Source organism: Canis aureus, chromosome 8 (assembly GCF_053574225.1).
Source record: "Canis aureus isolate CA01 chromosome 8, VMU_Caureus_v.1.0, whole genome shotgun sequence".
Lineage (NCBI taxonomy): Eukaryota > Metazoa > Chordata > Mammalia > Carnivora > Canidae > Canis > Canis aureus.
This window is the reverse complement of record NC_135618.1, coordinates 26,391,520-26,635,312: the sequence shown is the minus strand read 5'-3', so window position 1 is coordinate 26,635,312 and position 243,793 is coordinate 26,391,520. Positions and strand designations below refer to the sequence as shown.

At 35.8% G+C, this 243,793-nt stretch overlaps 1 protein-coding gene, 1 long non-coding RNA gene and 1 pseudogene across 8 annotated transcripts; all 3 read right to left on the bottom strand.

The window, feature by feature from the left end:
• Positions 1 to 22,693: 22,693 nt before the first annotated feature.
• SNX7 (sorting nexin 7) lies at positions 22,694 to 136,944 on the bottom strand. Of its 7 annotated transcripts, XR_013384516.1 has the most exons (10): positions 136,770 to 136,936; positions 113,228 to 113,410; positions 107,740 to 107,850; positions 107,233 to 107,397; positions 105,182 to 105,380; positions 99,906 to 100,105; positions 97,021 to 97,107; positions 69,103 to 69,255; positions 44,577 to 44,649; positions 43,805 to 44,218 (listed from the first exon to the last, which is right to left on the bottom strand). XR_013384516.1 is itself a non-coding variant. In XM_077905550.1 (9 exons), the coding sequence occupies exons 2-9, from the start codon at positions 113,396 to 113,398 to the stop codon at positions 22,694 to 22,696; spliced, it is 1,281 nt and encodes a 426-aa protein (XP_077761676.1). In that variant the 5' UTR covers positions 113,399 to 113,410; positions 136,770 to 136,940. The 7 variants fall into 7 exon arrangements, 6 of the variants coding, with proteins under 6 accessions (XP_077761676.1, XP_077761678.1, XP_077761682.1 ...); XM_077905550.1 differs by lacking the exons at positions 43,805 to 44,218; positions 44,577 to 44,649 and adding an exon at positions 22,694 to 22,888 and having other exon boundaries at positions 136,770 to 136,940; XM_077905556.1 differs by lacking the exon at positions 44,577 to 44,649 and having other exon boundaries at positions 43,805 to 44,182.
• LOC144318531 (uncharacterized) lies at positions 84,833 to 87,460 on the bottom strand. The gene is made up of 4 exons (XR_013384521.1): positions 87,142 to 87,460; positions 86,336 to 86,395; positions 85,372 to 85,493; positions 84,833 to 84,960 (listed from the first exon to the last, which is right to left on the bottom strand). It is a non-coding gene; the product is annotated as an uncharacterized LOC144318531 (long non-coding RNA).
• Positions 136,945 to 179,050: 42,106 nt separating the features above from the next.
• LOC144319151 (mediator of RNA polymerase II transcription subunit 21 pseudogene) lies at positions 179,051 to 192,846 on the bottom strand (annotated as a pseudogene).
• Between the last annotated feature and the right edge of the window lie 50,947 nt (positions 192,847 to 243,793).

Sequence of the window (243,793 nt, the reverse complement as noted above, 5' to 3'; positions counted from 1 at the left end):
TACTCTCGGAAGTTCTTCCCTTTAAAGGCCTCACCAGAATAAGGTTGTTCCTGACATCCTGGGGGCAAATATAATGCCCTTTTTTTTTTTTGCTTGATAAATTCTTTACTCTTTTTTATTGCTTATTTTCAAATGTCTAACAAATGAGAGCCCAGAGGACTTGAGTCTGCTCATGCACCTTAGCCACAGCACACTGCCAGCACATGTGCTGGGGATGGCTACCCTAGTGTGGCCCACTGAAAATCCACCCAAAAAGGAATGTTCTAGTGAAAACAAAACAATGGCAATGGATATGATAGATAATAGGTTAATATTCCGAATATACAAAGCACATCAACAAGTGAAGAAAAAGTCAAATATGAAGTTTTTTTTAAAGGCAATAAATAACTTGCAGGTGGTCCCTAAGTAGGAAGACTTTTTCAACACTACTTGTAGCAGGTGTTCTTTTTTTTCTCCCCCAAGAATAGCTGTAACAATATCTCCCATTTGACATGTTCTTCCAACAATATGGACTCGACGTTCCTCAAACAATAGATTTCCACTGAAGTGATGTTAGTGACTTCTGAAGCTATGTCATAAAAATGTCATGCACTTCCACCATGCCTTCTTGAAATGCTCAGCCCTGGAAGCCAGCCACCATGCTGTAAGGAAGTCCCAGAAACCCATGGAGAGACCCACAGGAAGAGAAATTAAGTCCCCTGACTGACAACTCTGAGTCAACAGTCTTGATTGATTGAACCATCCTGGAAATGGATCCTTCAGGCCGCAATCAAGTTGGCCCATTCCATGCTGCCTGGAGCAAAGATAAGTTATTCCCAGAGTCCCACCCAAATAGCAGAATTGTGAATAAAATAAATGATTGTTGTGTCTTTAAGCTACTATATTTGGAGTAATTTGTTATGTAACGGTGAGTAGTAGTCAATACTTAATTTGATATCTGGAAATGGATGCGGCCATAACAAAACCTTAAAAGTATGTCGTATTGGCTTACAGCTGTGGCAGGTCATAAAAGCTAGAAGAATCCTGAGAAGATATAGTTAGATCTTAAAGGGATTAGTGGAGTCTTAGCAGGAACATAAAGGTTCTCAAAGCCCAAACACTGTTTATGAGGGTTTAAAGGAAAATAAGAATGCTATGAATGAATAGGAGTGAAATATTGCTGGAAGCTACAGAAATGGGTTCCTTGTTATGTAGAGGCAGAAAGCTTGGCAACTCTATTGCCCACTGTAATTGAAAAAATAGAAAATATACCTCATGAACATCATGCTCTAGCTAAGGGGATTTCCAGGCAAAACATTAAAATTACCACCTGGCTGCTTCTCCTAGCCTTCGGTAAAATATAAAAAGAACAAGTTGAGCTAAAGGAAAAAAAAAAAAACTGTTAAATATCTAAGATTCAGGACTTGCCGGGCTCGAAAATAAAACTATTTCTCTTTCCCAGTCTCCCCGGATGGCAAATGATTCTCAAATTAAGTATCACAGGAAAGATCAAATCCTGGATCGAAGTAAAAGCCCTTTTGTTGACTTCAGAAAGTTCTAATATAGTGTCTTATAAAAAATAAAGTTCAGACAAACAAAAGGCACTTTAAAGACCTTAAGAGATTATCTTGAGATTCCACCAAAAAATAGGGCTTATAAGAATAGAAATTAAGTCTTTCATCATATGGCTTCTTTTCAGGGAACTCAAGGTAGAAGAGAGCCAGTCTTAAGGATACTTGTACTTGTGGCTTTCGTGTACTGGAATGGAAGTAACCTCAACAAGAGTTATCGAAAAGTCACCAGGGTTTTTAAAAAGAATTGTTTTGGCATAAGCATTGCCATCTTCGATTGAAAGGGACAGAGACAATACAAAACGAAGAGAAACCTTTGTGCCAGCACCATTTTATAGGCAAGAACAAGCTAAGAAGATTTCTCAACTGAAACCACAGGCTTTCTCTTGAGAAAAAGGAAGAACTCAGGAAATAGGACCAAGAGACTGAGAACTCTTATAGAGTGAGATTGAGCCCTAATCAAAGAACTGACTAAATGTTTCCTGCTGGATTTCAGAAGTGCTGTGAGCCAGCGAATACCGTGTGCTTTTCATCTCCCCACTTTTGAACAATTATCTTATCCCTGTACCAGAATTGTATGTTTTGGGGAGAGGGAGCTGAAGGACATAATTCGTCCCTTTTAATTCATGAGTCTTTAGATTGAACTGTACCAAGTTGCTGCACATGAGTCTAAAGCTAATTTAAATGGTGAATTACTGGACGGTGAGCAGATGCTGTAATGGGATAAAACTGGAAATCTTGAGGCAATGATGGATGTAATTTGCATGTAAAAATTATATGAATTGTTATGGCCAGATAGTAGACTGTGGCAGACTGGATTTTGCAAAGATGGCTATCTTGGGTATCTCTTATTTCACGTGGTCTTCTTACAGTATCATCCTGATGCTCCTCCCATTGAGTAATGAGATCTATGCCTCTTCCCAGGGAACAAGGACAGACCTTTGTGATTGTGTCAATCTATCCAGTACTGTGGAAGTGATGCTATGTGACTTCTAAGTCTGGGTGATAAAAATCTTCTGAAAAAAAATGTATTAAGAGAGGTGGAAATATCATGGGTCATAAGAAAATGGACAGCAGAATATGATTTTGGTAATATTTCTCTAGCACTTTTAAAAAAACAGACAAGAAATATGATACATACATTTCTTACTCACTGGAGAAGTAGAACATGTTGTGAAGAAGAGAAGGTTTGTAGGGCCTCACCATGGTTCAGTAGAACCATCCACAAAATATTTTACTTTTATTTCTCTGCTTCTGTGTCTACTGAGAAACATGCCAATTGCCAATTCAACAACCCCAGACTCCATCACCGGGGAGGGATTGAGTTGGATGGAAGGATATCCTGGTTGCTGGAAATGAAAATCCCTCAGACTCAATTAGTGAAATAGTCATCTAGTTTACTTAAATTTGGTTACTATGAGTTAATATTTATTATCACCAACGAACTGTGGTTATGTCATTGAGTTATTGGATCTCTAAAGGTGAGAAAAACACTAGAATGTAAAAAAAATGCACTTGGGAAACCCATTTGACAAGGCTTTCTGTCTTCCATTTCCATCTTTTCATCTGAACATTATTCAGTTTTTAGACTTCATGAAATGGATTTAGAAAATGTAGTGTTTATACAACAGGCTGAGTTGAAATGACAGGCAGGGGTAGATATAGGCCAATTAGTAGGCATTTATGATGTTAGAGACCTTAAATAGTGGTTTAAATATTTTCTCCAAAGGCTTTCGCAATAAAAATAAGCATCTAAGTATGTAAATTGTATTTGTTATTTTAATACATTCATTACCAAAAACCTGTCAGATTTATCACTCCAGTCTCCTTTTGGTTGGACATTTCCTACAGTCTTTGGCAAGTGAAAATTGTCTTTGAACATCTGCTAGAAAAAGAAAATAATTAAATCCATATGGTCTGAAACCCCATGAGAAATTTTAGGATTGAGAAAATAGCACCTAGATCTAGTAAATATGCACTCGATTTTTTTTTCTTTATTATTTTGTGATCCTACTCTTTCCTCTTTGCCTTGTCTACCCTCACTCATCTTTTATGCGGACATACCTTAGAAAATGACCATTAAATGCCTTCAAAAACTTTGCAAATTCAAATTCAGAACCAGATATGCAGTAAGGATATTTGACAGAAGAAAACCGTAAATTTACATATCAGCAGATAAGAGCTCTATCTCTAGCATCATCTCCGCCCCCCCCCCCGCCCCCCGCCCCCGGGCTCCAGAGTGGTCCACTAGTCACCGAGCACACCGAGCACACAGCACTGATTGCCTTCTCTGGGCCTGAGAATGCCCTGATGCCTCATAGTCCACTTGATAAACTTCTGCAGCAGAACGGCTTAGTATGACATGTACTATTCTTTCAAAAGGAGATAACCTTAAAAATGTTTTGTGGGGAGTTCCTAACTACAGGTTAATTAATCCCTGATGGTCTTTTCCTCATCTTCTAAAGTGAAACAATATAAACTTTAAGAAGAATACAAAGAATTGCCATTCGTACTTAAATGCTACAAAAATATCCTGATTCCAATCTCCAAATCTCCAGATGACAATGGTTCCCTTTTTATAACCATAATACCCACTATATGCTCTTAGCACATCTGTAATGTTTCATTACTGTTTATTAAGTCTGTCTTTTTCAGACTGAAAGTCTCTTGAAGGTAGAAACCATGTCTTAATCGCTTCAGTTTCCCATGGTCCAGAGACAGAGTGGAAACTATTTTACCCTATACTCTAGACCCTATATTCTGGCCAATGTAAGTAGTGTTGGCTTAGAATTATTTCAGCTTTGAAGGAATATAGAAGACTTTATCCGTTTCCAGATATCTCAGAGGAATGGCTGTGGTAAGTAGCGAATGATTTCGGGGTCACTCAGGATTGGTTTCACTCTGGGTTAGTTTACAGTTTAGCTCACCATTTATTTTCAGTCTGGACTACTCACTGTCCCTGATCTGAAACCCTTCCAGTGATGGGGATTTCTAATTTAATGTCTGATTTTAGATGAAATCCTAAGGTGAAAACATCAATTCATTAATTTAATAAATACTAATTAAGCACCTACTCTTGGACAGGCATTGAGACATAATAGAGGCCGAGAGTCCCAGTCCCTTCTCACTCTTAGGCGTGGTCCAGGATTGTCTGCTTCATGCCCAGATTGGGAAATAAGAAAGAGCCAGCATCATCTGCTCCCTGTCCACTTAGCCTCAAGAGTTCCACTTTTGAAAACTGATAAATCAGCGGGATGAGTTGTTGTCGGAAGGCTTGGGGTCATCACACAAGGACAAGACTCACCTATGTGTCATCCAAGCTGTCCAACTGCAGGTTATTTACAGAAACCTGTTTTCTATTATCTAAGCAACAAAAATTACCCTTCAACTTTCAAACAGTGCAAAAACCAAATCTGCGTTTGAATGCCTTTAGCATGGATTACGAAGCATGCTATCTTTTCTGTTCAAATATGCTTTTCTGGGTATTACATCTAAGAAAGCAGAAAGCCTCACTTTATCACAAATCACCAGAAAAGAATCTCTCCTAATTCACAAAAGCCCTTCGAAGACCAAGTTTACGTTCAGGAAACTGGAAAGGACGTAAAGGTCAGTCCCTGCATTTTCCAACTTTCAGTCTGGCGTGGTATTTTCTTCTGAGTGGTAAAGAACTTGTCCGTGTCCTAGTTTATGTGTTTAGAGATTAAGAAAACAGATGTACAAAAATGAGAAAAACACCTCTCGAAAAAATTTAATATTTTAGAAAATATCAGAGGAGTCCTCAGCACATTGATGAACTTTGCCACGTGTCTTTTAATGATGACTATTGCTGTTATTTCAATTTACCACACTGAAGGCTTTAAATTTCAGTCAGATGCTGGGTAGTGAAGAAAACAGAGCCTCGTGTCCTCATCTGTAAAGGAAGTGTATTTTGACATGCTAGGGGGTTGGGTGTCCTGCCCCCTAAACCACCTCCCTCCTCCAGGAGTTACCCTTAGAGAACTATTTAACTCATGGCCCCACCTCTTGTTCCATTTCATCCATACAGGGCATTTCAGTTTCTCTGCTAAATTGGGGTACAAGAGCTTCTAGTAATTTGCTAGAACTGCCAGAAGTAGAATTCAAGAGAGAGAGAGAGAGCGTAGTGTTGGAGGGGGTAGTAGGGGGAGATAGAAAAGCCACACAAAGCAGTGGAGAGAGGCTTGGGCAGAAGAAAGGGCTTTCCTCTTTCATTTCAGCACGTTATAAAACCTAGGCATACATCCTGCTTTTCGGTTTTGTTAGAGTTCCTGTCTCCTTGTAATAAATCTCCCTTTACTTAATCTACTTGAGTAAGTCAGGTCTCTTGCTCCCAAACAATCTGTGAGGAGGGCAGGATAAAAAAGTACCTGGTGAACACAGTTGTAAGACTCGAAGGGAAATAAGGCTGGTTAAAAGATAAAGCACTACTAAAATTGTTATTAAATATTTGGGTCATTGATACTATTAAAGTTTCATGTTCCTCCATCACCTCGTTTTTTTTTTTTTTTTTTAAACTGGAGTGTTGGGTTTCTATTGTTATCGTTATTGTTTCTATTATAATTAGCTGGTCCTATCAGGAAGGGAAGGGTGCCTATTGCTTTCAATGGTACTCTCTCTAAAAAATGTATGTGAATATCTGTAAATACAAAGACGCTTATATATACAAGCATATGATTTATTTTAATCCAGATCATAGCCAAAATACCCAGGAACATAATATTATAAAACTAGAATTCTGAAACCACATTTAATTGATCCTTCCTATGCTCCTCTCTCCTATTAAGAAGAGCTTCACTCAGCCTGCAAAGGGAGTTTTATACTCTAAAGAATATAGGAAGCCTGTAATTTCTTTCTTAAAGATCTCCAAAAATGAGGCCTTTATATTCCAATATAGCTTTAAGGCTTCTTATATCTAATTAACATTTTTTCATCCATATTTAAAACACTTTTATTTTATTGTAATCGATGCCTACATTTTTAGTCATTTCTAGGATAGATTGAGTATTATCAGAGTAACCATCAAAGAGTTTAAATCCAAGTGGTAATGTAGGAATGTCCCTCTTTTCCCTTTCTCCCTTTTCCTTTTTTTTTCTTGCTCTTTTTTTCTTTTCCCTTTGTGTGTGCACACATGTATGTGTAGTAGAGCCCTTCACCTTTCATTAAACTCTCCAAATAACTCAAACACTTTGTAATTCTCACTCACAAATTCTGCATTTATTTAATGCGCTGTGCCATCACACCGATCATTATTTCTCAAATCTGTCCATGTGTCAGGCCCAGGGCCAGTGCATTCTTTCATTTTAGATCACAAGCAAAGATGGTGTGCAACACACTCCGCAGCATGGGACCAAAGGAGAGTACATACATTTCGAAAAATAACCTTAAATGCAACCCAGCAGAAATATCTCGGAAAGGGAGGGATACAGAAGCACAGGTGTTTCAGAGCTACAGCTACACAGTTGGGACAATGAATGAACATGAATAGAGACCTCCTAAGATGTTAGGAAATTGAAGATGTGCGCTTAGGACCCTACCTGACACATAAAAGGTGTTCAATACCTGCCTGTTGGTAAAGAGAAACATTAAGTGCTCTCTCTCATTTTTCTAAACATATTAAATATGCTCATTTTAAATTCTGATTCTGCTCAGCCTAGCACTTGCTGTCTTGGGCTTTTGATTCTGTAGTTTCTGCTGTCTCCCAGTGATGGTGGCTTGTTTCCTTTTGTGTTTAGGGAAACTTTACTGTGACAGTGCTTTGAGGCCTCACTGCACAGGGAAAATTTATGTTTGCTTCTGCTAAGTGCCTGGGGCCTGCCAACCATGACCACGTTAAAATGATTCTCTGGTGTAGTATTTGGGGAGCCACACAAGAGCATTCCATACTCTGAATCCAGGCTTGTGGGTAAGAATTCCCAGTGAAAACATCTTTTTCTCTTTCAATGCACCCAGAAGGCAAGTTTACTCCCACCTTCAAGACTTTGCATCAGCTACTTATTCCACTAGATCTTCACATGTTTGGTCTTTCTTATCTTTCACATCATAGCTCAAATATCACCTCCTTACAGGGACAGTTCTTTTCACCTGACTGAATTTCGTTCGTCACACAACACTCCGTGAATCCATAGAAGTACACGGTGTAGGTACTCAGAACACATTTGTGTAATTGATTAATTAAACCAAAAAAATAAAATCTCTGTCTGTGATTACATCCTTCAAAAAAAAAAGGACACAGGATTTTCACCACATGTAGAAACTATGTTAGAGATGATGAATCCACATTTATGGAAAGTGACATATGGAAAATAAACTTTGTGGAGTGCCATGTTGCTAACATTTTCACTTCATTTCCCCCTTCCTTTTTATTCAGGATGGATTATCAGCATCTCTGTTATTAAATACCTAAAATAGTTTATTTATCAAACTTAAGAATAATAGCAGAGATAATTTCTCTAACTACATAACAGGAAATCATGAACTCCCTGGCAGGGCTACACCTAGACATATGGGTAAGCTGAACTAACTAGCTAGTAATTTCATGCACATTTAAACCAATATTTCAAAAATGTCTATCCAATAATTATTTGCTGAAAGAGAAAAAGTGCCTTTTATGCCTCTGTCATTATATTTAAGATAATTCAGTCACACACACTGAGTGCAATGTAATATTCTAACTTCATTGGAATCCTCTGTAGATTTTCCCCATTCACTACTTACAGGCACAAATAGAGAAGTAACTAATAAGGATATATTAACAAGTTCTGTTCAGAATATCACTGAAAGTTCTCTCTCTTTTTTTGTCCTTTACGTCAGCAAAAAATATTTTCACCTCATTAGTTCTTTCTCAGTTTGTAGTTTCTTTTGGAATTTTCTAAGTCAGAAAACACTAAACGGTTTAAAGTTTAGGGGAAAAATGACTAGTTCTCACTAAGCACGGTATCTCATGCATTTTTCAATTTCATCTCTAAGTGCTGACGTTAGGCAGCTGTCAATTGGCTGTTCTCAGAGTGGTTGTCACCTGTTGAAAAAATTCTCAACAGAAATCCATCAGTGGTGCAAGGAGGGGCTTTGGTTTGTTGCAATTTTGCTCCAAGATGCAGTTTAATTTGGCAGACGCTGAACTATGAAAGAAGCAACTACAAACAGAGTCGTGTGCAGAAACCTGAATTAAATGATGCCTCGTCTTTGATGCACTCTAGCTGTGTGGTTTTAAAAAATATTTTATTTAAATTCAATTTGCCAGCATATAGTATAACACTCAGTGCTCATCTCATCAAGTGGCCCCCTAAGTGCCCGTCACCCAGTTACCCCATCTTCCCACTCACCTTCCCTACTGCAACCCTTTGTTTCCCAGAGTCAGAAGTCTCTCATGGTTGTCTTCCTCTCTAATTTTTCCCCACTCAGTTTCCCTCCTTTCCCTTTTGGTCCCTTTCACTATTTCTTATATTCCACATATGAGTGAAACCGTACGATGATTGTCTTTCTCCAACTGACTTATTTCATTCAGCTCAATACCCTTAATTCCATCCATGTTGATGTAAATGGTAGGTATTCATCCTCTCTATTGGCTGAGAAGTATTCCATGTGTGTATATATATACACATATACATGTATGTATACATACATATACATACATGTGTATCTATATATGTATATATATATACGTATACTTATACATATTTTGTATATACGTACATATACGTATATGTATATATGTATACATACATACATGTGGGCCAGCCTGGGTGGCTCAGCAGTTTAGTGCCGCCTTCAGTCAGGGTATGATCCTGGAGACCCGGGATCGAGTCCCACGTCGGGCTCCCTGCATGGAGCCTGCTTCTCCTTCTGCCTGTGTCTCTGCCTCTCTCTCTCTCTCTCTCTGTGTGTCTCTCATGAATAAATAAATTTTTAAAAATCTAAAAAAAAAACCATACATACATGTGTATGTATATGTGTATATATGCAATATATTCATATACATGTGTATTCATACACACACATATATATATATATATACATGTGTATATATATATACCTTCTTTATCTAGTCATCAGTCAAAAGACATTGTGGCTCCTTCCACAGCTTGGCTGTTGTGGACATTCTTTCTGTGAACATTGGAATATAGGTGTTCCATCGCTTCACTACATCTGTATCTTTGGGGTAAATACACAGTTGCACTCTAGTTGTTTTAGAGTCACTTACATGTTGAGGCCCCAGGCATCTTTTCATTTGGTCCTGCCCATCACCCTTTGCCCTTCCAGCCATAAAGGATCCACAGATGACCTGTCTAGCCTGGCAATATCCTCCTGTCTTTGTCCAGAATCTAAGCAATGCGTTTAGTCATTATTGTCTCATCTCCATCAGTAGTGAAAATACCAAAGCATTGGTTATAGATGCAAGGGCACCAACTTTCATTCGCATATTTTGATTTGGAGTTGGGTCTAATGGCATGGAAAAGGAGAAATAAGAATGTGCAAGGGGTCTCTGCGAAAGGAAAGGAGAAAGGGAATTAGATTTATGTGAAAGTTTACAATGAATCCTTTGATGAGTTAAGCTCTAGATCCTGGAGCCAAGCTACATTGGATTAGCTGACCCCCTCTATCCTCCCCAACCCTCCTACCTTCCTTCCTCCAGCAGTCCGGCTCATTTATTGAGGCCTGACCATGTGCCAAGCACTGTGCTTTATCTGTAAGCTTATTTTTAAAACACAATACCATGAGTTAGATATTTTTATTCCCATTTTAAGGATAAGAAAATTCATGCTAAAAGAAGCTCTTTCTCAAAATATCACGTCTAGCTGGTTCAAATCCATGTATACTTAGCGAAAAGAATGAGACATCTAAGATTAAGAGAATGATGACCATACGTTTTGAACCAGAAGTCCATAATCTTAAAATGACTGAGGTATATTTATCATCAGAATCAAAGTTGTAAGTAGGTGGAGTATGAGTTCAGGGGAAATAGGAAGATCTTCTTGTCCAAAAAAAAAAAAGAAATCTCTGGGGTGCCTGGGTGGCTAAGTCAGTTGAGCATCTGACTCTTGATTTTAGTTCAGGTCATGATCTCAAGCTGTGAGACTGAGCCGTGCATTGGGGCCTGAGCTGAGTGTGGAGCCTGCTCTAGATTTTCTCCCTCTTTCTTGCTCTGCCCCTCCCTTCCCACTCTCTTCTCTCTGTCTCTCCTTCAAAAAAAAAAAAGAGAGAAAAAGAAAAAGTCTCCTATGACCAGTGATGCCTGCAATTTGTTTAGTGAATAACACTGAAAATAAAACAGTATAAAAGCATAGAAATTTTACAAAAAAATAAGCATTGTGACTAAAAAATAATACTAGCAAATATGTATTTAGTCCTTACCATGCACCAGAGACTATGCTAAGTACCATTATATGAATTATCTACCTGTAAGCCTACTAATGACTACGTGATTAAATTATTATTGTTTTACTCATTTAACGATCATGAGAATGATATCAACAAGATGGCCACTAAGATGTCCTTCATGATATCCTTCCTCAATAACACTAATCTGGCATTCATCCATGGACAAAGTCCCTTTGTGGATCTGTGGGATCCAGCACCATGTACCAAGGGACCCGGTAGCATCTTTCCCACCCCTCCTTCTGGTAATAGCCATACAAACCTCAGTCCAAGCTGTGGACCTTGAAATGGACTGAGAACCACCTCCAGGTCTTTTTGGCCATAGTCTGGGAGCCCCTGGAAAACACTGTCTTAGACAGTGACCCATAGACAAAAGAGCCATTGCAGAAATCCAGCACACCCTTGGGGCAACATAACCTGAGGCTGGACACACTGGAGTCCAAAGGAATTGTTGGACTTTCCCAAATCACCCCTCCCCCAAGGTCATACAGTTTAAGGCCAAGAGAATGTTTCTTGGACCTCTGATTTCTCCTTTGAGGCAAAGTGGGAGCTTGTGAGGAAACACCTGCTTCCTCAGCTTTGCAGGATGCTGTCAAGGAGGCCCATTTGTCTCTTGCCTCATTACGAGTACTAAGTCATAAGCTGCGTGATGCGGGTATGGAGCAGGGAGGGGCTGCGAGAATGCAGCCAGGGCTTGAAATGAAAGAATCAAAGGGACACAGATCCTACTAACCACATTACCTACTCCATCGAGAGTTCGACCAACAGGCCACTGAATCGCCTTCAGATCCCCCCGGCTGGCCTACCAGGCACCTCTAGAACCCCAAATGCCTCACCCACACACATCCACACCCACCCCATGGCAGGCTCCCTGTGCACGTTCCCAACCAGGGCAAGAGTAAGCTGCTGCAGATAGCTAGTAAGCATCCTCAGAAAGCCACTCTGATTCTGCAGGCCTGGGAAACAACACAAACCTGAGCATTTAGCACCACCCTTGGGAAAGCAAGAGAGAGGCTGTCAGCATTCAGCCAGGTGCTTTGCAGGATCCAGAGAAATCATTCAAGAGGGAGCAAGAAGTGTGGAGCAGGTGTATCCATAAAAAGTTTGAGAAAGCTTCAGAATCCCTAGCAGGACTCTTAGAAGATATTTTTTTCCTGAAGTTAATCAGCGAAGACTGTAGGAGGTGACTGCTACTTCAAATGCAAAGACAGCAGTGCAAGACTTCAAGGAATGTGAAAAATCAAAGAAGCATAACACTACTATAGATCACAATAATCTTCCAGTAACCAACCCCAAAGACATGGGGATTTGCAATTTACCTGATAAAGAGTTCAAAATAGTTGTTTTAAGGAAGTTTAATGAGCTGTAAAAAATACAGAGAGACAAGTCAATGAAATTTGGGAAACAAAAACAAAGTAAGTTTAACAGAGATAAAAATCAGAATTGTGGTTATTGCACCACTGTTCACAATAGCCAAGGTATGGAAACCACATAAGTGTCCATCTCTGAATGAATGGATAGCAAAAGATGCCATTATATATTATATATAATATTCCTTTATATTTATTATATATAATATCTCATCATATTATATTTAATATTCCATTACACATATGTATGAATAATATTCCATGAAATATTGGAATATTATTCAGCCATGAGAAAGAAAAAATCCTGCCATTAGTGTGAATATGAATGGACCTTGAGAGTATTATGCTAAGTGAGATAAGTCAGACAGAGAAACATAAATACTGCACAATCACTTATATGTGGAGTCTGAAAAAGCCTAACTCATAGAAACAGAGTAGAATGGTGTTTCTCAGGAGATGGGATGGGGGATGAGGAAATGGGGGAGATGGTCGAAGGGTACAAACTTTTAGGTATAAGATGAATTAGTTTTGGGGATGTAGATACAGGTACAGCATGGTGACTTTAGCCAACAACACTATTACATATTTGAAAGTTGCTGAGAGTAGATCTTAAATGTTCTCATCACTAAAAGGTGATTGAGGGATCCCTGGGTGGCGCAGCGGTTTGGCGCCTGCCTTTGGCCCAGGGCGCGATCCTGGAGACCCGGGATCGAATCCCACGTCGGGCTCCCGGTGCATGGAGCCTGCTTCTCCCTCTGCCTGTGTCTCTGCCTCTCTCTCTCTCCTCTGTGACTATCATGAATAAATAAATAAAATCTTTAAAAAAAAATAAATAAATAAAAGGTGATTGAAAGGTTGACTAACCTTATTGTGATCATTTTACAATGTCATATGTCAATTATATCTCCAAACCACTGAAAAAAAAATCATTAAAAGTGAGGTTTAACAAGGTTAAGTAAACTTCCCAAGGTCACAGAGTCAGTAGGTGTCATAACCCAGGTCTGTATGGCCCTTGACCCAGTGTTTCAAGCAACTGACCTAAACTACTCCAAGAAGGAGAACTGATGACTATAGCATAGGTGATCTAAGTTACTATCTACCTAAGCCAGAGGCCAAGCTCCACAGAAGAGGATTCCTGAGATTAAGAGAACACTCAAGGGATCGCATAATAGTAGCAAAAAGAAATACCATTTATGGAGCAGCGTTCACACTATACCAGACACAAGCTAAATGCTTTATCTGGATTATCTTGTGTTTGGCCTACAACAAATCTAAGGGATATTATGCTTACACTGAAGTTGAGGAAACAGAGTAAATCAGTGTCTTGCCATCTCTTCAATCCTAGTTGCTAGGAATCATGTATTCTTAGTCACTTTATACAATCTCAAGTACGTCTATAGAGTGAGAGCTCTAATTCCACCTTTAGCAATACTAACTCCTAGGTACCCTAGAACTTGGAGTGTTTTGCTCTTACATCTGAACCAGTCTTGGGTGAAGTTGAGCAGAACGGATGGAGTAGCCTCCAGCTCCTCCTAGTGGCTAGAGTGGGCACCAACATTTTCTGAAGGGATTAAGTAGTGTGAATCAAGGCAAACCAGGAAACACCAGTTTGTGGGTTTGTCTGAAGGCCTGATAGGCACTAAACACCTGCAATCAAACCCATCCCGAGCCTCTGAGGCCTCATTAAATGTCTGACATCTGGTAAACACCAGGGTACTTTAGCAACTGGGGAAGAGCATCACGCAGATTAAAATGATAAAATTACCCCCAAATTAGTTCGGCAGATGTGGAGTAGAGACACCAGGAGTTTTGTTTTTCAGTTTCTTCTTTGCATTCCACAACAATAAATATCAATGCTTGTTATCCCAGCTAATTACACAGTTCTCCAGCACCAAGGAAACTCCATTTTCCTCTCAGTTCTGACACACAGCATTTAGATGCGTCTCCTCTAATGACCCGCTTCTTCTTTTAAGATGAGTGCTACAGCCATCCAGCTAGTAATTCAAAACTAAAAGCTACTCCATCCTCCAACCTGTGTTCTTTTTAGGGTTAATTTCTAAGGCATACCCTAATTACAGGAATTTACAGTCTTTAAAAAGTGGCTATTTTCAGACCTGTTTACAAGACCACAATCTGAAGCATCAGTCAAAAACAGCTTGAACTGATTGCATCCTTCCCTGGAACAGAACATCTCGCAGCAGAACATCCATTTGTAGCTGGTCCATCTGCCCTGTAATTAAGGTTGCATTGCAGCCCTGCTCCAAACTTATTTCTGCAGGAGAACAGCTGAGATCCCCTAGATAAGATGTCAGAATATGTGCCACTGGAATTGCATCCAATTTGTTGGTTAACATTATCAGAGCCAATTTAGTGCTGAATTTAAATCACCAGAAATGTTGGTGATATGGCAACATATATCCACAGTAGCTTTTGTAAAGTCAGTAATCACTGCCTTGCTCTCCCAGGAGCCACTTGAAAATCCTCTTCATAAGACCCATTCAAAACTCAGTGAAGGAAACATATTGCTGTTGAATGGGAAAAAAATGACTCATTATGTACATCAACTCTGTATTGTGGACTCAAAAGCTATAAAAGCCAACCTTTCCAAATCACAAGTCATTTGTAACCATGAGTTCATTCTCGTGCCATTATTCACACAGACAGATGATGTAATAATGCATTTTAAAAACAAGAACTCAAGTTTAGGGCTCAAGTAGTTCAAGGATGAGAACAGTGTGGCCCAAAGGACTCAGTGTCTCTCCTCAGATTGAAGTGAGAAATTCTTAAAACGAGAACATTAATATCAGGGGCAAATCTTGGAAACAATTTCTTTTTTTTCATTAAAGCAAGTTCTATGAAAACAAGCAGCAGGTGTTTTCAGAGGCTGGCATATTTATATTACATAAACCATATATGGTTAATATATCTTTATGTGTTCCTTTCTCCAAAAATATAATTATTAAAACAGTCCCAAAGTAGTCCTCAATGTAAAAATAGAGAATATAATAATATCAGACTGACAAAATTTGCTGACAACCTACTATGTGCAAAGCACTGTTTTGCTCTGAGGTACACAGTGATATAAAAAATTTGGAACCGACTATCTGCCCCCTCCCTGTCCTTCTACTTTTAGAAAACTCTCCTCCTTAAAATTTGATGCCTCTTCTTTCTCCTGGCTGACAGCCTTACATTATCCCTTACAGCTTTGAGATTTAGAGTCAATTGTTGGAGCAACACAATGCTACCAAGAGAGAGAGGTAGGAAAAAAGATGGAGTCTGTCTTCACACTAAGGAGCATGTTGTGCACTTGCACATGTGTGAGCACATACACACACACACACCAGATTGTATGAAATCACTCCAAAAACCCTCTCCTAGAATATTCAGATAAATTAGCTTTTCCATTTAGCAACCTCCCTTAAAAAATATTTTAAGAATTTAACCCTATGCAAATGTTCTTTGTTTTCTCCCAAATGCAGAACCTGTGAATGAGCATGATTTCAAGTCAATAGAGACATACATAATTTATAAGGGGATTTTTAAAAAATCATGCATTTCCAAACACAGTTGTTAAGGTTACAGAAAGTAATAAAAATGCAGAGAGCATCTTGCAGTAGAGACAGGCATTGGGAACACCCTACTGGCTTAGCCAGAGGAAAATGACCCCACTGGTTCACTTAGCAACAGCTGTGGGATCCAGATTACAAATTCCTCCCAAGGCAGTAGGCATATGAGCTTTGAAATATTCATCTCTCCTCCCAATACAAATTTGCTGATGCATTGCTGTCTCAATATTTCTATAAACTAAAACACCCCACCCTCAGAGCAGAGCAAGTTGAATCCTAAATTCTTAGGAAATAAAATGCACGATGCTCAAGAAGGCACATATGAAAAATTTTTCCTTTGGAATCTCAAAATCAGTTGGCAGTTAGTAGCAAGGCTGAGCACGGAGATAAAATCAAAGCTTCTATCACTGTTTTAGGTTTTGAATCCAAAACGTAAACATATTTGTGGTTGGATTAATAGTTTCCTTTTGGGAACCATCTCCAGTGAAATGCAGGCACATTATTACATAATTTAGAAGAATATCTTGTGTGTTGGTTTATAAACATCACTACAGAATTGGACAAAAACCATCCAGACGAAATTGTATGAAATCCAAGTTCACAGTGCCTGGGAAATGCCTAACGTAGACGGAAGGTAAAATTCTGAACCACTAGACTTAATTGAAATTGTGATAAACAGAAAAGGAGACAGAACATGAGAGACTCCTAACTCTGGAAAACGAACAAGGGGTGGTGGAAAGGGAGGTGGGAAGGGGGTTGGGGTGACGGGTGACAGGCCCTGAGGGGGGCACTTGATGGGATGAGCACTGGGTGTTATGCTATATGTTGGCAGAGTGAACTCCAATAAAAAAATAAAAAATTAAAAAATAAATAAAATTAAGAAAAAAGAAATTGTGAAAAAAAGTTGAAGAAATAGTGAGCTATCCAGATTTTTATTCTAATTTCAGTTCAAGTATTGGATATATTCTGTGCTCCTGACAGTGCAACACATGCCAGAAATACAAGGATGAAAGACACACGTCCTCTCCTCAGGAAGCACACAGTCTCAAGGGAGACGTACATAGAGTCTATTGTGACTCTAACAAAAAAAATCTGCATACAGTAAGGACTCATAGGCCGTAGGCAAAGCAATCTCACCTGTTATTGCATTAGCCACATTTTTAGAAATATAGGCTAATAATCAACTTAGTCGTCACTTTTGCATTTAATAATTCCCACCATTTTATGGACAGTGTACTTTAACAGGAACTATTTTATGTACTGTTCACAACAGTTCTATCAAATAAGCAGGTAATGCAAAAACCGAAGCATCTGTAGATCTCAGATTTGGAAGTCATGTTTAAGAGCTTTAAAGTCCATCTGTTATAGTAAGAAGGACTCGTGTTGAGGCCTAATGGCAAAGAAAGCCACAATTGATTGAAAATGTCTGTCAGGGCACTCAGGACAGGAAGTGGCAGCACGTGTCTTACATTTGGTGCTCTTTTCTGTGCTTTTCCCAGCTCTTTTAAAAAACTACAATGAGATATCACCTCACACTGGTCAGAGCAGCTAGAATCAAAAAAGACGAGAAATAACAAGTGTCGGTGAGGATGTGGAGAAGAAGGGACCCTCCAGCACTGTTGGTGGGAATGCAGACTGGTACAGCCACTGTGGAAAACAGTGGAGAGTTTCCTTAAAAGATTAAAACTAGAAATATCATATACTCCATTAATTCCACTATTGGGTATTTACCCAAAGAAAATGAAAACACTAATTTGAAAAGATATATGCACCCCCATGTGTATTTCAGAGTTATTTACAAGAGCCAAGATATGGAGGCAACCCAAGTGTCCACTGACAGGTGAGTGGATAAAAAAGATGTGATGTATATACACACAATAGGATATGACTCAGCCATAAAAAAAAAAAAAAAGAATGAGATCTTTGCCACTTGAGACAGCATAGAGAGACCTAGAGGATATTATGCTAAGTTAAATGAGTCAGAGAAAACACAAATGCCACACGATTTCCCTTATATGTGAAATCTGAAAAACAAAACGAATCAACCAACAAAAAGCAAAATCAGATGCATAAATACAGAGAACAAACTATTGGTTGCCAGAGGGAAAAGGGGTAGAGGATGCATAAAATGGGTGAAGGGGGGGTGGGAGATACAGGCTTCCAATTATAAAATGAAAATGTCACAAGGGTGAAAGGTACAGCATGGGGAATGCAGTCAACTGTACTGATACAGCGTTGCACGGGGACAGATGGGAGCTACACTTGGAGGAGATCATAGGTAACATGTAGACCTGTTCAATTACTGTGCTGTATCCCTGAAACTAAAATATCCTTGTGTGTCAATCTACTCAAATTAAAAAAAAAAAAAAAAAAAAAGACTAATAGTGTTAAGGGCCCCTCAGCAAGTGGCTTCCGGCTGCATTCTGAGCACTAAATACTAGGTGGTCTCATGTCTCTCCCACCCAGATTATTTCATCTTTACTCCAGTAGGAAGTAAGTTCCAGGATTTTATTCCTTAGCTCCATCCTGTCCACAATGTTAGCCATTCAAAGTGAATGATCCATCTTTTAAAACATTTTAAGACATTTCACAGTAGTGAACCAAAGCGTGCTCAATTTAAGTTTTATTTGTCTTTTCATTGATATCAATATAACTTTATTACCCATAATGTGTTTGTTCAGCCAGGGTTTTAATTTGCCTCTGGCTACTCTTTTGCTCTCACTTTGATCTTCTGCTAAGTGGTTCCTACTTCCCTACCCATCAACGCTAATGACTTCTCAAATATTTCCACCAGCACCTTTTCCCATTATATTTTTTTAAATAAAAGCTGAACTTTGTGGAAGAAAATTCCGAACACATTCTCAAGATAAAAAATACTGACACCATTTTTATTTTATGACATTCTCATAGAGAGAGTGACTGAGGTGGGGGAGGCAGATTGGGGAAGGAGGCTTTCTTGGCGTGCTAACAGTAACAAACTCAAATTTTCAATTTGATTTCATCTCAGAAACCATCATTGGAGTCAGAGAGGTAGACCTTTAGACATTTCTACTCAAGTCTAAGAGGATGCCTAGGAGGTGGTTATTACTTAGCACATGAATGTCTGGTTCAAGCTGAACTGACTTCTAAGGAAGTCCTGGGGGAGAACACACACAACACACACAAGTTTCAGGGGAGTCAAAAGGTATATGTGGGTTTTTGACTGTGAAGGGTTGGCACTCCTCACCCCTGTGTGGTTCAAGGCTCAAGTGTAATTCCAGTCCAGAGACACCTCCCCAAGAAAGCAGTTTTACATGAAAGGGGAATGCGGTCATATTATGTATAACAGCAAGCCATTTAAAACTATGTAAGTGTCTAACAACAGATGGGTGATAAACTGTGGTATGTCTAAATGATTGAATTTATGATAGCCATTGAAATCAATGTTTAGGACAAAAATGCCCTTTTTAAAATCAAGTGGGGAAAAAAAACAAGATACATGATTTTATATAGTATTATAACATGTAAACAGGATTTTTCATTGAACAATGCAGGTAAATTATGCCAAATATTAATAGTAGTTGTAACTACATAGCACACATAAATGTTCATTTTTTGCTATTTTCTAAATTTTTCTTTTTTTTTTTTTAAAGATTGTATTTATTTGAGAGAGAGTGAGAGAGCTCATGAGCAGGGGGCAGAGGGAGAGGGAGAAGCAGACTCCCTGCTGAGACATGGGACTCGATCCCAGGACCTGGGATCATGACTTAAGCTGAAGGCAGACAACCGACTGAGCCACCCAGATGACCCTAGATTTTTCTGTAAGAAATATGGATTGTTTCTTTTTTATATATAAATTTATTTTTTATTGGTGTTCAATTTGCCAACATATAGAGTAACACCCAGTGCTCATCCCATCAAGTGCCCACCTCAGTGCCCATCACCCAGTCACACCCCCCACCCCGCCCTGGATTGCTTCTTTAATGAAAAAAATATTTTTCCACAAAAGGCTTCTTTTTTAATATAAAGATTTTATTTATTTAATTTAGGGGAGGGAGCACACATGAGTGGGGGAGGGGCAGAAGGAGAGGTGGAGAAGCTGAGGCAGAGCTGGAGGAGGGGCTCCATCTCACCACCTTGACGTCTCAACCTGAGTGGAAACCAAGAGTCAGGCACTTAACTGGGTGGTGCAGCCAGGCACTCCTCCACAAAATGTTTTAAACTTCCCAAATTTAAGAATAATTTCTTTGGTAAGGGCATGGATTAAATGATTTCTGTGCTGAAGAGTTAGTTGCACAATGAAACGCTTAATTGGGGAGTCATCACAAAGTGGGCTTTTCTTGCATTGGTTTCCAGGGCTGAGGTAAGGAGGGATAATATATCTAGTTAAGGGCAAAACAGCCCCAAAAGAAAGATCCCATTAAAGAGGGATTCCAAGATGATGAAAATATTTATATGCAAAGACACTTAGTCAATAATTTGTATCCTAGAATAAGATCATAGTAATGTCAAAGGAACATACACATATTTTTTAAATTTTGAAAATAAAATTTTTAAAAATTTAAAATGTTACTACTGTGACACTGTGGTGCACTCCGAGTTAGAGTGTTAACGGGGGCTGGCGAGGGCCAGGGAAGGGTATGCTTTCCTAAACGTACTTATTTTTTAGACTGCTTTGTTGATGTAAAATTAACACACAACAAACACCACATATTTAACATGTATAAATTGATGAGTTTTGACATATGTATACACCCACGCAAAATTAAGACAATCAAGGTAATGAACATTTCCATCACTCACAAAGGTTTCCTTGTACCTTTATAGAAATCCTCTCTCTGGGGAACCCTGGGTGGCGCAGCGGTTTGGCGCCTGCCTTTGGCCCAGGGCGCGATCCTGGAGACCCAGGATCGAATCCCACGTCGGGCTCCCGGTGCACGGAGCCTGCGTCTCCCTCTGCCTATGTCTCTGCCTCTCTCTCTCTCTCTCTCTGTGACTATCATAAATAAATAAATAATTTAAAAAAAAAAAAAAAAAAAAAAATAAGAAATCCTCTCTCTGGCCTCTCCTGATTCCGCCCACACACTACTCTGCACCTGAATTCGTTTGTGACTACAGAATACAGATTAGTCTGTCGCGAGGGATTGGTTTACATATCCTAGAATTTGATAGAATTATACTGAATACTCTATTTTTATGTGCTTCATTCATTCAGCAAAATTATTAGGAGATTAATTCATACTGTAGAATGTATCAAGAGTTCATTTTTATTGGTAAACAGTATTCCATTATATAAATTTTGCATAGACTAATTATACTATATACATGTATGAAACATAACTGTTTGCTGATCCATTCACCTGTTTATGGGCATTCGATTTGTTCGGAGATTTTGGCAATGAACTTTAAAGCTTCTTTGAACAGTCTTGTATAGATATTTTTATGGACATAGTTCTCGTGAGTTAATATCTATTTGTAGAATGGCTGGATCACAGAGGTATGTGCAACTTTGTAAGAAACTGCCAAACTTTTTTTCAAAGTATTATATTCTTTTGTTTTATAAATTCTCATTGGCAACAAATGAGAGATGCAGTTCCTTCACATCCCTGTCAACACTTGGGATGCTCACACCTTTTAATTTTAGCCATTCTAGCAGAAGTGTGGTGGTATTTCATTATAGTTTTAATTTGCATTTCTTTAATGATGGGTAGTGTAGCGTATTGTTTCATTTGTTTATTTGCCACAGTAGTATGTCTTTTCTTGGTCTCTTCATATTCTCATTTTTAAAAAAAATGAGTTGTTTTAATGAGTTAGGGGAGGTTTTTTAATATATTCTGGATAGAAGTTCATCATATAAATGATTTTAAGAATTTTCTCTTTCCTACTAGCTTTTAACAATTGGATCAAGAATGTGACTTTCAGTTGACTTCTTATTTTTTGGGCTTGGGATTTGTTGAGATTCTTGGATCTGTGGATTCATAGATTTCATTAAATTTAAAAATCTTTCAGCCTTTCTTTCATCAAACATTTTTTTCTGTCCCTGTCCCCCTCCTTCAGCCACTTTGACTATAAGTATATTCACTACTTTTCAAGTTTCAGATTTTGTTGTTCCGTATCTCATAGATTCTCTGTTCATTTTTTTAAAAAATTGTCCTTCATCTGTTTCAACTTCATAGTTTTTATTCCTAATTTTCATGTTTACTAATTTTATATATACAATGTTGCATTTGTCATTAATCTCATCCAGTGTATTATTTATTTCAAACATTTTAATTTGCATTTATAGAAATGCAATTTTTATCTTTTTTATATCTTCCATCTCTATACTTAATGTTGAACATATAAAATTGAATTATGATAACTACTTTAATATGTTTATTTGTTAATTCTAACATCTGTTTCAGCTCTGGCTTTCAACTGATTGATTTTTTTCCCCTTCATTATGAGTCATATTTTTCTACTATTTTGCCAGTTGGCAAAATCATTGATGATTTTTTATTGAATATCAGGCTTTATAAATTTTATTTTGGTAGATGCTGGATACTTTTGTATTATCATATATATTCTTGAGCTTTGTTTCGAGTCAGAGTTAATTTATACAGACACTGTTTGAACTTGCTTTTAAGATTTGTTAGGCAAGATTGGAGAAGTGTTTAAAACTAATTATCTCCCATTATCGATAAGGACACTTCTGTGAGCTCCACCTGATGCCCCATGAATCATGGGGGAAAGGACTATTTTCAGCTCTTTGTCACTGCCAGGCACTGTCACCTTTACTCCATGCAGGCGGTTCTTTCCCTGGCCTTGGAGTAGTTTCCTCCCACCGTGCACTCACCTACACCATGCTAAAGACGTGAGTCCTTCTCAGATCTCTGGATTTCCTGTTCTGTGCAACTCTCTCCTCTCCAGAACCTTGAAGAGGCAAACTCCAGCATTTTTCTGTCCTCAGATCCTCAGCTCTGCTCTTCAACTCAGGGAGTTGGTTGGACTCTGGCTTGGTTCTGCCTTCATATTCTATGACCTGGAAACTCTGTCAAGACAATAAGCTAGGGAAATCATAGGGTACACCTCATTTTCTCTGAACTTTCAGGATCAGTCTTATGTTACCTGAGGCTAGTGTCCCAGTAACTCTTTTTTTTTTTTAAATTTTTATTTATTTATGATAGTCACACAGAGAGAGAGAGAGAGAGAGGCAGAGACACAGGCAGAGGGAGAAGCAGGCTCCATGCACCTGGAGCCCGACGTGGGACTCCATCCCGGGTGTCCAGGATCGCGCCCTGGGCCAAAGGCAGGTGCCAAACCGATACGCCACCCAGGGATCCCTAACTCTTACTTCATATGTTTTGTCCATTTGTTTCCTTTTTCAGCTTCAGTGGAAATTCCATTCTCAGTTACTCCACCTCAGGTGGAAGTGGATATACCTAAGTGTATACATTCTGATCTTAAATGACAGCCTGCAAGGTTCAGCATTCTGACAGTGCATAAGAAATTATAATGTCCATACAGTCATGGAAACAAATATTTTTCAAAAATATTTGAAACAAAAGTCAAATATTTCTCTGTGAAATAATTCATACAAAAAGAAAAAGGAGACAGCTTTCACCAAAATTGTTGTTGTCATTGAATGTGTATAGCTTTCAGTAAATATTTTTAAAAATTGCACTTTTTAAAAATTGCTTTTTAAAGTTAATATTTTCATACTATTCTTGATTAGCTACAGTTGTTAAAGTGCCATGTGTTAACTTTATTTTTCACTGCCAACTTAAAGCTCTTCTCAATAGACTATAGAGATAAATGTAGAAATTATTCATTTTCCATTTCTTTTTAAAATTCAGGATGTTTCCATGTAAACTTAATTTTAGAAGAATATACAGGTAAAAACATAATAAATCAATAGGAATATTTTATAATAAGGAAAACATAATTTTTATGTGGATAAAATACACCAACCTATGTAACTTCATATCAATCACTTAGACTATACCTACAGGTAAAATTACTACTTTAATTTCTTTGCTTGAGTTGATTGCTTGGTTGTTTCAAACTCCCTGGGAGTTAAATTGGTTGGACTGGTACATGAGATGAAATTTACAGGTTGTTTCACTGAACTGACTCACCACATCAGTCAAAAATGGTTGAACTGGTTGTGTGTGGAACCATAAGACAATCTAGGAATAGTAGTTTTATCTTGGGTGCTATGGATTCTGAAGAGCACCAAGAAAACATATTTGAATTATTTCTTTTTTTTGTAGTATTTTTATCAAAGGACTTCGAAGCGACAATGGTATGAAAGTTCCTTAGATGTAAGGTGTTTTTGTTATTTGAGGAAAAAATAGAAGTGATTACAAATAGTCTGTAACACGCATTGCTTGTACAATAGGACAAAGTGAGAAATCACAAGTAGAATTTAGAACAACCCCCTGTTCAAATGATGGAACACTCATAATAACTAGGTTAAATATACACTACTAAGAAACTGGCCTAATATTTACCCAATGACCACTGCAAAACTGATGTAAAAATAGTGATATTCAATATCACTATTAGTACATTCATGTTGGATTTACAAAGTATATCATGGCACTTCTTGCCATTAAAATGTCAGTAAGCATTACATAAGCATTACAGTAACAATAGGTCTTGCTTAAAACTTCTTCTTAATAGCAAGGTTTTTGAGGTTTCTGCTTAGAATGTTATTTTGCAGATTAAGAGACTTCAACAAAGATTAACTTGGAAGAATAGCACAGTCTCTTTAAAGTCTTGTATTTGAAAGTGACATTGACACTTGCATATTCACTATTCTAGTTCTCTCCTGAGTGTACATGTTTTCATAAAGAAAGAAACAATACAGGCTGAACTGAGCATTAGAAGGGAAATAATAGATCTAAGATGGAAATTGGGGTAAAGGGAAGGTGACCTACATTCTGAATGCAGTATTTCATAGACTTACATCATTTTAGAGGTGGAAAATACTTTAATAGTCAGCTAATACATTCCTTAATTTTGCAGATATCCTAGGAAGTGAAGTGACCTTACACAGATACAGGATAAAGGCCCATCCACACAGGTCTACTGTTAGTTCTCAAAGTCTTAACTGGTAGATCATCAAATGTGTTGACACTGATATTTCCTCCTTTCTACCACTCAGTAGGGTTTCTAAAGGTAAGACACGGTTGCTGTGGCCGGCAGCAGTGGCTCTTTCTTCCTCTAAGTAGTGGGGTTGCCATTCCCTCCCCTTTTCAAGGGACTTTCTGGGAGAACTCTACTGCTCCCACCACCATGGATCTAATGATTCAAGGAAATGCAAAGTGGTTTATGCTTATTAAAAATAAGCGGGCACCAGGGTGGTTCAGTTGGTTGGATATCAGACCCTTGATTTTGGCTCAGGTCATGATCTTAGGGTCCTGGGATCAAGTCCCACCTGAGTTCCGCACCCAGTATGGAGTCTGCTTGTCCCTCTCCCTCTGCTCCTCCTCTTCTTCCTCCTCCTCCTTCTCCTCCTCCTCCTTTCTCTCTCTCTCTCTCTCTTTCAATCTCTCTCAAATTAAAAAGTAAATAAAAACTCTTAAAAAAAATAAGCAAAAGCCTGGAGTTCTTAAATAGGGAAGACAGTTTAGGGTAGTGGTTAAGGGCACAGATCTTTGGTGTGGATCACACTAATTGTCATGTGAGATTATATAAGCTATTTGACTTCTGCAAGTCTTACTTTCTTATCTGTAAAAATGTAATAATTATTTTGGTCTCATAATATCAAGTAAAGACTAATCACATGTAAGTTGCTGGACAAAGAATTTATCCAAAAATATTCATTGTTACTGTGTAATCAAATAGGATTATTCATCCCCTATATTTCTTTTCCTGGAAGAGCACTATGGTCTGGTAGCCCTTTGTTTTTCCTAAGATTCACAATGGGAAAAAAATGATATTTCTATAGCTTACAAATTTGTTGAAGCAACCATGGTTTCCTGTATCAAATATAGAATATTATACGCACATTATCTCAGAATCAATACCAAATTGTTACCCAAGTTCTATTTCAGATTCATTTGTGGCCACAGGTTTCTCAAAGGACTATGAGCTTGGAAATACAGCAGCAATGGAGCTTCAAAGCCAGTGAGCTGATGAGGGCAGTCACCCATGAGCCCACGAGTATTCGGAATTGGTGAGATAACGCTCTCCACCTCTTCAACCTCCTTTTTCCTTTTAGGCAAGCTGAATTCAAAGGACTGGGATCCATGTGCCCAGTTGATGACAGCTCCTGAGAGCTCCCTGTAGCAGTTAAGTCAGGGAAACTGAGGGAGTAAGAGGAAAGTTCGAGAATCACTGAATCAATTCAATGTCAAGTGACCCTTTGTTCTTTGAACTAGAACCAGAGAAATGGGGATCCCTGGGTGGCGCAGCGGTTTGGCGCCTGCCTTTGGCCCAGGGCGCGATCCTGGAGACCCGGGATCGAATCCCACATCAGGCTCCTGGTGCATGGAGCCTGCTTCTCCCTCTGCCTGTGTCTCTGCCTCTCTCTCTCTCTCTGTAACTATCATAAATAAATAAAAAAATTAAAAAAAAAAAAAAAAGAACCAGAGAAATGTATGCTGAAATAGTATATAAATAAATAATTTTCCTCTTGTTTATTTTAAAAGATCTTTTGATGAATGAATTATTAAGTTAATGAATGAAGGTAAGAAAAGTGGAACAAATTTATTCTTCTCTATAAGTTTTGTTTGGACATACTGCAAAATGAATGGCTCTCAGCCTTCAGAAAGAGTGTTCTTCCCACACACAGTGTGCCTCTCTGTTACTGCTGTGCCACATGTGGCACAAAACACAATTAGCCTTTCAGTTGGGCTTTGCATTTTTCTGATCTTCTAACAACTGGGTGTCAGATATCTCAATGTATAACCACCCACTCACAACAAGATTATACATTAGATTCTTTGTTATCTACTTTTATGAAAGCTTTCTGAAAGCTAAAAGGAATAAATTAACTTTGCCAAATCTGAGATACAGTTTCTTTTTCTGGTTGTTAATAGTATTTCCATGACTGTACAGTTAATCCCCATCAAGGGCAAGATGTTTACATTATCCTAAAGGAAGACCCTGAAAGTTACATGACATATATTCTTTTGGGGGGAGGCTAAGTAGTCATATTTGGTCTAAACTAAATATTAACGATAGTATCTAATAGGGGCATCAGTGTGGTCAGTTGGTCAAGAGTCTGCCTTCAGCTCAGGTCATGATCCCAGAGGCCTACGATCAAGTCCTGCATCAGACTCCCTGCTCAGCGGGGAGCTGACTTCTTCCTCTCCTCCCCTACTCATGCTCTCTCTCACTATCTCTGTCTCTGTCTCTCTCAAATAAATAAAATCTTTAAGAAAAAACAATAGTTATCTAATAGCACACTGTTAAATAGCTATTAGAACAAATCTTTCCTAATGTAATGTAAACATAAATTCAGAATGCAAAATCAAATATAAAACTTTTATTTAAATTTTTCAGATTTTAATGATCTTAACACCCAAGTTTTCCTCCAAGTGGGTAGTTTAGTATTAACATTCCTGTGTTCATCCTTTGTGGGGTCTGGTGAATGCTTGTGAGCAGAGATGTTTATCTTTTTCACCATTAACTTCATAAATAGATATTTGAAAGATACTTATAGCTGAACGAAACAGTACATAAATCAGAAACCGTGGAACATGGAGATTAATATATATTTTAAACAAAATAATAACTATAATTTTTGAAGTGGTCTTGATGTGCTAGGCTGCTTCATGTACCTTACTTATATCTTTGCAAAGTCATAACCAAATGATATGTGGTTTCATGATTATGAAGGTAAGAATCTTGATTTCAGGCTTCTCACTTCATTATTGTAAGTAAATAAATTTCTATTGTTTAAACTACCCAGTCTGTGATATTTTTTTATTATAGCCCTAGCAAACTAATACACTGTTCTTACAGGAAAAACAAAACAAAACAAAACAAAACAGTGACACTCAGAAAAGTTAGTAGATATGCCAAAGATCACACAGATAATAAATGATTGTCCAAATCCATGTCTTAGCCTCCGATTCCTCACTCTTAACTTAATTAAAAGAGCATTTGGTTCTCTTATCTGCATAACTAAGTGGTGAAGAATCCTGAGGTTTTGATAATATTCAGCCCACTAGGTGATCAATACCTAATAATTGGTGATAAATGTGTTGATCAGTCTTTTTAGGATTGTCCAGCAAATTAATATCTAGGTTGTACCAGGCCTTAGAGAGAAATAATTTCTGTAAGTTCAAGGAGAAAAAGAACAGTATTGGCATTTATTTCTTGAGTGATGTAAATATGTGAGAACATTTTTGAGAATTTCTTTATTATAAGGAAAATATTGAAAACTTCCAAGGCATTAGTAGCTCAAGCTAGCCTGTGTGCTGAGACTAAGTTTCCCTACCCCACAACAATGTAAAGTGAGCACAGACAGACAGATAGATATGCAATGGAATATTATTCAGCCTTAAAAAGGGAAAAAAAAAAAAGAAGGAAATCCTGCCATTTTGACAACATCGATGAACCTGACAGAGAAAGAAAACTACTGCATGGTGTCATTTACATGTGGAATCTTACAAAAAAAAAAAAAAAAAAAAAGGCCAAACTTATAAAAATAGAAAAGCTGCCAGGGGTGGGAGGTGCAGTAAATAGGGAGAGGGTGGTAAGAGGGTACAAATTTTCAGTTCTAAGATAAAAAAGGCCTGAGAATATAATGTATACATGCTGGCTAGTTGATAACATTTCATTGCATCCTTGAAATTTGCTAAGACAAGACTTATACTTTCTCAACAAAAAAAAAAAAAAAAAGGAAGGGAACTATATGTAAGGTGATGGGTGTGTTAATTAACTCAATGAAGGAAATCTTTCACAATGTATACATATATCAAGTCATTTCAAATATCTTATAATTTTGTCAAATCTTTATTGAGATAAAGATCTTTTTTAGAAGTAATTAAACAAATAAGTCTATCTATAAGCTGTCATAGAAGGATGGAAGGAAAAGTGATTTGGAGAGAGTAGATAAATCAAAGATTGGGTAATATTAAAGTCAATCTTTTTTTTAAGACTTTATTTATTTATTTATACGAGACACTGAGAGAGGCAGAGACATAAGCAGAGGGAGAAGCAGGCTCCCTGTGGGGAGCCCAAAGCAGGACTCGATCCCAGGACCCCAGGTCACAATCTGAACTAAAGGCAGATGTTCAACCACTGAACCACCCAGGTGCCCCTTAAGGTCAGTCTTAAAGGATGCGTAGAAGTTTGAAAGCCAGGAGTGAAGAACTTATCAGTACAAAAAAAAAAAAAAAAAAAGAACCAATTTTCAGAGTCACGAACATATACTAAGTGCTTAGAGAATGCCAGGCAGATCCAAGCAATTGGAATTTATTGGGTAGAGAGAAAAGCGTGGAAGATCATACAGGCCAGCAGTCTTCACAGCCTGAGACTGCAGAAGAAAAAAAAAAAAAAAGATTTTATTTATTCATGAAGGACACAGAGAGAGAGAGGCAGAGACACAGGCAGAGGGAGAAGCAGGCTCCACATGGGGACTCCAGAATCACGCCCTGGGCTAAAGGCAGACACTCAACCGCTGAGCCACCCAGGGGTCCCCAGAAGAAAAAAATTTAAGAGCTATTTTGTCATGGGTAATCTTTTTGGTAACCAATTTCTAGATACTTAACTCCTAAATATAGTCCTTTCTAAAACTCCACGAGAATGTTTCTGTTTTCTAGAAGTCATGCTTTATTTTCTTTCTCATCCTTCCTTTTATAGCAGACTTTCTTCCATTTTACAAAAAAGAGGTCCTTCTCTTACACAACTTGAATTTTACTATGTCTAGTTGTCCAGAGGTAAAAGACACTGGTCACTAAACAATTTATATGTGTGTGTGTGTGTGTGTGTGTGTGTGTGTGTGTGTATGCAATTTAAAATGGTGTATTCTTGTCAATGCTGGGAATTTTGGCTACAGTAGATTATTTAGTTTTTATTTAATGACTTCATCTTATCCATTTCAGAAGATCAGAAAAGAATGCATTGCTCCAGTGAGCAATGAATGCGTTTCATGACCAAAGCTAAGAGTCCATATGAGAAATGCTGAAGACTGTGATGGTTTATTTTATCCAAATGAAAAGCTAGCAGCAGCCTATCTATTTATTTATGTGTGCACCCATCTTCTCTTGTATCACTTATCTCTCCAGGCAACTATCTCAAAATTCAGAAAGGAAATGATGGTCATGGAAATATGAATTTATACATTTCTTTGGATTGAAAAATAAAGACATACTTTAGTTTATATGGTAGGCATTTTCTACAAATTGAATAATCTAAGACTATAAATCCAAAGTTTTGACAAAATATATATTTAAAATACCTAAGATTAGGGGCACCTGGGTGGCTCAGTCAGTTAAGCATCTGCTTCTCAATTTCGGCTCAGGTCATGATCTCAGGATTGTGAGACTGAGTCCCATGTAGGGCTCCACACTCAGCGGGGAGCCTGCTACAGATTCTCTCTCCCTTACCCTGTGCCCCTCTTCCCCACTCTCCCTCTCTCTTTCTAAAATAAATAAGTAAATCTTTTAAAAAATACCTAAGATTAAAGCACTTTATCAAAACTTATTATGATGGCAAAGATTTACTAAAATTAGCAATATTAATATTTTCCCAAGCCCTTATTCTGTAGAACAGGGTAGGGTGCCTCAATGCAAAAGAATCAAAGTAGTAGTAATTGTCATCAAATAAGTTTTGGTAAAATCTTTCTATATTTCCCAGAAGCGGAAAAGCAAAGAAAGACTGTATGACAACCACACAGACAGCAGCTGAGTATGTCACCACGAGAGGTGCAGGCAGCAGGCAGCCTCCAGCTGCCACACGCTGGGATCCACGGTGATGTTCAGGTCATGCTTGCCGCAGGCTGCTCACAGCCAGGGACTGAGCCTGGTAGCCGGGTTAGAGCCAGGCCATTTCTGCCAACGCAGGACTCTTAGTAGTCATCTTGGCTCTGGGGGTGCCTCCTGAGCCCAGGACTTTCTCGGGGCTATGCTACATCCTGGGCCCTTCGAATTGAGACCCAGTCTCCTTTCTTTCCACCTCTCCTTTCTCAGGTTCAGATCTGCATTGCAGGTCGAAGCCTTTCCTTTCTCTACTCCTCTCCCCTTTATCTCTAATAGGTATATCCTGCCTGAATCTTTGACAGTTCCAATTTTGTCTTAGAGCCTGCCTCCTTATCTGATACTCTCTAATAGTAGGGTATGAAATCCTATCTGATTCTCTGCTTTCAAAGAAATTGAGAAAAAGCTAATCAAATGGTCCAGTGTTAACTAATAAAGAAAACCAAATTTTGATAATAAACCAAGGAGTGGGCTAGATAGAATGAGTAATCTCATTCCCTTGGGGGCGTTAAGCAACTGCCTTCAGCTCAGGTAATGATCTCAGGATCCTGGGATCTGGCCCACATCGGGCTCTCTGTTTAGTGGGGAGTCTGCTTCTCCCTCTTCTGTGTACTCTTTCTCTTGCTCTCTCACTCTCACTCTCCAGCAAAATAAATAAAACCTTAAAAAAAAAAAAGAGTAGGGATGCCTGGGTGGCTCAGTGGTTTAGCACCTGTCTTTGGCCTGCCTTTGTCCCAGAGCGTCGATCCTAGAGTCACTGGATCAAGTCCCATATTGGGCTCCCCGCATGGAGCCTGCTTCCCTCTGCCTGTGTCTCTGCTTCTCTCTTTCTGTGTCTTTCATGAATAAATAAATAAAATATTTTTTAAAAAAAGAGCAATCTCATTCCCCTTTTATGAAATTGGTTCAGGAATTCAGGTCTAGGTAAAATGTTGTACAACAAAATCATCACAGGAGTTGGTTCAAGTGGGGATAAATTCCAATTTGGAGATGAGCCACAAAGAAAAGTTTATTGGTTATTTTGGAAAAGAGTTCTCTTACTCTTCTTTTTAAATATTTATTTATTTATTTGAGAGAGGAAAAGAGAGAGAGAGAGAAAGAGAAAGTGGGAGGAGGGGCAGAGAGAGAGAGAGAATCTCAAGCAGACTCCTCACCGAGCATGGAGCCTGACTTGGTGCTCAATCCCAGGACTCTGAGATCATGACCTGAGCCAAAATCAAGAGTTGCACACTCAACCAACTGAGCAATCCAGGTGCCCCAAGAGTTCTATTCTTAAAATCAGAACCATGGGAAGAACAGTTTCTAGATACTGTGTACGTGAATGTGAACCACAAGTCATCATCATCACGCTGTGAGGGAAGCAGAAAGAGGACAGGCCAACAAGACAAGTACTCAGGGACAAGGATCTGCAGAGGCAGAAGTGGGGAGACGTGATTAAGCTGATCCTAAGCCACCCTTTCCTGTAGCTCCTCACTAAGTGGTACATTTCTGCCTCGTTTAAACTTAATAGAGTCAGTTTCCTACTTATTCTAGCCACATGTATCCTACTTCTTGTCAGTATTAGCTTTCCATCTTGGGCCAGTTCTCTCCAGCAGAGTGGATCTTGTCCTTCATACCTCGGTTGCTTTCCTGGAACTGGTGTGCAGTTATTCCTCTGCTTGAAGCCTCCAGCTTCTAATATTTCCTCTGTGAAATGGGACCAATTTGGATGTGGATACCAGCCTGGATCAAGTCCAAATTGCTGGATTTTCTGCTACAGAGTTCATTTCCCCAGCTACATCTCTGTTTCCAGCCTCTGTAACTTCCCTATCAGCTAATGCTAAGACTCATGCATACATTATTGAGATTTATTCATTATTTATGTATGGTACCTGTCTCCTCATTAGACTATTAGCTTACTGAGGGGAGGTTATGTTTATCTTACCATTATTGTTTTCAACAGCACAGATGAAGGTGTCCGGCACCTATTAGCTGTGGAATATTTATGGAATTAGTGAATTACTGCATGAATGGATGCATATATGATAATATTTGAATACAAAATGTTTCAAAAGATTTTAGAATCTCAGGTTGTTCAAATAAACCACTTATAAGCAATAATAATTTAATTTTAACATCAGTAATCATAATACTTCAAGTAGAAAGAGAAAATCTTTTATGCATAATTATCAAATGACTCATTTAACCAGCTCTGATTAGCTATTTAAATTGCATGTTCTGGGATGATTCCTCTTAAAATGAGAAAGCATTGTTCTTCTGATCTTACCAAAAGATCACCCTAACTGTCATGTTTTAGAAAAAAAATACAAACAATCTCTTCAATCCCCATGACTCATACTAAGAGAAACATAAACAGGAACTGGGGAAGTTCAATTTTTCCCTCTCTAACATGTGTAATTATAGCCTTAGAGAATTACACATGCTAAAGTGGCAGCAGGCACACACAAATAGTTGTCTCATTTTAAAGGATCTCATTGTTCGATAACCTTCCGAACACCAACATAGTTTCACACGTGGGAGAATAGTAATACATGAAGAAGGGAGGAAGATAAGCAGTAGTATGCATGCAGTTGGCCTCCAGGTCCAATTATTTTTAATTCATATGTGTTTCCACTAATTACTATACACATATGCATACCACACAAGAATACACACACACATTCATGTATGTAAATATGAACTTAAATATGTACCTATATCTATTTTTATTCACACATATGCATCACATTCTGAATCTTTTCTACTGTAATATACTTTAGCCATTATGACCATTAATTTACCTTATCTCAGGAAGTTCTAAATTCATAGATGGACTCTAAGTTTTAAGTATTTGGGGGTAAATAGGAGGAAGCGATGTAAAATTTAATACTTTTTTTTTTTTTTTTAAAGAAAGTAGTCAAAGTCAGCTGTGTATAATTTATTCTTGTACTCCCAGCAATGTAGATCTTGGCAGATTAATTTCCCCCTTCCACAGATGGGAAATTGGGGCCTAGAATACTTAACTAACAAGCTCAGAATTTTAAATGCTGAAATGTCTTTTTTTTCTTTTTTACAGTATGCTCAGAATTTAATTCTACCTCTAACAATCTAAGAGTTTATCTAAAGCCATTATTAAACACGCCAGAACATTATTTCTACGTTTATAAGCTAGATGTCAGAATTGGGTTGCCAGGAAGAATGTTTCCAGATAACTCTTATTTCTTTCTGAATTTAGGTTGCTCATAGATCACCTTGTTATAACCCTACATCTGGTTAAAAAACACAGAGCTAGAAATTGGGAATGTTTTCTTGATTAGTATAATACCTGTGGGTTTGTCACTGCCTAATAGTTGCATGTTTCTATTTTAGATTATGTAACAGTGAAATTGATTTTCCCATTTAGGAAGAAGCCTATGCTGTAAGATTGATCTCTCTGGGAAAACAATTATATCCTCCTAAGATCCTTTTATTTTTTATGCCTAACCTGTGGCCTGAATATATATCGACCTTTCTTTACATACATTATTTTACACAATGCCATATTAATTAGTTATTATTATTAGTCTTTCTATAAAACAGGTAAAGGAAATTAAGTAATTTTTTTTAAGGTCACAGAACTATAAGTGATAGAGCCAGACCAAAGTGTGACTCTAATGCTCAAGTAAACAGAGGATTTTATATGTATCATGTAACAGATTCTCACAGTGTGCACATTCCCAATAATGATATTAACCTTGGCAATTCAAAATGTAGTCTTTGGGCTGGAAGTATCAACATCCCCTCCAAGCTTGTTAAAAATGTTGAACCTACTCAGATCCACTGAATCAGAATCTGCATGTTGACAAGATCCCCAGGTGATTCTGATGTACATTAAAGTTTGAGCAGTGGTATAGGACACAAAGATTTTGAGAGGAGACTTGGGTTATCCTTGCTCCATTATTTCATAGCTTGATCATAATGGATGAATTAATTTTCCTAAGATCCAGTCTGCTCCTGAGCAATAGAGATCATAGTATCTATGAATCTGAATTGACAGAAATGGGAAAGTGCTAGGAAATCATAAGCAAGCTTGCCTGACACATAAAAAGGACTTGTGAACTGGTAAATATTATTAAATGTCTCAAAATTGCACTTAAGTTTGGAATACTCAAAAGATTATACCTTTTTTAAAATAATTAATCATAGTGGGACAATATATTGGAATACCAATCAAAATATCTTCTTCTACCTTGTACTAATTAGCATCTTCTCAACTTCATTTAGACTATAAAGGCAACTGATAGCCACAAGAATGAGACTATACAGTCCGCAAGCAGATAAATCTGAGTGCACAAGTTTAGGCCCTGATAGGCTTAAGACAGAGACAATAGACTTAAAGGAATAGAATGAGATAAAGGAATAGAATCAGATAGAGCAAGTAGAGGGGACAGAGCACAGATTCTGGGCTTTTGGATTTCACCAACTAGTGCAATTTAAAAAATGAAAGACAAAATGATGGTGCATTAGTCAGGATTCTCCAGAGAAACAGAACCAATAGGATATGTGTGTGTGTGTGTGTGTGTGTGTGTGTGTGTGTGGAGAGAAAGACAAAGACAGAAAAAGACACAGAGTGTGTATTACAAAAAACTGGCTCATACATTATGGAAGCTGACAAATCCCAATCTGCAGTTGGCAAGCTGGAGACCAGGAAGACCCAAAATTTTAGTTTGAATACAAAGGCATGATAAAAGCCAATATCCCAGTTTGAAGACAGTCAGGCAGCTGGAGTTCTTCTCTTAGTTTTGTTGTTCTATCTAGGAGTTCAACTGATTGGATGAGGACCAATTTACCTTAAGGAAGGCAATCTGCTTAACTCAGTCCATGAATTTAAATAATCATCTCAACAGAAATACTTTTTATAGAAACACCTAGAATAATGTTTAACCAACTATCTGGGCACCCTGTGGTCCAGTCCAGTTGATGAAGAAATAAATGATTACAGATAGTTAAACTTTTATTTTACCAGTTAAGGACATTGCATTACAAATACCTCGTAAAAGAAGAGGCACATTAATGACTTTAACAAACACACTGTTTCTAAACAATTTATAAACTGAATTTTTAGTTTGGCTGTATGAAAACTACAGTGCATTGTCCTTAATTTTCTGATTTTAATGCGAACCAAAGAAAACTCTGCCAGAATGAAATGAGTCAGAAAATTGTGGTTTGGAGACTACAGGGAGAAAGCCTGCAAGGGAGTAAAATATTGAGGGGGGAAATGCTGCTAAAATCCAGGGATGATGTGGCAAAGACTTGATTTTCCATTAGTGAGAGTATAGAAGGAGTGATGAAATTGTTAACCTTAAAAATAAAACTGCCAGGGGTGCCTGGGTGGCTCAGTAAAGCATCTGCCTTTGGCTCAGGTCATGATCTCAGGGTCCTGGGATAGAGCCCTGTGTTGGGCTCCTTGCTCCATGGGGGGTCAGCTTCTCCCTCTATCCCTCCTCCTCCCCGCTGTCTCTCTCTCTTTCCCCTCTCTCTCTCTCTCACACACACACACACATACATTTTAAAAAAATCTTTAAAAAAAAAATAAATAAATAAACTTCCAGGATTTTACCAAGGGGGGAAAAAGATGTATTCAGGAATAGCAGAGAATTACACTCTGGGACAAGCAAGCTATAGCAAAACCATAGGGCAATCTGGAGAACAGAGGAGAGGAATACTCTTTTATAGGAGAAAAGGGGGGAGTTAGGAAAGTAGCTATAAACAGAAAGGCCATTGAAGTAAACTGAGAGTTCAAAGGATAGCAGCTTTTCACTGGCTGAGTCATGAGAGCCTCTCATCGGCTAGGCTGTTGCCTGATAGAGAAGAGAAACTTTTCTTCCTCCTGCTGGAACAGTATCATAGTAGCTAAAGCACTATCTACCTGCAAGATAAGTCTCTTCCTGCTGGGTCTGCAATTGATGACACATTGTAGGGCAGGACAGCTACCCCTTCCGCCTCCAGACTTCTTCTTAAATGAGGTTTCCTTTTATTAATTTTTACAAAATACAGAGAGCAAGCAACTAAGAGTCATTTTACTCCTTGGAGCTTTTCTTTTATAAGAAAGGTTGATTGAGATATTATTAAGATCTGGTTGTCAAATGTCATGATTCTAGATTTCCAAAGTGCATCTGCCAGGTGACAGAAATAAAACAGTATGACGAAAGCTTAAGCTTCCGGGACCTGATGAATGATGGTGTTAAGGACAGAAAATTGTGAAGTCATACTATATCTACCAGGTGGCTCTAGTCATTCTGCAGTTGTAAGAAATCCATGATTTGTTCCTTTGATTTACAGAAGAGAAAGAAAATAGGGCTTGATCTTATGTAACAGCAAACTATGTCCTTTGCAAAATATCTATAGAGAAGGAAATAAAAGGGCACGATACTACTGCGTTAACTGTGAAACTATTTTTTAGATACTGTATATTCGTGCAAGTCCCATGTGAGACATAATGAAAAAAAATTAGTTGCTTTTCAAATGGACAATCATCCCTTCTCTGTCACAGGTTGCCAGAATAAAGCAATAACACTGCTAATGGGGGTAAAAATATAACACGGTGGAGGAGTCTAGGAACAGACTGATTATAAGATCAGTAATAGATGTCATCTGTTACATTTAAATTAAAGGTGCTTAGCTGCCATTTCTTAGGTGATAACCTGGTTTAAAAGATCTGGTTATCTCCATACAGTAGCTTAATTTCATTATTCTTGAATTTCAAATCTTTATGAAAGAGTGAGAATATTGAATTGATCTTTAGTGAAATTGAGTGTAGCAGTCCCTCAATCCGCCATTCATGTAAGATGATCATGTATTTGAACATATTTGTAAAAGAATCACAGCTTTGTCATTCAATATATTCTTCACATCAGTGTACTTTGATCGAATCTCAATGCCTTATTTCAGCGTAGGAATATACTTTATACACTGGGCTCAATCAGACCTAATCTAAAGGTTGTATTTTCAATAAAGATGAGTATTCTAATGACTCTAATTTCATAGTCTTGTGCTATTTCTTAGCCAATAGAATTATGATTGACTTCCTATGTAATTATATGTGCTGGACTAATGGTTTATTTACACTTGTAATCTCTATTCATGTTCTTTGAAGAGCTATTTTTAGTCTTTTCTCATTGAAGAATTCTAGGCATAAGAATAGAATATTGTTAATTATATAAATGTATAGAACTTGAAAAATTCTAAATGAATAAAATGAAATCTTCATTTTATTTTATTTTTTTTAAGATTTATTTATTTATTTTTATTTATGATAGACACTGAGAGAGAGAGAAAGAGGCAGAGACACAGGAGAAGGGAGAAGCAGGCTCCATGCCGGGAGCCCAACGTGGGACTCAAACCCGGGACTCCAGGATCGCACCCCGGTCCAAAGGCAGGCGCCAAACCGCTGAGCCACCCAGGGATCCCTGAAATCTTCATTTTAAAATGAGAACATAGGTTCATTCCTACCATTATGAGGTGGACATAATGTATTATTTTATTTTCCCCAATATTCTTCTTACTTCTGCATAAAGTAGCTCTTTTCTTTTGGCATGTGAACATCTAATATGTTCTGAGTGAAATGTGGTCTGAGTGAAAGCTGCCATCCTCGTTTGGTCATAACCTCCCTGCCTGTTGTAATTTGTATAGAAGTGAGAACTTGACCAAGGCTGTGTTGATAAAAGTATTTTGGCTTCTAGCCACCAAGATTGGCCGGAGGCAGGGCTTAGCGGGGTAGGAAGGCTTTGGTTGTATCCCAAGCCAGATCTTCCCTAGGAATTTTCAACTAAATTAAAACTGGTAGGGAAGAGCTCTTTCCTTCCTCATAGATAGCTGGGAACTCAAATCCAGGAGCTACTAGTGGACACTAATCTAGCCAAAATTTCTCAACTTCAGCAGTCTTGACATTTGGGTCAAATACCTTCTTGTAGCAGGGGCTATCTTGTGCATCATAGGATGTTTAGTAGCATCCGACTTCTACCAACTAGATGCCAGTAGTACCCTTCTCCCACAGTGTGGCATCCAAAAACATCTCTAGATCTACTATAGTATACTATAGTATACTATAGTATACTATAGTATACTATAGTATACTATACTATACTATACTATACTATACTATACTTTTAGATTCTGCTAAATATACCCCCGTTGAAAACCACAGAACGAGTCTCAGATAAAGGTAACAATAGGAGGAAAAGAAGTCAATTCTTTCAAGAGAAGTAGATAATAAAGACAGAAAGAGAAATATACCTGTTCAGGACCAGTATATACCCTTTTCCTTTTGGTTATGTAAGTGCATCAATTCCATGTGATCTAAAGTAGTTTGATATGTTCTTTTGTCAAGTGGGATGATCATAATTCTGAAATAATAACAGGAAAAGACAAATGGAAGAACAGAGCCAAAGCACAATAAAAAAGGAAATCAATCCATTATAGGGCTTGATCAAGGCATAGATTCTACTGTGAGTTTTGAAAAATAATAACTTATAAACCTGCTTAAAGCAAGGAGAAGATAAAGAAATTATTATATAGATGGTCAGTAGCATAAGCAGACTTATCTTCACTTCATAGCCTCCTATCTTAAGGCAGTCTTGGCATGAGGAAAAGAAAGGAAAGGGAAAGGGAAAGGGAAGGAAATGAAAGGAAAAAAATAAACCTACACTTTTATTTGTATCTTCTTGGGAGTATACACATGTCCAGTAATTATTTCCTATCTAAAGTATGTGTCTGTGTGTGTCTTTGTAGTTCTCTAAACATGGGCCATATATGTTTCCTACCCAATCAATTGCCAATAATACAAAAAGAGAAGGGGGACGCCCAGGTGGCTCAGCAGTTAAGTGTCTGCCTTTAGCTCAGGTCATGATCCCGGGGTCCTGGGATTGAGTCCCACATTGGTCTCCCCACGGGGAGCCTGTTTCTCCCTCTGCCTGTGTCTCTGCCTCTCTCTCTATGTCTCTCATGAATAAATAATTAAAATCTTGAGAGAGAGGGAGAGAGAGCGCGCGCGCGAGAGAGAGAGAAAGGAAAGTACAAACTGTGGACCAGACAAGTAATATCCCCAAATCAGATCTTATACCTGAGTCCACTGACTCCAAAGCTTACATGAATATCCTCTATGATGATGACTTTCATCCAAGTACAACCTCATTTTCCATGAACACAGGAAATAAATTTCTTTCTCCCTAGGATTTCAGGTCAAAATGACAGAGAAATTCAGCATTAATGTTTCTGCTTTGAATAGCCAGTTTAGGTGAAGACTTAATTTCCTTCTAGGTAAATGGAGTGAGGGGAGTGGAATCCACAGGGAGGGTGTGGCAAAGAAAAGTAACACCTGGCTACAAGTAATAGTACAAGATGGACTTAAACTGTTTTCAAACCATACTGTCTATTACCAATTCTATATAATAGCTATGGAACATCCATTTAACATCCTTCTTTGTCTTTTTTGAAAGGCTGTACGACTTCAAGAAAACTAACTGAAAGTATGAAATCTGTGTTTGGAAAGCAGGTATTGAAAAAAGGCATGTGTTGAATGAAAAGTACATGTAAACTTCAGGGCAGATCTTTCTTTTAAGTAAAAAACAAATGAGTTATTTTGTTCTTGTTAAGCAGCTTTTTATGATGAGGTATACAGTAGTCATATTTCCAAATTAATAACAACAACCATCATAACACACATCTCAACAACTAATTCAAAAGCTATACCAGGTGTTCCATCTCTAAGATGACAACATAAGGAGGTCCAGGGACTTGTTCCCTAGTGTTGGAAATTATAGTGCTGGGACAACTGGATAGCCTCATATAAAATAATGAAATTAGGCCTTTTCTTCACATTATATGCAAAAATTAACTCAAAATGGATCAAAGATCTAAATCCAAAAGTTAAAACTCTTAGAAGAAAACATAGGGGTGAATCCGCATAACCTTAGATTTGAGAATGGATTCTTAAAAATGACACTAAAAGCATAAGCAGCAAGAGAAAAAAAACATAAATAATGAACTTCATCAAAATTAGAAACTTCTTTGCTTCAAAGTGCACTATCAAGAAGTGAAAAGCAGTATCTGCAAATCAATATAAGGGATTTTTATATAGAATATATAAGTAACTCTTAAATTCAATAATAAAAAGACCACACTTTAAAAATTGGCAAAAGATCTGAATAGACAGTTCTGCAAAGAATCTATACAAATAGCCAAAAGCATGTGAAAAGATGCAACAGGCAATACAAATCAAAAGTACAATGAAATATCATTTCATCCAATAGGATGGCTATAATACAACAAAAACAAACAAAAACAGAAAACAAGCATTCATCAGGATGTGAAGAAAATCAGAACCCTCATACACTGCTGGGTGGAATGTAAAATGGTATAGCCACTTTGGAAAACAATCTGGCAATTCCTTATATGATTATAGTTGCGATTACGACCAAGCAATTCCACTCCTATGAAAAAAGGCCCAAGAGAAATGAAAATATATAGTCTCATAAAAATGTATATACATTACAAATTATAGCATCATTATTCATAATAGTCAAAACTGAAAATCACCTAAATGTCTATCAATGAAAGAACAAATAATAATGGATAAAGAAAATGTGGCATATCCATAAAATTGAATCTTTTGGTCTTTTTTTAAATTTTTTTTTAATCTTTTGGTCTTTTAAAAAAAAGAATAAAGTGCTGACAAATGCTACAGTATTTGTTAAGATGCGTTAAGTGAAATAAACCAGTCATTAAATATCACATATTATAGGACTCCACTGATATGAAAGAATAGGCAAATTTATAGGGACAGAATGAGTGGTTTCTTAGGCCTGGGGAATATGGGAGGGGGTGTTGATTAGAAACTGATAGCCAAATGGTATATGGTTTCTTTTTGAGGTGATGAAAAATTTGAAACAAAATAAATAACTATAAACAAAATATCTGCATAAACTACTGCATATTCACACCTTGGTATATTGTAGAGCTATTTAAGAAATGTATTAGAGCTATTCTTGACTTTGAACATTTCCACAAGATATTGTTGAGTGATGAAATGAGAGGCAAAATAGCATGTATAATAGGACTTCATTTTTATAAAACAAATTTTAAAACTGTGTGTTTATGTGTACTGAATACTATGAGGATGGAAAAATGTAAGGAGGGATCATACTACTTAACAAGAGTTAGCTGCTGTGTGGGTATGCATGGGGTGTATGTGGGGCGGCAGTCATGTGGTTAGGAAGAGAAGGAGGAGGAAGGACATGCAAAACTAAAGACGAAAAAGAAAGGTAGGTATTGCATCTAAATATAAAGCATTTTTATGTGACTCCCACTTAAATAATTAATGATCTTATTGGTTACCATTTCTCTGGCAGGTATTCTTTCTTTCCCCAGTTTTATTGAGATATAATTGACATCTAACATAAGTTTAAGGTGTATAACATAATGATTTGATATATGATTTATTGCAGAATGATTACCACAATAAGATTAGTTCCCTTTCATCACATTAGCATAGACAACCTTTTTCCTTTGTGATGAGAAGTTTTAAGATCTATTCTCTTAGTAACTTACAAGTATACAATACAGTATTGTTAACATAGGCATCATGTACACTATACCCCCAGGACTTAATTTATAACTGGAAATTTATACCTTTTGACAACCCCAACTAATTCTTTCACCTCCTACTTTCCTCTGGTAGGTGTTCTAAGTTTACTATATCATTTTAACAACCTGTGAGATAGAGATTATTATCTCCATTATATCTAGATGGGGAAACACATTTTTGAGTAGTAAAATAGCTTGCAAAGCAACATGGTTGCAGCCATCCTGATAAACAGGAAGGATTCTCACCCAAAATTTGCATCAGATGTCAAGGCTAGTGATGCCAAAAACACACTAAGAGGTTTTGAAAGGTTTACTATTTGTACAATGAGGCTTTCTAGGGAGAGCTGGGCAGGCCTCTCAGGTTATTCTGTAAACAGTTTGAGAGATCTGGAGAAGGAGAATGACTTGGAGTTTTTATGGTGGGTCAGGGAGTGGGTTTCTGCACACAGAGAAGGAGTTACATGGTTTGAACTTTCTATCAATGCCAAAGGAGGGAGCATTTGGGCTTTCTTAACAGCTTGACCAGAAGCGACAAGAGGGGAAGAGGGAAAGTGCTTAAAAGCTCCCAGTGGTCTAACATCAAAAAATGAAGCCAGGGCACCCCGGGTGGCCCAGTGGTTTAGGCCACCTTCAGCCCAGGGTGTGATCCTGGAGACCCAGGATTGAGTCCCATGTCTGGTTCCCTGCATGGAGCCTGCTTCTCCCTCTGCCTGTGTCTCTGCCTCTCTCTCTCTCGCTCTCTGTGTGTCTGTCATGAATACATAAATAAAATCTTTAAAAAAAATGGAGCCAGATTCTTCATTATAAATGGGTTAAAAAATTATACATGCTGGTATTTATGAAAAACATTTAGCTTTATATCTGCATTTGTGTATCAACTGTTTTGATTAAAATAACTGTCCAGGTTATTTTTTGTGACACTTATTTAAGGCTAATACCCAAATGATAATGTCATGCATGTAATACAACATGCATGGCTAAATACCTCAAACTTTAAAGTCTTGAGAAATAATCTATTTTCAAGAAATCAGCAAATATTAAATAATCAACATATTCAGTTTCTGAATATAGACACAAAATAAACATGAAATCACTTTGTATCTTCAGTATTACTAGCTTGCATAGGATTACTAACTAATAATTCAAAGGATAATTTAAATCTATCTCAGTAATGTTTTTTAATTGTGAAAAACAATTACTTTATTCCTACCAAACCAACTTGTGAACAGTTATCATTAAATTTAATAATACTAAATAATTCTTATATATTTACTTCAAGTTCCTAATGTCAAAGTGAATAGTATTTTAGAGAAAATCATGATAAAATAAAGGTGAATGCATAGGCTGCTTGGTAACATGCTGAATTCTTAATAGAATCTGCTTCAGAGGCTTGAACTACTAGTACAAAAGGAACACACCACACCCAATCATTTCATATTAAACTTTTTATTAAAATTGAGTCTTCATAATATATTTAAAATGACATGTTCCACAAACAAATATCTGGGCAAAAAATTTCTATATGTAATTATTGGCACATAAATTTAAAATAAAAACTAAGCTAAATATATATATATTTATATATATATATATATATTTCCAAATTCATATCAATTATCTGGAATACCTGAGTTTCTAGCTGCTGGTTTTCCAGATAGTGTGAAATGTTTTTCATCCACCTCGTCAAGGACACAGCCCATCCAGAAAGAATAACTTTGGTTAATAGATGCTGTCTCCCAAAGATCACACAGATGTCCTCAATGGGATTCAGGTTTATCTTCTGAGGATTCTTCCATATGGAGGTCAGTCTGTGATGCAAGGAAGGATTCCCATGTAGCAAGGCACTGAATAATGGAAATACACCACGAGGAGATCAACAGTAGTTAACTTTCAGTAGGAAAGGATAATAAATCCTTATATATTTGTTCCTAGAGCAATCTACCCTGCTCCTGTCTCCCACCAGCATGCCAGAAACCTTGTTGTTTCCTACATATTTTAATTTCTAATGAGGGATACCATTGCTATATAAGAGGAAAACATAAAAAGTTAAAAAAAGAGCATGGATTAGTTTTCTGACATGATCCAGTATTACCCCACTGTCAAGAAAGAAAATCACTACATTTTGGAGAAAAAGATGGACCATTTGGATCTGAGGAGTTGGGCGTTAAGCATCTAGACAGAGAAGTGGGGATATAAGCATACCTCTATCAGATTTGAATCCCACTACAAGTCTGAGTTTGGCCAAGCTGATGAATCTTCATTATAGTTTCTCCAGCTATAAATTAGATTAATGACAGTACTTACCACTAGGGCAACTATAAAAATTAAAGTTCCATAATCAGTATAAATCTCTATGAAGAATGCTTAGCCCAAATAAGTGCTCAAAAATTAGTAATTATTATATTATGATGGTCTCTTGGGACTAAGTGGTGAAACTTGGTCATTAATATGCAACAGGAAATGAAAAAGGTTCAGAACGAGACTGAAGGTGGTGGGGACACACAAACAGGAATGTGGCCACCTTTGTGATGTTGCTTAGGACTGACCTGCCTACTTGCCTAGTCTCAGTAAGCTGTATGAAGTTTATCCACAGCATAATTTTAGTAGTTTGCATATATTCAGGATTCTTCTAAAACAGACTTACTCGAACATGTATTTGGCATAAGATTAAATTAATTAAGTCATATCTTTTCCAAATGTGGATAGACTGCTACATACAAATACATATATATTTTTTTTTTTATATAATACACTCTGAAGTTGGACTGATTAACACCAGTTTATTTGCCAAACTACTTTCATGTCACTTCTTTAGCCTCTAAACCTTTTATAGCTTTAATATATCTACTTCTGACAATAGGAACTAAGTGACAGACCAGCAATTTCTGAAACACAATACAACTCAAAATTTAAACCTCCCAAATTATAAATGTGCTGTGTTTCAAAAAGTATGTATGTATGGACTTATGTATGTGTATATACATGTGTATACAATATTGTTTCAAACTGAAGATTTAGAATATGGGAAGCATTTTACCAAATAAGGTTTTTATAAAGGTCATACACAGTGATTTGACTCTGAAATAGTTTCCAGAGCTTAGGATATGAATAATATGGTTAGAAAATTGTTTATTTGCATGAGAGCAGTAGAAGTACTGTTGAAACCTTAACTGCCAAATTAAAAAAAAAAAATTACTGAGTAAAATGTTAAGTATTTATTTTCTGATATACCTACTTTGAAAGTCAGGTGTGGAATAATACAAGTCTCATAAGAATAATCAAATCTATCAAGACTTTAAGGGGTATTTTTTATTTAAAAACTTTAGAGAGTAGTGGTAGCTGAGTATAAGCCATAAGGCCTAAGTTTTTAGTCACTGTGATGAATCAGTTTTGGGATTTACCTTTACTCTTTAGTAAGTTACTGACTCTCTGATTTTCTCCCTCTTTGGATGTGCAATAATAATAATACCTATCTCATTGGTATGAAGAAATAACAAAGCAAGATAAGGGTAAAGAAGGTGAGGGTAGGGAAAAGAGAGAAGACCAGGTAACTGTAGGGACCATGAGGCAAGAGTGGCCTCTTCTGATGTGGTACAGGAGAAGAAGCAAATGTATTTACATTAGATCCTTATAGCCATAAAAGGGCATTAAAGAGAAATACCTCACATTTGACATATGTTTCAACTTTTAGACCTTATGTCTTTTATAACTGTCCAAAATATACATAATTTGGGAGGTAGGGGTTGACATAAAACATCCATACATTCAGAAAATATTTTTGAGTTCTTATTATGTCAGGTGCACAATCCTTGACCTTACGGAACTTAGGATTTAGCAAGAAACACAAGTAAGCAAATATAATCAATTATGGGGTCTATGAAGTTTACAGGGTATGATGGAAATAAATAGTAGTGGGATCTAAATCACACTAGAATGAGTTAATGAATGTTTCCTAGTAGGAGTAAGCCAATAAATCTCTGGCATGTTTGTGAAAGGGTAATGTGAGGAATAGTTTATGGTAAAGTGGTTAGGAACTGGGGCTTAGGACTTCTGTTGCTGACTAAGATGGTATATAATAGGGACTGAATTTACTCCTCTGATGAGAGAAGACAGAAAGACAGAAAGAAAAGAAGGAAGGGAAGGGATGGGAAGGGAAAGGAGAGAGAGAGACAGAGAGAGACAGAGAGAGAGAGAGAGAGAGAAAAGAAAAGAAAAAATATATGAAATATATTTTTCAAGACCCTGAACATCAGGCAAAAAAGGACAAGTAATTCCTGAGAGACGTGATAAAAACAATCTGAGCCCTATGATTACCCTACTGTTACAGGCAGAATTGTGTCCCCAAAACTCATTTGTTGAAGTACATTCTGAGATACTTCAAAATTCATTTGTTGAAGTACCACAGAATGTGTAAGTATTTGGATATAAGGCCTTTAAAGAGGTGATTCATTTGAAATAGGGCTGTTAAGACAGGCCCTAATCCAATCTGACTAGTAGCCTTATAAGAGGAAATTGGTTATATAAGGAGACTATAGGAATGACAGCAGAGAGAAAAGATGATATGAGGACATAGGGAGAAGGCTGCCATCTGCAAAGTCAAGAAGAAAGGTCTCAGAAGAAACCAAGAAGCTAAGCCTGCCAACCCCTTGATTTTGGGCATCTAAACTCCAGAACTGTAAGAAAATAATTTTTTTGTTGCTTAAGTCACTCAGTTTGTAGTATTTTGTTATGGCAGCCCTATCAGACTAATACACCAATTTATTGCCTCAAGAGATTTTCCAAGCCATGGTTGAAGAAGGTGAATTTTGATGTATCCAAGCAGACTCCCTGGGTTGAAGAGATGCAGCTAAGAGTCTACAGAAAAGTAACGCAGGAGAGTTCGTAGAGCATAGCACCAGAGAAGAAAGAGTGGAGACAGAGCACTCTGGAGATCTGTGGAGGTCTGCGTAGGGAATTCAATGGAGTCCTGATTAGTACAAGCATGTAGAAAATTACTTGAGGCCTGGAAAAAGAAGCCATCAGTTAGGATTAGAGTGAACAGTGCCCATGTTCTCCCCAGGGCCAGGAATAGTACAGGGTTCCACCAAAGAGATTGGAAAAATCTCATAATTCATGAGTTATTAGGTAGAATACAAAAAAGGGTCTTTCCTCAATCCTGGGAAATAATTTGCCCTATACTAAAAGCTGCTCAAGTACCACCCAAAAAATCTTAAAAGTAAGACCTTAAAGGATCAAATTGTGTCCAAGCAACTTAATTAAGTGCTACAGGAATACAGAAATATTCACCACGCAACAAAATTCAGAATACATGGCATCTAATTAAGGTTACCAGGAAAAAAAGCAAAAAAATATGACGCATAATGAGAAAAAAAATCAACCAAGTGAAATTTATATACAATGGAATATTACTCAGCCATAAAAAAGAGTGAAATCTTGCCATTTGTAATGATGTGGATATAGCTAGAGAGTATGATGCTAAGTGAAATAAGTCAGTAAGAGAAAGACAAATACTGTATGATTTCACTCATATGTGAGATTTAAAGAACAAAACAAATGAATGTTGGGCAGGGAAAAAAGAGACAAACCAAAAACCAGACTCTTAACTATAAAGAACAAACTGATTGTTACTGGAGAGAGGAGGTGGGCAGGGGATGGGATAAATGGGTGATGGGGATTAAGAAGGGCACTTGTGATGAGCACTGGGTATTGTATGTAAGTGATGAATTACTACATTCTATACCAGACACCAATACTACACTGCATGTTAACTACTTGGGATTTAAATAAAAATTTGGAGAAAAAAAAAAGAAACTGACCCAGAATTAACAAAGATGCTAGATTTAGAGACATGGACATTACAAGTTATTATAAAACTGTCCTAGATGTTCCAAGAGCTAAGTAGAGGCATGAAATAAATGAAGAATACACACAAATTGGACTTCCAGAGATGAAAATTACTGTGTGAGATGAAAAAAATAGAATGAATGGAATTAATAATGTATAAGAACAATGCAGAAGAAAAAGATTCGTGAACATAAAGGAATACGAATGGAAAGTATCTAAAAGAAGACACACAAAGAAAAAAGATCAATGAGAAAGAAGAGAAAAAAGCATCAGTGAGTCAGAGGACACAGTTTGCAGTAGTATAATATACTTGTAATTAGCATCGCTGAAAAGGTGGGGTGCACAAAATCCTTTGAAAATATTAAGGCCAAAATTTTCCCAAATTTGATAAATTATAGACCCACAAATCCAAGAAACCTAACAAACCCTAAACATAAGAAACATGAGAAAGAAGGCATCAAGCCACTTTTTATAACCAAATCACTCAAAATCAATGATAAGGATCATCTTTAAAGACAGAGAAAAATGATAATCTTAGAGACAAAAGAAAGAAACATAGGCTGAGTATTTCTCATCCAAAATACTGTAAGTGAGAAGATAGCAGAGGAACATTTTTACGGTAGCGAAAGAAAAAATACTGTCAAGATACAGGATGCTATGTCTTGCAAAAATACCCTTCAAAAACAAAGGTGGAATAAAGATATTTTCTGACATACAAAAGCTATAGAGTTTATCACCAACAGACCACACCACGAGAAATGTTTTTAAAAGAGAAAAATTGCATCAAACAAAAAGAAAATGAGACCAGATAGAAAAATATGAATCCATTCAAAGGAATGAAGAACACAGGGCATGGCAGTGATATGGAAACATGTATTTTGTATTACTTAAATGTATTTAAAATATAATTATTGAATTAATTATTAATAATAGTAACAAGATTTTTTGAGACTTATAATACATGTACAAATCAAATACATGACAAAAGAGCAGAGAGACCAGGAAAAGAGAACAGAAGAATACAATTGTAGGTTCTTTTTTTTTTTTTTAAGATTTTATTTATTTATTCTTGAGAGACACACAGAGAGAGGCAGAGACACAGGCAGAGGGAAAAGCAGGCTCCATGCAGGGAGCCCGACGTGGGACTCGATTCCGGGTCTCCAGGATCAGGCCCTGGGCTGAAGGCAGGCGCTAAACCGCTGAGCCACCGGGCTGCCCTGATTGTAGGTTCTTACATAACAGATGAAGTGGTGTGATATTACTTGAAGGTAGACTATGGGAAGATTAAACAGCCCACAATAAACCCAAAAATAACCACTAGAAAAATAAAAGGTGTGTCTAATACACCAACAAAAGATGTAAAACGAAATCATACAACATGGTCTATTATCCAAAAGAAGGTATAAAGAAGAAAATGGGAGCAAAGAGCAGAGAGAATAAAAAACAAATAGCAAAATAACAGACTCAAAACAAGCCATATCAATAATCAATTTCAATGTCAATAAGCTTAATACTCCAACAAGACACAATATTTCTATTCAATAGAAAAAACGAGACCTATCTATATTCCACTTATAAGAAATACACTATAAATATAAAGACACAAATACATTTAAATTAAAAGGGTTAAAAAAATACATACTATGTAACGTATGTCAAAAGAAAGCTAGCTATACTAATATCTAATAATATAATAATATATATATTATAATTATATTATAATATGATAATAATATAAGCTATAATAGATAAAACAGATTTTAGAACACAGATTATCATCAAAAATAAAGGTTATTTCATAACGATTAAGGCATCAACTCATATAAAGGGCATAATTTAAAATATTTATATATATAATGGAAGAGGTTTAAAATACATGAAACAAAAACTGATAGAAATGTACGGAGAAAGCCAAATTCACCATTACGATTGATTTTGGTATGCCTCTTTTACAAGAATTGATAGAATATGTGGACAGAAAACCAGCAGTGATATAGAAAACTGGAACACTATTATCAATCAAGTTGACCTAATTGATATCTATAGAAAGGAAAATACACATTTATTCTTGTATATACATACAACACTAACCAAAATAGACCATATCCCAGGCTACAAAAGAAGTCTCAGTAAATTTTAAAAGAGACAAGTCACATAAGTTTGTTCCCTGAACACAATGGAATTAAATTAGAAATCAGTAAGAGAGAGATATCTGAAAAATCTTCAAATATTTGAAATCTTAACAGGAAACTTACATATATAATACCTCCCGTGTCAAAGAAGAAATCAGAAGGAAATTTAGAAAGTATTTTGAACTGAATGAAAATAAAAACATGGCATATAAAAAATTTTGGGATCACTAAAGCAGTACATAGAAAGAAGTTTAAAGCACTAAATGTCTATTAGAAAAGAAAGGTTCGCGATGAGTACTTGGTGATGTATGGAAGTGTTGAATCACTATATTGCACATCTGAAAATAATATAATACTCTCTGCTAAAAAAATACTGTCTGCTAACCAATTGAAACTAAAACAAAAACTAAAAAACGAAGAAGAAAGAAGAAAGAAGAAGAAGAAGAAGAAAAAGAAGAAGAAGAAGAAAGAAGAAGAAGAAAAATCTTAAATAAATGATTAGTTTCCATCCTAAAAACAAACAAATAAATAAAACACTAGGGAGAGCTAAAAGAAAGAAGAAAGAAAGAAAGAAGAAAGAAAGAAAGAAAGAAAGAAAGAAAGAAAGAAAGAAAGAAAGAAGAAAGAAAAAAGAAAAGAAAGAAAAGAAAGAAAAGAAAAGAAAAGAAAAGAAAGAAGAAAGAAAAAGAAAGAAAGAAAGAAAGAAAAGAAAGAAGAAAGAAAGAGAGAAAGAAAGAAAGAAAAGAAAGAAAAGAATAAAACTGAAAAGATCAGAATCAATGAAAGATTAATAAAAGCGATAATCATTAACCAGACCTAAAAGAAGAGAGATGACACAAATTTACAGCTGTGAGGAATGAGAAATACGACATCAGTATCCAGATCCTACTGAAGGAAATAAAGGAACGTTAAGAAAGAAAAACTTTATACCTATACACTGACAACTTAAATAAAATTTCCCTGAAAGACACAAACTATGTAAATTCAATAGATATAGATAGAAGTAATAGATAACCCAATGAATTTGAATTTGTTGTTAAATATCTTCCCACAAAGAAAACTCTAGGCCCAATGGCCATCACTGGTGAATTTTATCAAACATTTAAGGAAGAAATCATATTAATTCTACACAAACTCTACCAGAAAGTTGAAGACATAGAAATGCTTTCCAATGTGCCAAAACCAAAGACAGTGTAAGAGAAGAAAATTACAAACCAGTATCTCTCATAAACACTGATACAAAAATTCTAAATAAAATTGTGGCAAATCCAACAATCTGTAGAAAGAATTATACATCATGGCCAAAAGGGGTTTATCCCAGGAATGTAGGATTGGATTAACATTCAAATTTTGGTCAATATTAACTGTATTAAATGCAGTATCTACTCAACAGACACAGATAGGGCATTTATCAAATTATAATGTCGATTTCTGATTTTTAAAAACTGTCAGCAAATTAGGAATTGAAGAGTTCCTACAACCTGAGGAAGAACACCTACAAAAGACCTAAAGTGAACAGCACAGGCAGACATGCATTAAATATTAGCTGTCATTAGCATTTTATCTCTTTTCAATGCCAGGGAAATAAAGAAAGGAAAACTCAACTTTACATATACTCAAAAATCTCCTTCACCAAATTTTGAGTATCTAACAAATCAGGAAATAGAAAAATACCAAAATACAAATCTCTTTAAGTCTCTAGCTACAGTATCTACAAAACAAGGAAAGTTATTAACCGGGACTGGTGGCCCAATAGTGAGCGGACTTTGCATTTGGGAAGAGCCCTGTTTCCCTAGTGAACCTCATTTCTACTGGAGCCGTCTGGCCTCCTCTGCAAATCCACACACAATTCTGCTATCTGGTAACCCTGCAGGGCAGCCCAAAGCTATTACTGCTTTCAGGAGATATCACATCTTTTTGATAACTCTGCCAAACTATCGTTTGAATAAACTTCTGAAGTCCTCAAGGTAAAATTCAAACTGTAATTCTGAGCAGTCTATTCTATTTAGAATTCCTGTCAAATAAGTGATCCAAATTACACCAAAGACGGCATTAATTCTCCCGCGAAGAAACTTCTATTGTCATATTCTGCTTCAACTATGGTAGCTTAATAAACATGTAAGGAAGATATTCAGTAGACATCCATGCTGATTAGTGTTGTGAATTAACATTTTCATTTTGCAACTAAGTCCTAAATGGGACGGTGAAATTCAGTAAAAAAGACAAATTAGCCACAGAACTCTTTACCAGCTATCATACTATTGGAAGAAAAACAATTTATGTATTTTTGAAATAGGAGTTCTAGAACGTTACCATAGAAAAACAGAAATAACATGACACCTGCAATATGTATCAATATGAATACTTGCTCAGGCATTGAAATGGTTGCTTTAGTACATATTACCTTCATGTTACCACCTTACAATGACTGCTACGTATCTTATTTCACAGATGAGAAGGTTGAAGCACAAATGGTTAAGTATGTCTGTGATATTACAAATCTGGTAAGTAGTACAGCCAGTGTTTATTCATCAGCAAATGGAAAGTAACTCATCTCCTGAAAGACCACCAGGATACACTTAATAAGTACCTGGGCCATCAAGATGAGATACCTTCCTTTTACATACTGGAAAAAGGACAATTTTGGAAAGAGACATGGGTCAGAAAATGCATGACTGCAGGAGGCATTAAGCTGAAAAAGTTTTAGGAAGTGTACATACACAGGCTGAACGTTAGAAATTGATTCCCTACATACCTCTTGGAAATTCTTTATATATTTCCAGGAGCACACACACTCTTTGAAGAGGACCTAAGTACTCAGCAAATGCAGGCGATTATACAGTAGGATTGTATTGACGACACATACAAACATGCTGGTCGTCACAAAAACTGCAGTCTTCAATCTGAATATTAATTAATTGACACCCTGGTTTCTATTGCTCTCTAGGTTCTGAACCAGGTTCAGCACCTGATGCTACTAGACCTCTTTTGGAATTTTGATAGATTTTCTTCTGAGTAAATACATCAGCTGTCCCCTCCTGCCAATATTTAATAATAATCTGTTACCTATTTGCACAATTATCTAATTAATGCAAAAAAATCTATTTTAAAATAATAAGAGATAATACCTAAAACTTTTAAAAACCTCTTTTCTCTTTTGCTTGTTTTTAAAGTATGAAAAACCAAGTAAAGATTCAAGAAATGGATTGTTTATATCACATATTTAAGCAATTTAGTTCAGTATCTGCTGTGTACGGGACTGTGATAATTGGAGGAGATAAAGAGTCATCAAAACAGTAGCAACACAATCTCAAAATCTAGTATGAGACTTGCTCATAACTGTAAATCATGTTTTTTTAAAAGACATTTCTGTTATTTGGCTTCTCATTGCTTTCCATCAAGGAATTGATTTTTTTCCACTTTTAAATCATTACAATTATGAAGCAAGCTAATATCTATTAAAATTATATATACCCAGTACTGTCAGCCTGACCGTTACCAGTACCCAGCCTCTCATTCTAGTTTTAGGTTATCATATCACCAGAGGATCAACAACAGCTGTTAGTTGAATAGTGTGTCATAATCTTCCACACTATCATTTTCTTTGATACAACAATACTTTGACAAAATCAAGGAATTGCATCTTATAGTTAAGAAAACTGTGTCTATAGATATCAGTACTCTTTTTTTTTTTTCTACTGCCTTCTGTGCCTCACTGCAGTAAAGTGAGCCAATAAATATGCTGTACATGCTACTAGGCAGGATGCTGGGTGACCAAAAAGTAAATTGATCACAAATCCTCATTAATTGAGACTCCAGTGCACGCTTTCCCTAGGTGGCTCCTGTTTGTAGCCCAAGGCCAAAAACTGTAGCTTCTCTTTGAAGGGCAGGAGTGAAAAACAAAGCTGTACTGTTAGGAAGGTGAGCCAGAGCTGGGGGAGACAGATCCAAAGGTAAACAAAGGCCTTTTTGTTCCTATGCACATGCTTAACGACTTCTCAAATGCACAGAATGTTTAGAAAATATGTTTTAATTCCAAAGCCAGTTTTAAAAGTAAATCTGTTGCTACTTCAACAAAGGTGGTAATGAGAATTCGCCCTCAGAAAAGATTAAATATCTCTTCAGGTCTTGTAAGTGTGTAGTAATCCTACAAGCAGATGTGACTAAGTTTTCCAGAGAATGATTGATACAACACAGCTTCCAATGAAAGCTTGCACGTTTAAGATAATCAGTATTTTTTAACCTAGTAGGATATGAAGGAGTTCTGTCCTAGAGTGACTTCAGACAAATATCTTCACTGCTCTGGGCTTGTTTAATCAATCATAAAGTTAGGGGCTTGGATTGTGTATGTCCAGTAACTGTGATCCTAGAACTAGGAAGTGAATGCTTCCAGGGGCTAACGGTAGCTAACAAGAGGTTGGGAAATGAGATCACACACAATTTATAGATCTACTCTCCTTGGCTCTCCTTGGCTTGACACAGTGTGGAAATGCATCAAACATAAAATTTTACCTCTTTCTTCAGTATTTGATATTTACAAGATAATTATCACTATAAATAAATTCCAAAGAGATGATTCATAAATTAATGAAAAATATTTTCAATTACTACTACTGCTGCTCCATTGATAATCTACATTTATTGAAACCTTATTATGTGCTAGGCACCAAGCTAAGGATATCACATATATTTTTATCTATCTATCTATCTATCTATCTATCTATCTATCTATCTGCTTTGAAACTTATTTCCTACATTGGCAATTCCAGGCTCAAGTAGAGTAAACTGGCTTGAGGAATAACCTGCAGGAGACTCCTAGGAGGATGTTTATGAGTATAAAAGTTTCAAAATCATTTAATTTTAGTGACTTATAGTGAATATTAAATTTTACTTCTAGGAATTTTCTTTCATCTTTCCTTATTCCATTCCATATATGCATACACATACAGACACATTTTAATACCCAAACAAGGGGTGCCTGGTGGCTTAGCTCAGTTGGTTAAGCATCTGCTTTTGGCTCAGGTCATGATCCCAGGGTCCTGGGATTGAGTCCCACATCATCGGGCTCCCTGCTCCGTGGGGAGCCTGCTTCTCCCTCTCCCTCTGCCTGCCACTTCCCCTGCTTGGGCTCACTCTCTCTGTCAAAGAAATAAACAAAATCTTTTTAAAAAATACCCAAACAAATCTGTGATGTACTATTATTTTCAGCACTTTACAAAGGATACTGAGGCTCACTAAAAGAAAGTCTTCAAAGTCTTTCAGCTCTAAGTTGTGCCTGTTCAAAGCCATGCTCTTAGCCAACATGAGATGTCAATATAAAGTTTGGTGTTTCCATCAGTCATCCTACTATCCTGTTTGTGGAACAGCTAGTAGAAAATTTAGTTTCCTCCATATTATCACATAAATCAAATTAATAAAATATTATTTATATATTCCTATAATAGCATAAAATAACTATAAACTTGCCTAAAACAATAACAATGAAACCTATCATTATGAAATGTGATAAAAGCCAAACTTTACCATATACTAATAATTGTATGTCTTTTAACAAATTAGAAATGAAAAATATGATTGAGTGTCCTCTAATTATTTTAATGCTCTCTCAAGTGATCTTGGGCATAAATGACATCATCTCATTTGAGGAAACACTGAAGCTCACAGATGTAAACATCTCTGTACTAGGCCCATTTCACTGCAAAATAAATTACATTATAAAAATTATAGATCATACCTAAAATGAAGGTAACGGGATGCGTAACATTACAGTAATAGATTTTTACCACCTAAACCTAAGATTCCAAACAGTATTGAAAACTTGCAGGAACTGCATATTTTAAATTGTGAATGTAATCAATCCAGAAAGAAATTAGAGACTATGTTGCTAGAGGAAAGCAACTTCCATTATCTTGTAATAGCTCAAAGTTGCTCATTATATTTCATTTTTGGAAAAGTCTAAATTCAGCCTCTAAGAATCATCTGCCAATTTATAATTTTAGAACTATCAACAACTTTAAAATAACAGAATTTGCATATTTTTCTAAAAATTACTTTAACATATCTCTCAAGAAGATAAGTAATAAGCTTGATTTATAAATCCTGCAAATACTTAAAAGACTAACAGTTAATGCAAAAGGACTCATTAGCTACAAACGCCATCTTGTGGTCCATGCTTTTATTATTTTGTCGTATTAGTCTGTATCTCTAACTCAATATCTGCTAAAGATAGAACCCTAGATATAATGTATTCCCTTTCTTTTATTTTTACACATGGAAAAAGTCTAATGCACCGGAAATCTTTGGGGGAAGAATTAATACAGGAACTAAAATCTGAATTCAAATCTTTCTAACTCCTACTTTTTCTATACCTTACCATCATTGTTTTTGACTGATAATACGCATAATGTCCAGTTTAGTACTAGACACTTCAAACACCAAGCTTTTCTGTTTGTTTAACCACATCTTGAAAGTACAGCAAACTATAAAGAATAGCACCTTTGAATTACTGAAAAATTATCAAGATAGAGCTATGAAGTTTTACTGCATTATTTTATTTTATTTTATTTTATTTTATTTTATTTTATTTTATTTTATTTTTAATTTTTTTATTTTTTTATTTATTTACTTATGATAGTCACAGAGAGAGAGAGAGGCAGAGACACAGGCAGAGGGAGAAGCAGGCTCCATGCACCGGGAGCCTGATATGGGATTTGATCCCGGGTCTCCAGGATCGCGCCCTGGGCCAAAGGCAGGCGCCAAACCGCTGCGCCACCCAGGGATCCCCTACTGCATTATTTTAAAGCACTTCACACATGTCTTCTAATTTTATTCTCCTAAAGATTTATGAGGGGGATGTCTCCGGTGGCTCAGCAGAGCACCGGCTCTGTCTTTGGCTCCGGTCATGATCCTGGGGTCCGGGATCGAGTCCCACATGGGGCTCCCTGTGAGGAGCCTGCTTCTCCCTCTGCCTGTGTCTCTGCCTCTCTCTGTGTGTCTCATGAATAAATAAATAAAATCTTAAAAAAAGAAAGATTTATGAGGGCAGTGTGTGGATAAGGGGGGGAGGGGGATTATCAATACCTCTACTGACAGATTAGAAAACTGGGTTAGAGAAGACATGACTAAGATTTTACAAGTAGCTAGTGGCAAGCATCCTGATATTCAAGTTTAATTTTTTCATTAGTAAATCCACCTTTTTTCTTCAAGATGTTATATCAGGCAGTGTGTACATGTGCCTGTGACTTAAATCCCTTTCTCCTTTTCTTTATAGGAATTACCATATTTATTGGCCTGTAGAATGCAATCATCATTTATGAAGCACAATAAGATGAATGTTCTTGATTCGGAAACTAGATACTTTTGAAATTATAAATATGTAATCTATTCAAATCCGTGATTAGCTTAACAGAAAAATTTATCTGATCCAAAGGAAGGGAAAGAGGCACATACAGTCTATGATCTAGTGTAACTGTCCTTTTCACACCTAAATTTAACTTCATTTGTATAGATAATTGAGAAATAATATCACAGAATATAAGAGATTAATGAGAATATTTTTAAGAGAGGTTTTTAAAGAAAGCAGAAACCTGAAAGATACAAAAACCTTCAAGACTTATATGAAACCTAATAAAAGACATACATGGTTATGTGAAAACATGAGCTGTAGCTATGGCTTTTGAATGTACAATTCAGAACCGAAATGAACACTTAATAAAACAATAGGACACAGATGACCCTTGAATGACACAGGTTTGAACTACATGAGTCTACTTATCTGCAGATTTTTTACAGGATAGCACTGTAAATATATTTTCTCTTCCTTCTGATTTTCTTAATAACATTTTCTTTTCTTTAGCTTCCTTTAGTGTAAGAATACAGAATATAATACATATAACATGCACAACATGTGTTGACTATTTTACTGATAAGGCTTCTGGGGAACAGAAGGTTATTAGCAATTAAGTTTTTGGGGAATCAAAATTTGTACACAGATTTTCAGTTGCACAAGGGGTTGGCTCCTCTACCCCCCACAGTGGTTACATAATTACTTTGGAATTCTAAAAATGACAATTGATTTCAAGGTTTCCTTAGAAGTAAATAAAAATCACATTCTGTTGCATTTAAGCTTAATTTTCTAATTGACTGTATTTTATATATTTACATGATACTTAAATTTTAAGTAGATTATAAATTTTTAAATGGAAAGTACACTATGTTAAGTGTAAGAGATAAACAGACTCTTAGAAAATAGATGGAACATTAGAGCAGTGTTTCTCAAACTACTGAGGTGAAGAACACAACTTTTTCTTTCAATCTCCAAGGATCATTAAGTGGTCCTACTGAGCGTGACTACTCTGCAGCTGCATGCCACATGAGTCACCACAAAACCTGAACAATACTGGCCAATATTTAATTAGCCAATACTTAATCAGGAAAACAAGTCTAATCATCCACTTGTATGTCATGGTGATGGTTAATTGCTGTAGAAGATGTTAATTGATTACTTTCAACTTTTGACTTATCTTGTTATGAATCTGTAATAAACAACTTATGGACTGGGCATCAGTCCACACTTTAGAATTACTTTAGAGATCGACATAATTACCCAAGGTTTCTCAAATTGTGTTCCATGACATGCTAATCCTGCAAGAAGAAATGCTGATCTAGTCAAGGAAATTGTACCTTCAGATTCACAAACCATATAAGCACGTAAAATACACTAAGAATTCTTTTAACTTTATTTAATCCAAATTTCTTTGACCACAGAACTTTTTCTTTCAAAAGCGTCACTCATTAACATTACAAAACACTGATTTTCTATAAAATGCATTGAGAGGCTCTAGTACAGACAGAATTACTGATTTATATTATTCAACAATTGCTTAAAAATATCCAGTGGCAAGGAATTTATGTCTTTACAATGCAATTTAATATAATTTAGAAAATTATAACACATAGGAAATAATTTTGTTGCATGTGAGTTCAAATTATATAATTTCCAAGAGCTGGTTTTAGATCTATTAACTGAAGCAAAGATAAAACATGTAATCCTTCTTCCATGACTGCCCTCCAAATATCTTTCTTCTTTTCCAATTTTTTGAATGAAGATGCATTTCTAAGACCATTAGCATCATAACCTTATCCTGATTACATCTTAGTTTGTCAATGTTACTTTCAAAATGCATCATTAGGACTGAATTCAGTATTTTGAATAGCTAGTAAAGGATGTAGATAATTACTTTGCTCTATTTTTTTTTAGTCAGAAGTGTCTTCTAGCATAACAAGACTGTAACTGTAACTCTCATAAAACTTAAATTTTGAATAGAGCAAATTTCAATGTGGTCACCAAGATAAAAACCTAGTGAATTAAATGAGTTGACCTCTAAAAAGTATACTATCATTTCACATGCTGAAGATCATTTCATTGCAAAATAATTTTGTTTTGAGTACAAAGACTCCTTTGGAAAAAAACTAGTTAGAGGTAGATTTACAACTTGGAATATGAAAGCAGGGCCCTGTCATCACTGTGGTGGATAATATTTACCTTCTTATTTGTAATAGTAGGGGAACATTCACCTGTATCACTAAAACCGTGTATCAAATTATTGAGGTATAAGTTCAAAAGAGAGTTGGCTAGAATAGAGCAGTCTTTTCAGCCAAGTAGAACTGCAATTTACTCTAAGAGCTCATAGTTACCAAAACTTCAGATGGTTTTACAATAAAGGTCTAAGTGAATATTAAAAGTCTCACATTTCTATTAGTTCCCTGTCTTTCCTAAAGAATATTTGCTTATTCCATAAGCAGCTTCTGTGAGCAAATAAATCTAAGACATCCAACAAAGGTGAACAGGTTTTCTTCCTAAAGAGTTTCTTGGGAATGTAAATGTGCTAAGGTGCATTGTCGACCTTCTCCAATAAAATGAAGCAGTATAACCTAGATGGAAAGCACTTGGCTATTAAACTGTCATAACCAATGATAGCCAAAGTAAAATCAATGCAAATAAATGACTGTTGATCAACTATGCCCCCAAATATACAACAGTTACAGATCCAGAGAACTATACACAGGGACTTCCTCTGATACTTGCAATAGTTGATTTTAAAAAGTTACTTATAAACTGTCTTTAACTTAGTTTTCCCTCAGGTCAGATTCTTACATCTTCACTTATCCAAGAATCCTGGTATAATCTATCAAGCTGAGAAGGGAGCTTCCTGGCCTCTGTGGTAGCTAATCTCCAAGGATGCCCCTCCCACAACTGACAATAGAGAACTATAACAGCCTCCCATGAACATTCTAAGCAGGTTTTCACTGATGATTTTATTTCCATATTCAATGGGGAAGCCGCTAATCAAACAGTAAGAATATGAAGTTTTTAAATTTTAGGATAACACAAAGCTATTCATCTCTGTTTTCCTTGCTGTGATCATTATTACTGTGTACCTTTAGATTCTGTTTAAAATAGGAACTGATTGCTCACCAAAAAGTGATTTCCATGGCATAAATAGTAAAAAGAAAGACAAGGTGAATCATCAAATAATCAGCTGTATTGGTTTCTATACTAAAAATATAAAAGGAAAGCTCCTAGGTGTTCAATGGAATGCCATTTAATAGTAGGAAGATGAAAACTCAGTGTTTTCTTTTTGAGGATAACCATCCCTAAATGAATTGGATGGTCCACAGAAAAGTGGTATGATGTGGCCTGCATTTGCTAATCCAGACCTTCAGGTCCCCCAGTGAGTGACTTCCACAAAGTAAGAAAGTAGATAATGTAGGCACAAGAATGTAATGGGTTGAAAATTTTAACTGGTATAAAAATGTTTAGGCTGATTAAAAATCTCAGCATCTTAGACTCTCAAGATGGGTATGTTTGCTTTCCAGGAAATCTAGTCTATACACAATGGGAATCTATCCAAGCCTGGGGTCTACATAATGTAGTTCTGAAACATTCTTCAAAGAGTTTCAAAGATAATATAGACTCTTCTGACGAGCTGTTTTAGCACCATCAAGAAATCTGTCTTCTTGGGTCCTAGGGATCAGGTCAGGTACCAGCTTTAGTAAATGGTATGAGGCATGAATATAAAAAGAAAAGTCCCCTGACATGAATTCAAAAATCCTTGTCTGAAGTAACTGAATTATTCCCAGCTATAGCCAACTTCTTTGTTCTTATGATCAGGTAATTGAGACATTAACTTTTAAGAAAGTATCTGTTTACTTGGTTTCATCCTAAGAGACTGTCAATATAAAAAATAAATGGTTCAATATAGACCATTTATTATGCCTCTGTCCCAACATGTCAAAAACTACGTGTCATTCCTTGGGATCAAAATAATTAAATAAACTCTCTCTGGGTAGATCCTCTGGCACTCCCACTCTCCTCTCTATAAGGAAGGCTGTTGACAAAGACTTAAGGAGTTATTATGTGACTGTATATGGGATATATAAGAAATTACAGAGGTTAACTATTTTGGAAATAGGTGTCACTGTTCCCGTATTCCCCCAAAATTTCTCTGAAGCGAATTTTAGTATTTACTTAGGAAAGAAAAGCAGTCTGCATTTCTCCTGGGTGAGCAGAAGTCTGCTGATCTTCCTGACATAAGCCAGTTTAGAATTAAGGGCTATAAGTTACAGGCTTTGTAAGCACTGCTTTTGAGTTGGCAAAGGAAGGGCTTTTGCATTGCTCACTGGAAAAAAGAATATAGTCAGACTTCTCTTTTTGTGGCAATGGATAGCTGCACTTTTATTATCCCTTCAAATATACTGGATTTTAGTTACCTTTTTATTTAGACTTGCCTAAATCTTTCAACTTATATTTTCATTCTCCTTGATAGAGACAACAGGACTTCCCCAAACCTCACTTCTTCCTGAAATGTGCCTCCTGACACCGTTTTCTCTGTCTTCATCTTTGACTGTATCCCTCTTTTTGGATCTTTGCCTTTCATAATCCATGCAGCACAGTATAATCATATCTGATTCTTTAGCTGCTTCACTTTTAGTTTTTAGAATTGTTCATTCTTCTTATCTCATATTCTCTTTTTGAGTCTGTGACTTTGAAATTAAAACTAAATTTTCTGTGACTTTTTAAAACTCACATTACTATAGTCTAGGGAATATGACTGAAAATTTCAACCCTGAATTTGAAAAGGATACTTTCTCTCCAGGTTTCTATCATATTATATAACATTTCCCCTTTTGGGATGGAATTAAGACCAGGGAAGCTATTCCCCCTCAGTGCTTCTTTTAATTCATGCAGATGAGCACAGAGTCCATAACTTATCTGATTCCCAGTTTTCAAAAGAAGAAAGAAATTTTGGACAGAAATCTAAACGCCACCCAGAATCCTGCTTATCTGGCAGTTTTATAATCATTATAAAAAATCATTATCAATATCGATTAACCTCTTAATGTCACAATGCTTGAGAGCTATATTTATCTGGATCAAGGTGTTTTAAGTTTACAAAATTTACAACACATTCCAAACTGTTGTGCCTCACTGATTTTAAAACAATCAACTCTTTGGATCCCTGGGTGGCGCAGCGGTTTAGCGCCTGCCTTTGGCCCAGGGCGCGATCCTGGAGACCCGGGATCGAGTCCCACGTTGGGCTCCCGGTGCATGGAGCCTGCTTCTCCCTCTGCCTGTGTCTCTGCCTCTCTCTCTCTCTCTGTGACTATCATAAATAAATAAATAAATAAATAAATAAATAAATAAATAAACGAATGACTGAATGAATGAATGAATAAATAAAATACTAAAACAATCAACTCTTTCACCAGAATTGATTTTACCATTTCCCCAACATAACAAAGGAATACATTTTTAAATAAATACAAGTGTACCTGAAGAACTTCTAGGGTGTTCAATGCTCATCCATTACTTTGTAGAACGATTATCTATTTATCGTCTTTTTAAAAATTCTCTAATTGTTAAGGGGTCCATAAATAGCTACACTTGTATTTAAGAAAACAGTAGCTATATTATTCATCTGACTGTATGATATCCTTTTGCAATGATTTTTTTCTTTCTTCATTCATTTTCCAGCAAAAGGCCTATGCTATAATCATTTTTTTGTTTCCTACACTTCCATGTTGACACATGTATTTCTATTATTCAGTAGTGATACAACCCTTCAATTAAATCTGTTCACTACAATTCAAGTAAATACAACTAAAGTAAATACTCTTTCAATAAAACAAAGCTGTAGTAATCAAGTGAAAAATACATATACTTGTTACTCTTCTCCAGTAAACTATTAAGGTCCTAATGGCAAGACTTAAAGTTTGAATTTGGATGCTCCAGAGTACTTAGCACAGGATTTTGATGTTAACAGAATCTTAAATGATTTCACATGAGACAACTGACATTCTTAAAAATAAGATTGATATAATTTGAAATGAAATGACCTCTGACCTGGTTATTTCTTTTTTTTTTATTTATTTTTTTATTTTTTTAAAAATTTTTATTTATTTATGATAGTCACAGAGAGAGAGAGAGAGAGAGAGGCAGAGACACAGGCAGAGGGAGAAGCAGGCTCCAAGCACCGGGAGCCCGATGTGGGATTCGATCCCGGGTCTCCAGGATCGCGCCCTGGGCCAAAGGCAGGCGATAAACCGCTGCGCCACCCAGGGATCCCCTATTTCTTGAATTCTTATCCAGAAAGTTTTTACAGTCTAATTTTCATAATTACTTGTAATAGTATTATCTGTGAGAGCAAAAAAATGTAATGTGTTATGTTAAGATACATCATTATTGAGAAAAAGTAAGCAAATAAGAAATATGGAGCTCAAAATAACATATCTACTATAATCATCATGATGCAAAATAAATAAGGAATCATGTTTTTATGCTGACACATTCAGAAAGGGTCATGTAGAAATCTTAAAATATTTTGATCTGAACAAAGCAAATGATTTTTCTATATTGGATTTAAATATGCCACTCTCTCTAGGAGAAAAGGTTACAGGCATTCTTTGTTTTTAATTTATATATTAGTGTACCTAGTTTTTGTTGTTGTTTTTGTTTGTTTTTAGTGTGCGTGTATGTTAATTTTATAACCACAAAAATAGGACTATTAAACAAGGACTTCCATACATTAATACTGTAAAGTAAACTGTGCAAAGGAACAAATTACATTACTTTAAGTATTACATTCACTTAAGTATTTTATTCACTTAACTATAAACTGCATTATTTGGCAAAAATTAACATTATGTGATCTTTTCATTGATATTAAAAGTGAATTTTCTAAGAGTATATTCTTTCAGTTTGTAACACTGACCAAGGATCACTTAGCCTTTCAAATCTCTCCACCACCATCATCATCACCATCAGCATCAACAACACATAAACAGAAACTGTTCTCGTGTTTTAGCATTCCTTCACATTTTATCAGGAAGTAATTTTCTTTGGTTATTTGAGTAGCAATATACTTTGAAATTACTCAACCCATGTTCAATTGGATTTTTTTTTTTGTTGTAGTGTTTTGTTAATTCTTGTTTTTAAAAAGAAGTGAAATTTCTTTTTTTTTAAAGATTTTTATTTATTTATTCATGAGAGACGAGAGACAGAAGGCAGAGACACAGGAGGAGAGAGAAGCAGCCTCCCTACAGGGAGCCTGATGCAGGATTCGATCCCAGACCCCAGGATCATGCCCTGAGCCAAAGGCAGATGCTCAACCACTGAGCCACCTAGGTGCCCTGAAATTTATTTGTAATTATTCATTATATAGGGCAAAATGAAAATAATTTCATTTTATCCATATAGAGTTCACCTAGAGATATCTGTTTTTTATTTGGTGTCAACCATCTCCAAGTAAATTCACATATCTAAGTACTACATTTCAATATGACAATAGCTAGCTTCCGATAAAGACCCACGCCTCATACTTAAAATCTGATTTTCCTCTGTCACTTTGATATTTAACTTTTAAGTTATAAACAAGCTGTGACCATTTCATTTCATAAAACAAGTCCAAAGGCAAATGTTTATATCCCAATTCATCTATCATACTAGGAACAAACCCCTTTGGGGATTTATATTTGCAAATGTTGATTAAAAAAAAGTATTTCCATAAGAATGTAATTAAATTAAAAAAGAAAATGGAAAGATTCTGGAACATTTTACTTCTCTGTATATCTAAGATATTCTGAAGTTAACAGATAACAGCAGACTGTTACTGTTTCAGGCCACACAGTCTGTGTGCTAATTAGGAAGCTTTGATTATTTAAGGGCTCCAACTTCCTGATTATGCTTGGACTGATATGGCAAATCAGTTAAAAGTTATTCACTCGGGAAAAAAACAACAAATAATTGAAACTGTAGGGTTCTTTTGAATTTAAAGAAAACTAATGATTACTTCAATGTTATACATCTAAGATGTATTACACTCGATACATTTTTATGAACACTTAGAAATGTAATTCATTTGGAGGAAAGAGTTAAAAATATACTGACATAAACTGCCGTGAAGAACAAAACTGGCAATATGGCACAGTGATACTAATTTAACTGTTTCTAAGAAAACAGTATTTTATATAGACTGAATTCAGTCTATAAGAATGACAAAAATACAAATTTATATGACAGGTATAGTCAAAACCCAAACACTTCAGTTATAACTCAGTGGAACTGCTATGAACACTTTCCCTTAAAAAATAAAGTCCAAACTTAGAAAAAAAATTTCACAGATCCTATCATTTAAAGGAAAATACAGCCCATGCCTTTGTCATGTGATTTTATACCCTAATATACTTCTGTTTTATAATCACAGTCACTTATAGTATATTGCATATTTCAATTTTTGAGGCATTTTCTTTTTTCTTTTTTTAAGTTTTTATTTATTTATTCATGAGAGACACACAGAGAGAGGGAGAGACACAGGCAGAGGGAGCATCAGGCTCTATGCAGGAAGCCGAATGTGGGACTCAATCCCAGGACCCTGGGATCATGCCCGAGCCAAAGGCAGATGTTCAACCACTGAGCCAGCCAGGTGCCCCTTAAGGTATGTTCTTATAAATTATTTTGGCTGATTGTCATAACACTTCTGTAACATCAGAATGGACAGTTCTAATGTAAAGGAGAGAGGAAGTTATTTTTGTGGATTTAAATAGTTAAGTGGTAATAAACCCTATGTTGGTCAATATGCTTTATTCAATAAAATATTTTAAATCATTTCAAAATCTGAGACTTATGGGAAATTTCTTTGAGATATTTGAACTTAAGGTGGTTAACGCAGAATAAAAAAATTAAGGAGACGGGTGCCTGGGTTGGCTCAGTCGGTTAAGTGTCTGCCTTCGGCTCAGGTCATGATCCCGGGGTCGTGGGATGGAGCCTCATGTTTGGCTCTCTGCTCAGTGGGGAGTCTGCTTCTTCCTCTCCCTCAACCCCTCCCCATCTCTTGTGCTCCCCCTCTTTTTGCTCTCTCTTAAATAAATAAATAAAAATCTTCAAAAAAAAAAAAAAAAAAACGTAAGGTGAGAGAGAGAATGATCTTTTCAATCACTTGCATTTCCAGGCCACTGCCACTAAATCCCTGTGTCAGTTCACATCTGTCTGGTGCTGCAACAGTTCCCTAACTATCAGGTCTCATCATATCCAGTTTTGTTGCACTCTGACCCATAAAAGCCCAAGTGACCTTTCTAAAGGTAAGTCTAATAGATAATGTCATTTCCCTGCTGTAAACTCTTCAATGGTCTCTACTATTTCCCTTAGGATGAAAAATAAAAGACTTCTATGATAAAGCACTCTTTAGCCCAGTGGGGTTCAGGACACATGGCAGCAAATTATGGCAGCTGGCCATATTGAATATTTTAAACTGAAGGAGTTTGAGATTATGGCAGAGGCAGGAAGATCACTTCAACTTTACATAACCCTCATTTTCCATAACTTGATAAAACCCTCATATGGGACAACCTGGGTGGCTTGGTGGCAGATGCCTTTGGCTCTGGTCATGATCTGGGGTCCTGGGAGGGAGTCCTGAATCAGGTTCCCCATGGGGAGCCTGCTTCTCCTTCTGCCTATGTTTCAGCCTCTCTCTGTGTGTCTCTCATGAATAAATAAAATCTTAAAAAAAAAAAAAACCCACTCATATGAAAGGTCCTTATATCCAGGGGAATGGAATGTCCTTATCAAAGGAAAGGAACAAGCAGGCCTTGTTAAGTTTCCCCAGTTTATTATACTGACCTCATACTTCTTAATCTACCATAATGCTCTATGACTGCCCACCCTTCATCAAACCTAGCATAAAATACTTGGGTCTGTTGCTTCTAGACACTATGTCCTTAGGAAAGCTGTTAAGTTCTCAGGGAACTTACATTAAATCAATTTGTGTGCATTTCTCCTGTCAATTTATCTTTCTCATTTCAATTTTCAGACCTAGCCAGGGACCCTAAGAGAGTTCAGGAAAACTTTTTCCTCTCATACAAAAACCTCGTTTTTCAGTTCAATACTACCTCTGTTTCTCCAACCTCCAAAAAAGAACCTCAACTATTTGAACATGTTCTCTCACTTCTGGGATTTTCTGCATGTATTTTCTCTGACTGGAACTCTTTCCCACATCTTTATCCGCCTACCTTTATTCATCATTCAGGCCTCAGCTTAAACAACATCCTCTGCAGAACATTTCTCATTCCTTCCAGATTAGGTTAGATGCCTTTGTAATATCTTTCTATGCTAGAACGTATTATACTTTATTATAATCTTTTGTATTAATTGTCTGTTCTCCTTGGTGACTGTGACTGCATGAGAAAGGCACTGTATTTGTCTTTCATGCTGTGGTCCCTCCAGGGCCCAGCACAGCATCTGCTGGAAGTAAGGGCTTAAGAAACTCGTTAAATGAAAATATCATTATCAATTAATCTTTGAAAATATACAATATTTTGTAACATTAAACTGACATGCACTACTAGACCACAAAGCATAGAATAATATTCTTAATGTACCGGTTCCATATAGTCATTAATTCAGCCAGAGATAAGGTTTAAGATACGTTTAAAATGTACCTCTTAGGAACAGTATGTTTAGGATATGGTAGATTTAAAAAAAAAGAAGTGGTAGTATAAAATTCATTTAAAATAATAACTACCTCAGGGAACTGTCAGTTGCAAAAAATAAAAAATAAAAAAACAATCATTTGAAAAGCAAAATGATGACTAGGTTCTATCTTGAACTTCAGAAAAAAAAAGCTGAACTAAACTAAAATGAACTAAAAAAAAAAAAAAAAGAATAGCATGCTTTTTTGTTGAGGTTTTGAATGGCAAGGTAGAAATGGCAGGGACACAGGATCCAGAACCCGATTTGATTTTCTGCTCATTCAAACCTCTGGTCCTGTTCTCATGCTGGAAACCCTTTATAACATAAGAAAGGGGGAGGAGGAGGAAATAAGACAGGAGGATCAGTAGGAGGCATTACCAGGTGCTTTTGAAAAATTCAAATCCTTCCAAAACAAGAAACTGTAGGGAAAACAAACAAAACAAAATGGTGTCATACTTCTTTCTCACATCAAGGCTCAAATTAGGCACTTGGGGCATGCTGCGTAAGAAGGAAGACTTTCATCCTTCCTCCACATAAACACATTTGTTTCGGTGGGTGGGTTCAGCATTACTCTATTAACTGGCAACTCTACTGGCACTGAGCCACCAAGGAGGCTTTTGAATGTGACACTTGCTTCCTTAATAGACTCTTTCATCAAGGGACAGATAGAAAGTAAAAGAGAGGATAACTTTCATAACATGAAGCAATATCACATATCACTAATTACCTGTTCATAATAGTGGATATTCTCCTCAGCCATATCTGTAAATGCTGACTTGATATCATTTTGCATATTGTGTTTCCATCTTTCCCAATCTGCTTTCAGGGCATTATTAGCACATTCCACTTTATCTTCAAGTTTTCCAATCTCTTCTGTAAGCTGAATTAGATCACAAAGAGAGATGCATTGATCAATGTATTCTTGCCACTAAATGAATTCATCAAATCTAAGCCAAACATTATATCAAAACAGCTTAAGTATAATTCGTTGTTTGGAAAGTCACCGGCATTTACTCTTTGTACTAACCAGTTATAGTAGAAAGAAGACCGGATTCAGCCAGAGATGCTGAGTAGAGTTCTAAGGGCTGCCACGAATTAGCATTTGACCTTGGCTAAGTCCCTCAAACCTTGGGCTTGGGTTTCACTATTTATAAAACAGAGGAAATTGAGCTACAAGTTATCTCAAAATTCTTTTGCATTAACCCTCACTACCACTATTGTTTATGGTGATAATATTTATGTTAAGAGGTATGGTTTAATTCAACAGCTTCCTCTTGCTGGTCCTCATTTTTCAGTTGTTTTTAGTAGAAGGATCAATTTAACTGACAATGTTATAACATCCATTCAGATTATGCAGTCCAACCTGGAGGCTCAGGGGATTAACCTGCCAAATTTAACTGAGCTGGTAACAGAGGCAGGTTGATATCTCAAGACACCTGACACCTAGTCCATGAGCCATCAGACAGGCTTAGTGTGATGGTTACACCTCCTCCCACCCCACCCACCAACCTTTGAACATGTATTCCATCAATTCATTGTTTTATATTTGGTGTATTTACATATTAACACATATAGTTAGACATACATTATTTATATACACTATTTATTCATATATTCAGAACATGTTTATTAAGTGCCTTCTCTGTAAGGCATTCTTCTAGGACTTGGAGATTCAGTAGTGAAGACAATGGACAAAAATCCCTGCTTGTACCAGACCTTATACTCAACCGGGGAAAGACAGACCACAAGCAAGATAAATGAAATAGGAACAATCAATTGAAAATTAATGCTAGAAAGAAGAATGAAGCAGAAAGGCAGACAGGGAATGTAGGATGATGCAGTTTCACATAAGATGACAGGGGAAAGACTAAATGAGAAGGTGTCATTTGATTAAATACTAGAGGAAACGTGAGAATGAACCATGCGGCACTTAGAAGAAAAATCATTCCTAGCAAAGGAAACAACACAGGGAACAGACAGACTGGAAGTGGAAGCATGCCTAGATGTCGAAGAACGTGGAGGCTAGCATGGCTGTAGCATGAATTAGAGTGAACAAAAAGGGGGAAATTCTAGGAGGTGAAATAACAGAAGGAACAGGTGACTAGCTCTCATTGAGCTGTGCAGTTCGTGGTAAAGTGCTTGGATTTTATTGGGTGAGATCCAAGGCCAGGAAACTTCAAGCAGAAATGACACCAGCTCTCTCGTGTTTTCAAAGGGGTATCATACACTACCAATGTGGTGCAACTGGAAGTATTGGAAAGAGGCTATTATTTAAGATCCCCATTTCAGAGGCATTAAAATGTGAGAATGTCTTAGAATCAAAATACATTATTTTGCTTTGAATGCTTATATGAATTATTACTCTCATTCTTATTTTCATCATCATTATTATTTTCTCTATGGAATTCCACTTTTCTGTCCTTATTTCATCACAGCTATATTTGTCTTTATTTTCTAAGAATAGACATTTGGTATTATATATATCTTCCATTATCAATGGGAGATGTATTTCAATAGCAGGTTGACTTTCATGTTTTTGGGGGGGAGGAAGGGGATTTTTTTTTTTTTTACTTGTTTTGTTTGTAAACTATCTCAGTGAGGCCATTTATTACTTTATGAGTATGTGTACTCTTTGGGGTGATTATTTTGTTAAATCTTAGAGAATCTGAGCAGCCCAGGTGGCTCAGCGGTTTAGCACCGCCTTCGGCCCAGGGCGTGATCCTGGAGACCCGGGATCGAGTCCCACGTTGGGTTCCCTGCATGGAGCCTGCTTCTCCCTCTGCCTGTGTCTCTGCCTCTCTCTCTCTCTGTCTCTCTCTCTCTCTCTCATGAATAAATAAAATCTTTAAAAAAAATGGATAAGAAATCTTAGAGAATCTGTCTAATGAGTTGTTAATGGGACGTTCACGGGATATCTGATGGTGGGCTGTGGATGCTATGGGATAAGCTGAGAGTAAAATTGCTGAAGGCCAAATGTTCCAAAGAGGATCTGGGTCTTCTGGAAGAAAGCTCACTCTTCTAGGTTGTTGGACGAAACTGTGCCATTTTCATAGCCAGATGGAAACTATTAACAAAAAGTCTCTCTTATGTAGGATCAGGAAGGTACCTACACAAACTGTAAGTGCATTATTATTCTCCCCCGCTTAGCTTCTGCAGTCTAAAATTGCTATGCACTGGAGTGGGATTCTTGGCAGACTCCTCTACTAAAATTGGCTTTAGGAAACAGAGTATCTAAGTCCTATATTTTATCTTTCTCCCCTTCCTGAGAGTTTAACATGATATCCCTGTCATAAGGGGTTTATAAGAGTTTTCCCTTTATCAGTCTGCAACTCCCCCTCATAAAAGCCCTTGGAAGTGGTGGTCTGGCTGGATCGTGCTTTTGCTCTGGCTGAGAGCTACTAGAGAAGTCCTGTCCTGTTCTCTGATCTCACTCCTGCCTACAGAAAGGAGGTTTGTAGCCTTCTCAGCACAGCATTGGGATTAAGAAGACTGATGACTGGTTAGACTGAGTTGTTTAAGCCCCACTTCTGTCTTTATAAACTATGTGGCATTGGGTAAGACTAGCTGTTGAAGCCCTAGTTTCTTCAACAGTAAAATGGATATAAAAATGACCATACTTATCACACAGGGATTTTAAATGCATGAAATAACTATTGACTTTCATAGTACCTGACAATTTGCCTACTAGATGTTATGTATTACCATCACCAACCACCACCACCACCACCATCACTATGACTACCACCATCACCACCAACATCATCATTAAGAGTTGGTGAAACTGAAGTTGATTCCTTCTCTTCTTCCAGTATTTTGATATCTGGAAGTATTTCATTCCTCTGCCAGGGTCTCAGTCTTAAGTCAATTTCTAGTGCTATTTCTTAATCTGTTCTCACCAGTGTGGAAGATGATGCATATGCTTTAAATATACATGATCAATTCTTGTCATTTTTTTTGTAGCTAGAGATGAGTAATTTTCCTTTCTTTGATGATTTCATCATTGTTTTAATGGGAAAGGAGTAAAGAGATATTAGGTAATTCCCCACACGGACTCATCTTCCCATAATTTCAATTCTAGGAAACTCTTAATTTATAATAAGCACAAAATGCCTAATTCAAATGAAGAATGAGCTGGACTCTATCTTTCCTAATAATTTACAAAAGCATCATATGTCCTTTCCCTTAGTTATCTTCAATTTTAGCAAGTTCTTTGGTATAAGGTACATTTGCATGGTGCCATCCAGGCTTAGAACATAAACACTTAAAAAAGTTAACCAAAGTGGGAAAGTAAGATGTGTTAGAACCTGGCAGGCCAAAGAAGTCTTTCTAGCACGCTGTTGCCCCTCTCGCCACACAGGAGGTTTCAGTAACTCTAAAACTAGAAAATTCAATTCATAAAATAGCACAGAAAAGACTGAATTAAAAAGGATTAAAACTTGAATAATTGTTTTCACAAATCCTGGAAACAACTTGGCCCTCCATTAGTGGAAAAACAGAAGAAGCAAGCAACCCTTTTTGCCAGGAAAATGTTGTAATACCAGAATAAGTAATATGAGATTTTAAGATAGTAAAAAAAAAGTGGGGGGAGATTTATATTTAACAGCAAGGCTAACGGGTAATTTCTAGCTTCAGTTATACACAGCTAGAAATTAGCCACACAATTAAATGAAAACCATTAATACTAAGAGCTCAGGCAAACAAAACAGTCTTTCTCCAAGACTCCCTACTATAGTACCAGTAACAGCAAAGAGAATAATAACCATTTATTGCATTTCTGCTGTGGGCCATTGCATTAAGCTATATACTTTACATATATTATTTCATTTAATCTGAATAATGTTACAAATTTGGTGTTATTATCTTCCTTTTACAAGTTAGGAAACTGGGAGAAAAAAATGAAAGAGATCACACAGTGGCATAATAGAGATTCAAACCAAGGTCTTGCCTAAGTCAAAGCCCATGTTTTTTTCCACACTGACTAAACAGCACCAAGCTACAAGGTTGAACTGATTCAGCTTTAACTCAAGGAGTTTGTAATCTATTAGGATACACATGTGCAAAAATGAAATAAAAACCAAAGACTATATATAAACTATGAAGTACAATGTGATATAAACCACAATGGAGGAAAAAATTAAAGAGATATAGGAAGACACAGGATGGAGGATTAATTCTAATTAGATCAGGGGATATTTTAACTGTCAATTCAGTAGGCAGGGACTGGGGAAGAAACACCTGGATGAAGGTAAGGCATAAACAAAACCACAGAGATGGCATGTGACAGACTGCGACAAGAGACTGGATAAGAGGTAGGAGTGGAGTTTGGAAGTGGACAAGCGGAGACAAGAGATGCTGCCAGATAGGCTGATTGAAGATTCATTTATACCTGCTTGAGGGTATAAATGATATCGAGCACAAAATGGATTCTGCAGGAAATGGTAAATCCCTAAAAGTTTCTGACCAAGGTAGAGCTGTATTTCCTAAATCAGAGATATACAGGGATGGTTAAAGACAAAAGAAAGAGGAGAGGAAAAAAGGAAACCCCTCCCTCCTGCTTGTGATCTCTCTCTCTCTCTCTCTCATGCTCTCTCTCTCTCTCTCATAACTCTATCTCTCAAATAAATAAAAATTTTAAAAACCCAACAAAATACCAATGGCATTTTTCAAAGAACTGGAACAAATAATCCTAAAATGTGTACAGGAACACAAAAGTTCCCAAATAGTCAAAACAATCTTGAAGGAAAACAATCAAACAAAAACAAAAAACAAACAAGCAAAAACAGAGCTGAAGGTGTCAAGCCTCCTGTTTTCAAAACTATACTACAAAGCTATAACAACCGAATCACTATGGTACTGGCACAAAAAGAGACACAGATCAATGGAAATAAACTTACATATCCGATGGCCAATTAATATACAACAAAGGAGGCAAAAATATACAATGGGGAAAAGACAGTCTCTTCTATAAATGACATTGAAGAAACTAGACAGCCACATGCAAAAGAATGACACTGGACCGGTATCTTACACCACATACAAATATCAATTCAAAATAGATGAAAGACTTGAATGTAAACTTAAAACTAGCCAACTCCTAGAATAAAGTAATAGGCAGTAAACTCCTTACCACTGGTCTTAGCAATATTTTTTTGGACAAGCTTCCTCAGGCAAAAGCAAAAAAACCCAAAATAAACAAATGGGACTACATCATATAAAAAGCTTTTGCACAGTGAAGGAAACTATCAACAGAACAAAAAGACAACCTACTGAAAGGGAGATGATATCTGCAAATCATATACCTAATAAGGGATTTTTAGCTGGATATTTTAATGATGCTTAAATTACCTTAGAATTCTTCTAGACCAAAAAATGGTGATGTGGTTCAATTTGAAAACTAAAAAATTTGTTCCAATAAAATGAATGCTTAATCCTACTCACTAATAAATATATAAATCTGGTTCTATTTTGGGGCCATATTCTCTTTTGATTCAATCAATTATTTTGCAGCACTATGCTTTCAAGGTTCTCAGAAAACTGTAGAACATTTTACTGGTCTGAAGGAAGTAATTCAAATGTCGTTTGCAATGAATATCCTCATTTCTGGAACATTTCTGTATGTCCAGTGCTCTGCTGCATATGGGGAGCAAGACATGCACCTGTTACAAGGGAGAGTAACCTGCCTCAGTGACAAAATGCTTTTTGTCTAGATTGATACATGTACTGTCCACTGAGGCAGCTCCACTCTATTTTATCCTTCTTGGTTGCCTAAAGGTATTAATATATTTGGTTTGGTCTTCTCTTTTATTTTCCTGAATTTTAAAAATTTCATAATCACAGACATGTATAATAAGCTTCTCAAGTTTCCTCATCTGTAATATGAGGAGATATAAAGTCCCTATTTAATAGGATTCTTTAGAATAACATGTTGGTAAAGAACCTGGGACTTAAGCATTTAGCACACAAGTGGCTAAGCATTTAGAGTGGCATTCTGAAGTGACCATGAAAGGATTAGTGTCTCAGAAATTTCCTGAATGAATCTGCCCACTCACTCAATTTGTAATATATTAGAGAATACGTATTGAGGATCTGCATAAAACAAAAAATGCAAATAGACCTTTTGCTCCAACTCTGAAGGCATTTTAGAGCATACTTTCTAGTAACTAAAAATACCTGTTCAGCAACTTAAGAAGATCCACCATATTTCCAAACGTTTTCTTAGGCTTTTAGTTTTTCTTATTTATCAGAAATTAGTTATTAGTTTTTAGAAAATATATTAGTTCGTCGACAGCTACTTGTTAAACCCAACTATGAACTGAGTACCATGCTAGGGCTGGTGCCTCTGTGTGAAATATTTTCCTTCTTTTCTCACTCATTTTTTGGCATACTGATTTCATAGAAACAGATCGTTACCTAATGTCAGAAAAGTCTCCCGATTCTAATACAACTTCATGATGAGACCAATATGGAATGCCTTAACCTATGTTTCTCAAATTGGGATTCCTATGTCCACATTAATACTCAGGGATCGCCTAGAGAATTGCTAAGGTCACGAATAAGTATGGCATAATCTTTTATGATATTTTCTGTGGATAGATATTTTATAGAAGGCATATACAAACATTTTTAAATTAACACAAATACAAATATACTATGGGGTAATGATACTCAAATGAGACTTTAAAATAGAAGAGCTTAAAAAATGCTGAGCTTACATGGAGTGGGTCTCTCTCAGATGACTGGAGTATCTGTTCCAACTTTTCCATATAGAAGAAAGTAAACTCTTTTGGTAAAAATGTTTGAATTACATACTATTATTGAAACATGTGTTAGAAGCAAATCTGCTTGACTGCTGAACTATATATTTAATAAATAATTAATATACTTCAGCATGATAATTCTAGGGGAGTTAATTGCCATGATTACCAACAATTTTGTCAAAGTATCATTTATAAAAATTACAGATTGAGAAAGCAGCTTCTGCACAGTCTATCTCTACAGGAGTAGCTGCCAGGATGATGGAAGAAAACACCAGTCAAACTTTTTTCAATCACTGTGACCTATCACTGATAAAGAACGGTCTAGAGGGGATTTCACTTACCTCTCTAAGAATCACCCTAGCTAACTATTCGATCACCCATCTTTCATCCCTTATCCCTTACATTACAATCTAGAACTAGTGACAAGTAAACATTCCTTTTCCTCACCCTATCAGTGTCTCCATTTGCAAGTACAGTAGTAAGAACATACAGACAATACAATTAAAACTGGAGAGTCTCTCCAGTATCATGACTTAGCCCCTAACATCAAAATAGCTTATGAGAGTCCACTCCAAAAGCATTATTGGAAGAATTTTTTTCTTCATTAACAAATAATGGCAATCTCACAAAACTTAGCTCAATGTGGAATCATTTATGAGGTTAGTAACATCTTGATATAAAAACTGATATTCCTGGCATAAGCAATAGTAATTACAAGTCATTTTTTTTCTTTTCCCAGTTTTATAGAGATAGAATTGACAAAATTGCATACGTTTGAAGTGTACATATAATGATGAATCATTCTTATTTGGAAATATAGATACAAAAATCCTAAAACACTGAGCAATGGGACGCCTGGGTGGCTCAGCGGTTAAGCAAAGGCGTTCTGCTCAAGCCATGATCCGGATGGAGTCCCACATCAGGCTCCTTACAGGGAGCCTGCTTCTCCCTCTGCCTGTATCTCTGCCTCTCCCTCTGTCTCTCATGAATAAATAAATAAAATCTTTAAAAAAGAAAAAACAATGCTGAGCAAGCCAAATCTACTAATAGTCAAATTGAATTTACCCAGGGATCCAATGACGGTTAAAATGAGAAAATCTCTTAGTGTAAATCACCACATTAAGTGTATAATGGAGAAAAATCATACAATTCTATGAGTAGATGCAGACAACTACTTAATAAAATTCACCAATGAACCAACTTCCTATCACAGAGAATAAGAACTATCTGAACCTGATTAAAGATGGGGGAGGGGACTTCAGCCAAGATCACTACTAATGAAAAAAATCTTGAGAGCATTTATGTTAGCATCAGGAATAATACAAGAATGTCCCATCATTAATAACATTATAACATATTTTTAGCCAGCTCAGTAAGAAATGAAAATATATATTTATAAAATATAACAGCTGAATAAATACCAAATATCAAGTAAATAACAAAATTATCAATATGTACCCACGATAGTATTTTCTACATAATAAATCCCAAAGGGCCTACAAATTATTAAAATTAAAACTAATTTAGAAGATTGCTGGATAGAAGATAAATATGCTCAAATGAATTACATTTCTACACTCAAGCTGAAAACAAAGTTGTAAAATAATCTTTTTTAGATTTATAATTTGAGATAAATACAAGTAAAAAAAAGATAAATAAGGTTTTTAGGAACACATTTATCACAAAAAGTAGAACTTTTTGGAAAAGGCATTTTTGAACTTTACTGAGAGATATCTAAGAAGACTTAAATAAATGGTGAGTATCTGAAAAATCATTCTATTTTATATCTTCTAGCTAGTTCTCTTTCCTCTAATTTCAGCTTAAATATGTTTCTCATATAATCCTTTTCAGAAAAGCATTTATGTACAAAGTAGCCTCTTATGTTGTTGTCTATTTCAGTCTGTTGTTCATTTCCTAAACACTGATTAGAAATAGCTATTATTTTTATTTGCCTATGTTGAAATGTAAGCTGTTCCAAGAGGGCCATGTGTCTATCTTTTGACCACACTACATCCCTAGTGCTCACACTATATGGGAATTTGATAATTATTTGTAGAATTGATGAATGAATTTAGAAAAGTGAAATATTAGTAATGAACCTTGGCTTGTTTCCCTACTGCCTTTCCAATGATTATTTCTTTACACTTTGAAATACCCACACAAAAATAAAATGTGCCCGGATCTAACCCTAAAGTCATATTATCACTAAAATTTTGAACAAAACAATTTGAGAATAACAGCTATTCTTTCTTAAAAATATCTTCATTGTTTTCTTTTTAAAATGGCTTCTCTATCATTTCCTTTTATGGGAAAAAAGTCAACCATTCAATCTATTTATTCAAATGCTAAAAATTTCTCTTCATCATCAGAAAAGCTGGGAAATTATCATTTCGAAAAGTTCTTGAAAATAATATACCTAAATAAAAAGATTTAGATTGCCACTCCATCAGAAGACAATAGAAAATTCAAAAATCCAATTCTAATCTGACAGCTACGTCTTCTTAACAAGTATTAATTAAATTGCAGGGGAGAGATAAGAGGGCTCTTAACAATAAAATTATATTATTTTCTGATTCGTGAGAGAGGTAAGATGTGTCTGGAGAAATCAGATGCTTGATTATACAATGCTGCTCAGGCATACATATGATTATTAAGTAGTATCTTTGTCATATACTTTACAATACATACATTTCTTAAACACTAGAAAACTTTCTCCCTGAAACCCATAGGCAATTTTGTTATCCAAATGTAATATGTTCAGGAAAACACAATGCATTTTCTAAAATGACAATTTGAGTCATAAACACCCACAAATGTAGTTGACACATCACCTTTCAAGTCAGCATCTCTAGCACCACTAACATCCCTCAAGTAAAGAATATGATTTCTCATAACATTGGAGGCAACAAAGCCAATTATTTAAATGATCCTATTTTTAAAAATATAGTGATCTCCTTTGAATCTTCTGCACAACAGAGATCTAGTAAATACATACTGGACTCAAGAGCATTCACTGCTTTCTAGGTGTTTCCATGAGTCTTGTTCAAACAAACCTTTTAAAAAAGGAACGAGGGCAGCCCCAGTGGCTCAGCGGTTTAGCACCACCTTCAGCCAGGGCCTGATCCAGGAGACCAAGGATCGAGTCCCACATCGAGCTCCCTGTATGGAGCCTGCTTCTCCCTCTGCCTGTGTCTCTGCCTCTCTCTCTCTCTCTCGCCCCCCTGTGTCTCTGCCTCTCTCTCTCTCATGAATAAATAAAATTTAAAAAAAAATTAAAAAAAAAAAAAGGAATGATGTGTCTCCTTAAAAAGAAAGTCAAGGTTTTTGACTCTTTAGACGCAATAATTTCCTGTGTTTGTTTCTGAAAAGCATATTCTAAATTTAGAAAAGCAATATGCTATATTATATTAATATTATGCTATTTTATATTATATATTTATATTTATATATTATTTATTTATATTATATAATATATATTATAAATGATTTATATATTTATATATTTTATATATTATATATTTTATATATTTATAGCAATATGCTATATTTATTTTATATTTTAACTAATCTCATATTGCTTTTCTAATATGCTATATTATCATTAGGTTTTACTGAGGTTAAAAGTTATTTCAGAGCAAAATCTAAACTTACGTCTTTCACAGACTTTTAGAGGCTCTAAAATTTTCTCTCCAGTAATGCTTTCTATTCACTGTTTAACCAAACAATATCTCACATATAATCCAATTTAATTCTCACTTGTAAGGCAAACATTATTTTTCCCATTTTATTAACAAGAAAAAAGTAAAGTTTTTGAAGTTTCAGTGACTTTTTCTATAATTTCTTCCTGGAACCTGAATCCTCTAATTTGTAATCCAACCCTCAACAACATTACTAAACTCCAAAATGGGCCAGTGAACTTCATTCAGAGCATGAAAAAACAGTTCACAGGCTACATATAGGAACTTCCATTTGTATGTAACTTTTTTTTTTTAAATTGACATTATAGTTTCAAGTGTACAACATAATGATTCAGTATTGTACATACAGGCAAAGTGATTACCACAATAAGTCTGGTTAACATCCATCACCACTCAGTTACACATTTTCTTGTAAGGAGAACTTTTAAGATCTACTCCCTTAGCAATTTTCAAATTTATAATACAGTATGAGGGATCCCTGGGTGGCGCAGCGGTTTAGCGCCTGCCTTTGGCCCAGGGCGCGATCCTGGAGACCCGGGATCGAATCCCACGTCAGGCTCCCGGTGCATGGAGCCTGCTTCTCCCTCTGCCTATGTCTCTGCCTCTCTCTCTCTCTCTCTCTCTGTGTGACTATCATAAATAAATGAAAAATAAAAAATAAAAAAAAAGACTTTAAAAAAAAACAATTATATAATACAGTATGATTAACTATAGTTACTATGCTAAACATTACATTCCCATGACTTAGTTATTTTATGACTGGAAGTTTGTACCTTTTGACAACCTTATATTTAACTCTCATTCAATGTTTTTAATGTATTTGCACAGTTTATAATACAGATAAAATATATGAATTTAGTAGAATAAATTGATAATTTATGAATTTAAAATGTATATATAGTAGGTGATATGCTCAGAAATATTATATTTAAGTGATGAAGCATGTGGTCAAAGAGTCTAGTGACTACATGTTATCTTTGCTGAAATACAATAAACGTTACACTTTTATTTAAGTGAATTCTCTTGACGTTACTTTCAGACATTCATCTCTTTTCCATTCGAATTCCTACTAAACCTAAAACCTTAATTAGATATGACCCTTCGGGACGCCTGGGTAGCTCAGTGGTTGAGTCCCTGCCTTCGGCCCAGGGCATGATTCTGGAATCCCAGGGTTGAGTCCCGCGTCAGGCTCCCTGCATGGAGCCTGCCTCTCTCTCTGCCTGTGTCTCTGCCCCTCTCTCTCCCGCTCTGTGTTTCTCATGAATAAATAAATAAAATCTTTAAAAAACAAAAAAAAGATACGAGATACGACCCTTCCTCTTTGACCCAATCAACCAAACTACCATACGTTAAAAAGCAGCTCTTGCAACATATTCTAAAACAGAGCTAGCCAACAGAACTTTCTGTGATGACAGAAATGTTTTATTTTGGAGTGTTCAGAATAGTAGCAATAGCCATACGTGACTACTGAAATATAGTTAGTTCGCCCAAGGAACTGAATTTTAAATTGTATTTAATTTTAACCAATCCAAATGTAAATGTGAACAGCCACATGTGACTACTGGGTACTATCTTGTACAGCATAGCTCTGGAGAGCTATGATTAATATAACTGGAATAGCATATATGCTCAAGTCTATGAGTTAATAGGTTCTCTACCACAAAGTTATCCTTTAATAAAGCTCTTACTTGTTTTCCTAAAAAGCCTCTCATATTATTGAATATTTTCTGAATTACTTCATTCTAAAAAAACATGATAGTAACCTTAGAAGAAATATTAGCATGCAACAAACTCAGTTAATGGTACCTTTGGATATGTATATATCCACTAATAGTCCACTAGTGCAATTAGGGGTTTTGTTGTTGTTGTTGTTGTTGTTGTTGTTGTTGTTGTTGTTTTGAAAATGATAACGCAATAATTATTTTTAGGAAATGACTCATAATTTAAGTGTTTGATTGTCATTACAAATAAGTATTTTAAAGTCTACTTTTAAAAACACTGCAAATAGACAAACAAAAAGAGCAACAAGTCAAGACAGCCTAGTTCTATCATACATAAAATATATTCTAAAACCTCCATTATTGAAATAGTATGGTTGTGATGTTTAACAGGTAGATCAAAGGAACATACAAAAAGTTTTAAAATAGGTGCATATGAGAAGAAAAATTTTTGAATGTCTGAAAGTATATTTCACAGGTAGCATCACAATTACTGGTACAATTATTCAAAAACAGGATTATTCAATAGACAGTTTGGACACAACTGGATAGTTATCTAGAAAAGAATGTAGTTGAATCTGCACCTCACATTCATAACTAGAATCAATTCCAATGGCTCAAAGATTCAAATATAAAAAAAGAAAACCACAAAAGTTAACAGAAGAAATATGAGACAATTCTTTTATTATCCTGAAGTGAGGGAGGATTTTGTCACATGTACTTAAAACTAAAATCCTTTAGAAAAAGATAAATCTAACTTTATAAAAACTAAACATATTTGTATAACAAAAATCACTATAAAGAAAATCACAATACAAATGACCCCCCCAAAAAAACCCTAATAAGATTCCCTAATAAGAATCCTGTAAAAAGCAGGGAAAGACCAAGAATAGAAAAAATCCAATGACCAAAAAATCAGCAATCACAAAAAATGAAATAAAATTTTACATAAATTAAATAAGATTTAATAAACTTAATACTATTAAACATATAAAAATGCCTAATCCCACTCATCATAATAGAAATGCAAATTAAAACTACTACTCTTCACATATCAGATGGGAGCATTCTAGTTTAACATTGAAAAGCCTAGGGTGGAGGGTACAGGAGTAAACAAGCAGTCAAAAACATCCTGGTGAGAATGTAAATACATCTCCCAGTGGAAAACAATTTGGTGGTAACAATAATAACAACATCAATAACAACAACTAATTCTTTTAACCCTTCCTTTGTACCAGGCACTATTCCAAGCACCTTATATGTGTTAACACATTTGGCTCTATGAGCTAGGTACTCTTACTTCTACTCTACAAACTAATAAATCAAGAACAAGAAGTTAACTAAGTTGTCCAAGATTCCACATTTAGTAATGAAATATCAAAACTGAATAGCCTCTGATTCAGCAATGTAACCTCCAGGTATTTATTCAATGGATCTACTGGTACATTTATAAAATAATATTTATATTAAGTTATTCTTAGAAACATTGTTTATAGCAGCAAGAGATCAGAAGTAAATAGGCACCAGTAGGAGTCAAATTAAATCAATTCTGATACATGCATACAATGAAATACCATGTAGCTGTATAAGGCCAGTGACTGTAATGCTGACCAGGATATTATATTAATAAGGCAAAGTGTTGAAAACTTTATAGCATATTACTAGATTCATTAAGAAAAGGGAAATCAGGATGTATATTTGTATTTGTAGTACATCCATGAAGAAACATGGAAGGCCAGAAAAGTGACTGACCAACAGGATGTACTTGTAATGTGGGTGGCAGGAGTTGGAGGCCATAGGCTATGGGGATGGGACGATGACTTTTCATTAAATGTGAGTTTTAAAATTCATAAATTTTGAATCATGCGAAGGTATTACCTATTCAAATAAATCATTTTAGTTTTTTTTTTTAAAAACAACATGCTAAGTTCTTACTTTAGAATTCAAAAACATACATGTTTTGGAAGAAATGAAACACTGAAGTTCCTTATGTTCATAAATGCCTACTTATGGTTGGAGATAATATCTGTAGGGACATATCTGTAAGGATCCAAAAGTAAGGCACAGAAATAGAGACTCTGGGCTCCTTTTTCCTTATTGTTGAACTGTGTGAACATATAACCTTTTCTAATGAAGAGGGAATGTTAGATGACTCAGAAGAGATGTTAAAGATGCATGTGAGTAGAAAAAGGTGGTATTTCTACATTAATATATTATTTACTTAGTTATTATTAATTCTCATTATTCAATATTAGAAAACCATACATTTATACATTGGTGTGATCTTAAATGTGTATAACTAAGTTAACCTAAATGTTATAACTAAAAATTTTACATTGAACAAAAACCTCGACTTGTAGGGAGTGATCTTCATTGGAAAGCTTGTGTTTGCCGTTCTCCATGTGACAGTGATGACCATATCTGGTGCGTGGGCATGCCCTTTCTGTATCCTTATTTCTGGACTACCCATGACGTGTCCAGGATTTTCCTGGTGGAAAGGTCTGTGCCAGCTCTTTTAATACATGAAAGATCTGTTTTGAACACATTTCTCTGTCCACTTTCCTACTCATTTGAGATTAAAAGCTTCAGGATCAGAGGGTCTCCTGGCAGGCAGAACCAGTGGAGGCTTGTATATTTTTGAAAATGCCCCAGTGATCTTGAACTCCTACCCTTTCCCAGGCCACACTGCTGTTGAGAACCACTGACACACACTAGGGAAGAAATCGTGCTCCTTTAATTCATTTCACACCCTCTTTTTACTGAGAGATAAGCAAAGCAGGTCAATTTACTCTAAAATTAATACCATGAAAACTGCCAGTTCACTGTGACAGAGTATTTCAAATCACCACTAATGTTCTGCAGCAGGAACGGCAAATGGAATTTATCACACATGCAAACTCTGACTGATTGATAGGAGTTAGCTGAAGCATGTTGATAAGCATCTTTTCAAATGTTGCCCTGGAAACAGTTTTATATCGAATCGAATCTAATTGGAATACAGTTTAACAGCACCCTTTCTGGAGTCCTGCTTCGACAACTCTGACGTTTGCAATATTGAACCTGTACCTTTCTCGCTCTATGCCTCAGTTTTCACATTTGTAAAATGAGGAAGTAATAGTTCCTACACCTCACTGTATGTGAGATGTAAATGAGGTAAAACGTCTATAGCACTTAGAAGCACAGACAGTGATTAAGAAATGTTAGCTATTACCACCAACACCACCATCATCATCACCACCACCACCACCACCACCACGATGTTAGTATTAGCATGACATACTGACCTGGTAAAATAAGTCTATATAATAATTTCTTAAGAGAAGAAAAAGAAGAATTTCAGCTTTCTGAGATCACCACAACTCTCTATGTTCCAAAGTGTTTTCAAGTTGCAATTTCCAATGCATTATGATCTCTAAGTATGATTTTTTGGAGGCGATAAAAGGGGAAAGCATAAACAGTTAAAATTCCATTCTGTTTGGATTCTAGTAGAAAATAATTGTCATTTGTCTTAAAATATTCTGGGCTTCTGACCCACCCTATCAGAAAAAAAAAAAAAAACCTATTTACAAAATATGGGGTGTGCAGTGCCAGGTCATAGGTCTGGCTCTGCTGTTTGACTAGCTAATGGTGGACAAATCACTTAACCTATCTTATCAAAGTCATCACCACTACCACCTTGGTTTATGCCGTCATCTTTTCCTACTGTCTTGGGACTCTGCAGGTCTTTTTGTTTCCCTTGCAGAAACAGAGTGAGCATTTGAAAGCGACTACAAATTCTTCCATTTCCCTTTCTCTTCCTGAACAATTCAGTCCTGAAACTTACTTGATGGGGCTGAGCAAAGCTGATGTCTATGTTCGTGGAGGAAGGGAGGCAAAGTCACGGTGGCCCAGAGCAGGACATCAAAGCATTCACAAGACGATGAAGTAGACCCTTCAAAAAGTAGTCTGGAAAGGGAAGTCACAGCCCAAGCAGAGTGAGGTGGGTGCCTTAATGTGTGTGTGTGGCCGGGCAGGGGGCATGGGGAAACAGAATCCTAGAGTGTAAAAATGCCTTGCACGGGTGTGGCATTTTTTGGTGCAAAAATCCAAGTTGGGTGAGGTACTTAGGAAAGAAGATGACAAGATCTATGCAACACTGGTTACAAACGGGATTGATCAAATAGGAAGCTATATGAAGGATACTTGGAACCTGTTTCTCATGGTCAGAAAGGGAACTACAAAAAAGGAAAGAAAGAAAACTAGGGTGAACCCTTATGATGCTGTGTTTGAACTGGAGGCACTGGTATGAATTATGTTTTACATATATGTAATTAGACAAATAAAAACAGATACAAAGATGTGTGTGTGTGATTCTACATAGATATATTCCCTATCTCTATCCATTCAGGTCTTAGAATCAGTGATACCTCAATAGCAGCAAACACATCTAATGCCAAGATATTGTATTCTACATACAATTTTTCCCACTAGAAGTAAGCAGGGCTTGTTGGAAAAAGTGCTGATTCCAGGGCTGGTGCAAGAGAAGGACAAGAAAAGCCTGGAATGTCTTGTTGTATGAGAAAGAATGATGGGAGCATGTCAAAAAGGAAAAAAAAAAAAACCCCACCTTGAAGACTGCCCTATTATTAGCCAATTTGGGGCAATTTGCATATAAAAATACACAGTGATAGTAATGGACCTACTAACACAGAAAACCACACACACACACCCCAATTGGAAGTTAAATGTACCATAAGGAATGGTATAATTACACAGTCTCAAAGTAGCTCTGCACAAAGTTTTATTACCTGCAAAGGTACAGGAGTGATTTTACAGTGGAGAAGCTTAGCAGGCATCACCTTGGTCAACTGTTTAGAAGAGGACATTATCATTAATGGGACAAAGAAAAATCCTGTGCTTCTTAACAGAGATCAATGAAAAGATCACAGCATCACTTGAACACTATTCCTGCCAAAGACTGATAATTTAAATCTAATCACAGGGGAAAGTCAAACAAGTTGGTATGGGAGGTATTCTGCATAATAACTGGTCTCTACAGTGTCATGGTCATGAAAGTCAGGAAAGATGAAAGACTTGTTGAAGACTGAAGAAAAAATGTAACTAAATGCTGTCAATAACATTATAGAACAGGGGCAAAATCTGAGTGAGGTCTGAGCATTAGATGAAAGTCATGTTTCAATGTTGCTAGTTGTCTCATGGTTATGTAGGAGAGTGTCCTTGTTTGCAAGAAACATGCACCATCAGGAGTCATAAGTACAACTTACTTTCCAATGGTTCAAGGGAAAAAAAAAATTTTTGAGTTGTCCTTACAACTTTTCTGTAAATCAATTTAAGATTTAAAAAATACTGGGACACCTGGGTGGCTCAGCGGTTTGAGCATCTGCCTTTGGCTCAGGACGTGATCCCGGATTCCCGGGATCAAGTCCCGCATCGGGAACCTGCTTCTCCTCCCTCTGCCTATGTCTCTGTCTCTCTTTCTATGTCTCTCGTGTATAAATAAGTAAAATCTTTAAAATAAAAAAAGGTTTAAAAAATACCAAACTTAAAAGCACACAGCACACCACATCATATGTCTTCCCTGGTTGGAACTGACCAGTGGCTCCCATGGCAACTCGAATAAAATGCAAGACCTCTGTGTTCTTATCCTGCTTGCTAGGTCCGGTCTTCACTGCCAGCCTCTACCCCTTAGTCTTCTGTACTGTAGCTACACTAGCTGTAACTAAGCTCCCGGAACATGCAGAACTCATTCCCATTTCAGAGCTTTGCAAGGGTTCTTCTTAGAACACTCATGTCCAGATCTTGGAATGATTGCCTCTTGTCAGCATTCAGCTGTCCTCTCAACACTCCTTTTCAGAAAGGCCTTCTCATCCCTTCTTGGCAGTCTCTATCAGTGATTTAATTTAAATTTATTCTTATCAAATTAATTTGTTTATTACATTAGCATAGTCATTTATTGATTTTATTTTCCTTTATTTTCAATACCCCCCACCTAGACTGTAATCACCTTTCAGGATAGGGGCTTTGTCGGTCTCCATCCCTGCAATTTCCCCACAGCCAAGTGCTTAGATAGAGAATGAGCTAATAACTTGGCTGATTGACAGTCTAGGCCTTAATTTCCTCAAATACAAAATGGGAATAAATTACTATCTTACAGTATTATACATGGAATAATAAATGCAAATGATTAGCACAGTGCCTGGTACACAACAGTTACTAAATAAATCCAAAATATGCATATACAAGGGAAAGAACTAGTTTGGGTCTAGAATCTCTTTGAAAGTTGAATGGTGCTTTATAGAGTATCTCCCCCTAAATTTACAGCCTTATTGACTATGATTTAATAGAAAGAAGAATGCTTACTTTCCAAAGCCTAGATACATAACTAATCAAATTGTACTTTATTTAGTGATACAGCACTGTGCTAGAAGAAAAATCACTGGTTCTATTCTTTGTAAAAAAAAAAAAATATATATATATATATATATATATATATATATATATATATATTTAGAAGTGCTAGTTAAATGATTCATACTTTAAATAATATGTTTTATGATACCATTATATATTCTCTAACATATTATTCTTTTATACTTTCTTCCTCCTACTTACCAAAATTTTTACTGACACAAGCTCTAGATTTATAAACATTAATTCATCTTCAAAAAATTTTTCTTCAAAGTAAGCATTATTTCTGCATGTTCATGGATAAAGAATAATTAATGTCTGATTAAGGTCACAAGTTAAGTAAAAGTGAATCAAAGCCCTCTCCAGGCTGCAGACTCCCAGTGTGTTATTGCTCTAAGCATAATCAAATATTTATTGAGTGCCCAGGCAGGGCCAGGAGTGAAAGAGATATGTAAGACAGACCCTTAGGACACATTTCTTATTAACAAAAAGTCTAAATTAAAAGGAAATTGAATCTATTTTGAGTTTCTATATGGGACAGCTATTTAAACCATTATATCTATGGTGGGTATAACTCCACAGACAAAACCACAAATCCACAAGGACACCATAAGTAGAATTTCTTAAATCCTGAGAAGAAATGACTAGAATTTTAAACCACTTCTTTCACTTATCCATTTGTTACTTTTTCTATTGCAGTTAAGACAGTGGGGGGAAAAATGTTCCTAGGGAAAGACACAGAGCTAACAATCTTCCTTTAGAAAATCATCTACAACAATGTTACACTGCCTCTGTTTTTCTACAGTCTTCCATTGTCTTCTCCCTCCTTCCAGCCTCACCCACCACAAGCATACACAAGCCTTATTCATCAAGACTCTAGGTTTATGTGTTCTTTTTTCAAATCAGTAAATGTTAAGGTACAACGCATTCCCTAAGAAAATTTCATGGGTAAAAATTTTGGAAGTAATACAAGTTTTTCACTTCACCTTCAAATATTGCCTGATTAATTTTCCTGGTAACAGTTAAGATGAGCTAGTCAGTGTTCAGGTTTGTGTTCATGATAGACGTGTTAGTGTTTGTGGATTCCTCCCCCCCCCCCCCCCCCGCAAAAAAAAAGTGACTAAAACATGCGTTTTTTGGTCACAATATAAAGATGTGTTGATCTTTGAGTTGATTTGAAATACTTTACCTCTAGCTCTTTTTGTTAGTATGTTTCTTACTGTTTCATATTAGATTTGATATAGCTTCAAAAGCTATTATACAACTAGCTTAAACACAGTAGTAGATAAAGGAATGACTACAAAGGGAAAATAAGAGTAGGGAAAAATCATGGTCAAAGCCAGGTGTGAGGCTGACACAAAGGACACACATACTTGCCCGGCAGGTCTGGATCTGAATTGAAGCTCTTAATAGCCTAGGAACTAATGTAAAAAGTGGGATGGGATCAGGTATAAAAGCTGATGTGTATATGCTGAAAAAAAGCTAATGGCTCAGGAGAAATAAGATCCTATTGCTGGTGCTGAGACATAAATGAAACTTTTCTCAAGAGTCCTCATAAATGAAAAATAAAATGTAGTCAGTGCTGTTGATGCTTATCATAAAGGGATTTATGGTTCTCCTCCTTAAAATGTCCTTCATTATAAATCAATAGCATAATACCAAGTACAGTTTAGTTTAAATAATCCTATAAAGTCCAAAACACAACTTTTTGATAGTCTGTACAAATTCAGATACATTTTAAAGTATCTATTCAATTTCCTAGAGTGACTAGCTGGGGTTGGTCGGAGTGTCCACTTTTCAGTCCAAATTAATTGCTGCTTCTTCTTTTTTTAATATATTTTTTTGACAACGTGAAGGTCTGAGAAATTACAGCCACCACTTACACTTTGCTCCAGAAGAATGAAACATCCGATATATACTTCCAAAAAAAGTTTTTTTTAATATTGTTTATAGAAATATTTACAATCTAACACTAGAGTTAGACACTGGGTTAAGAGTTTTCAGATGCAAAAGAAAAACCCTTTCAGATGCCGATTTAACAACACTCTAGGGAAGATACTCCCCATGACTGTTATAGTTGAGGAAATTAAAGCAAGGAAAATGTAAGTAACTTGCCTAAAACTACAAAGGCACACAACCCTGTGGTTGAAATCACATGCAACTCTGCAACTGTGTTTGAAACCTTGTATGAAATACTTAGCAGGGAGTGCTCTACTTAAAATGCCAGGAGCATAAAAATAAATGTTAGAGGGGAAAATTAATATGGTAAAATTTCAAATGGAGATCCCAAGCTCAAAAGATTCTTAGTCATAGGGTAGACATGACTTTTTAGCCTTGAATCAAATACCCATTAGCCTCCTTTAAAGTTTATATAAACAGAAGTACATGTTTTGTTTTTTGCCCCCACCACTCAAGCCAATGCCCTGAATGAGAGGCCTGCCAGTAAAGGTACAGAGGGAGAGGAATTCTAAGCACTGCCAGGGACTTTGTTCTGGAAGGAGAAGCTGCTGAAGGCCATTTTGATTACAGCTTCCCCCATTCTCTCATCCCTAAATCCTACCCAGCTGTGGTATACTATTCTAATATGTGCTACACTGTGTATTTGTGGCACATATGTATTAGTTGTTTATCCAGAATCCATTCCCCACTTCCCTTCTTACTACCTGAAAGAGCCCTAGTTTTTTTCTGGTGTTTGCAGCAGGGAGCATATTGTTAGCTTCTCTAAGTCCATTCTGATGGCCACATTCCCACTCCAAGTAACTGACTTGATCATGGACTTTTCACAACTCTGGCTACTGAGAAACAAGGAACAGTCTGCTTGGATGCCTTCTAGAATAAATGGATAAAAGAAAATACACAAGAAAAAAGTCCCTTTTCCTTCCACCAGATAGTGTCACATCCTTTACCACTGGATGAGAGTGGTATATGTAAATGTGTGTACCTGTGTGTATGTGAGAGACACACACACAAAGATGTAAACAGACAAAAAAGAAGCAGAGAGAGGAAACCAGATACTAAGAAATGAGGCATACAGAAAGGAATAAATGTGTAAAATGTCAGGGGAGAGAGATAAGACAATAAATATCCAAGAAAAGGTAGAGGTGACCTCTGTTCCCCCACCACACACACAAAAAAGTTATGTCAATACTTTCATTTCCTAGAAGCTTAGAGGAAAGCCAATCCTGCTTTGTGAAGCATTTAGTACACTATCAAGAACATCTGAAGATTAATAGCCACTATTTGAGGCCAAGAGTAAAATACTAGTTCAAAAATAGCAAGTCATACAGAGCGAAGACCAGCTTGAATAAATTTGGTATCTGTTTGCATCTACTGAATGTGGCTATATGCAAATCCAGATCATAATGATCTTATGAAAATGTATTTTTTTTTTTTTTGCTCACATAAATATACTGCTAAACAGCTATGGCATTCTATCTAGATCCAACTCTCAGATTCTATGCACATATTGCTAAATGTCAAATGTATTCATATTCATTTATATTTGAATGCTGCTTTGAGTGGAAAACTATAAATCATCCATTCAAAAATAAAAACAAAAATAAAATGGATATGCAGCATTATTTAGCACCACAGATGAAACTTATTTATCTTGCAGTTAAGCAGAGAAGTGAATAAGCATTTTCAAACAGAAGCTCTGACTCTGAAAACTTAATAACTGCAAAAACCACAAGTTTCTTCAAATATCTGAGTTTTCCTCATAATCTCAGTTATTGTTATACTTTTAGGTCCAAAGTCAGAAATTCTCTTACTTTGACTGAACAGCATCTATTTCATTATCTTTCCTGGAACACATAAGACTACTCTCAATTTCTCTTGAAATACTTTATTATCTACACTTATCTTAATTATTCTGTATCAAGCTGTTTTTATAAATGCCTCATAAGTGGAGAAGTGGTTAAAAAAGTTGTATGACTCTAAATAAATCTGTTGAGTTCATTTTGTTGGTTCCATCACTTACCACCAGCCAAAGCTATATAAATTCCCTTTCTTCCTCTTCACCTGCTATTCCCTCTCTGGTTTTTAATATTGGAATATGCTATGGCTCAGTCCTAGGACCTCTTTTTTCTCATCCGTTGGTGACCTCAACAAATCTCATGGCTTTAAATACTATACCTGCTAACAACTCCGAAATATGTATCTTCAGCTGGATCCCTGATCTGACCTCTAGATATTTATATGTAACTCTATACTCAAAATCTCCATTTGGGTATCTGATAGGCACATCAACTTTAAATGTTCAAATACGATTTCTTCATCTTCCCCATTAAGCCTGTCCCTTCTAAAGTTTTCCCCATTTCAATTTATACCAACTCTTACCTTCCAGTTGCTCAGTCCAAAAACCTTGGTATCATCCTTGCCCACTCATAATCCACAGATGTCCAGATAGCAAACAGCTCTGCCTTTGAAATCTACTTGGAATCTGACCACTTCACACCACTTCCACCTTGCTCCAAGCTGTTGTGTCTCAGGGGGACTATAAGAGCTAGTCTTCAGTGCTGGTGTTCTTCTATTCCATGCCACATACACATCAACCCTCGTCTTACCCAAGCACAGTGATTACTTCATAACTTACTTCTAATCATGTTACTTCTCCGGTCAACTATCCTCTTCCTATTTCACTGAGACCAGGGGTCTCACAATCTGACCCCTCTGACCCCATCTTGTACAACTTCTTTCACTTGCTCATTCCATTCCAGCAACACTAGTCTCCAGGCTTCTGCTGAAAAGCGCAGGCCTATTTACTCTTTGCACTTCTTCACTCTACCTGAAATGCTCTTCTCCAAAATATTCATATAGTTCAAGACATCGCCTCTTTCAGGTTTTAGTTGATCACCTTCTTGATAAGACCTTCCCTGACCCCCAGTTTTAAATTTCACTGCTCCCAAACACTCCCTCTTCTCCACACTTATCATTATATGACAATCAATTTAAATTTTAATAGATTGTTTCCTATTGTCTCCATCCACTAGAATGAGGTCGGCTTTCTTGACTGCTATCTCTCCAATGCTTGCAATAGTGTCTCTCTTATAGTAGGTACTCAACAAGATTTGTTGACAGGTTTCGCTGAATACCTCTACCTGTCCCCTTAACAAGCTAGATGTTTAGAGTCACTAACAACTTGAAGCACTGGCTTCCCTTCATTTTTTAACTGTTATTCTATCTTCCATCTACCTCTCTCTCAAATTTACTTCCTTGTTACTCCCCTACTACCTCTTCAGTTCAAGCTCTCACTGGATCTACACCCAAAGGATAAAACCCATATTCCTCATCCTGACAAATGACAAGGCTCTCTTCCTATCTGACTGTAACCTACCTTTACAGCCACATCACCTCATCTCCCCTATACCTACTCTCTGTACATGTACATCAGCCTAGTTTTCTCAGTTTAGCATGCTTTTTGAACCTTTCATAATACTAACTGTACCTGAAATATGCTCCCTGCTCTTCATGGAACAAGTCTCAAGTCATTTTACAGGAGCCACCTCAAATATTACTTCTACAAAATCATCAAAATAACAGCAGCTAACGGCCACTGAGTGCTTCCTAGGATTCAAATAATTTATTCACATTGTATCATTTAATCCTTAAGCAAATCTATTAGAAAGGTACTAATAACTTCCCCCAAATCATACATGATAAAACAAGGCTCAAAAAAGTTAGGAAACATATCCTAGGTCACAGACTTAAGCAGATGAACTAGGATTGGATCGTAGGTCTATCTAATCCTAAAGCCTAAATGTCAAAACTCTACATAAACAGCTGAACTGACCTTCAAATGGGTATTCTGAAAGTCTTTACTGAGTTTAGATCATTTTAAAATGATTGATTTTATTGTTGTGAGATAAGAACTACAAACGACAAATTCCAAGAAACTGACACTTTGCAACTATTTAGATAATAAAGAATTCACTCTAGAAACACTGTTTTAATCTGCAGGAAAACACATAATTTTTGTAGGCATATTTGTGTGATGAGAAAAAGTAACAGAAACACCATTACTGACAATTTACAGCATTTGCAAAATTACAGGCAAGGTAACAGACCAGAACCTTGTTTTTGTATACCACAGAGCCCACATAAAGGTTGCCTGATCTGTCTGAAAGGACCTCTGGAATGTTACATCTCTGCTAATCTCCACCCAATAATTATAACTCTCCTAGTTTTTGCCTGTCTTGGTAAAGCTTCATCTCACAGACCTTTTCATTATGAGTTGCTTTGCTGGGTTTGCATATAGCAACCCACCCAAAGGTGACTTTGATGGAGCCTCTAAAGGCAGCCCCGGCAGGTCTCCATAGAAATGGCCCCAGGGCTGTCTCCAAAGTGGCCCTGCTTGAGTTGCCATGGTAAACAACCAGGCTAGATTGCTATATTCAGTTCTCTGCCAGGGTCGTCATGGTGACTGCAAAGGATGGCTCCTTAGAAGGACCTCACAAGGGCGCGTTTCCATGGTGACCCTATCCTGCATATTTCTAAGCAACTTCCCTCCGGTTGTTCTGTGACCAATCATGGCAGGTTCAGTTTGAGAGTAACCCTGGAAGGTTTCTCCCAAAGACATCATCATAACACAGGGATTTGAAAGTGAGGTCTGTAAACACATAAACTGCCTGAAAATGTAAATGGTACCATTCATAAATCATTAAATTAGTCCCTATATGTTTTAGGAAGGATCTGTTTTGATGGGTAACAAAAAAAAAAAAAAAAAAAAACAACAAAAAAAAAACCCCCACATACACAAAAAACCCACATTTGCAACGTCTGTTAAATGTGTCTGTTTCAAATCTTAATTTAAAATATCTTACAGAGTATAATGCAGATAATTAAAGTTTCAAATTTCTCCAATCTTACAACATAGCAGATAACTAGGTAAAAAATACTTTATAGTGGATATGACACATACACATAAAATGAAATCATAAATACAGATGGATCATTAGGTTATAATGAGATATCAAGGAAATTTTTATAGAGCAAAAGACAAAATATTTGCAAGTCAAATGAAAAAAAAAATGTGTTTTTTTAGTTGAGTTGGGAAAGCCTAGCCATATTTGGGCCCAAGCTATTTTTTCCTGTATTTTTGTGGTTGGAACAATCTCAATTACTCTTCCTTTCAATTTAAAATATGAATATAAACCATTCTGAACAGATGCTTGGTTTTTAAGCCATTTAAGTATTCTCTTGAAACTTTAAAATACTGTACTTTATCTAGTATTTAGTTAAGGGCAAATTTCATCTAATTGCTAATTTCAATATCTTTAAAAATTACTTAACAAATAAAAAGAACCACAGTTTAAAAAATACAATTATAATTTCTGTACATGCATTAACTCTCTTTTGTTCTTTCCAAGTGACTCTTCAAATTTACACACACACACACACACACACACACACATTCCTTATAGTGAAGAAAAGGTTAACCCTGGGTTTCCTCTTTTTACTCTTCATCTTGAGGTAAGATGAAGATAAATCAAACATGATTTCCCCCCTGAGCATTAGTTCCTCTGGTTTTATATTTTCCATTATTTTCTCTCTCAGATGCCATTCTCCTATTCTATCTACTGCAGTCCACCACTGCCCATGCACCTTCCATGCACCTTGATTTTGTGAATCAGAGCAATCACTGCAATTTTCATACACTCATTTATTCACTAAATACTTATTGAGTGGCTACCATATATCAGGCACTGTTTTAGGGGCTAAAAACACTTCAGGAATCAAATAAAAAAAAAATCCCTGCCCTTCAGGTGCTTAGATTATGGACCAGGAGAGAGAGAAAGATAGTACAAAAAAAAAGCAGTAAGTACAAAATCATATCTCTAGTTAGAAAATGATTAAAGCCTGGGAGAAAATTAAAGCAGGGAAGACGGAGGCTGTTCCCAAGCCAGGATGGGATTGTAATAGTAGGATTAATGGGGGGTTTCAAGAACTCCCCAGGCACCTGCCATAAGCATACTCAATATCGTACTCAGTACTAAACCAAATCCTTACATTAAAAAAAGATCACAGAGAAATCAACAGAAGTTAACCAAAGTAATACTCAATTTTTCCAATTTTGATACTTGTGGCACAGTCTGTGGAAGGCAACTGATACCATGACCCCTTATCCTACTTCTGCTTCAAGAACTATATGAACTTGAGCAAGTTACTCCACCTTCAAAACCTCTTTCTCAATATTAAACTGAGAATAATAACTCCAAGCTGAAAACAGTACTCTGAAGATATGCAAAGATAATAAAATGCTAAAATACTGTGGGTTATACCATAATGTCCGGAATTAACACAAGAACTCTACAGGAAAAAGAGGTGAAGAGAGAGACAGATGAAGAAAGGTGGTCAAAATGCTGGAAATTAATGAAGCCCAGCGATGGCTATATGAGTGAATTCATCATATCACTTTTTATGTTTGAAATTTCCCATAAAAATCTACTGCAAGGAAAGATGAAACCTGAAAGCAAAGATACTTCCTTTATAAGTGTTTACAAGAATTAGAAAAAAGTGTACAGAAACATGGACTTATTTTGTATAAACACCTTATAAAATGAGCAAAAGGTGGATTTATCTACTAACCTTCTGGAACAATGCTAGGTACTTTCCATACCTTCTTCTAACACTCTAATTAAAAAAAAAAAAAAAAATTACGGGGATTCCTGGGTGGCTCAGCAGTTTAGTGCCTGCCTTTGGTCCAGGGTGTGATCCTGGAGTCCCGGGATCAAGTTCCGCGTCAGGCTCCCTGCATGGAGCCTGCTTCTCCCTCTGCCTGTGTCTCTGCCTTTCTCTCTCTCTCATGAATAAATAAATAAAATCTTTAAAATAAATAAATAATTGATTAAAAAAATACTTCCTACTTTACGTATCAAAAGAAACAATGTAAGAAGGAAAGCAGAAAAGTATCACTGGTAAGCTTGCAGACTCACTGGGTACTCAATGTCTAATAGATTTTTAGAAGACAGTTTAGTATCATTTGCTGAATCCTTAAAAATAAGCATGCTAATAAAAATTTCAGACTGAATTCTCTATTATTATATCAAGAAACTTAAAAACTTACCAGATCAGTATCTGCCTTTTTATATGTCAAAGCTTCCACTTTGGAATCCAGTTCTGCTTGTATTTGGTCTCTCCTTTTCATAACACCCTTCATATCAAAACACAAGGATGGAATGGGTTGTACTTAGGTTTAATAATATTTGTATGACAAAAATATACATTTTAGAATATAAATAGCCTATCTTCCCCAAGTCATCAGTCCTTTGGGAGATACAATGACTTAAAGAAATTTTTTAATCTCTAAAAGCTAAACTGAAAGCAAGTATTTAAGAGAGTTTTTTTTTTCATAAATCTTTTATTCATTTTCCCGATGCACATCTTACTAGTTTAGGTATTTTATGTACAACTCTTGATGGAGCACTCTAGACATACATTGTTCTTCAAAAAGAGCAAAACCAAAACAAATAAACAAAAAAAAAATCAGTGAGAGCACTGAAAATATATGGTAGGGTGTAAAGTGGTTGCAGTTGGGAGGTCATACAGGCCACTCACTCACCTAAAAATATCTATAATAACTGGCAGTTACCCAATTCTAAAGGCATGGTTAATTGAGTTAATTATAGCAGGGAATCAGAAAAGTGAAGTGTGTACTCATATTTTAGACTTTGTTTTAGCTTAAAATATATCAATATTAATCAATTAGCCATGCTTTTGAGGAGAAATCATAGCCTCTTCTCTGAGAGGAGTTCCATCTTGTTTTCTTGAATAACCATGATTTCATGTTTCAGTGTCCTTAAACTTTAAAACACCCCTGTGAAGGAATCTGAATGCAGAATTCACCTTTATCTTTTATAATGTTTGCCAGTCTTTTACAATGTTTTTCCCTTACTGACTCACTTTTCTTCCAAGACCTGCTACCAAGGCTTCATAGACACAAGGACTCTTTTTATATGTACACATCTTCTACTGGTTTTCACAATACTAATTTAAACAATAAAATCATGATAATGAACACAAGTGGCCTCAACAGGTTAAGGAAAAAATAAGGTAAGTTCTAGGTAAGTAAACAATTCAACCAGAAAGAGTAGAAGTGAAGAACATAAAAGAGCTTTAATGAGCCACAGGTCTTTGAGGGGTTTTCAGAGGAAAGGAAGAACCTACCTATAAATCAGCTGAATGGTGACCAGATAACATGGCTATAGTATTCGGGAACTGAGAGGCATTAAGATAAAAAAAAGCATCCTAAAAATTACTCAGTCTAGTTTTGTGCCTGGTGGAATCACTCTTAAAATACTCAAAAGAGATGAACATTTCTCCTATTTTCAAAGAACTCAATAGAAAATTCAACTAATTATCACAGATCTTTTACATTTACTTCAATGTTTCATTGCCATTAATATCATGGACCCCTTCTTTCTCTAACGCAAATGACAAATACTACAATTGTGTCTCATTGATTTAAGGTGTATTTCCATAAATATGAAGTATTATGCTTCACGTGAGTAGAATAGTTTAAGTAAGAGCTGGCTTTAGAAGACAACTAGTAAAATTACACAAATTTAATCATCTTGTCAAGGCATACATTTCACTATTTTAGCTCACATATAAAGAAAATCTTCCAACATAAAGCAGAACCAGAAGTGCAATATAAATACTACTATTTATGCCCTAAGAGTCTACAACATAATATAATCAAATGAGAACCTACAAAATAATTCTTTCTGGTGGCAATTATAATTTTTCCATATGTATAATGACACATGACTTAAATTACATAATTTTCATCTTGACGTAATAAAGAGAAAAACACACCTTAAGAGAGAAGAATATACTATTTTTAATTATACAAATCAGATCTCTTTGAAGAGCCACACGGTGAGGGGGGAGGATATCAATAATGAAGTAAAACAATGAAATGTAGCCAAGGAAATTGATGGAGACAAGGAGACTCCTCCACCGTGAAACACTAGAAGCCTCTGGGAAGCAAGATGGGTCTGTTTATAGAAGACCCCAATAAAGGTAAGTAACAGCAGCAACCTGAAATATCTACAAAATATTGAATAACTGGGAAAGAAAAGGCTATATGTGATAAATACAAAAGGGACAGACCTCATGCTGAAAGGCTAAGAGAGTTTTCCTTACCAAGACAGAAGCAAAATTAAAAAAAAAGAAATCTGTCTAAACCAAGAGTACAGGAAAACAGACACGGCTCCAATTACAATCGGCAGAAGAAATGGACTCTCTCTGAATGTAAGCAGACTCCTTCCCCCACTGCCATGCTACAACACCAGAACCCTGAGGGCATCAGTTTGTGCTAGCTGCTCTGAGAAGAGGATAATACTGGATGAAAAACATTAGCTCTGCAGTTAGCATTGCTAAATCCCAAATATCTGGAAACCTTAACTTGAACTGAGGAGGTTAAATGCAAAACTTTGATATAAGAGGAATAAAAGCCTTTGTAAATAGTGAAAGAAAAACATTTTAACTTGAAGGATTTCTTTTTAGAAGCTCCCAGAAAACAGAACAAACGTCAAGATCCTTCTCAAGTACTTTGTACATCATGGTACTAAATAAATTGCTAAATCAAATGTGCCTAGAAGTAGGTAACCAACTCTTTCATGAAAGGAAATTTCTAAAGCACTAAAAATTTTTAAAATACAATTTTAAAAGCTTAGAAAAACGAATCATGTTGTCTTCGTAAATCTTGACTGAGGATGTTTCAAATGTCTGTGTTATACGTCACTGTTGCTTTGTCTTTTACTCACATATTCTTCTACTCATTAATTCATTTATATAGTGAACAAATATTTATGGAGCATCTGTATGCAAAGCATTCTGCTAGGACAGGAGAATAGTGGTGAAAAAAAAAACAGAAATAGAAACTGCCTTTGTAAAACTTATAAACAGGTCAGGGACTAAGGTAAAAGTATAATGAGGCATTCTTACCATTAACATTTCACTATAAAGTACATACTCATGTACTACAGGAAGCAGGGCCTCTGAGAGTCCAGACATCCGCTTCTCAGTGGCCTTACAACATTGGTCAATGCAGCTGGCAACCCCCTTTAGAGTATCAACCAGATCTTCTTCTGATGCTGACCACAGAACGTGAATTGGGCCATATTCTTTCATTTCATCAGAATATTCTAAAAACAAAAATTAAGTTCTTCAATTTATAGAAGTTTTACAAATCCTTATATTAAAGACCTTATTTTTCTCACTGTGCTTATGTTCTTCTAAATGAACATAAGTAGATGGATATCATCTTTGATTAAATTGAACAGTCATTCTAATCTACTAAGGTCAGTTCTCGAATGACTACTGTCCAAGAGTAATCAGTAAAAGCATCCCTTTTCATTTCTGAAAGTATCCTGGATTGAAATATAAATTATACAGGACCACCATATCTATCATGGGCCTCTGCCTACCAAATAAACTACACCTCAGTGTCTCATAGACAGTATTACCTAAACAAACTCATCTTCTTTTGAATACATATCCTAACAGTAAGTTTAACAGTAAGTTTTTCCAGTGATCTAAGCAAAAAATCTGGTTATCATCCTATACACAAACTTTGCAGAGCCATTCGATCACCAAATCTAATATTTCTTAATGTCTATCTATCCAACCACCCATCCATTTATCCATCCATCCATCCATCCATCCATCCATCCATCCATCCACCTATCTGTTCTTGCTTCTACGGTTGTCAGCTCATGAGCATCTGTAACTTTAGAAATTAGAAATTAGAAAGTTCTCTATGATCAGTTTCTACATTGTCTCTCCAGGTCCAACTCTTGAGATTCTCTCCCAAAGATATTTTAATTCAGCCAAAATAATTACTCATTCATGAATATCTCATGATTTCTCCTCAAATATTACACATATCCCTTTGCCTTGCCCACTGCCATTTCTACCATCTGACAAACTACTTCTAAACTTTTAAATCCTGCCACAAATAAATTCCTTCAGATTCTGTTTCAGAAAATTCGTAGATGCTTGGTCCTCAATGAGCCGATCATAATTTTATACTTCTATTAAAGCCTATCATAATTTTATGCTTGTAATATCCCATTCTATCATAATTGCTTGTATAAATCTTATGTTCCTAGGCCATATGCTCCTTAAAACAGGGGCTGAGTCTCATTATTTTCTTTCATCTCAAAGTCTGATACATACTGTGTTCAATAAATATTTTCAATTAGTGAAAGAATGAATGAACAACAAAAGATTATTCAGTGCTTGATAAGCCATTAATTCAAAAATTTGGAGTCCATTTTAAAATCTGAGTATTTTTACATTTTTCCTTTTATATTATCATCTTTCAATGATAGCTTTTTATGGTAGAGAATGTATAAGCAGTGAGTGATTTTTTTTTGTCTAGTATCCATTAAATACAATGAAATTTCCTATATTTTATCATTTTACTGCTCATTAGGATTAGATGAAATATGTCATATTACTCTGAATTAAATCATTAAAATATCAAAAGTTTGATCAAGTGAACTGAAAAATATTTTTAAGAATTTAAAAATAATGAAAATATTAGCTTGTCACTGAATAAAGTTATTAGGCCTCATGACCACTAGAGCCTTTGCAATTGCACCCTCCTGATCTAGGCCTATCCTTTGTTTTAAATAATGGCCATACTACACTAATATTTCTGGCAAAGAAAAATGTTCTCCTTTATCTCTTTTTCTCAAATTTTGTGTACATCAGTGTGTATCAGTATACCTCTGCAACATTTATGTTTATAGAGAGAGCTTCCCTAAAATTCTCCACTGTGCTTATACAGCACTCAGATCACATTTGTAAGCAAACACTTAATGAATTGCACTGTGATCTATTAATATACCTGTTTCCCCAACTAGACTCACTGAGCTCAAGGACAGGTACCATTCTATTCCTCCTTTAACCTCCAGCACAGAGAAGCAGCGCAGCATGTTTTCAATACAAATATGGCAAATAAACGGAACACAAAATAAAACAAGATCAAAGAAAAAACTTGAATAATTTTTTTTTTTTAAGATTTTATTTATTTATTTGAGAGAGAGAGTGACTTCGAGAAGGGGGAGGGGCAGAGAGGGAGGGTGAGGCAGACTGCCTGCTGAGCAGGAAGCTAGACCCAGCTGGATCATTTGGCCCTGAGACCATGACCTGAGCTGAAGGCAGACACTTAACCAACTGAGCCAGCCAGGCATCCCAAAACTTGAATAAAAAATTTTTAAGAAGAGAAACCCTAGCTATGATCACCAAAGTTTCATGATTTGAGTATGAATAAAATGCCCTATATAGCTTAGGCTCTGAAGGCTACAAAAGACAACACTCATCATTTTGAATAGAATTTGACAAGTGGGCTTCACATTGGAAAGACTAAGAAATCCCTCAAGTTTGGGTCAGTGGCAATCACTCCCTGAAAATTAGAACTCAAATTTATAAAGTCTACCATAAAATCCAGTTTTCCCTCTGAACAATTCAGAAACTTTAGAGTATACCAATGATTTAAAAACTGTTCCCTAAAAAAAAATAAAAATTGTTCCCTCGCACCAGCAAATATGAAGCAGCATATTGATATTCTACAAAACTCCTCTCAAGAGTTTCCAGGGGCTTCTCTGACTTGCTATCCCACTTAACTAGGCATCAAGAATATACTTAACAGAATTGGAATCATGGAACCCAGTTAAAACAATTAGCCTCTTGAGATTAAGAAAAAGACAAATGGTAAATAACAAGGACAGACCACGAAGTCTTAAAAAAATTATTAAACTACATTTAGTTACCACAATGACATCATCAAGTATCAATGCACGGGAAAAAAGAGATAAATGGAAATGTACACTCAGCTATAACAATTTCTTCTGTTTTTTAAATAACCAATTGATTCTTGATAAAGCAAATTTTCCTACCACCAAATGATATGTTAACTCATTGATTTTTTTCAACATTGAACAGGTTTTAGTTGAGTACCTACTATGTGTGAACTACATGAAGATACTAGAAATAAAACAAATCTTTTCCCTTTTGGTCCTGATGGAATTTACTGTTTAATGGGGGATCAAAAAAACTAAAAAATAAGCCATCAATGTAGATACTTAAAGTAGTTCATCTCTCAAACCAATTTATAATAGAAGGTAATAAATAAATTGACTTGACTTAGCCACTTATTTTTAAGTAGTTAAATGCAATTAGAAAATTACCAAAAAGTCATTATGGAATCAGAAAAAAATCATCATGGAATAAAATGTAACTTATAAACCAAAAAAAAAAAAAAAAAAAAGAAAACTGAAAAAGGAAATGGTGACTAAAAATAAAAATAGGAAGAGGGACCTAATTTCCAGTATATAAATCTCTCTGCCATGCTAGGACAGGCCTAATGCAGAGTACTGGGTCCAAAAATATTACCAGAAAATGTGGAAACCCTATTTTCTAAAACATCACTTGATTTTTTTTTTTTTTTTTAGATTTTTATTTATTTGAGAGAGAGAGAGAACACCAGAGAGCAAGAGAGCACAAGTGGGGAGGGAGGAAGAAGGGAGAGGAGGTGGAGGGAGAGAGAGAAGCAGACTCCCCGCTGAGCAGGGAGCCCAAATCAGGGAGCCCGAATCAGGGAGCCCAAAGTGGGGCTTGATCCCAGGACCCTGGGATCACGACCTGAGCCAAAGGCAGATGCTTAACCCACTAAGCCACCCAGACACCCCCACTTCTTTGATTTTAGGCTATGATCCATGTTATACATTTGAGACCAACTTTATACAACTCTTCTCAAAATCTGAAGCTCAGGGCTTGAGTTGCCACTAATAGTTATTTAAGTGAGAACAAGAAGAGCTAGTGATTAACTAAAGCAAATGGGACTGACCATAAAACTACCTTCAAAATCATATAGAAAAAAAAAAAAAGAAAAAATCATATAGAAATAAAAAATTTTCTCAATAGGTCTGGTCAAAAGCCATACTTGAAGGTGAAATTCTAACTTGATGTTATGTGGTTCCTCATGTAATGAGCTCAGAAGTCACTGCTCAATGTTAACAAGGAAAATGCTGAATAGACTGAAAAATAAATAACTTCTCTTGCTTCTCTAAGACAGAAAAGGCCACAAGACAAACCACTGCTCTCAAGATTGGAAAGACAGATGAAAACAAGGAGTCGTGGGTTACCGGGTATATGCTAAAGACCAAAAGAAACCACCTCTAGCCACCCACTGCTGGGGTAGGGAGACTGGAACTGTAATTGAGGAACTGCTGGAGGCTCAGTATGGACATCTTTAAGAGTTATAAACTTCAGGAGGACCCAGTCATGGGGAGGCCCCCTCCACAATATTGTTGAGATTTACTCCGAGGAGCTCAACTAGGTCCCACAGTAAATACTGAATAAAAATTACTCCTGCTTCTTGCAGAGGGAAATGAACCATCTTTAAATAGCCAGAGCACTCTGTTCTTCTTTTTTTTTTCTTGTATTTATTTTTTCTTTTATTTTTATTATTTATTTATTTATATTTGCACTTTATTCATTTATCTATCTATTAATTTATTTATTTTTGGACTCCATTCTTCTTAACAAAGGCCTGCCCTCAGAGAAAACTAGTTAACCAGAGCATAACCTGCTCAGGGATCATCAGAGCCTACCTGACCTGGAGCAAGGGAAATACTCAACTCTAGTCCACTCTGGCCATTCTGTCCCAACTAAGTAGGGAGGGAAAAACTGAGAAACTCTTGTGCAGTTCACATTCCAGAGGCACTGGCTCACTAAAAGATTAAGACTTAATCACAAAATTATAGAACCGTTCAGGTGTAACAATTTTTTCTGTATTTAAAACTATAGAGTCTTTCTCCTCTGCAGTATCTTACCACGTTACTAAAGGCAGGTTAATAGCAGTTCCTTTTACCCGGGATCATGTCTGACTATTAGGAAAAAATCACAAGGCATAATATAAAGCAAAAAAGATAATTTAAAGAGACAGAGCAAGCATCATAATCAGACATGGCAGGGACCTTGAAATGATCAGACCCAGAATCTAAAGCAACAATGATTAATATGCTAAGGGCTCTAATAGATAAAGTAAATGGGATGCAAGAACAGATGTGGGTAGTAAGCAGAGACACAGAAATCTCTGAGAAAGAACCAAAAAGAAATACTAACTTAACATTGCTTTACTACACTAGCAAATGTGAAGAACCATCAGAAATTGAACAACTTTGTAATCACATTCCAGTAATTCTACATACCCCTTTCTTCCTTGTAAATTCTCTGAGATATTTTATCTATCAAATTTATTTTCTGGCTAAATATTTCAATAAAGTTATTCATTTCCATGAACTCCTCTGGGCGGCTTTTCACCCCTCTCATTGACATTGCAACAGCTCTGACTGTCTGCCCCATCCTGCTGAGTAATCCAGGCCCTTGCTTCTTGTGCGAAGAGAGTTCCTAGAAACAAACAGACAAACAAATGAAATATTTGTGGCAAAGCAAATATTCCAATATTCCCAACAAAAGGAAATCCAATTGGAAGGATAAAGATTATAAAAATGTTTCATATACTTTATGTAGTTTGAAGCAGGTGAGTTATATTAGGGTACAGTTCTTTCTCTAAGTGCGTCTTCTTGATAATATTCTTTTTCAAAGTACTCGTGTCAAACATGTATACATGTTTCCTCTCAACATGGATCTTTTAAAGAACAAGGTTTAACAGAGGAGATCATGCTTAAGGAGATATTGGAGAAGATAAGAGGATAATATGAGATGCAATCTATATTTTATAACAGGGATTTAATGGGAAAATGATTGAGAGAAGATTTCTCAGGGTTTAAACTACACCCTAAAAAAAACAAACAAACAAAAAAAAAAAAACAAAGGAAAATTTCATTAATTCTTTAGTTATAATAATAGCTAACATATACTGAGAGGCTTAGTATCTTCCAGGTACTATACTCCAACTTTCTAATATATAACTCACAATAAACACTATCAGGTAGGTTCTATTATTATCCTCATTTTACAGAAGAAAACACAAGCATAGGAAGGTTAAGGAGCTTGCTCAAAGTCCAAGAGCAATTAAGTGGTAGATAAGATTCAGTCTGACTCCAGAGGCTTCACTGCTAAGCACTAACTAGCTTTGTCTTCATAATGTTTCTATAGTAGTTTGTAAGTATATACTCCCTGAGCACAGCTCTTTAATCAACTGAAGTGGGTAAACTGTGACACTACCTCTACTGGCTGGCTGCCTGTAGAGAAAGATTTTTAAGAATATATGTAGTGAGTGCTGTTTCATAGTTAACCTGAGAGGGAGGGCTACCAACTTGCTAAATAGAAGAACTGAAATAAAAGGATACATCACACAAAAGTAATCCTTTAGAAGTATGGCATATTAAAAAAGAACACCAAGAAGGCCAAGGGATTCTGGTGATGGTTATAACACTTGTTGAAACATAGGTTTAGGATCAAATAACCGTTGACCAAATAAAAGGTTACCCACAAGAAAAAAAAAATCTATAAATAATAATGCTGACTACCAAATCTACAGATAAAAATAGTATTATGTATTATTTTCCCAAATATTAAATACTATCTTTATCCAGATTTTCTTTCTGAAGGCCTTACACAAAATAATAAAGTAAACTTGTTTATCTCCAGTATGATTTTTTGTGCATATAACAACAGATGTCACCTTTGACCAGGTAACACATACATCTATCCAGGAATGCTAAAGGATCACTTGATAGAGTAAACTTTATCAAAAAGCACAAGTCACAAATGGCAAGCTATTACCGCAGATGTGACTACAGAGAATGTTTCTGACAACTTCTAAGGTTCTGGAGTCAGGCCACAAATTCATTTCACGTAAGTCTCAAAGGGCTTCCAAATGGCAGTACTATCTGTCAAGACTGAGATGAACTACATTCTAGCATATATCACTTTGGCAAGAACTGAGAGATAGAAAACCCAATATTGGTCAGCAATTACTTAATATTGACCATTTGCCCTATTTTCCTATTCAGTATTAGCTATATATGCAAGGGGTATCCTGACCATAAAAAAAAATTTGGCTACCAAGAGAAATATGAATATGTGTATGCGAGGAAGATAGAAGATGTGTGTGATGTTTACATGTCGACTTGACACAGGGTTAAATCTGAAGGATATCTCTCCAGTGTCTGATATTCCATTGTAATTCAGGGATGCTGCTGCCTGATTTATAAAGGTAAATAAGAGGAAGCATACAACCTACTATACATAAAGACACTAAAGGATTACATGAGTGTAAATCAAAATTCTTTACCCAAGCTTGTGCAGTAAGAAACACTTTGAAGTCTTCATTAAATGTTAAAGTTGGATGATCAGCAATTCGGTTCAGGAATTTATGCAATGCCTTCCTGCGTGTCTCGATGAAGTCATCATTAAAGCGTTCCACCATTCCTTTCACAATAAACTTCTCAGGCAATGGCTGAAGCAAAAAAATTTTAAAAGGTTAACTGAGCATCATGTGGCATGCGATTATAAGGAATTCTATACTCTTCTTTTTTGGAAGGCTATTCGAACATGTGATCGTTTCTTATAAAAGTAATTCTTCAAGATTCACAATGCCAGAACCAAAACCTGCAAAATCTTAACATATTAGAATAGTTTAGAAAAACAAATCTGTACATAGATTGAATGTTTAAGAGCAAATGTTTCTAAGATCAATGAGTTACACTGATTTTAAAGGTCTGACATTAGGTGTTAGGCATTCTAATGATTCACAAGACAAAATGGCAGCCACTTTACGAAAAAAAAAAAGTACACTTACTGGAATAATCAGAGTAGGGTGTGCTTCTTCAAGTTTTCCTTTCAACCAAAGGAAATCTTGATAACGTCTCCTAACTTCAAATTCACTGGAGTCAAATTCCCCACGAGATGTCTGAAGAAAGTAGGAGAAAATAACAGCACACGCAATATAAGACAGAAGACATTTGCCTCATGTTATTTTAGACATTCTGAAATAAATGGGTCTCTAAGAAAAATTAACAAATTCTAATTATTCAGTGTTTGTCAGCCTGTACTTTTTTTGCAGTCATCAATTCATGTAGCAGATGAAACAAAGCAAACTTTCCAGTATTTCCAGAAAGAAAGCAAACATCATGCTCAAATTTAAAATCCAAACTGAAAAATCTGTCTTAGAGCAGCCATCTGCCTTCCACAAGATTTTAACTATGATTATATTTGGCATGACTTTCTTGCTAACAAGAAAGTGTGTTCTGAATTTAGGTTTCAAATATATTTTTCTCAAGATGATTAGAATTCAGAATTTGAGGAAAGTCCTATTTTTGTAATTTGGAAAATAACCTGAACATAACTGAGAAAAAATGTTTTCCTGGAATTTGCTCAAATGAATTGCTTTGGTAAAATTTGCTTTCAGTATGTGAAAATTCTAACATTTTACAGAGTGATTTTACCACTGTTTAAAAAATGTTATTAATGAAGATTTGATGTGAAAAGAAAATCTTCCTGTCATTTCTCAAGGGATTTTGAGTTATATGCCTAAACTCCTAAAAATTAAGCAAATAAATTAAAATATCTATTCTCAACAAACCAAAAATCTATGCCAACACATATGACAAGAAGAACATGGGTACAATATCAACTTCACTTCCATTGCCCGAATTCCAAGACAAATAAAAGAACATTATTTAATGCACACACACTCACTCTCACCAATATCTCATTAACTAAATTTTTGCATATTAAAAATTATACACACTAATATTAAGGTTGAAAGTTTCCTGGAGGAATAATGCTGGAATAACACATTGCATGCATATTTTACACTCACCAGAAATATCAATCACCCACACAAATGAATGCAATTGTAAAATGAAGAAGTTCAAGTCATAGATGCAGTCTTAATTGTCACAAAAGGTTCACAAAAGTTATACTTTCTAAGGTTTATTTTTTTTAAAACAAATGTGTAGAATATCATACAATATATTTTATCAAAACATTTCATTTTTAGTGGGAAAAAGTAGAGGTAAATGAGATGCAAAAGTCTAAGGAACACAAAACACTATGAAATCTTAACTATGGGTACAAGTTACGGAAATGGTAAAAATAGGAAAACTAAATCTAGTAGAAACACAGTTTAACAACATATATACGAGTTGGTATGTGTACATATATATGCAAATACACACATATGCATACATATATATGCACACAAAACATGGTTTATAGTCACTCATTAAAAAATACTTATTGAACACCTTCTTGTACCAGGCACATATGCATAGGTTTACTACCAATTTCCAAAAATATAAGTTGGCATAACCAATACTAAAATACCCCAAAATTGGGCAGTGAAGAGCTTTGTGTGTCCTCAAGAATTTTCAACACTTTAAGTAAACATAGAACAATCTGATATAAATTCTGGCAAGAGGAAGATGTAAAATCAAGTCAAATAATTGGTTGATTCTGTACCCATCACTCAGTCATTGACTTAGAAGAGTTTTCTAACATACTGCAATACCAGAGGAAGAAAACAGAAGATGAGTACTAGTTTCAAAAACAGTGTGTTCGTTCATGCTACTTTAAGAATTAATTCTATTGCCAAAGAGTTATAAGACTAAGATATGGCAAGGAAAACAAATATTATTAACTAGGTTCAGATCATGATTAATTTCCCAACAGCAGGGACAAAATCATTGTCCCACCTAAAGTGGTCAATTTTGATCATTAGAAGATAGACAGAAGCTTCCAACTACAGGAATAACAGGGTTTGATGACAGATCTCCAACTTAGAACTGGTGTTCCAAAAAGTTATTTTGAAGCACGAATAATGCTTCTAATATAGAATACAGTTTTCCATGGAAGCCATATTGTAAATGGTGTTTAATCTTTCATGTCTGACCATAAAAAGTTGGGTACTTGAAGTTGAGGACTAAACTAACTCATGAGATCCATACCTCAAAATGTACTCATTCAACAAGCAGTGACCTTTGGTCAAGGGTAGTGACTCTGGGCTTTCAGGATTTAGAAAACTGTTTCTGAGGGGAGAGGAACCTTAGGATCAGGAATATACTTTAACCCCTACTCCACACTGGCAGGCATCTAGGAGTCTATCTTCATAATGAGGATGTGAGAGGGAAGACCCCTGTTACATCTCTTCACTCTTGTTTCTGTATGTGTTAAAGGAAGTCACATCTCTTCATCTCCAAAAGAGAAAGTACTTCTTTAGAGCTATCACTTCAGATATTCTAACCTGGAGATTAAAGGGAAATTTCCCACAAGAACAAGAGATCCTTGGAACATGGGCTTCCTGACACTCATAATTATTTACAGCCACGTCATTCTTAAGTATTCCTAAGTAGGATATTGTCAGTGTACATATGTGCATACGTATATGTGCATTTACCCTTATAATATTTTTTAAAAGATTTTACTTACTTATTCATGAGAGACACACAGAGAGAGGCAGAGACACAGACAGAGGGAGAATCAGGCTCCCTGTGGGTTGCCTGATGCAGGACTCAATCCCAGGACTCTGGGATCACGCCCTGAGCCAAAAGCAAACGTTCAACCACTGAGCCATCCAGGTATCCCTACCGTTATAATCTTAATGCCTATAACTATAAATTTTCATACAACTAAAACTCAGGGAAACCACTTCTGAACCTCTAAACGAAATGGGGTGCCCATGCTCATGAAATGCTGTATTTTTCTCTCAAAGCATTTGTGACTATAATTAAAGAGTTAAGCATGTAATTGTATAATATCCATCACCCGTCCTAGGCTGAAAGTTCCATGAAGGCAGAGAGTATGTCTGTCTTGATTGCTGGTGAAGTCTCAAAATACAAGCACAGTACCTGGGATGTAATTGGCACTCAACAAAACTTCACTGAATATAGGAAAAAGTGAATAAATGATAATAAGTGAATAGTAAAGAAAGACTCTATTTGATAACAAAATATATATCTACCAAATGTTTATACATTTGTATCTGTAATACATATTTTAGTATATATAGTTATAGTCTATATACTAGGATGTAGTAAAAATAATCAGAAGTAGAACAAAGAGACTTGTATAACAGTCTATTTCATAATAGTGAAATGAAAGATAGTTTGCCATAACCATGTAGAGATGCACCAAAGTATAACAGAAAACACATATCATGTGAAAGTAAATAGTCTGGATTTAAAACCCAGCTCAGGTAATCATTATGGTAGGTAACCTCTGGCACGTTACTGAGTTTCGGTGTCCTCATGCACAAAATGGGGGTAACTCCTAACATCTAAGTTAATACGTATAAAGTGGTTAGAACATTGCTTTGCACAAAGTAATCACACAATAAACGTTACTACTGTAATATTATCCCTATTACTAGTACTATAAGAGCAGTATACTTAAAGTATAATGTAAATATGGATAACTCATCAGAATTCTATGTCTGTGATTAGAGTAAAATTCACAGGGTGGCTTATAAATAAAGTGTCTTTCTAAGTGAAACAAATAATGATGGGAAAATAATTCAGTTGCACAAATTCTTTGCTAGGAAGGATGATGACAATGGATGCTTATAATTAAAATAGTAATACCAGGAGAAATCTGGTTCGATTCTTAACAGAATGTCTGTATAAACACATGAAATATTCACAAAGACCCTACAAGGTTAATACTGTTATCTTATTTACAACTGAGGAAACTAAGCATAGAGAGGTGAATTAAACTGCCTAAGACACATACCAAGAAAGAGGAGTAATCAAGATTCAATCCCATGCTATCTTGCTCTACAGTCTCTTGATATGAGTATGATACCATAAATTTCTTCACTCATCCGTTCACCAAAAAGTGAAACTGCTTATTTATTATATCCTCTGTATTTAGAAATATGGATAACTTAAGATACAATTACCTTCCTTGTGAAGCTCACAGACTTGTTAGGAATAAATACCAATAAATACATATTATCTACTCACAGATAGGCAAATACTGAAAATTCATTATGTGCCAGGCATTTTGCTAAGTGTTTTACATTGATTACCAATGCTAAATTGATTCGTACAGCAACTCTACAGAACCAGGTTCGATGATCATTTCCGTGTTATAGATTTAAAAAGAAAAAAAGACTCAAAGACTTAGAAGGATTAAATATAGGCCTTTAATTTCCTTGCTATACTGATTCTGATGCTTTACATTCTTTAAGACTTCAATTAGAACAACATGTGAAAACAGAAGAAAGAAAGAAGATTTTCAGCCTGTAGGTGCAGGGGGCAGGGGCCAGGCAGGCATCATTTTTAGTTGTGGAAAAGTAAACAGTAGTTCTTCTGTCTAGAAGAGGAAGGACAGACATAGCAAACAAGAAAAAGTATATGCAAAGTCATGAGTATTCAGATAACAAAGATCAGTGGAGAGCAGGGTATTGAAATGAGCAGGAGATAAGTCTTATACAGTAAGCTGGCATCAGACTGAAAAGTTCCTTATATGTCATTCCAAGGAATTTGCACTTTGTTCTATAAGAGATGAGGAACCAAGGAAGGATTTTAAGAATCTGAGTGAACAGATCAGATACGTGTTTTTTAATGAAACATAACTAGCAGCAAAGGTGAAATTTGCACTGGAAGAAGTTGATTACAGGAAGATGGTCTAAAACCTTTTCATCTACACAGAAGATGTACTACAAAGATTAGGGTGAGGCTTCATAAAGAAAATATTATAACATGAATATAATTCTTAAAAGCTGTTATTACATAAAGGATTTTTTAAAAAAACAGTTATACTATTTGGTTATTTTACTTTGATAGCCTTGTCCTAGGATTAAGGAGAATTGGGTTCTAGATTTACTCTTCCTTTGAGTTACTGGACAACTAACAATATCTTACAAAGCAGCCACTTGCTTTTACTTGGAAAACAAATGAAATTATATTTTGTAATCTTTAAAGAAGTGCTACAACAAAATATTGTATCATGTTTTTAACTAGTTGTCTTTATTAATAAACTGAGGCTCTTCTTTTCCAAAGATATTTGTTTATAATTTTTGAAACTAAAAACGAAATGTTCCTATTTCAAGATGCACAACTGCTAAAAAGAAAAAAAGAAATGAGTGACTGCTGTAATTTGAATTTCACTGATTTCATACAGAAGAGGTTAAGGGTAGATTAGATGCAATGTCTTACCCAAAATGGTTGGAAAAAGTAAGTCAATTCAGCTAAGATTCTCTACTGTTGAGAGTCATAGCAAACAAAAAGTACTTGCAAAAGTTCAGAAAATAACTTTATCCAAGAAAGTGTTCACTAAAAATTTACCTTAGTAATAATCCTGTAAGTAATGAAAGTTTCAATTGTAGTAACATGGCTTTCAGGTTCATCAACTGTAATGAAGAGATCTTTCAAATCTGGTTCATCTTCAAATTTGACTTGGTTTATCATCGACAGAGGAGATGTTGGCATCATAGGGCTGAAGGAATTCATGTCCATCAATGAGGCATCCTAAGGAATAAACCACATTCAAAACTTAACATCTATAAAAGTAAGTTTAAAATCCTCTTTTTCTTAGTAACTATGAATACTAATGAAATATGTCAAGAACAAAAGGGATGATTGGACTCCTAGTTAAATATGGCATGTTGAACATGTATTTTTATCTGTTTCCTATTAAAATCCCACTTTAAAAATGACAGAAAAGAAACTAACAAAGTAAAATAAAACAAGACAAAAAAGGCATAAAAAGCCATAAACCCTCAAGGTAATAAAGGAGAGAGAGAGAGGCGCTAAGCAAACAAAAGCAACTACTCTTTGGAAACTGGAAATCTGATTGTTGAGGGATCACTGAAATAGCAGAGCAGAGAAAGCTGAACAGTAAACCTAGGAGATGATGGTAAACTTAGAAAGCATGAAAGAATCTAAGAGAGACTTAAGGGTTACAGGCACCACAAACCTGTGGACACACAGAGTGATGGTAGAGCTAAAACCAGAGGATTGGTTGAAAAGCTAAAAAACAAACAAAAAAAGAAAGAGTACCTCAGATTCCCTCACCTACCCCATGTCATCAGTCACATTTCTCCCCCAATTTTGCTGAAAACTCGAAGTTTACTTTCTCTATTGTCTCTGAACTCAAGGATGCCAGGCAGAGTGGAGGAAGAGATAGCAAGGAAAAGTCCTATAGACTAGATGGGAAGATAGCCAGCCCTCTTCCCTCATCTGGCGCCAAGGATGCTGGCAGCAAGGTGCGAAATTCCACGTAGTGATCTGAGGGTTCCGCTCTTACCTCACCGTTCTGAGAAAAAATTAAGAGTTGCAGTCCCTGAATGAATTAGCCAGGTCTTTGAATAATCACTCTGAGGTGAAGCCCCTATCATACGTGCTGAATATCTACTCCACTTTTTATTGCCTGATGTAGGAGCTACTAAATATCTAAAATAAGTGGAAAGCCTCTGATGTGAAAGACTCACAAACACAAGGCAGGAAGCAGTTAGAGAACAGAATGGTTACAAAAAATAGATGAAATCATCAGAGATAAGCATGATATCTAATTCATGAATAAAAACAGGAGTTATATTCTTTAAAAAAAATCAGAGAACAGCAGCAAGACAATAAAAAAGGAGGCTCATGAAAATTGAAATATGTTAATAAGATAACAACTCAACAGGAAGTTTGAAAGCTAGAACTCAAGAACTAAGCTGAATTAAAAGAACAAGAGATAGAAAAGGAGAAGGAAGTGTTTTTAGAAATTAAAAGATCCAGGCAGGCAGTGCCTTAATAAAACGGATTCCATAAAATGAAGAAGGAAAATATACTTTAAACTGAAATGTTTCCAGGTTGCTAGGGCCTCTCCTGCCTCTTCAAAATGAATGGGGCAGTTGTGGGGTGGATGTGCTCCTGCAACCCTCCATTACTATGACATTTCATAATAGAGGTTAGCTTCCAGAGAGAATAAAAACAGTTAAAATACAACAGGAATCTCAGGAATCAGAATGGCTTCAGATTTCTCAATGGTAACACAGAAAACTAAATGACAGTAAAATATCTTCCAGATTTTGAGAGGAGACTATATCTTCTACTTAGGACTCTATATAGCCAGGCAAACTGTCATTCAAATATACATGTCAATTAAAGCCATTTCAGATATATAAAAGACTTCAAAAACTGTTTTACCCATGCACCCATTCTTTGGAAGCTTCTTTAATTTTCCAAAATAAGGCATATAGCAAGAAGAAACAATCTAGGGGCACCTGGGTGGGTCAGTCAGTTGAGTGTTCGACTCTTGGTTTCGGCTCAGGTCATGATCTCAGGGTTGTGGGATGAAGCCCAGCAGAGGGCTCACACTCAGCAGGGAGTCTGCTTGAGATTCTCTCTCTCCCTCTGCTCCTCCCTGCCCTTCAAAATAAATAAATAAATCTTAAAAAAAAAAAAAAAGAAGAGGAAGAAATAGGATCTAAAAACGGTAGATTCAACAAAAAAGAGAACCAGAGGAAATTCTTTGAATGACTGTGAAGAAATGTTCCAGGTTAACAGCTTTGCAGCAGAACCAGAGAACAACCTATACAGACCTGGTCAGGAAGACAGAGTCACCAGGAAGGCAGGGAGGTGAATAGGGAAAAAATAATAAAGGAAGAGAGGGAGGAAGGAAGGACGGATAGAAGGAAAGACAGACACAGGGGAGTATGAACGGAAAAAGGAAGAACAAGAGAAGGAAGGAAGAAAAAGGCAGGACGGAGAAAGACTAACAGGAAGAGAGAGGGAAAGAAAGAGAAAGAAAGAAAGAAAGAGAAAGGGAAAGGGAGAGAGGGTTAAAGGGAGGGAGGTAACAGAATACATGATATGTTTAAACATAATGAGAGGAAGCATGCCGTGTAAGATTTTGTAGATGAATTGTGATGGGTGCAGAGAAAGCCACGATGGAGAGAAAGCAAGAACAAGGGATAAAGAAGTAGAGGAAATGAATGAATAAAAGAATAAATGATAAAAAAATTAAAAATAAATCTAAAATAAATAAATAAAAGAATAAATGAATGATGAATCTCAAGAAAGCAAAACATATACAAGAATGAAAACATAATCATAGTTCAGTACATGGTTTGACAGTGAACAAAAACAAATAGTTCCTAACCCTGAATTTAACTAAAAATGGTGATATAATTATACTGATCAGAAGAAAAATACTGCAAATGCTTGAAGGGATGAGACAGTGCTTATAAAATAGCTTCAAAAATGCAATTACTGTGATGGAAAAAAGGAAGATGAGCAACTGTTCCAGACTGAAGAAGACCTAAGAGACATAATATCTAAATATAACATGAGATGTTGAATTGGATTCCATATTAAAGGAAGAGAACCTTCATTTATTCTCTCTACACAATGTTATTGGGACAACTAGAGAAATCTGAAAGGGTCTGTGGATTATAATGTAGTATTGTGTCAATATTAGTTTCCTGATTTGGATAGGTATACTGTGATTAGAGAGGAGGGTGTCTCTGTTTTTGAAAAACATATGCAGACCTAATTAGGGGTAATACAACATCACGTCTCCAATTTACTCAACTTACACAGAGAGTGAAAGCAAAAGTTGTGAAATGGCAGTCATTGGGAAATCGAGGTTCAAAGTATTGCAACTTTTCTCCCAGTTTGAAGTTAGTTCAAAATAAAAAAGTATATTTACAGTTTTTAAAAGTCAAATAATTCTACAAATTCTACAAAGCTTAAAATAAAACAAATTAAAATTAAAAAGCAGCTTTCTCTGTTCCAGAATTGCTATTCCCAGTTCATGCCCCTCAGAAGCAAATGCAGAACTCTATTAGCTCTTTTTGTTCCTTGTTACATTTCTTATTTCAAAACAACATATGCTTTGCTTTTTTTTTTTTTTTTCCATTTTGACATTATCTGTAGGTTTCTTACTAAGGAGAATAAAGAATATTTATTTACTTAGTCAATTAATTATGTAAGTATAGACTCACAGATTCCTATGTTATTCAGTGGGTTATAATCCATTAATATTATAATTTATTTTGATGTTATAAGTGTCCAAAACCTACCTAGTGGAACCCCCCTTAATCCTGGCACCTGTGTGTTTTTGATACATCTTAATTATTCCTTGAGCACTTTATATAGCAACTTGACATAAGAAGATGTTTCAGGTTTATATTTTCCCTGACCCAGCTATGGAATCAGACATCTCTCCAAAGAGTTCTGGTTCCTTTTGGAGGAAATTGGAATTTGGAAACCAAGATGTGAATGACAAGAAATATATGTATAATACACACACACACACACACACACACACACCCATGCACACACTCATCTGGATCTATCTATCTATATATTAAATACCATGAGTTCAGACGGATACCTCCAATTACACTTTGACACCATCTGACCTTTCCCACCTTACCTCTTCCCATATTTGTAACTCTTTTCTCCAGCAGAAAGAAGCCTGGCTCCCACTATCCTAAAGATATTTACAAATATGGTCAATCCTCCTACACATATCAATCTCCCAACCAGGCCAGCTGTCTCCTCAGTCCCGACCACATAAGCAACGGCAGTCTTATCTCTTTCACAACCACACTGGATCCCTCCCCAGCCCCAATCCCTCTGGCTACTTCCTTGGACACACTGGTTATTTCCTCAGGCATCTTCAATAGTTTGTTTTTTAAAAAGGGAAGAGAAAGGCTGCATGTTATTTTTTTAATAAAAGTTTTTAAATGAAACAAAAGGTTAATATGCAGTAAAATTTTAAATACAAGTAATGTGTTATTCATATGCACAGATAAAACAGTTTCAATATGACATTTATTTTTTCAGTAGTAATAATGACTTATTCCCAATTCTATACTTTCTTTTAGATATCACTTTTTTCCTTCAAAATTAAGAATACAGGTGTCAGAATCAAAACTTTTGTCTGTTTGAACAGACTAAATTTAACCAACACACTTAGAAATGAATTCTGCAACAAAGTCCATCATAACTTAGCACCCGAGTTAGTCAACACTAAATGAAAAAAAAAAAAAAATCATTACAAAGGAGGCCCAAAACTGGGTCCCAGTCCTTTCTCTCCCACTCACTAAGCAGATAACTTGAACAATTAATTCAGCCTTTGGAGGTTAAAATGAGGATTTGGAGTTGAAAATCTGCAAAATCTCTCCCACGTGAAAGGCTAAAACAGTACAACTTCTAAATGTATTAATATAGAAAAATGTAGCAAAAACCATATATTTTAAGAAAAGGAACACTTTTGTGGTACTAAGAATGAAAAAAGATTGAAATCCTAATATGGACTTATTTTTTCCCCCAAAACAAATCAACTTAAAATCCTTTTGAAGAAGCATCAGTAATATCTGCAGTACTGTTCTCAAGGTTCTTCCCACACAAAAAGTTAGTTATGCGAACTATAATATAGCATTTGGGTAACTCCTCAATGCAGTAATACAGGAGATACTCAACACCAGTTGAAGAGAAGAACAACAATGATTGTTTAAATTAAGAAGGTTCAGGTTATTGTGATTACAAAATGATCTGGGAAAAGAAAAAGACTTAGGCATGATTTAGACCAAGGGACAGAAGACAGTAACAGTTGTATTAATGAAACACAAAAACAGAAACAATAAATGTCTTGCAATAAAAGTTTAGCAAAGTAAATTATGGTATATGCCTGTTGATAGGCTACAATAAACTCTATCCATATGATAGAATATAGTAAAGTGATTAAAAGTAACATTCTAGGAGTAACTTAGAATACAGTATATTGGAAAAATGGTTACAGTATGTTATTAAAAGAAAACAACAGGATATAAAATTTGTGTACGATTAGATTCTTATGTGTATATGTGTGTGAGAGATAAAGTAGGAAAGAAAAAGTGAGAGAAAAAGGACACAAGCTTATAAGCTATACCAAAAAAGTTAATAAAAGCTATTCCAGGTATTGGGATTGCTGAGGAGTTTAATATTTTCTGTGAGTTCCTGCATGTCCAAATATTCTAAAGTAAACATACGTTGAGAAAGATATTAAAATTGTTAGTGTCAACACTGTGTATTATATGTTCAAAGGCAGTAAGAACGACTGTAATAGGGACGCGTGGGTGGCTTAGCGGGTGAGAGTCTACCTTTGGCTCAGGGCATGATTTGGGGACCCAGGGGTAGAATCCAGAGTCCTTCCCCCCAAACAGGCTCCCAGCAGGGAGCTTCTCCCTCTGTCGATGTCTCTGCCTCTCTCTGTGTTTCATGAATAAATAAATAAAATCTTAAAAAAAAAAAAAAAAGAACTACTGTAATAAGTTGAAACAGGTGTCTAGAGCCAATTGGACAAAAGACCTTGGATTACATTTTTTTTTCTTAACTCATCAAAGTTGCATAATTAAATGGGAAATCTAAAAATGTCTGGAATCACATGAAAATTGGAGAGTCAAAGTAAATTACAGAAGGCTAACACAATGGAACACTAAGGAATCATTTTAAAACGTAATTTAGAGGTTCCAAATAAATATGCAATCAGAATGTACAAAAATATCTCTCTGTATAGTATATATATTGTGTATAGCATAGCCACTTCACCACATAAAGTATCTATTTTTGCAATCCAAAGAGGATTTTCACTCTTTAGAAAAAAAGGCGAAAAGCAAAAATAGTGTTCAGCAACTGTTCCGCAGCAAGCCCTTAGAAAAGCGGGGTGCACCCCAAGCAGTAAGAGTGGCGCCACCAGGCTCCTTCCCTGGGAACTACACTCAGCCTCGTGGCATCCAACTTTATGACTTAACTGTGCCTGTGAGCATCTGTGCCTCATCTGGATTTATTTTGTGCATCCATTAGCAAAATGTTTCCTAAGGTATCAGAAAAGCCTAAGAGAGATTGTGTTTTGGGTCTGGAAATGCTCAAAAAAATTTTTCCATATAGATTAATGGTAATTGGTTCTTTGTTTTATGCCATTTCAGCTTACAAAAGGTTTCATAGGAATGCTCTATTTTTAGATGGGTGGGGGGAACCTGTAGTAGCCTTTTAAGATGACAAATTTTTATGTGACAGGCAAACGTCCTTTAAATTTCCCTGACACTGCATACCACCGTGTGCTTTGGTATTCTTTGTAGTCACCCTCTTAACTCACCACAACCCACTTCTTATACCTACTACATAATTTAGCATTCTATTTCTTCTGCTTAAAATGCATCCTTTTGTAGAGTGGGAAAGATCTGCATGAATTTACAAAGGCTCACAATTCCAATGAGTAGTGTGGTGTCAAAAATATGCTTCAATATCGAGCAAAGGAAGAAAATTACAGGCTGAAATTTAGCAACATCCAAGATTTCAGTAGAAGGATTTAAATTACTATGAATCACTCAAAAACATTCTTAAAACCTCAATAAAAGTGACTATCCAAAGAGTTTTATATTCACTTCAAAAAAAAAGGAAAAGAAAATATAATGGCAATGCTTAAAAGATTTACACTTGGACATGAATAAGAGAAGTAAGTGTTTGAGAAGATTCAAAGAAGCAATTAACCAAAAAAGCCCTCCATTTAACCTTTTGTGGTGGATGCTTTTCAGGAGAAATGGATCATTAAAATTTGTTCTTTCCAAACAAAGGTTTCACCTCCACAATAATGTGTGCTTCTTTCTCCTGTTAGTTCTCTCTCTCTTTTCTGTCTCCCACCCCCATCCCCAAACCTTATTTACACATTCATTCATTCTTAGCATTTGGATAAATGTCCATCATCCTATGATCTTTTAGACAATGAAAGTACACCATTTCATTTTCTTTCTTCAAGAGATTAAAGCAGATTAAAGCAGAAGCAGAAGCAGAAATTGTGTGGTAAATCTCTACTTCTTAAATAACACTGAATGCCTTTCTTACAGCCAGCACAGTGAAGACACACAGGCACACACACACCAAAAATCTTGGGATGGTTTCAAGCCCAGATGTGAACATACATGTATAATAGTGAAGCCAAATTATTACAGGAAGCAGTTGCCTTCTACCCTTATTCCAAACCAACAAACCCATCATAAGAAAAAACAGTTAAATGACTTTACAGAAATAAACGGACATTACAATTATATCACCATGATATTGATATTTATTGACACAATCACTTACAAATTAAGTGTAAGTTTTCCTTGTTGTTACATTTGGTTTGGCAGAAGCATTTGTTGGTAAACTGCGTCCTTCCAAAATTCCAATGTTTGAAGAGACTTAATACCCCATACCTCAGAATGTGACCTTATTTGGAGATAGGGTCTTTACAGAGGTTATTAAGTCAAAATGTGACCACTAGGGTGGGTCCTTATGCAATATGACCAATGTCTTTATAAAAAGAACAAATTTGGAAACAGAGACATGTGTAGTGGGAAGATGGTTAGGAAACATAAGAAGACACCAAGGTTGAGAGGCCTGGGAACAGACTCCTTCCTCACTGTTTTCAGAAGAAACCAACCCTACTGACACCTTCACTTCAGACTTCTAGCTTCCAGAACTGTGAAAAAAGTAAAAGTCTCTTGTTTCACAAACCTACTCTATTGGACTTTGTTACAGAAGCCCTGGCAAACTGACAGCATTTCTACATGTAGAGTTGTACACAATAAAAATTTAAGAAGGAAGTAAAGGTACAAAGGAAGTAAGTACTTAATGATTACTGTATTTCATCCTGGCTCCATTCGTTCATTCTCTTACAGGTTAACAATCAACTCCAGTAATTTCTGAGAAATGTTTTCGCCTCCCTCCTTGAATGCTTTTAGATGGTTCAAAAGTTCCACTACTGAAATAAATAAAATACATCCCTGAAATTTAAAACAATGGCCTGCCAGTACTTGAGTACTCAGGAAATAAACACCAAAAGAAACAGGTTAAAAGGTGAGATATGACCTTTCTAAGAAATGTCCTTCCTGAATATCTCCCACTAAAAGGCTACTCGGAAACATCTCATAAATATAACATGAATTACTCTGATAATACTAAATCGGATCCACCATCTGTGCACAAACAGCTATTTTCTTTTTTTTACAAGTAGAGGGGGAAAAAAAATCAATGTGAGAAGTGTGATAAATCAGAATAGTGGCATGAAAAGGCCATGCAAACAAAATTTGCTGATGCGCAAGAAACACGCACACCAAGAGACATCTGGTAAAAAAGCAACTTAAAGTGGAAGGAGTTTGAGAAACTGTGTTATGAGGGACACTCATCCTGATGGGCCTATATTTAGACTTACCAGCTGTGTTTTGGTTTACAGCTCCTTCCAATCTGCCTGCTTATAATAATAATACAAAAATCAGAAAGGCCTTCTGTGGAACACTGCTGAAAATGTGATTGGGGGAAAAGCCAGCCTGTGTCATGTTCTATAAAGGGGCATACAACACTCTAATCTTGTTTGACATAATTTCCAGGGCTATGTAGTATATATCCCCTTGTATGCATATACCATAATTTATTTATCCATTTTTCTGTTTCTAGCATTTCTATTTTCTAACAGTGCCGCCTTGAATGTACTTGGACTTCCTCGGGTTTTGTGCACTACAAAGCTATATACTAACCATAGTAATTTTTCACATCATTCTATTTGACGTAACATTCCCTTCTGTCCACCTCCCCCAAAATGTAGTACGCTAAAAGAAAAAGTCTCTGTAGCCAGGCAGAGAGGTCATATCTCACCTTGGATCGGAGAGGATAAAAAAATGAGGAATAAATGTGATGTACACATCAGCTACTTGAAGGCTCTATATGAATTATTTTATGTAAACCTTACCACAACCCTGTTGAGTATATCCTAATTCTCCCTCCAACCTTTTCTTTAACCAGATAGCAATATTTAAGATTTTTTATTTTACAATGGTGAGAAAGCGATACACATTCAGTAAAAATCAAACTTTGATTTCGAATTTTGATCTTTTCTTGGGCTAGCGATATGCACACGGTACAACACTCTGGTGATGCTGGAGAGCAAGCAGTGTTCAGTTAGCCATGAGACCATGAGGATAAATCCAATACACTTACCACCATGCTGCACCCACACAATCAATTGGTTTTTCACTTTCAGGGACAGTATTCAGGGAAATTCAGTATCTCAGGTGAATGAAATATTCACCACTTTATTATAAAGCGGGCTTTGTGTTAGATGATCTTGGTCAACTGTAGGCTGATGTAAATATTCTGAGCATGTTTAAGGTAGGCTAGGCCAGCTATGATGTTTGGTAGATTAGGTGTATTAAGTGCATTTCAACTCCCAATATTTTCATTTTACGATGCTTTTGCCAAGATAAAACCTCATCATAAGTGAAGATCTGTATATTTTTTGTATTTATGAAAATATTCTATAAGAATCATTTAAAAAGTTATAGAAGGTGTGTTCAAACAGGATAAGGATACATTCTTGATTATTGAAAACTGTACAGTAATTTTCTTTTAAAGTTTTCTCCTAAAACTTAGAAATAAAAATAAAGTCTGATTGAGGTAGGCAAAATTAAGTAAGTTCCGGATTTTTACCATTCGTATTCTTTTAAGGGCTTTTTAAAAAATATCCAGACACACATACACAAATTAATATTCTTATTCACCTCAGTAAACATACTGCATATATAAGCTAGGACAAGTAAATAATAAGTAAAATGTTAAGGCTGAAAAACAGGCGAGGCTCCCACACAAAGTGTGTCCTCCAAACCACTGGCACGGTTATATGTGTGCGTCACCAATATGCCATGTTACTGCATGCCAAAGATATTTAAAGCCCTTAATGCTAATTCCACAAATGACAAAGGTCTATTAAACTTGCCTCAAAATAAATTTGGGGTACACCGATTAAACACAACTTCAGCTAACAACCTCTTATAGATTCAGTGATGACTAAGTAGAAGCAGACAAAGCCAGGGAAAAAAAAAAAATTTGCTCTAACCAGAACTCCTGATAAAGTTGAAAATACATTCTATGGGCAGACAACACTGCAGACCTAACTCAGGAATGTAATAAATAAAACATAAATTTAAAAAACCCGGTTCCTAAGGAGCCCAGCCAATTGACTGTACACTCAATAGGCATGACTAAAATGCATTCTGGCACATAGTAAACTACTCCCCTAAACGAAAGCTCCATCTTTCCTAGAAACTATCTACAAAGATAGTTGAGTTGCCTCAGAAAAGGTTGAGTTGCCTTGATATCCAACCACGCCAACAACCTTAAAAGCATTCCGAAGAGACTTAATATATGCTTATAATATATCAAGAAAACTAGTAGACAGTTAGAACAACTGTACCAAGAGTATTCTTATCGCCTAGTACTTTCAAATAACATGACAAATACTATGTATCATGAATCATTGAACGGGGAAGCTATATACATACACCAGAACACTGGGGATGTTGAGGGTTGGATTCCAGACAACCATAATAAAGGGAATATTGCAATAAAGTCAGTCAAATGAATTTTTTGGTTTCCCAGTGCATATAAAAGTTATGTTTACACTAAACTGTAGTCTATTGAGTGTGCAATAGCATTATGTCTAGAAAACTTTATGGTATATACCTTAATTTCAAAACACTTTTGCTAAAAACTGCTAACCATCATCAGAGCTTACAGTGAAATGTAATCTTGTTGCTAGTGGAGGGGCTTGCCTGGATGCTGATGGCTGTTGACTAACCAGGGCGGTGGGTGCTGAAGGCTGGGGTGGCTACGGCAATTTCTTAAAATTAGATGACAATGAAGTACGCTGCATCAATTGAACAATTTCTCTGTAGCATGTGATACTATTTGTTAACTTTTACCCACAGCAGAACTTCTTTCATAATTGGAGTCAGTCCTCTCAAGCCCTGCTGCTGCTTTACCAACTAAACTAAATGTATGTAGTATTCTAAATCCTCAGTTGTCAGTACAACAATTTTCACAGCATCTTCACCAGGAGTAGATTTCATCTCAGGAAACAACTGTCTTTGCTCATCCATAAGAAGCAACTCCTCATCCCTGAAAGTTTGATCATGAGATTGCAGCCATACAGTCACATGTTCAGGCTCGACTTCTGCTTCTAGTTCTCTATCTCCACCACATCTGCAGTTACAGCCTCCAATGAAGTCCTGAACCCCTCCAGGTCATCCATGAGGGCTGGAATAAACTTGTTCCAAATTCCTGTTCCCGTTGATATTTTGACCCTTTCACATGAAAACAAATGTTCTTAATGGCACTCAGAATGGTGAGTCTGAAGGTTTTTAATTTAGAAGAAGGTTTTTAATTTACTTTGCCCTCAGATCCATCAGAGATCTTACCATGGCAGCTACTGCCTTATGAAGTGTATTTCCTAACTAATAAGACTTACGGAGTTGAAATCACTCCTTGATTCATGGGCTGCAGAATGGATGTTGTATTAACAGGCATGAGATCAAGACCAATCTCACTGTCCATCTTCTTCAGAGCTTTTGGGTGAGCAGGTGCATTGTCAACGAGCAGCAATATTTTGAAAAGAATCCCTTTTCTGAGCAGGAGGTCTCAATGTTGGGCATAAAATATTTGGTAAGCCATGTTGCAAACAGATGTGCTGTCATCCAGGCTTTGTTGTCCCACTTATACAGGCAGAGTAGATTTGTAATTCTTAGGGGCTCTAGGACTTTCAGAACGGTAGATGAGCAGTGGCTTCAACTTAAAGTCACCAGCTGCATTAGCCCCTAACAACAGAATCAGCCAGTCTTTTGAAGTTCCAAAGCGAGGCATTGACTTCTCTCTAGCTATGAAAGTTGTAAATGGCACCTTCTTCTAATAGAAAGTTGTTTCTTCTACGTTGAAAACATTTGGTTTAGTTCAGCCACCTTCAGTAATTATCTTTCTAGATTTTCTGGACACCTTGCTGTAGCTTCTTCATCAGCACTTGCTGCTTCACCTTGCACTTTTATATTATGGAGATGGTTTCTTTCCTTAAACCTCACTAACCTCTGCTAGGTTCACACTTTTCTCCAGCAGCTTCTTCACCTCTCTCAGCCTTCACGGAATTGAAGAGTTAGGGCCTGGCTCTGGCTTAAGCTTTTAGTTAAGGGAGTATTGTGGCTGATTTGATCTTCTATCCAGACCACTAAAAATTTTTCCAGATCAGTAATACCACTGCTTCATTTTTCTTTTCTTTTCTTTTGTTTTTTGGTTTTTTTTTTTACCATTCATCTGTTCACTGGAGTAGCACTTTTAACTTCCTTTATGACTTTTCCTTTGCATTTACAACTTGGCTGTTCAGTGCAAGAGGCGTAGCTTTTGGAATATCTTGATTTTCAACATGCTTCCTCCTTAACCTTAATCATTTCTATTTTTCATTTATCTTTAAGATTTTATTCATTAATTCATGAGAGACAAAGAGAGGGAGGCAGAGACATAGGCAGAGAGAGAAGCAGGCTTTCCGCAGGGAGCCCGATAGGGGAACTCAATCCCCAGACCCCAGATCATGCCCTGAGCCAAAGGCAGATCTTTAACCATTGAGCCACCCAGACATCCCTTTAGTTTTTCAGTTAAAGTGAGAGATGTGTGCCTCTTCCTTTCACTTGAACACTTAGCGGCTACTGTAGGGTTACTAATTGGCCTAATTTCAATATTATTGTGTCTCAGGAAATAGGAAGGCAAGGGGAGAGGAAGAGCAACAGGGGAATGACCAGTCAATGGTGTAGCCAAAACACACACAATATTTGTGTATTAAGTTCCCTGTCTCATATGGGTGCTGGTCATGGTACCCCAAAACAAATACAATAATAACATCAAAGATCATTGATCACGAGTCAATAAAAAATATAATAGTTTAAAAGTTTGAAATATTGCAAGAATTTCCAAAATGTGACATAGAGATGCAGAGAGGGAAAATGCTGCCAAGAGACTTGCTTGACACAGGTTGCCACAAATCTTCAATGGGTAAAAAATGCAGTATTTGCAAAGCCCGCAATAAAGGAAAGAACAATAAAACGAGTAAGCCTATAATACAGCATTTAAGAGACAATACCAAAATTCTGGTAGCACTCTAAATAGTAACTAAAAAGAATATACAGGAACAAATATATGTTTGTGAGTCTCTGAAGATCTCATTACAAATGCAAAATAGAGGCTTCTACAACTTAAAAACATTAAGCTTCTGTACCATAAGAGCAAACACTGAAATTTTCTAAGGGACAGGGACTGTGTGCCTTAGCACCATATGCTTACATTACTTCATTTAATCCTCTCAACAACATGATGGAAGTAAATGCAGTTATCATCATCTGCAGTTTACAGATAAACTGGTGGACAGGGATAATAATAATTCTTCCCAAATCACTTATCTCAACGGGCAGAGTCAAGATTCAATCACCACTACCATTACCACCAGCCATGTGCACACGCAAAACGCACCCAGTGTAGCAGCTTTACTTCATTTTACAAATGTTCACTGAATGTCAACCACGTGTCAGGCACTGGTTTGGGGTTACAACAAGAGTCAAGACTGGGATGTTTCCTGAGCTCTTATGAAGCTTATACTTTGGTTAAATGGGAGGGTGGGAGATAATAAACAGGTAAAACATAGAGAAAAAATTTAAAAATTCCAGATTTGAGTAAGTATTGATAAAAAAAAAGGTTATACTTTAAAAAAAAAAAAAAAAAAGTGGGGTGTGTTGCTGGGTTAAGGGAGGAAGGCAGGGAGAAAGAGGAATGCTCCTGATAATTATCAGGGAGGGTGTCTTTCAGGAGGTCATACTGAAAAGGAGCCAGTCATTAAAAACACCGAGGGATAAAGATTCCAGTCTAGAGAACCAATGAAGCCTGTGACAGGAAAGGACTCAGAATGGTGGAGGACCAGAAAGGTAGCAAATGGCTGGCACACAAGCTTTCGTGAAGGTATAAACAACAAAACTCATTTTACTATTTACTGTGTCAGAATTGTAAGTATTCACATTTTCTTCTTATAGGTCTTTAAAAAAAAAAAGGGAGGGGATAACACTATGATAAATGGCTGTTCCACCTAGAAATACAAAAGTGAGACATTTGTTGCACACAGGCTTTTAAGGATCTGTATGGCCTCACTCAGACTATCATGAGCATCAGCCAATTGGAGATTATTAATCGTGACTAATGCTTTTTTTTTTCTCAATTATGCTTTTTTTCTCAATTTTTCTAATTTTTCTCAATTATGCTCCTTACCTAGCAGAATTTTTTTATATATATACTTAACACCCTATAGAAAAGAAATGCTTTTCCTTATTCAGAAAGGTCCAATATGCCATTTGCCTCTAACTTTGCCACAAGACCACCGTGGGAGACAGTATGATTGTTCCCAGTGGCCTTCTGTCATCCTATGAAAGGGTTTTATCTCCTGGTCAACTGCCAGCTAATTTTTAGTGTCCCGTTATAGAAGGAAAATAGTTTCCCACCACAGGGATTGGATCAGTGACTTACTTTGGATAATGGCATGTGTCTGGGCAGATTTGAGATCCATTGCCTATTTCTACCTGTGCTCATATTCTTTTCCCTCTGCTAGAGGAATGAAATGTCCCAGTTAGGGGTTTCTCCTTCCGTCTTGATCTCAAAATGAAGAAGACCTGTGAAACAGACTCAATACTTGAAACTGACCCATAGCTCAGTTACAGTTGACAGGTTCATGAAAAAGAAATAAGCCCTATTGTAGGTAAGCCACTGAGATCTTGTTGCTCTTACTACAGCATAATTAGTGAAAGCTGATGAAAATATTACTCAATGTTCAATTAGATTAAATATAAAAATGTATTTATATACATATGTATGTATAAACACACACAACTTTTTCAGAGTTAGTACAAAGGAACAAATCAGGGTGGGTTTTTTTTTTTTTTTTTTTTTTTGCCCCTCAATTTTGAAGATTCTCAAACAAAGAGTTTGTCATTTGCTTTTGGTCACACATAATAAGGCTCTCATTTTAATATTAAACAGAATTTCTACTCCTAACATTTCATTTCAAGTGATTAAACTCTGTTTTTCATTTTAAAATAAAAACTTTATTTCTTGTACCAAAAAATTAAAGCCATGACTAAAAAATAATAAAATTACAAGAAAAATGAACCTAAAAATATTATGTTAAATGAAATAAACCAGACACAAAAGACCACATATTGTCTGATTCCATTTATATGGGATTTCCTGAAAAGGCCAATCTATAGAGACAGAAAATAGTAGATTAGTGTTTCTCTATGGCTGGGAGTGAAAACAGAGGTTAACTGTAAATCATGTGATGGATTTTGGGGGTGGGGATATAAAAATGTCCTAAAACTGATTTACAGTGATAGCTGTACAACTCAGTAAATTTAATAATAATAAAAAAAAAAAACACCCCTGGGTGAAGTTTATACTATTTAAGTTATACCTCAGTGAAGTTACTTTAAAAACAATCAAAAAGAGTATGTCATACCAAAGCATTCTCAAAATAAAAAATATATATGTATACATATAATTATTTCAGTTTTTAATTTTAAATCTACTGGTTTATCCCTCTGTTCTGTTTTTTCTTAATTGTATTTTACTAAGTTTTTATGTCAATATTTGCTAATCAATTTGATTTCCTGACTCTATCCTTTTTTATTAATGCTATAGGTAACCACACTGTAATCCAGCATGATTGATATAAAGCAGGGTCAGAGTTAATAAAATATTTCATCTAAAACAGAGAAAATCTTTCAAGCATATAACTTTTCACTTGTTTATTGAAAAAGCTTTAACATAGATTTCTAAAGTGAGTAACTATGAAAGTTTAACTTTTATATCCTAGTAGGAAAGTATGGGATACAAATAATAAGAATAAAATAAATTTTGAACACTACAACCACATAGTTATTGCATCTGTGTTTCTTTTTTGATCACACTAGCCATTTGTAAAACTGTAGCAGGTTATCAGTTAGAATTATACTAGAGCATCCTACCCGAACCTCAAGAATGCAGAAATAAAATTGCACCTTTAAAACCCAGTAACATACATTTTTGGGGGAATATTATGTTCAAATCTGGAGCCTTTTGACATTTTCCCCAAATACTTTTAATAATATTCCCTACTGTCATGAATCAACAAATAAATACTGTTGCCAGCATAAAAACCTTTCCTAAAGGTTTCCATGGATTTTTTTCTTTTGGCTATACAATATCCAATACTCTTTCTGAATATAAGATTGATTATAGTTTCTGCTAGTGCTTATCCCTTTCTGTACCTGCCATCTCCAGCCTTCAAATCTACTGTGAGTACCTAATATGGACCATTTCCTTACTTTCCTGCCATAATAAGTTTTCATTGCTTGCAACCAAGCCTCTTGAGATAGGTGCTATTAGCTTTAAAAATTTTATTTTTCCTAGTAAAAGAAGGTTTCTAAATGATTCCCTTGGAGTTGTCGGGTTGTTTTGTTTTGTTTTGCTTTGCTTTGTGTTTATTTCCTCTCATACAATTCAAAAAGGAGATTTTGTCCAGGTTCAACATTCAGCATAGCTCTGTGTCATCCAGCAAGAACATTTATTCACTATTTATTAAGACCAATTTGCTTTAATCCTATTTAGTTTAGTATCCTGATAGGAAGGACCAACACAATGCAAACTGAATTTACTGAAAACAGATCATTAACAAATTACTGTAATAACTGGGTCTCTCCACAGGAAAAAAGTAATAGGCCATATCATTCATTAACATATTTATCCCATAAATGTCTGAAGTTCCTACTCCACTACCATCAAGAAGTTTAATCTATTAGAGACAGAAAAGCAATCAAGGTTTTACAGATGAGAAATAAATATCTATTCATAAGGTAATGTAGTAAGTATTACAAGATTTGAAACGGTATTATGGGAAGCGCAGAGTGGAAAAATTAATTCTAGCTGGAGAATGAAGCAGCTCTTCAGTAAGAGATACCTTTACATCAGGCCATAAGAAACAAAAAGGAGTCTGCTGTGTCAACCCAACAATAACTACACAGAGGTAGAAAAATACGAAGCAAGCTCATGTAGTGGCAAGTGAACCAACCTAGATCAGTGCTTCTAGATCAGTACTTCTTCAAATTGTAAGGTGCAAACAAATCAAGGTGGACTCCTGGTATCATACATACTGATTCATTTGGCCTTGAAAGTGGGTTCTGAGACTACATTGCTAATGAGCTTCCGATGCAACAGATTCAGGGACTCTGAGTAAAAGTAGTTAAGGCCGGAGATGACAGGGTGGTGAGGCAGGAGAGCCAGCACGCAGCCCCATCAAGAGTCCTGAATGGCAAAATGTGACAATAGGATCAGAACTGTGTGTACTGCAAACATCAGTGTGCTTGTGAATATATGAGGATGGACTAGAGGCAGAAGAGAAGATGACTAGGGCTTTATGAGGCTATTTTAACGGTTCTCAGAAGTTAACAACTCTGATTTGTAGCAGTGGAAACAGAAAGAAGTCACAGATTCTGGAGATACCAAGAAAATAAAACTGATGGGGGCTTCTTAGATATGTTGGACACATGGAGAGTGTCCATTCATTCAGTGTCCAGTCTCTATTCATCATAGAGAGTAACACTCAGTATTTGATCCTGGCTATCTAAGAAACTGTCACATCATTAGCAGAGAATTAAATAGAAACCGTAACCAATGTGGCAAGAGAAATATAAAAACTAGAGAAATGGCCATGGGTAATTTGATTTGGGAATTGAGTCGAAGAGATGAGTAGGACCATCTAATGAAGACTCTCCACTGCTCTTGTAGTTAAATTCAGTGTAAGCTAAAATTCCACTTGTCCCAGCCTCTTAACTGCGGAAAGGGACAGTCCAACTGTCACACCCTCTTCTCCGCTGGGACAGTTAGTCATCCAGCTTGTGCAGGAACATTTTTAGTGACAGAATTCATGACCATGCTGAGTAATCCTTTTCATTCTGGAACCTTCAATTAGAAAATTCTTCCATAAATTGATCCAAAACTTGTCTCCTCAGATTTCTGGCCTAGCAGTTCTAGCTTCGCTCCTCAAAACTACAAACATCTAATCAACCTAGATTATCATAACTCTTCATAAGGAACTAAACCCAAGTCTTTTCCACTTTTTGTTTTTGCACAGCCTTTCTTATCAGGCCACGGTTGCCCAGACATATCATCAGTGAAACCCCCTTGTTTATTCTCCTTCACTATGGCAAATGTGGGGCAAGACTGTGGCTGGGGCAGCCCTCCGCACTACTCATGCTAGTGGAAAACAGTGTAGATGGATCCAAGCCCTCTTTCTGCTAAGCCCAGACTAGATTGCAGGCTCAGTCTCAATACAGCATTCCAAAGAATCAATAACAGGATACTGGCATCTGCAGTTGAGATAATATCCCTTTAACGTTTTCTGATATAGACATCGATTCCCCCTTTAAAATACAGAGGATGAGGGGCACCTGTGTGGTGCAGCCAGTTGGGCATCTCTCTTGGTTTTGGCTCAGGTCATGGTCTCAAGGGTCATGGGATCGAGCCCTTCATCGGACTCTGTGTTTTCTCTCTCTCTTCCCTTCCCACTCTAGTGGGCATGCACTCGAGCTCTCTCTCTCTCTCTCTAAAATAAATAAATCTTAAAAATAAAATATAGAGGATGGAATGAAACTTTGGAAGTGGCATGAACAATTCAGATCACAGTATAATTAATAGTCCATGTGACCTTGAAAATATGGTGTTTGTTTAGATTCAGTATCATGTCATTTGTGTATATTGACCTTTCAGTCACTGAAAACAACTAGGAATGTTTGTACATAGAATGGTCCCATACAAGGTCTCCCCAAACTTACTTTGAAATTTCCGTATTTACTTAAATTCTATTGTTGACCATATATGCTCACTCATAGGAGAACTTGAGGATTTTTTATTTTCTTCCTACTTCACGCACCAGTCTTCCTCCTCTGGGATGAATATAAGAGTACTTAACATATAAGAAGGCTATGTTGGTAGATGGTGGAACCTCTAGTGGTAGGAACCTCCTAGATCAGCCCTACTTTCCTTTGCTTAATGGGTCCCTCTTTTTTTACCCATCAAACTGGTAAGACCCACTGAGGCAGGATCAGGATACAGACAGGGAAGGAGAGCATGTGACCTAACTGCTGTAATTCCACATTCTAGATTTTAAGTGAGTTGGATGGTTGAGCGTACACATACAAATATTTGCATACATTCCTAGATGCTTGTGCACTATATACACACAAATAATATATCTATACACATCCATGTATACACACTACACACATGTATGCAACTATGTGTGTGCATATATTGTGTACAATGCATGTGTGTATTTTGCATATTTCAGTGCAGATCACCAAGGGAACTACTTATTCATTCAAGGATATTTCTTGAGTAACCATAAGTCAAGCTCGTAATAAAGATCTGGTTAGACTCCTAACTGCTCAAACTGATACAGCCACTAGCCACAGGCGGCTACTTATATTTAAATGTAAATTAATTAAATATAATTAAAAGGTCAGTTCCTCAGGTGTACTAGCCACATTTCACATGCTCAAAAGCCACTTGTCGCTAGGGCTGCCACGTTAGGCACATACAGAACATGTCCATTATTGCACTTGTTTTTGGACAACAGAATCCTATGGTGCCTGTGTATAGCTGATCAATCAATGGGCAAGAGTTGGGATTGACAGAGATCCAATCTACTTAGGAGCTGGATGTTTCAACAACTATATCCCATTATTCTTTCAAAAATAACTTTTTTCACAAAAATGAGTGATTCTTTCAAAAGCACTGTTCAAATGAGCATGCTCATTGTTATATTTCTGATTTACCACAAAACTGTTTTCTATCATTGTTATAAAAACTAGATCACTTCTTTCTTTTCAAAGTGTTTACAAACAAAACGCTAAATAGCTGTATAGCTTTGATAGCTTTGCTGGAGATTGAAATGAAGCCTACCTATACCTTCTAGAACTTCCTTTTTACCCATTATATTAAAAAAAAGATTTTTTTTTAATTTCGGTGTACCATTACCTACAATCCCTGTCCCCTCAAATGTGAATAGTAGTGATGAAGATAATTATACCTGTAAATTCCCTGTTTATTCTAGATGATACAGATCTCATTTTATGGTCCTAAACACCCCTTTAAAAGGCCAATAATAAGATCTATCATTTACCGAGTACCAGATAAGTACACCTCTGTTCTTCACTGCGACCCAGTTACCTTTACTATGTTTGAATTGCTCCCTCTTCTACACATTACAGTATTTAACAAAAATAGGGGTTATTTATTTTAATGTATTATTTCCAAAAAGCAACTTTTGTAAAAAAAAAAAAAAAAAAATAGAGAAACCAGACTCTTCTAAATTTTTGGCAAACCACGTCATTTTGGCCCAGTTCTAACACTATTCTTACACCACTGTTATAATTTTTATCCTTTTCTTTTTTCTGTTTTTGAATCATTGGTCATGTTCCCCAACCTTCCAACATCTATATTTACTCTTTAAAGTCAATACCCTCTGTGCTCTCTAGGGTCTCTTGAGATTTAGTATCATTTTCCTCTCACTGGATTACCTGAAAACTCTGAACAATACTTTGTTTCCCATCCCTCTTGATTTATATTGCCATTTAGAGTTTCTGTTACATCTTCCACCTAGACTCCAAGACTGACAGCAACAACTGAATGGTGCCTTTCTTCAAATACTTAGCCCAGCATCTTACACAAAACTATTCAACATGTATTTGCCATGCACTTGGAATGTATTGTGGGAAGAAAGAATTAATAATAAGCCAAAGACTCTACTCTTTACAAAACTTCTGGAGGGGAGTATGATATATACTCACAAATAATCTAAGGGTGTAAGGAACTGCAAATGTAAGCTGAATAGTAAAGTAGTGGAGCTCAAAGGACTGAAGGGTAACAATAGTATCCTTCAGAAGTAATTGTTGAAAGCATCCCAGGGTAAGCTGGTCAGTGGAAGAGGCCCACAGAGGAGCAGGTTGGAAAGGGAGTGGTAGAGAGACCAGGCCAAAAGGAGAAGAGTTTCTTAAATCTGCTTCTCTGTGGTTAACGGCTGTAAAAGTCAACTTATGGAAATATAAGTAAGCAGCTAACTTAAAATTTCTCCAAGTATTCTTTTCAGACTTTAAGGAACATTAGATCTTTACCTGAATCTATGTGGCCAGTCTCTAAAAAAGTGGTTCTTAACTTCTAAGTATCCATCATACGTAGTTACAAAACACCAACAGGTAGCATGTATCCATGTGTGTGGAGCTGAGGCTTACACCCCTTTAAAGAGACTACAAACTTATAAAATTAGGTAGAAAACCAAATGTTGATTTAGAATGAGTAAAGAAATCTCAACAACTCTTTGGAGCCTTGGAGATCTAGATTCCTTTCTTCTGAGACAGCTTGAGGCAATTTACCAGAAATGCTAATTTAGAAATGCTTCTGGTTGCAATCCTTCATTCCCTTCCCACCTGGAACATCTACAATTCCCAACATTTCCAGAGGCCTCAGCACAAATTTCATTAGTTTCATCTCAGATCTGCCTCTGACAACAGGGGCTCATTAAAACAAGGATTCTTAAGAGGCACATTTAGAATCTGGGGAAAGAGAAAGCACAGGGCTAGTTTAAAACAATCCTGGATGATCTGACACACAAGGGCCACTCCCCACACTGTCCCTCCCCCATGCTGGAAGTTTCGCAACACAGAGCCCTACACTAACACGCCAAGGCCAATAGTATCTTAGAAGGCAAGGTAAAGGATGGGCCGGTTGTCCTCGATTGGAACACAGTGTGTGCCATATAAAACGGCCGTGTTAATTCTTTTATAGGCGAACAAAAAATAATAATAATAATTCCATTGTTTTACGATTTAAACACATTGAAAGGCCAAATAACTTTCTCAAGAACACAAAACCCTGTGTGGTGGTCTAGGATCCAAGGACGCCTACCATTTTTCATTCAGTCCTAAGGGGAGAAAGGAGCTTTACAGAGTCCTCTTTGGGGTCAGGGTACATACTTGATCACTTTGTAACTTCAGTTCACTCCCCCAGAACACAGCGGGGGTTAGGAAGGGGCTTTACCCGACACCTCAAGGTGACACTTATTTACAGGCTTCTTATTAATTGATACATTGTTCTCAAGTCTTGTACCAGCAGCCACGTTAAGAAGCTGGCTTGACCTCTTCAGCCGTGCCGGGAAGGTATCTTTCTTTTCCAAAAAAGAGACGGCCCCCTCCAGGGCGCAGGCACCCCACGTCCACCACTAAGCCAAGCCGGTTTCGCTGCAAGTCCACGACGAGTTAGAGTTAGGAGGGCCCTGGGGTCCTCGATTGCCCCGGGGCCGGGGGGGGGGGGGGGGGGGAGGGGCAGGAAAACCGAAAGCGCCGCGGTGGGTGGGGAGGCGGTAGCTCCCCGGACAGCCCCGGGCTCCGCAGAGCAGCTCCCCGTCGGACACGACCCGCGGCCTCGCGGCGAGGGGACTCCCGCGCCACCTCCCGTCCCGGGCCTCGGGGGAGTCGCCCCGTCCTAAGCCCAGCCCGGAGCGCTAGGTCGGGCGGAGCGAGCCCTCTCGGCGCGGCTGAGCTCCCCCAGAGGTCCGGGCTCGGGCGGGGGCACCCCTGGGCCACCGCCTCCCGGGCTCGGAGAGCGTCAGAGACCCAGACAGGGAAAGGGGGGGCTGGGGTGGGGATCGCAACTTTGCTCGCCGCCCAGAGCCGCGGCCGCGCCGATGCAAGGTCAAAGTGCAGGCGGGGGAGGGCGCGGCGGCGGCCCGGGGCCCGCCCGGATTCCAGCGGGCTGCCCGCGGGGCTCGGCGGCCTGGGGTGACCCCCCCGCGCACCCCAGCTCGGAGCCCCCGCTGGGCCGGGAGCGCCCGGGGCCGCCGCCGCCGCCGCCGCCGCCGCGCCAACTCCGGGAGTTGCCTGGGAACTTTCCCGGGACGCGCCGCCGCCGCCGCCGCCGCCGCCGCCCTCACCTTGCTGAACACCTCCAGGTCGTCCTCGTCCTCGTCCAGGTCCAGCACCTCGGCCCGCGGCAGCGCGGGGGGGCCGCTGCGGCCCGGGAGGGGGGCGTCGACCCCCGGGCTCGGCGCCGGGGCGCCCCCCGCCGGGAGGCCGCAGGAGCGCGCCCGAGGAGCCCGGCGCTCGCCCTCCATCCCCACAGTGCGCGCCCCGCCGCCGCCGCCGCCGCCGCCGCCGCCAGCCCGGCTCCCCGAGCGCGCCCATTGGCTCCCGCGCAGCCTGCGCCTCCCCGGCCGGCCCCGCTCCAGCCCCTCGCCCGCCGCGCAGACGCGGAACTGCCGGCCGCCGCGGGGCCGCCTCGTCCGCACCTGGCGGGGGGCGCGGGGGCAGCGGGGGGCAGCCGGGGGGCAGCCGGGGGCAGCAGGGGGCAGCAGGGGGCGGGGGCGCAGCGGGGCAGCCGGGGGCGGGAGGGGCAGCCGGGGGCGCGGGGGGGGCAGCCGGGGGCGGGAGGAGGCGGGAGGGGCGCAGGGGCGCGGGGGGTGGGGGCAGCAGGGGGCCCGGAGGGGCGCGGGGCCGCCTGGTCCGCACCTGGCCGGGGCGCGGGGGGGCGTCCGGGGCCCGCGGGGGGCGTCCTCGCGCTGCCCGGGCTCGCGGGGCCACCTGGGGGCCCTGGGCGGGGCTGCGAGCCGCCCCCCCCCCCCCCGCGGCCTCCGGGCGGCCCTCGCTCCCTGCTCCGTGGTCGGCCGTCCGGGTGGTTGTGGTTTGCGGGTCCCTCCCGCCGCGGCTGATGCAAAAATAAAAGACCTGAAAAGCGCCTCAGGTTTTGTCATTGATTTTTGACCCAGTGACCGCACTGTGTGGTCATCTCGCTGCCGGGCCAGGGATGTTAGGCTTAAAAACTATTTTCAGCCACTTTCGGATGCGCCTTTACTTCTGGAAGCCTTCGTGAGCTGAATGAGCAGGAATGTTCCTAAGAGCCGAGGCGGGGGAGCGGGACTGGACCTTGCCACCAAAAAATAACCGTCAACCTTGTTGCTGCCAGGCCGAAGCCATCATGAGTTGTTCACTGCTTATGATTTGTCTAAAAAGAAAAAAAATCTAAGTTCCCACCGCCCCCCCCCCCGAAATGGAAAACTGAACACAAATTGATATATTTCGGGGCTATCTTTGTGTTTCATTATTTACTCCCCTCAGCCCCAGCCAGCTCTTTTTCTCCATCAGCCCTGGAAAAAATGTCTAATAGGTTTGCACATAGGGAGGAGGCCAAGTCAGACTTGATGCCTGGAAAAATATTTAACCCAGTATTCAGAATTCTTAATATAAGTATTATATTAAGTATATATATATATGTGTGTGTGTGTGTGTGTGTGTGTGTATAACTTCTCATATATTTATTTATCATATATATGGGGAAATAGAGCATTTCTCTACTTCTAATTAGAGGACAGGAGACAGGCCTTACTATGTTCCCTCTCAACTCTTCATATGTACCTCCCATTGCTTTCAGGTCACCTATGCACTTCTTCAGACAGGCTGTTCAGCCACCCTGTGATTACAGTCTTCCTACATTTTTTCTTCCTGTACGCAGAATACCATCTCCTGCTCATCCTTCAGGAATTAACTAGAGTCCCATCTCTTTCTGGAAGACTTTCCAAATTAACACTGCCTGTTCCCAATTTAGCAGTTAATTTTATGCCATCTTATACATTGTATTCATTTCATGTAAATGCCTTAAACTCCTTAGTAAACTATAATATTTTAAGGTTGGGGCTCACATTATTTATTAATAAACCACAATGTCAGATATACTTAAAAAGGCTCAGAGCTAATGTCTAAAAGGAATACAAGTTATTAAAAGACTTTTTTTCCCCCTCTCTAAGCTCATTTTGGCTAGTGGGAGATTCAAGGTTTTCTAACTGCAGTCTGAACCAGGAAATTCTTAAGGATACTGTGACTCATACAATTGCCAGAAAGCATAGAGACAGGCCCAGAAAATGGGCAGAACAAACCGAGACTACACGGCTTGGATCACAGCCAAAACCATGCCACAGAACCAATGTGCAGACACTGCTGCCACCATTGCTGAACACCGGATGCTATCGTACCCGCACACACTGCCATTGACACTGATGTCACTGGACTCGGGGTGCTGTCACCAATATCAGCATCGCAGCTGCCTCTGAGAAGTACCTCTGCTCTATTACTGCCACAAAAATGCCCCACAGTCCTCTTTCTCAGTGTTAATAGTTCTAGTTTCAGAACCCTGGAGGAAAGATCTTGGCCCACCTGGCCAAGTCCCATAGAAATCTCTAAAGCAAAGAATTTTCTAAACATAGGCCATTTTGATGTTGGTCAGAAAAAAAAAAAAAAATCCCTACCACTATAATTCACTCCTTTGGCTGCCTAACTAACATTAATATCATGTTTCTCCACATACTTTCTCTCCCTCCCCATTCCTGCTGAATATAGTACAGCTATGCCTCAAGCACTTGGGAACATAGTCCTTAGCTCCCCAAAGGAAAAAAACCCAAACCTATTCATTACTGGTGCAGCTCCAAGTCTACTGTGTCTATTCCTCCTGTAGTTCTGCAATCCTGTTGATATTTTGCAGCTTATGAGCTAAATTTTTAAATTTAATTACCAACATGACATACCTGCTTATTCAATGGCATGAAAAATCCTGAACTGCCACATAACAGTCTAAGCTTCCCATTAAATGGGATCATCACTGGGTTCTTTAATGGAAGAATTATTTGGGTACTAAAGCCTCTAAACCGGCACAGTTCAAAATTTTAAGTATAGGTGTAATATTAAAAGGAGGCCTACCCAGTCCTGGCCCTTGGTTCTTGAACTCTTAGTCTGATTATGGGGAAAATAGCATCATATATTAAATTTTGGTTCTGAGAATGTACATCCTGTCAAAAGCCTTCTTCTCTCTCACCCTTCCCAGTTGGGATCTGCTAAGACCATAGGTGAGTCTTTAATAGTACATTCAACCTTCCATAAAGTTAGCTCTTTCTGGTAATGGGATTCATGATAAGATAAGTCACCCTTTTGGGCATTGTCCAATGGCTTTGCTTTTTTGCTGGAAGAAAAAAAAATGTTATGCATAAAATCTGATGGGAAAGCAACCAGTCAGTGAGTTCATGGATGATCATATTGGGAGAAGCTGAGCAGGAAAAGCAAACCCAATGTGTCTTTGCCACTAAGGTCAAATCAAGGGATCCTCTAGGTACATAGCAGTGGGTGACCAGAAGTAGTTGCTGTCGTGGCGAGATGAACACTTAGCCATGGAAGTAGCCAGTTCTCCTTTAGAGTGTGGGAAATTCGTGTTGTTAAGCTGGTGCATAGCATACATCATCCCTACCATCATGGCCACTTGACAGGTGAGGCCATGGATAAGCATAGGAGTGCCTGGGAAAGCAATAGTATTAGCATCCACAGAACAAGAATTCTTATCAAACATACCATTTGATCATATAAATCCATCAAATGGAGTGTTTGGAAAAATTGCCATGGGCTACAAATAAGCTTTTATTCTGGGACCATTCTAAAAGGCCCATCCACATACATTTTCTCCAACCTTCTTGATTTCTAGATCCTACCTTGTTCTGTCTAACTTCCACCCAACAACCCTTTAGCCCATATCCTGGGAGCAGTATAGAATCTTCATCCCAGGCTCTCTCCTTTAAGCCTAGTGGGCATTGTTAAGTACCATGGGGAGGATTTCTCTATTCCATTGCCCTTTTTCACAGCAGCACACTGATTCCAGAATATGATAAAGAACCATCTGTAACCCAGATTTGAAATTTTTACCCATTTCAACAGTTAACTGTTCAAATGGAACTCCCTGTGAGATCCTAACAGTATGCCTGTTGGTAGCAAGAGCCAAATGCTCATGCAGTGTATGCTTTTAGGACTATTTCTATATATACCATTTCCACATAAGTCTGGTTTGCCGAAGGCTTATCTAATTTTATGATTTTTTTTGTTAATGCAGCCCCCATTTCATGATGAGCTTCTCAGGTCACATAGTCACATGATGCTCCATGCTTAGGTATTTAGTATTTGTCAGAACCCCAGAGCAAGCCAAGGGCTGGTATCTTAAATGAAAAAAGGAGGCATGTTTTGCCTTAAAACTTTAGTGTTTTTGATTCTCTTTCAGAACTTGTCACAGGTTCCAGAGAACATCCTATTCCCACAGGCTCATCAGTAATATTATCAATAGTAGCTAATTGGTACCTCCTTTGAGTCAGACAATGTTATTAGTAATTATGTATGTTCACTCATTTAATTCTCAAAAACACTTTATGATAGGTGCTATTATTAACACCCTCATTTTATAGATGAGGAAACTGATCAACCGGTTAGTAACTTACTTAAGGTAAGTAGTAAGTGGTAAATAATTTATAGCTCACTGAAAGATAGTGTTATGTATGTTGCCTTAAACCAAGTAGAAAAGAGGAATTTAAGGGTATTTGGGGATTCTTGGTTCTTGAGAGAATGAGACTAAACATTTCAGCTGATGCGCTGCTTGCCTCATGGGGGTGGGGGATGGTAGGATTGGCCCCTATAATTTATTTATTTATTTTTAAGATTTTATTTTATGTGTTTATTCATGAGAGACACACACAGAGAGAGGCTGAGACACAGGCAGAGGGCAAAGCAGGCCGCACGTGGGGAGCCCAATGCGGGACTCAATCCCGGGACCAGGATCACGCCCTGAGCCGGAGGCAGATGCTCAATCACTGAGCCACTTGGCATCCCTGGCCCCTATAATTTAAAAGTTTGAATTATCATTAAAGAATAATGGAAATGACATCTTTTAAAATTTATGCTTAACAAAACTTTTCCCCATCAGCCTGGGCTCCATGTGGGAAAAAGATCTCCCCCTAAAATCCTAACTATGGTTCAAGAAGTAACACTTCAAAAAATTCCAAGTCTCCCTGGGTTAATGATATATACCTGGGACCTCTGGCACAAGCAAACACAAAATCTCTCTTCACACCACTTCTACAGATAAAGCTGTGATGCAGACGAGATAACAATTCAAATTAAAATGTTCAAAGAAACTATCTACCATGTGTCAGAATCACTATATAAAACTATTAAAAGTATTAGAGCCTAAAGGACATTCAGCAGTATACAAAAATATAAACTAATAAATAAAAAGAGTAAAAATAACTACAATATGCTACAAAAATAACTAAAAATCGAGAAGAGAAAAATACAGTTATAGTGCTGATGGTCAATTTTTTACCTCTCCACTCCAGATCAACTCCTGTTGCCTGCTCTGTAGTGATAGCACTGGGCCTTGTCAATACTTCTGCTTTGCCACCTGGCATGACTTTAAGTCTTGTCCATAGAGGGCCTGGAGGGGCCCTGGAGGAGGAAGGATGTTCCTCTTCCTGTTTCTGGTATGCTATATTACCAGTGTCCTGTGGAGAAGCTGTTTTTCCTCCTTCGTTCAGCCCCTACATAGTTCCTCTAGTGTACACTTCCTACAGGGCACAGTTTTATGGTGTTTTACCCACTAGCAAACTCCTTCGGCTGTGGTGGCATAGTAGAGACCCCGACATTGTAACTCTGCCCCCGGCCTAGGTTGCCTCCCCCATACGCTCTCCTCAGTCCCAGGCACGGACATACACCAGAGGCACGGGAGGTCTTCCATCCTCTGACCTTTGTCCTGCACAGCTAGCCCAGAGCTGACCCAGTCTGAACTGAATGTGGAAGTGCAGTAGACTCCTGAGGAGGGGGACCTCTCAAGCACCTGACTCCAACAGTGTCCAGCAGCTTCTCTTGGTCCCTAACCAGTTCCAAGGCTTAGGACCTCCAGAGGGTAGACATTAAGGTTCCACTTAATGAAGCACTTTCCTGACTTCACCATTCAGGACACCAGCATGGTAGCCTTTCCAGTAATATCTGGATCTTAGCCCTAACAGCGGATGACCTTTTCTTCGGTACTTATCTCAACCCTAGGGGCAGTGGTCACGTTTCATATCTGCTATTCTTACTTCTTTAGAATTATTTGAAACACTCACTCTTTACTCCAATTCCTTTTTAATAAAGCTTTATATTAAACTTTCTCTTGAACAATATAGAATTAGTACTAGGAATGGTCCTAGGAGATAGACCTACAAAAATGGCATTCTGGGAATCTCCTTACAACCAGCTGACTGAGGAAAAAATAACCCTGAAGCAGGTCTACAGATGAGTCTTCATGATATGCTAGTAGCTTATAGTACCTCAAAGTAGCAGCTACAGCACTATAGCCCCACTCAAGGGTGAACCTGAAGAACCGTGGTGAAGGAAAATCCTCCTAGTGGGTCAGAACTCCAGGTATGAAATGTGGTCATCTACAACATCTGGAGTGAGAAATGTCTAGAAATATAAGTCTATACTAATTCATGGGTAGTTGTAAATGGTTTGGTTGGATGGTTAAGGATGTGGAAAGAATAATATTGGAAAACTGATGAAAAGGGAGCTTAAGGGAGAAATATGTCAATGGGCTTTTCAGAAGGGACACGGACTGTGACAATATTAGGGAATGTGAGATGTCCCCCAAAGGACCTCTACTGCAGAGGAGGTTCTTAATGATCAGGTGGAAAAACTATAGACTCTAGGAACGGCAATCATCTTTTCTCCCTAGCCATCATATTCCTTAGTTAATGGGTCTGTGAACTAAGTGGCTATGGTGACAAGAAAAGAATCTATGAATGAGCTTGATAACAGGTACATCTTTACCAAAGCTGACCTGACTAGTGGTACTGTTGCATATATAATTGGCCGAAAGCACAGACCAACACTGAATCCTCATTATGGCACCATTTTGGGAATATGCGAAGGCAAGCCAGTCATGTGACGGCAAGCTGATTGCATTGGATAAATGCCTTCATGGAATAGGTAGAGATTCATTTTCATTGACGTAGAAATTCTGGATGAGTTTTTCCTTTCCCGCCATTATTTTTGCCAACACAACCATTGATGAATTCACAGAGTATCCTATTCACCATCATGGCATTCCATGTAGCATTCCATCTGATCAAAATGAAAAAACTCATTTCACAGCAAAGGAAATCATGCACATGGAATCCACTGTTCTTACCATATACCCCATAACCTGCATACTTTTCATCCCATCTCTTCTGGCCTGAAAGTGACTCATATCTCTTTTGTTTACATCGAGTTGGCCAGAACTGGTCATGCGGCTCCATCTAACCCCAAGGGGTCATGAAGTACAATCATATGTTCAATAGGCAGAAGGTCAAACATACATGATGAATAGCACAAATAGTACAACCTATATGTGGTTAATTCTAGGTAATTAACATGAGGCAAAGGCAAGATGATGGAAAGCAATAACCCAAGTCTGTGATTAATACCCATTTATTCTGCAAATGTACAGTTCTTTAAAAAGATTTCCTTACTGACTTAAAAAACTCAACAAGTATTTTAAATTATTAGCTTCAATTTCCCCATCTACAAAGTGGGGATAATTGTTATATACTTCAAAGGCTATAAGGATCAAAGAAACTAATATTTGTGAAATAAAGACATATACGTATTAATTGTTTTATTACTATTAATATTAATGTAAGCAGTAGCTGATGATTGCCATATTTTCTCCATTATTTCATTTAGACATCCAAGTAGTAATGTCTGTGCTGTTTCCCATAATGTAACATAACGCTTTGCAGTTTGATTAGAATACAAGGGTTCGGTTTTTGTTTTTATGTTTTCCCTTACTATTAAGGAACACTGGCAATTTCAAGTCTTTTGTCATTAATTGTGACATAGAAACAAATAAATGTGTTAGAATAATAAGGCAACATGATATTAAACATCTTTCACTCATCAAAACCCAAAGGACATAGAATATGCGTGTAATTCCATGACCAATAATGGCCTGCTTTTCTGTTGAATGTAAAGCAATGATCCTACTATTAGGAAAGCCAGGAATGATTTTCATTGAAAACAAGAAGCAAATTTACTATCTAACATAACTAGACATACAGAGGTAAAAGGCATAAGAAGGCAAGCATAATAAGATAATTGTTCAATAATTATTACCACCTAATTAACTGGATGAATGAATTGATTTGGCCCAGGGCGCGATCCTGGAGACCCCGGATCGAATCCCACATCAGGCTCCCGGTGCATGGAGCCTGCTTCTCCCTCTGCCTATGTCTCTGCCTCTCTCTCTCTCTCTCTGTGACTATCATAAATAAATAAAAATTAAAAAAAATTAAAAAAAAAACAGCTTACTAAAAAAATAAAAATAAAAAATAAAAAAATTAAAACAGCTTACTATTGCCAAATTTGTTTCTAAAATGTTGTTGTTTGGGGTGCCTAGGTGGCTCAGTCAGGTAAACGTCTGACTTTGGTTCAGGTCATGATCTCAGGGTCCTAGCATTGAGCCCTGCATGGGGCTCCCTACTCTGTCTCCCTCTGTACCCACTTCTCACCTCTCCCACTCCTGCCCACCCCCTTCTCTCAAATAAATAAAATCTTTAAAAAAAAAAGAGAGATAAAATGTTGATGTTTTAACAAATGTTCAGTTTCTTAGATATACCATACTCCTTTTCTATGGACAGACCCATTGGACAAATCATTGCTATCATGGTATTTCATTTAAGTGGTATTTAGTATAATGAGAATTTATCTTCAGTTCATTTCAATTCTAGAAGAAAAGTTCATTTGAGAATATTTGCTTTAAGGAATCTTAAAAAATATTTTTCAGATAATGCTTGGTGATGCTTTTTTTTAAAAAGATTTATTTATTTTAGAGAGAGAGAAAGAGAGCATGAGCACAAGTGAGGGGAGGAGGGAGAGGGAGAGAATCTCAAGCAGACTCCCTGCTTGCTATTCACAGAGCCTAGGGCAGGGCTCAATCTCAAGACCCTGAGATTGTGACCTGAGCTGAAATCAGGAGTCCGATGCTTAACTGACTGAACCGTCCAGGTGCTTTGAGTTTTTTTTTTTTTTTTTTGATCCTTTGCCTTATAACCTTGCTTAACTTGATTATTCAGTTTAATATTTTTTTAGTGAATTCTTTAAGATTTCCAATATGCACAATCAAATAATCTTCAAATCAAGATAGTTTCACATCTTTGTTTCCAATATAGTTGCCTTTTATTTCATTTGCTTGCCGTATTAGTCAGGGTTCTCCAGAGAAACAGAACCAATCATATAATGAATAATTGGCTCACACAATTACGGAAGCTGACAAGTCTTAAGATCTGCTATCAGCAAGGTGGAGTTCCAGAAGAACCCATTGTATAGTTCCAGTTTGAAGGCCAGCAGGCTCAAGACACAGAAAGAGCCAGTGTTCCAGTTCAAGTCCACATTGTCTTAACTACTTACTTTCTGTGAATAACGCAAAGTCAAAAAAAAAATCGTTCAGAGCAAGAGTAGTTTTCACCCCTTTTCATTATGATGCATACTTTGGAAGACAGGAGTTTTGTAATATGGCATGATCCCAGGGAAAACTTCTATTTCTTTTATTTTTCTTAATTAAAATTGCATTTTTATTTCAAAAAGGAATTTGTCAAGCAATTTCCTTAGTATCAGAACTTAGTATCAACACTATGGCCTGGAGAAATATTTTAAAAGATCTATGTTAGATACAGTTTAAGAAAATTAAAGTGTTCTTGTTTAAAAAATCAACTCTTAAAACAAAAATCAACTCTTTAAAATTCCTACTGGGTTGTAAAAAATGATGCAAAATAAATAGAAAAGACAAAGAAGTACATTAAAACTGCCACATTTAATCTCTTCAGGAAAAAGAAAATGTACAGAGAATATTTAATATACTTCGAGAACAGAAGCAACAACGTTCAATGTTCTTAAGTATGAAACACCAGTTTTAGCCTCAACCATCTCCTTTCGAAAACACTGTAGTTGTTATTAGGAGATGGAATATTGCTTCAAACATGTTATGTAGAAGTTTGATATTACAAAATAAAACTACCTTGTTTTGTTTTAAAAAGATAATGAGACTTTTATATGTAGAAGTCTAGAGTAAAAATGTTTCTCTCTGTTTCAAATGGCTACATCCAAAGAATGATTTAGTTGTGACAAAATGGGTGAACCACCTGACTACACAGCCTTTGAAGGTAGAAACCCTGGCATACCATCTTTCATAAGAATCTAAATATTATTTGTTCGCTAAGAGATCTTACATATCAAACTCCATTGAGGCATTTGCCTTTTGGATATAGCACACTCTTCTGATTCTTGGTAATACCATCAGCTTACTTCTCCATTGCTCCTTTTAATATATAACATTTTTGGTCCATTGCTTTTCTTTATAGTCAGAATCCTACACTCATCCTGAGTAAATCTATTCTGCATGATGACCTATAAGCTCCTCTTCTTCTTAACTCCAAAGTTTTCCATAGCCCCTTGACTCAGTCATTTCTACTGTCATTAAAATGTATATATGATATATATATATAACATAACTTGATTTTAAGCATATAAAAAGACCTACAAATGCAAAGGTAAAAGATAAAATTTACAGTAAGTTCCAGTTTTTTATCTATATGATTATACAAGATCTCAAAGTTTACTTTTTCAAGTTTTATTGCTTGGAGAATTTGATAAATTTGGTAAAACTTCTTTGGAGAGAAATTTGGTTTAGCAGATAAAAACTGTACATAGATGTTATTGCTAAATTGAGTCCCCACCACCACATGACTGTATTTGAAAATAAGGCCTATCAAGATTTTATAAAGGTTAAATGAGGTCACAATTGTGGGACCCTAATCTGTTAAGACTAGTGCCCCTATAATAGGAGGAATAGACCCCAGAACATTCTCTGTCTCCACATGGGCACAGAGGAAAAACTACTTAGGAAATGAGAAAGATGCCATCTATAAGCCAGGATGAGAGGCCTCACAAGAATCCTAAACCCTAACAGCCCCTTGATCTTGGACTTCTGGCCTCCAGGACTGTGCGAAAGTAAATTTCTGTTATGTCACTCAGTCTATGGTATTATTTTGGCAGCCTGAGCTAACTAACACAATAGCTTTGACTCAGAAATTCCAGTCTTTTCTCTAGATAAAGACATGGGGACACAAATGGGAATGCTCATTACAGTGTTTTTGTAATTGCAAAGAATTGGAAAGAATTCCAGTGCCCTTCTTCTGTGTTACATTGTGAATTTGCTAATTCGTATTTCATTTTGTCTACTGTTCTTCAACTTTGGAACATTAAGAACTTTATTTTCCAGACACTATTGTAGTGTCTGGAAAGTGTAGGGCTTTGGGTACAAACTGGGTCAATCACTTAGATTTATTCGTGTGGCATCTGGAAGTGAGGTGGACACCATCTTCTTGCTTTTACTTGGTAATTTCTAAAGGTCAGCAAGATGGTACAAATGTACAGTCTTTTTGCTCTTGCTCTGGCAGGTTGACTGTTCCCAGAGCAGCATCATTCCAGGGTCCATTTGCCAGCTTCCCAGGTGTTGAGAGGAGGTTGTGGTGGAAGCGGTAGAAGCAGTGTCGGCATCTTGATTTAGTTACGGCTTCCGAGGTAGTCTCAGAGGTAATAGCTATATTAGTTGGTCAGTTCTGTATTGTTTTGGAAGATATTCCTGAAGGTCCCACTGAGAACCCCCTCTTTTAAGCCTTCCTGATGATTTTCTAAGCCCCAATTCCCCATGTGTTATCTCTACCTGCTTCATCTACATACAGCTATTTGTTTCCCGAACTAAGCACTGACTGATGTACCTCCAAGAAGGAAATGACAGAATTAAGTATGATCTATTCATATGATTAAATGATCTATGTTAGTTAAAGGGATGAACAGTAGCTCCATGTATCAATAAAGTCAGATGTGATTGTTAAATAAAACATTAAATGAAAAAAAGCAAGCAGCAGAATATGTATATGGATATATTTTATGTGGCTAGGTATGTTTGTACACAAGATAGACATTAAAGTGTTATTGTGGTTTACCTTTGCAGAAAGAGAGAGTGGATGTGGGTAGCCAAAAATGGCTTTAGCTTTTACTCAAATGCATCGAAGAACTCTGGTTTTTCTCTAACATTTAAAGGGGAATGCATCCATGTTTTCATGCTTTATAAAGAATTAATTTTTAAAAAGCTTCTCTGCCACCAAAACACTAATTCAAGCATTGTGTTTCCTGAGCACAATCTTTTATTATTCTAGCTTTTTCTTTCCACTGTTCTCTCTGTGATCATTCTTGTGTCTCAGTGGGCCCTCGGGTCATTGCTCTTTCTACTTCTAATACATCACTTTCAGCTTAGATTTTCTGCTCCTTCATTTCAGTTATTCTCATAATCTGTCCCTCACCCCTTTTTTTTCTTCCTTTGCACATGCCTTTAATACCCTCAATCTAGATAATTACAACTGTTCATTTTCTCAATACCTGAGTAGCTGGAATTACTGAACATGACAAATAGAACATGTTCTCAGTGTAACTTCATAATCACCTACCTCAACTGGGTCCTCACTGATGCCCAGTTATTCTGCTGTCTCTTTGTTCAACTCCTATTCTTATTCCCTGTGATGACTATTTCAAAAGTTGGATAGAACTCAAAAGTTCAGAGAAGACTCTGAACCTTGCTTGCATAACCTCCCTCCTTACTCTTAGTGGGTGACTTTATCTCCTACTTTATAAAGCAAATGGAAGTGTCAAACATACAGACTCACTCTCTTCTGCCTACATGCAATCCTCCTTCCCTCTCCTCTCCTTTGGAATACTTATTCCACTTCTGAAGACCTGTAAGTTATTGACTCTGGATCTGACATCTGGGAATGTTGAGCCCATTCTGGGACCACAGAAGAATTTATCCCTGAACAAAACCAACACTATAAAGTTAACAGACAGAGATGAGAAAATATTCGGATTCAAAATGATAGTTTTACAGTTTTTATCAAGGAAATTTTGGAAGTTTCCTCATTGAAGATTCCATGATGTGCATGGAGATTGAAATTATAGATGTCTTATTGTTTAAGTTATTTGAGTCACTCTTTTCTCTCTACATTCTGAAAAAAATACCAAATTCAAGTTGACTTGAAAATGGCTACATGAGGATTCCACTTCCAGTCTACTCTTACCCATATAATTATTATGGAATGTGAGAGGGGTGAAGATGTGAGATTTCTTATCTACTCCTATGAGACTGGAAAGACTAAAATCATACTTTTGGATTGCCAAATGCCTTCAAAACAAAAGTACATTTCTGAATACTTAATTCAGTATTTTTTTATGATAGAGAAGTTGATCTGAAATGCCTAATCTACTATTACTGGATATAGATGCTACCATGGCTTTTAAAGTTGGAATCAACTTTACTGAGGTATAATTTATAGACAGAAAATTCCACCAAATTTAAATCTACAACTTGATCAATTTTGTCAATTATATATAATAGTGTGACCACAACCAGAATCATGATACAGAGTATTTCTATCAGTTAAAAGAGTTTGTTGGTAGCCATTTGTCATATATAAAACCTGGATTCACAAAGTTTGACTTAAAGCCATAATAAATTCTTAATATGTACCTATTCTTTAAATCTAACATATTTGTAATAATTTGAAACAAATAGCAGATGACAAAAGATTAGACAGGAAGCTAGGTGACACTGCAATGGTGGTGACTTCACACACCAAAGAAGGAAAGTTTTCAGGAGTTGGGGGGAAAGTGGGAAAAGTGACCTAATTTCCACTTCAGAAATCTTTAGGAACCTTCAAGGCCAAGTACCTTTGACTGAAAATATCTAGGCTAATAAACAGTTACATATGTAGATCCCTTTCCGCTGCCCTGGAATCAAGTGACGGCAAAAGAAGACTGGAAATTAATCAGACCAGCTGTGGTTGTGGGCACAGGTAGAAATTACTCTCCTAAATCCAGTGGATAGATAAAGTATTGTACCACTTTGTGAAAGTAATCTCATGATATATGCTAAAATGTAAAACATATTTTGAAAGACCCATTAAAATTTAAAAATTGGCTTCTAGTCCTTAAAAGCAAGAGAACCAGTCTATAACAATTTTTATTCTTAGCAGTTCATATAGTGGTTGAGACTAGAAAGGATATGAATGCCTATCTATAAATAATTAGGTGAATAAATTGTGAAATTTATCCCGGGATATTATGCAGCCAGTATAAGAAATGAATTCCAGCCATACATGTTGACCTGGCAGGGTTTTCCAAAGTATTATTATACCTACAGGTAAAAATATGACTAGAGACAAAAAATAAAATTCATTTTATAAAACAGTGATTTCAAAAACCTACATTTGTATATGTATATGTATTTATACTTAATAGTAATGTTTGGATACGATCTCATGATCATAAAATGTTTGAAACTGAATTTAGGGGAACAAAGTGATTTGCAGAGAAATGATTGGGAATTGGCAGAAACAGCTTTGCAAACATGAATAGAGATTTTAAGTGTGTCAGATATAGGGCTAGGAGTGTCACTTCAAAAATTCAGTCAAGATAGAATATTAAGGAAAGAAAAAGCAAGATCTAGCTCAAGAAATGAAACAGATAGCTGGAGGCTGAGGAAGCTCCAACAGTCCTGGGAGAGATGGCAAAATGAGACACCTCAGGGACCTGGAAAAAAGAATCCAGTAAGACAGTCCAGCTGTCCTCCAGGAGTTTTTGTGGGAAACTGCCTGACTCAGTTGCTTAAGCTTGTAGACTCTAGATCAGAAACAGTGATGACAATTTTGAAACTTTGCTATTATTAAGCTGAATAGTTGCACTGTCACTACCCTTAGAAGAAGAAAAGGTAGCTGAAAGTCACTTGATTTGGTTTGATTTAAAGGTCAACATACTGGACAAAGTGAACTAATTTTATTCTCATGCCCTTTATTTTTATTTTTTTTATTTTTTTATTTTTTATTTTATTTATGATAGGCACACAGTGAGAGAGAGAGAGAGGCAGAGACACAGGCAGAGGGAGAAGCAGGCTCCATGCACTGGGAGCCCAACGTGGGACTCGATCCCGGGTCTCCAGGATCGCGCCCTGGGCCAAAGGCAGGCGCTAAACCGCTGCGCCACCCAGGGATCCCTCTCATGCCCTTTAAAACCAATTTTTAAAGTTTTTCACATCAACATATTCCAAATATGACAGTTTACATTGTGACTATTAAAAAACCATTATCAAAAACATTTCGTGACTTACATTGTTATTTAACACAATTATTAGGCATTTGTTTATATTTCAAAAAGAAATTTTCTATAAATGTTTTATAGTTTTTTTTAATCAACTTAGACTCCAAAAGCAGTGACATATTTTATCTTGATTTTATTTGCCAGTTCAGTTGACAACTGCATAGTTTTTAGTAATTAATCTTAGTTCTTTAGGAATTGAAATATTGTGGAAGATGACGTGAGAGAAAGTGAAGTAGTATCAATACTACTTTCAACAGTATCCATAAAAAGCAGAATATGAGGATGATACAAACTATAGTATATAATTATATAATAATATCAATATTATAAAATAATATCAAAGTGAAAAATAATAGCGGTCTTTTCAACAAATTTACTTTTGACATTGGTATATTTTAAATTCACAAAGAAAGTTATCCAGAAAATTGTGAAACTTAATGTATCTACATCAGTAATTAATACATAGGCAATTTTCAATTTTCCAGTGTTAGTACATTTGATAATACTTCAGTAAAAATAGTTTCAGTTTAGTGTTAGAATCCAATTGTTTTTTCCAACTTGACAATGTTTTAACAAATTCATTTTGTTTCAAACTTACAGTGACATGCAAATGACTACATTCATTCCATTTTAACTCATAATGTAAAAATATTATTTATTCATTCAGACATTTAGGATGAAAATATCCTTTCCCATAAGATTGTTTAAGAATACCTTTTTATTTTCTTTTTTTAATGTTTCAAGTTTTTATTTAAATTCTAGTTAGTTAACATATAGTGTTATATTAGTTTCAGGAGTAGAATTTAATGATTCATCACTAACACCCAGTTCTCAGCACAAGCACCCTCCTTTATACCTATCACCCATTTAGCCCATCCCCCTACCCATCACCCCTCCAACAACCCTCAGTTTGTTCTCTATTGTTTAGAGTTTGTTTTATGGTTTGCCTCTCTCTCTCTCTTTTTTTTTTCTTTTCTTTCCCGTATGTTCACTCGTATGTGGAATTTAAGAAACAAGAATACCTTTGTATAGGAGACACCATTTATACTGATAAAGCATGTGGGCTCTGGATTCAGAATGCCTGCTATAAAATTATGACTTTGTTCCTTACCAACTATGGGATAATTATTTAATGCCTTCAGTCCTAATTTTCTCATCTCTAAAGTGGAGTAATAGTTGTGACAACTGAATGACATAACCCCTAAGAAACATTTGTAAAATGCCTTGCAAATGAATATCAGTTCTTACTGTGAAAAAGGATGTCATGCCTATGTTTAGAGGCATGCCATCCCTCTATGGGAGCATGATCCAACAGGGCTATGAACACTTTCTGCCTCCAAACAGCTTTTGTCTGCAATTAAAGGCCACTTGGTGTATGAAGAATACATTGGGTTTTACATTAGAATACAGATGCTAATAGAATTTGTCTCTTACAAGCTATATGACTTTGGGAAACCTATTTAAAAAATCTACACTTGTTAATTTACAATGTTATTAAAAAGATCAAAGTGGATCATATAAGAGAACCCAAAGGATTTTACTATTAATAGGATGGAATATAATGGTCACAGATATATTCCTAGTCAGGTTCATTCATATTTTTGGATTAGAGCATTACTTCTCAAACTTTATTTTCTTAGAAGAATTCCTGGTTCAAATGAAATCTTAGAAAACTGCAGTTAGAAGTAGATCCATGTATGTCATTAGCCACTTGATTAAAATGGGCTGGTTCAGCTCATTTTTGCGTTTGGATCCATAAAGTTTCCTCCAGCTTTCCTATGTATCCTTAAAATAGCTCGAATACCACTTTTTCCATAAGGTCTTTCCATACCATCTCCAGGCAGTACATTAGTCATGGGGGCCAGTTAACAAAAATAAATCCTTTTGAAAATGCCCAACTAAAATATTTCATAAAGAAGATTTAGCAAAAAGAACTAGTTACATAGATGTTAGGGGGCCGGCAAATCAAAACACAGGCCATGGGTAACGAAGAAATAATAACGACAGGAAGCAGCTACCACACAAAGGCTGGGTAACAAAGGGAGGAGATTGGGGTTATCAGAACTAGATGCTCAGAGGTAGTCCTATGGAACTGAGCTTGAGTCCTTTTATGGAGGGAGTCATGGCTGCTACTGATGGCTCCAATGAAGGACCAAGATAAGGATGATTCTGGGAGTCTTGAAAGAAGCTGATATCTGAAACCAACTACTCCTGGCTGTGGCATCACTCCATGGGTAAGGGACACTCTCAGGATCTGCAAGCAGAACACAAAAAGGGAGCCCCTTATCTATTTTCTCTTGCCTTCCAATCTTTTCTTTCTATTGGCAAAGCACGGTCCCAATCCCAGGGTAAGAAAAAATATAAAAGAGTGATTCTGGATCTGAGAGATAATAGCTAAAATACTTGCACACAGAATTAGTTCTTTTTTCTTTCTTTATGTTCTAGTTCTGCAACACCTTGTTCCTGTCCTGTTAATATCTCTATTTCACCATATTATATCTCTGGATATGTTACTAACCTACTACACACAGTTCATTATAGTTTACACGAGTTCAATGAACACTTATAGACTGGCTATTATGTTATAACCAGAAAAATGAGGGTGATATATAAACGAATATGATGCAATTTTGTTCTTATAATCTTGGCTTAGAACTTGTTATTTTCAATACAATCAAGCAAACACGATGATTACATAGACTCCAAGAAACCCAGAAGAGGAGCAATTAGGGAAGCCTCCTTGAGTTTAATCTTGAAACATAAGGAGAGATGCAAATATGAATAGTCTGAGCAATGTGATTTCAAAAGAGCATGAGACATGACCTAAGAAATGAAGTGAGATAAGACTGGAGAGATAGGCAAAGGATTGTGCCTCATTTTCACATGTAACCCCAATAATTAGTGTGACATCAGGCACACAGTGAACACTCAATAAATACTTGATGAACAATGGAATAAATGAGGGACCATTTATAGGATTATAGCTTGCCATTAGATATCTAAGGAAGCATACAGCTAAAAACGTATAGTGGAACCTGAAATATAAACTTCAAACAGGTATTTTTCTCATAAAGAAATTGCTTAAGAGAGAGCTGTGACTAATTTCCAGACAGTCAACTATTATCTGGATGGTGATTTAATATTAAACCTATGTGCTCAGGAGAGAAGTCAACTATTATCTGGATGGTGATTTAATATTACACCTATGTGTTCAGGAGAGAAAGAATAAATGAGAGAACAAACTGTAAGAGAATGTGAAGAGATGTTCTTTTGACATTGGCTCCAAGTTTGGTTGGGTCTGCAGGTGAAGCCTGGGAACAATACCTTACACTGATGACCACTCAAGAAGAGAGAACAGAGAAGTTAAATCGACCTGCTGCCTCATGAAATCCTGAAAGATAGATCTGCATGTATTGGGCTATTTCAAGTGTAATTCCAATGAAAATGAGAAAGAAAATTACTTTAGGAATGTCTCTTTGAAAATGATGTACATTTTAATTCTCTGGCCAATCAGTTGTAACAGTTAAACAAAAGACGTGGACAAAGAAACCCCTGGATGGCAAGATCGGTTAAGTGTCCATCTCTGGATTTCAGCTCAGGTCATGATCTCAGGGTCCTGATATTAAGCCCTGCATATGACTTTGCACTTAATGCGAAGTCTGCTAAAGTTTCACCCTCTCTCTCCTCCCTTCCCCACACTTTCTCTAAAATAAATAAATAATTCTTAAAAAAAAATAAAGATGTGGACAAAGACTGGGAAAAAATGAGAATGTAGTAAATACTTCACATCTCATAAAGGCTCAGCTAATATTTTTTTATCATGAATGGATAAAAATGGTAATATTTTGTTTTCAACTTGTTTTAGTATCTATATTTAGTTCCAATGTTTTTCCTTGTTAATTAAAATTGTATCTCCCAATGAAGATATTTAACCTGGTTAGCTGATCAAAGGGAATTAAATTTCTCCAATGACTAAAGACAGAAATTTCCTGAAATATATAGTTAGGACATATTCAGGCTAAGAATAAAATCAATATATGAAAGTGAGAAAATTTAATTACTTGTTTTGAGGAGTCAAAAAAAAATATGATGGTATCTTACTATGAAGCCCAGGAATATTTTTAAAGTCATAGTGGATGGAATCATCAAAGATAGTGTATTTTAATAGAAGTTAAATGCAGCGTAATTTTTATGGAGAATTTCTCTAATGCTTATTCTTTTTCCATTTCCAGAAGAGACAATTAGCTTGGATAAGAAATAGAGAAATCTATAAGTGTTATCAGAAAGAAAATAGTTATAACATCTAAAGCATAAAGGAGATTTGAGTTGATAGCTCTTCTAAAAAATATATTAAATTTAAAAAAAACACATTTTCTGATTTTATATTAAAGGTATTACCCATTTTCTATCAGATGAATTGAAGTATTTTTCCCAGAATGCAGGAGACTTTTTACTTTTGCTTTTGGTGGCCTCTGTTGTGAGATAGACTAGTTCCTCCATTTGCCTTCTGTATAAAGTAAATTTCTTTAAAAACAGAAAAATAACTTACTTTCTAATGTTGAAATTATTAATTGAAATAAAAGCCTGGTAAGTGGAAGAAACTATTAGGACACCTGGGTGGCTGAGCAGTTGAGCATCTGCCTTCAGTTCAGAGCATGATCTCGGGTGCAGGGATCAAGTCCCATATCAGGCTCCCTTTGAGGAGTCTGTTTCTCCCTCTGTCTACATCTCTGCCACTCATGAATAAATAAATAAAATCATTTTTAAAAAATGGAAGAAACTATTAAAATTACTTTTAGATGTGATTTACCATTGGGGTAAGAGTTTCCTTTTATTAAGGATTATTCTTTAATACATTCTTCTAAAAAGCATTTTACTTTTTTAAAGATTTATTTATTTTAGAAAGAGAGAGCAGGAAAGGGGCAGAGAGAGAGAGAGAATACCAAGCAGACTTTCTGCTGAGCGTGGAGCATGACACAGGGCTAGATCCCATGATCCTGAAATCATCACTTGAGCCAAAATCAAGAGTTGGATGCTTAACCAACTGACCACCCAGACACCCCTCAAAATCATTTTAAAAATAAGCAATGGCTGCTGACTGGTATGAATACTTGTTTAAGCACAATCTATTGATTATAGAAACTTTTAAAAATAAACTGCTGAATATATTTTTAAAATAATTTATCTAAGATGTATAAATGCTTACATAAATAAAATTCTGTATACTATTCTTTTCTGCATTATTTATTGATTTGGGTTTAGAATTATCTTAGATCTAATTGGGCAGCTCTTTATCATTTTCCTTAGCCTGGAATAAATTATGCTAAAATCAGAAAAATCTATTCTTCAAAATATTAAAAATTCATGTCCACAAAACCACATGACCCAAAATCTTTTGGACACTGATAATTATAATTATTTAATACTTTTCCTTAACAAGTCTATTTAATTAGTAGTGATCTTTCTTTGTCAATTATGATAATTTGTAAATTTCTACAAAAATATCTATTTCATTAAGATGCACTAGCTTGGATTTTGTATAACACTCCTTTAAATTAAAACAACAACCAGCTATTGTTAACTTACTTGCTTTTTTATATTACTTTCAAATTTCTCATGTTTTACAGTTAAGCTTATCTTTTTGAGTTTTCCCAATATTCTTGTTTCACAGAGTTAGCAGTTCAATCTTTTCATGATTTCTAGTTTTTATATACATTTTCAAATCTTATTTATTTTTTAAAATTATTTTCCCTAGAGCCTTTTTACATTTTAAGAATAAATATATCTTCCTCAATATTTATGAATAAATTTTTTCTTTGCTAGAAAACGATTGAAACTTATATATCTCTACTTTGTATGTATTTTATGTGGCTTCTGTCTTTGATCTCTGTAGAATTTGTTTTGTCATATGGTATGAATTAAGGACACAACTTTTTTCTACTAAGTGTACCAAGGGATTGCAATGCTATTTATTTAATCAATAATTTTCTTCACTGACTCGAAACACAATCTTTATACAAATAATGACATTTATAGTTGTGTAGATTTTTATGTGTACTCATGGATTTTTTATTTTATTCAATTGATGTATCTGACATCTTAACCACACTTGTAATATTTGTGCCTTAATATCAATATTTAGAATCAACATCGATATCCTTACCCATTTCCCTTTTTCTTATCTTACTCAACCTCCCAGGATTAGTCAACAAATTATTTTCTTAGTCTTGAATAATCTTCTTCTTTGACTTTCATCATTTCACATTCTCTTGCTTTTACTTCTGTCCTATGTATTTATTTTTAGTCATCTGCAAATGAATTTCTCCTATGTCTAACAATTACATATTTTCCATAATAGACATATATGAAAAAAACTTTTTTGTGATGGCAATAAAAAATAAAAAGTTATTCAAAATGCCCACACCTCAGAAGTACCTAATTCAGACTTCCTCTTTTGGCTATTAAGAATTAACTTGTATTTGACCAATATTTGAACAATGGACAACTGTAAATGCTTTCTAGATAAAAAAACAAAAGCTGTTCATAATCATTAGGGAACAACCACGGATGGCATTCAGAACCTGAGAGACCAGGATCCTTGAAAGAAAGAAAATGCATTGAGCTTAGCCTAACATTTGGTGTCACTATTCCCCTTGTGTTTTTGTTTGTAAGTTGTAGCTAAAAGTGAGAAGTCAAGCAGAAAGCATCAACTAAAAAGCTGAGAAACCTAGCAGAATTTTCAGCATTAATGCAATAAGAAAGACAAATTTTGATTTAGAACCTACCAAGGATGAAGCCCCTAGAAATTACCCTAGATACTCAGTTGGGATTCCTGAATGGATACATCCTACAAATCCATAGGATAAACAGAAAATCCTACAAAGCATAAACAGAAAATAGATTATCCCTCACAAAGATCTAAACCTAGTTTTTCAACAGCTCAGTTCACACTGGATTAAGGTGATCCACTCCTATATCAGGCTGATAGGCAGAAACAAACGTAAATCTATGAATAAAGAGGACATCATCTAGAGCCTCAATGTGCATACACATTGCCTGGCATTGAAAGCAAAATAAAATAAATTCCTGTGAGATAGGATACAGTATTAAATAATTGAAAGCAACAGAGAAATAGGCAATATAAACAGACCCACAGGCGATACATACATTGGAGTTACTAGACTTAGACTTTAAAATAACTTTATTTTTAAAAATATATCACAAAACATATACTTTGAGTAAGATAACTGAAATCCATTAATGAGCAAATGGATATCCTAGAATGCACAAATAAGATAATTAAAATTAAGAAATTACCACATTGATTTAATACCAGATTAAAGACAGCTGAGGAGAACATTAGTGAGCTGGGAGAAAAGTCGATATAAAATATCTGGACTGAAGCACGAGAGGGCAAATAAGATGACACATTCAGAAAAGAGCCTAAAAGATATATGGAAGTGATTTAAAAAAATAATGATAATAACAATAGGGATGCCTGGGTGGCTCAGCAGTTGAATGTCTGCCTTTGACTCAGGGCGTGATCCTGGGGTCCTAGGGTCGGGTCTCACATCAGGCTTCCTGCATAAAGCCTGCTTCTCCGTCTCCCTTTGTCTATGTCTCTGCCTCTCTCTTCCTGTGTCTCTCATGAATAAATAAATAAAATCTTTTTTAAAAACCCACAAAAATATTTGTACTAAAGTCTCTACGTAGAGGAAAAAATGAGAAAGAGTCAATATTTGAAAGACACAATAGCTAAGAATTTTTTACAAATTGAAAATTGGAGTCATCACTGATAGATTTGAGAACTGTTACAAACACCAAGCAAGAAAATACAAAGGAAATGGCATTGAGGCATATTAGACAAAGAGAATATTGTAAATTGTCAAAACGAAATGGACTTATTACTTTAAAATAGAAAAATAAGAGCTTCAAGACAAGTAAACCAAAACCAGAAGCAGAGTATGAAAATGCTGCAATAAACCTACTGCTAGACAATGAAATTATTTTTCACAAATGAAGGTGAATTTAAGATCTTTGAACAAACAGAAACAGAGAATTCTTTCCTAAAAGATTCACATATAACTGATATTAAAGTAAATTCTGTAAGCCAAGGAAAATGCTACATAAAAATATTGAAAAATCTTTTCAGTACTACAAACTGTCATTACATGGGTGAACCATAATTTATTTCATCATTGCTATGAAATGAATTTTTATGCTTCCCACAACCCACCCCATTCATATGTTGAAGTCTTCTTCAATGTAATGCTGTTTGGAGGTGGAGTGTTTGGGAAGTCATTATGTTTGGATGAGATCATGGAGGTGTAGGTAGAGCCACTATGATGGGTTTGGTGCCTTCATAAGGGGATGAAGAGACCCAAACTCTTGCTCTTTAACATATTCAACACATGTGTAAACCCAGAAGGCAGTCCTTACCAGAACCTAATCACATGGGCCTCCTGATCTCAGACTCTTTGGCCTCCAGAAGAGTGAAAAATAAATGTTTGTTATGTAAGCCGCCTTCGTGTATGGTATTCCACTTATAGCAGCCTGAATTGACTAAGAAACTATCAAGGAACATTTATCCATAATCCAATTTTTTGCTATTAAAAACAATATTTCAATAAACTTGTACACATGTCATTTGGCAGTTTTGCCAGTGTACCTGTAGATATTACTCAAAATTAAACTACCAGATAAAAGAGTATGTACATTTCTAATTTTGATAGACATCACAAAATTGATCTCCAAAAAGTTTATGCAATTTATAGTCCTACTCCAATTTATACTCCAACTCTGAGGAAGCCTTTTCTCCTACCTGTGCTTCAACAGTGTGGGTTTTCAAGTATCTTTTCATTTCTTATCTTAAGAAGTGATATCATCACTTTTATCTTGCATATCTTTATAAAATAAAGCAACCTTTAAAAAATATTTAAACACCTAATATTTTTCATTTTCTGAGAACTATCCTCTGCCCACATTTCTTTCTTTTTTCTTTATTTAAATTCAATTTGCCAACATGCCCATATTTCTTTATTGCTGGGTTTTTTTTTTTCTTATTGATTTGAAATATCTCTACAAAGATGAAACTAGCCATTTGTCAAATGCATTGCACTTTTTCTTACTTTTTGTCTTTTTGTTGCACTTTTACTTACTTTTCTTACTTTGTATGTTTTTTGTGCAGATATTTTGATTTTCATATGGTCAAATTAATCATTCTTCCCTTATGGTATATGGGGTTTATGCCCTATAAAGCATTCTTAATTCTGAGATTATTTTGGAAAAATACTCTCATATTTCATTTTAGATCCCTTATGGTTTTACTAAATCATTGATATTTCAAACCTAATTTGATAAAAGGAACATGGTAGTGCTTATTTTAATCCATCCATCTTTTTTACACCTTGATTGCATATATTTTCATATCAGCAGAGTTTTTGGTTTTTTTTTTAGCAGAGTTTTAATTGCTGTGACATTATAATGTCTGGTAGGATTAGTCTTTATTTCCTTTTTCAAAGTTGCTGGTTATTCTCAGTAACTTGTTTTTGTCTGTATAAACTTCAGAATTAGCTTGCCTGGTTTCAAAATTTAAAGAACTGCCACAGTTACAATATTGTCTCCTCTTATCCAAGAATATAATAAATCTTGGCATTTATTCAGATTTAATGTCTCTTAGTAGAATTTAAATTTTTGTTATATTGGGCAGCCCAGGTGGCTCAGCGGTTTAGTGCCACCTTCAGCCCAGGGCATGATCCTGGAGACCCGGGATCGAGTCCCACATTGGGCTCTCTGAATGGAGCCTGCTTCTCCCTCTGCCTGTGTCTCTGCCTCTGTCTGTGTCTCTCATGAATAAATAAAAAAAAACCTTTTTTTAAAACAATAAATAAATAAATTTTTGTTATATAAATATACTACCTTTCTCATTATTTTTTTTTCTTTAGTGTCTCACATGGAATGTCTTTTTAAATTCAACTTTTATTTCCATTATTTTTTCTAACAGGTTGCTGTTTATATAAAAATGTAATATATTTTCATATAGCTAGCATACTTACTGGTTTCTTTTTGTCTAATAACTTGATAGATCATTCCTTTGGGGGTTTTTTTAGAATAGAATAATACTTACCTGCATTAATGAAAATATTGCATTCTCCTTCTAAGTGCTATCCTTCACATTTCTTTCTGTTGCTATTTACCTTGGTTAGATCTGCCAGAATAATTAATGGTAGTAGCAATAAGGAGCATTTTTCTTCTTTGGTTTTAAAATGAATGTTTCTGTTGTTGAAACATTCAGTCCGATTTTAGCTTTTGAACTGATATACACACAAACACACACATCCATGTTAGTGCTTTACATTTATATATATAACATGTATTTACATATATGTCCATGTATTATTCATCATAATAAGTAGTTATTTCTGTGTTCCTATTTTAATGGGAATCTTTTAAATGGGTGTTTTAAATCTTAATACTTTTTATTCTATGAAGACAATAATTTTCCTCCCCCTCAGACATACTAAATGGTGGATCCTAATAGCTTGCTTTATATTAAATCATTTTGACACTCCCAGCAAGAGCCTATTTAATCATGGCAAATATATACTTTCAATTTTACTTGCTAATATTTTACTAAGATTTTTTTTTTTTTTGCATTGATATCCCATGGTACTGTTAGTCCATATACTTACTGTGTCAAGTTGGTTTGGACAATAACAAAAATAAGCATTTTCCCTCCTGATTTGCTCTGAATGGAGCAACACCATTCTGGTCAATTTGGTATAATTGTTTTCGTGTGAGGCAATATGGTCTTCAACCTCTCTTTCAAAAAGAGGAGGGTAGGCAGGGAAGGCCATCGTGCCACACTTGATTTCACCTCCACGCTCCCACTCTGCCAGCTTGTTTTTGATGGAGATGGTGCTTCCTTGCATTTTCTCAATTATGTCAGTGTCTCTCACCTCCCCTGATATCAGTTTTTATTTCTAAAACGTGTCCATGATTTTACTTTTTTAAGTGCAGGACTAGTTCTGTTAACCCATTCTCGTTCCCTTACATTATTTCTCTTTCAGCTATACGCCTTTTCATTTCTGCCTTTTAACTGTTCCTTGATTACAGTACATTGGGAAGATGCCTACTTGAGTTTCAGAAGATATGAAGTATATTTATAAAATCCTCCTCTGTTTCCCACGTTAAGACATTTTCAAAGTTAGTGTTTTCTCTTCGTGACTCTTTTCCCTCGACAGCAAAATGTTTTTCCAAAAGCTACATATTGTCATTCCTGATTCTGTTTCTTTATTACTCATTTTCAAATAGAAGAGATCCATGCAGGTCTTACATTTGTTGTCAGATAAGGTTAAGATGCAATTTTCTTATAGCCCCTTACTTTCTGCTTGTTTGTTACATACTTCATCTACTTAGATCTAGACCTAGAAAGTAGGTGGAGTTCATATACAGTCTTTAGCTAAACTTCTAAATGTCAGAAATGTAGGGGGCAGGGATTATTTGAGCAGCCAACTTGGAGACCAGTAACACTTTCCATAGGAATGTCTTTAAAGACACACACACACACACACACACACACACACACACACACACTGCATGTGTGCTTGAAAAGAAAGAGTAAAAATAGACCTCAGAAATTTTCTACTGGGAATTTTTTTTGTAAGAATAAACTAGTAGTATGTATGCCCTTCATTCTGAAGCAGAAAAGAATTAGTAGCCAAAAGAAGATGTATAAAACTTTGAATGACCTCTGGAAATAGCATCTAACATTTGGTTGCCAAAGTCATTCTATCAGGACATGAGGTGAAGCTTCATGCATAAACATCAGTGTGCTTCCTCACCTTTATTCCTTCGTCACACCAACATCTAGTCCCCTCCCTTGCCTTTCTTTCTGTACTATACCAGCATCTACTCTCTTTGTACATCCATTAAGAGATTACAATTTCCAGGAAGTAAATGTTGGAAATAGTAAATGATGGGTTGTGTATTATGTTCTAGAAAGTGAAGCCATATGAGGAAAAGTACTTCTGATGGGACATTAAGAGGAATAGTCCTTATATCCTTGAGAGATGGGTAGCTAATGTATACATACACAAACACACATAAATATAAGTTTAGAGGCATAATTTGTCCTTCATTTATTAATGTCCTTACAAAAGTGAGTATTTTTTTCCTGAGAACATGTTGTGCCAATGTTAGAAATGCCCAGAGTTGAATAGAAAGAGTACATTATACTTCATTAAAATATAATTCAGAGAAAGAAGTTGTTAGCTTAATCTATGAAATCTAAAAATAATAAACTTGTCACATCCTAATTTTGTGTGAGAAGCTAAACTACTTCATTCAATCTCTAACTTCACATTTTCTTCCAATTAAATGGGGATGAGACTATTGAGCTAGATCACTGGCAAGTGATGATCCAAAATTGAGAAATAACTGCATAGCACCTTAAATATATAACTTTATATAAATTCTATGAGAAGCTGAAAACAATGAATAATCCATAAACAGTATTGGGTTTATACTTCCATTAAAGACTATGTTCCCTCAAGCCTTGAATATTCCATGAACAATTCAATTAATCTTTAATATATAGCAGACACAATGAAAGTCACTGATACATTGTATACAAAGCACTTCATAAGATTTTTAAAAATTACCTAAATTATATTTTAGCTCACACCTTTGCATTTTCAAAAATTGATGATAGATGCAAAAAATGAATTCTTTTTTCACATATTGAAATCTAGTTTTAGTTTTATGTATTTTTAAGACTTAGTGACAGATGAACTCACTCTAATCTATTATATATCATACTTTTCTATCTTTTATATTGTCATTCAAAAGTAAAATAGATAAGTATAAACTTTTAGTTAGTGGGTTTTATAAATTGCACTGGTCACGTCAACAATTTCAGTCACTATCTTTCCATCTCCTCCTCTTCATTCCACATTCTTAATGATATTCAGTCATAGCTTATGGTTGCATTTACTCATTGGTGCCTCTTGTTGGGGTTCTTTTAGCCACAGGGAAAGAAAAATTTTGTAGTCTGGTTTTATGATGAATTTGAGAATGGAGATTACTGGGGAGCTTTCAGGAAATAAAAATGAGTTTTCTGTATCAAGGATGGACATGTTTCTGTTTCTATATTATAAATATTATTATCCATTTGTTTGCATATTGATACGTATTGAGGCAGTGGTGCCTAGAGAATCAGTAGACAGCTGCCAATGTGCTTTTATTTAAATTATAAATGATGGCACTAAAATGAAGAAACACTAAAAAAAAAAATTGAATTCCACAGAGATGCATTTGATTGCTTTCCATAGAAAAAATAAGTACCAAGTACTCAAGGGCATTTTAATCAGCATTTCATGCTAAAAGGAATATCTATATCACACAATTTTTTCTTAGATGGCTGAAAGATTGAAAATTGAAATATAAAACTTTTAGAATTTTTAGGATTAAATTTAGAATGATCTTCTGGTAACATTTTGGAAAAGAAAAGCATTGTTAAAATAAATGTCATTGGTCAAAAAAACAGTATCTAAAGTAAAGTATATTTAAATCTCATCTAGTGCTGTAAACTTGATTAAGTTCTTTTTGCTTCAGCATTATCATCTGTAAAATAGAGGCAATAACCTTACCTTCTTCAAAGGCTGTTGTGAGGATAGAATTTGCTCAGTTTATATAAAGCAATAAGGACAATATCTGCAACACAGCAATGTGTGAGTCAACTGAGACCCAGATTCAGGGGTGGCACTTTTCAAAGATATGGTCTTTTATGGTCAAGAATGGAAGCACTCAGCAGGACAAGTGGGAACGTGGGGATGCCTCTAAAGGCCTAGATACACCACATATTCCACTGCATAAAACAAGTGACATGGCCAAGCACAACTTCAACATGTCAGGGAAATAGACAATTCCCATGTAATTGTTGGGGTAAAGAACAATTATTTTGGAAATATCAAGCATACTATACTTGGTAAAACCACCATTTGCAAGATTGGTTCTTTGGGGTTTGGTGTGGCTGTTTGAGTAAAAAAGTCAAGATATTTGTTCACAAGCTTTTTTGGGATAGTTTAAATGAAAGAATCATGAAATCATTTGCATTTGTGGAAGTAAAGCATAAGAGATTTCAAGAACCGTGACTTTGATCTATGTGTGCCCTTCAGTTTTCAAGAAAAGAAAATAAAAAAGTTATTGTGAAAGCATTTTTTGCTCACTGTTTCTTTGATTATGTCATCAACCTGGGCCTGGAATGTATGAACAGTAGCAACCAAGTCACTATAATGCCATAAGCTTTTTAAGAAAATTTATGAAGTAATAATATTAATATCATATTCACTTTGCCATACACATTCGTCATGCATATGTAACTGCTGGTGATGATTTGGCTTATAAGCTTGTCAAGTTCTCTCTAATATATACAGATATAGCTAAATACATATGATTTTATGTGAGAAATGTGTACACATTTTTATATAAGAATATTCTGTTTATATATAAATATATATTGGTCTATGTATATATAGGAATAAAGTATTCATTTAACTAAATATGTCATATTTGTCTTAATAGGTCATTATATGTAGATCTACTTAACTCTTTATAATAGTTGACTACTATTCTGTGGAATGAATGTTATATAATATATGCATGAACTTTCCCTTAGTGGGATAGCTTACATTTTTTGATATCATGCATAATGTTGCAATAAACAGTCATGCATCTTTACATACTATTTCTATAATTTTTGAAGGGAGAATTCCTAAGAATGGAATAGTTAGATTAAATAAATAATTTAATAAATAATTTAATTAGATTTTTTATAAGTATTTGTTGCCACAATATTCTACAAAATAATTTTTACAAGTCTTATTAATTGTGTTTTAGATAAAAAATGTGCCACTAAACAATGAATGGATCAATCAGGAAATGAAAGAAGAAATTTAAAAATAAAAATACATGGAAACAAATAAACATGAAAACACACAGTCCCAAACCTTTAGGATGTAGCAAAAAGAGTCAAAGAGGTAAGTATATAGCACCTACAGGCTACCTCAAGAAGCAAGAAAAAACTCACATACACAACCTAACCTTTCACCTAAAGGAATTAGAAAAAGAACAAATGAAGCTTAAAGCCAGCAGAAGAAGGGAAATAATGAAGATTAGGGTGAATAAACAATACAGGAATTTAAAAAAAGCAAACAAACAGTAAAACAAATTGATGAAACCAGGAGGTGGTCCTTTGAAAAAAATTAATAAAATTGATAAACCCCTAGCCAGATTTATCAAAAAGAAAAGAGAAAGGACCCAAATAAATAAAATCACAAATGAGAGAGGAGAAATCACAAGCAATACCACAGAAATACAAACAATTATAAGAGAATCTTGTGAAAAATTATATGCCAAAAAATTGGGCAATTTGGAAGAAATGGATAAATTCCTAGAAACATAAATTACCAACACTAAAACAGGAAGAAATAGAAAATTTGAACAGACTGATAAGCAGCAAAGAAATTGAATTAGCAATAAAAAATCCTCCCAACCAACAAAAGTACAGGGACAGATGGCTTCCCAGGGGAATTCTGAGAAACATTTAAAGAAGAGTTATTACCTATTTTCAAACTATTCCAAAAAACAGAAATGGAAGGAAAATTTTCAAACTCATTCTATGAAGCCAGCATTTCCCTGATTTCCAAAACCAGACAAAGACCCCACTAAAGAGAACTACAGGCCACATCTGTGATGAACATGTTTGCAAACATTCTCAACAAAATACTAACAAATCGAATCCAAAAGTACATTAAAAGAATCATTCATTATGGTCAACTGGGATTTATTCCTGGGTTGCCAGGGTTGTTCAATATTCACAAATCAAAAGCAATGTGATACAACACATTAATAAAAGAAAGGATAAGTATCATCTGATTCTCTCAATAGATGCAGAAAAAGAATTTGAAAAAGTACAGCATCCATTCTTTTTTTTTTTTTAAATTATTCTCACTTTTAAAAAAAGATTTTATTTATTTATTCATGAGAGATACAGAGAGAGAGGCAGAGACACAGGCAGAGGGAGAAGCAGGCTCCATGCAGGGAGCCCGACATGGGATTTGATCCCGGGTCTCCAGGGTCATCCTGGGCTGAAGGCAGTGCTAAACTGCTGAGCCACCAGGGCTGCCCTGGTGTAGCATCCATTCTTGATAGAAACTCACAACAAAGAAAGGATAGAGGGAACATCCTCAACATTGTAAAGGCCACATATGAAAGATCCACAGTTAATATCATCCACAATGGGGAAAAACAGAGAGCTTTTCCTCTGTGGTCAGGAACAAGATAGGGATGTCCACTTTGACCATTGTTATTTAACATAGTACTAGAAATCAGACGACAAAAAGAAATAAAAGGTATCCAAATTGGCAAGGTAGAAGTCAGACTCTCACTATTTGCAGATGACATGATACTCTATATAGAAAATCCAAAAGACTCCACCAAAAAATTGCAAGAACTGATATACAAATTCAGTAAAGTTGCAGGATACAAAATTAATGTACAGAAATCTGTTGTGTTTCTATAACCAATAAGGAAGCAGCAAAAAGAGAAACCAAGGAAACAATCCCATTTACAACTGCACCAAAAGCCAGAAGATATCTGGGAATAAGCCTAACCAAAGAGTTAAAAGATCTATACTCCAAAAACTATAAAGCACTTATTAAAGAAATTGAAGATGATACAAAGAAATGCAGAAACATTCCATGATCATGGATTGGAAGAACAAGTATTGTTAAAATGTCTATACTACCCAAAGCAATCTATACATTTAATGCAATCCCTATCAAAATATCATCAGCATTTTTCACAGAGCTAGGATAAACAATCCTAATTTTTTAAAGGATTTTATTTATTTATATATTCATGAGAGACATAGAGAGGCAGAGACATAGGTAGAGGGAGAAGCAAACTCCTCACAGGGAGCCTGATGTGGGACTTGATCCCCAGACCCAGGATTATGCTCTGAGCCAAAGGCAGACACTCAACTACTCAGCCCCAACAATCCTAAAATTTGTATGGAACCACAAAAGGTCCTGAATACCCAAAGCAATCTTGAAAAATAAATCTGGAGACATCACAGTTCCAGACTTCAAATTATATTACAAAGCTGTAGTCATCAAGACAGTATGGTACTGGCACAAAAACAGACATGGAGATCAATGAAACAGACTAGAACACCCAGAAATGGGCCCACAACCAGATGCTCAACTAATCTTCAACAAAGCAGGAAATGGAAAAAATGACAATAGAAAAAAGGCAATCTCTTCAACAAATGGCGCTGGGAAAACTGGACAGCAACATGCAGAAGAATGAAACTGGATCACTACTTTACACCATAGACAAAGATAAATTCAAAATGAATGGAAAACCTAACTGTGAGACAGGAAACCATAAAACATACTCTAAGCTACAAAGAGCAAACTGAGAGTTGCTGGAGGGGAGGTGGGCAGGAGGACGGGTTAAATGGTTGACTCATATTAAGGAGGGCACTTGTTTTGATGAGCACTAGGTATTGTTTGTAAATAATGACTCACTCAGTTCTATACCTGAAACTAATATTACACTGTAGGTTAATTAACTGGAATTTAAATAAAAACGTGAAATATAAATAAATAATTCTTAAAAACCCAACTCCTCCCCCAACCCCCTCCCCCTGAGACACACAAGAAAGTGGGGTTTTACAGCAACTTCTGCAAATCTCTGACATCTGCCTGTGGGAGCTGGGACAACTGAGAGAGATTACCACAGTTCTTGGCCTTGGCAAGAGTAGCAACTTCCTGGTTCCCCGAAGCCCAGCGGTGAGGCTCAGAGCCTCAGTGACCTTTCCTGACTTTTTTCTCAGCTATTTCAATGAGAATGTAAGCACTTGATTTCCTGTAATAGATTTCTTCCTGTTAGAAACGCTTGTTGTGATTTCTGTTTTCACTACCTGATAGATTATTTTCCATGGTGATAGGCCATTTATATTTCCTTGTTCATCAAATCCCTATTCATAATCACGTTTACCCTATTGTTCTTTAAAATTAATTTTAGGATGATTAATTCTTCTTCCCTTTTGCTAACTTCTTTTTCCTTTTTTGTTTTTGACTTTAGTAATATTCTCTTGTCATACAGAAATTTTCATTTTCATTTTTATATATTCAAATCAACTATTGTTTTTCTTTACAGCTCTCGGTTTCCTTTAATGCTTAGGAAGATCTTCCTCACTTCAAGTTATAAATATACATGGCCGTGAATTTTTTGTTGTTGCTGTACTTTGTTACTTTATTTTTTTATCTTTTCTAAATTTGGAATTTATTTTTAAGTGTAGTCTAAAATAGGGCCATATATTTATTTTCTTCTGAATTAAGAGCCACTTGTCCTAAAATATTATTTTAATAACACTTTCTCTCATTTGTGAATTGTTTTACATATTCTTGAATCCATTATTAGGACTTTTTTTCTCTTTCACTGATTATTTTGGTGTATTTTTCTGTTCACTACTATATTTTTTCATCACCGTTGCTTTTTTAATTTTATTTATTTTTTATTGGAGTTCAATTTGCCAACATATAGCATATCACCCAGTGCTCATCCCGCCAAGTGCCCCCCTCAGTGCCTGTCACCCAGTTACCCCATCCCCCTGCTCACCTCCCTTTCTACTACCCCTTGTTTGTTTCCCAGAGTTAGGAGTGTCTCATGTTCCATCACCCTCACTGATATTTTCACTCATTTTCTCTCCTTTCCCCTTTATTCCCTTTCACTATTTTTTATATTCCCCGAATGAATGAGATCATATGATGTTTGTCCTTCTCTGACTGACTTACTTCACTCAACATAATACTCTCCAGTTCCATCCACGTCAAAGCAAATGGTGGGTATTTGTCTCTTCTGATGACTGAGGAATATTCCATTGTATACATAGACCACATCTTCTTTATCCATTCATCTGTGGATGGACACCGAGGCTCCTTCCACAGATTGGCTACTGTAGACATTGCTACTATAAATATTGGGGTGTAGGTGTCTTGGCTTTTCCCTGCATCTGTATCTTTGTGGTATATCCCCAGTAGTGCAATTGCTGGGTCATAGGGTAGCTCTATTTTTAACTCTTTGAGGAACTTCTACACAGTTCTCCAGAGTGGCTGCACCAGTTCACATTCCCAAGAACAGTGCAAGAGGGTTTCCCTTTCTCCACATCCTCTCCAACATTTGTTATTTCCTGTCTTGTTAGTTTTCCCCATTCTCACTGGTGTGAGGTGGTATCTCATTGTGATTTTGATTTCTATTTCCCTGATGGCAAGTGATGCAGAGCATTTTCTCATGTGCTTGTTGGCCATGTGTATGTCTTTCTCTGTGAAATTTCTGTTCATGTCTTTCGCCCATTTCATGATTGGATTGTTTGTTTCTTTGCTGTTGAGTTTAATAAGTTCTTTATAGATCTTGGATACTAGCACTTTATCTGATATGTCATTTGCAAATATCTTCTCTCATTCTGTAGGTTGTCTTTTAGTTCTGTTGACTGTTTCTTTTGCTGTGCAGAAGCTTTTTAGCTTGATTAAGTCCCCCATAATTCATTTTTGCTTTTGTTTCTCTTGCCTTCATAGATGTATCTTGCAAGAAGTTGCTGTGGCCAAGTTCAAAAAGGATGTTGCTTGTGTTCTTCTCTAGGATTTTGATGGATTCTTGTCTCACATTTAGATCTTTCATCCATTTTGAGTTTATCTTTGTGTCTGGTGTAAGAGAATGGTACAGTTTCTTTCTTCTGCATGTGGCTGTCTGATTTTCCCAGCACTATTTATTGAAGACAGTGTCTTTTTTCCCAGTGGATAGTCTTTCCTGCTTTGTCGAATATTAGTTGACCATAGAGTTGAGGGCCCATTTCCGGGTTCTCTATTCTGTTCCATTGATCTATGTGTCTGTTTTTGTGTCAGTACCACAGTGTTTTGATGATCACAGCTTTGTAGTACAACCTGAAATCTGGCATCGTGATGCCCCCAGCTCTGGTTTTCTTTTTTAACATTCCCCTGGCTATTCGGGGTCTTTTCTGATTCCATACAAATCTTAAGATGATTTGTTCCAACTCTCTGAAGAAAGTCCATGGTATTTTTATAGGGATTGCATTAAATGTGTAAATTGTCCTGGATAGCATTGACATTTTCACAATATTAATTCTTCCAATCCATGAGCATGGAATATTTTCCCATCTCTTCGTGTCTTCCTCATTTTCTTTCAGAAGTGTTCTGTAGTTTTTAGGGTATAGATCCTTTACCTCTTTGGTTAGGTTTATTCCTAGGTATCTTATGCTTTTGGGTGCAATTGTAAATTGAATTGACTCCTTAATTTCTCTTTCTTCAGTCTCATTGTTAGTGTATACAAATGCCACTGATTTCTGTGCATTGATTTTGTATCCTGCCATGCCGCTGAATTGCTGTATGAGTTCTAGCAATCTTGGGGTGGGGTCTTTTGGGTTTTCTATGTACAGTATCATGTCATCTGCAAAGAGGGAGAGTTTGACTTCTTTGCCGATTTGAATGCCTTTTACTTCTTTTTGTTGCCTGATTCCTGAGGCTAGGACTTCTAGTACTATGTTGAATAGCAGTGGTGAGAGTGAACATCCCTGTCGTGTTCCTGATCTTAGGGGAAAGGCTCCCAGTGTTTCCCCATTGAGAATTATATTTGCTGTGGGCTTTTTGTAGATGGCTTTTAAGATGCTGAGGAATGTTCCCTCTATCCCTACACTCTGAAGAGTTTTGATCAGGAATGGATGCTGTATTTTGTCGAATGCTTTCTCTGCATCTATTGAGAGGATCATATGGTTCTTGTTTTTTCTCTTGTTGATATGATCTATCACATTGATTTTGTTGAACCAGCCTTGCATCCCAGGGATAAATCCCACTTGGTCATGGTGAAAAATCTTAATGTACTGTTGGATCCTATGGGCTAGTATCTTGTTGAGAATTTCTGCATCTGTGTTCATCAGGAATATTGGTCTATAAATCTTCTTTTTGGTGGAGTCTTTGGTCTTGGAATTAAGGTGATGCTGGCCTCATAGAACAAGTTTGAAAGTATTCCATCTCTTTCTATCTTTCGGAACAGCTTTAACCATTGCTTTTTAATAAGATTTATTTTCTGATAAGATGATTTTCTTTAATATTCTCACACATCTATTTTTTTTTCTATTAACTTTAGAATGATTTTGTCCTGTTCAAAAATTTTGTTAAGCATTACATCAAATGTAATTTAATTGTATTAAATATGAAATAAAAATATAATATTGTAAGGAATAATATTACTTGGAAGTAGATTGGGATGAGCTAAACATATGCTCCCTAAATGCTGATCCAACCACTAAAATAACAGAAGTCAGTGATAGAACCAATAACTGAACAAAAAAAGATGAAATGAAGTAATAAAAAATACACAATCCAAAAGAAGGCAAATAGAGGAAAAAACGGAGAAAAAGCAGGTGAGACAAATAGAAAACAAATAACAAGAAAGAAAAAAGAACAAATGGAATAAATAGAAAGCTAATAGAAGATAGATGATAGATAGATAGATAGATACATAGATAGATACTGCTATTCAGAAGTAAGCTGAAGTGGCAATATTAATATCAGAAAAGGCAGATTCAGATCAATAAAAATATTGTCATGCATAAAATCATTTCATAAAGGTAAAGGGGTCAATTTATAAACTTATGAGCAGCATTCCTAAACATTTATAAATTTGTGAGCAGAATTTGAAGCAAAAAAATCTGTAAGGAGAACTAAAAAAATTCATAACTGCAGTGGAAGATTTCAGTTTCCCTCTTGCAAAATGGACAAAACAATATTCTATATTACAGAATACTAAATCAGTAAAGGTATAGAAATTTGAACAACACTCCCAGTAATTTGATCTAGTAGACATTTCTGGAACATTTCCCCCAATGACAGCAGAATACACATTATTTTCAAATGCACACCTAACATTTGCCAAGACTGTCATATTTGGGGCAATAAAACAATTCTCACTAAATTTAAAAGGATTTAAATCACATAAACTATGTTGTCTGACTACAGTGGGACAAATTAGATCTTTCAAAAATAGAAAGATCTCTGGAAAATCCCCAAATATTTGAAAACTGTTTTAGTCAAGATTCTCCAAAGAAACAGAACCAATACACTATATCTCTATCTCTATCTACCTTTTTATCTATCACTTGTGTATCCATATCTATTTATCTATCAACCTATGTATCTTAACTAAATGTTCATTCACTGTCATACCATATATTAACTCTTCATTCTTTTTTATTATACCAATGATCCTGGACCTCTTCTGGATTTAAGGGGTCTTTTGAGAATCTCCTGAAAGTTGAGAATCCTCTTCCTGCAAATAGATAGATATAGATAGATATAGATATAGATATAGATATAGATATAGATATAGATATAGATAGATATAATGGTTTATAAGTGTTCCTGGATCCCTTGGATCCCATCCATGGAACCCATATACATATGAGAGAGAAAGAGAGAAAGATTTTAAAGATTTAGCTCATCGGCTCATGTAATTATGAGACAGGCAAGTCCTGTCCCTGAAATCTGTCAAGCTAGCAGACTAAAAATTCAGATAAGAGATAATGTTGCATTTTTGAGTCTGAAGGCTGCAAAGTCAGGCAGGATTTTTATGTTGCAATCTGGAGGGAGAATTCCTTCTTCTTTGGGATACCTCTCTTTTCTCTTAAGACCTTCAACTAATGGTAAAAAGCCCACCCATGTTATGGAGGATAATCTGCTTTACTTTGAGTCAACTGATTGTAAATATAAATTACACCTAAAAATATCTTTCCAGCAAAATCTAGACTAGTATTTGCCCAACAAACTATAGTCACTGTAGTCTAGCCAAGTTGACATGTAAAAATATAACTTTTTATAGAAAAAAGAAAGTAAATTCACAGAAAATTATCCATCTAAATTATCCATTGGTCAAAGAAAAAAATCAAAAGGGGAATTTAAAATATATTTTTATCTGAATGAAAATTACACACAATATGCTAAAATTGAGAGGATGAACCAAAAGCAATGCTTAGGGGGGAAATTATGCCACTAACCCTTTAATGGGAATGAATGAAGAATCTAAATCAACTGCTTCAGCTTCCATCTTAACAAACTAGGAAAAAAGGGAAAAACCAAATGAACCCAAATTAAGCAGAAGAAATAATAGAGGTCATGGTGAATATCAATGAAATATAAATCAGACCTAAATGCTAGGCCTGCTGTCATATCTGAGAAGATTAATAAGATCAAGAAGATTGATAAACCTCTGTTTAGACCAATAAAGAAAAAAAATACATTTTTTACATATATTACCAATATCAGGTAATTAATCCATCCTGTTCCGTCTATTCTTTCACCAATACCACATATTCTTTCTTTTTTTCGTTACTATGACTTACATGTCGTCCTGAAATCAGGTGGTGTGAGTCCGCTATTTTTATCTTTTTCAGAATTGTTTTATGATGTTTCTTTGTCTTTCTGTTTACATTTTAGAAGCTACTTGTAAATATTTAAAAAAAAAAAAAAACCCTTGGGGTTTTGATTAGAATTGCATTGAATCTACAGATTAAATTGAAGAGAATTTACATCTTAGCCATATTGTGTTTTCAAAACATAAACACAGTGTATCTCTACTTATTTAGGTTTTCTTGATTTCTTTCATCAATTTTTTTTGGTTTTCTGCATATAAATTCTGTATAAATTTTGTTAGCTTTACTCATATTTAGAGTGCTATTATAAATGGTATTTTTAAAATTTAAAATTCCGATTTTGCTGGTAATTAAGACTGTGATTGACATTTGTTTATTGATCTTGTATCATGAGACCATTCTAAAACTGGTTTTTAGTTTCAGAAAATGTTTTTGCAGACTTTTGGGGTTTTCCTACATACATCATCATATATTTGGATATTATAACTTTATGTAGTTACAAAGGTAAGAAATAATACTGTCTTCCAAATAATTTGGAAGAGAGAAGGTTATCCTCTTTAAGAAAAAAGTAAAATCAATATAAAATTCTAAACAGGATAAAACTGTAGCCTAACTGATGTTTTTAAACAAAGCCAAAGAAAATGTTAATAGATATGGGAATTTAGAAAATATAAGCCAAAGGGCAAAGTGTTGACATTTAGAGACTAGTAATTAAACAACCAGCACATTTCGGGGATGACAGACACTGAATTTTAAGGAAAATGAATAAGGTTTCTGTTGTAGACAGGAATGATTCATCATATCTGAACATGGCCTGGATGAAATTACCTCCATTTGTCTGAATTCATTTCCTCCAAGCATCATATTGATTATCATTTGGCTTCAGGTTCTAAAGTCAGAGGGCTTTGGTTCTATTCAGCCCCAGCATTCAATCGTTAGCTGCAGGCTTTTCAGTATCTTTAAGTTCCACTTCTCTCATTTGCAAAATAAAGTTAAAAATAGTACTTACCCCATAGGATTGCCATGAGCATTAAGTAAGATAATATAAGCCAATATGCTAAAGTCTGCATCCCATAAGCGAAATGGACATGGCAGATATTAGGTTTCCACTTTTTTTCCTGGCATTCCTCTTAAAAACATGGCCAGATGAGAGAACTCTAGCAACCGGAAGCTATGGAATATACTTCACAAAACCTGGGAGCTTCCCAGGTGTAATAGGAAACATGCTCCATACTGGGAGGAAGAGGCCTGAGAGACACCAAGGAAAGAGACCCCTCCACATTGGTAGGCAGAAGGCTTAATAAGTGAGGGAATTTACTTAGGAGGCTTACCTTGGGCAGCCAAAAGATGAGTAGATTTCCACATTTGCCTCCCAAATCTTAACAGTTCATATAGAGGCCTTAACTGTATTCAGTCATACATACTATCCAGATAGTCTCAGCAATGTGTTGCTCTCCTAAGGCCATGTCCTTGAAAATGGCTCCCATTGTGGGAACAGCATGGGAAGAACTTCTATTTCAAGCTCTGGGGAGGAGTTAGGAGCCTCTAATTGCCTGGGTCCAGTTCTCCAGTTAACTGGCAGCCACATCCTCTCAATGACCTCCTCTAATATGTACCAAAGGCCGTGGGAGCAGAGGGGGGCTGGAGATGACAGTGTGTTTTCCACATGAGGAAAGTGAGCAATGGCAATCAGACTCTGGAATGGCTTGGCAAGAATCAAATGGGCACCTACTTGTGTCAAGGACATCATCAACCAAAAGTGGACTATAACAACTAATAAGATCTTCCTTTACTCCTTCTCTCTAATGCCTCCTTTCTTTTCCCAACCCTGGAGATGCTTGAAGGAGGAGAGACATTGTGGGACAAGAGGAATAAGATATCCAGCATGTGGCACTTTTTTTCCATTTGATATCTCGCAGGCACTTGCAATGAGAGGGAGAGCACCGAATTATCTATAAGATGCAATCAAATGGACTTTTAATATCTGAAAATGAATGCATGGTTATATATTCTGCCCAAAATATCTTAAGAGACCAAAAAGGAACAGTAAATTATTGAAGAAAAAAAAAAGCACGATCATATTTGTACTCTGCTAAAAACAGACTGGGCAATTAACAGGTTTTTGTAACTAGAAATATTTTGTTTTCCTAATTGGAAACTCTTTTTTTTTTAAACTTACTTTTTCATGTCAAGAAAAGTGTTTCATTTTGCCTTTTATCATACTAATGAAGTGTTGTAAAATATATGTAGTATAAGGAAGCATCACTTTTTATGCTTTTAATAGTATTAAAATTAACAACACAAACCAGCTGAAATTTAAGAACTAGAAGGTCACAGATACATGCTAAGTGCTCTCCCCTATTGCATACACCTGTTTCTGCTCTAGAAGACATTGCTCTCCTCAACTTATGTTCATATGCCTTCGTGTAGCAGACATTGTCAGTGCCTCACCTGCATCCTCTTGGCATTCACCATTCCTGTAAATGCAGATGGAGTATTAACAGCAAGTGTCTGCGATGATCTACCTAGGGGATTTCTTTGGACTGGACCAGAAGTTCCAGAGGACTCACTTTTTCATTCAACATTATGTTTCCAGAATTCATCTGCGTTTTTTTTGTATGTCCGCAATTAATTAATCTTACACTATCTTGTGAATAAAGTTGAATCAATATAGTTTTCTTCATGTTCATTCTTTATTTATTGATTGATTGCTACTTGGATTGGTTCCATATTCTTTCCATTATGTACGTAGTGCTGCTATAAGCATAGTTATGTAAGAATCTCAGGGCACCTGTGCAAAAGTTGTATAATAGTGCATGAGAATGTTCATTCCAAATTACCTTCCAAAGTGGTTGTAGTAATTTACACTCCCTCTGGTATAAGAATTCCCATTGAACCAAATCCTCTGCAACATTTAGTCTTGACAGATTTCTTCATTGTTTTGTAGTGCTGCCTTTATTGTACATTAAGTTAATATATATAGATATAGATATAGATATAGACTCATTGGAATAGTCTGGGGTTCATTTATATGTTACTGTACCAATAGCATTTAACAATTATTGCTATTTTGTAGAATATCTTAATATATCTGGTAGAGTAAGTTTCCTTTTTTTATTTTTCTGTTTTTTTTTCATTTAAAGTACATCTATTTAATTACAACCATTAATGTAATATCTGCCTCAATAATTTCATTCTGATAATAAAAAATGATAGTATAATGATGGTTTAAAGCTAGTTCAATTGGAGTTTTAGAGGCTTATTTATCAAGAGTGAAAATAGACTATTAAAAACAGCTAAAAAGATAACATGTGTCATAGTGCTTAATGTTTCTGTAACTGCTGGTAAGGCTTACATCTAGATTTGATGAAGAATTTTTTAAAAGATTTTATTTATTTGAGAGAAAGAGAGAGAGTGCACAGGTGGAGGGGAGGGGCAGAGGCAGAGGGAGATGCAGGCTGTCCGCCAAGAGGGGAGCTCGATGTGGGGCTCGATCCCAGGACCCTGAGATCATGACCTGAGCTGAAGGAAGACGCTTATCCAGCTGAGCCACCCAGGTGCCTCTGATGCAGAATTCTTCAAGGCACTCAAATAGTTCTTTTCCCAGCCGCATGGTATATACTGGTACTATGAATCTGGAAGAGACTGGCTATGGGTATCACTCTTTGTCTTCAGTTGTGATTGTGCAATATCAGCAAGTACATTTTGTTTGTTTTCCAGAAGCATGTCCCCTGATAAACAATATCTTCCAGACATGAAGCAGCTTCGTGGTTTTCTTCTTCCAGTTTATACAAGCTAGCGGCCTGTAGAGCAGCTGCAGATTCTTCGCTGGGTAATGAAGCCATCAAAACATCAATGTCTTTGCGGCTCATGCCATCCATGCTGCAAAAACTGGACATATTCTTCGGTAGGATTAGCTGACTGATCTTGGTTAATTGCTGTCTGAATGTTAGTAAAGAAGCAGGAGGGCTACAGTGCTAAGACACTCCAATGGTATTAGAAAACTGATCTGCAAGTGAATTCATCACGTCCTGCACTGTACGAGCCCATCCACCACGTTCTTCCACAAGCCAAGGGAGGCTAAAGCCCCTCTTTTGTTTTTAAAGGTTGAATTAACTATTTGTAGGTCATTTCTTTCTTTAAAGTACACTATAGAGTATTCCTAAGAAAATACATCAAATTTTGTTTGTGGTTCCCTTGAATATATAGGTTGATTTAGACAGCAGAGACTTTTTATAATATTGAGACATATTATCCAAGAGCATGGAACACCACTGATTTAAATCTTCATCTATTTTATTTAGAGCTTTGAGGCTTTGTCCACAGAGATCTTATGTATTCTTTTAAGGCTATTCCCAGGCAATTTATTGTTATTGTTGCCATTGAGTTATCCTCTGAATTTCTATTTGGCTCTTGGTGTAGAGAACCAAATCTCTCTTAAGTAGATGTTCATATTATCTGAAAATTATGTCAATTTTATGTATTACTTTCTAATGCTTATTTCTTTCTCATCCTTTATAGTCTTTGCCAGAACCTCCAATAGCATGTTAAATAGTAGCAGTGTTACCACTGTTCCTCATCTTAAAGCAAATGCATTAGAAGTATTTCTATTAGGTACAAAGTTTGTTGTAGGCTTTGGTATATATACCTTACTATGTTAAAGATAGTATTTTTCATTTTTAAAGATTTATTTATTTATTTATTTATTTATTTATTTATTTATTTAGAGAGGGAGGGAGGAGAGAGACAGTGCATGCTCGGGGTGGGGGAGAGGCAGAGGGAGAGAGAGAATCTCAAGTAGACTCCCCACTGAGCAAGGAGCCTGACACGGGGCTCCATCTCACAACCCTGAGTCATGACCTGAGCTGAAATCAAGAGTCAGATGTTCAAAAATTTTAAAAAATAATAAAAAAGTCAGATGTTCAACAGACTGAGCCACATTGGTGCCCCAAGATAGTCTTCTTCTATTCCTAATTTGCTAATGCCTTTTGGAAAACTATAGTTTGCTTTTTATCAAATGCCTCTTTAGCCTCAATTGTAAAAATTACATAATTTTTCTCTTTAAGTCTACTAATATCATGAATTATATTTGATAGATGAAATTCAGTTCATTTTAAATGATAATACTATTCATTGGATATGAAAAGAGACATATGATGTTTAGAGCTAGCTTAGGCTTAGGCATAGACCTTGTCTAACAATGAAACCAGCACACAGAATAAAAGCAAAATAAAACCAAGAAAGGAAGAGAATCAGATCTGGATAATACTGTATGTATTGTGGCATGGCATCAAGCCACACGGGAACTCAGTACTTCCCTAAACATTTGTTAGGTAAGCCAATAAATTATCTGAAACCAGTTTGAGTTTCCTTTTGAGGTACCTGATTTTGAAAAGATTACTCACAAAATTCAGGTCTTATTTTTTTCAACTCTCTAACACTGTTTATGAAATAGCCAATTCTATCTTCATCATTTGGGTGACTACTTTGATATCAATTTGCAAAAATTCATGAGTCTGTTGCTTAACAATACTCCACTTCTTTGTCTATTTTGTTTATTCATATACCAATGGCATTTTATTTTTTTTTTGAAAGATTGTTTTATTATTAGGTAATATCTACCCCCAACATGGGTTTCTTTTTTTAGTTTTATGGTTTTATTAACACAAATATGACACACACATAGCTGTGTATTCATTTTCTTCGCTATGCAGCCTGGCATTGGGATTTGTGACTCTGATGGCCAGCTGGGCTGCTCTTTCCACAATGGCTTTGTGGTTCTTGGAGAATACTTGTGAGCAATCTCTGCACAATAAGATTTGTTACACATTGGCAGCCCTTCCAGCTCCTTGAGCTGTGGACTAGGAACTTCCTGAAGCCACTGGGCAGCATGTGCTTTGTTTTCTTGTTGCTCCCATAACTAGTGTTGGGCATCAAGATCTGGCCCTTGAATCTTCTGTCAATGCCTCTGGGTTTCTGCCAGTTGCACTTAATTTTGCTCAAACTCAGAACCCTGAGATCAAGAGTTGCATGCTCTACTGACTGAGCCAGACAGGTGCCCCATATTGTCTTTTAATTCTATTTATTTTTTAAATGGTTCAAAGTCAGAAAGTTTAGAACTGTATTCATTAAAAATTCTCCTCCAACTTCTGACTCCCAGTGTTTTCCATTTAGAAGATCCCCCCTGAGAACTTTAAGCACGCACAAGCAAATACATTATAAGCCCAACACAGTGTACTATAAAAATTGATCTGCACCTTGCTTTTTAAAAATAGTGTGTCTTACAGATTATTCCACTTCAAAAATAAAGGACATTGTCATCTTTTTTTTTACATATATAGCTGGATAGTATTCCATTAAATGAATATATCCTCATTTGTTTTACTAACCAATCTTCTATTGACAGACATTTGGGTTCTTTCTTTTTTTACTATTACAAACAGTTATGGAATGAAAACCTTATACATATGTCACATCGAACATGGAAGTGTGTATCTCTAGTATACATTCTTTATTCTGGAAGTACTGAGTCAGAAAATGTGTGTATATATATATATATTTAATTTTTGAAAAATATTGTGAAAAAATATCATGAAATTGCCTCAGCTTAAAGTTACACATTTCATATATCAGGCAATATGTTTGAAACATCTATTTTCTGAAGCCTATTATCAATATTTTTTATTGAAGCATAGTTGACATACAATGTTACATTAATTTCAGGTGTACAACTGAACTGTACCAATAGCATCACATAGTAATTTGACAAATCTATGCCTATTTTCAAAAATTTTATCTACTCTAATATTTTAAATCAACTTTATTGAGATATAATTTACATAACAAAATGTACCCATTTTAAGTGTAGACATCACTATGCTTTAATAAATTTGTACATCTGTAAATCACCTCCACATTAGAGATAAAAAATATTTTTACCTCTCCAAGCATTCCCTTAAGCCTTACCAAATGATTCTCATACCCATCTTTTAGCACCTGGAAGCCATTTATCTGGTTTCTGTTACTATGTAATAGATATGGTGCTTGTTAGGTTTCACATAAATGAAATTGGACAGTATGTATTCATTTGTACCCTGATTCAATCATGGTTTTGTATTTATTGATAGTTCATCCTTTTTTATTGCTGAGTAGTATTCAATTGTAAAAATACAATTCATTTATCAACACACCTATTCATGGATATGAGTTATTTTTACTTTTTGATATTTGAGTAAAGTTTTCATAAACATTTGTGTACAAAATTTAATGTGCACGTATTTTTCATATTGGGGGGCGCAGCAACTTAACAGTAGAATCTCTAGGTCAAACTTTATTGTCAGATAGATTGCCAAATGGAGCAAACAGGTTATACAATTTTATATTTCCTACACTAATATAGAAATTTCCAGTTGCTCAACATTCTTGCAAACACTTGGTATCATCAGTCATTTACATTTTGCCATTCTAGTGAATGTGTAAGTTATTTTATTACAGTTTTAATTTGCACTTCTCTGATGATGGATGTTGGGCATCTTTACCTGTTTTCATTGACCATTTTTATATCTTCTTTTCTGAGCTTCCATTCAAACTTATGCTACTTAAACAAATTTAGTTTGTTTCTTATACAGTTGTAGGAGTTTATAACTACATCTATATCTAGTGTCTATATCATTTATCTACCTCTACCTACCTACTTACCTACCTACTTACCTATCTTCTATCATCATCTTATCTATCTATCTAGTTTGGATACAAGTCTTTCATCAGATAAATGTATCGTAAATACTTTTTCCCAGTTTGTGGCTTGCTTTCTCATTTTCGTAACCATGTCTTTTGAAGAACAGAAGGTTTTCATTTTGATTAAGACCAATTTATCATTTTTAGGGGTGCCTAGGTGGTCAGTCTGTTAAGCATCTAACTCTTGATTCTGGCTCAGGTCATAATCTCAGGGTCATGAGATCAAGTCCCTCATTGGCTCTATGCTGGGTATGGAGCCTGCTTAAGATTCTTTCTCTGTCTCCCCCCTCCCCGCCCCAATCTTCTCTCTCTCTCTCTTAAAAAAAGAAAAAAGAACTTACTAGTTTTTAAAAGTGCTATTTGTTTTAGCTGAGAAATCTTAGTATGTCCCCAAATAATGAAGATTTTCTCCTTTATTTTCTTCTATGTGTTTTATAATTTGGCTTTTATGAACTTTATTAAATTATTATTTTTTTGCATGTGGAGGGAGATAAAGTTCATCAAGATCAGATTCATTTTCTTACATATGGATATGTATTTTTTCCAGGCCCATTTGTTGAAAATATTATCCATTATCCACAAAATCACCTTGTCAACTTAAAAAAATAATTTGCTATACATTGTGGATCTTCTTCTAAATTCTCAATTTAATTGCATTGATTTATACACCTAACCTCATACCAATATTGTACTGTCTTCATGGTTTTAGCTATGACGTGAATCTGAAATAATATGGTATAACTCCTCCAAATTTTTTCTGCTTTTTTCAAAATTGTTTTGTCTATCTGGCTTCTTGCAATTTCAATATTAATTTTAGAATCAACTTGTCAATTTCTATAAAAAGTCTTGCTGGGCTTTTGATCAAGACTGTCTTAAATCACTTGATCAATTTGGTAGACGATATTTTAAAAATACTGGCTTTTACAGGATGCTTGGGTGGCTCAGTCAGTTAAGTGTCTGGCTCTTGATCTCAGCTCAGGTCTTACTGAAGTTCAAGCCCTGTGTTGGAATCCACCCTAGACATGGACCTTACTTAAAAAAAAAAAAAATGAAAATACTGATTCTTTCAATCCACGAATATATCTCTTCATTTATTTCAGTCTTTTCTCAGCCATGATTTACAGTTGTCATTGTGCAGATTTTGTACATATTGCTACCCAGAAAATATTCATGTTTTGTAATGATATTATAAATCGTATTTTTAAAATTTCAATTTCTAATTTTTCATTACTAATACAGAAATGCAATTGGGTTTTCTATATGAGGCCTCTAATCTTGTGACCATACAAGCTTACTTTTTACTTCTCCTGGAATTTTCACAGATTTCTTAGGAGTGTTCATGTACTTTCTATCATCTGGATAAAGAATAAGAGATTTCTACACTTTTATTTCCAAGCTGTATGCCTCTTTTTAGATTTATATTTTTTATATTTATAAACCATTTATAAAAATATGCCTATTGTATATTTGCAGAAATATTTATGAAAATATACATATACGTTTCATACAGAAAACAAGTTGATAAGGATGTGGTAAAATAACAAACCTCACATGTTGCTGGTGGATTTGTAAAAGGTGCAGCTACTTTAGAAAATAATTTGTGTGCTTCTTTTTCTGTATTCTTATATATTGTACTAAATAAGACTTACTTGTTCCTAATATTAACAGGAAAGCATCCAGTGTTTCACTATTAATTATGAGGTTAAAAAAAGATTTTAAATAAAACTGTATATCCAATTAAAGAGACTCCCTCCTGTTACTTTTTTTTAAAGATTTATTTATTTTAGAGAGAAAGCATGGGATGGGAGGGGCAGGGAGAGAGGGATAGAGAGAATTTCAAGCAGTCTCCCCAGTGAGCAGGGAGCCCAACATGAGGCTCCATCTCACCATCCTGAGATCATGACCTGAACCAAAACCAAGATTCCCAGGCTTAACTGAGCCACCTAGGTGTCCCTCCTGTTTCATTTTTTTGTTTGTTTGTTTTGTTTTTCCAATGGCTCATCATCAATGGATGTCAAATTCTGTTAGATGAATTTCTACATCTATTGAGATTATTCTGTAAATTTTCTTCTTATTTTGTTAAAATGGTAAATTATTATTGATGTTTATCTTTTTAAAGAGATTTTATGTATTCATGAGAGTGCATGTGTCAGAGAAAGAGAGAGAGAGATGGAACACACAAGCAGGAAGGAGAGAGGGAGAAGCAGCTACCTGCTAAGCAGAGAGCCTTATTGAGGGCTCGATCCCAGAACTCTGAGATCATGACCTGAGCCCAAGGCAAATGCCTACCTGACTGACCCACTCAAGCACCCCTACAATTGATGTTTAAATGTTAAATAAAACTTGAGATAAAGTTTTATTTTTTATTTTATTTTATTTTTTTTTTAAAGATTTTATTTATTTATTCATGATAGTCACACAGAGAGAGAGAGGCAGAGACACAGGCAGAGGGAGAAGCAGGCTCCATGCAGGGAGCCCGACGTGGGATTCGATCCCGGGTCTCCAGGATCGCGCCCCGGGCCAAAGGCAGGCGCCAAACCGCTGCGCCACCCAGGGATCCCGAGATAAAGTTTTATTTTAAAGATAAAAACGACTTGATATTAATCACCAATGAAAGTTTCTGGGCTGAGAGTTTTTTGTAGGAAGCTTATGTATCACAATTCCAATTTCTTTAACAGATATGTGCGTATTCAGATTTTTAAGTTTTTTGAAGCAGTTTTGATAATTTTGTTTTTAAATGAAAGTTTTATTGATCTAGGTTATTGAATTTATTAAGTTTATAGCTTTCTATTATTGTCCTTCTAATGTCTATACAATCTGTATCAAGAACCCCTTTTATGTTCCTTAATTAATAAGTTGTGTTCTCCCTCTTTTTCTTCTTCAGTCTAACAGTTTATTAATTTTGTTTACATTTTCAAAGAAATAACATGTGGTTTTGCTTTTAAAAAATTCTTTATCTCTTTGAATTAGTATTTTTGTATTCTTTAGGCAAATAGCTAGTATTTTTTAACTTTTTTGAAGAACTTCCATACTGTTTTTCAGAGTAGCTGCACCAGGTTACATTCCCAACAGTGCAAGAGGGTTCCTCTTTCTCCACACCTTTGCCAATACTTGCTGTTTCCTGTGCTCTTGATTTTTCTCATATGTGGAATTTATTTTTTTTAAGATTTTATTTATTTATTCATGAGTGATGCAGAGAGAGAGAGGCAGAGACATAAGCAGAGGGAAAAGCAGGCTCCCACTGGGGAGCCTGATGCGGGACTCAATCCCAGTACCCTGGGATCATGACCTGAGTCAAAGGCAGATGCTCAACACTGAGCCATCCAGGTGCCCCTCATTTGTGGAATTTAAAAAACAAATAATCATAGGGAAATAGAGAGAGAGGCTAACCAAGAAACTGATGGTTACAAGAGGGGAGGTGGGTGGGTTAAACAGGTGATGGAGATTGAGGAGTGTCCTTGTGATGAGTACCTGGTATTGTATGGAGTGTTGAATCACTAAATTCTATACCCGCAACTAATATTATACTGTATGTTAACTAACTGGAATTTCAATAAAAACTTTAAAATAAAAAAAAAATGTTTTATTTTTTTTATTTTTATTTTTAGCTTTTTTTCCCCCAGCTTCTTAAGGTGAAAGCTTAGATAATTCATTTTAGGTATTTCTTTTTATAATGTCAACATTTATAGTTATATATTGCTCTCCAGTTACTGCTTTAGCTGCATTTCATGGATATTCATGTTGTATTTTCATTTAGTTAATTCATTTCAAAATATATTCTTTCTTTTAATTTCTTCTTTGATAAAAAAATATTTAGAAATATATTGTTTAATCTCCAAATATTAAGGTTTTCTAGGAAGATTTCTATTATGATTTTTAACTTAAATTCATAGTAGTCAAGTTTTATGATTTAATTTTTTTTAATTGCTGAGATTTATCTTATGAATGAGCATGAATATGGTCTATCTTTGTAAATGTCCCACGTAAAATATGAAAATAGCATATTCAGCTGTTGTTGGTAGATTATTCAGATGTATAGTAATTATAAATTATAATTCTTTTATTATTATATCACTTATTCATTATTATTATATTCTATATTTTTATATATATGGTCCAGTAGGTTGATGGTTTTATTAGAATATTCTGTAACTTTATTGCTTTTCTGTTTTATGAATTACTGAGACAATATGGTTGAACTCAAACTATAATTGATTTGTCTATTTCTCCCTTGAGTTGTCAATTTTAGCTTCATTTGTTTTGAGACTCTATAATTATGTATATAAGCATTTACAATTGTATATTTTTGGTAAATTGATCCTTTGTCATAACTGAACGAATATCATTTTCTCTGGTAATGTTTCTTGTTTTGAAATTTACTTTGGCATTAGTAAAGCCACTCCAGATTTTTATGCTTAGCATTAGCATGGTGTATCTTTTTCTTTTTACTTTTACCTATGTATGTCTTTATTTTCAAAAAGCTTTTATTTATTTATTTGAGAGAGAGAGAGAGAGAGAGCGGTGGGGGGGGGTGGAACAAAAGGAGAGGGAGAGAGAGAATCTCAAGCAGACCCTGTGCTGAGCATGGAGTCCCACGTAGGGCTTGATCTCGTGCTGGGGTCATGGCTGAGGTAACAAGGTCTCGATGCTGACAGACCTTATGACCCCAGCCAAAATCAGTAGTCAGAGGCTTAACCCACTGAGCACCCCTGTGTCTTTATATTTGAATAGGTTACTTAAATCAGTATGGAGTTTGGTCTTTTTTTTTAATCCACTCTAAAAATCTTTGTCTTTTACCTTCAGAGCATAGGCCATTTTCATTTACTATAATTATTGTTTTCTTTGGTTTACATCTACAATATTGCTAAGAATTTTTTTACTTTTCTTTTCTAAAATAAAGATCTGGGGGTGCCTGGGTGGCCCAGTTGCTTAAGCATCTGCCTTCGGCTCAGGTCATGATCCGAGGATCCTGGGATCCTGTCCCGCATCAGGCTTTCTGCTCAGCAGGGAGCCTGCTTCTCCCTCTTCCTCTGCTGCTTCCCCTGCTTGCGCTCTCTCTGTCAAATAAATAAATAAAGTCTTTTTAAAAAAATAAATAAAATAAAGATCCATCATCTTTGCCAATTATTTTCTTTTTTTTTTATAAATTTTTATTTATTTATGATAGTCTCACAGAGAGAGAGAGAGAGGCAGAGACACAGGCAGAGGGAGAAGCAGGCTCCATGCACCGAGAGCCCGACGTGGGATTCGATCCCGGGTCTCCAGGATCGCGCCCTGGGCTAAAGGCAGGCGCCAAACCGCTGCGCCACCCAGGGATCCCTGCCAATTATTTTCTAACGAAAAATTAAACTTATTATTTCTATTTGATAAATTCTACTAAATATGCAGAAAAAATTAACTCTTCTGGGAAATTTTTTATTTTATTTATTTTTTTAAGATTTTATTTATTTATTCATGAGAGACAGTGAGGGGGCGGGGCAAAGACACAGGCAGAGGGAGAAGCAAGCTCCATGCAGGAAGTCTGACGTGGGACTTGATCCTGAGTCTCCAGGATCAGGCCCTGGGGTGAAGGCGGCACTAAACCACTGAGCCACCCGGGCTGCCCTGGGAAAATTTTTATTGCTATAAGTATTTGATATATCATTACAATTTTTATTTTATCTTACTATTAGTTGTAAAGAGTTGAAAATAGTATAATCATTCTTTGTGTGTAGAGAGACCTATGCTCTACAAAAGCAGTAATAATGATATTGATTGTTATTAGATAAAGGCTAAATCAATGGGAATTCCAGCTAAAACAATAACATGGAATTATTTAATAAATGTAAAGCAACTTGAGCTATATTATCAAGGACTGAAATTATATTAGCATATAATCTCTGTCTGTTTTTAAAGATCTTATTTACTTTTGTCATATTTTATCAATGTCTAAACAAATAACTTAAGTATGTTTGAAGGCAACTGAATTTTTCTCTACTACAGCTCTTAAACGAACACTTATTAATTTTGACATGACTCTTGAAGGTTTCTATTTAATAATGTTTCTTTATATTTCATCTAAGATGTGAGGTGCGTTCTGGGGGCGACTGAATCATATTTCTAAAGGGTTGCGTTTGTCATTCATTCTTGCTATTCACTTTCAATGTTAAGCAAACCAACAGTCTAGCTTTAAGACACATTTTATAATAGAGAAGTAATAAGGCTCTTTGAATGTTTTTCAGCATTTGCCTGACAAAAGTGACAAGAAGAACAGATCATTAAGATCCAAGCATATACTATAATCTAATGTACTCTTCTGTATTTTATCACAAAGGATTGTCCAGAATGAGCTAGTCTACATCTTTACATTTTATTTTGAACTTATTTTAGAACTTTGTTGTTTAAAATAATGCTTATTAAAACAAACACCTCATCTTATTTCAGCTCCCTCTTCATTTTCAATAGAAGGCTTTACAGCATAGTCATTGTGAGGCTCTGAGTGAGATTGTCCGGCTTTGTTACGTCCTACTTCTGGGACCTTAGTCAAATTAGTTGAGGTCTTTGGCCCCTGGCTTCTTATAGATATTAAAAAGGAACAATAACATGATTTATTTCTTAAGGCTATGCTTCATGAAGTAATATATGTTAGGGGCTATAAAGCTGACAGATAGGTAAAACCTAAATGAAATTAGGAACTTGTTATTACTCTGAATTCATACAAAATGTTTAGTCATACATTGTTGCTGTATTTGACAAAGGAAAAAAGACACTGTTAGGAAAATATTTCTTTTATTTACTCAACAAGGATATATTGAGAGCTTACTATCTGAGAACACACGGGCAGTGTGCAAAGCATTAAAGGAAGGAAAAAACACTGTTTCTGACCTCAAGGAGGTCATCGGTGTGGAGAGACAAGTGAACAGACAATACAGGATGGCCACTGCTAGGATAGGTAGAGCAGGGTTCGGCAAACTGTTTTCTGAAAAGAGTCAGAGAGCTAATATTTTTGACTTTGTGGGGGACACATTTTCTGTTGCAACTACTCCGTTCTGCTGTTCCGTTAAAGCGTCCATGGACAATTTGTAAACAAACAGGCATTGCTGTGTTCCCCTAAAACTTTATTTATGGGCACTGAGGATTGAATTTTATATGATTTCCATGTATCTTCCTTTGATTTCTTTCTAAACCATTTAAAAATATAAAAAACATCCTTTACTTACATCCTATACAAAATAGGTAATAGGTCAGATTTGGTTTGTAGGCCATAGTTGGTGACCCCTGACATAGAAGAAAGATTAGGGTTCCTGTGAAAAGTGGTTGTAAGGGAAGACTTCCTGGAGGAAAATATGACTAGCTAAGGCTTAAATATCAAGTGGAGGATAATTCAGGTGAAAAAGAGTGAAGGAATACATTCTAAGCAGAAAAGAACGCGTGTAAATAATAGCCACCAGTAATAGTCACCCAAACTGGGTATTTATTTTGTGTCATGAACTTTAGATAAATTATTTAATTTACTCATCTCAATATCCATATAAAGTAGTCATTATTATATCCATTTTGCAGAGAAGAAAATTGAGAGATTTAGAAAATTAAGTATCTTGCTGTGGACAAGTAGATAGTAAGTACCAAGGTGGTATATTGAAACCAGATCTAAATGATTCCATGCATAAGCTCTTCAATATTATATTAGATGATCTCATTAGATTTTTAGCTATTTAGAAAACAGCAAATACCTTGGCTGGGTATTGAATGGATTTGAGTTAGTAAAAAAAATGGGGCAAGATCATGCTCTGTTAATGAGTTTGGAGTTTATTCTGAGGGTGTAAAAAAGAACCATTACAAGGATTTTAAACAACAGAACATCATGATAAGACTTGCATTAAAAAAAAAATGATTCTAGCAGCATGGTGGAGAAAAACTCCTTACTGAGCAAGGCCTCCAATCAATATTCATTTTAATTAATTAATTGATTGATTGATTTAAAAAAATGGACAGTGTATTTAAAAGGGTTGAAACAGGATTCACGAAGGCAGTTGGAATCTGCAGCAATGATCTAGGCAAGAGGCAATGAGGTCTAAATGGAACCAGTGTGACTGAAGAAATGAGAGACATATCCTAGTTCTCAAATTAATTCCCCAGCATAATTACTGTGGTGCTTTTAAAAATTACACCTAGTTAACCTCATCCCTGGAAATTCTGATTTAATAGGCCTCGGTGGGTATTAAGCATCTGCATTCTGTAAGGCTTTTGTGGATGATTGTGTCAGCCAGCACAGAGAAGCAGGTACATAGGAAACAGAATGAAGAGCACATAAAGAATGACACATTTACTAAGATTAGGAATAAATGAAAGGGGAGAAGAAATAAGTTACTGACTTACAGCTGAGTCACTGAGGTTGCCTTCAAATGGTGACATATGACAAACACTAGATAGAGTGGCCCAGAGCTCTGGAAGAGAGCCAGAGGACTGACAGAGAGAGGCAAGCCAGTAATCATTCATAGAAAGAGTATGAAACACATGTTCTTTGAGTTAAGTAATGTTACATGCTGAATTCAAGATCAGAATAGCTCAGAGGGTAATCAGACATTTGAACTTAGGCCTACTGGCTTCCTGGTGTCTTTAAAACACATCACATTTCAACTTTAGGGCTGTCCTTAATTAGGGTCAGCAAGGTTCTGCATGCCAGCATGGCACCATAAAATTTCCAGAAAAGAGAAAATTTTCTAAGACTGTAGTCAGACACGAAGTATAAGCTGAGTTGGCCAAGAGGAGACAACCAGCAGCAGCAATAACACTCGGTGCACACCCACTGATCAGCAGCACCCTGGGGAAGGCGGTTGCCGCAATTAGTGAAATTTCTTGCAAAGCCGAAGCAGAAGCTGGTACAAAAGGGAATGGGCTGCACACTTAGTCAACACCTACAGCAATTTCTAAAATGTTTCACTTAATAGAAATAGTTCATGACACCAGGATGAAGGATAATGTCTGTCTTTTGTTTGAGAGAAAACATATGCCCAACTCTTATAAAGTTAAGTAAAGCCATTTTGATTAATAAAGGGAAGACAAAGCAGAGACGGGCTTGGCCACTTGCAAGTTTGGACAGCACCTGTCTTGAAATGCTTGATACTGAGTCACATTAACAATAAGCTTTTGATAACTACTCTGAGGAAGCATTATCGAATTGTATTTCCATGCATTCTGGCTCAAGGATAATTATCTAGCAAATCAATGAGTGATGGTGAATAAATAATGCACAAAGAGCCTCTATCTATCATCTATCTATCATCTATCTATCTATCTATCTATCTATCTATCTATCTATCTATCTATCTATCTATCTATATCTTTTCCACTTATTTGATACCCAAAAGAATTTGAGATGATTTACAATAAAAATGCTTAAATGAATATTTTAATATAAATTTTTAATTTGATCAAGGTAAAAATGAAACAGTTAGTGTTAAAAGGTCCTCTTTGCTTTATCTTTCAGTCCTTCTCCTCAGGAACAATCATTTTTCAACTCTTTCCCATGTTTTTCCCAGTATTTATATATAATATACTTTTGTTGCTATTACTTGACTTGATTTTTAATATATAATTACCTTCATTTTATATTCATTCCCCTTCCCCCATTGATTCTCTTCTGCAATCCTTATAAAAATAGTTATATCACATTTGATTAAGTCAATAGGCAGTGCCGACCTCATGTCGATAGGAGCATTACTCATTGTGGAGCCGAGCAGCATGTTATGATTGTTTCCTTTCTAGCACAATCTTCTCTATCTTCCACATCCCTTGAAAAACAATTCTCTTGTTTTTTCATTTCATTTACCCTAAGTGTGTGTTGCTAATTCTTCCCAAAAGTACCAACAAGTTCATATGGCTTTCCAAATATTTAACAATGAAACTGTGTGTGAGTGTGTGTGTGTGTGTGTGTGTGTGTATACTTTCTTTCTGGAGAGTATCCTCCAGACCCTTCCATTTATCCTCTATTCTGGACAGGTTTTATCTATTGCACAGATGTCCCTTTGGTGACTTCTTTTTCTACTATCCTGCCTTCGATCCTTGTTTCTTGGATCCCATAGTTTCCAATTTGTGGATTATTGCTTTGTTTTTCTGTATAACGTCCTTCACTAGCTTTCAGGGAAATGGTGCCTGACAAAGTATACCTATTAGTCTTACTGTTTTCAAGGTATCTTTTGCCATTCTGTGGAATTAAACATTTTTTGTTATCATATTTTTAATTTCCAAGTGCTTTGTGTGTGTGTGTGTGTCTTTATCATAGAAATTAGATAAATCGTGTATTTTTTGGTGATATTAGGTGTAGTGATTTGCTAAAGTTTTCTTATTTGTTTCTTATCCCTGTGGAAGTGCTGCTGTCAGCACATGAAGAGAGTAAACCCAGGAGGTAACCGGTAGTGGCTAGAGAGTAGGAAGGTTAAAACTGTTGTTATGGAAGGAGTACAGTTATTGGTAGACAAGAGAAGAACACTTAGCTGAGACTGGGTTGGGGGGCAAGGCAGTGTGAGAACTGGGCATTGCTCCCTTTCTTCCTTCAGATGATTCTATCCCCAACCTTGGGTAGTTTCCTCACATGCGCACAGTGACCTACAGAATTCTCTGTGGGACCTTCTGTAGATATCCTGTGCCCCAGCTGCCTTAGTGTTTCCAGGCTTCAGCTCTGCCTCCTTAGCTCAGGAAGTCACCTGGATTCTGCTTCAGTCTCCCCTTTCAAGCACTGCCTCCCAGAAATTCAAAGCAGTAAGCTGTAGCAATTGCAGAGCTCATCTCTTTTTGTTTCCCACCCCTTGGAGATCACTAGCCTTTGCTGTATGGTGTAAACATACATATCATCTGTTATTTGTTTCAAGTGGGGGGAAATCTGGTCCCTGTTACTCCATCTTGACTAAAAGTAGAGGTCGCTTGAGAATATTGAACTGCACAATATTTTGAAAATTGAAAACAGAACAATATTATTTAGGTGCCTGCTTAAGAAGCAGAGGGGATTCTGCTGAGAGTGCCCAAAGGAGTCTTGAAACATGACCTGATTTTTATCTGCGAGGTATCAAAAAGCAAGTCCTATTTGTTCAATGTAAAAGTTAGCACAAGTAATTTAACAGTGAGCATCTGTATTAATTTTCTTGAGCCTGTGTGCACAATTTGAGAAGCAGTTTGTTTCGGATGCTTTATGTAATCTAAGTCTACTAGATGTAGAAAAGATGTAGAGAAGGTGGTTAACTGAATTATAGTCAGAATTTGTAAAGAAATATCACCTATATATCTATCATCATCACCACCATCTATTTATCTGATCTGTCTATGTATCAGCTATCTGGCTTATATTCTTGGTAAATGAGTTGGGATATTTCCCCCTTCTGTTCCTTATAAAATATTATAGTGCCTAGGTTTCACACACAGAAAAATAATTCGTATGTCAAGTTTGACCAATACTTCTTTTATAATCTAGTCTTGCTGCTTTAGTTAAGGAAGGCTTCTTATTTTAGGTGTATACAATTAATCTCATATTTTTTTCAATTATTTAAAAATTTCTTACATTTAGGTTTTTAATTCAACTGGAAATTGTTTCTCTGCATAGTTTGAGTTAATGCTATGATTTCACCATTTTTTTCCCACAGAAAAAGCCAATTGGGTCAATGCTTTTAATGGAATATAGTCTATCCTTAATTAATTTGAAGTGTCCCATTTATCTTATGGCAGGTTTTGCAAGAATTATGACTCTTTCCAAGTTCTTTATTCTCTTCTATTGATCTACCTACTGACTCCTGTGCCAAAAATACACTGTTTTAATACCTGTAATTTTGTAACATATCTTGGTATATGGTAAGTCCCTTTTCCACATTCCTTTCAGAACTTTCTTATTTTGTGTGAGTTTTAGAATGATTTTGTCAAGTGCCCTCAGAATGATTCTTTGAATTTCTAATGGAACAGCACTGAATTTATTACTTAATTTGAGTGAACTGACATCTTTACAGTATTGAATCTTAACATTCATGAAAAATGTTTCTTTCAACTTACTTAGATTTTTTATATCACTTAGTAAAATTTTGCAACTTTCCCTATAATGTTATATAGTTTTTATTGCTAGTGAGTACATGATCTTTGTTTCTATTACATTTTCTATGTGGTTATTGCTGGTATACAGGAGATATATGTTTTCATATACTGATCTATGCTTAGAAATCATGCTAAACTCTCTCAATATTATTCCACAGTTTGTCTATGACATTACTAGCATTTACTATGTAGAAATATATATATATCACCTGCAAATAATGGTGATCTCATCTTTTCCTTCCCAGTCCTTATGTCACTTATCTCTTTATCCAGTTTTTATTGCATCAGTGAGGTCTGCCAATATAATACTGACTTGCATCAGTGATAGTAGATATTTTTGTCTTATTTCTAATTTTAAGGTAACTGCTTCTAAATTTTCACCAATAGGAATGATATCGTCTACATGTTTTTCACGTTGTAGAAATGCTCTCTTCTAGTTTGTTAAGTGTAGTAGTCCTGTCCTGTCTATACCCTTCGGTTGTAAAATATCTAGTCACATCAGCAATGTGTCCAGCTTCCAGCATATACAGACTTTTGTTCAAGGACTTTCTCTTTTTTCCAGTGTTTATGGCAAATCAGGAGCACCAGACAATGATAACATCTGGAGGCACCTTCCAGCAATGACTGATAGGAATTGATAGGAAACTATTCAGATCTCTTGCCCTTTAAGTGGGCTGACTTTGAAATGGGTGTTCTGTTATGCCTCCCTGAATTTCGTGGTGAAATTCAGTTCAACCACCCATAGCAGTAACTTTTTTAAATTTTACAAAGTTTATTGGCTTGCTTCCTTTTCTGCCACATTTTGTCTCTCCTCTATTAGTTTTTTTCTGAGATCCCTTACTAATCAAAAGATTTCTACTTAAATACTTGTCTCAGTGTTCTTCGGAGGGAATCTAAACTAAAATGCAATAAATATCTATATATGTCTTTCTATGAAATAAAAGGGATTTGAGTTCAATGAATATTGAAAAATACAGTAATGGTACTATGATTGTCATAACCAAGAATTAGAACATTACATTGCCCCCCAAAAGTTCACGTGTGACCCTTTCTTGTCAATCCCTTCCCTGCTTTTTAGTCCTTGACAATGACTGATTTGTTTTCTGCCCCAACAGACATTTCTTTTCCAGGATGTAATATAAATGACATAATAAAATATACAGAACATTCAAGTATAGTTCTTTTACAGATCATAATGCTTTTGAGATTTATTCATATTGTTGCATGTATGAATAGTTTATTTCTTTTTATTACTCAGTCGGGTTCCATTGTATGAATTTACATATGTTTAATCCCCAGTTGATGGACAGTTTAGGTTATTTCAAGTTTTTGATGACCATGAATAAAGCCACCATAATTATGATCACACAGGTTTTCATGTGAAAGTATGTTTTCATTTGGCTTGGGTTGGTTAACACATATTTTGCTGAGTCATACGGCTTTTAACTTCCACAAATCTACAAAATTGTTTTTAATTGTGAATCAAATTTCATATTTATTTAACCATTCAACTTGTCTAGTTCACCTTGAGTGAATGTCTCTCAGTGAACTTGTCCATTTCATTATTGTGAAATTTATACAAAAAAAGTCATTCATAATATTTCCTTAATTTTAATGTCTGCGGGATCTGTAGTGATGCTGTTCTTTTATTCCTCATATTTTTAACTGGTGTCTCCTCCTTTTAAGGAAAAATATGGCTATAAGTCTGCCAATTTTATCAATCTCAAAGAAACAGGTCTGGTTACATTAATTTTTCTCTACTATATTTCAATTCCATTGATTACTGCTCCTGTCTTTGTTATTTCCCTCTTCTTGCTTGATTTTAGTTTTTCTCATCCTAGTTTCCTAAGGCGGAATTTTAGATTATTGATTTGGATATCTTTTCCTTTCCTAATCATTTAATGCTATAAATTTTCCTCTAAGTATTTCTGACGCATCCATTTTTAAATGTGATATGTTTTAATTTGCATTCAATTAAAAATACTTATTGATATCTTTTGATTTTCTTGATGATCAAGCAATTATTTGGAAGTACATTGTTTAATTACAATCTTTGGGTGTTTTCCAAGTATCTTTTGACTATTCATTTCTAGTTAAATTCTACTGTGATCAAATAATATGCATAGTATGCTTTTAATTCTTTTAAATTTTTGTTGAAGTTGTTTTATGGTCTAATATGCTATTTTGGCAAATGCCTCTATATACCTGAAAAGCACATGTAACCGATTAGCTTTTGTTCAAAAAAGTGTCCTATACATGTCAATTAGTTCAAGCTGGTTGATGGTGTTGTTCAATTCTTCTATATCCTTATTGATTTCCAGCATATATATTCTATCAATTACTGAGAGAGATGTGTGAAGTCTCCAACCAAAATTATAGATTTATTGATTTCTACTTTTAGCTCTATCAGTTTTGACACATGCATTTTCAGAAGCTCTATTATTAGATGCACATGCATTTAGCATTATAGTACCTTCTTAATAAATTAACCCTATTATTAGTGATGATAATAGTTGACATTATGTAATTTCTCTTTATTTCTTGTTTTGAAACAAGAGAGATTTTTTCTTCAAAATCAAGAGAGATTTTGTCTTCAAAATCTTATTTTGAAGTCCACTTTGTCTGATATTAGTATAACATATCAACTTTTCTTTTGACTCTATTTTACTTGTCATATCTTCTTTTTCCATTCTTTTATTCTTAACATATCACTATTTTTATATTTATTTATTTTAAATATTTTATTGATTATTATTTGTTTAGAGAGTGCACAGGGGGAGGAAAAGATAGAATCTCAAGCAGACTCCACACTGAGTGTGGAGCTCGATGTGGGGCTTGATCTCACAACCCTGAGATCATGACCTGAGCTGAAAGCAAGACTTGGGCACTTAACCAACTAAGCCACCCAGGTGCCCCACTATTTTCATATTTCAAGTTGGGTTCTTGCCACCTCTGCTTTTTAATTGGAGTGCTTAGGTCATTTTTATTCAATGTAATTATTATTATTGTTAGATTTAAATCAATACCCTTTTTTTCTATTTTTGTATCTGTTATTTGTTTCTTTCCCTTTATTTTTTGTGTATTTACTGTAGGTCTTTACTTTGTGGCTACCACGAGACTTACATACAATAACTTATATTTATAACAGTTAATTTTAGGTTGGTAACAAGTTTGAACACATTCTAAAGCTCTACATTTTTACCCCCCAACATACTTTATGCTTTTGATGTCAAAATATATACCTTTTTATCTTGTGTATCCATGAACAAATTACTGAAGATATAGTTATTTTTACTACTTTTGACTTTTAAGTAACTAACTTTCTAAGTAACTAACCCACAAACTCTGGAACATTAGGTTATTCTGAATTTTACTATATATCTACCTTTATCTGTGAAATTATTACTTCCATATGATTTCCTGTTACCAATTAGTGCACTTTTATTTCTGCTTAAAGGAGTTCTTCTTTCATTTCTTGAGAGACCTATTTTTTCTTTTGTTTTCTTTTTCTGTTTTTTGACTAGTTGAATATTTTCTATGATTATACTTTATTTCCACAATTGTGTTATTAAACTACCTCCTCCATTTTTTTAATGGTTGCCCAAGTTTACGGTATATATCCCTAATGTATCGCAATCTAACTTCAAATTTTGAATATCACTTTGTTTATCCTGTAAGAAACTTTTAACAGTAACTTTTAATTCCTCTTTCCCTTCTATTGTGTTATTATTATCATACCTTTATTTTACCTATGTTATAAATTAAAATACATTGTTACTGCTTTTTTTTGTGTTAGATAATTTTAAGTTACATTAAAAAATATTATTTTATATTGACTTTAATTTTCACTATTCTCAGGGCAATTAATTTTTTTATACATTTCTAAGTTTCTGTCTGAAGGACTCCATCTACTAATATTCCTTAAAGTGTATGAGTGCTGGTAATTAATTTATTATCTCTCGTTTATAATACAAAGATCTTTATTTTTACTTGGTCTATAATTCTGGGTTGACAGGTTTCTTTTCTTCCTTTCTGTCTTTTAATACTTTAAAGATGACATGGTCTTGTGGCTTGTATAATTTCTAACAAGGTCCGTTGTTCCTCTATGCAATTTGTCTTTTCTCCCTATTAGTCTTCAAATTTTGTCATTATTTTTATTGTCTTTCTCCATTTTAGCAATTTGAATATGTATTGTCTTTGGGATTTTAAAAAATTATTTACACTGCTTCAGTTTCTCTGAGAATCTTGGATACGCTGTTTGTGATGTTTTGCTATTTTAGGAAAATCTGTGGCTTTTACCTCTTTGCATATTTTTTTCTGACTATGTCCTTCTGTTGGGACTGAACAAGTTACAAGTTTGTTAGATATTGCCCCACAAATGTGGAATGCTTTTTTCTGGGTGTTTTTTTTCCACACATCAAATAATTTCTACTGACTTTTCTTCAAGTTCTCTAATTCTTTCCTCAATCTTTCGAAGGATCTGTCTTCGAAAGGATCTGTCAGAGAAGTTCTTCATCTCTAATGCTCCTGTGTGTAATTTTCTAGTATTTCTATTTATCTGTTTTTTGTTCCTGTTTTTGTGCTGAAATTCCATATCTGTTTATACATATTGTCCACATTTCCACAAAATCTTTAATACACTAGTTACACTAACTTGAAGTCCCTGTTTCATAGTGCTAGCATTTGGCTTTCCTCTGAGTCTGGGTCTCGATTGCTTTGTATCTTGATAATGATTTATTTAAATCTTCCTTTTTAGTGTGTCTCATAAGGTTTTTAAAGATTTAATGATACATATCATAAGTAGAATAATAGTAGCTTTTATGCTTCTAATGGATACTCTTCTTCTGTTAGGGTGGGGGAATGAGTAAATGTAATTATGAAATGAGTTTGATTTTGTTACTGCTATGGTCATCTACAATGCACTACAAACTTCACATTGGTCTAGAAATATCTTGCACATAGGGTGCAGGCTGGAGTGCTGCTGAATTTTTCTCAATATTTGTGCTCTCTCTACCCTCAATATTTACGCATCCCTATATATCTGATCATGGGAAGGGGGTGGTGGGAGGTTTCTCCACTGTCTTACCTCTACCCAGTAGTAGACTATTATCTTTTGTTACTTTGCATTTGATAGCCTAGTTGTAGTCACAGGGGAGGTTTTCTGCTTTCCTGGTTTAACCTGAGTCTTAGTTTTGTTCTGTGCCTGGCCCTTAGAGGCTCTATTGTCTGTGTTACTAACCATTTCATTTTACTAATCTACTGTTTATTTGTACTTAAAAAAAAATCTGTCCTTTATTTTAACAAGATATGTCTGAGAGACACTTTGTTTCATAATTAAGTCTATTTTACAAAATAAAAAAAGTTTTCTATTGTTTCTATTTTGTTATTTTGAGATTTTTGGACTATGTTATCATTTCTTTGTCTTTAGTTTTACTCTTTTTGTAACCCTAGTTTACTGAATGGAATGCTCCACTCATTTTTAAAAAATTTCCTTTTTGGAAACTATGCTTAGCAATAGCCCATAAGTTTTGATACACAATGCTTTCCATCTTTGTTCAGTTTTTAACTATCATTTCATTTCCATTATCATTTCTTTTTTAAAGATTCTTTTCATTGTTATTTCTTCTTTAAATTGTAATCTTATAATCTTCAAATGTTTTTGGGGGGCCATTTTTTTAAATTGTTGAGAGTTTAAAAAGAGGAGCCCTGTTAGCAATGGGAATCAGATTTATACAGCATACTTGTTGAAAACTATAGACAGTTATATATATTTCATTTGTAGCAAACCTTGGCCTTGTAATTCTAGTCTTCTACCATAAGTGCACCAAATGTTCATATTCAAGTTAGTGAGGAGTTATAAAACAAAACATAGGAGAGGCCAGGAAATACAAAAATAGAATAAAAAATAAGGTTAAGAAAAAATTTAGTCTGTTAATGTTTTAGCTGTGGTCCTAAAGCTGAACTTCATGGTAGTCAAAACACAAATAGTGAACACTAATCTAAATTTTCTATGAGGAAAATGCAAACATATTCTTTAGAAAAGAAGTTTTTTAGGGCACGTGGGTGGCTCAGTTGGTTAAGTATCTGACTCCTAATTTCAGCTCAGGTCATGATCTCAGAGTAGTGAGGGCAGTGAGATTGAGCCTCATGTTGGGGTCTATGCTGGGCATGGAGCCTGCTTAAGAATCTCTCTTTCCTTCTCTCTCTGCCCCTTCCTTCCATCTCAAAAACAAAAATAAGGTTTTTTCCCCAGTATTCATGAAATTACTTGTCTCAAAAAATTTTCATAAAAGAGACACTTGATTGTATAAATGAGTTATTCAAAAACACCCCCATAATAAATGCAGTAGTGTTATCATATGGTAGTTTCTATTTCCATGTCTCTATGCCAAGTGTTTCCATAGGAGGCATCACTGCAATGTCTTCTATGCCACGGCTCTCACTGACCTAGACTGCCCAACTGTACACATATGCCCTGCAATATGTAAGCCAAGGCCATACCACTGATGCAACTTAGCTAAAGGCATCATTCTTCAGTAGACAAAATTATTGTGATTCCTGAACAATGGTCCCAAAACTAAAGGCCATAGAAAAACTCTATTATGCAGAACAACCTAATTTCTTGCTCTTCTAAGTGGCTCCACAATTTTACTAGCTGTGGGGTCCTAGGGAAGTCAGTTACCTTTTTATGCCTCAATTTGTGTATATATAATGTAGAGATACCGTTTATACTTTCCTCATAGAGTATTTTGAGGTTTAAACAAGAACAATTACATAAAACACTGAGCATATTATTATTTTACAATTGAGGTAGTCCTTAGACTTCAATACATAGGGTTTCCAGATGCAAGTGGAAATACAAATATATAATTCTCTATACTCTCCTATATTGGTTTTACTTTTAACAAAGGTAGAATTATTTAACTAAAAGCAAATGAGTGATTAAACCCTATAAAGGAGGCATACTAGATTACTAACACATGCCCATATTTAGTGTAGGGAAAGTCATCTGTAGTATTGCACCCTGGAGAGGAAATCATAAAGCCCGATTTCTGTGTGCTCGTCACTACTTAGTAAGTATGTATCCTTACATGCATAACTTAATATTTTTTGGTTCACTTCTTCATCTGTAGAACTGGTGGCTATGAGTGGATGATTTCTGAGGTCCCATCTGTGCATTTACCCTAGAAGACTCTTTACCTCTTGCTCCCTTGTTACTTTTTAAATAGTTCAAGACAACAGGATCATCAAATTTGGAATCCATCATAGCCCAGAAGTCTGAGATTAGTGGGATGTGTGGTAGTAAAGTTCCAGTGTATCAACAAATCAATATCTAACTGCCATTTTGCTGTCTTCAAAATGCAGCCCTTTATATCAACAGAAGGATACACAGCTCTGTTTATTGGAAAGCAATCTATAAAAGAGTGATTTAGAGAGAAAAGCTCAAGGAAAGATAAGCAAAGTCAAGGAGAAATACAAAGGTGACTTATAAAATTGACCCAAATCAAGAATCAAATTGATGTTAGGATTTGAGCTAATATTTACTAGTTGCTTACAAAAAAATTTCCTTGCAAGAAGAAAACAAGGTTTGAAAGGAAATAAATTTGTTAGATGTCTATAAGTATTTATAAAAGGATGTAGAAAAATAAAAAAGGAAAAAAAAAGAATTGAAAGCCCTGAATCTCTCAGGTTATTTTAGAGTAGAAATTAAGTGCACAGATTGAATGAGGCTTTTACAAGCAGCTGAAACAGCCACGCCTACCCAGCATTTTCCTTTGTTCCTCTTAGCCAGCTTAATTGTTTCATATAATAAAAACATCAGTTACTTTCAGTTTTTTTTAAGTTACAAGCAAAAGATACCATTAGTGTTGCTAATAATCCCTTTCATATTTCATGAACAAATAAATTGTGCAGGTGTCCAATCAGAATGAAATAATCCTGCGCCCTAGGGGAAATTCCATGTAATTCCCTCAAACCACCTTGCCTCTGTGACTCACCTTTCTAAGCAGAATTGACATATGTGTTCTATTTGGTTTTTATTTCCTATAACTCATAAAATGGTAAGATGGGAGAATGTGGCAAGTTCCCTTCTATTTTATTGTGAGGGGTAGATCTGTTGATATATGGTGAGCTGAAGGGGAAAAAAACAAACACATTTAACTGATTCCAAATACGTTATTTTCATTGATGATTCCTTGGTTTTAAAGCAGGGATATTTTGATTGAGCCTTAGAAGAATTGGACTTTTCATTCTTTAGCTTACCACGGAATTATCCCAGCTGGGGATCCAAAATAAAATTTGCTGCTTGTTCTTGGCTCAGCTTTCTGTAGATTTCAAATAGAAACATTGAAGCCCTGTGGGGAATGATGAACTGTCATTGATTTTGAACTGAATTATCAAATATGCCACTGGAATGATAGATAAACCTCTAGCATTGAATATTACCCTCAAAAATGGCAAGACTTTATTTTTTTTAAATGGCAAGACTTTAAAATTTTTCCAAATTCTCTCAAAAACCCCGAAAACAAAGAATCAGTGCCACCTTTAAGAACTCATTCAACTTGTATTATTGGGGAAACTAAGCTCATGTTTTCTCATTTAGTCTTTAGTATAAGAAGAAAAGATTATGGGACGCCTGGGTGGCTCCACAGTTTGGCACCTGCCTTCAGCCCAGAGCATGGTCCTGAGGTCTCTGTATTGAGTCCCACATCAGGCTCCCTGCTTGGAGCCTGCTTCTCCCTCTGCCTATGTCTCTGCCTCTCTCTCTTTCTTTGTCTCTCATGAATAAATAAATAAATAATAAATTAAATCTTAAAAAAAATAAGAAGAAATTACATTAGTAAATAATATGCATCCTCCCTTCTGACTTAGATAATTCTATTATAGGTATGATTATACAGCTTGTTTCTATAGATACTACTTTTATGATATTTTGATTCTGCACAGTCTTTGTCCATCTTAAGTTTAAAAGTCTGACAAATTTTAAGCTTAAAATGTTTGCCAGGTGAAATGCTCTCAAGTTCTTAATTTTTTTTTGGCAGGATCTGAAAACATTTGCTCTGACCCCCTAGAGCTAGAAGTATTGATTTTTTAATGGGTACACTTTTCTCAAATGGAGTCCATCGCTTAAATCCAACATCCGCTCCTTTGTTGAAGGAGCAGTTTCTTGTTTCCAAGTAATTACTGTTCCCTTTTTTTGCCACTGATATTGCTGTGTTTAAAAATCTATATATTCTCTCAAGGAAATTTAAAGTTAGTCTCTCATGCCAGAAAGCAAAGAGGCAATTGGATGTTAATAATTGATGTATGTTAGTAAATTGAACACCAATAAAAAAAAAAAAAAAAAAAAAAAATAAAAGTTATAACAGAGTTCTAAAATACAGAATTTTGTAACATAAAATTTTGAATTTTATTCTATAATAAACATATCTTATATCTTTTGAGATCAGGTGGGTATATCTCTCCAGATTGGTGTACATAGGCCACTTCTCTCTCTCTTTTTTTTTTCATTTTATACAGATTCTTTCAAGAAGTTAGGGTTTGCAGAAACTGCCAGAAATTAAGATTTCTTATTCTACCTTTATAAAAAATAAGAGTATTATCTTGAGAGTAAAAAAGTCATGGTACCCATTTAACCAGAAGTTCTAATCATTTACATTGTTGTTCACATAATATTAGGTATCTGCCAATAATCTAAGATGTATGATGGTAGATGGTGATAGAAGAAAGTAATCTTTTATGAATTAGCAATATATTGCCTTAGGCAAGATTGAGTTGAAACTTGCCTGTTCTCTTAGTTGTTCTGCAATCCTGGACAAGGTGTAGCTCATCCATCCATTTTGTCATCTACCTCTTAAGATGGCCTTGGTCATAGACCTAGGCTACTGGCCAATACTCATTAATTAAAAAATAGCTACCTGATAGTTTATTAATTCAAGGACAGTCTATTCCAGCTCTCCACAGTTTTGAAAAAGTATTTCAACCATAGAAAGGTGAGAGTACATGGTATGTTAGAAAATCAACAAATAGCTCAGTGGATCTAAAACACAGCATTCAAGAGTTTCATTCATTATGACAGATGAGGCTTGAGAAGTTGGAAGGAGAGGTCAGCAAAAGATGGAAGGCATATTGTTAGGTGTCTTATACTCCTTGGGGAAGACTTTGGACTTGATTCTGAAAGTTGGAGAGGCACTGAGTGACACTGAGCAGGACAGTAACATATTAATGAATTATTGCTTTTGTATGTTTTGTTATTTTGTGAAAGTTCACTCTGGAAACTCTATGAAGTCAAACTTAGGGCAGGAGAAACCAGAGGCCATCTGACCAGTTAGATAGCTCTGTATCAACTTATTTAAGAAATCTGAATGCATAATGGAAGCAGGAACTGTGGACTGATGTAAAAAGACTGGAAAGATGTTGAGAATAGAATAGGTAACACTAATTGCTTAATTAGGGGGATATAGAAAAAAGTTGATATCAAAACTGACTACAGACTGATTTCGGTAACTGAGTGGAACTCGAAGTCTGTTTCTTTACCTTATATATCAACACACAATTTTTCAAATATATTTAAGGGGGCTTACAAAGAATTGTAATTAAGATTACTAAATATCAGTGGCAAAATATTTTTAAAAGATCAAAGGAAAAAGAAAAGAAAAAGGGGCAAATAGAAAAGTATGGTCTTATAACAAAGTAAAATAAAACCGGAAGTGGCATGAGTACATGAACAAATTTAATGAATGCCCAAAAACTTGTTAGAGATGGGTCACAAATCAGTGTAGCACAAGGTTATTCAGTAAGAAGAACATGATCAGTTACAACATCCACTACAACTGTTTGTAAGGTAGCAACAAATCTACTGCCACAGAAACTCACAAGCACTTGGAGTCCTGCAAACAGAGAAATTCACATCCAGGAAGTAGTGCTGTTCCCCAAAAGAGGAATGAGGGAAGGAACCCACTTTAGAGGGAAATGCTAATTCAGTCTAATAAATGTTATTTTACACCCTCTTTATTAAATGGATTTCTTACTTCTTCCAAATACTCTTTCCTTATTGTCCATCACTTGCACTCTTTTTGACTCCTGACTTAGTAGACCAGGAAACAAACATTTTTTGAGCATCCACAATATATTTTGCCAAAGCAATTTCCCTTGTATGGACTGCTTCCCTCTTTGTCTTAACAGCCTTGCTTCTCTTTTAAGCCCTGACTCATTTCCTAACTTTTTTTATAGTGTAAGTAATCTGTACTACATTTTAACAATTGTGTGGGCTGGGCCTCTCAGGCCTTAAATATTTTAAGTCTTTCCTATCTATTTGTTATCATCTCCACCACCAAAATTCTGTAAATCAGCTTTTCTAAAATGTGAGATGTGTCCCCAGGTAGTACTTGAAACGATTTTGGGAAATATACGAACATGGTCTTAAATAAGATGGAACCACATAGCAAGAAAATATTACTCTTCCAATTCTCGTTCATATATTCAGACTATTTCAAGAGCAAAGGCTCATTTTTGTTTGTTTTTAACACTAAGTTCCTTTAAATCGAAAGCTAATAGAGCTCCTTTTACTGACTTTTAATAGTCAATAATGTATAGAGTTAAATAATTTATTTTAGTTTTATTATTACTTTTTATTTTAAAAAGATGATATTTAAAAAATTTAGGAAAGTGTAATAGAACTTTGTTTTAAAATAAAATTATTTTATAAAAAAAATTATTTTATTTAAGAAGTGAATTGACTTGTTTAATGAAAATACTAAGGAACAAATATAAATGATGTGCAAATATGGGAAAAAATCTTGAAAGTATTATTCTTGTTCTATAGATATGACAAAAATCAGAACCTAAGACACAAATCACTAAGTTTGGAAAACATAATTCTGATTCCCACCAAACCAGACTTACCTGCCATTCTGCAAATATACTTTGCTGTTTCAGACTTTTATCCTTTACTGCACTGGTACCTTAGCTTGGATATCTCCCCCAGCCTTTTCCACTTAACTTAGCTTCTGCATCTGCTCCCATATGAAGGCTTTACTTACCTTCTTCTATTTACCTTGTATAAACTGTCCTTTATTAAACTATAGTGCAAAAAATAAAAAATGAACTATAGTTCAAGTATTTGTCCAAATATCAAACCCCCTGATTGCAAATTCTTTGTAGGCAGGGACAAGATGTTGCTCATCTTCAAATCTCTAATTTCTAGCAGAGTGACAGATACAAAATAAACAAATGTTTGAAGAATGAATTAATAAAATTTTGCTTATCTCTTTCAGATTAATAAGTTTCTAAATTGTTAGTTTTTAAGTATTCAGTGAAAATAGTAATAATAATTCCAATCTGTGTGCAAGTGCTGTATGTGGTGTGATTTTTAACAGAACAGTGTGGATGTACTTCATGAACCAAACTGTATACTTAAGAATGTTACAATGGTAAATTTTATGTTTATGGATACTTAACTACAATTTTAAAAACTTTACAGAAGATAAAAACAAAACAAAACAAAACGAAGATAAAAACAATATTTAAGGTTTTAATGTTATTAATTGGGTCATAATTTTCCATGTGCACACATGCCCTTTAAGGATGGACTAACTATAGATCAATTTAGGAATTCACCAGAAATTATTACATTAAATGTTAGAATCCAGCTGGGCTTGTTTTGGGGGATACAAATAAAATCAAATAATGAAAGGTTAATCACATGCAGTAGAGTCATTTTGTAAGTAGTATGAATAATTCTTTAGGCTTAAGTGGTGAGTGTGTTAAATGTTACTCATTTATGACTTTCATGTGCATGTTAAATTATTTTTTCAATATTAAGATGAAATATGCATTGTCATTAATATATTTTTTCAGCATAGGCTATTTGATAATAGAAACCAGTGGAAACTAGACTTAGTTTTTAAAAATACTCTTTTCTGATAAGAATTGGGGGTTAGAATGTGGCTACAATGCCTAACTAGGCTTGAATTTGAACACCTGAAGGCAGTTGAGACCAGTAACTCACTGAGAACTCTGTCCTCTGTTGATGCTTCTCTCAGCATATCTGCTTCATCTTTCTTCTTCAATTGGCTTCCACACGGTAAATCAAAGTTGGCGGCTCATAACTCCTATTCCATTTCCAACCATATTGAGGAATAAGTCAATAACTTGGTCTTGACCTAGTCCAATCAACTATGCCCAGGGCAGGAGGGTCTTATTTTATAAATATGACTATAAGACTCAAATCCTAGGGGTTGGGAAGGAACAATACAAGGGTCATTGTGAGTGAGCATAAAACCCAAAAGTTATCTACTATTTGTGTTCAGGTTTCTATCAAGTGCTAACCACCCTGACCATGTCTAATGTGCTAGGTCTGTCTAGCCACTATGTCTCAATAATATTAAGATTATTATTTCAATAATTTCAGAAAAAGATTCAGTATTCCAACATTCCAACAACAAAAGATTCCAAGATTCCAACATTCTCCTCCCAAAACTTGAAGAGATGGAGAAATATCACCTATCTGAAAAGTAATGTTTCCCACTCCATAAGCCAGATATTCTCTATCATACCCTTTTCCTTGTATTTCCTTCCTATGTATTTCCTGTATGTGTTTTTATAACAACTATCCTGTCTATATATGTTAGTTTACTGTTATCTCCACTTTCCACTCCAAGAATGTAAGCTTTGTGAAAGACCTTACCTGCTTTCTTCACTATTAAATCCTTGGTGCCTAGAAGAGTTTCTGGCATATAATTACTATTTAGCAAACACAGACAGTCCCCAACTTAAAATGATTCAATGTAGTTTTCAACCTTACAATGGTGTAAAAAGTAATACATGTTCAGTAGAAGCCAGTAGGATTCAGAATGTTGATCTTTTCCCTAGCTAGCAATATGCAGTGAGATCCTCTCTCATGATGCTGGGCAGCAGCAGCCATAGCTCCTAGTCTCCTGGTCACAAGGGTAAACAACTCATACAATTACAACCATTCTGTAACATGCAACAATTCCGATTCTTACTTTCAGTACAGTGTCCAATAAATTACATGAAATTTTCAGCACTTTATCATAAAATAGGCTTTGTGTTAGATGATTTTGCCCAACTGTAGGTTAATATAAGTGCTCTGAAGACATTTAAGGCATTCTAGGTTAAGCTATGATGTCTGGTAGGTTTGGTGTATTAAATGCATTTTGACTTACAATATTGTCAATTTTAAGATAGATTTATTGAGACATTACCTCATCATAAGTTGAGGAAGATCTATATTTGTTAAATCAAGTAATTTAAAAATATCATATTCAAAATGCAACTTAAGAAATAAGTGAATGTTAAAATAGGATTTACAAATAATAGAGCTATTAAAGTTTCACCAACATCAGAAAGTCCTACATGGCATCTCACTGAGCACTTTATAAAATTTATTAAATCACAAATTCTTTTCAGAGTAAAATTTATTATGTGATGTTTTAAAAACTTTTATATAAAAACTCTGCATAGCATATGATGAAATTATTTAAAAGCAAATGTTTTAGACCAATTTATTATTAAAGATTTTTATATGATTAGTTTTAATGTATTCATAGTTTCTAGTATTCATAATACATAATACACAAAGAAAATTTTGAATTTGGTCTATTAAAAATTTTCCCATTCTCCTTACTTTAAAATAATTGTAACAGAAAGTATATGATATAAATATGCATTTCAAAATAAAATAAACTTATTCAATTTTTATCATTGTAAATATATTTATAATTTAACTATTTGCTATAGTATCAAGGTAAACAGAAACAGCTTTCATGACTTAATACTTGGAATTCTTATATTTTTTACTCTTGCAAAAACGAGGGTTTTTTTTTAGTGTTTGCATCTTGTTCCTAAATAATAAAAAAAAGGAGAAGTTTTTTCAGGTACCCATGTGTAAGTACTTCTCAAAAAAAAGATATCGGGGATTCCTGGCCAAATAAGGTAAATTGATTATGGGCATTTTCCTCCTCTCCTCTTCCTTTCCCACTAAAAGATGAATAAAGGAACAAAAACATGTAGTCATGAAGACAAAGAATAAGAGAAGATGCTTTAATGGACCAGTGATTTCAACAAAAGTTTGTATGCCTTAAAGCAGGTGGATGGCAACTGAAAGAGCTGGACAGAAGGTTTTTCAATCTTGTGTTCCTGCAGATTGGATAAGGACTTAACCACAAGCAGCTCTTGACTTGCCACCAAGAACCGCTGAGGGGATTGAGGCTTGGAGTGAGTTGGTATAGCAGATATGTGACGGAGGTGCCTAGCTGAACATAAACAGATTAAGACTCTGTAGATGGAATGGGACCTACAATGCCCTCTTCTCCTACAGACAAATTCCAAATCTCTTGGGGATAGTCTGGAGGTGTGTTCTTGGTATAAAAAATTGAAATAGATACCTTTATTGTCTTATACAACCTGAATTTATTATAAGAACAATTAATGTTTGAGAATCACAATTTAGGGTACATTGTTCTAAGGCAACACCTTTATTTTATAGGATAAAATTTGGGTCCAGTGAAGTAAACTGATGTACAAAAGACATGTATTATAAATTAGTGGTAGAGCTGAATTGCAGTGGAAATCTTTATTCTGTGTTCTTTCTTGTAAAACATTATTGAACTATGTTAAATTTTAAGGGAAGACTTTCATTGTAACCAGAACCTTTGGATTAAAGTAATTTTCTGTGACAATTTTCTCCTCTTATTTAAGAATTGCCAAAAATTGCATGGAACATATTTACATTCATTTTTTAGGATTTTACTTCAAGTTTAAAAAGTAATAGAATTAGGACAGATATCTCAACAAAAGTAGTGAAAATTAAAATGATTTTATAAAGATCAGTGATATTTCAATTTCAAAATTTATAAAAATAATTTTCAACTTTACAAATTAATTAGGCTTGCAAGTTTCAGCTTTCAGTAGATTTTAAAAGTTCAGGTATTTATTTGATCTTTGGCACTATAAAAAACTCAGGCAATATCCTATTTTCTCCTACTGTAGGGAACTTGTACTTGATTTTAATTTCCTTATCAATATCAAAATTCATTCTAAATTCTTAATGTCATCAAAGGCACTTTGTCAACTGAATTTCTATCAATTTCAAAATGGTATGCATTCAATACTAAGATTTTTAAAATCACAAATGAAAGTTTCAATGATTAATTTTTTAAAAACCCTGAACTTGTTGCAACTTGTTGAACTTTTTGAATATTTATTATTCAAAAATCCTTGAATAATATATATGACAAGGCATGACTGCCTCTGGAACACATTTCAATATATACAACATATCTGTGTGTTTAAAATCATGCATCTGTAGTATTTAGGGAGAAATGCATCTTTACAATCCTGCTGTACATTTCCTATGTTTTACATGAAGAAACTAAGCATAACAGACATTATATGGCTCATAAAAGGTCACAGCATGATGGGATCATTTTAAAGGACTGCTATACTTGAAAGTTTGTAAAAATTCTAAAATTGATTTGACACTATTCTGTTCTTTCTTTCTTTTTATCCATGAGAAAAGAACAAAGTCACTTAGGGCATCAAGTGACTTCTTTTTTCTAAATTTTAAAAATGTTTTAAATATGACCGAATTTGCTTTTAACAGGGCCATTTGATTCCTGAAATGTCAAAAGTGGCAATCATAATAGTAATAACAAATACTTATTGAACACTTGCTGTTGAGATCTTTGGTCCTGGGGACAGTGGGTTTTATTTTGAACTTAACACTTCTTTGTCTCCCTGTCTTTTTAATACTAAGTAGACAAAACCAGTTCAATCATCCAAAGCTCAATTTAGCTTATTTTGCAAGGCTAACTTGACCTAGATCACTTCTTGCTTGTGCCTCTGGAAATAATAAGCAAAACTTGAATGCTTTCCCAAGGTTGATATGAAGCAATCATTGAAAATTGAAAATTCTAATATTGTAACCAATATTAGAATAAACAGTGACTGCTTTCTCACAACATAAGCTTTTATTTATTTATTTATTTATTTATTTATTTATTTATTTATTTACTGGAATGAGAGAGAGAGAGACAGAGAGAGAGCACAAGCAGGGGGTAGGAGCAGAGGAAGAAGCACAAGCAGACTGCACTGAGCGCAGAGCCTGACATGGGGTTGGATCCGATGACCCTTAAGACTTGAGTTGAAATCAAGAGTTGGATGCCCAAGCAATTGAGCCACCCAGGCGCCCCTAAGTGGCTTTATAACAATATACCCCTGAGCCTTACTGCATGTTCTGGTTTGAGGACTCTGAGTCTGCAGACTTTTTGGTGTGTGTACAATTTTTACTAATTATTTCTTCAGAGATCCATTGGTTTTACTCTGGCTGTTTTGAACTTTTGCTCTTACCACTTTTCTTAGAAACAAGGACAAATTCAGGTAGTTAAGCTGGAAGGGAGAGCTGGAGGGAAAGTAGACCTTTACTGTAAAACAAGCAACCAACCTACCACTTTCTGGGATTTCTATCTATACGTATGCTATTCATTCCTTCATCCACTTTAAGTTCCCAGTACTATTTCGTTTTAAATACATGTAAGCAGGGATACCTGCGTGGCTCAGTGGTTGAGCATCTGCCTTCGGCTCAGGGCGTGATCCTGGGCTTCCTGAGAGCTTTCTTCTCCCTCTGCCTATATCTCTGCCTCTCTCTGGTGTCTCTCATAAATAAATAAATTAAATATTTAAAATAAATAAATAAATAAATGCAGTCAAGGGAAAATACAATGTAGAAACAAACTCTGTTCCAAACATCCTGCTGGATCACTCCTTTGGACCCCTGAGCCAACAAGATTGAGAACAGGTGGTGGAAATCTGATCAGACATTTGAGAGCACCCCAAAACCAAAGGTATTAGGGAAAACTAGAAGTGATGGAGATGTTAAGGAAGGACAGCAAGAGTTTACCAGTGGCAAGTGGATGGACCCTCGGTATTAGAGCCAGGCGTGGTTTAGGAATTGAGGCAGACAAGACAAAAAACTGAAAGAACAAACACTGACCAGAGGTCAAGTCTGGCAGGCAGGCATGTCCAGAAGTAGGAGGACCTTTGAGATAATGTTGAAAAGAATGCAGGTAAGGCCCTGTTCTGTACCAAACAGGTAGTACATATATGTTCACTACTCACATAGAAATTTAAATAAATGTCAGCAAATCAGACAATTCCAGGTGTTGGATAGGCTAGAGCCCACTGGTGAGGGCAAGTAAGAGAACCAACCTGTATGCAAGAGGGCTAATAAGGGATCCCATTATACGCTTATAGTCCCTGCTTCATGTAGGATGGGGTAGTTGGCTCCCCTTTATGTAAGGTGTGTTGCTCTGTTATTAACAGCCAATATTTGTGCAGCAGCCTCTGAAAATTCTTCTACCAGATAACAACTTTCTCAGACACAGTTTATGTGGCCAAGTCTCATGGCCTTGATATTTCTATTTGTAAGTATAAAAAGTTGGTGTTGCAGAATTCAAAGAGCTCTACCTTTTAGTAGATGTTCAGCAAAAGATGTTGGGATTGTCAGAGGGCCACGATAACTCTCTGTTAAATGTTGTAACATAACAGGCACTTGGTTTGTCATTTGCTGGCCTAATTTTTGTTCCTCTGAAAAGATATTTTTAACATATGAAAAATCATTGCTACTATTTTCCAACCAATACTTTACAATGGTGATCAGAGAAAAAGTACAGTAATTTCTGTTCTTCCAAAAATTAAATTCAGGAGCTGTATGCAAGTTTAGTAAAGGAGTGAAGTTAGATGTGTGATTAATTCAGCCTCTTAGTAATACATCCTTTTATCCTTTCATGCTAAGGTTTCTCTTTTGAGTGTGTAAAAATGTACCCTACATTGTGTTCGTAAAGCCAAATGTGTATTTGCAGTCCAGAGACACTAACCAGCTCACCTGATACTTTTTTAGAAGACTAATTTTTCTCAAGCAATATTTTGTTGCTACTGCTAAGGGACCAGGGTCTTGGACATTTTTAAAGTTGGTGCTAAATGTGATATCATAATTTCTAATTAATGCCTTGTAGCATCCATAAACTAATAGGTGAATTGGAAGCAGGTACTTATGTCAAAAATGGATTTTTATAATCTATGTAAAGGGTTTAATGTTAACCTGCTCTACTTTGAATTATACAAAGTTAGTTGTTTGGGGGAGACTTTTTTGCCAGGAAAAATTAAATGTGAAAAGCATATTTTATTTTCCACAAAGAGGTTACTGCTGTTTAAAGAATATCATTTATTGGCAGAACAGTGATTCAAATTTTCCTGATTGAGAAGAGTGAAAGTATAATCCAAGGATAACTAAGTAATGTCATTATTTGCCTTATAAAATTTTTCCTGAGTTAGCATGTGATTTAATATTATACAAGTGATCTGGCTCTGTGGAGACTAAGGATGGGGAGGTGACCCAATATTACTTAAGTTAATCAATATCCAGCTGTAGCAGTTACATATACTCAACAACAATATTTTAAAAAGTGGGGGGATCCTGAAGTCAGAGAAGCAGTTTTTACAAAGTCATTGAACAGAATAATCAAAAGGAAGACTTTATTTTAGGCCCTCATAGCATTTTGCCACGCAAGATTGTTAGCTCTGCTTCCCTTCAAAGGATTAACTCAGATCACTCCTAAACCACAGAGCTTTGTAATAAAGAATATGAAAGGCCAAAAGCCAGGAGTACATGAAGGTACCAGCACTTAGAACCTTGCCCTAAGGCACATAGTAGACACTCAATAAATACTTGAGTATGAGTGAATAGATACATGAATGGAAGATTAAATGGTGGAGAGAAAAGGAAAAAAGAAAGGGTTGTGGACAGAGAGTAGCTCTGAGAACGGATGGAAAACGTGTTCTGAGAAGTAGCAATAAAGGAACTTTGACCACCATCCTGGCTGCAGGGACTCTACTGGCATTGAGCAGAGTTCTTTAAAGCTAGCAAGAAGGAGCCTTTACAGCATTGGGGGGGGGAACCCCAAAAATGAAAGTCTTAAAGGTTTACATAGGAGTAACCACTTGTGAACAAACAGCCTCTCCTTATTCTAAGGAGATTTATTGCAATGTCAGGGAGCTTCCAGGGGCACGTGGGTGGCTCAGTCAATTAAGTGTCTGACTTCTGCACAGGTCATGATCTCATGGTCCTGGGACTTTGGCTCTGCACTCAACTGGGAAGTTGGCTTCTCTCATTCCTTCTCCCTTTGCTTCTTCTCTTGCTCAGGGGCATTCTCTCTTTCTTTCTCTCTCTCAAATAAATGAATAAAATCTGGAGAAAAAAGAAGCCTCCAAATTTCCCAGGGGGGGAAAAATGCACATAGGATATTAAGTCAAACAGATCTGGTTAAAAAATAGTCTTTGTTACTTTATAGCCGTATGATTTATCTCTTAACAAATGACTTCACCATTGAGAGCTCAAGGGAGGAGACTATATATCATACGCAATGGCCCAAGATATTTACTGGTAACATGGCAGGCATTCAATAAATATGTACTTAAGCAATGTTTACATATAAATTTCCACTGAAAAATAGTATTTTTACATTCTATAGGTAGAATTTTACCTTACATATGCTGATGTAGTTTTATTTTACTTCAGGTATTTCTGGTTTTCTCTATTGATGAAAAAATTTCTAATTTCTGCTGACCAAATGTGCAATTAACAATGCATTCTTTGCTAGTTTTGTAATCAGGTAAATCTATAGATATAGGGGATATTAGTTATGATTACCTGCTGAAATTTTTAAAAAGAAGTGTAAAAGAAAATCTGTTCCTATTACTGATCTAAGAAAATTTTGATCTTAGAATTGTATTTACTTGTGAATAGTTCACAAAGAGGGGTTATTTACTCAAATTAAAATGCCACTGCTCATTCCTCTAAGCATCCAGACCCAACAAAGGCATTGAACATATTTATTTTCATGTTTATCAAAACCATTGTTATTAGAGGCTACAAATTATTTAAACTTTTTTAAGCTGAAGTTTTATTCTCAGTTTTAAAAATGGAAGTCTTTTCATGCTACTCTTTCGTGCTTACCTAGCAACTTGAGAGCTTGAATTATTTACAAGTTACTGAGATTTCAGTGTCTTTTCAGGGGCGCCTGGGTGGCTCAGTCGGTTATGAATCTGACTCTGGCTCAGGTCATGATCCCACGGTCCTGGGATAGAGCCCTGCAGTGGGCTCCCTGCTCAGTGGGGGCCTGCTTCTCCTTCCCTCCACCCCATGCTCTATCTCTCTCTCTTTCAAATAAATAAATAAAATCTTAAAAAAAAAACTAATGAAACAAAGTGTCCGTTCAAATAAACAGAAATAAACATCTCATTTCACAATTTAAAAGCTTAATATTATAATGATACAAACTCCAGCCAAATTAATTTTAATTATGTAATACTGATCAATTCTCAATATTCTTAGAACTTGGTAAATGATACGAAACACTAAACAAATTTTACCAGCCAGTATATTTTGAAAATCAAGATTAATGAAGGAGGCTGTGTCCTACCAGATATTAAAAATGTATCTTATTGTTATAATTATTAAGACAACTTGGGATTGTTACATGGGAAAGAATGGCAAATACAGAATCACAATCCAATACACAGCTTGCACAAACATGCAGCCTTAACCTTGTACTAGGCATGTTTTTAAGACTCTGACAACATTAATTCCTTTCCTCCTCACTGCGACTCTGTGGCGTAGGCACTGTTAGCTCCTTTTTTTGCAGATATCGCTTGGTAGGGTGTAAATAACCTTGGTGAAGCCATCCAAGTCGGTTGTGTAGGTTCTCCTCTGCATGTATGTAGGCAGTCTGGCTCTTGGAGTCTGCATTTCTAAACCCTGCATTAAACCACTTTTACTGTAGGCTAAAGCAGTGGTTTTTAAAGTGTGCGTTGAGGACCTCTCGGGTCCCTGAGACTTTTACAAATATAAGACCAAAGGTATTGTTATAATAATACTAAAATGTTATTCTCTATCATTCTCTTACAAGCATGTAGTAGAGTTTTCCAGAGGCTACATAGCATTTGTTCAATGCTATGTAGATTCAATACAGATGCAGATTAGAGAATCCCGGCTGCCTTCTACTAAGCCGGGCAGGAAAGATATTTGCAAAAATACAAGACAAGCCACTCATCTCATTAAAAGCTTTTCTTTCGGAAATACTATTTTTATAAAGTGTCATTTATATTAGCATGTAATGCATCTATTATTGTTTCTAATAAATAAATATTATACAAATTTCTGGGTTTTCATCTCTAACACAGTAAATACTGAGAGATGTAACCTATATTTTTGTTATTTATATTCCACACACAGGTCTGTGAAATCATCAAAAATACTTAAGAGTGTAATGGGGTTCTAACACTAAAATGAGAATGTTAGCTAATTTAAGCATTTCAAAACACACAGCAGAGAACGTTTTACTGGTCAGTTTATTGAACACATGGTTCAACCATTTTGAAAATTAAAAGTTATATTCTTCTCAAAAGTCTACAAACTTCTAATAGGAGTAGAAATTGGTACCAATCTTTCTCTGGAGCATGCTGGCAGTAAAGAACAAAAGCCTAAAATTATGACCCTATTTATCAGTTTCAAGATTAGCAATATATCTTAAAGAAATAATGATTAATGTGCTAAAATAATTTAATTTAAAAATACTAATTATTGCTTTCTTAAAATACTGAAATTTTAATTATACAAAAATAGGAGATTGATTAAATAATTATGAAATAATAAAGAAGTTCTAAGCAGCCATTAGAATGATATAATCAAGGACTATTTTTGATGCAGAAATACTTCCCTATATCCTGCTAAAAATATATATATACACGCATACATACATGTGCATAATATAAATATGTAAAATATACATTTGCTATGACTATGTTTTTGTAAACACATTTGTATAAATCTCTACTATGCACAAAGCATAGCAGAAAATATACATCAGCACGTAAGCAGAGCTATTCTTTAGCTTTTGTCTATATTTTCTGATTTCTGTGTTATGAAATATACTAATTATAGGTAAAATATTTGAATTTAAAATTTTACTTATGACAGGACAATTATTCAACAATGAGGAAATGTTAAATTGAGCCACTACATGATCTATTACACAGCAACCAAAATGTTCAGGAAAAAGCATGAAACTAAATGCAATGAATGATGTTTGATTGCATTTTGCAACAGTAGAATAAAAAAAATAACAAAAATAGCTATAAAGGACATAATTTGCATAGTTGTGGATATAAACTATTCACATTAGATACCATTATCACCTTCATATTATATTTCTTAGGCATGAAAATGGTTTGTAATTATGTAGGAAAATGGAGTTTTGTGACGATGTACTTAAGGGCAAAGTATCAAGAAGTTTCAAACTTGCTTTCAAATGGTTCAGAAAAAAAGTATATGTAGATTTTTTTTAAAAAGAGCAAATGCGGCAGAAGGTAACAATGAGTGCAAATAGGTGAAGGGTAGATGGGTGTTATTACTCAAAATAATAGGTTTAAAATCTGTTCAAAATAAACTTTTGGTGGGGGAGGGAAGAGGGTAAATAATGCTAAAGGCTGCAATGAGGAGTGGCAATTAAAAAGGAAGAGATATAGCAGATAATTAGCAGTTAACAAAGGTCTAGGTAGTAGATCTTTTTAACATTCATTGAGCATCCACTACATGCTCAATAAATGTGTAAGTGCTATGGAAAGATGATCAAGAGAAAGTTTTAGCGACAGGAAGAAATGTTTAGGCAACACATAGAACAATTTACAGTACCATCACAGTTATTATAAAAATCAACAACCATATATGCACAGAAAAAAACTGTTAAGAAATGTACCCAGCTGTTAGGAGAGATTATCTTTGGGAGTTAGATGCATGGGTGATTTTTATTTATTTCTATATAGTTCTCTATATTCTAAAATCCTGGCAATGATAAAATATTACTTTTCTAATGAGAAAAACATAGCTCAGAAATTAAATGCACCATGCCATCTGGAATCTTTGCACTCCTGATTCATACCTATTACATTTTATTGAAACAAGATGGTGATAAGCCATTTTCCACTCTCTAGCCTGTGAGAGCCTAATGGCCATAGCGGAGAAGGCACATTTCCATGAACTTATCCATCAGTTTGTGAAAGTTTTATGCATAATAAAAAGCCAGCAAATGCTGTGAGTAGACTGTATGGAGAGATGTCCAGTGCCTGGATATTAGGCTAAATAATATTTTACTTTGACAATTAAATCAATTAGATAATAATCTATTGGAAATAAGCAACTCTCCCACTTGACCATAACTAACAATAGCCATTAATGTAACCAAAGAAAGAATATCAATATGTGACAGTGGCCAGTTTACAAAGGCAGTTGTAAGAAGTAGATTAGCAGATTGTCCTCCATAATCCAGTGAAAGCTCTGTGGTCATCAAGTTTTCCTTCTTAACTGGAGCAATGAGTCTGAAATCAATTACAGTGATCATTTTTATCTTGATATCCTTGCTGATAGAATAAGTTCAACTTTGCATGTGCGGTCAAAGATAAAGGATTGATTGTAGTGCACAAATAAAAGATTGTCATTATTGGGATCCCTGGGTGGCACAGCGGTTTAGCGCCTGCCTTTGGCCCAGGGCGCGATCCTGGAGACCCGGGATCAAATCCCACGTCGGGCTCCCGGTGCATGGAGCCTGCTTCTCCCTCTGCCTGTGTTTCTGCCTCTCTCTCTCTTTCTGTGTGACTATCACAAATAAATAAAAAAATTAAAGAAAAAAAAAAGATTGTCATTATTGAAATGGGAGCATAGTGTTCAGGTACTTAGTTGAAAAATTCTGCATATTTATGGGCCAGAGATTCTGATTCAAGATGAAAATTTTTGTTTAAATAAAAAAAAAAGTGAATTTCCATTTTTAGGTTCAGACTTTAAAGTTGGTGTTTATACGTGTCTTAGTCTGTTTCTTCGGGCTGCTATAACAAAATACCAAAGACCTGGTAGTCATAAACAACAAAAACTGATTTCTCGGAGTTCTGGATCCTGGAAGTCCAAGATCAAGGTACCAACATAGTTGTGTTCTCTGGTGAGAGACCTATTATTTCAAAGCTGGTACCTTTTCACTGTGTCTTGTTTGATGGAAGGGGCTGGGGCTCTCTCTGGAGCCTCTTTTATAAGGCACTAATCTCATTCATGAAAGATCAGCCCTTATGATTTAAGTACCTCCCAAAGCCCTACCTTTTAACATCAACTTTTGGGGTTAGGATTTCAACATATTAATTTTGAGGCGACACATTTAGACCATGACTACATGATAAAGAAAATCAAATTACATTCCTTTTTATAAATAACCACCACCATTATCCACAAACATCCCATCAATTAGAAGTTTTAAATGGAGCTCAACAATGGGTAGTAATAAAGGTTTGAGTCACCTGATGATATTTCTCCAAATTGCAAGATACTCGCTTTTAAAACTTATTGTGCATACCTTATTTTTAATATGGTAGATCAGCCCAGATCCAGATGAATCTTAGTAAATTTATATTTTAGTACATCAGATTTCATCAAAATTTGTCATATAATTAAAAATTAACTGAAAGAATTAAATTACCAGAGACACCAAACTGAATGAAGAAGAAGCAAATCTTAGAATTGAAAAAGTAATTCCACATTTTATTTTTTGGTTAGTTATTATCACTCAAAAAGATCTCATATTTAGTGTCATTATTTTCCTGTACAATTTTCCGGTGAAATAAATGAATATAGATTAATTACACTTAGGCATTTTTGTTTCATTTTGACTAACTGATCTCATATTTATCTGTCCTAATGAGGTGATATTCCGAATAAATGTGGAGTACAACTAAAGGGCATTAAGATGTATTTCAATACATTTCTTGGTAAATGGGTGACAATCTACTATCTTAAAAGTGAAGATACTGACTGCAGCATTTATCTTATTTATAAACTGCCTTCTCTAAACATCAGGTTTTAAATTTCACCTAGAAATTTCAACTCTTATAATCTATTCTAGAAGCAATCAGGAGAATTAATAAAGTGTATACACAAAATATTTATTCCAGCATTTTCAGTAATATTTTAAGAAATAGAAGCAATGCTGACATAGAAATTGACTTAATTAATTTTGATACTCCATAAATATAAAGTGCTTTTATATTTATACTTTTTGGTATGAATAAAAGCCCATTACAAATTTTCGGGTACATGTAGAACATTTTGCAGTATGAATTTATCTGAGATGGTTATGTGTGTTCATAGTTTGATAGAAAAAAATTCTGTCAGATACCCTAAACTGTTAGCAGTCATGGAGATTGTAGAGATATTATACTTTATATTTTATATCTCTTGTACTGTTTGCATTTTAAATCAAAACAAAATCATTTTATAATTTTAAAAAGTAAAATTCCAGAGTACCTAGGTGGCTCAGCTGGTTAAGCATCTGCCTTTGGCTTAAGTCATGATCCCGGAGTCCCTGAATAGAGCCCTGTCAGGCTCCTTCCTAAGTGAGGAGTCTGCTTCTTGCTCTCACTCTGCCCCTCACTTCCCCTAACCCTACCCCCAGCTCATGTTCTCTCTCTCTTTCTCAAATAAATAAAATCTTCTTTTTTAAAAAAGTAAAATTCCAACAACACTAACAACACTAACAACACAACCAGCCCTCTAGCCTATATTAATTGATATGTGACCTATGTACATTAGTGACCTAAACAGTCTCCTACTCCATCTCCAATCCCATCTTCATTTAATTTGTTCCTACTCACCTTCTTTGGACTCAACCTAAATGTCACTTTCCTCAGAAAACATATCTAAGCAGATAAGTCTTCCCCATTACAAACATGCTGCACTTACATTTTGTAATAAAATGTACAATTGAAGTGTCTTGTTCCTGTCCATTTTCTTTGCTGGATTATAAAATTCATTATGCAGTGACTGTGCCTTTGTTGATTATTGCTATATCCCTAGTACCTAGCCCAGTGCCAGGCTCATGCAAAAGTTCAGTAATTATCTATTATATGCATCAGTGAATGAATTTAAAAATGTGATGCATTATCTGAGAAAGGATAATTTTCCTGACCTCCAAGTTTTATATAAAATATTATAAGAACATATGTATTAAATTCACATTTAATAATTTGACTTAATTTTAAGAATATGTTCCATAGAATTGTCTTGAAATATTGAGTATATATATATATACAGTATCTATATAATGAGTATATATAATATATATATACAGTATTATATATATAGTATATATAATGTCTCTAAACATGTACTGAATTTTGTTTGACTGAAGAATATTATTAGACCACCAAACCCATAGAATAAAGCTTAAGAATATTTATAGAAAAATAAAAATATCTAGTACCTTACGATGTAAAACATATAATGCTTAATATTGAACCAAAAATAATTAGATATTCAAAGAGACAAAAATAAAGATCATAATGGGAAGGATAAAAAAATCTATTAATAGAAACTAACCTTGAAATGAAACAGATGATAGAATTAGTAGATAAAGATTTTGTTTATTTATTTATTTATGTATTTATGTATTTATTTATTTAAAGATTTTATTTATTTATTGTTGAGAGACACAGAGAAGGAGAGAGGTAGAGACACAGGCAGAGAGAGAAGCATGCTCCATGCAGGGAGCCCAGTGTGGGACTTGATCCCAGGACTCCAGGATCATGCCGTGAGCCAAAGGCAGATGCCCAACCACTGAGCCACCCAGGCATCCCAGATAAAGATTTTAAAACAATTTTTAAAACTGAATCGTATACGTCAAAAAAAGATAATAGAAATGATATATGGAAGATGCATTAAGCAACACACAAGATATAAAAAAAAGACTCAAATCAATCTCCTAAAGATGAAAAATACAATTTCTTTAGTGAAAAAATAAAAAATGGAGGGGATTAGCAGAAGATTAGAAACTGTGGAATAAAAGATTAGTTAAGTTGAATACACAGCAATAGAACCTATCCACAATAAAACACAGAGAAAAAAAAGACTTAAAAATTAACAGAACATGAGCGAGGTGTATGATAACTTCAAGCAGGCTAATACACATATATTTGGAGCTACTTATGGCAAAAAAGAAAAAGAGAAGATAGAAAAATATTTTTTAAGGTTACGGCTGAAAAGTTCCAAATTGATGAAAACTAGAAAAAGAAGAAACAAAAATACCAAGCACAGACAAACCTAAGATGACTACTGCAGGGTACCTCATGATCAAATTATAGAAAGCAAAACAGCCAAAGAACAACATATATAATAAATTTAAATCAATGGTTCAGTTAAACTGGAGACAATTTCACCTTCCCTGGAGGAAACTGGGCAATGGCCAGATACATTTTTGGCTGTCAAAACAGAGAGAACAAATGCACTACTGGTGTCTAGTGAGAAGCCAGAGATGCTGAATGACAACAGACTCCTTGTCAAAAACAATGCAAGCCAGAGGATAGTGGAGCAACAACTTTAAAGAGCAGATAGGAAAATACTGTCAACCTAGAATTCTACACCAAGCAAAAATTCATTTCAAAACAATGCTAAAATACAGACCTCCTCAGACATAAAAATGTTGGAAGAATTCATTATCATGAATAAGCACTACAAGAAATGTTAAAGGAAGTCCATCAGGCAGAAAAAATAATACCAGTGAGAAAACTGGATCTATAAAAAGAAAAGAAAAGCCCTGGAAATGCAAAGCATGTGGAAAAATGTAAAATACATATTTTAATATTTTCTAATATAGCTGCTTAAAGCAAAAAAAATGATGTATTATGGGGTTCATGATGTAAATTTAGGTAAAATATATGACAACAATAGCACAAAGTCTGAGTTGGGAAGAGAAAAGAAAAATCCTGTTGTAAAATTCCTATATGTAAAATGATAGAATACTACTTGAATGGAGGATACAATGAGTTAAACAAGTATACCATATGCCTTTAACAACTACTGAAGAAAGAATTATAGCTAATAACAAACAAATGAGATAAAATGAAATCATAAAAAAATACAGAATTGTCTAAAGGAGGCATAAAAAGAGATAAAATGGAATAAAGCACAGATTATACACAAGAGGCAAGAACTAGCTCTTGGTTTGAATCTTTGACCAATGAGAATTGGGAACTGATAAATATATTCTCTCTTTCTCTGTGAAATGCAGGGATGCCCCAAAGAATGGAATAATCAGTCAAACTTGAAAGTAGTCAGGTCCATGATGGATCCTTGTTTTGATTCCCCTTAATGCCTTGCTTCACTTTCCTATGTCTCATTCTTTATCCTTAAAATAGCATTCCATAACAAAGTAATGGAAAATAAGCTCCCTGCCTCAGGCTAAGACAACACCCAAGTAGAAGTGTCTAATAAGCAACTAGTTAAGCATATCTTGCATTTTAGAGAGGTCTAGAAATAGAAATTTTGGAGTTGTTAGCATATTAATGGAATTTAAGATCCCAAGACTAGATAAGAACCTAGAGAATGAGAGTAGATAAAGATGTATGAGGACTGGGAGTTGGGACACTACATTATTCAACATTTACAAGATGAGGAAATATAGCAAAGGGGGCAAAGAGGGAGTAGTTAGTAATCAATACAAAAACCAAAAGAAGATGTGGTATCTTGAGACCCAAGGGAAGAAAGTATTTCAAGGAGAGCATGATGAAGTGTGTTAAATGCTGCTGAGAGGTTGAGTATGAAGACTGAGTTTCAATCATTTTGTCATCGTGAAAATCATTGTGTTCATAGTAAGAGTTCATTTGCTGGGGTTCTGGATAAAATTCAGATTGGAGTATGGTTTTAGGAGAGAATGAGAAGACTGGAAGTAGATTCAGTGAGTCCAGATAACTCTTCCAAAGCACTTTTCTCTCTAACCTCTCTGCATTCATTCCCTTGGTGACTACAACCAGTCTAAATGCATTAAATACCATCTACATATTGAAAATGCCCAAATGCATATATCCAGCCCAGGCTTCTCATCTTATGTATAAATTATATTTTTAAAAACAACCTTGACATATCTACTGGGATTTCTAATAAAGAATGTAAATCTAATATATCTAACACAGATTCCTGAACTCATTATCATCTCTCGAAAAGCTTTATTCTCTTTTAGTCTTCTACATACAGGCATATAACAGGCATTTTATTCTTTGAGACTTTATGTCCTAAAATCTTAAAGTAATCTCTACATTTCGTCAGTAAACTCTGTGGATTCACTTTTTAAATATATCTAAAACCCCATCAGTTTTTCACTTCTTTCATGGTCACTATCCTGGTCTAGACCCATCATCATCAACTTTTAGTGAGATTATTGCAAAAGCTTTCTTTCTGACCTCCTTTCTTTTTTTCCATTTATATGCAATAGAGCAGCTAGGAGTAGTCTTCTGGACAAGGAATCACACTCGATTCTCTCCTCTGCTTAAAACCTACTAATAACTAATAACTTTTTGCCCCATCAGTGTAATAAGTCAAGGTCAGTTCAATGGCCTACAAGGCCATATTCCTTCAGGCTCTTCTTACTTCTCTAATTTTATCTCCTGCTGCTTTCTTCCTGACTATACATAATGTATGATACTAAGTATCCTGGCTGCTTCTCCAAAAATCTGGGCACATTCTAGCCTGAGGGCCTTTGCCTTGACTCTTCCTTCTGTCTGGAAGACTCTTCCACCAGATAACTGACAGAATCATTTCCTTACTTCTACAAAGTCTTTGTCCAAATGTGACTTTCTCACATTTGTAAATCTTAATACTATAACTCCAACCCTGGCTCTCTATCCATCTTCTACTGGTTTATTTTTTTCTATATTACTTAACATTTTCGAACACATTTATAATTTAGTTATTATGTTAATTGGTTATCTTCTTCAAGTAGAATGTAAGTTCTTTTGACAGAAATTTTTATCTGATTTATCCATGATTATATTCCGAAAACCTAGAATACTGCCTGGCATAGAGTAGGTACTCAAAACATATTTGTTGAATTAATAAAAATTATTACTGATACAGCTACATATATACGTATATGTATATATATTTCTTCAGGCAGACACGTTGATAAAAATTTTTAAATAAGCTTGATATCATCCACATTTGAATCCAACTTCCTTGATTCACTAGCTTGCTTTAAAACTACCGTAATCTTTGGATTGATGACAGAATTTTTTATATAAATGTTCAAAGGTGTGCATAAGTTCTGCTCCAGCATGTTAGAATGTTCTTATTGATGTAGAGAGCCAAAGATAAGGCAACACCAAGAACAAGATGAAAGGAAAGGTTTAAGATGGGGATATTTTGGAACATTTGCTGATAGAGCGCAGGATATGGGTATGTGGATATGAATTACTTATTCAGAGCCAGGTTGAGCAACATGACCCTTTGCCAAAGCTTCTTAGACTTTCCTTAGATTATTGATGCGAAGCTTCTGTTTTATTGAAGCTTATGGTGATAAGAATGTTGGGCCCAGATTAATCTAACATCTTCTTTTTCCTTGAAATTCAATGAAAGCATTTTATCACTTAGAGAAACATCATACTTTTGCATTCAGATGAAAAAAAGAGAGAGAAAAAAAGCTTTTTTACTCTGGGCATTCTGAATTACATATCAACCTATCATTGTCAAAGAACATTTTCTTCCATTTTTTTAAACAAAATATGTTATTTCCAAAGACATGCTTTATTTCTCCTTAGAGATGTTCTGAAACTGAGCAGAGAAAAACAGATTGTGAGCACATGACTTAAAAATAAAACAACAAAAAAGTCTCTAACACAATGTCAAAAGAAAACCTAAGAAAATGTGCTGCCTTGGATTTTTAGCTTGCTTAGATGAACAAACACTGACTTTGAAACCTAAGAAATCTTCCTTTTAAAAAAAATCATTGCTTGCACATTTAGAGAAAATTTTAAAATGTTACATAAAAAATAATATAAAACTGTAGGTGGATGATTGGCAAAAACAACCTAACATTTGAGATCAATGACCTCTATTGTTATTCTAGAATAAACATCAAAGGAAAATAACCATTCATTAGACACAACAATAGGCAGAAACCACAGCTGGCATCAAGGTTGTATTTCCCTTATGCAGAATCTTTAAGCAGTGCTTTAGATTTGCTTAACAAGACAGACTGATTTACATTTCCTTATATTTCTTTTTCTTTCTTAGCTTTCACTAGAGTGTACTGTTGGGGCCATTTTTCCTTAAATTTTAATTTGTTTTCTGATATATGAGCTCGTTTTCTGAGTTGAAGGAATGGAACAATGCCCACAACACAGTGAAAAATGAAGCTTTCAATCAAGAATCCCAGTTATTGAGGAAAACAAATGGCAATATGCTTAATAGACTGCCATATCCAAATATGTTGAATGGTCAAATTATTGAACATTTTACTCCCTATCACCATTTTACTACTTTTTCCCTGTGATTCTTTTTTCTTATTTTTTATTATTCTTTTTCTCTGTAATTTTATCAAATATTTTTATTTGTCTTTTGGGAAATATAAATTTGACATGTAACAAATATAAATGCCTATAACATTTATAAACTAGAAATCCACCACAGGAAAATGGTTGGTTTAATTAAAAATATTACTTAAATATATAAAGATCTTATTATACAAAATGACTACATTATTACACAATGCTTTTATGAATGATTATTATATCAGATACATTAAAATATTTTATATATTCATTTAATAGTAAGAATTATGTTTAGACTTGGCTATAGCATATAAAAAGTTATTTCTATATTATGTAAATATCTGCTCAAGTAATTTGAATAGTGAATCCAGTTCTGGATAAGATGAAGTAAGCTCACTCTACTCTGTCTCTCCAACTGAATACAAATATAAACTTTGAACAGAAGGCATAGATAGATAGCTCTGAGGACTTAAATGGTAGCAAGATTTGGGAAGGAGTCCAGAATTGTATGTACCACCAAACTAGAGGTGAATATCCCTTTCTCTTCCCTTTGTTATCACCTGCCATAGACTCAAAGGCAACCTGAAACCCAGAAAATGTGCTCTGGATTGAACAAAGAAGGCCTTATTCTCTATACTGAGAAGCCAGAAAGAAGCTTTCAAAGTCCAGAAAGAATAAAGGTAAATCCCCTCTTCCTTTTCCTTTCCACCTCTCCCCTTCTTTCCTTTCCTCTCCCTTCCTCTCCTCTCTTCTATTTTCTTTCTTTTCTTCTTTTCTCTCCTGCCCCAGCCTCCAGGCAATACCTCAGTGGCACAGAGACTGGGCAGGCCCTTAAAATACTGAAGGAATAAATACTGACAAAAGGAATTATGATTTAAAACACAAGGGATGAATTTACTTTGCTTTTTATTCCCCTCTGTCCTCCCACTACTTGGCTCCAGATAGAGAATCAATTGCAGAAAGTGGAAAAATAAAGAAACTAAAGGCCTGGCTTTCTGATTAGAGAACTATAAAATGAGGACCCAGAGAACCAGAAGGTATTGAGGAGATTACAAAAGAGAAGGGAACTCTGGAGAGCTATTGCATAAACTGGTATATAAACTGCTGGGCTCACCTCTCCATGCTGCACATGCAAAGATCTGGCCCACAAAAGCACAGCAAATGCTTTGGGAACTATGGTCCTAGACTGGTCACTAAGTTAGTTGTGCAAAATATTTTCCTTGAAACCAAAGCTCACAGGAGGTGGATACAAATTGTAGCCTGAAACTAAGTAGGTTGACTGCCTACTAAAACAAAACCAAACAAGCATATAAAAAAAACGATCACATAGGATTTAAACAAGATGCAGAGTTTCATAATCTAATATTCAAAATGTCCAGGGATATAATCCAATGAAGAACCAGGCATATAAAGAACCAGGAAAATATCAGCTCATCAGGGAAAAGACAGTCAACAGATGTCAATGCTGAAAAAAATATGTATACTGGAATTTCAGACAAAATCTTCAAAGAAGCTATTACAACTATGTCCCAAGAGATAAGCCTGAACACTTGAAACAAACGGAAAGGACAGAAGGACTCAGCAAAAACATGATCAAATAAGGTTTTCTCTATATGTAGATTTAACATATATGAAAACTGCAACATAAAGGGAAGGTTAAAGGGTCTTACATGGTGGTAAGTTTTCTATATTCCACTTGAAGTAACAAATATTAACTATAGAGTGTAAAAGGCTAAGCATATATATTATAATCCTATGGAAATCACTGAAAAAAAAACCCTACAAAGAAATATAGTAAAAAATCCAATCAGTAAGTTAAAAATTGAAACTAAAAATATTAAATAATCACCCCAAAAGCAAGGAAAGAGCAACAGAGGAAGGAAAAGAGAATAAAGAAGCAGAAAACAAATACTAACATAGTATACCTAAAATCTAACATATCAAAGTACATATCATTAAATATATGTAAATGGTTTAAACATACCAATGAAAAAGATTGATGGGTGAATGGATCCATTTTCAAAAGGTTATATGCTGTATAATTCCATTTATGTGACATTTTAGGAAAAGCGAAACTACATGCTAAAAAATACTTGGTGGTTGCAAGGGATAGGCATGGGGGGAGGACGTGACTATAAAGTGATAGCACTAAGGAGTTCTAGGGAGTGCTGGATCTGTTCTGTATCTCAATTGTGGTGGAGATTATGCCAATCTATACATGTGTTAGCATTCATAAAATTATTCACCAAAAAAAGCTAATTTTTAACATTATGCCTAATGGTGAAAAACAGTGCTTTTCCTGTAAGGTTTGGAACAAGACAAGGATGTCCACTATCACCACTTTTATTCAACATACTTGCAGAAGTCCTCACCACAGTAATCAGACAAGAAAAGGAAACAAAAGCACTCTATTGCTAGGGAAGGAGTTAAACTGACACTATTTGAAGATAACATCATACTATACATAGAAAACCCTAAAGACTGCCAAAAACCTATTAGAAGTCAAAAATGAATTCAGTAAACTTGCAAGATACAAAACTAATACCCAGAAATTGGTTGTGTTTCTACACACTAATAATGAAGGACAGGAAATTAAGAAAACAATTCCATTTATAATTTTTTATGACAAAAAGAATAAAATACCTAGGAAGAAACTTAACCAAAATGATGAAAGACCTCTATTCTGAAAACCATAAAATGCCGATGAAAAAAATTTGAAAATGACACAAATAAATGAAAAATATTCCATGCTCATGAATTAGAAAAATTAATATTGCTAAAATGTTCATATTACCCAAAGAAATCTACAGATTCAATGCAATTCCTACATAAATCCCAACAACATATTTCACAGAAATAGAACAAATAATCCTAAAATTTGCATGGAAACCCAAAGTCCCTAGATAGTCAAAGCAATCTAAAGAGAGAAGAGGAAAGCTAGAGGCATCACAATTATGGATTTCAAGATATACTACAAATCTGTAGTAATCAAAACAGCATGGTACTTGCACAAATAGACACATAGGTCAATAGAACAAATAGAAAACACATAAATAAGTCCAGGCCTACATGATCAACAAGCAATCTATAACAAAGGAAACAAAAATATACAATTGGGAAAAGACAGTCTCTTCAATAAATTTTGCTGAGAAAATCAGATAGCTTCACACAAAAGAATGAAACTGGACCACTTTCTTACACTCAAAATGGATTAAAGACCTAAATGTGAAACCTGAAACCAAAAAATCCTAGAAGAGCACATATTTGGTAATTTGTTTGACATCAGCCACAGCAACATCTTTCTAGATATGTCTCCTAAAGCAAGGGAAATAAAAGCAAAAATAAAATAGTGGGACTACTTTAAATAAAAAGAGCTTTCACACAGTCAAGGATCAACAAAACAAAAGGCAATCAACTGAATGATAGAAGATATTTGCAAATATATCCAATGAGGGGTTAATATCCAAAATATATTTTTAAAACTCATATAAGTCAACACCAAAAAAATCTCATTAAAAAAATTAGGGCAAACAATCTGAATAGACATTTTTTTTTTCAAAATAAGACATACAAATGGACAAAAGACACTTGAAAAGATTCTTACCATCACTGATCATCAGGAAAGGACAAATCAAAACCACAATGAGACTAATACCTGTCTAATATCTATACCTATACATCTAATACCTGTCAGAAAGGCTAGAATCAAAAAGATAAGAAATAACAAGTATTGGCAAGAATGTAGGGAAAAAGGAACACTCATGCACTATTGATGGGAATGTAAATTGGTATAGCCACTGTGGAAAATAGTATAGAGGTTCCTCAAAAAATTAAAAATAGAAATATCATAGGATTCAATAATTCCACCACTGGATTTTACCCAAAGAAAACAAAAACACTAATTCAAAAAAAGTATATGTACCCCCATGTTTATTTCAGAATTATTTACAATAGCCAAGATATGGAAGAAACACAAATAACCATTGACAGATGAATGAATAAAGAAGATGCGGTATATATACACAATGGAATATTACTCAGCCATAAAATTATGAAATCTTGCCATTTGAGACAACACAGACAGACCTTGAGGGTATTATGCTAAGGGAAGTAAGTCAAAGAAAGACAAATACCTTATGATCTCACTTATATGTGGGATCTAGAAAACAAAACAAATGAAGAAACAACAACAAAGTAGAATCAGACCTACAAATACGGAGAAGAAACTAATGGTTGCCAGAGGGAGGATGATGGGAGGATGGGCAAAATGGGTGAAGGGGCATGGGAGATACAGGCTTCCAGTTATGGAATGAATAAGTCAGGGGAATAAGAGGTATAGTATCAGGAATATAGTCAATGGTATTGTAATAGTGTTGTATGGTAAGAGATGAGAGCTACGCTTGGGATGAGCACAGCGTAATGCATACAGTTGTGGAATCACTATGCTGTAACACCTAAAACTAATGTAACACTGTGCATGAACTATACCAAAAATTCAAAAGCCAATTTACTAAATGCAATTTAAAAGACAAAATTAAAAATAATAATCATGTATTTAATGCTTGCTATATGCCAAGCACTGTCTTTTGAGACAAAGTTTTATATAATCTTTAGAGCAACATAATGAATTAGATAAATTCTTTTCTATTTCACAGGTGATAAAGATTCTATAGATGAATGCCTTACTAAATGCTTTACTAAAGTTCACAACAGAATATTACCAAAATCTGATTTCAAAATCTTACTTTCTATGTGATGATATTTATTTACTCAGAAGCAGTAGTCCACATCTAAAATGGGGGGGCGGGGGGGGAAATTTAGCTTACACAAATTAGAGAACACAGTGAAGCAAAGACATTTTAACATAACAAGTATGTTTTCTACTAAATTATTTTAATCTATTTTGCTGTGCTTTGTTTAAATATTAATTTTCTGTGGGATACCAGCCAGCCATGTAGGAAGTATCTATGTATTCACTTAATAAATATTTACTGAATTCATATGCAAAACATACTGTGCACTATGATAGATTAAAAATGAATCAGATACAGATCATGTTCTCAAGGTATTTATGATCTACAATGGGAATTAGAACATGTCTATAGAAAATGTTAAAGTGTCTGTTCTGATTATATCCCCATGTGTAACATACCACACCAAATGTAGAAATTTTTAGTGAATTAAAACAAAAATGTATTATTCTGACAGTGATGTTTATGAACTATGATCAGCTGGGTGGTTCTGACTTGGGATCTGTGATGTCATTTGCCATCTGTCATCAGCTGGGTTGAAGATATCTAAAGGTTACAGTCGAGTGGGTTTTCAAGGTACATCACTCAAATGGTTACCAATAATAAAAAAGATCTCCCCATTGCCTCCAATAACAATTTTCTCACTGTCTTGCAAGAGTTCACTGTCTCCTGAAGGCCTTTATAATTTCCATCTACCACTTAGATTTTGGGTTGTTTGTTGCTACAGCACAGTCTAAACTCTCCTTGATTTTCACAAGAAGCCTATCAACAAAGGCGTCTCTCTCTCTCCTTTTGTTTTTTAAAATTTACTTGACAGAGAAAGCAAGAACAGGGGAAAGGGCAGAAGGAGAAGGAGAAAGAGAAGCAGATTTTTCCCTGAGCAGGGAGCCCAACGCGGGTCTTGATCCCAAGACCCCAAGATCATTACCTGAGCTGAATGCAGACACTTAACCTACTGAGCCACCCAGATGCCCCCAAAGATGTGTCTGTTATTGTACCATGTTTCTAATCAAGAGTTGTCTGGAGGCTCTGCCAACACCACTGTGGTCCTCAATATCTGGAAGAGCCAGTATCTGGAATATTGCTAGCATATGGCAGAAGGAAAAGAGAATTCTACAGGGCTGTACAGAGGCAGTTAAAGTTCAGCACAGAAGAGACACGTGTCACAGAAGACACTCGCTAAAGAAAGTGAGATGGGCATATTGAGTTCAACAAGGTAGGAAAGTACAATCCTATCTCATACTCAGAGGGAGAAAGAGAAATATTTGTGACCAATCCAAATGACCACCACCTCATGGAAAAGCTCCCAATATAGTTCTTATCATAAAGTGGATAATCAATAAATAATAACTATTGTAGCCATTATCATTATGGTTATTGCATCTGCTATTGCCTACTCTTAGGCATGCATACTGCTGGCCATCTGTCCACCTGTAGCCTTATAATATGATACAAAATAAATGGAAATTTTGTCTGAGTCTGAAGTTGTCATTTACCAGCTACACAAAAGTAGACAAACGTTTGATTTCTATGTACTTCATTTAAAATTTATTTTGCTGATTTGAAAGCATGATTACAAAGGTAGGCCAATCCATAACAGACTGAGTCATGCATCAGCCTGGAAGCTCTGTCTAATTTTTTTATCTTATTCACCCCACTGTAACTATTGCCTCCATTGGAATTCTGTGGTAAATTAATTCTTAACCCTTTCAAAAAACAAGAACTGCTCCCTGGAACACCTCTTTCCAGTAAATCTCTGAACAATTTCCCAAATACCACCCAGTGCAAATTACCTATTTCCATGCTGTCTTCCACTGTGCTCTCAATGGTGATCCTCTCTACTGTTCCTGAAATGATTCCTTAAATTGCGTCCTTTTGTTGTAAGTAAATTTCTCAATAATCTTGACTTGGTACAATGTTCCTAACTGATGCACTTTAGGCCATTCTTGACTTTGGCACCTGATAGAGTTTTCTTGTCCAAATCACCTCAGGCATTATCCTTTTTCACATCAATGCTCTTATCATTTCTACCAGTACCATGACTCTACAGTTCCTTGCAAAACTCCATCTTCTTCAATTTAACTTATTTATGTTCATTTTCATTCAATTCGGGACCATGTCATCAACCTTCCTGTCAAAGTACCAACCAAGCCACTTTAAATTACAACTCTGTAATGAAAGGCAAATGTAATTGTGCTGCTCTAATTGTGTATATAAACGAATTGACCTAGTTAGAAAGGTGAAAGGAGGGCTTCCTGGTGAAAGCATGATTAAGCAAAAATCAAGGAAAAAACTGGGATAAAAAGTATGCTTTGTTATTTTTTAGTGTTGCTAGCATCAGTCTTTTTTGAGCCATTCTCTTTAAATAAGTCAAAAAGTGGACACCAATGTGATACAATGACCTTGACTTTCACTCTTTCATTTATTAGCTCATTGATCAAAAATGTTTTGATGTTCCTTTGCATGAAACAGGGATTATCGCTTCCATGAAGAGGCTCATGGCAGATCACGTTCTGTGATAACCTAATCCTAACTCTAAACCCTAACCCTAACCCTAATCATGTCCAAGGCCCCTAATGAGGATCTGTCTGGGGTCTTTTTCTCTATATGCTCAGCTCCAGTCTTTGTCCTACAGCCTAGTCCATATAGTACATCCATGCACTGTCCAACAGAACTTTCTAAGAGGATGAAAATATTTTCTTTTAGCACTATCCAATACAATAGCCACTACCTTTACCTGGCCATGGAGTATCTGGAGCATGGCTAGTGACACTGAGAACTGAACTTTGAATCTTATTTAATATTGATTTAAGTTTAGATTTCAATCTAAATACACATGTGAAGCACTACTCTCTGTTAGACAGCATGTCTCTAGCCAGTTTCGTCAGTTCTGTCAGCAAGTATTTTCCTTCTCAGGATCTTTGCACACACCATTTTCTCTGCCTAGAGGGCTTCCTGTTTGCCCCAGCACTCTCTTAGGAAACCATTCACAAGATGTCCATTTCTCTTCTGTTACAGCTTGGTTTAAGGATGTTCTCCTCTTCTTCCTGACCTTCCCATCTAAAGCAGAAATCTTTTCACTCCCTGACCCCTTATGTTGAAGAGGCCTTCTGCTTGCTGTTTCCTTCAGGTCACTGATTAAAACTGAAAATATTTCACTTATTTGTCTGCTTTCTTGTTTCTAACATGTCTCTCCTATCAGAATGTAAGCTTAATAAAGGCAGAGATTACGTCAATCCTATAAATCCTTGGGATTCCACGGACTAAAACAGTGTCTGTCTGTTTTATAGTAGACATTCATAAATAATTTTAGACTATTGAGTGAGCCAATGATGGCTATAATTTTAGCATGTATAAAGTATGTAGGAGTATTGAAGTAGTGAAAAAAAAAAACTCCTTAGACGGAAGTAGATATGGAGTTCAGTGGAGATTTTTATGAGCTAAGTGGAAAAGACGGCGAAGAAAATTCTAAGCAAGAGAAACATTCTGTGTAAGTGCACAGAAGCATGGAAAGCATGACCTGTGTGGGAACAGTGAGAAATTATATGTGACTCAAGTGTTTCACTGTTTCTTCACTTGAGACAATCCTCTCCTTCTCAGGAAAAAGAATTATTCCTTTCCAAGAGAAATTCTTCCACTAAAGTTCTTGGTCTGATACTTTTCCATTGCCTTGTGGAGCACGTCTCATCAATTATCCTTTTATATTTGCTCCATTTCTTTATTTTCACTGACTTTCTGGGCTGTCTAACATATATGCTTGGGTAACATTCATGGTAGGGGATAAAAGGTCCTTTCCATTAAATCTATATAATGCCTTAAAACTTCTATATTCCTTTCCACTACGCCTACTGCCTCGACTTGCTCACCCCCTGGTCATGTCTTTTGTTCCACCACTTGATTAAAATGCTTTCCTGAAGGCAGTACATTTCTGATCATTTTTCTTCCTTGACAAAAACTTTGAATAGCCTTTTAGAGTCAGATGGATAAAGGGTGAACTTTTAAGCTGTGAATGTAAATCACACTCCACTCTTGAACGGTCCTGGCTTCGTCTTTCAAAATGTTTTTGAAACTATTATGCCATAATGCAGCTGAAATGGATTATTTTGTAATATCCTTTTATAACTGGTGAGCTTGGCTGTCGCCACATATGAGAAGTCATTCTTGACCCTCCTAGACCAAGCCTTTTGATGACAGGAAGTATCTCTCTGCTGGTCATTCTATCTCTATCACCTAGTACGAGGTCAGCCCTATGATGGGTCTTGACATGGTGAATAAGTAGTTGATGCACTAGAGCTTGGTTTTTGGTTCTCAGGGAAATTTCCCTTGTGCATGCTAAATCTCAGAGTTTGGATGCCCTCAGGAATAATATATAGGGGAAAAATGTATCATTTATTATATTCTCTAAATGAGAATAGGCACAAGGTTTTGAATAAATGAGTGAATAAATGAGAAATGAGTGAGAAAACAAAGGCATAACCATCCTCAAATATGCTTTGTTTGGGACGCCTGGGTGGCTCAGCTGTTGAGTGCCTCCCTTCAGCCTAGGGCATGATCCTGGATTCCTGGGATCAAGTCCCACATTGGGCTCCCTGCATGGAGCTTGCTTCACCCTCTGCCTATGTCTCTGCCTCTCTCTCTCTCTCTCTCTCTGTCTCTCATGAATAAATAAATAAAATTTTTAAAAAGGAAATATGGTTTGTTCATATAAATAGGCAGTTTGTATTTAATTATAGTGAACATCAATAGAGAAGATAAAAATACATAAAAACAGGGCAGCCTCCATGTTTATAATTTAAAATTTATTTCAGATTCTCTTCTACTTTAATTAAAGAAATATGCATGGCTTAAGGACTCAACTTAGGCTGACTCCTGTGTTAGGCACCATGGACAACAACAAAAAAAGGGAATATTAATTCAATGACAGTTGTAGATTTTGATTTGAACTTGAACGAAGCTGAATACATGTAAAGGGTCATTTCATGGACATTTGAGTCTTGACAACACTCCCCACTGCACTTTGTCATAATATCATTTTATACTTTTAATTAATAATTTATCTCAATTGCTTTTTCCTCCCAATTAAAGATACTTTCGACTTCATTGGAATAAAAATCTATTTTACAGGTTACTTCTACTCTCCCTGTACTTTTTAAAAAATGAATGGCTCAATTTATTACAGTTTTCTTGTATGAAAATAACTGTCCTAGGCTGCAGGTTTGCCTTCTCCATCTTTCTTTAATAAAAATTTGTGTAGATGTCCCTCCTTTCCCTATTGCTTATTTCAAATATTTCTTCTGAAACACACTATCATTTGTTTATAATTATTGTCCATCCATATTCCTCAGTGTACTGAAAGGATGCGCCAGAGAATTCTGAGTAGAGCAGACATTCTCTTTTTTGGCCTTTTCATATGGGAAAGTCATAAATGGAATCAGAAAATTTATGAGAATTTGTTCTAATCAACTGAAGAATGCCCTTTGAAAAGAGTTTTGCAAAATAATAAATAATAATAATAATAATAATAAGTATATAAAGATTTTGTATAAAACTCCATAGCAAATTTTTATAATAGTAACTCTACAGTTAAAGATCAGTACCATGTATAGCATCATGAAACTTTTATATCATGAGTAATTGCTGACCTTACTAACTTGTTCACTCTTTCTCTGGCAGTTAAACATCATGACTGCTATGGTTTTGGAGCTGATACTGTCATTAATGGTCAAATATTCTGTAAATGGCCACTGGGTCTCAAAAGCAGTCACATTTTATCAGCAGTCTGTTCATAAGTGTTTCTATAATTTTGGAAGCAATGCACAAGTTCTGATGCCAATCCAGGCCAGGATCTTGTGCCTTTCATTTCCTGAAGCCTAGGAGAGAGATGGACAAGAATTTAAGACTAGGATTAGATGATTAATACCTCATCTTCAATACACCTATTTTTTCCCAAAAGACTCATGTGTCCTAAGTGAAGACGGAGGCAAGGGCAGGGGGTTTGTAGGGAGTAGGGAGATTAAAAATGCCACTTAAGGAATGCAAAGAGAAGGAAGGAATTAGTCCTTTAGGATTCCAAATAGACAGTTAAAAATATACCTGCCCTACGACCCAGCAATTGCACTGTTGGGGATTTACCCCAAAGAGACAATTGCAATGAAACGCCGGGACACCTGCACCCCGATGTTTATAGCAGCAATGGCCACGATAGCCAAACTGTGGAAGGAGCCTCGGTGTCCAACGAAAGATGAATGGATAAAGAAGATGTGGTTTATGTATACAATGGAATATTACTCAGCTATTAGAAATGACAAATACCCACCATTTGCTTCAACGTGGATGGAACTGGAGGGTATTATGCTGAGTGAAGTAAGCCAGTCGGAGAAGGACAAACATTATATGTTCTCATTCATTTGGGGAATATAAATAATGGTGAAAGGGAATATAAGGGAAGGGGGAAGAAATGTGAGGGAAATATCAGAAAGGGAGACAGAACGTAAAGACTGCTAACTCTGGGAAACGAACTAGGGGTGGTGGAAGGGGAGGAGGGTGGGGGGTGGGAGTGAATGGGTGACGGGCACTGGGGGTTATTCTTATGTTAGTAAATTGAACACCAATAAAAAATAAATTAAAAAAAAAAAAGAATTCCAAATAGATCCATTTTCTTACAAGCCAGCTAGCACCCTGAGGAAATGTTTTCTAAATTTCTTTAATTTTTTTTAAGTAATCACAGTTTAAGCCTCAAGGGTTTCTCTCAAGTGTGTTGGGAAGACCTAATACCACCTGGGGCAGCAAGGCCATGGGGCATTCTGCTGTTTGGCAAAAGTATGTGGTAATAGGAGGAGGGAGTGTCAGAACTGTGACTGCTAATTCCTCCCAAGGACTTCAGCTCAGAGTAACTGTGTGTGTGTGTGTGTGTGTGTGTGTGTGTGTGTGTGTGTGTGTGGAGTTGGGAGGAGAGCAAAGGAGGAGAAAAAGGAGATAAGTCAGTGGGAGAGGAGAATGGAGAGCTCTTGTCCTGACTCCCCAGCTGGTTACTCTAGGAAATGTCTAGTATGTAGGTGATCTAATAACGAAGATGGTCTTTAGCTTTCACAGGGTGTCTGTATTTCCTCTGTGTATAAAAGGAATCCAATATGAGACAGTCTACCTGGAATGCTCCCCGGGGCGGAGGCTGAATCATGTACTGAGTCCCTGAGGTGAGCTAAAATTAGGCCAAACCAGCCAGTGAGGGCCAGCTTCAACCAAGCTGAGAGAGGTCATTGCCTTAGATTACTTCAGGCAACAATTACAGATGCACGCACTGGTTGGTGAGCAGTGCACAGATGGAGAGGGAAGCCTGTGTGGGACTAAAGGAGTGTTCCAAACGTTCCATCCAAGAACCTTTCACCTTTACCATAAGCTTGTGCGTAAACACCATCTTGGAGAATTCTGGGGTTGGGGTTAGTGTTTTTGAGGTAAGAAATACCAAGTAGTACACAATCAAAGGAACCTTTTACATGAGAAGACTAGGCTAAGGTTAAGGTGCTACATATGTTCTGTACTGAAGAATCACTCACATTTGTTATCCCATTACACACATGTGTGTGACTAATATACACAAATACATGTTATTACACGTGTTTTAAGACTTTTCTCTTAAAAGATTATATGAAAACTTTGCCAAGTGGGTGGGTGAAACACAATCATCAAAACTTGAGGACTTCTGAAAGAAAAGGGTTCTATTAAAAATTACCCCAGCACAACAGGCAAAACCCAAGCCATCCCATGCTATCCGGGGTACATCCTACAGAAGAAGCTGAATTCTATTTAAGTTGAGAATTTTTCTTTGGGCTGGGGAGAGAAGATAGAGAAAACTTTTACTTAATATATACATTTGTTTATAAAATAAACATTTCCTTGGGCTTACTTAGCTAAGAGAGTTTACACACATAAGAATTAAGTTTTTTTTTTCACACACATAAGAATTAAGAAATAGACATAAATTCATTGGATGTAAGTTGGTTAAAAAGGAGAGAAAGAGGAATTCTTTGATGAAAAGAGATACTTGAGAAAATAGCAGTAATTTAGGTTTGAGTGCGATGGGACATAGTTGGCCAGAGATTAACTAACACTGAGGGATAGTTATAGCTGATATGAATTTTACACTTCACCTGAACTTTGCTATGCTACTGTATTTACCCATATCCAGCACTCCCAACCTCTGTAAAATCTTAGGTTATTGTTTTGGTGGATGTAAGAGAAGGGGTGAAGACACAGGAGCTGTCTGCTATTAGGGATGAAGCCAGTGCAACATGAAAATCATTCATGAGACCTAAGAACTAAGACTTCAGTGGAAACTGAAAACCCACCAAAGGTGACACATTCGAGAAAGAGGCAACCTGAAGAATATAAACTCCTTATGAATTTAGGCACTATCTATGGTTATAGTGGGTGCATATGTGTTTCTACTAGTAAAATTAGGGTTCCAGCAAATCTACCAAACTATTCAAGAAAAAGTTTTTCTCCTAAGCCTGGAAACCTAGAAATAACTAGGCTGTAGAAGGCTAAGTTAAACACATTTTATATGACTTTATATAATTAAATTAAAATCTTAGGGATCAGCCAATACCATTTGTTATGTAAGTCATTCCAAACAGACTGTTGTACTTTGCAATGAATGTCTTGAACTCACAAACTTAGTTAATCCCATGGTATAAAATAAAATAAGGAAAGAAATTCACAAGTGCATTTTCCTATGACTCTTGAAATGGTCTTTCCTTCTCATGTGTTAACTATAAATAAATAATACCAATTCTCCACTCTCAAATTGTTTTTATGATTATGAAAGTAACTATAACTTACAGACAGTGGCATAGATTTATACCCACTCGTTATTTAAAGTTCACGAAATGCCTTTAGCTCCCTGGAGAACATGCACCAAATATGTATAAAATAATAATAAAATAATAATATGCCCAAGGATAAACTGTGTTCCTATGTTTTCATACTGTGAGCATCATGGGCATTTTACCGCACAGGTTGTTTATAAATGAGGCCCCCAGCTGTTCCTGAGAGACTCAGGCAGAAAATGGGAGTAAACGGAGGATAATAATCCTGATTATAATAGGAAGCTGTTTCTATAGTGACCCAGGGTGAGCTGCATTCTCCCTCGGAGTAAACTGCTCAGTCAGTAGCTCCTGCAAAGTACCATGTGGTAAATTACCTCCTTCCAGGTACTAAATGATACCTTGATGCCTTGGAAAAATTAATGGGTGAGTGGTTTACTTTGAGAGCATTTTATTCCCTCTGAGTCAACATAGAATTTGCCCAATTAAGTTTTGGAGGGCAGAATTTGCCCTAGAAAGAGCAGTTTAAAGGTTTAGAGCTATCGAAGCAATATAAAAACTAGTCCCTGACGTATAGTAAAGATAGGACTTCGCACCATGGGTAAGACTTTCATTATCAGCAGAGTTATTGCATTTCCCTCAGTGGCCAAATGAAGGGGAAAGAAGGGCTGGGAGTTACTATTAAAATATGAAATACAGTAACTTTCTTTTTACATTTATTTACAGTCAACTATCTCGTGGTCACTTCTGAAACATGCCAAGTCATTGGGCGGATTACAGAGTCTCATACGAGCCAGACTGTTGCCACATCAGGTAAATACAAGTTACGTTTTTCTTTAGAAATATATTTTTCTACATTTAATGGATTAAATAGTCACTGAGACAACATAAAATTCAAATAGGCTGGAGGCATTATTGGATTTTGAACTAAAATTTTTTTTTAAATAGAGAAGGCCAAAATGCCATTTTGTTCAGCTTTATCTAATTATTTCTCAAGCTCTGTTCTACAGTCAGTTAAATTAAATTAACAAAATTAAATTAATGAATTTTTGAGAAGGGTTTTCTTTAAAGAATCAGATATTATTGTGGTTATTTAAACAAAATATCTTTTTTATGTAGTAAAAATGCTTTAAGTGTCTTTGAATCTAGTATAAGTATAAACTATCAAGTAACTATTCCAGCGGTAATTATTTTTGGTTGACTTACTAGGTGATACGAACATTATCACATTTATAAAGCACTTACATTTTCTGAGAAATTACGAATATTTTACTGCACTGTTTTAACTGTTATGAACTATGGAGAAGTGATGGACATTCACTTGTTTACAAAGTGAGGTTCTAGGGGTGGAAGCCTAGACAAAACTTTCTCCAACTTTCACCTACTGCTCTAATGAAGCCTTCCTTCACAACTGTCAAAGTGCACTTCAAAGATGAAAATCTCATCAGGAAACTTGTAGATATGGAACCGGATGGAAATAAATATAAGTGCACACATTTGTTTTTATTAAAATAAGGACTAAGAAATAAAATACACAAAGTGTGATTTTAATATTCAGAGTCCGATTGCTTGGATCCAGCTCCTGTCCCAGCCACTTAATAGCCAAGGAGGAACCCCTGTGAACTTCAGATTTCTCATCTGTAAGATCAGAATAATCATCTCACTTACCTGGTGCAGTTGTCCCAATGACTAGAATATTTTAACTAATTTAGAGCACTTTGCTTTTTACCTAGTGATGACAACCCTCAAAAAATGTTAGATATTATTATCATATTATTGTTGTCATTATTATTACTATTTTAGTTTTGTGCCCAGGTCTGGTCAATGTTGTGCAGGGTGTAAATGATACAGAATACACTGTCTTCACTATTTTAGGAAATTACCTGGAAATGTGGAAAAACATGTTAACAGAATAAGCAGGAAATGATGATATGTTGTCAAATATAAGGCAGTGTAGACAATACATTTGATATTTATCAGAGTCAGAATCCAGTTTTCATTTTTGTCACTGAGCACATCTTCTCTAAACATATTAATCTGTTCAATAAGCACACCCTTAGGGACCAGATATTTCTGTTCAGAGGTAGACAAAACTGATTAAGAATTCTTCCCCTCAAAAAAAAAAAAAAAAGAGTTCTTCCCCTCCTAGAAGAGGAACACCAAATAGTGTTAGAGATGGACATCTAGCAAATATTATAAATTTATAAATAATAAATAGACCTTGATAACTGCATTGTGGGAGATGGACAGTGGGGGCTCGTTTAGAATAGAGGACCAGGCCAGGCACCATAAAATAAGTGACATATAAAGTGATACCTGAAGAGTAAGCTGAACTTGCCCAAGGGAAGTGTCTAGGGAGTGGAGGCTCCAATGTAAGAATGGGCCTGGTGGGTTTAAAGAATGAAGAGAAGGATATTGAACCTATGTCAAATGGCTTACTGTGGTATAGCGGGAAAGAAAGTACTTATAATAAACAGAGGTAGTGTGTGATGGAGTTGGGGTTGGAAAGATAGTACATCAATAGCACTCTACTGGTTAAAGCAATGCACTGCTGAGTGTTGGGAAATGGTGTGAAT

Bases quoted from the DNA above. Each gene is read 5' to 3' on its own strand.
- SNX7 (XM_077905550.1), bottom strand. From the start codon at position 113,398: ATGGACATGAATTCCTTCAGCCCTATGATGCCAACATCTCCTCTGTCG. The intron at 105,381-107,232 runs GTAAAGAATTTT...GTTTGTTTCTAG, and splicing joins TTCTTACTGCACAAGCTTGG to GAACTCTCTTCGCACAAGAA. The intron at 100,106-105,181 runs GTATGTAGAATT...TTTTGTTTTTAG, and splicing joins AATTTACAAGGAAGAAAGGG to AATATTCTGATGAAATGAAA.